The following is a 220281-nucleotide window of genomic DNA, read 5'->3' on the forward strand; positions in this document are numbered from 1 at the left end:
CCAGCAGGAGGGCTAAATTACCTAGTCTGCCATAACCAGCATAAGAGTCTGCAATGTGGTTATTTACAGTAGGGTCAATAAGCATAGATCTTCCTTTCTCCCAGGATATAAAAAGGTTATCCAAAATTGTAACTGGGTATCAGACATGAAACATTTAAAGACAAAATTCATTTGTTCATGTATAACACGGCCACCAAGGACTATAGGAACAAAGATTGTCATTCACTTTTAGAAACAAAGATAACGCTTTCTCAGGAAATTGATCTGGCACCTGCTATAATAATATGGTTGGCATTCTTTTTTTTTAAAATATCCACCTACCCATCTATTTATTCGACTGCATTGGGTCCTAGTTGTGACGTGCGGGATCCTTAGCTGCAGTGTGTGGGATCCCCAGCTGCGGCACGCGGGACCTTCTAGTTGCAGCATGCAGGAACTTTAGTTGCGGCAGGTGAACTCCTAGTTGTCGCACGTGAGATTCAGCTTCTGACCTGGGATCGAACCCAGGCCCCCTGTGCTGGGTGCACGGAGCCCCAGCCACTGGACCACCAGGGAAGTCTTGGATGACATTCATTTTCAATAATATGTTAAGTTCTCAGAATTTTTTAAAAAAGGCATCTAATAAATCTATACAGTGAATAGCATGTCTTTATTCTATTTACAGTACATTTGTTATAAATATAATACATTTTTGAAAAGCTGATTTTTAATTAACTTGAGTAGATTTATATTTTAAACAGATCATCTCAATTGTTAAAGTTACATAATAAAGAATATGATAATTTAAATGACAAAAATCTCATATTGTGAAATAGTGCACTGTACGCTGAGATGAATGGGGGGGGAGTCAAACTCTTTCCAAAACTATAATCAAAGCATCAGAAAAAAAAGTTCTTCTTTTTACAAAGTTATGTATAAGCCATAGGAACAACCAGATACTGAAGTATGAAGACCCTATAACCAACGTTCAAAACTGATTTTAGAGAACTGTGTGAAGCAAGACAGCAAAGTCTGTATTTAACACTCTATAGAACTTCACAGTAAAGCTGGAATTTATAGACTAATGGCTTAACAGGAATATTGCCAACAAGGCCTTTTCTTCCTCAAAATCATCTCCTAATGTTCATATACCATTGATAAGTTGTAACAGCAGACTTAGACACTGGTTTTAAGTGGGGCTTAATAAGGTGCATGGATATGCTGAAATTCTGTATTATGAGCATGTAAATTATTACCAGGGGTTAAAGAAATACAAAAAAAGAATTTAAGTACTCTCAGTCCAACGTGCTTTGCATCATCAACAAATTGACAAATCAAAAGTATTTTACAATGATCTAACACCAACCTCCCAAACAAGTTAGGTATTTCAAATACTGCTGTAAAAACCATTCAGTAAAATAAAACTGATTCCTGTGGATTTCAGTACAAATTTGTAAGTTATCACACATTATTGATGATGATCAGGGCAGGCATGGAGCTCTGCTGACTTGTTTCAAACACTGTAACTTGGTCCGATAACTTGGCAAATACCCTAGGAGTTCCAAGGTTATAAACACCTGTATGGACAAAGCATGCTTTCAGCTGCAAACTGTGAAGCTCCTGGCTTTTAAGATGAAGTTTATATTGTGTTTGTCCAAGCCATGTAAATGATCCATGGATTTCCAATGCTTCTGGGCTAAGGGAGGAGGCAAGTAGTAAGTTGGAGAATTTTTTTCTTCATAAATTTTTTCCCAAAGTCCCAATAACACATCCCTTTCATCTAGCAATTCTATTTCTAGAAATTATTTTATGACACCAACTGTATTAATAACAATAACGGCAATAGCTAACATTACAATTTCTATAATAGCTAAAATTTATTAACACTTACTATGTTCCAGGCACAATGTTAAGAATGAATTATCTCACTTAACACTCGCAACAGCAGCTAGTAAATAATGGAACCTGATTTCAAATCTGAGCTTTTAACCACTTGGTTATCCATACATAAAAATAAATGTGCATATAAGAATGCTTATAATATTGAAATTGTTTATAATACTGAAAAATGGAAAGCAACCAAGGGTCTACCAATAAGGCATTAGCAAATTAATTTATGATACACATAATCATACACAAAATGTTTGGATTTCACACAGCTAACCCAGATCCTGTTTGGAGTGTTATACAATAATTATCAGTATACGCTTCACACTGCTTTTCTAAAAACCCCAAAATTTCTGAATTCTGAAAAGCATCTAGATCTTGGAGTGCCAGTATGGACCAGCATTTTCGTTGTTGTTGTTGTTAAGCATTATTTTATAAATCAGAAAACAAGACAAAAAAAACTTCTATTCTGAACTTGCTGATTTTCAATTTTAGAGTTCTTTATCACCAACAAACTTTTATAAAAATTGTTGTCTCTGGTCAAAATAATTTGCTGCTTTTGGAAATTGCTTTCCATTTGCCACTATTGAAATTCTAAGACAATCTTTGTTAAGTCTTCTCTAACACTTCTTAATACTAAACAAAAAAATAAAGGCATGCCTGAGTAAACTTTCTCTATGTTAGGTAATTATTTGCATAATTTCAAAATATTAAATTGCTTTCAAATCAATCTTTAACTGCAAAATAAACTTGCCCTGAATAAATCTTTACCTTGTTGTTTTATGCCTAAGATCAACTATTACATCGACGTCGGCCTTTGAACAATTGGAAAGTAAAAGAGTCACTGGTACTAAACAAAGGCTGTGGAAAAAAAATAAATAAAAAAGGTTAGCGGGATATTAAAAAACAACAACAAAAAAAACCCACTTTCTTGAAAATAAAACTTAAGAGTACCTAATAGCATAAGCTCCTCAAAAACAATTAGATTCAAGTAAGGAAAAAAACTGAATTCTAAAATCACTCAAGCCACATTATTTGCATAAACAAGAAGTAAAACATATTAATACAATGCCTGAATACTAAATACCAGAATATATACATCTACAAAACCATTTTATTTATATTTATTAAAGCTAATCTGAAAAAATAACCAAAATGTTTCTAGGTGGTTATTTCCCAAAGTGCAAAACAGAATAATCGCAACTAAGAAAGATCAATGGAGATAAAAAATCATGAAAATGCCAACAACTAATCCTGTTCTCTATGCTTCGTGAAAATTACTTAATTTTGAGAACTGACATTTGCTCTTCTATCAAATTTGCATAAAAGCCATCACATTCGGGAGAATATGATAATTATTTCTGTACAGCAAGTTATGAGGAGAGCCCTTTCAAGTAGACACATTTGCTCAGTTAACCTAATTTCTGATCTCACTTTATAATTAGTAAATCACTAAAGCATAGGAGAAAGGACATGGAGTGATAGAAGAGGACCTAATGAACAGACTGGTGCAGATTTAAAATCAAGAACATAATAAATGAACGTATCTATGCACAAATGGTTACATACTATTATTGAAAATAGTTTACTCTATTAACACAAAGAACAAAGGGATAGTAAAAAAGAAAAAAGTAATTCTATAAGCTCCCACAAAATTAACTTTAAAATTCTGCTCAGATAATATATTTTATGCTTTCAGAAATTTTATATCCTCTTACTAAGAAATACTTTCTGAACCATACTGCAAATAACAGATTTCCCTAAACAAAAACTAAGATAATTTCAAAGACTTATTCTTAGATTGTACCGGTGCTATGCCCTTACCTCCTCCACAAACTTCTAACAAGGAAAAGAGGACAGCAAAGACTACCGAATAGGTTTCCAGTCTAGAGCACCCCATTAAGTTAAATTCCAATCGCATAATTTGTAACCCAAAGCAAAACCTCAGAAACTTTGCTATTCTGTTACCATTTGGGCCTCAAATTCTCCATGCTTTATCTAAATGCTTCTAGTAAAAGAAGAAATCAGAACATCTGGATGTTTCTTAGCCCCAAAATCATTACCTTCATTCCTCTTCTTCCTCCATTCACTGCTTCAGTGAATAGTACCCCCATCTCCCCAGCAAACCTTAGGCATCATACTAAGTGTTAATAAGTGGGAATGGGGGCTACTGCCTCACTAGCCCCCATTCCCAATTTTCTACTATTCTTCACGAATTCCTGTCAATTTATTTGATTCATATCTTTGTTATCTCTGGTCACCTGCTGTTTCTCATATTCTCATTCCTCTGCTGCCCTGTGTTCCACTGCTATGACCAAACCTCTTCCCTGTCCCATCCCTCCCACATTTCTATATCATGAACAACACTCCTCTAGATCCTCAGTCTCCTCTCTTTATATGTCTACATCTTACTTTAACTGAAATTTGGCTGAGTACACAGCTTCCTCTGCAGTCCTCTCAATAACACATGCTGTTCTTCTTCCAATATCTTCCATATCTCTAGCCAGAATGTCTCATTAATATAGTTAATACCACTTCTTGAGTTCTTCCTCCTACCTCTCCTATAAAAACACCTCATTTTTTTGGTCATAAACTACTCCAAGGTTTTTATTCTTTTTTTTCTGTCCCCATACTGACAAACTAATACCAGTGACAGTAACTCAGTACAGCAGAGATTCTTTGGGGGAGGGGGATGGGATGAGTCTTTCGAAATATCTGCTTCACCCTCTTCTCCCCACCCCAAATTCATCTAGTATATCTGTCAAGCAGAGGCCTACCATCTAGACAGGAAACATTGCTCAAGATTTTTCTTCCATATCATCTTATTGGCTTCATTTATTAAAAGCTTCTGGATGAGTTTGCTTTCTTCTTTTCAATCCTGAATTTTGTCATCTTTTTGGAGAACTTTACTGTCAAGGTAGACAACTCACTCAACTCCTTCTCAAACCCTTGATCTGTCACCTCCATGACCACCAATACTATTCAAAACTCAGCCATCTAACTTCCATGACCATACTGTGAATTTGTTTTAGTCACCTAAAATAACTGCCTCTGAAATACTACTGAGATTCTCCACTCTCTGACCACTATCTCCAGCTCTCTCACTCAATTACACTTCTGATCTTTAGTTTCACAAGGATGCCCAATCACTTGACCCTCTACTTCACTGATTCGCAATCCTGGTTACTGTGATAATAATGGTAATTATTGTTTAGCAGTTACTCATTCCCCTCACCTCCCACTGTGCAACGGTGGAGCATCCTTGTTGATTGTGAAGGAGAGGCTATTTGGCAATGGAAGATTAATGACTCTGATGCAAACAGAAGCCTTAAACGTGCTACTGCAATGTGGCTCACTTTTTGTACTCCAGAGATATGCCATGAGAAGAACATAACCCAGCTGGCTGCTGCCCATTTGGACTGACCCCAAATGTATGTGGCACAAACATGAACCCAACCAACCCACAGCCTGAAGCAGAGCTTCAGCCAAACTGTCATTGGCCTGCAGACCCATGAGCGTGGGAATAAATGCCTTGTAAACTACTGAATTCTGTAGTGGGTTCTTACGAAGCATTATTTAGCAATAGAAACTGATACAGATTCACTCTGGTATCATCTGAGGATTTATTTAAAATATATAGACACATAGGTCCTACTCCCAGAGATTGTGATTTAACTGGCCTAAGTATCAGGATTTTCAAAAATTCTTCAGGTGATTCTAATGTGGAGCCAAAGTTGGAAGAAACTGCCATATCTTATCCTTCTCAAATCTGCCTTGTTTTCACATACTTCCGTGCACAGTTTTAATTCTATGATGCTTTATTTTAGCCCACTGCTCTCCTTTTAGTTTGATCAAAACTGTCCTGTTTCACACACTTCCCTGAACTGCCTAGAGTCTATGATGCTTTTTACCCTAATAGAAGCACATGGAGAAGTCCTACATATCCCAGCCTCTAAGGCATAGCCAGGGTTTCAACCACTAAGCAGCACCATGGCATCTAAGATATTCAGGAAGTACGTGAAGCAGGACAGGTTTGATAAACAGGGGCAAAGTAGAACGGTGGGTTAAAATGAAACATTACGGAATCAAAACTGTCTATGGAAGAGTGGGAAGATAGGTTCACTAGGGATAAAACAAGAAATTTTTTCTCAGCTTTGGCTGTACATTAGAATCACCTGGAGAACTTTAGGTAATCCAGATGTCCAGCCCCCAACCTTCAGCCAATCGAATCAGAATCTCTGGGAGTAGGACCAAAGCATCTGTATTTCTTAAATTTCCCCAAGTGACCCCAGTGTGCCTCTGTCAGTCAAAGGCATACAGAATGACTACTGAGCAATTAAGACCTAGACAAAGATTTAAGACCAAAAGTATTTAAAAATAACTTAAATGGCTAAAATATTTAAAAGTGTGACAACAGAAAGTGTTGCTGAAGGTTATGAGCAGAGGGAACTCCCGAACACTACTAGTGCGATATACGAATTAGTAAAACTACTTTGAAAAAATTCCTAGATAAATGTGGGAAAAAAAGAGGGGAGCAAACACACATGCACCAGGAGATATATACAAGAATATTCAAGAGCATAAAGTTGAAATTTGAAAATAATCCAAAAGTTCATCAACAATAGAGTAGATAAACTAATTCTAATATGTTCAAACATATTCATTTGGCAATGAAAATTCCACAGCTTCGTCAATGGCTGATGAATAACATAATATTAAGTGAAAGAAACTGGACGTAACAAGAATATACTCTGTATAATTCCATTCATAAATAAAGTTCAAAAAAACCCACAGGACTTCCCTGGTGGTGCAGTGGTTGAGAATCCACCTGCCAATGCGGGCGACACGGGTTCGAGCCCTGGTCCAGGAAGATCCAACATGCCATGGAGCAACTAAGCCCATGCGCCACAACTACCAAGCCTGCCCTCTAGAGCCCGCGACCCACAACTACTGAAGCCCACAGGCCTAGAGCCCGTGCTCCACAACAAGAGAAGCCACCACAATGAGAAGCCCGCGCACCGCAATGGAGAGTAGCCCTTGCTCGCCGCAACTAGAGAAAGCCCACGCAGAGCAACGAAGACCCAACGCAGCCAATAAATAAATAAATTAATTATATATATATTTAAAAACCATGACAATCAAAATACAGATATGTAACACTTGGTTGGAAAATTATAAAGAGGAGCAAAGAAATGACTTAATACTGGGGATGGACAGGGGAGTGACTGGAAGGGAGTACACAGGGGGCTTCTGAGATTGCTAGCAATATTCTAATTTCTTCCCTAGATGTGATTATTTGGGTATTACTTTTGTGAAAAATAATCACTATGGCCACAAGTTTTCATTTTTGAGCACTTTTCTGTGTGTTATATCTCACGATAAAAGGGTTTAAAAATGGTTAGCACCATTTAAGCTACTTTTTAAATATTTCCGATGCTAAGTCAACATCTTAATTTTGCCCAGCACTCCTTCTGTGTGTCCTTGGCCAGCTCCTCATTCCTCTCAGTAGCTGTTCTCAAATTTCACTTTTAAAAATTCTCTACCCTTTATTCTCTTATTTCCTAGATTACTTTGAGTACTTAACCGTGCTTCTATGAACTTCCGAAAAGTGAAGGCACTCCAATAATGTGTAAACTTGTTAAAATTTCTCCCTACTTTCATCTTTCCCCGTTTCCATAGTAAGGAGGTCCGTTCTTCAGTCCAAAGCTAATCCTGCCACTCTTTGGTGTATCTTTCCATCTATTAAGGATTCTGTTGCCCTTCCTGTATCCCATCATTTCCTTCAAGACCATAAATACATCCATATCTTACCTAGTAAAACAATAATATTGCATGGCTATTCCCTGATCCCCGTTCATAGCCCAGCTTCTTGAAAGGGTGGTCTACACGAGTATCTTTACTTACTTCCTCCCATTTCTCCTCAACCTACTATATCATGCTTCCACCCCCACTATATAATAACATTCTTCTCAAAAGCATGAGCAATTTCTTTACTGTCAGAGCCAATGAATGACTTTTCTGCAGCATTAAAACTGTTAACTGCTCTCCCTCCTTGAACTGTTCTCACTCCGCCACTGTGATGCCACTTTCTCCTCATTGGTCTTTTCTTCCTAATTGTTTGATTGCTACTTCCCAATCAGTCTTCTTCGTGGACTTTTTCCTTAGCTCATCTCTCAAACACCACTGTTCTATAGGTCACCATTCTCTTTTGTTCTATCCCACCCCATCCCTACCTCTATCCAAGGTGACTTCACCAAACTTTATACCTTCAGTTATAATTCACAGACTGGCTCTAACAGACTTCTCTCCATCTTCTTTTATATCTGTAAACCAGCCACTTTTTGAAGTGTCATCTGACTTAGCACTTTTTATTTTAGAACCTTAAGTTTATATGATCAGGCTATTTACCAAAGTTATAAATACATCAATCCCCCAAAAGTTTAATACTTAATAAATCTTAAGTAAATGATGCTATCTAAATTTAAACTGTTTGATGAGTCTATACTATAGTCATGTCTTAGATTTAATTTCTGTACTTAAAACAAAAACAAAATGACGGTATTTTTTCCTTCTTCTTGACTTAATGATAAACCTGCTCATCAAAAGAAAACTTTTTTTGGCGGTATGCAGGCCTCTCACTGTTGTGGCCTCTCCTGTTGCGGAGCACAGGCTCCAGACGCGCAGGCTCAGCGGCCATGGCTCACGGGCCCAGCCGCTCCGCGGCATGTGGGATCTTCCTGGACCAGGGCACGAACCTGTGTCCCCTGTATCGGCAGGCGGACTCTCAACCACTGCGCCACCAGGGAAGCCCCAAAAGAAAACTTTTGACAACTAACTGGCTGAGGAAATACCCATCTTTTAATTACAGCAGCAACATATGGTAATCATAGTAAAGGGTAAATTACTTAAGGGCAATTTCTACAGACTCAATAGTATTCTAAATTGTTTCTTCAATATCTGGGTTAATGCTATTAATAAATGTGTGTATGTCTGTGTGTGCATGCACACACAGGTGTGTATATTGTAGAAAAATGTTAACAGGGCTTCCCTGGTGGCGCAGTGGTTGAGAGTCCGCCTGCCGATGCAGGGGACACGGGTTCGTGCCCCGGTCCGGGAGGATCCCACTTGCCGTGGAGCGGCTGGGCCCGTGAGCCGTGGCCGCTGAGCCTGCGCGTCCGGAGCCTGTGCTCCGCAACGGGAGAGGCCACAACAGTGAGAAGCCCGCGTACCGCAAAAAAAAAAAAAAAAAAAAAAAAAAAATGTTAACAAAAATACATCTCAAACCTTTTTTGATGAAAAGGATGACTAAATGATTCTGGATAGTGAAGACTCGTTCTAATGAGATTAGAAAGCTGCTCTACTGATGGTCTTGAGGAAACTGTAGTGTTTTCTGGTCTGAAAAATTTTAATAGTTCCATTTCTGGTGGCTCCTGAGAAAAGAAAAAATATATGACAATAAAAACACTGCCTTGTTAAAATAAAGTATAGCACACACAAACTAAAGAAGTTAAAACCAGTAGAGATAAAGTAAAGCATGAACAATACTTTTTCTGCTGTAAAAACTAACGAACTAACAGTTGAAATCATATGCAATACATACAACCTAGGATAAAAAAACTAGGATCTGTAATCATTTATTCATTCTCTATTTATTATGTGCTGGGGTTAGACTTGAAATCCAGCAACCTCACATATTAGCTCTGTGATCCTGGATAAGTTATTTAATACTTTAAGACAATTTCCTCATATGTAAAAAAGGGGTTTACAATAATAATAATTTCACAAGTTGCTGTGGTTCTCATCTAATAAAATTGCTGAGTACTTAGGCTATAGATATTCAATTGTATAGCATCTGTTTTAATAGTTGAAAAACTAAAATTGCCTTAAAGAGTCATTTTTGAAAATAGCTTCCTGAGTTTTTACAGATTATAGTGCCTCAACTATATTAACTGAAGGTTAACATACATGTAAAAGTCTCAATATAGCTAGTGTGAGGCACACTGTAAACATTTCAATAAATATTATTATTGTCTAAATGAAAATAGAGAATCATGTCCCACTTCTAGTATTATTATTTCTTTCTTGGTAATTTTTTTCTCCATTTTCCTTCACCGTCCAGAAAATTTTGATTTTTTAATTTCCTGCTAGCCTAGCTGGATTCTGATCTACACCAAGGACTGGCAAACTACAGCCCATGGGCCAAATTCAGCCTGCTTCCTCTTTATGTAAAGAAAGTTTTATGGAAACAGAGCCACATCTATTTGTTTACACACTGGCTATGGTTGCTTTTGGACTCCAAACAACACAGATGAGTAATTCTGACAAAGACTCTGAGCCAGCAAAGTCTAAAATATTTACCATCTGGCTTTTCTCAGAAAAAGTTTGCTGACCCTTGATTTATACAGCTGCAAAAGCAAGAATTAAAACTGCTTTTGACCTATGAGTGAGAGAAAAGTGACTAGAGGTTTACTCTGGAGGAGGGAAGACTTGTGCCTGGAAGCGAGCAGGAGCAAAACTTCTGGGTTCGGGTCATGTTCTCTTTCTTGATCTGGGTCCTCCTTATACTGAAGTGTTCTTCAATTTGTGAAGAGTCAATGACCTAGTCACTATTCTGCATTTACGTTACACTTTAATAAAAAGTCCAAAAAATGTACTATTATTATAATCTAATCATCTAAGAAAAATAAGCTGTTATTTGAGACTTCTAAATTATACTAAATGAATCTCTACATACTACTTACCAGGAGGAATACACACGAACAACGGCCAGAAAAGGATACCAAAAACCTGAAGCTAATTTACTGAGGGAATATTTAGAAGAGCTTCCCTCTCTTCTACCTTAAAAGCAACAACAGGTATTTTTGCAATGAGTGCTGGACAATTTGTACAGTAGTTTTATAATAAGGGTTTGATTCAACCTTATGACAGACAGTCCCATCACAAGAGAGGCAAGGTATAAAGTACTATTACCCGTTTTATATGTAAGCTAAAAGTTTATCAAATTATGCGAGTAACTTGCACTAGGCCATCAATCTGAAAGTCTCTGGGCTCCAAATATATTATTCTTAGTATGATGAACATGCTGCATCTCCCAACTCAGTTAATCATATAAAGAGAATATAAAGTATTTCAAAGGTGAAATACAGAGGAAAAAAAGGATATGCCCTACACAGTATTTTAGTAAAATGGGACTATAACTTGAGTGAATTTTATAGAAATCACTTTGTTTCATTTTCTAAGTGAAAAACCTTGCCTTGAGATGTTCGAAATTATCAAAATATGACAATTTGCAATTAAAACTTGGGACTTTTTTAACTAATCAAATCAATTTGAGAAAAACAATTTTCTTAAAGTAAGAAACAGATTTGGGTTTAAATATTTACACATACTATGAGAACTTTTGGTAAGATTAAACAGTATTTTAGGAAAAGTAAGTAAATAAACAGTATTACCAGCTTCTGCACAACTCCAGAGGCCATCCTTTACACTGTATGATAGGCCCCATAGAGTTCTGCAATGGTATGGGCCTGTTAAACAACAAACAAGATAATATAGAGAATATGGTTCCCTTCCTCTCAAGCTAACTGTGAGTTCTAGATTCAATAAAGAATATATCTTAGGAAACCCCAAGATCACAAATGCATCTCAATACTCTTATGAAGTGCTAGTGAATTTTAAAATCAATTTATGTTCATTTCTAATTTTAATCAGCTTTCTGCCACCAAGCCCCAACTCAAATTCCAATATAAAAGCTTGCACAAACCAGATACCTTCAAAAACACAAAAAACAACCAAACAAAAAACCCCACAAGTTCACAGGAAGGCCCCAAAGCAAACTCTGTCATTACCTGTTTCTGAGGATATGAAAAAGCTTCTTTTCCTATAGTGCGAAGAACAACATGGTGCTGACCTTCCAAAATAAGCTGCTTACTGTCTTCCACTACGTATGCCTAAGAAGTACAAAGCACAAAAATGTTAGCCTGCTTGGCAGTAACCTCAAAAGTAACCAATGCAATATCTGATGGAAAGCAGAGGTATTATGGCTAATATCTATCAATTACCAACACTCATGGCTGTGTCAACCTTTCTACTTTTGTTCATTCATTCAATCAATTAAGTATCTGTCAAAAGCTGCTCTGCCTCAATATAAAACAGTTGGCCTGGATACGTGAGAGACACTTCTTGAAATCTTTTCCAATTTTCTCTAGAGCGCTTAAGAAACTAGTCCAAAAGAACAGTGCCATACCATAACACAAGTTTTCTTCTTTACTGGACTGTCAATATACAGGCAAAAGGCTTTTTCTTTTTTTCTTTTTTAAAAATATATTTATTTATTTTTGGCTGCGTTGGGTCTTCATCGCTATGTGCAGGCTTTCTCTAGTTGTGGCAAGTGGGGCCTACTCTTCGTTGCGGTGCATGGGCTTCTCACTGCAGTGGCTTCTCTTGTTGCGGAGCACAGGCTCTAGGTGCACGGGCTTCAACAGTTGTGGCTCACAGGCTTCAGTAGTTGTGGCTCGTGGGCTCTAGAGCGCAGGCTCAGTAGTTGTGGCGCGTGGGCTTAGTTGCTCCACGGCATGTGGGATCTTCCCAGACCAGGGCTCAAACCCATGTCCCCTACACTGGCAGGCGGATTCTCAACCACTGAGCCTCCAGGGAATTCCCAAGGCTTTTTCTTATCGTCTTGCTTCTGAAATGTACCAGGGTTTATCATATAATGCAGCAGAATCAGTGAGTACAATCATAAATCCTAGAAGTGGAAATGCCATGTCCTTGGAGATCTTAAATTTAAGTATTGATACATATGCTTAAAAGAGAGAAAAAAAAGGTTTTTTTCTTCCTATACAATGAACTGATCTCATCTAAATTAAAACACTCCAGCACGTAACTTTTCTTCTTGAACTTCTTCTGTGTTGGAGAACATAAAATCTGTACATGGCTCTGATATACTGGTACTGTCACACTATGCAAATACAGATGCTTAATTTTTTTTTTGATAAGCCCGATTTCTTTTACTATTAGATTCAACAGATTCAAAATTACTCAGTCAGAATGCTATAAACACTCCTAAATGTTTATTTTCAATTTCTATACTTATCATGAGTGACAATTTGCCATCCATGGATCACACTTGGAGAACTGCTGCACTAAGGCAGAGGCAGGCCCAGGACCTGCTCAGCACCCATCCATGCACAACCCAGAAATGCAGGAGGAGTTAAATACTCGATGGAGTGACCTTTAATCAAGAGAGGATGACAACTGATAGATAACATCCTGAGACAGGTCACACATCTTTTCCAATGGTCTCAGGGACCAAACAGAAGTCAACCATAGCCATGTATAACCCTATAATGCATTCTCTTTCCTGCACAAAGTCTTAGTTTTTCAAAACAAACCTTTATTTTTGGTTAAGATTGGTTATAAGTTATACTATACCCCCTTACCAACTAAATTTTTTTACAAAAATGTTGTCCAAGGTCTTAGTTTTCTCCTGAATCATAATTTTTTAGAGTACTATGTTCCCTATGCATCAACTCCACAACTTAAATGACTTGTCAAGTTTTCTTCCGTTCAAGGGGGTCCTTTGTGCACTATCTAGAGTCTTCACTAAAGAAAATCTACTAGTCACTTCCTCAAATGAATTGAATAATAAACTTATCATAGCTACTAGCCCCTACCAAATTTAATATCCCATCCTGTAATCTATTCAAACTTCCATTTTCTAACTAAGGAGTATCATAATCTTGGGTAGTGTTCTTCTTCTTCAATGATAATCAGCAATACTAGTAATTGGTTTTTATTCAGGGTGATTTTTTGAAAGATAACCCCTGGCCGCCCCGCCCCCACCAAGGTTACTGTGGGCTCAACGATGAGTACAGAATACAGCACACATAACTCAAAATCTTGTCTCACGAATATTACAAATTGTTACATGGCAGGAATCTGTGGAGTGACAGCTACAAATGCTAAAGGTCTACCATACATTTAATGGATGGGTGGTTTACATTAAGGGGCAATGCTACTGAGCCTGAAAACAGGATTCTCTTTTTTTTTTTTTTTTTTTTGCGGTACGTGGGCCTCTCACTGCTGTGGCCTCTCCCGTTGCAGAGCACAGGCTCCGGACGCGCAGGCTCAGCGGCCATGGCTCACGTGCCCAGCTGCTCTGCGGCATGTGGGATCCTCCCGGACCGGGGCACGAACCCGTGTCCCCTGCATCGGCAGGCGGACTCTCAACCACTGTGCCACCAGGGAAGCCCAGGATTCTCTTGATTCTAAGCTCCAAGAACATTTGATTTCAAACTAATAACGTGTAACTTATCTTTTTAACATTAAACACCTTCACCTTCTATAGTCAACAAAAGTATCAATTTGCTTAAGCAGTTTTACTGGAATTCATGTAAAGTCAGCTTGGTTTCAAGAAAGTTTACTTAAAAGTGTACAGTTTAGTAAAAAGAACACTTTAGAACATCTGAATCAATTTAAAATAACATGTTCTAATCATCTACTATGAGCATGTCTCCATGTTAGGCCTTATATCAGACAGTACAAAATCAAACCTCCTCACATAGTTCAGGTGAATATCCCTGGGCAAGATCCTAAATTTCACTGTAGAATCATTTCTACAGTGGAAAAAAAAAAGATACATACTTAAGATACAAAAGGGTGTACTGTGAAAAATAAACCTCTTCTGCATTACAGTTAACTTTAGGGAAGACCAATGCCTAAACAACCTCATTCTGGTCTGCCATGTGTATGTGCAAATCTTAGCTGAATCTGATTTTTTTTAATTAAAATATTTTCAAATAATCTGAAAAATTTCAACACAGACCAACAATTAGATAATTGTAAAGAATTACTGTTAATTTGGGTGAGATAGTAATATGGTGGGGTTATATTAAACAAGAAAGTCCTTATCTGCTAGAAGTACACATAAAAGCAGATGAAATATGTCATTAAAAAATATATACTGCAGCTAAAAAATAAAGGAAGGTAAAAATAAAACAAAGTAAAGGAATAGGTGAAAACGAACAGCAGCAAATTAGTGGCTGTTGGAGCCTAAGTAATGGGTACTTAGAGGTTCATAGTGCTATTTTTCCTTTTTCAGAGTTTGAAAATGCTCACAATAAAGAGTTTAATAACAGCATTTTTGCTTTCATGGAGCTTATCATGTCTACAATATTCTCAGTACCTCTTACAAGTAATAAGTAACACAGAATAAAGTCATCTAATTTGAATGAATTCTTCCCTTTAGGCAAAAAAAAAAGTTATTTTGGAACTGTTGAAAAACTTATAAAACTATTTCAATATTCAAATTGGAAAATTTAAGCAGAGAAAATATAAAGAGCAGCTTACATTTACTCTTCAGCTTAAGAATCAAGTATAAGTGAGGCTTGCTGAAATAATTTAACAACACATACCTTCCACAATACAACAATATTCAAATCCACCTCATTGCACTTCTGAATTAATCTCATAGTGTCCTCTATTGACTGCTTTTCTGTATGCAGAGAAGACTGGGCTTGTGGTTTCTTCAATTCAGAGGATAAACTTCGATAAAAGAAGTCTGCACAGGGGCTTGCTGAACTTACTATCTGTTAAAAGAAAATCGTTTGTCTGTATGTGTTTTCAATTAGATATACCCTGCCAAAATTTAAATTTCTACAACTTACATATACCCAAAAGGCTTATTCAGTAATTTCTTATCAATTTGGTTGAATACAAGGAGGCCACCCTAAGACTTGAATACCTAAAATATTTGGCACAAATTACCCTGAATCTTAAAGTTTGAAGCTCAAATTCATAAATCTACACTTCCATGGCATTGGCTTTAACCTTCTAAGTATCCAGGGAGGGTAAATGGGTATCTCTAAGAAAATGAATAAAAAGTGAATTGTTGAGAATCTGACAAACAACATATATATGTATAACTGAATCATTTTACTGTACACTTGAAACCAATACATCGTAAAATAACTATACTTCAATTTTTTAAAAAGTAAATTGTTAAAAGGAAATTATGATTTTTTTTAACTATTAAAAATAACAAATATTTCCCATTCAAATACTTGGAAGACTAAGTGATATCCAATGAAACAGAACAAATGAAGCCACTGGCATTAACCTGGCTTTTATACTTGAAGGGAGAGAACAAGAGAAAAGATTTTTAAACAGACTCAGAACTACAGAATTTCTCTTAATTAACGACTACTGTGTTTCATAGTAAAATCTCTACACTTAACAATTTCCTGCATTATAAACTATATTATATAGCTGTTAAGCTTCAAGTTAATTATTAAATATTAATAAATACATATATTTTCCCCCTTAGACATGAACTTTTTCTGGTAAACCATTGTCCACATAGTTATCTCATCAACGTGTAGTGCCTGGTGAGTTCTATTTACTCAGATTCATCAAAAGGGAAAATGTCTTTGTTTATGCCATCTGCAGTGCTCCTATACAAAATTATTAACAACAAATATAATAAAAATTACAACCTTAATATAATTTAAGGGTCCTGATGATGTTTCTAGGGAATGTTTTTAAAAAGACACAAACAAAACAAACAACTTAAGTCCAAAAAGCTAAAATTCAACCATTCAGGAAGCAAGGAAGCACAGTGTCCAAAAGTCATACTCATTCTGGAATTATTGGACTTTTGGTGCTCTGGGATATTTCTAAATAGCCGCTTCCTCAAATGGCCAAAAGATAGTACAAAGAGTGGGTCAGATGAAGGCAAATGATAAGCACAATACAAAAGTCTAAGTATGTTTGGAATTATCAAGGAGAAGAACACAAAGAAATAATACTAGTAACAGCACAAAACGACAGGGAATTTGGCCCGTATTTTTCAAAGCAGATCCCCAAATCACCTCTTCAGATTATCTGCAGAGCTGGATGAAAATGTGTATTCCCAAACTCTACCCAAAGTATGAGCCAGAGCTTTAGAGGTGGGACGGCAAAGCTTTCATTTTTATAAAAATTCTCTAGATAAAAAATAGTGTGCAGAGCTTCCCTGGTGGTGCAGTGGTTAAGAATCCACCTGCCAATGCAGGGGATATGGGTTGGAACCCTGGTCCAGGAAGATCCCACTTGCTGCGGAGCAACTAAGCCTACACGCCACAACTACTGAGCCTGCGCTCTAGAGCCCACACACCTAGAGCCCGTGCCCCGCAACAAGAGAAGCCACTGCAATGAGAAGCCCCACGCACCACAACAAAGAGTAGCCCCCACTCGCCACAACTAGAGAAAGCCCGTGCGCAGCAACGAAGACCCAACACAGCCAAAAATAAAATAAATAAATTTAAAAAAAATAGAGGGTGCAGACTGATAACCTCAAGATCACCTACCTCAAAGCTTTAGCAATTCAGAGCCCCAGGTCTCATCCAGTCCCACTGACTGAGAATTTGCATTTTAACAAGATCCCCAGGTGACTTACATGAACATTATTTCAAAGTTTGAAAACCACTCTCAAGGTGGTTCTAACATATAATTATTGGGAGTATCAGTGCCCTAGTCAATAATACATTTAAAATTACAAAACAGCTTATTATTTGGGTCATAGAACCATATGATATTCCCAAATCCAGAGGGTTATCATCTATTTGTTCCACTGTGACCACGTTCCCAAATAAACAGGTTCCTTCATATAATCCTGTTTCTTTAATCCCAAGGACTAAACTTATTTCATGAGTATCTTACACTCTAAAAGAAAGTTAAATTTAAATAACTAATTAAAATGCTATATTCCATATAGCATTTTTGTTTGCTTTGGGGCATGAAGACAAGTTGCAAAACCCAACAAAGCTGACATGTTCATCCACCAAAGAATTTGGGGATTACTAAAGCAATAGTTTTACCAAAATAGTCAAGATACTCCAGACTGTGACTTTTTATTAAAATCAAACGTTATTGTGCTTATTCGCATACCTGTTCATTTCCAAAGATGATATCTGCAAAGGTATATTTTTCTGAGGACTGTGTAGCAACTAAAAAACAGGAGAGAACAAACTAATCATATCATTGGCATGAAATATAAAATAACCATTTAAGAAAGTGTGACAGTAAAATGAATTTACCTTCTTCCTCCTTACATCGTATTGCCTTGAAGCAAAATTTTCCCTTCTCCCTATTCGCAAGTTTGGCATCTAGGAAGAGAAAAGAGAAAATTTCAAGTATCTTTCTCAGTTTATAACATGGTAAAACCTAATTCATTACTCAGACTTCTTCAGTCACAATGGAAAATATTTCATAATTATAAATAGTGTTTAATGAAAAGCATCTTTGCTTTCCTCTCAATAAAGCAAATCTCATTCAGCTCCTTAAAAAGGTAAGATTAAATTTTCTTGAAATGCATGTTCATATGCACATATATATTCAGATATGTATGACATTATAGATAAACAGAAAATTTGAAAAATTAGAACTTGGGAGCCAGGGAGTCCACAATTCCCCCACTCTATCATTTCTGCATTTCCTATCAATATTTTTTTCATATGGATGATTTATACCAATATTACTATATGCACATATTTGCTATGATGCATTTCCCCACTATTGTGACGTATTTTAAAAGCTTATATATTTTAATGACCACAAAATAATCTGAGTTGTAGCTTAATTCACATTAAAGCTCCATTTGATTTTTCTCTATTGAACATAATCTTACAATAAACTGCTCTGAATATATGGATCTTCTTATATTTTGAATTAATTCCTCTGTATAAATTCCAAAAATAAGAATTACTATGAGGCTAGATAAGGGTTTAAACATTTTTTTTTAATCTTTTAAAATACATTGTACAATTCTTTCCAGAAACAGTAAATATTTTGCCAGCTTCGATCTACTCTTACAAGCACTAAGCACTTTCATACTACTAGCAGGATGATAAAATGATGGAAATATTTTGGAAAACAATTTGACAGTATGTATCACAAGTGTGCATATTCTTTTGTTTCAAGTTATATGGGTATGCAAATACACAGAAAAGCCACTCAACACACAAGTTTGATTACACACAGAAAAACCAACTTTCCAATAGTAAAGGAAACAAAGAGAAACTTACAATTCTAGTCTATATGTTTCTGTACTGTTCGAAATTTTGATAGTGACCATGTATTCAGGCACTGATTTTACAACTGAATTTTTTAAAAAAGAAAAAATATATACAAATAGAAAAGATGTGGAATAAAAAGATGGGAAAGAATCGATTAACACAGTAATTTCACTTACAGTCATGTAAAGTAATGAAAGCACAATTTAATGCTTACAAAAGTTAATTATAAGAAAGTCATCAACCACCTAAACAAGCTCCAAAGATGGGTGCAAGCTGTGGCTATCAGCACAGACCCCTGAGAGGGGCATGAGACGCTAAGGCTGCTGCTGTAGCCACCAAGAAGCCTGTGTGCAAGCACAGGTCACTATCCATACCACCCCTGCTAGGAGCCTGTGCAGCTCGCCACTGCCAGGGTCCCATGATCCAGGGACAACTTCCCCAGGAGAACATGGTGCGCCTCAGGCTGTTGCAACGTCAAGTCACGCTGTCCTCTGCCGCTGCAGGCTCGCCCCACATTCCATACCCCTCCCTCCCTCCCCCCAGCCTGAGTGAGCCAGAGCCCCCAATCAGCTGCTACTTTAACCCCATCCTGCCTGGCAAACAGACGCCCTCAGGCGACGTACACACACAGGCGGAGCCAAATCCAAAGCTGAGCCCCAGGAGCTGTGCGAACAAAGAAGAAAAAGGGAAATCTCTCCCAGCAGCCTCAGGAGCAGAGGATTAAATCTCCACAATCAACTTGATGTATCCTGCATCTGTGGAATACCTGAATACACAACGAATCATCCCAAAATTGAAGCGATGGACTTTGGGAGCAACTGTGTTTGCTTTCTGTGTCTAATTTGTTTCTGGTTTTATGTTTATCGTAGTTTAGTTTTTAGAGCTTATTATCATTGGTAGATTTGTTTATTGATTTGGTTGCTCTCTTCCTTTTTTTATTTTACATATATATATATGAGGGTTTTTTTTCCTTTTTCTCTTTTTGTGTGTGTATGTGTGTGCTTCTTTGTGTGATTTTGTCTGTATAGCTTTGCTTTTGCCATTTGTCCTAGGGTTCTGATTGTCCTTTTTTTTTTTTTTTTGGTATACTTTTTAGCACTTCTTATCAATGGGGGATTTGCTTTTTCGTTTGGTTGCTCTCTTCTTTCTTTCTCGCTCTCTTTTTAAATTACTTTCTTGTTTTTTTATTTTTAATAATTTTTTTCTATTTTAATAACTATTTTATTTTATTTATTCATTTTTTTTTCTTTCTTTCTTTTCTTTTCTTTCTCTCCCTTTTCCTCTGAGCCGTGTGGATGAAAGGCTCTTGGTGTTCCAGCCAGGCATCAGGGCTATGCCTCTGACGTGGGAGAGCCAAGTTCAGGACACTGGTCTACCAGAGACCTCCCGTCTCCACGTAATATCAAACGGCGAAAGGTCTCACAGAGACCTCCATCTCAACGCTAAGACCCAGCTCCACTCAACGACCAGCAAGCTATAGTGCTAGACACTGTATGCCAAACAACTAGCAAGACAGGAACACAAATCCACCCACCAGCAGAGAGGCTGCCTAAAATCATAATAAGTTCACCGACACCCCAAAACACACCACCAGACATGATCCTGCCCACCAGAAAGACAACATCCAGCCTCATCCACAAGAACATAGGTACCAGTCCCCTCCACCAGGAAGCCTACACAACCCACTGAACGAACCTTACCCACTGGGAGCAGACACCAAAAACAACAGGAACTACGAACCTGCAGCCTGCAAAACGTATACCCCAAACACAGTAAGTTAAGCAAAATGATAAGACAGAGAAATACACAGCAAATGCAGAAACAAGGTAACAACCCACAGACCAAACAAATGAAGAGGAAATAGGCAGTCTACCTGAAAAAGAATTTAGAGTAATGAGAGTAAAGATGATCCAAAATCTTGGAAATAGAATGGGGAAAACACAAGAAACGTTTAACAAGGACCTAGAAGAACTAAAGAGCAAACAAACCAGGATGAACAACACAATAAATGAAATTAAAAATTCTCTAGAAAGAATCAACAGCAGAATAACTTAGGCAGAAGAACAGATAAGTGACCTAGAAAATAAAATAGTGGCAATAACTACCACAGACCAGAATACACAAAAAAGAATGAAAAGAACTGAGGACAATCTCAGAGACCTCTGGGACAACATTAAATGCACCAACATTCAAATTATAGGGGTCCCAGAAGAAGAGAATAAAAAAGGGACTGAGAAAATATTTGATGAGATTACAGTTGAAAACTTCCCTAATATGGGGAAGAAAATAGTCAATCAAGTCCAGGAAGCACAGAGAGTCCCACACAGGATAAATCCAACGAGAAACATGCCAAGACACACATTAATCAAACTATCAAAAATTAAATACAAAGAAAAAATATTCAAAGCAGCAAGGGAAAAGCAACAATTAACATACAAGGGAATCCCCATAAGATTAACAGCTGATCTTCTAGCAGAAACTCTGCAAGCCAGAAAGGAGTAGCAGGACATATTTAAAGTGATGAAAGGGAAAAACTTACAACCAAGATTAATCTACCCAGCAAGGATCTCATTCAGATTCGATGGAGAAATTAAAACCTTTACAGATAAGTGAAAGCTAAGAGAATTCAGCATCACCAAACCAGCTCTACAACAAATGCTAAAGGAACTTCTCTAGGCAGGAAACAGAGAAGGAAAAGACAAACAAATGCAAAACATTAAGAAAATGGGAATAGGGACATACATATCGATAACTACTCTATATGTAAATGGATTAAATGCTCCAACCAAAAGACACAGACTGGCTGAATGGATAAAAAACAAAACCCATACATATAGTGTCTACAAGAGACCCACTACAGACCCAGTGACACATACAGACTCAAAGTGAGGGGATGGAAAAAGATGTTCCATGCAAATGGAAATCAAAAGAAAGCTGGAGTAGCAATTCTTGTATCAGACAAAATAGACTTTAAAATAAAGACTATTACAAGAGACAAAGAAGGACACTACATAATGATCAAGGGATCAATCCAAGAAGAAGATAGAACAATTGTAAATATTTATGCACCCAATATAGGAGCACCTCAATACATAAGGCAAATGCTAACAGCCATAAAAGGGGAAATTGACAGTAAAAGAATCATAGTAGGGGACTTTAACACCCCACTTTCACCAATGGACAGATCATCCAAAATGAAAATAAATAAGGAGGCAGAAGCTTTAAATGATACATTAAACAAGATGGACTTAATTGACATTTATAGGACATTCCATCCAAAAACAGCAGATTACACATTCTTCTCAAGTGCTCATGGAACATTCTCCAGGATAGATTATATCTTGGGTCACAAATCAAGCCTTGGTAAATTTAAGAAAACTAAAATTGTATCGAGTATCTTTTCCAGCCACAACACTATGAGACCAGATACCAATTACAGGAAAAAAATCTGGAAAAAATACAAACACATAGAGGGTAAACAATACACTACTAAACAACCAAGAGAACACTGAAGAAATCAAAGAGGAAATCAGAAAATACCTAGAAACAAATGACAATGAAAACACGATGACCCAAAACCTATGGCATGCAGCAAAAGCAGTTCTAAGAGGAAAGTTTATAGCAATACAATCCTACCTCAAGAAACACCTCAAATAAATAACTTAACCTTATACCTAAAGCAATTACAGAAAGAAGAACAAAAAAATCCCAAAGTTAGCAGAAGGAAAGATATCATTAAGATCAGATCAGAAATAAATGAAAAAGAAATGAAGGAAACAATAGCAAAGATCAATAAAACTAAAAGCTGGTTCTTTGAGAAGATAAACAAAATTGATAAACCACTAGCCAGACTCATCAAGAAAAACAGGAAGAAGAATTAGAAATGAAAAAGGAGAAGTAACAACTGACACTGCAGAAATACAAAGGATAATGGGAGATTACTACAAGCAACTCTATGACAAAAATATGGACAACCTGGAAGAAATGGACAACTTCTTAGAAAAGCACAACCTTCCGAGACTGAACCAGGAAGAAATAAAAAATATAAAACAGGCCAATCACAAGCACTGAAATTGAAACTGTGATTAAAAATCTTCCAACAAACAAAAGCCCAGGACCAGATGGCTTCACAGGCAAATTCTATCAAACATTTAGAGAAGAGCTAAAACCTATCCTTCTCAAGCTCTTCCAACCTATAGCAGAGGTAGGAACACTCCCAAACTCATTCTACGAGTCCACCATCACTCTGATACCAAAAACAGGCAAAACTGTCACAAAAAAAGAATACTACAGGCCAATATCACTGATGAATACAGATGCAAAAATCCTCAAGAAAATACTAGCAAACAGAATCCAACAGCACATTTAAAACATCATATACCATGATCAAGTGGGGTTTATCCCAGGAATGCAAGGATTCTTCAATATACACAAATCAATCAATGTGATAAACCATATTAACAAACTGAAGGAAGGAAAACATATGATCATTTCAATAGATGCAGAAAAAGCTTCTGACAAAATTTAACATCCATTTATGATAAAAACCCTCCAGAAGTAGGCATAGAGGGAACTGACCTCAACATAATAAAGGCCATATATGACAAACTCACAGCCAACATCGTTCTCAATGGTGAAAAAGTGAAACCATTTCCACTAAGATCAGGAACAAGACAAGGTTGCCCACTCTCACCACTATTATTCAACATAGTTTTGGAAGTTTTAGCCATAGCAATCAGAGAAGAAAAAGAAATAAAAGGAATCTAAATTGGAAAAGAAGTAAAACTGTCACTGTTTGCAGATGACACAATACTATACATACAGGATCCCAAAGATACTACCAGAAAACTACTTGAGCTAATCAATGAATTTGGTAAAGTTGCAGGATACAAAATTAATGCACAGAAATCTCTTGCATTCCTATACACTAATGATGAAAAATCTGAAAGAGAAATTAGGAAACACTCCCATTTACCACTGCAACAAAAAGAATAAAATACCTTGGAATAAATCTACCTAAGGAGACAAAAGACCTGTATGCAGAAAACTGTAAGACACTGATGAAAGAAATTAAAGATGATACAAACAGATGGAGAGATATTCCATGTTTTTGGATTGGAAGAATCAACACTGTGAAAATGACTCTACTACCCAAAGCAATCTACAGATTCAATGCAATCCCTATCAAACTATCAATGGCATTTTAACAAAACTAGAACAAAAAATTTCACAATTTGTGTGGAAACACAAAAGACCCCCAATAGTCAAAGCAATCTTGAGAAAGAAAAAGGGAGCACGAGCAATCAGGCTCCTGGACTTCAGACTATAATACAAAGCTACAGTAATCAAGACAGTATGGTACTGGCACAAAAACAGAAATATAGATCAATGGAACAGGATAGAAAGCCCAGAGATAAACCCAGGCACATATGGTCACGTTATCTTTGATAAAGGAGGCAAGAATATACAATGGAAAAAAGACAGCCTCTTCAATAAGTGGTGCTGGGAACACTGGACAGCTACATGTAAAAGAATGAAATTAGAACACTCCCTAACACCATACACAAAATAAACTCAAAATGGATTAAAGACCTATATGTAAAGCCAGACACTATAAAAGTCTTAGAGGAAAACATAGGCAGAACACTCTATGACATAAATCACAGCAAGATCCTTTTTGTCCAACCTCGTAGAGAAATGGAAATAAAAACAAAAATAAACAAATGGAACCTAATGAAACTTAAAAGCTTTTGCACAGCAAACAAAACCATAAACAAGACCAAAAGACAACCCTCAGAATGGGAGAAAATATTTGCAAATGAAGCCAACTGACAAAGGATTAATCTCCAAAATATACAAGTAGCTCATGCAGCTCAATATCAAAACAACAAACAACCCACCCAATCCAAAAATGGGCAGAAGACCTAAATAGACATTTCTCCAAAGAAGATATACAGATTGCCAACAAACACATGAAAGGATGCTCAACATCACTAATCATTAGAGAAATGCAAATCAAAACTACAATGAGGTATCACCTCACACCAGTCAGCATGGCCATCATAAAAATATCTACAAACAATAAATGCTGGAGAGGGCGTGGAGAAAAGGGAACACTCTTACACTGCCGGTGGGAATGTAAATTGATACAGCCACTGTGGAGAACAGTATGGAAGTTCCTTAAAAAACTAAAAATAGAACTACCATATGACCCAGCAATCCCACTACTGGGCATATACCCTGAGAAAACCATAAAAAGCCATGTACCACAATGTTCATTGCAGCTCTATTTACAATAGCCAGGACATGGAAGCAACCTAAGTGTCCATCGACAGATGAATGGATAAGGACGGTGTGGCAATATATACAATGGAATATTACTCAGCCATAAAAAGAAACGAAATTGAGTTATTTGTAGTGAGGTGGATGGACCTAGAGACTCTCATACAGAGTGAAGTAAATCAGAAAGAGAAAAACAAATAACATATGTTAATACATATATATGGAATCTTAAAAAAACCAAATAAATGGTTGTGAAGAACCTAGGGGCAGAACAGGATTAAAGATGCAGACATAGAGAATGGACTTGAGGACACGGGGATAGGGAAGGGTAAGCTGGGATGAAGTGAGAGAGTGGCATGGACATAGATACACTACCAAATGTAAAACAGATAGCTAGTGGGAAGCAGCCGCATAGCACAGGGAGATCAGCTCGGTGCTTTGTGACCACCTGGAGGGGTGGGATAAGGAGGGTGGGAGGGAGACGCAAGAGGGAGGAGATATGGCGATATATGTATACGTATAGCAGATTCACTTTGTTATACAGCAGAAACTAACACACCGTTGTAAAGCAATTATACTCCAATAAAGATGTTAAAAAAAAGGACTTTGATATAATGTAATATATGATATAATTATAGCAAAGTATATACGGATATTTAAATGAGTTAAAAAAAAGAAAGGCACCAATAATCTTATGACATTCTGGTACTGTTCTGAAAAAAATAAAATCAACGAAGGAAGGTATCAGAATTTATTATGAAGAGGGAAAAAGGCACAAACCTTTGTTTTCAGAGAGATTTACAGATTTCTGTAACTTCCAGTGTTTGCTACTACTTGATACTTGTACTATATGGAATTCCTTAACACCTGCTTCACTCTATCAAAAGGAAATAAAAGAGTCATTCAAGATTTAGGAGCACTAACGTAGAATACTCTAATGAGAATGACACTGCTACCAAAGTCAGTATCAATTAACATAAGATGAAATTTTTATTTTGAAATAAATTAACAATACATTTCAGAAATGTAAATTATTTAAATCCCTCTATAAACATTCTTAAAACACGTAAGTCATCATCTTATTCACAAAATAGATTTAATTATAATATACTCCCAGTGGCAAAGTTTTAAATATTGAAAGGCATTCAGTTATTAGAATCTATTATAATGAGTTATTTAATATATCAAAAATTATTTGCTGCCAATTTTTAATCAAAACCATAGCACTTTTATTTCTTCTGATCTTTCTCTCACATTCCTGTTAAGGCAAAAAGCAACAAAGAACAGAATACCAATATACAGTCAATGTACATAAAATTATTTAAATTGCATATATTTTTTATTCTCCTGAAAAGGAGCTAATTTGAAATTATTCAAATGTTCTTACTCTTACAAATATTGGTTTTTTGGGAAGATCACCGAAGTATCAGCACATTGACCTTAAATGTCCTAAAATGAAGTGACCATACAAATTTATGAAGCTAAAAGACATGACAGAAATAATAAGTAACATTTCAAACAGGTATCTAAACTGAATCAATATGAAGCTAAGATTCTACTTTAATAAGATCACAGTTCCTTCTTGAAGAATATTCATTTTGATATTTAGAGTACATAAACAGGAAAGATAAAATGTTTAAAATGCTTTATATAAAGGAAATGGTACTGCTGGAAATGTATAAGTAAGGGGTTATCAAGTTAATACTGAATGTGAAATCCTAACAGAACTTTGTAAATTTAAGCACATCAAAACACATCCTCGTCATTTTCCTCACATCCTCGTCATTTTCCTACATTGGGCTGGTAGGCTTCCGTTATCATACAGGTGACTTCCCTTCATCCCATGTTTTTAATACTTTTACACCTGGAGATCTTCACCTTTCTCTAAGCTCTTCTACCTAGATTCTTAAGCCTGGACTTTTCCTACCATCTATCTAGCTCTTTGGTTTTCTCCCTCTCCTTCAATTCAACAACATGAGTGTGGACCCAGCTTGTCCCCAAAGCCTGCGTGGCCCCAAAGCATCCAATTCTAGGGAATCTTCACCAATGCCTGAGATTTACGGGCCTGAAGAAAATTATGTCCTTGCAAATGTCATCTGCTGAGACCCACGACATGGAGACTGTCTCTCCTCTTCCTTCCTTCTCCATGGATCTGCTTATTCAGGACAGTCCTGATTCTCCCACAAGCCCCAGAGTAAAACTAATAGCCACGGCTGCAGACAAGAGCACAGAGAAGAAGGAAGAGAAGGTCCTGGTCAAGAAGCAGAAGACCAGAACCGTGTTCTCTCAGTCGCAGCTGTGTGTGCTCAATGACAGATTTCAGAGGCAGAAATACCTCAGCCTCCAGCAAATGCAAGAACTTTCCAACATCCTGAACCTTAGCTACAAACAGGTTAAGACCTGGTTCCAGAACCAGAGAATGAAATGTAAGAGGTGGCAGAAAACAACTGGCTGAGGAATAGCAACATTGTGACTCAGGGCCCAGCAACTACAGAATACCCAGGCTTCTATTCCTACCACCAAGGATGCCTGGTGAACTCTTCCGGAAACCTGCCCACGTGGGGTAACCAGACCTGGGATAACCCAACTTGGAGCAACCAGAGCTGGAATAGTCAGTCCTGGAGCAACCAGAGCTGGAACAGTCAGACCTGGTGCCCCCAAGCTTGGAATAACCAGACTTGGAACAATCAATTCAACAACTATGTTGAGGAATTCCTGCAGCCCCAGATCCAGTTCTAGCAAAATTCTCCTGTCAGTGATTTGGAGGCCACCTTGGAAACTGCCGGGGAAAGCTATAACATAATACAGCAAACTGCTAAGTATTTCAATTCCCAACAGCAAATCATGGATTTATTCCCAAATTACTCCCTGAACACACAGCCTGAAGATTTCTAACGATGGCTGTATTATTCAATCTTAATTTGAGCTATGACTGTTATTACTTACCTAGAAGTTTTCTTTTACAATTACGTATCTCTCTGCCTTGACAAGCTGCTTTTCATTGTACCTTTTGTGTCAATTTGGGGGTGTATGATTGGTGTCTACTCAAAGAGGTTTCACAAGCATTGGCTTCTACGGACATCATGATAAAAGATGACAGGCGGCTATAGATAACTAGGTTATAATACTATTTTTTGGATATCTTTAGGATCTAGAACCTAACCTCAAAAATAGGGAGCAAAAGTACAAAGATGTGTAATGAAGGATTATTCATATTTTCTGGGATGGGGAGGCTTTACTTGTTAAGAACCTCAGTTGTTAAGGTGAAGGGTTAAGCTACAATGTGCTTCACTGATTTCCTCTACCCCTTTTTGCTACTTTACTACAACCCCTAATTTTTTCCACCAGTCTAGTATTTGTAGAAAGATGTTTTAATTTGTCCACATCATAATACTACCAGTTGGCTGGTTCGTTTATGAGTACCAATAAACAAAAAAATTACCCATTTAAAAAAAAAAAACACATCCTCAATGGTGAGACTAGAAAGCACTTTATGAGATCTTTTTTGGGTTGAATTACTGGTATACGGCCATATACCATATGATTATATATCATATTAATACCACTAATACCACTAGATCCTTTTTTTTTTTTTTTTTTTTTTTGCGTTATGCGGGCCTCTCACTGTTGTGGCCTCTCCCGTTGCGGAGCACAGGCTCTGGACGCGCAGGCTCAGCGGCCATGGCTCACGGGCCCAGCCGCTCCGCGGCATGTGGGATCCTCCCGGACCGGGGCACGAACCCATGTCCCCTGCATCGGCAGGGGGACTCTCAACCACAGCGCCACCAGGGAAGCCCAATACCACTAGATCCTTTTATTTGAAGTACTGAGGGATAAAATTACGAAGCAAATTGAGAATTAACATGTTTTTACATTCCATTCTATATGAACATCCCTAAATTCCTAGCTTATGCTGTCTTGTGAAGGAAAAAAAAATCATTACGAAAAACAAAGGATACACTTAAAATATAATTAAAGACAAAATTTAGTTTTAAACCAGCTTACGGTATTGGTATTTTCCACATCCACAAAGACTAGCATATTGCCTCCTCTGCCCTCCTCATCTTCAAGAGAATTACTTCTGCAGACAGTGGCTCGCACATTCAAAGATCGACTGGTACAAATGACTGCCGTGTGTCTTAATATTCTGTGACTAAAGAAGTAAAAATCACAAATTTAATCTAAGACTCTCTCCCAATGTTATGATTCTCTAATTCCAAATAAAGCTTTTTAAAACCTATTCACCCTCAGGACAATTTATACTCTAAAAAAACCAAGACAGATACAATAAGGTAAAATTATCTAGTTAGCCTAACATTAGTTCAATTCTTTATTCTCAGTTTGGAAGAAAACTATTAGTCTCCTTTTTTCCCTGCTCATCAAACTCAGCCACAGTATAGTACATGAAAATAATCATCATATAGTCATGTCTTGATTATACCTCTTCTGATAGTAGTTCCAAAGTTAATGACTGAATGCCTACCAAGTAAATGCCAAACTTTCACCTGGCATCTAAGGCTCTCCACAATAGAGCTTTACAATTCCACCTTTATTCCCCCTTTATACATTTTATACTGTAGCCAAACTAACTATATGCAGTTCGTATTTCCCAAGTTGGAAATTTTCATTCATATATACAGTTACTTCCGGGAATACCCACTACTCTCTTGCCTATCCCCTTTGATCCAAATTCTGAAATCTTTACTTTCTTTGGAAGCTCATTTTACCACTACTACATTCTACAAAGTCTTAATGGATTGCTTTGGCCAGAGAACTCTCTATCATCTTCTTAAGGGGAATTAACATTTACCGAGGACCTAAAATGTACCTGTCCTTACAAATATTATATCTTTTGGTTCTCATAGTAAGCCTTACAAGATATTTTATTAAATTTTAAAATGTAGCACAATTATTCCCGGTTAATTTTGTAAAAATGACAATGGCATTATCATAAAATACTCTATTGTGCTACAGGCTACAGATCCTTGTATAAGCCAGCTAGGTTTGATTTCTTCAGTGATGCCCATAACACCACCTAAATCATGTGCTCTGCAAATACATACATTTTGGGAGGCAGGGGAGGGCACTAGGGAAAAGGAAAAGGAAAACAGAGTAATTTTCTTTAAAAAGGATGACTGTAGGCAAGTTGTCTTCATATACAAATGACACCCTGTTTTAATACATGATACCTGTGAATTTCATTATTATGTGATAACGTTGGCCATAGTACTTAGTTGTATCGAAGAATCATGAAGTTTATAGAAAGAAGCATGAAAAAGATTAATGTAGCTTAATTTTTTCCACTTTTGGCTGCTTAGAACTTACAATTAGATTAGGGACAACCTCAGATACAAACTTCATGCATAATTTGGAAGGGAGTAATTTCTTAGTAAACTATGACATATGTTAACAAATATCAAAATGTTTATTTGAATGGGTGTATATATATCTATATATATTAGACGCAGAGGTTAAACCTAAAAAGTTTTATAATACTCACCGTATTTTAGGCTGCTTTTTAACACTTTCATAGTAAAACAAAAAGTTAATTTCATGGACACCTTCTTCATCTGGCCCACGTAACCACATTGGTAGCTGAACTGAAGCTCCAGGTAGAAGAACAGTGTCAGGAAGGGGAACAGGAATCACCTCTGGCTGACTTCCTATGCCAATGCCAAAGTCTACAGAAGAAGCTGATGATATGAGTGCTGTACACACAGAGGTAGAATCTGTCACAACAGTCTTGTAAGCACTACAGTTCTCAGAAGCTGAGGGACTTAGTGGTGTTAGAACAGCTGTGTTACCACCAAAAGTAAAGAACTCTGGACGTTTAGAAACAACCTTCAATCCAGTAAGAGGACATTTGCTGACATTGACAAATTCTACATATGCTTTTCGGATTTCTCCACAGAGAAGCCCTGTAGGAAAATGTATAAAGAACACCTGCATTGGAGGGAAAAAATATTATTATATTGTCTGTTAAAAATTCTGAACCTCTAATTAATAACACTTTAAGATGCTGTATTTCTTTACTACAGGTTTACAAGTATTTTATTAATTCTCTTTGATATCTCCCTGGGTATGTGGTATTAAGAACTCCATTTTAAAAAAGAGGATGAGACAGAGACCAGTGTTACTCAGTAGCAGATTTCAGAGTTATGAATTAAAGGTACAGTGTCAATAACTACAGGGCCACCGGCAAAACTTTCACAACTGTGTAGATTATGGACAAGAGAAGCTATAAGTAATTTAGCATGGTCACATGAACAATTATCAGCTGAAAAACTCTTAACATTGTCAACTTAAAAAGTAGCTCAACTATCTATTTATACATCATTAAAATGAAAAGAGGCACAATAAGTCTTAAAAGGGAAAAGCATATAGATGCGTGATTCCATACGTATAATTTAAAAAGCCGGTATCTTCGAATATCCTCAGGCTTTCAGTAAGCTGTGTGGAAGGAAAACCTGATCTGACAAATGGAGGTTCTTTATAGCCTTTTCCATTTAGTGTGATATTCATGTGGTTCACTCAAGCCACATTAATGTGCTTGATTACCAGGTGCTGCCACAAACCCAACAGGGGTCACATAACGCTTTAGATAAAAACACACATGTACATGCACAATTTCTAAAAATTAAAAAAAAAAAAATTGACTTCCAACACATGCCTGGCCTCAGGATTTCAGATAAGAGATGGAAATACGGGCTAACAAAATCATCCAGTAAGTCATCTGCATTTAAAAGATCCAGAAGAATAAATGTCAGAAGTACTCTGACAGCATCTAAGAAAGGAAGAATATAAAGGTAACAGTATGAGGATTAAAGTTACAGCTGGCTGTCCCAAAGGAGTTATGAAAGTCCGGTGGAGGCTTCCCTGGTGGTGCAGTGGTTGAGAGTCCGCCTGCTGATGTAGGGGACACGGGTTCGTGCCCCGGTCCGGGAAGATCCCACATGCCGCGGAGCAGCTAGGCCCGTGAGCCATGGCTGCTGAGCCTGCGCGTCCGGAGCCTGTGCTCCGCAACGGGAGAGGCCACATCAGTGAGAGGCCCATGTACCGCAAAAAAACAAACAAACAAACAAAAAACAAAGTCCAGTGGAAGTATCTGTCTTTTAATCTTAGTTTGAATAGGACTTCATTATGGCCATATTCTTAAGGAATCAGATAAAATTTGGGGAAATCAGAAGCTTTAAAAATGGACATGAGAAAATAAGGGATTAAGGCAGAAATCCAAAACACAGATTAAGAAGATGGGAAAAAATAAACCAAGTATAGCATTATACTGAAGACACTGATGATGTACTAATTAGCTAGTATCAAATAAGCTTAGTCAAATAAGCTAAAATTTGTGAGGGAATATCAATTTTGAGTTGTTATATCAAAAACAACTGCATGAGTAACAAGTGAAACAGAGTACTGTAAAGACACACTAAAACACACACCAATACCCAGATACCATCAATAAGGCTACAGCACTGGTAGAATGGGAAGGGTGATGGAATAAGACCAGTGATACACCACTTGTAGGATACTGTGTAATATACCTTCAGAATAAAGGTTTTACTAAATACACTATGTTGACTCTAAGGAGAACCAGTGTATCTAGCCTTTACTTCAAATGCACTGTTGCTGAAAGTCCTTTATTTTATTTATTTTTTGGGCGGGGGCAGCTAGATTGGGTCTTAATTGTGGCACGCAGGATCTTTTCATTGCAGCATGTGGACTCTTGGCTGCGGCGCACAGGCTCAGTAGTTGGGGTGCGCGGGTTTAGCTGCCCCATGGCATGTGGGAATCTTAGTTCCCCAACCAGGGATTGAACCCACGTCCCCTGCACTGCAAACAGATTCTTAACCACTGGACCACCAGGGAAGTCCCTAAAAGTCCTTTTAAACAGGTGGTGTTTTGGACAGCTTCAAATTTTAATGGAAAATAAGACCAAGAACCAGGAGTGTGACTTCTACTAATTTATCCTAAAGATGTATGTGTGATATGCATATACATAATGTATAAAACTGATATGCATAAGGTTATTTATTGTGGTTTTATCTGTAACAGCAAGTGACTGGACACAAGTGACAGACAAGTCTGGTTGAATAAACTACATGTACACAACTTACTGCCTATGCAGTGAGAACCTGAAGGGGCCTGCTCTTCTTTCTGCTATTCTATGTTAAAATTTATCCTAACAAAATGTTAAAAATTAGTAAGTGAAGAAAAAGTTTTGGAATGATACCATTTTTTCTCCAACAGAACTTAAATACAAAATATTTCTAAGTAGATACAGCTCATAGTTCACTGTTTGCTTTCAGTATGCTATACACATTAGAGTTAACACATGACACTTTAACTATATTTTCTCAATGAGTTTCTCTAATTTTCATCCTCAATCTTGTTTTGATAAATATATACTGTTAGAGACTATTTCATCAGATGCTGTAGATTGATTACTTCTTTCACTACTCCCTTAAACACTTCAAACTCTACAAAATATTTCTGACATAAGATATTAGGAATGGGAATATTCTATGATTTTTACTAATATTAATGTATACTACTGTTCATCCAAGTATAATATAAGGTCTCTTAACTGACTTCCATCATACCATGTCTGTTGGATTAACCAAATTCTCTAGTATTTCAATAGAAAATACTAAGTGATGTTTACGGAACTGAACATTAGTAGCTTTTGGTTTTCTACTAAACCCACCCTCTTTTATACCTTAAAGTACAACTTTTATCTGCAGATAAAATCTAGACATATACTGTACTTAGATTACTTGACAATTTCCTTTAGCTTCTCACTCTGAAGAAACCAAAACTGGACACTTAAAATGTCAACTTATGGATGTGGAAGAATGCATGAAAGATGAAATGAAACTCATATTAGGAAACCCAAACCAACACAAAGAACTCATAGAAAAGGTCTCTAACCTAAACACACACCCCCAAAATAGTAAATAAATGGATATTCGTATGTTTTCAATTAAGGTAAAATGTTTAGGGTATGGATTTATTATGGTTTTTTTGGTTATTCACTTTACAAGCTTTTTTGTTTAATCAACCAAACACCAGTTGCTGTATTATGTAGAACAAGAGGTCCTCTGCTCTAAAACACCCTCTTCAGGGAGAACTGCATCTATAACAATAAAATTTTAAAAACAAAACAAAAACGCTACGGTATGCAAGAGGCAAAGTTAAGGACAGAACCAGCAATATCGAAAACAAGATGAATGTAAATTTAAAGACTGTTGAGTTAAACAGAACTTAAAGTCAAACATCAACTGGTTCAACTTCCCTCATTTTATAAGTGAAGAAACTTTCCAAGATCATATAATTAGAGATGGGCTTAGACAGAAGCTGAAAAGCTAAGCTCTATCCTTAACAATGTGTGCCTGAGAAGCACTGCACTTAAAAACCATTGGCACATTTAACAGTCTTAATAATTGAAGAACATTTAACTAATGTGGTATAATAAAAACCATAAGCTAGGAGAATCTATAAAAACTGAGTATTTTGGTATTCTCTACTGATTTATCTCAAAACTTAAACCAGAGAGGTCAGAATCTCCCCTTTTGCAAGTAAGCTCTAGCAAATTCTTACATATACAATCCTAAGCAAAATGTTCATTAGTTAGTAACTTCTAAACTACAATGGTATTGAATAGCCCTAAAATAACATTTGGATCCCAACTCATTTCATCTTCAGTCTCAAAACTCCTAGCTATAGCAATGCAATTGTAATAAAAATGCCAATTTTCATTATTGTATTATTGTGGGAACTTGACAAACTTGGACAAAAGTGGCACAAGTGTAAGAAAAAAATTATGAGCAGGCCTCGGCTTGCCAAATTAAAAAAAGATGATAAAGCAAGAGTATGGAAATGACACAAAAACAGAAGAAGAAATGTCAAGGAGAATAGGTATCATCTGCATAACATACTTTCAGGATATTAGTATATTAGGAAGATGCCATAATAAGTTGCCAATATTCAATTAATGGTAATTGGGACTAGAAACAAAGTTTGATCCCTACCCCCTGACATTCAGAGAGTATATTCCCTTGGATTTCAAAGCAAAGACACTAAACAATAAAACTATAAAAGTTTTGACTAGGGAAGTCTCTGTAAGTAAATATAAAACTTAGAAGCAACCAAGTAAAGGACTATCAGTTAAGAATGATTTAATAGAAGTTAAAAATCTTTAAGTGATGAAAGACACCAAATCAAAGTTAAAGTATGTGCAAATATTTATCAACCAGAAACTGGCACTGCCATCAGTCTTTAATGAGTCTTTTATTTGCCCTACACAACTCTTTAAATGCAACATAATTAAGCAAGTGTAAAATCTGGGCAGAATACATGCAGCTCAACAATACCTTTCCCTTAACACACACACATCACCGTTTCCATGAGCATGTTACCTACCCCACCACTACAGGATTAGTACCCATAAAATCATCCAATGAGAAAAAGGAAGTAACCCAATTAAAGGGTATCATATGGACTTACAGAAGAAACAAACCATACAGACCAAAAAAATGAAGATTGACTAACCTATCAGTTATCAAAGAAATGCCATTTTGATTTGCAGAAGTTAAAAAAAAAAAAAAAACCTGATAGTATCCATTATGGCACAGACATGAAGCAACGGGCACTCTCATTCTGAAGGAAAAGTGTCAATTCCTACAGCCTTGCTGAAGGTAATTTTATAGTATATTGCATGATTGACCCAACAATTCCATTTCTAAAAGTCTAGTCTAATCTAGAACATGAACAAAATATGTATATAATAATAATGCTTACTGCAGAACTGTCAGTAATGATGAAAAACTAGAACCACACCCATCAATACATAAATGATTAAAGTACATTATAATGTATCTGAATAAAGGAACACCTTATCTAGCTGTTAAAAAAGAATTTTACTGATTGTGAACAAAGCCCAAGTTTTGTTGTTAAAGACAAAAAGCAAGTCACAGGATAAAATGTGCAGTATGATTATTAAAAATATATATAAGTGTAAAACGAAAGGTCTGAAAAGAGAAACATCTGTTTGGAATCACTGGCGCTTTCTGAAGGTGAATGACTAAGCTTCTAACTCCCCTACTAGGGAAACATGAGGATGCAGGAGGAAGGCCCTCTTTCCAGTGTTCACACTTATACTTCATGGCTGTGCCACTGGCCTGCCTTTCAGGTAAACACCTGACTCAAGGTGGGCCATAGTTCTTTCCTAGATTTGTAATGAAGTGGCACAAAGACCAGAAGTTGTAAGACTGAAGTCATATCAAAAGTAATGCTTTCTAAAGGCTTTACGAATTCCCTGGAGCTGCTGAGTCCTTATTCTTCCTTGAGACCTACTGTTCTGTGATACTTTAGTTTCCATGAGATATTCCAAAATCCTTCAAACTAAATAATATTGGTGGGGGGGAGGCGGGTTATGCTACCCAGCATCAGTTTCTATCTTTTGCAACTAAAAGATGGCACGAAAGTATGACAGGGTGGGATACAAAGAAAGTGAAGGGAATATTGGTTTTATTCATATAAAAATTATCTATATTGCTTAAATTTTTTACAAGAATTAACTCCTGTTATTTTTATATCCTACCCAGAAAGAGCCATTGATTTAAATAACAACCAAAGTGTTCTTTCAGAAGGTTTTTCTCAACTTCCATTAGTATTTTGAGGATTGTATCTTACAACCTGGCTGTGCCTTAATGCTAATTTGCATGATTATCTTATCTTTGTAAATTACATCTGTTCAGCATCAGCTTTTTTTTGGCTGCACCACACAGCACACGGGATCCCAGCTCCCAGACCAGGGACCGAACCCACACCCCCCACAACCCCACAGTGGAAGCGCAGAGTCTCAACCACTGGACCGCCAGGGAAGTCCCCAAGAATTTAAAAGTGCATTTCAATCTATCAATAATACCAAAGTCTAAAATTAACCTACCCAAAATATCATCCTCACCTTACAGATAAATTATTAAGTGTATGCAATTTTAAAAAGTGAAATACCTCCAACAGTGGCATTTCCTCAGTGATTATGGGATCTAGACGTCGATCAGGACCATATTTAATAGATGTTTTCTCTTCTTTTGTGTTGTTAAGTCGAGGACCTTGAATTTCTAAATCCTGTCTCCCTCGGACTGACATACTCAAGGAATGCTTTCCTGAAATAAAAAACAATCAATGCCCTAAAATAATTTGGTATGTTAACTGACATCAATTTAGCCTGAATATATGAATACTGTATGTTTCAGATTATTTCTAGAAAAATTCTAGACAATTACTAATTATCATGGTTAATCAAAGAATTAAGCACATTTTATTTCCATGCTTAACAACACCTATTGTATGCTGCTTAATTTCTCATTTTATTAGGATTTACTTACTTTACAGAAGGACTACTAAATAGGAAGTTTTTGAAACCTACATTTAACCATAATGGCTATTAACCAAAAAGAGCTATCTGACAGAACAGCTACTCATATTCAGTATATATATACTAATTTGAATTATTTCTGGATTATAAATAACTACATCTTCTTAATAGAATGCACAAAGAAAATTAAAGATAGTATAGGTAGCTTTCTCAAAATTAAACTCACTTAATAATCATGTGAGATTTTCCTCAAAAGCTTCCACACATTGCATGTAGGTGTGAAAAAAGCCAGGGTGTACAACTTTATTTCCTGCAGGAATACTTAGAGTCTTTAATGTGCTGAAGATCAATGTGATACTCCCAGACCAGACACACAATGTAGCATTTCCCATACCTCATCTGACCCAGCTCCCTATTAGCATTTTACATAGTAAATAGAACTACACTAAAACTTCATAAAAATTCTGCTATAAGATGCAATTTAATAGTTAATTCAGGTTCTCCTCCCACTGTCATAAAATATTTATTAATGCATATATTCGGTACCTTAAATGAAGCAATTAGCTATAATTTATTGACAACCGTAACTTTGTGGTACTCGATTAAAATCCTAGGTAGGTACAGTGGGAAAGGAAAGAAGCTTCAAAAAGTTTTTAACACTCAGTTTACTTACTTAAAATATTCAAAAATTAGCAAGATTATTTATAAAAGAATCTTGTCTGGTGCTTTTCAACAAGAATTACACATATAGTACTAAAATGCATAAACGCCATACTCAACTTTAGTGTCAATTACACAAATAGTACTAAAATGCATAAACACCATACTCAACTTTAGTATCAATTTTTTCCTTATAATTTTTGAATTCTTACGGATTCATTCCACTTCTGTATACTTTTTAAAAAAATGTTTTATTGAATTATCCTAGATATGCAGGCAAGTAGAAATATCCAACTGAAGGTTAAAAGCACCAACAAATTTTCCAAGTGTTCCCAAAGGATTTCCCAATATAATCAGCTTTTGTAAATGCTAAATTCAAGTCTGCCAATGACAATAATTTGTTAAAAAAAATAATAAGGGGCTTCCCTGGTGGCGCAGTGGTTGGGAGTCCGCCTGCCGATGCGGGGGACGCGGGTTCGTGCCCTGGTCCGGGAGGATCTCACGTGCCACGGAGCGGCTGGGCCCGTGGGCCATGGCCGCTGGGCCTGTGCGTCCGGAGCCTGTGCTCCGCAGCGGGAGAGGCCACAGCAGTGAGAGGCCCGCGTACCGCAAAAAAAAAAAAAAAAGACTTAGCTACTAAAATTAAGAGAGAGAAGTGATAGATTTTATAGTAAACTCTCTCTCTAGCATCTTGTCAACTTAAACTCAAATAACAATTACAAGGTAATATAAGAAGGGTTCCCTGAAAATTAAAGGGCAAAAAAAAAGGCAAACCATGTTAAACATATATATCTAGTAGTTTTACTCTTCAAAACTTTGTAAAACTTATCATCTGGGACACCAAGAATATCAGCTTAACTCTAAATCCTACTCTTTTTACAAAACAGATGACAGAATTTAAGGTGTTTCACATCCAATGATATGAAAACACTGGTCTTTAGTTTTCATATTCAAAAAATAGAATATATTAAGACAATGTTTTTTTGTACTGGCAGCAGATATCTCAACCAATGGTTAGAATATATTTAGTTAGAATTTACTAAATTTGGATCAATAACAAAAAAGAAAAATACATAGGGTAGAACCAAAGGATTATCAAAAATACGTCAGAAGGGAATAAAGTTGTTTTATTTTTGAAGCAATGGCAGAGTTAAAAATAATCCAAATTATCCATTCTTTCATTTGATTAAATGCCTTATTAAATGTACATTAAACTTATTTTTAAAATACCTCATTTTTCATTTTATTCTATGGAGATTTAATTATTAGTTTCTATAGCTTTACCTGTGTGACATCCAGGAAGAGCACCAATGCCATCTACTGTCATGGAGCCCTGAATAGTGCCAAGATTATAAACAACTCCCAGAATATGCAGCTCCCCTATGTGATGGGGAAAGAGCTTTAGCCTTGCCTGTGGAGATATTTAAGTCACTCTTATTATCTGTTTTCATAGTCTCTTAAATAGTGCAATACCTAAATTCTGTAATGTTGCAGAATTTATATTTAATATCAATATAATATCAATAATTTAATATCAATATAAACTCATGACCTAAACTTAACTATCAATTGATTTCTCTTACTAGAACGCATTTTCTTCAAAAGAAATTTTCTAAATTCAAAAGTTATAGGCCTGGATCCTCATCAATACTTTTAATAAAAGCCAAAATATTCTGGTCAACCAAATATCATATGAAATTACAATACTCATCCCAAAAAGAAAGCAAAAACTTTTTTCACCAGGCTTCTTAGGAAATTAACAAACTAAAGACCACTGCAAACCTACTTTCCCAATCTCCCCCCGTGCAATTCCACTTTCCTAATATTCCAAATTTTAGTTTTTAAGAAAACTGGAATATAAAACAAACTGAATAAATGGATTTTTAAAATTTGTTTTCATCTTACTTTTAAAGACTTGACAGAAAAATAATGAAACAATTACCACTTTAGATTCTTCACTATTAATTAAGAATTCTGAAACAACTTCAGTTCCAATCATTTCAGGTTCACCTTTTACCTGAAAAGTAAATTATGTAAAATATACATTCTAAGGAATAAAGTAGCAGATTATTAACATTTCTATGTATCAATATTTAAGAACAATAACAATAGTTATAGTTAGCATTTATTAGCTTTTCACCATGTGCTAAGCAATATGCAAAGTCCTTTGATTTCACACCGGCAGTAAAGTCATGCAGTAGTAGGCACTTGATTTATTTTATTTTCATTTCATTCAGTCCAATTCAACTGCAGAAGATAAGTGATCTACTCAAAGTCACAGCCACCAAGAAGATAAAACCTCAAGAGATACAAGTTCAGTTGCTCATCGTAAAAAAAATGGCCAAAATGGCCATTTAATTTAATCTTGCAATAAGAGCAAATTTTTTCTTCTTTTACTCCGACCAGCCTCTTTTTCCAAATTGGCCAATTACACATGGAAAAAGTAATAACAGCTTAAGTAGGATACATAAGATTCGTGGACAATAAGGGCAGTGCGGAAGAGCAAAAAAGTCCTGTCTCTTCCAAAAGCAGGGCTAAAGTTGGCTCACACTGGGGTAAACTTAATCCTCATAAACCCTGTTTAACTTTTACCATGAAATTAGTTAATTGACACAAGAAATAAAAATTTCATTTCCCTAAATTCCAGTTCAGCATCTTAGTCCATCACCAGTAGCAGCTCATGAAGAAACCCAAAGAGTTTGAAATTTACAGAAAAAAGTGCAACTTCATTATACACAATGACAATTTTCACTTAACTTTAATAAACCTCCTTTAAAACCTAACATCTTGAATGGACTAACATACATCAAAAACTAATAGATCTTTTAAAAAAACTTTTCCAAGAGTGAACAATTTATACTCTTCTAATTTGTATTCCAGGCATCCAAAAAACATTAGAAAAATTACTGAGGTTGCTAAAATTCAAGTCAGAATAGAGCCCGGGAAACCTCAATCTTTCAAAACTATTCACAATAAGTGTAAATAATCACAAAATGTCTTCAATGAATTTAAGCAGCAAGACTTAAGACTTAATAAAGCAATCTTTAAAAAAATGAAAACACTTCAAGAGAAATAGTTTAAAGTTAGTATAACAGACATCTTCTTTTAAGTTCTCCCTTCATAAATCAGCACCAAAATATTGGGATATTTCTCAATTTAAAAATAATTTTTACCACATTATTAAAGCATATAGCAAGGTAGTATAAAGAAGTATAAGTAACATAATAGATATTGGTGAATAAACAAATAAATAACTAAGTAAAAAAATGTACTTGCCCAAGTTATTTCTGTTACAATCAGCTGGGTAACAAAATTTCCTGCCTCAAAAATAACTATCTTAAATATATAAAGAAATTATACAGACATACATAAGAAAAAAGATAAATGTAAATGAAAGTTATGACAATTCACAAGAGAAGAAATACAAAAACAAGAACTTCAACTTCACTAGAAATCAATGAAATGGAAAATAAAATAGTAAGACAGCATTTTTCTTAACCTATAAAATCGAGATTTTTTTAAATAAATAAGAATACTTAATCTTGCAAAGATGAGATACCCAACCCCATATACTGCTGGTGCAAAGCTTGTTCGTATGACCTTTTGGGAAACCAAGAGTATTAAAATATTTATTCCCTAAAATATTCTAACTTCATGCCTAGGAATTTTTCCTACAGAAGTAATCAGGATAAGAAACTATGTACTCAAATTTTCACCAATGAATTATTATAATAGTAAACAAATGAAAACTTCCAAAACTACTACCAATGGAGAGAGTAGAATAGCTTACAGACCATTCGTGTTATGGAATATTATACAAAAATGAAATATTAATATATTTAATACCAAAATATGCATATAAATACACAATTAAAAAAGCAACATACATAATGAGACTCCCACATATGAGGAAAAAACATACAAATGCAAATGATTAGAAAGGCATACAAAAGTGTTAAAGTAGTTATTTCTAAATACTGATAAGACAATGATATCTAAGAAGCAAAACAAATGAACAAACATAACAAAACAAAAAGTCATAGATACAGAGAACAAACTGGTAATTGCCAGGGGGTGGGGTGGGAGGAAATAGGTGAGGGAGATTAAGAGGTACAAACTTCCAGTTGCAAAGTAAATGAGTCACAAGAAATGTACAGTGTGGGGAATACAGTCAATAACTCTGTAACATCTTTGTATGGTGACAGATGACAACTAGACTTATTATGGTGATCATTTTAAAATGTACAGAAATAGCAAATCACTATGTTGTGTATCAGGAACTAACATAGCATTGTAGGTCAATTATACCTCAAAAACAAAAAAACAAATGAACAAACTCATAGAAAAAGAGATCTGATTTGTGGTTATCAGAGGCAGGGAGTGGGGAGAGGGGGAACTGGATGAAAGAAGTCAAAAGATACAAAATTCCAGTTGTAAGATAAGATACTAGAAACGTAATGCACAGCATAATAAATATAACTAACACTGTTGTATGTTATATAAGAAAGTTAAGAGAAAATCCTAAGCATTCTCATCACAAGGAAAAATATTTTTTTCTATTTCTTTAATTTTGTATCTATATAAGATGATGGATGCTAGTAAACTTACTATGATAACCATTTCTTGAGGTATGTTAAGTCAAATCATTATGCTGTACACCTTAAACTTACACAATGCTGTATGTCAGTTATATCTCAATAAAACTGGAAGAAATAAATGCTGAGAAGACAAAACAGTTTTACTTCTATCCTTATCTTCTTCTGTACTCTCAATTTTCAATAAGCATATCTCATACTTTTTGTAACTAGAGAAAATAAGCATAAAAGAAGAGTAACTTCAGGGCTTCCCTGGTGGCGCAGTGGTTGAGAGTCCGCCTGCCGATGCAGGGGACACAGGTTCGTGCCCCGGTCTGGGAAGATCCCACATGCCGCGGAGCGGCTAGACCCATGAGCCATGGCCGCTGAGCCTGCGCATCCGGAGCCTGTGCTCCGCAACAGGAGAGGCCGCAACAGTGAGAGGCCCGCGTACCGCAAAAACAAAAAACAAAACAAACAAACAAAAAAGAGTAACTTCAGCTCACTGAACAGAAGAAGTTGAAATGCTATTACAGCATCTGTTAAGACTGTTACTGAAACATGCTTATTACAAATACCTTTTAACAACTTACTAGTTCTTTAACTTCATTTTCCTTTCCACTGACATCTTTAGGTTGAAACTTCCAGAGCAATGACAAATCAGTCAACAAAAGTGGAACTTTCAAAGGGTTTCTAAAAGCCACTTCCACTGTTATTGGCTCTATAAAAGAAAGGCCTAAATTAATAACTTGAATAAACCCCATACATCACCCTATGCTTCAATTCTCTGAACACACCTTGCTTTCACAGCTCTGCATTTCTGCCTATCACCTTGTAAATGTCCATTTATTCAGGATTCAGTTTAAATTACCTTCTCAAGAAGATTTCCCCAATTTCTCTGTACCAAAGAATGTCATTCTGTCTTCTATATTCCAAAAGCACATTGCATATTCCTGTATTAAAGCCCCCACTGCATGGTTTTATAAATGCAGCTCACTACATTATGAGTACTCAATTTACTTTTGCATCCCCAACTTCTAGTCATATTTGGCATGCAGAACATTATCTTGAGGGCTTCCCTGGTGGTGCAGTGGTTAAGAATCCACCTGCCAATGCAGGTGACACAGGTTCGAGCCCTGGTCCGGGAAGATCCTACATGCCACGGAGCAACTAAGCCCGTGCGCCACAACTACTAAGCCTGTGCTCTAGAGCCCGCGACCCACAACTACTGAGCCCACGTACCACAGCTACTGAAGCCCGTGTGCCTAGAGCCCGTGCTCCGCAACAAGAGAAGCCACCACAATGAGAAGCTCACGCACGGCAATGAAGAGTAGCTCCTGCTCGCCACAATTAGAGAAAGCCCACGTGTGGCAACAAAGACCCGACACAGCCCAAATAAATAAATTAATTAATTAAATTAAAAGAAAAAAACCAAAAAAACCCACATTATCCTGAATACACTGTAAACAAAATAAAAGCTGATTCACGTTGTTGTACAGCAGAAACTAACACAACATTGTAAAGCATTTATACTCCAATAAAGATGTCAGGGGGAAAAAAAAAACATGAATAGAAATTCAAGGGACTTCCCTGGTTGTCCAGTGGGTAAGACTCCACGCTCCCAATGCAGGGGGTCCAGGTTGGATCCCTGGTTGGGGAACTAGATCCCGCATGCATGCCACAACTAAGAAGTCCGCATGCTACAACTAAGAAGATCCCGCATGCTGCAACTAAAGATCCTGTGTGCCACAACTAAGACCCAGCACAGCCAAAATAAATAAATAAAAATAAATAATTAAATAAATAAATATTTTTTAAAAAGAAATTCAAGTATATCACCTTCTACAACTGTGAGCGGAAATCTTGAGTTATCTGAGTAACTGTTCAAACAGTACTCTGTGGGGTGGAAGTTGGATGGAAGTACTCCTCTGTTGACCACAGCCACAACGTGTTCCTCAAGTTCTCGCCACTGCTGAGAGGATTCAGAGTCATATTCTTGATCAAGACTTACATGAGTAGCTGCTTGCTTTTCACCTTAAAAAAAAAGAAAAGTGTCACTATTAAATACGCATATTTATTAACACCTGCCCTCAAATGAAATATATTTAAAATAAAGGTCTAAAGTATCCAAATAAACACATATACCATTCTTGCCTATTTCCAATTATCTGAGAGAAAAATAACCTCTTACTAATTCTAGCCTGACTGGAACTTAACTTATAATATTGATGCTTTTTTCCTTCTGACTCTGAAAGAATACATCTTCCTAGTTGTCTACAATTTTATATGAAATATTTCAAACATACGAACAAAGCATGGAGAATAATATAACAAATACTTGTATATCAAAATTTAACAAATGTTAACTTTGTTATATGATCCCAAATTTTATTTAAAAATAAAATAAATGTTAGAGATAGAGTTGATGTCCTCTATGTCACCCTCCCCAATCCTGTCACTCTCCTTCATCTCCTCCACTGGTACCACTTCTTCCCAGAGCTACTCTGAAGCATAACATTCACACTCATATTTTTTTTTTTTTTTACCTTACCAAATGAGTGTATACATAAACAATTCATAGAGTTGGTTTATATTTTTGAAATTTATATACATGGAATTACATTTCAGCCATCATTCTGCAACTTTTTTCACTCAGCTTTATGCTGGGGGTATTATCCATGAAACCATTATATGAATGTACCAAAATTTATCAATTCATTCCCTGCTGTTTTACTTTTCTTGCTACTAAAAACAATGCTGCTATAAGCATCCTGATAAATATTTTTAAATAAATTACTAAATTAGCTCTTAAAAAGAAACATATTAAGCTCCAATTAAGAAGGCTTAAAATTACAAAGTTTACTTTAACATGCATGAAGACCCTTGATATATTTATACTTTTGGCCCAGGACTGCCATTCTACAGCTCAACGCTAAGGAAATAATCCTATGTTTTAAAAAAGTCTTACAATAAGAACAGCATAATATTGGCAACTGTTCACTGCATCTGTATACATTTGAAATTTTCCATAATAAAATGTTAAGACAAGTTTTATCCACAAAAATGTCTATTACAACTTAGATTTTATATAAGCAAAAAGATGGAAACTATAAAACAAGCAAATGTTACAATACTTTATATGCACTGAATGGAATATTTTACAGCCATTAAAAATGTTTATCAAGATTATGTAATAACATGAGAATTCTTTATATTATATAAGAAAAGTCATTATAAGTACGGCTATTTTGTTGTTATTGTTTTTAGTTTTTAAAGCTGGAAGGAAAACCCCAAAGTAGTAGCTCAGGTAGCAGGGTAACAGATGATATGGTATTGCTGTTTATTTTCAAATATTCTTTAACAACTACACATTATTTTTTAAATGGAAAAAGATGAAAAAACTTAAACAAAAAAAGTCAAGAGGTAACAAAGCCAAATTAAACTTTACTAACCATCTGCTGGTCGTCTGTCATGGCCAAAGAAAACCCGTGTTGCTGAACTGTTAATATATGGTAAAGGAAGCTGCGGTAAAGGACCATCTGGTGATAGCTGACTTACATTCTAGGAAAAATACCAAAGAAAAGAACAATTTTTGAGAAAACTTCGTTATCTTCAAAATGTGCTTCCTCATTTTTTAATACACAAGATATTAAAAACATGTTAAACAAGAATATTAATTACTAGTTTTACTTAATATTTTAGAGTCATAAAATTTTATAACTGGGAAGAACTTTAGATATCATTGATTGTGGTCCAGGAGAATCTCCCTAAGGTTACTCCGCTAGTTAGTTCTCTCTGGATGTTATACCTCCAAATATTATTATTATTATTTTTATTTTTAATCACACCACCACCCCTCCCCCACCCCACCGCTTCCCCCCTTGGTGTCCATACATTTGTTCTCTACATCTGTGTCTCTATTTCTGCCCTGCAAACTGGTTCATCTGTACCATTTTTCTAGGTTCCACATATATGCATTAATATACAGTATTTGTTTTTCTCTTTCTGACTTAACTTCACTCTGTATGACACTCTCTAGATCCATCCACGTCTCTATAAATGACCCAATTTCATTCCTTTTTATGGCTGAGTAATATTCCATTGTATATATGTAACACATCTTTATTTTTGTATGTTTTTTACCTGGACTCATTATAGCATCCTCTCTGCCAAAATTCTTACCCATATGATTTCAAATTAATAAAGTATAAAAGGGTAATTATATTTTGCAGGACAGATAAAATATTTACTATTCATGGACCCTGAGGAAAAAATTACAGCTTTCCATTTCTCCACAAAACAATGCTTTAAAGTTACTATCCTCCTGTCTCAGTGAAATATTTTTTCTTCCTATTAATTCTACTGCATTACATCAAATTAATCTACCTCCCACAGATCCGTATCTCCCTATCTTTCATAGGAAAAAGAGAGGAATGTACTTTCCAAATGGGGAGATAACCCAATATACTGTAAAAACAGTTATAATTCAAAAATACATATTGAAGAAACAGTCCAGAAAGCTCATGGCATCTTTTTTTTAAAGATTCCAAGTACAGATACAAATGTTTACTGGAATATTAAAATTCTCTTTTATGAGAACTGTGGAAAGGCAGCACAACTCAGATCTATGACCAAAAAGCCTAGCCTGCCATATTAAGACAGATAATTGCATATATTCTAATAAAAACACTTATAAGACTCCTACTAGCTAGTACTGAATGTGCTTTTTGCTGAAAATAATGACAAATATAATTTTAATATACACTCTTGAAAATAAGTGTTCACCTTGTAAACATAAAGATATTCTCTGAGGAAGGCCCCTTGTTGAGCAGCAGATTGTTTACTTTCATTGATTAAAATATGCCTAAAAGCAGACACAGCATTGTCCAGTTGCCTAAGAGTATAGGACTGACGTCCAATGGTGAAGTTAATGTGATCCTCTGCAAGAGACCAGCCTTTTCCTTTGTAAACTTGCATGGCTTGACAATAGCAGCGTAAAGCATGTTTCTTCTGTAAGAAAATATACAAAACAAAGTATTACAATCCAAATTTCTCTTGGACTGGAAAAAATAACACACACACACACACACACACATGAAATCAAGTAACTGGTAATTAGTTCTTCCTCTAATAGACACTGGGATGATGAGGAAAATGAAACTAACATTTATGAAAACCCCTTTGTAATTACTGCTAAAAACCAAGTGGTCCTGAAGCAAACAAGTAACTGCTCTGTCCAAGGGCAAGAAGTCTAAGAAGTCAGGGCTAATAATGACTTCATGAAAAACCATCTGGGAGTTTCCAGAGCAGTAGCACATGGAGTCATGGATCAGTTAGAGACTTGCCGTCGTTAGCTTCTAGCTGAGAACTATCTTGTAAAGTCTAAATTTTGTTATGGTCAGCTCTCTATACCACCGCACTGGGCTGAACAGTAATGTGCATTCTAATACTGCATATATGAGTATATGGTATAAGTATGTACTTATATTTATTGGTCTTGTTTGTTTGGTAGTGATAGAGTTTGGCATCCTTTTCTTCTGCCCACCGCTGCATCCTGCCACACCCATGAGCAGATATTTGGCTTTAATTATATATCACTGCCACCCTCTGAACTCAGACAAGCTCCATTCTAAAACTGGGATTTGGTACCAAGAAAAAGGCTTCTCTCCACCTAACCTTTTGCTTCAGACTAAATTCTTGTAACCACTCCCCTCTCCAGGGCAGATTTACAAATTCTGTACCATGTTTAACCAGAATTGTTCATTGTTTTAGGAAATGTTTTCTTGAAAAGAGATAAGGAAAGCAAATCAAAATCATCTGCCACTTGATAGCATGCAATAAGAACAGTCTCTCTTTTGTGATATCCTTACAAAGATACCCGATTTGAATCTCAGGATGAGGAAACATCAGATAAGCCTAAACTGAGGGACATTCTACAAAATAACCGGCCTATAATCGTTAAAAGTGTCAATATCATAAATGTCAAAGTATCCTTCTGAACAGGATCCTTCACTATAAAGGACATTTAGGGGGCAACTATCAAAACCTGAATGGCATCTAAGGATTAGATAGTAGTACTGTATTAGTACTAAGTTCTTGATTTTCATTGTTGTTTTATGGTAATACAGGAGAAAAAAATTTGTTTCTAAGAAACAGGAAATATGTCCTAAAGTACTGGGGGGTACTGGGGCACCAGGCACACAACTCTCAAATGGCTCAAGTAAACAAAAGTTTCTGAACTGTGCTTGTAACTTTTTTATAAGTTTGAGATTATTTCAAAATAATTTTTAAGTGATGTTTCTTTAAAAAACAAAAAAACCCTATCTCTGTACTGCATTTAGTAAAGGAACACAGTTACTGAATCTTACAAACTGAGAGATAAAGAGAAACAAAGGTGTCTAGAAGTGTCACGTTCAAGTGCATTTTTTAGGATCTCTTGAAAAAGCATCTAAAGAGATTTAAAAGGTAACACGGATTTAAAGTCTGCCTTTTGAAGTAAAAAATAGAAAGATTGTCCAGGGTATTCTGGGCACAAACACCTTCTCCAGCACTTTCTTAATTTTTTTTTTTTAACTGTAAAAGTCTCTTATAATGTCAGTTCTCTAACTTTAAATACCTTATACGTGTTCATATTCTTAATGAAAAAATTGAATTATAAAAAATTTCTGGGGACAAGTAATTCAACATGAACTCACAGAGAGGACTGAGAAATGACATTACTATATATATATAATATCCTCTATGCTCCTCACTCATCCTTCCCAATACACACACCTGTTTTTAATGGAAATGTTATAAAAAGTTGGTGCTTCTCAGAAACAACCTGGCCTCAGTCAGAATTACGTGCCCTATGCGTGCCCTATCTTCCAAGGAAGATACTGTTCTTGACAAACTTCAAAGGGACATATATTTGCTTTTCCAATAGGTCTTCATTACCAGTTATATTTTCAAGTTTCTACTACTTGAGAAAGCAATTCCCTGGGTTCAAGGTATACAGAGTGGTCACAAAACAGCAACCTACCTTGGAATCATTAACTCCATGAGATAACTACAGTTAAAGATGATTATTAGGCCAGATAGCAAATGTATGTCAACCTACCACAATGTAGTCATTTTTAACTTGCTATGCATTTCCTAGAAACAATATGCCCTGTACTTTTAGAAGGTAAATACAAGATCCAATGACATCATAACCACAAATGAAACCATTCACAAAAGTGGACAAAGATGTGGAAAAAGGATAACTTACTTTTAATAAGAGACACAATCATTCCTAATGGGGCATATAATTATTCTTCTAAGGAAAGGAAACCACATGCTTAACACATTTTGTAGATTTTTGAATAACACTTTTTAAGCAAAGATAAACAATGGAATAGCACGTTTCAGATGCATTTTATACTTACTATGGAAAAAAGCTGTGAAAAATCAGAGCTTTTTTACCCCCACTTCAGAGCCTGAGAAATTCTAATACATGAAGTACATCAAATTATTATAAAGACTTTTAATTTTATAAATTTTTTACAGTTTTGTATTTAATATAAAGCAAGGTCACATATTTTCTAACTTGCCAGTTTCCAAATAGAGGGAGGAACCCAAATTTTGAAAAGTTGGTTTTTAAAAATCACGGCATTCTTACATGAAATTGAGAATAATTTTAGAACATCTTTATTTCTTTGTATCTTTGAAATAACATGTAATTTACAACACTGGCATGTTCTGGTTATCGCAGACTTTGAAAAATGTATGTTCATAAAAATTCTTATTAACTAAATTCAAAAAAATCCTCACACTCCCTGACTAGATTAAAAAATTCCTTAAGAGACAAGACATGTTAGTTTTACAGGTGTAAGCTCAGCTCCTAGCAAAGTCCCTGGAATACAGAGATGATTACTCAACCCACACTTCTATCTATATTTACAGTAAACCACCATATCTCAACTGCTGTTACCACTCTAGAAAGTGGTAACTGCCTCTAAAAAGGTCCCTCCAGCTAACGCTTAAAAGGACAACTGGGGCCAGAGAATCTCTCTAAATTAATAAAGATCTTTTCCAACCCAACTGCTCCCAGGGACAAGAGACAGAAGATTTCTACCCATTAAATATTTAGTAAATACCATTAAGAGACATTCTGAGAGAAAATAGAAGACCAGAGTTGAAATAGGGAGGGTTTAATCACCTTTAAGAAGAATTAAAATTACTTAAGTGCAGTATATCTGGCCTTCACATATATGATTTAGTTTAACCTCACAAAAATTGGGGCAAAATTACAAATTTTATAAATTAAAAAAAAAACGGAGGCTCAAAGACATAACTTTAAAAAGTCAAGTTGTGAGTAGATCAAGATTTAAACTCAGATTTGTCTAAATCCAAATCTCATGTCCTTATCAATATAACACATTACCTCAGAACAAAATTTAATTCCATCTTTAGAACTTTAAATCAAAAAATTGACAAATAACATACCTCTATAAACAAATTATAACAAATAAAAATTAAAATAAATAAATAATTTTCTTTTTAAAGCAAATGCACTCACCTGCCCTGCTTTACTAAACCGGTGGCCTGCCAGTATCATATGAAACGCGTATTTTCTAACCATGGGACTCTTCATGTTTATAAAGCAATGTGCCGCCTGTTCCAAAAGAAGTGCACTTCGAAGATCAGAATCCTATTGAATGTTAAAGAAAAAGAAGGTTAACGTCACAAAATTAAAAGTAAAGAAGTAATTAGTGAAAAAACATTTACTTTCTTAAAATAATATATAGCATACGCAATATTTAACTTAGGAGTATCTGAGGGCAGTGATCAAGAGACAATCCAGTCTTGATGATTCTTTCTTCCAATAAGCCAAATTTAAAAAAAGTCCAAAAAAGTCTCTATCATGAAATATTTTCTTTTGCTTTTCATAGAGCCAAATGTCTGGTTATGATATGCCCCATGTAATAAATCTGTGAAGAAATGCAATCTCTTTTCAAATGGCAAAAAAGAATATAAACTGGGAATTTAATACACGTATACTGATTTAAAGATAAACCAGAAAATGGAGTACAGAAAAAAATAGATTCACACTAATCTAATTTCTTCTGGAAACTGATCTGTGACATACAATAGCATACTTCCATCCATCCAAGAAAAAAGGAAAGACAGAATGTGTGTAGATCATGACATTATCTAATTTACTACTCTGTCCTCTATCAGGTTTTACTGTATTTAAAAGGAATTCTCTTCTTGCTCTAGTTCAAGAGGGTCAAAATGACTGATTTGCATTAAAAAGTCCAGAAGGCTTCCCCTTCAAAGATTATCACCTACTGTTAGCATATTAGTTAGTAAATGGTATAACTCAAATTAGTTTCCGCTTCAACTGACTTACAACAGAGTCTACAAAGACCACATACTACATTTATAGCCTCATCCGTAAGGACAACCTTTCAAATAACAGAGCCATCGTCACTTTACAAATAACTGAGAAAGTACTGAAGGTTGCTGATCAAGCATCAACAACATTTTCACCAAACTTTCTCTAGTTTTTCAGCTGTTCTCAAGCTGAACTTACCATGCCCTTCCATGTGTTCTGCTGCCATTATTTTCCCCAGGGAAAGTTGAAAACAGAAAACATTGACTTTAAATGCAATAATTTCAACAAATTATAGTTACATCAAAAAGTGTTCATAGACCATTGATTACTGTAACTATCTCTGTAGCAATCATAAAATTATATTAGAGTGGAAAAAGACCTGAGGAGACACTCCAGAAAGCATTCAGTAAATGGTAGATATTATTAATCTATTTCAACCCCCTCATAACAAAAACTAAATGATCAGATGATTTTCTTAGTTAACTAAATCCAAAAGCTAGTGAGTGGGAAAATTAGGAATATACAATTAACAAGCAGTTCTTAACCAAGGGTTTAACCAAGGGCATCGGAATTACCTGGGGAAGCTAGGGAGCTTACTTCTTTATTTTTTTAGGAAAATGCTTTCTTCTTAAAAAATTATTAAATACAGCCTCTTTTTTTCCTTAAAGAATAAATGTTTGAAGAAAAAAAGTGAGTATCTTTCTTTCCCACCTCATTCCTCATCCAATTTGCCAGAGGTAACTACTATTACCAACATGGTGCTCGTTTGTGTCGTTTCTCTCCCTCCCTCCCTGTACTTATATGTTAAATACAACAGTTTAATACTCATACTTCCTTATACATTAATCGTATTATACAGAGTATTATCTTGCATTTTAACTTAATATCATGGACTTCTTTCCAAAACATCTACATCTCTCATTTCTTTTAAAGCCACATTGTATTCCATTATATAAATGTACCATAATTTATTAATACAGTCTCCAACTGATTGATTTAATACTGCCACATACTTTAATTACTACAAAAAAATGCTTCAATAAACATCTTTACAAAAAATTTTTGAGTAACTATACAAATATTTTTATTAAACAAGTTTTTGGATGTAGAAGTGCTGAGTTAATGAAAGCTATGCATATACTTCAAATTCCAATTAATATAGCCAAACTGGTAAAAAAAAAAAAAAAAGCCATACCAGTAAAAGTTCCCATAAGAGAATAAGAGTTCATTTTCCACTCAGCCAAAAATCATTTTTTTTAATTTTATCACTTTCATAAAAGAAAAATAACACTTTGTTTCTCAACATACATTTCTTTAATAGTAAGGCTATTCATCTTCCATATGTTTATGTGTCTTTGTATTTTTTCTGTGAATTGCCTGTTTATGCCCATTTGTGAATGGGTTTTTGTGATTATCTGGTTTGTAAGAGCCCTTTGTACACTTAATTAATATTAGGCCTCTGTCATATATTTGCAAATAGTATTTCCCAGTTTTGACATGAAAGAGTCTATTCTTTAGTAGTCAAACATACTATATCTTCGCTTCTATGGCTTCAAAATACTGTATCAAACTAAGAAAGAATGTTATCATTCCTAGATTTTAAAAAATGTTCTCCCATATATTCTTCCAAGTTGTTCATTTTTTCATATTATAACTTAATCAAGCTATAATTATCATGTAATGAATAAGATAGGAATCAGCTAGTTTGATGTCACAACACCATTCAGTGAATAACCTAACATTTCCCACTAATATGACAAAACGACAGCTACTTATATGTAGTATTTAAATTCTCATTCTATTCCATTACTCTGTCTATTCTTATCATTGTAAACAGTTTTAACTTCTAAAGCCTTATAATACATTTTAATATCTAGAACAGGTAGATTTCCTCTAATTACTTCTTCTATTTTTGAATTTTATTTAGGTTTCTCAATAGAGTCAGTTTAAGTCCTATAAATTTCTTAAGTTTATTCTTAGCATGCACATGCACCCACACACACACACACATACGTGCACACACACAGCATAAAAACATTTTTTTAATTGCCTACAAAGCTTCATTAACCTGCAAAACCCAGATGGGCTGCAATCCTGGACATTCTGAATAAAATAAGGAATATACCCTAGATATCTTTGATGGTGTGTAAATGATTCTAATGTACAATTCAATTGAGAACCAGCACAGTAAACCCTCAGCATTCTGAACTTTAATTTGACTGACCAATTCAAGAGAGACCCGGAAGTCCACAGCATATATTAATTTAACTGAAGCAAAATTTGCCTCCTGCATCCAGTGAAACTGTTTGCTGAGAAAGAACTGATTTGCAGAGCTAAACACCCTGCACTCATATCTCACTGCAGCCTTTGTTCTTCGTTTAGGTCCTGTCTTACAGTGACACCTAAAGTAGAAAAAAAACACTGCTTTGAAACCAAAAAATGGCCCTGAAAAGAATGGTAACTGCCATCTGTGTTGATGGAAGAAAAATGGAAGAATTTCACGAAGTGATAATTTTATCCAGAAAGCAGAGGCTTTCTTTGAATGAGCTGAAGAATAAAATTTTATTTTAGTGTTAGTTCACATCCACGCTATGACAAGTCTATCATATATGCTCTATAAGGAACTAAGGAAAAAACCCCATGATACCACTGCAACAAGAACTCCAGCCTGTGAACTTTGCCCACAGCCAAGATATAATTTTAACAAAAGCTGAAAAGGCAACACTAACTTAAAATATGAAGATAAATATAAGGGAAAAAATCATTTGAGGTAGAGGTTTCCATAAACACTTCCATTAAAAAAAGGCACCCGCTGCACAAACTTAACTGAATCAAATCTCAAGGATGGCATGGCACTAAGATTTTTTTTCTTTGCATAATTGTGAAATTAACAGGAAAGGTGCTAGCAGCTGAACAATTTACCACAGGAACAGTTCCTCCCAAGCTTGAGAAACTTATAAAAAACTGGTGCTATTACTATATCCTTGATAAGGTGATTTATTGTATTTAAATGGAGTAACAGACAAAAAGGGTTATATGACCAGAATAAATGTTCAACACAGAAACACAGACACAAGGAAGGGGAAAGCACCATGTTTTAAGCACCAAATTTAAACACTACCTATGTGCTACTAAATGTGACATGTTTCATCATTAAACTGGGTTTGCTCTGCCATGCTGAAAATCCCAGGGCATAACACAACAATAAGACCCACTTGCCCATAAACTTACAGTGCAAAAAATAAAGTCAAAGCACAACTCTTTTCATCACAGCTATAATGGGATTAACAAAAATCTAGGAAAAACAATTCATGAATGTCAAGACTATGTAACTCAGTTCCCTACCCTCAGGATGAGTACATTTTTCATTTTAAACAGCCTTTCTAGTTAACAAAATTACAATAAATACAAATTATTAGTTAAAATTTAATAACCTTAGACATATTATGCCTAACAGTCTTTACTTTCAAGTTATCTCAAAGAAATATCTGACAGGTATAGTAGAAAAGGCCTGTGAAAATCACAATTTCTGGGGAAATATATCACATTCACCCCCATCTGTCACCCCAAAGCAGTAAATGACAATGATAAATTTCCTAGAATTTCATGACAAAATAAATCATCCAGGTTTGAAAAAGAAAGGTAAAAACAAAGAGTTGGAAAGAAAAAGAATAATGAAAGAAAATAATAACGCTACAATGCAGATAGAAGAATTTGCTCTAAAGAAATTTTACTCCAAGCTCCTAAACCATAAATTCCTTTTACATTCACTGATAACCCCTAGGTTGAAAAACTCAGCAACATATTCAAACCCAAGTTAAGATTATTTATTATAATACAGAATATCAACACACTCAAGAACCTATATTCAGCTCTAACAAATAGTTTCTGACAACTGTTCATACAGGTCAGTGTCCATGCAGTATCAATTATTAAATATTTTTAAAATCATCCCTTAGCCTACTTAGTTATAACTGACAGAAACCTTTTTAGAATAATTAATGGTTCAGTTCAACAAACATCTGTAAATGATATACCATGTGTCAAGCCCAGTGTTAGGCACTAGGGATAAAAATGTAGAAAGCAACCCAGTTCCCTATCCTCAAGAAGTTAACAGCTTAAATATAATTTCCAATATAATATGACAAGTCAGGTCTCACAGCATATATGAAAGGACAGGACAGAGACACTTAGAACAACCTGGGTACTACATACAAATATCTGAAGGATATGACTGATAATCAGGACTACTAAATTAAGGTGAGGAAAAGGGCCAAAGTCCAAGAGAAGGACATTAAGGACATGAACCAGGACAGTAATAGGAGGGATTTTAAAAAGAGAAAGAGAGATAAGTAAAATATGTGAAGATATAAAAACATGTTTAAGAAGTTTAAAAACAAAAAATCCCCTGGGACTTCCCTGGTGGTCCAGTGGTTAAGAATCTGCCTTCCAATGCAGGGGACATGGGTTCGATCCCTGGTCAGGGAACTAAGATCTCACATGCCGTGGGGCAACTAAGCCCACGTGCCACAACTACTGAACCTGCGCACTCTAGAGCCCATACACCACAACTAGAGAGAAGCTTGCACACTGCAACAAAAGATCCACATGCCACAACGAAGATCCTGCATGCCACAACTAAGACCCGATGCAGCCTAATTAATTAATTGATAGATTAAAAATCCCCTAATTGTGTCACTGACAGTATAGAAGAATATAGGTACATCTCAAGTAGTTTTTGCCTTGAGCAAATAAGGAGCTGGCTGGTTATAATTTAAGATCAAGATCTATAAGGTAAGAAAGTAGAAGTTTAGTTATTGCTATGTTGACTCAAAGGTGCATTGGGAACACTCAAGTAGGTTAAGTCTAAAAGGCAGTTGGCCTTTCAAATCTAAAGCTCAAGGAGACATCAGGGCTGGAGACAGATTTGAGAGTGAAAATCATAACTGTAAATAGATTACCTAAAACATGTATGAAGTAAAAAAGTACAACGGTCCAAGGATTAAAACCCTAGGGAACATTAATATAAACACAAAGGTGTTTGATTTTGTTTTTTCTGTTCTTGAGCATTCATCTAAAAAACATGTCTTTAACCATACTGACAAAGAATTACTGCCATTCTTTACAAGCCTATAGTCAATACAACTTAATGTCTGTTGGAAACATTCAACAGCAACTATTTACGTGAATTTCTTTTTCTCCCTTTTGAAATATTCATAATATAGATTTTAAAAATGCGTAAGATGATTTTTTAACAAGTTCATAGGAATGAAAACAAAATTAAAAATTCCTGAGTAATTACTTTTTAAAGTATCAATTTTATATTAGGAAAGATGTATATGCATGTTGCCTTAAATATTGTTATCCATAAGTCAAAACTTAATTCATAGAAGACATACAGTGCATGTCTGTGGTTAATAATCATGCAGGCTTAAAATGTGTAAATAAAATAAATTCAGTTTACAAAATACTGCATTTAAAATTAATTCAACAAATTACTAAAGTAGCCAGGTTATAAATTCCCAAAGAGAGATACCCCTCTAATTTTGTTTTGCATACTCTCTCAAGAAAAAAGAAACACTTAAAAAAATATATGAAACAATACTAATTAGAACAAATACTACACAGTTTTAGTACCTCACTGGTCAACCGTATTAGGAGAGCTGCAGCCTCTGAATATTTGCTTTGGCTTTTTAAGATTTCAGCACTAAGCAATACACATCTTTCAGCCAATACCATATTCCTAGAGGAAAAAAGGCAAGAAAAATATAATTAGCACTACAATAATATTTTAGTACATCATAGTAACCATGTGTTCAACAAAAGTTTCCAATTCTAGTTTTTAAGTAAAAAGAAATACATGTCTTTGTTCTCTACTTACCAAAAAAGGTTAAAAAAAAAAACTTCAAAGAATTCTCGTAACTCATCAAACCTTTTTAGCATTGTATAATTTTGTAGTAAGACTACAATACAAAGTCACATTTCCTGTATGAAAAAAGCTAGAACCCAACTCGTATCTCTGAATCAGCAGTTAGTTAACAAAACTTGCTTTCAGACATAAAGGAATATAAACATTTCACCCAGATTTCTTTTTCCTTCCTTACTGCAAACTCTGGTAATGTGTGTTTCATTTTACTGACTACTTTTAGGAATAATTAGGCATTTTCTCTCTGGTTAGTACTATTGAAATGTTTCACTTGGAGATAGCATGGAGCCAGTGTTGCCTGACTGTTACTGAGAAAAATCTTCTTTGTAAAAACACAAAATCAGTTGATTTTTCTTGTGGACAACTATCATCAAAAATCTAGAGTTAGATTATTTATTCTTGAAAATAATAAAAATAAATGAAAATATTTTTTACTGTGTAATTACAAGATGGAATCCTTTTGTTGAGAAATACAGTTGACCACTGAACAGTGCAGTCAAAAATATGCAGTTGGCCCTCAGTATCCACAGTTCCACATCCATGGATTCAACCAACTGTGGATTATGTAGTACTGTAGTATATATTTCTTGAAAAAAATTCATGTGTAAGTGGACCCGCAGGACTTCCCTGGCGGTCCAGTGGTTACGACTCCACGTTTCCACTGCAGGGGGAACAGGTTCAATCCCTGGTTTGGGAACTAAGATCCCGCATGCTGCACATCATGGCCAAAAAAAGAAATGGACCGACACAGTCCAAACCTATCCTGTTCAAGGGTCAACTGTAGCAGCAAAGTTTTTCTCATTTTACTTTCTAATTCTTATACAAAAATATACCACTTGACCTTAAAATTACAACCAAAGACTACTAACTTGAAGGTCATTCTGAACAGTGATATTTTAAAAATACATTTCACTACTTTCAAAATTACTGTAGTGACCTGCCATAAACTTTCTACAAATCATGATTTTTTTTAGAGGGTTGGTATTTATGAATATCTGAGAATGTTTTAATGAACACAAAAGACTAACTCCTCCTTACCAGTACCTACTCACATACTACAATATGCTCAAATATGCTCCGTTCTTAAATCTTCTTCAGTAAACTTTACAAATCTTAACACAATTGTTTTATTTTTATCCTCAGCTATTTCCCCTTGTGATCAGCTATGAAGTCACAAGGCTACCAAGTTCAGGACTTTATATTAATTTGTTTATTAAAGCAAGATTTTAAAAAGTCATTTGTGTCAGGCAGTGGAATTACTAAAGATTCAAGTGTTTCTATGACACAATCCCTACCTAAACGCAGAAACTGACATAAAACAGATAATGAACAGGGTACCATTGATTTTTATTATGATTTGGGGAGATAAAGGAGGGAAGGGAAAGCTTCAAAAAAGAAATGTATAAATAGGATTGCATCAGTTAAAAAGTAGAGCCTGGCATTATAAGGGCATTGCAAAAGTAATATTGTATATCCTGTACTTAAGAAAATTTATTTACATTTTAATATTTCTGAGACCAGGGAGTTTCTTAAAATTGATATGTATAACTAATGTAGTATTTTCTAATTTATCCCAAAATATCTATTAAATTGTTGATAAACCTTACCAATTATGGTAACTTAGAAAAAAGATTTTAAGTTAAACGGATGTCAGTTAAGTATGTATTTAGAAAAAGCATATAGTCTGCTATGAACAGGAAGACAAAACTGGATTGCCACGGCTTATTTGGCTATCTGGGTCAATTGGTATTTTCACTTTTCTTTTGCACCACTCCACGTGCATCTCTCCAAAAGCTCTGTGCTTCATGAAGACAAGGAAAATCTTTTCAGAGAAAGGACTTTACTGCTCTGGCTTCCTTAATGCCTCATTCTCATAGTTCTTCTACCTTTTGAATCTCACTTTTTCGGAATCCTTCAAAGGTTCCTCGTTCACAGAAGGCTGTTTCTCCTGTCAGAAACTCCAAATATATTCTCAAACAGATTATACAAAGTATTCTATACAAAGGGCAGGATTTGATACTGGCTCCACCATTTATTAACTGCATACCCTTGGGCAAGTTAAACTCTTTAAGTTTCAATCTCCTTGTCTATCAAATGGTATCCACCATTTCACAGGCTTGTTGTAAAGATTAAATGAGCATGTAAATTACCTTGGCATAGTGGTAAATGCTGAGCACTAAATAAATGTTAATCATTATTACTAGTGTTGTGTTGTAAACACATTGCTATGACTACTACTTCTACTTCAACATTATAGGACACAAAACTGCCTTTGTGTCTCTGACTGTAACCCATCCATTCTATATAGAAAAGTCATATTAATCTTTCTGAAAAATAACTTTTATTATCAAGGCTCTACTCAAATATTCAGTAACTCCCCCATTTACTACTATACAAATCTTAACTACAGCTTAAAAATAATAATAAATGAGAGTTAATGCTCCCCCACGCTGATTTCTCTCAAAACACCTTTCCATATATACAAACCCTCTAACCTAGCCAGTGCTCTATTCCTTTTCAGCAGTAATGCTGTATCCAAAACATTGTTCCTGCCAATCACAATTACTAAAATGTCTTTGTGGCTATCAACTACCAACCAACCTTTCTTTCAAGGTCTATTCCTCAAACATACCGTGACACCTTCTCTGGACCAGTTCATAGTCTCCTTTACAGGTGGTGAGTTCTAACTCCCATAGAGTTTCAACAGAACTCACTATGTGTACAAAACATTTCTCATTTTCTTCCCTGGACCATTATTTAACTCTCTGTGTTTGCCTATTTAACAAGGAAAGTTCAAACTAACTAACTCCTGGCTTAACAGTGGCTAAAGTTAGAGATGTCCCCAAAATATAAATCACCCTCAACAGAACAAATAACCTCAACATTACATATAACAAATTCCTAACCACATATCCAAACAAAATTGGAAAGGAAAGGAAAATGTAGTAAAACCCTAGTTTTAAAAGATCATCTCACCTTATCTATGTCTATATTAACTTGATTTGGAAGCTTATTTAAGTTTAAAGCATAAAAAACAAAGAACCATTTATATCTAATAACCATATAAATGTCAAATTTACCTCTAAATGGATAGAACATAAATATTCTAGTCACCTACTTGCAGATATCCCTGTATGTCTGGATTGCTGTATCCATATAATGTGCAGGGTATGGCCTGGGTGCTCCTGGCTGAAGGAACGCTGACACTGCTGCCATTTCCTAGAGGAAAAGACATTATTTATAGTATTTCAAAAGGAAAATATTATTGTAGTTTAGCATTCAGGAAGTCTAAAAACTGGAATGAAGTTTGCTGAGTTTTTTTATGTATCCACATATATAAATCTGATAGCCTAATGCAGACTTGGAAAATATATGTATATGCTTTTAGTTTCAAAATTCTCTAGTCAAATTCCAAAGTCTGTCATTCAGTATTTAAATGAGTTTTTTCAAGAAGACCTAGTAAACAACTTCAGTCATGGTATATATATAACTTACACTTTCAGTCATGGTATATATAACTACCAAGTGAGCCTAGCTTAAGATTTCTGCTACCACCTCCTCCTCGTTATTCCCTATTCCTTAATGACTAAAGAACAGACCAATGACAGAACCATATAGAAAGAAACAAAATAAAGTGCGTCTCCTTCCAATGTACTGGCTTCAAAATTTGAAAACAGAGCTCATAACAGCTTGCACTATGCATCTTTTCAGCTACTTATACACTCTATAGTTTATATCCTATATCATACAGAAGGCACAGACACCATTTCTGAGACCTATACTACTGTCAATTTTCTAGGACTTCTTATTTCATTTTAAAAACCCATTCCATTGTTAATACTTCAAATAATATACAATAGTGCTGAAGAATTTTGAAATGAAGATGAGAATGAAGGTTTTGGCTTCTTAGTAAAATATTCTATTATGACCATACTTGTGGTCTCATATAGACAAAGTTTTAATAATTTAATTAGAAATAAATGAAACTTTCATACACTGGGGAAAAACTTGTTAATGGCAATCCACTCTTAGGACGAATAAACATTTTTCTGCAACAGTTTTTAAAATAGAAAAAAAATACAGAAATAATTTAATTATCTAAAAAAAAAGAATTATCTAAAAACTGAGATGATTAAAGCCTTTAACCTGACAGACTATATAAGTTCCAAGACAGTATGAACCATATCTGTTTCAGAATACCTCTGTATCCTTAGTACCCAGCAGTGTGCTGCTTTACTGAAGAAACTGAATGAAAATATGTGATTTTCACATGAAAAAATTTTCTACAGCTCTGAAACATCATGTTTTCTTAACTAGTTTATATCTTAACTAATATACATAATGATATACATAGAGGTCTATATTATACCAAAAAATCTAGTATATTTTATATATGGTATATTATATAAAAATACATTATATTTGCTATATATGAACTATATATACTGCATATATATACATCAATAAGTATACTAAGAAAAAATCCTGTAAGAAAAATAGGCCCCAATTCTAAGTTATTTTCTAATTTCATTCTACAAGAAATTACAAATCAACATACACACAAACCGACAATTTCTAAGGATACAGTGAGAACATTCAGAATGATCACCCCAAGTTACTGCACGATCTTCAATAATCAACCATTAAACCATTTCTTATAGTCTACAATAATGGATTAATACATTTCACAAAGACATTCATCAAGAACTGGAGTGATCTACTTACCCTTCAGCTAGTTATGACAAATTTAACTACAGAAAAACCATATTTCTCCAAGAATTCCTATTATTGGTTTCACCATGATACATCTTTTAACTTTATAGTTAAATAACTAAGTATCTTCTTAATTATCATCGAAAAAGCCAGGCAATATAGTCTGTTATTAATTAGCTACTATGTGACTGGTAAATAGGAAAGAGATATTAGCTCAAATGAAATTTTTATTCATTCAAAAATAGTTTTTCTTAGGCAACAGGATCAAATATAGCAAATATAGAATTATAACCTACAGCAGGAAAGGAAAAAGCTCTGAGCTTAGCTGTTGCTCAAGCAGCTTTTTTTAATCTGTATTTTAAGAAAATATAAAACGAATGACTACACTTCGTATCTGTGTGTGGTTGGGGGGGCTGGAGGGGGCCTCTCTAGAGACTTATGCTCCCAGCCTTGCACAGTTCTTGGTTTAAGGCAGGCTGTGCTTCCTTCCACGCTCAACTTCATTGCAATTACACTGGTTACAAGTTCCTCTTCCCCACCCCAGTGTTCACATATTGTTTTTGCATACTTTTTTTATTCCTTGAGATAAGCTCCTGCCATGCTAACCTGCCTCACACAAACATTTTATGCTCTGGTTACAAACATACATAGGTTTTGTGAGACTCTCCCAGCCCTATTTTTCTCTAAGGCCTATTATTTTTAGGGCAGCTATTCTAGACTACAAAGATTTTTAGGTATGCATATATTATGCTACAGCAGCTATGCCTTTATTTTCCAGTGTTAAACTACCTTCTCTCATATAGCTGCTACTAATATGCCTCCATCTAAATGATTTAAATGCAGTATTTATCAGATGCAGATAGAAATGAAAAAGTTTAAGTACCATAAAATCATAGAAAGTTTTTGTCACTTTCCTAAGATTTTACCAAACTTGCAATTTGCAGATGCATTGTGTACAATTTTGAAATTATAAACTTATAAATAACATTTAAGTGTTTGTGATTTTATATTAGCTCATACTAGATGACTATAAGACCAGAGACTGTCTAACCAAGGACAATTCACATAATTTTTCAAACACTCTTATTCATAAAGGTAACATATTTTCAGTTCCTGAAGATTTCTTAGACGTTAGCTGACTTTTTAAAATTAAAAATACTAAGAAATAAGGCTTCTCTGGTGGCGCAGTGGTTGAGAATCTGCCTGCCAATGCAGGGAACACGGGTTCGAGCCCTGGTCTGGGAGGATCCCACATGCCGCGGAGCAACTAGGCCCGTGAGCCACAACTACTGAGCCTGCGCGTCTGAAGCCTGTGCGTCTGGAGCCTGTGCTGCGCAACGAGAGAGGCCGCGACAGTGTGAGGCCCGCACACCGCGATTAAGAGTGGCCCCCGCTTGCCACAACTAGAGATAGCCCTGGCACAGAAACAAAGACCCAACACAGCAAAAGTACATAAATAAATTAAAAAACTCCTACCCCCAACAACAACAACAAAATACTAATAAATAAAAAATAGTAATGTAATTTTGCTATTTTAGTTTTACAGTTTAAAATCACCTATTTTATTTTTATAGACATAGTATTAAAATAAATGCAAAAGAGATGGCAGTTATTAAACAAGTATCTACATGCTAATTATCAATGAAGTAGAGTTCTTATGTATTTTTATTCTTTCCACTTTTGTTTATAGCTTGCTTGTCTTTAAAAAGATTACGTAGGGGGGCTTCCCTGGTGGCGCAGTGGTTGAGAGTCCGCCTGCCGATGCAGGGGACACGGCTTCGTGCCCTGGTCCGGGAAGATCCCACATGCCACGGAGCGGCTGGGCCCGTGAGCCATGGCCGCTGAGCCTCCGCGTCCAGAGCCTGTGCTCCGCAACGGGAGACGCCACATCAGTGAGAGGCCCGCGTACCGAAAAAAAAAAAAAATTACGTAGGCACGCAGCGTGTGGGGGAGGGAGCTCACGAGGGGCGCGGGCCCTCTCCCTCCTCCAGGGCTGCCGCTCCCACTTCTGCACTGCTTGTGTGCCCGTACAGGGCAGACCTCGTTTGTGAAAAGACAGCTGAGGAGACTCCAGCGCTCGCCATGGCCAACGAAAGCGGAAGGAAGGAGTCAAGACTAAGAACGATCATATAAATTTGAGGGTGGTGGGGCAGGATGGTTCTGAGGTGCAGTTTAAGAGGCATACACCCGCTTAGTAAACTAATGAAAGCCTATTATGAACAACAGGGGTTGTCAATGAGGCAGATCAGATTCTGATTTGACGGGCAGCCAATCAATGAAACAGACACACCTGCACAGTTGGAAATGGAGGCTGAAGATACAATTGATGTGTTTCAGCAGCAGACAGGAGGTATCTACTAAAAAGGGAACCTGCTACTTTACTTCAGAATTCTGTTCCTCCAGACCAAGACTTTCTCAATTAGAAAACTGCAACTTGGTTCCACCACATCCTGACTACCACAATACAGTTTCTCTACTCTTTCATTTTCCCCTTCCCTATTCCTTTACTGTACATAAAGTAACTGGTGTATGTGCAAAAGCATATTGCATTTTTTTTAACTAAATGGCCAATGGTATGTTTTGATCGACATCAAATGGAGATGGGATAGCATACTCAGCAAGTTATTTTGCTCTCACTGTTCAACAACAACAAAACCCCATAAAAATCCTTGCATACCTTGTTGCAAGGAGAATTTTAATATTTTTCATTTATCATTGTAAAACCAAGGACAATTTTATACCTTTTTTGTACATAGCTATTATATGTAGGGCAATCTGTCTTTAAATAGGGATAAATTACTCTAAAAGAAATGAATCCTATAGTTTTTCCTTCAACTTAAGCATCTTGTTTAAATAAACTTCTTGTTTAATTAAATAACTATGTAGAAAGTAGCTAGTTTACTCTTTTCTAAGCACAGAAAGATTATAAATATATTTATGACTTTTCAATTACATTAAAAGGTTATAAGGCAACACAAACACAGAATATTCTTTCTGAAACACCCAGGTTTTATACTGATTACAAAAACTAACATAGCCAATGCTTACTGACAGCTTATTATATATATTAGATAGTGTGCTAGGCACCTTACAAACCTTATACCTTATCTAACCCTATGCCATTAGGATTCCCATTTTACAGATGAGAAAACTAAGGCTTAGAGATGTTCAATAACTTGCCTAAGATGAATTTTATTTGCACTGATATCTCTTTCCTATTTACCAGTCACATAGTAGCTAATTAATAACAGACTATATTGCCTGGCTTTTTCGATGATAATTAAGAAGATACTTATTTTAACTATAAAATTAAAAGATATATCACGGTGAAACGAGTAATAGGAATTCTTGGAGAAATATGGATTTTCTGTAGTTAAATTTGTCATAACTAGCTGAAGGGTAAGTAGATCACTACAGTTCTTGATGAAATTCTTTGTGAAATGTATTAATCTATTACTGTAGACTCTAAGAAATGATTTAATGGTTGATTACTGAAGATTGTGCAGTAACCTGGGGTGATCATTCTGAATGTTCTCACTGTATCCTTAGAAATTCTCGGTTTGTGTGTATACTGATTTGTAATTTCTTGTAGAATGAAATTAGAAAATAATTTAGAATTGGGGCCTATTTTTCTTACAGGAATTTTTCTTAGTACACTTTTATTGATGTATACATATGCAGTATATATAGTTCATATATAGCAAAATATAATGTATTTTTATATAATATTATACCATATATATAATATATATTAGATTTTTTGGTATAATATAGACCCCTATGTATATCATTATGTATATTAGTTAAAATGTAAACTAGTTAAGAAAACATGATGTTTCAGAGCTGCAGAAAATTTTTTCACGTGAAAATCACATACTTTCATTCAGTTTCTTCAATAAATTTTTTTTTTTTTTTTTTGTGGTACGCGGGCCTCTCACTGTTGGGGCCCCTCCCGTTGCGGAGCACAGGCTCCGGAGGCGCAGGCTCAGCGGCCATGGCTCACGGGCCCAGCCGCTCCGGGGCATGTGGGATCCTCCCGGACCGGGGCACAAACCTGTGTCCCCTGCATCAGCAGGCGGACTCTCAACCACTGCGCCACCAGGGAAGCCCTCTTCAATAAATTTTTGAGCAGACACTGCTGGGTGCTGAGGATACAGAGGTATTCTGAAACAGATATGGTTCATACTGTCATGGAACTTATATAGTCTGTCAGGTTAAAGGCTTTAATCATATCTCAGTTTTTAGATAATTTATTTTTTTTTAGATAATTATTTCTGTATTTTATTTTCTATTTTAAAAACTGTTGCAGAAAAATGTTTATTCATCCTAAAAGTGGATTTAACAAGTTTTTCCCCAATGTATGAAAGTCTGTCTCACACCAAAGTACATGTTCTTAACCAATATATAGGCTTAGATCAGAAAAAAACATTTCAAATAATTTTAAATTATTGTAAGAGATCAAAAAGCATCTTCTAAAAAAAAGTTATTATACTGTGAATACAGTGAAAACTGTAATTCAAATTAAATAGAAAGTACTAATCAAATCTAAGAAACCAACCCTCACATATGACCATGTTTCAATGCACTAGTTTAAGAAAAATTCATCAAGTTATCATAAATGAATTCAAAACCTATAAAGCATTGTACGCTATTTGAGTACAACTTATCCCTAGGTAGTTTGCTTGCCATTTCATAAATAAAAATTTCTAAGTCATTTATGGTAGCAGAAGCAAGAAATTATAATACTACAGAATACCAACCAAGGCACCAGCTGCATAAAGCATTGCTTGATCATTAAGAAAATCTTTCTTTGCAGTATGATAGCAACTGTAAGCCAAATCATAATGCTGCACCAAAAAACATAAGTCAGCCATTTTCCTGATTTGAAGCTCTGGAGCTTCTGGTGGATACCTGTAAATACAAATTAAGTTAAGAAAGGAATTTATAATTTATGACCTTTAAACCATTAAATATTATAAAATGTCTAAAAAAATGCCCAACTGTCCAAAACAAGAGAAAAACTGATCCTGTATGATAAGAATTCTACCTCCAAGGAGAGAGTGTCATTTCTCAAAGATATTTGGAAACAGATAGTTACATCCTTATTTACATAATTTATATCCCTATACTGAGAACTTCTCAACAGGAGGCAAGCATTTTCTCTATTGTCAAATTATGAAGTAAATAAATGATCAATTCCATGTGACTCACCTTTATGTACAGCAGAAAAAAAAAGAAAATCTAAAATGGATTCTATTTTCCCCTAAAACAGGATTTTATATTAAACAAAATTTCTAAATATATGCCATGTCTTAGAATTATTAGACCTCAATACTTTAATATAGTTATTAATGAATACTTAATCTAACTCCATCTTTTTACAAATAGGAAAATAGACCTAAAATAAAGTGACCCTCCTTATTATTTTTAGATATCCAATTACTTATAGTTTTTTAATTTAATATAATTTACTTATGGTCACTATTCTTATCTACCCCAGCTTTGACCAATATGAAACTAAGAAACTAAAGAGACAGTCATTTTTTGCAGAACATCATATAGTCAAACACTAATCAGAGTTAAATACAGAAAAACTAAAAACAATAATATTTTACTCACAGCAATCCAGATGTATTTTTTAGCTCATTAATGCTCTTTTCTGGAACTTTACTGCCACTAAACCATTTTTTAGTTGCAGAAAATAAAGATCGACTCAAACCTTTTCTTGATATTAGCTAAGAGAAAAGATTAAACATATTGACAAATATAAGAATTTAATATTTTTCTTTTACATACAAAAGAAAAAACTCTAAATAACTAAAGTTTTAAGAGTGAGCAAATGTGCATTTTAACATTGATTTAAAGAAAACTGTCCAAAATGCTGACGAAATCCCTAGTGAAAATAAATAAGCCTCTTCTAGGATTTAACAGAATTTCATCACTGATAGTAATGTTAATAAACCCTAATATTGGTCTATTTTTCAAACAAAAACTTCAATTCTTTAAATAACTTATACTACTATATTCTCAACTTTACTATTTACTGAAATTTTTTAAAATACTAGTGCAAATAATTAAATCTTACCTGATCATTTAATTGCCGAATTGTTTTCTCTATATGTGGCAAGAGGCCCCGAAATGTGAACTCTTGTATAAACTGTCGAATTCTATCATGATCAGTAAGGGTTAAACATGCACCATGAATAATTCCAGCATTTGCTTTCTTTGTTTCATGTAATGATGAAGCAGATTTTACATGATCTGGGCCATCAATGCTGTTAGAAGAGTCACCAGATGGGTCCAATTGAAGCGGGTGAGTTCTAAAGTTGTTTGGTAAGCCATCTACTGAAAAACAGATCTTTCTTTTACTCTCAGAAAACAACAGAAAATTGTGATATTACTACTATATTACTAAAGAAAAGAAAGAATGTTGGAACTGTTTATCTTTCTGTATTTCTTAACAAATCTAAAACAATAACATTAAAGTGTTCCCCCTAAAATTTTAGGACCTGGGTTAATACCTGTTACATGTAATAGAAATTTTTTAATTCATGTAAAGAAATGAAGAAAAATAATGTTAAAATATAAAGAATTATTTTTAAATAGCATAACTAACCAATAAGAAAATTTATAACAAAAAATTTTTAAAGCTATCACTGTCTAAACTGTAATTTAAAATACAAAAATAAAGCTCTCAAAATCATGTGAATTGGGGGAATTAATGCTACACATAATATCTTCCCTTGCTTTCTACCCAAAAAATTTTTTATGAAGCCTGATATATTACTCTTAAAAAACAAATTTTTAAATGTCAAAAAACATCAAACTCAAATAACTCAATAAAATCTTCAGAGGAAAAGCTAACCTGTCCATTATCTTTTTTCATCATGAAAATTCCCCCATCTTTTACGTATAAAGATTTAACAACAGTGCATATTTTCAATCAAAAGAGAAACTTAGAGAAAGTATATCAAGACCTTTGACTTCGTTATCTAATCCATCCAATGAAAGCAAGTTACTATCAGAATTCTTATTTGAAGTTATAGTACAAGGGCCATCTTCATATGATTCCTATCAAAATAAAATTTAAACAGCATTAATGGTTATATTTAATCATGTTTAAGATACCATCAAATTCATCAACAACTATGGTAAATCTCATTTTTTTTTGCTACAGCAACTCTTTTCTTCCAATCCTCCAAATTCTTAACTTCTTCCATGTATCATATTCTATCACTTCAATCCACACCTACTATATTCTTAAATTCTGTTTCACATGCAACCTACTATCCTAATTCTTCTGAATTCGAGTTACTTCTATCTCAGTTTTTCTGTTTATATGTGATATGCACATGCTTATATGAAACCTCTATATATATCTATGTAAGGAATAATGGCAAGACAGATGGACTACTAGAGTCAAGCGGGGTAAAAAAAGAAGGATGGTATGGAATCTGCTGGATCACAGATGCAGCGTTAATAGGTTGGAGTGCATTCTGAATACACAGAAGTGTTTTGGAGAAATATCCAATGCAAAAAAAAAAGAAAGAAAGAAAAATATCCAACGCAACGTTTACTTGTAAAAAGGGCACTGATTTCAGCCAACAAAAAAAACTTTAAAAATACCCAGACTACTCCGTAAGACCACTAATACTATGAGGTATTATTCTGAGTGCCAAATTTTGGGAAAAATATGTAAACTAGAACTTAATAAGAGGAACGTGATCAGGACAAGAAACAGTCTAAAAACAACATTTAAGAAAGAGTTGAAAAAACAGTATATTTAGCCTAGAAAAATATTTTAAAAGACATGAAAGCTATCTTGTATAATTTGAAAGTTGTCTTAATGGAAAACTGATATGGTCCCTATAGGATTGAGTACAAGCAAAGGGAGAAAAATTCTGGTTGATCCTCAAGCTGCTCAGACATGGAACAGGTCACCTGAGAAGACAATGAGTACTTTTACTAGATGAGGTCATTTATAGGTTTAAAGGAAATTAAAGCATTAGAACAGGGGTTGGATTTGACAACCTTTAAACTATCCTTCAATCCTGGGCTTCTAGGATTCTAAGCTGTAGAATTTCTATAGCTCTGTCTTCTATTAAAAGTTCTCCAACTGGACAATCTTACTTATTATGTTCCCTTTCCCAACCTAAGATGGCTGGATTCTAAATTGAATATTTCAATACTATTCCTATTCTGAGTGTGGCCCTGAAACATCATTTAAAGTTCCTTCACATCCAACTGGTTCTTTTCTCTCAGACACCTTTCCCCAGCATTATCTTAAAGAAGGTCAACAATTATCTCAATATTAAAGTGAATAAAACTGGATTAAAAATTCTATATATAAGAGAAAAGGCAAATAAACAGATTATTAAACAATATTTATATTAGAACATCAAAAACTACATGAACTTTCTAATTCATATTTCTTAAAATAATATCACATCAAGTACATAATGTAGTTTAACTGTACAAAATATAAATATATTTTCCATTTACTTAAGAAATCCTCTTTCTAAACAAAAAAAAGTCAACTCTTGATTATCTGAACTTAAGCATAGGAACTTGGCATTTGACCACTACCAAGTGCCATAAAGTTCTACCTTAAAAGTTGGACAGAATGTGAAACCTTACACCCACACGCATTAGCCAACAGACAACAATTAACATTAGTCTAGAACTCTATATTAGAAGAGTTGATTAGGAAGAAACAAAACTTCCTGGAAATTCAAAAGAGAAGAAAATCAGAGGAAAGTTAGGGAAAAAAGCCCACCCACCTAAAAAGTATGAGCTCCAAAAGGTGGCCATAAGAACAGCATGTTGAAAATGAAGGAAGGCAACCCCAGAGCATGTGGATAATAAAGAATTGACTGTAAGCATTCATAATGAATTAAATGTACAAACCAAAAATTCTATTCTCTACATGTTTGTTTAGTCAATCTAATTCAATTCTTAATGTATAATTCACTTTTCATCATTTTTTTTTCTCTTTTTTTTTTTTTTTGGCTGGGCCCCGCGTCATGCAGGATGGGATCTTAGTTCCCAGAGCAGGAATCAAACCCACGCCCCCTGCAGTGGAAGCGTGGAGTTTTAACCACTGGACTGCCAAAGAAGTCCCCACTTTTCATCTTTTAAGAAAACAATCAATTAACACTGATATTATATACCTGAAAGGTATACACATAAGGGATTACTGCAGTTAGTTAAAAACAGCTTCTGAACTACTGACTTAAGAGCTCACATACTGATGGATCAAAACTAGCCAGATTCCACAAAATAACTATTAGTAATTCTACAAATTCTACAGTGATACCATTAGCCATAAAACTGAAATACAGCTTTTGTAGTTTGCTTCATTGTTGTTTTTTACATATACCTGGTTTTGAATACTATTTTTCTGGAGATACTGACTCCAAGGATCTGGTATCTGTTCATCTGACGCTCGATTAGGTGTTCGAGAATTAATTTTAAGTAAATAGCAACCCTGAGTTCCATATTTCTGTTTCATTTCTTCATAAATTGATTCAGCTCTAAAATAAAAAATGGAAAAGTTTGTAGCCAATGGGGAGCAGACCTTAGGCAATAACAGATATTAAAATAATACAAAAACCATGAAAAAATAGTCCCCCCAAAAGAACAAAAAGTTAGAGGTAGAATAATTTAAAAAAACTAAAAGTTCATGATCCTAACTGAAATTTAGCTAGCTTGGTTATCACCTTAAAGCACAATTACCAAAGTATGCGTCATGGAATAAAATTTTGCAGGATACTCTTGTTAGTCAAACAGAAAGTTTTGGTGGTCAAGCTAGTTTGGGGAACTACAGTAAGGAAGCCAACCAGTTTCTTTTGCAGCAGACCACCTCAGAGCCTTCCATTTGCTAATATGTACTGTGAATTTCCAAAGAGTGGCTTCAAACTTATAGATCAGAAACTCTTTCAACTATGTGAACTAGTCTGCAGGAAATACAACTTTGCGAAATTCTGTCTTAGAGAACAGACATTTATCAAAAAATGTAAGTGCTAACATAAAAAAGTATAGCACCCCCCAAAAAATCACCTTTCACTGCTAGAGTTTACCCTTCCCTTAGCTGTCTCCAAAGGGACACAGTTCAGAGGAAGAAAAACGAGAAAACGCAAGAAAAGCAGCCAAAATATTTACTATATAAAAATCCTTGCAAAATTTATAATAGCTGGATCCATGAGCTAATCTCAGATACAACAAAAAGCACTTGATTTCCTTACTTTTAGTTAACTAGACTTGCTAGTTAGTGGCAGACAAGATACTTCAAATGGTAAGTCAGCCTAAGAATCAAACAGTACATTCTGATGGAAAATGAAATTTTGGTACATAGAGCTAACCTAATTTAAATAGCTTTTTTTTTTTTTTAACCAAAAAGCACATGGATAATCCTATATCACATTCAAATGCAGAAGCTAATACTATACAAATAACAAGCCTAACAAATAATTAAATCATATTACACACTATAAAATGAAAGCTGGATAAATAAAATAGTTATAAATTTGTATAAACACAGATATAAGTATACGTGTATGTATATACACTCAAGTACAAAAAACTAAACATCTACTTGCTTTACCAATGACACTGCTAAGCATAAGAACCACTGATCTAATACTGCAATTATCACTTAAATATCCTAGTTATAACCATCCAATGTGGAAGATATATACCATATTCAAATGATAGAAACTAATTTCAATAGCCAGTTCAAATTATTTCTATTTATATAGTACACTATATCCAATAGGCTACAGATTGTTTATGATGTCAAAAAAATTCTAAAGATTAGTAACCCTCAGAACAATTCTGTGGTCTTAGAGAGGAAAATTTATTTTAAAACGATGGATTGTGCTCATAACAAGGGCAAGAAATAATTATTTAATTGCATATCCTAAACAGCATTGAGATATCAGAGTAACAGTTTGAAACAACAGATTAATTTGATCCACATCTTGAACCAAAATTCAAAATAAACTGCAAAGCCACAAAAGTAAAATTGTTTTAATATTATCTTATTTTTCAAGAACTCATCTTTAAAGATATCTATTCTCTTATCCCAAAGATAAAAGGACTATGGCAAATCACTAATAATGAACATTAAAGGGAACATAAGAAAGAAGTGCTTGGATGTTTCTCAGACTGTGAAAAACATCAAGGCTAAATATATAGTGATGAGAAAGTGAAGAGTGGAAAAAGCAGTGCCTATAAGCCAGGAAGTGAAAAGTCAGAGGAAAACTGGGAAAGAGAAAAGAGAAAAAATGAGAAATAATATTATACAAAGTAAGAAATAACAGTGAAGACCTATAGGTATAAAATGGCAAGCACTTGTGGACAAAGATTACAATAATAGAGATATACATTGAAAGAAAATTTTGGGTAAGCATATGAAATCTAACATAAAATGATGTAGCTGTTGAATATAACTCCAAATAAGAGATATAGTTAAATGTTTTATTAATGAATTTTTACTTTCTTGGATGAAAAATATATCAAAAACTTAAGCCATGTCCAAATCAACATTAACTCATTTAACAGGAAATTATTTAAAATTTAAAAAATAAAAAAAGCTTACCTCTGTTCATCTCCTGCACTTACATCATGTAAAAGTACATAATATTTAAGTGTATTTGGTATAAACCACTTGGGGTAGGAATAATCATTGTTGTGCTGAATTCGATGCTGTTCTTGTGACAACTTTGAAAACTGTTCCATAGGTTCAGCTTCACTAGACGATGTCACCAACATACCTTGTAAATCATATTAAGGTAATTATCACTTATCACTTAATAATAAATATTATCCTATTAATATAAACTTTAGGGAGATATTTTTTGAGCTAAAAAAATCTGATTTTACAGGTTTTCCTGCAAGCATAAAACACTGATAATTTCTTCAACATTTCTAAGTAATTCAAGGTTCTAAATAGTAAAGCTATTTTGTTGGTAGTTTTTTAGATCATTTATATATGTAATAAGGAAATCCATGAAAAAATGGACAATATGAAAATTGTGCAACTATCAACATAATGAAAAATTCTGCTGAATCTTGCTTCTCTCCATTCCATCTCACTGTGATCTCATATTCTATCCCATCTCAACTTTTCACTGTAACTGCATTAAGGAAATGAAAGTCATAACTGTCAAAGTAGGTTAACAGCTATAAAACAGATTACTAAAAAAAAATGGATAACTTTTTAAATATGAGCTTTTGCATAAGCGATTAATTTTGAGGCAATCAGCAAAAGCAGTTAACACCGACAGTTTACATTTTTTCTTTCTAAAATAGCTTAAAAACATATTAAGCATGAAATTTTCAAGTTGGGTGATAAAGAAAAATAACCAAGCCCTTAGTATTCTTATTTTTTAATCAAAAATTAGTTACACCAGTCTTGTATCTAGGATGCCATTTAACAAAGAAAGCAATAAAACTTGTAGCATCATCAATAAAAAATAATTTCTCCATCTCTATATCCTCTCAACAATTTTGCCTTCATATAACTCTTTCTGAGATTAATAACTTCCAAAACATTTGATTTTAAGAGAACATAAAAGTCAAAGGATACATGCTAAATAGTGGTTCAGAAATTCATGATCTGATGCTGGCATCGACTGAAGAAAGGTCTCTCTGTAAGACTCAAACCATGGAGTAGTAGCTAAAATTAACAATAAATAAACCAGTTAAAAGTCCTCAGTAGAATCAGTTTACAACAGACAAAATTTCAAGTCCATTTTCCTAAAAGATATGAAACATCATTTCTAGCAATACACAAGCATTTTTCACTTTTGCTTTAAGATGCATATGTGATGTATGTGTATAAGCCATACACACAAATATATTCATACATGGCAGTATATATATTTGCAAAAATAAAACTGACCTATTCCTAAACCTACCCAATGATCCCACAGCTTACTTATTAATGCTTTCAATATTACCTACATGAATAATCAGATTTTAGAACTAAAGTTTTGTATCCCTGCCACTAGTCATGTTGTCATAAGTAGCTCCTTTTCATAAATGGTATTATTTCCGAACAGTGGTTCTCAACCAAGAGTGATCGTGACCCCCAGGAAACATTTGGCAATGTCAGGAGATACTCTGAGCTGTCACAACTAGGGATAGGGAGGGGGTGCTACTGGCATCTAGGGAAATAGGTCAGGAATGATGGAATGATGCAGTACAGCCTACAATGAGGAGAACAAGACAGCACCCCCCGACCCCAGCAAAGAATTATTTGTTCAGAATGTCAACAGCGGTGAGGCTGCCAAACCCTACTTTATAATTTGATTACTTGAGTATGATAGCAACTAAACCTCTTCAAATGGAATTTCAAAGCATACTTACCTTATAATCAAATACAAAGACGTGTGTTTTCACTTTTTGTATACATGTATATGATGTTGATTCTTAAAATTTCAAATCTCTCTTGCTCCATGCTATGCATTTTACATTAAAACTATTCTAATGTTAAAAATTTGAATTTAGTTAAACTTAGTCATTTCATTAGGTTTAAGCAGATTATCTAAATCACAGTTTTACTAAAAGGATACTCCATTCCTATTTACTTATGCTGACTATAAAACCTTGTGTACTTTTTTGTCTTATTCTTAGAATCACTGAAAACACAGCAAGTATATTTTCTGTTTACATTATAATACTACATTAAACGACTGGGAAGGTTGAAGAAAAAAAGCTATTCATTTTGACCGAATAACATATCCAACCTGGTGCCATATATACAAAAAAACTTTAATTGCAAAAATGCCTATGAGAATAACCCACATATTGTTTAGGAGGGCTATTACAAAAATCTCATGTTCATTGCTATAAAAGAGGAAAAAGATTCCCAGAGACAGTACAATATATATGAAAAGTGGCAAAAATCAGAGAATGAATGACAAGGATTAGTCTTTTAAAACAGGAAAGCAATTTTCTTACCAACCAGTAAATATATCTTCCCGCCAAATGAATCAAAATTAGTCTCTAACTTGAAAATTAGTATTAACTTTCATTTAATCCAATGCCAAGAAAATATAAAGATTAGTGAAAATTTTGGTTAAAGAAGAAGGAATCTCCACAGATGGGGGAAATGACTTTATCAGCTTTGATTATTTTTCTGTTTGTTGCTTCAATGATGCAACATTAACAAATTATTAACAAATTAACAAATAACAGTAAGTTGTAGACATATGTAGACAAACAAAATGTAGACATATGAAAAGGGGTTTGTTTCACGGTGGGCTGGGGAGTTCTGAATAAACAAATTAGGTCTTCCAAAACAGCTATCCTTTGCAACACTATCTGGAATAAAAGACTAGAAAACCTACATGTCCATCGGGGGGGACATTAAATGGAGGCACTATGCAGCTTTAAGAGAAAGGGGAAAATCTCTATATATTACTATGAAGTGCTCCCAGAATACATTAAATGAAAAAAGACAACAGCAGAGAAGTATACATTTTTGTGAAAGGGAAGAAGATACAGAAAGCCACACATGTATTAGCTTATATCGTCAAAGAGAAATAACAGAAGGATAAATGCCACCAACAAATGCCATCATGTGTCAGAGAAAGAAGAAAGAACAGATAAGAAAGGGGAAGGGCCTGAACAGAAGGTAGACCTCTGCAAATGTACCTTGTTTCACAGTTTTGACTTTGGAACAATATAAATGTCTACATAACTAAAATTAAAAAGAAAATAGCAAGTACACACATGCAGGAGTTCTTAAACGGAAATAATACTTTCTAAATACTGGCGCAAGAAAACACTCGGTACTCAACAAAGAATATAAGGAGCACAGGAAAATCTTCTAAATGTATATGGCAGAAGTGGGTTTTATCCTTCAGGTAGGTCACATTCAGGTTGATGAGGTAAGTTTTTCCCTCAGCCACATGTTTCCTTGAAGGGCTAGAAGTCTCCCTTTATTTTTCTTACATGTCAATAAGTCTAGGGCATCCTTCTTTTTTGCTTTTTCTAGTGACATTTTTGAAGAAAGTGGAAAAAAATAGTTTATTAATTTTTTAAATATTAACAAAAGACTAACATTTAGTGACAATTCTCTTCCCTTAAAAATTCTCTTGTACTTATTTTGGGATGAAATCGGTATTTTGCTCATACTCCTTTCCATCTCTACATGTTCTTTGGTTGGAATTGAAACAGCAACCATGTTATCCTACCAGTTCAAGTTTCTCTATGCAGAATGTACTTTTCCCTTGGTAAGAAGGGTAAGGAAGGCAGCTAAGAGCTGAAAAACAACATAATGCTCTATATCCTCCACTCACACTCATAAAATGCAGCCCTCTCTCTCTCCCCATTTCTTCTTTGTTCCCTTCTTAGTGCCAGTAGCTTCAGACACAGTTACTAGTGTTCCAATACATACCTAACAAGGGCTGCCGGCAGTGAGCTAGACCTAGAGCAACTCTGGTCCTCTTTCTACTGAAACCAAATACTATCACTAGAAATCCCAAACCTGCCAGTGAAAAAGACTGACTACCCTAAACATAAATGTCACCTGTAAATCACATATTTTCCCTTTCTAATCATTCACAAAAGTTGAAAGTACCAGAAAACCACCATTCAGACTAAACAAAATAGCACTAAGAAATATTACAAATTCCACACAATGTTGTCACTTAAGATTATAACTTTAGATAAACAGTAGTACCAAAACTTAGTATATTTCAGAATGAAACTATTCAAGTAAGGAAAAGAAATCAGATAATTAGATGCTGTATAATTATTTAATTCTTTAAAATACAGTTTCAAGGTCAAAAATACTTGACAACACAGTGATTATCAGAATATATGGTTTAATTCAGAGTATCTTAGACTACAAAAGCACCAACAAACTAAAACCAGAACTCATATAAAATTTATGAGCATTTTGCAAATCAAATAATCTTAAATAATATGAAGAGCTAAGAAATACTAACCTTGTATTTTAACAACAACCTTGAGAACTATCCTTGAAGAGAATATTTCTAATCAAGTGTTTTCAGAAAAATCAGCAAAAATCAAAGTATTCTAAAGAGATGAGAGTCATGATTACTTATGCCCAATTATTAAATTTCTCACACACCACAGGAGAAGACTTTTTAAAACAGGTTGTCCTTTATTGAAACTATATTCCTTTTAACCCTCAGTATATCAGGAAAAATAGTCACTGCATTTACTATCTGGATCTAACTGACCCTTGATATTTTATTGTATCTTTAATTCAGTTTACAAATTATTTACAGAATTAAGAGTAAAACCATAACAAACTTTTTAATAAATTTTAGTAAAGCGAACTCAAATTGTATTCCATATATTCCCCATTTTAAAGATACATGCCTCAGTTAGGCAACGTTTTTTGAATGCAACTAACTGTTCATCAACTATCATGCACAAAGCTAGAACACATCCATCATGTAAATACCAATTCCAGATTCAAACACATCTCTAACAACTTCTAGTTTATCATTACTTCTGTTTCTTCTTGCACTTGCATAGTCAAGGTGCAATATTTTGGAAAAATGTGATGGCTCATATTCGCTGAAAAGAAAAAGGTCATTCTATTTGCTCCATCACTGCAAAACGTTTTCATTCTTTAGACTTCTAAACAGCAAACAGAACGATCAAGCTAATAAATTTTTTACTTCTACATCATCTAATTCTTTCAGATTACCTTCATACACATACCTGCTTTCAGCATTTGTCCACTTACAAACTGTATCAAGTAAATTTTGTTACACAAACTTATGATCATAAAAGATGAAAGAATACGGTCACATGTCCTTTAACAAAATGGGATGGTCTAGGTTATCATCTCAAAATATTGTGTGAAGTCTTTTCTGCTAAATTAGTGATTAGCTGGATGAAAATACTGTATTTTCTTTTTGTTCTTAGAAATACATTGTTCACTCATCAGTTCTTGAGCTTGAGGAAAATTGTCCTGGATATTGTCATCTGAAGACTCATAGACTGGGATTTCTGTATATGATCAATTTCACCATTGTCATCAGAGTCCAATAAAGTAGGTAGCCACTAGCCACATGTGGCTAGTGGGCACCTGAAATGTAGCTTGTCTGACTGAGGTGTGCTGTAGGTGTAAAATACACATAAGATTTCTAAGACAATATAAGAAAAAGAATAAAATTTTCCATTTATTACATTTGAAATGATAATTTTTTTGTGTATATATATATATATATAAACTGGAATTAAATTAAATATATTATTAAAATTAGTTTCACCAGTTTCTTTTTACATTTTTTTTTTTCGGCCACAATGCGCAGCTTGTGGGATCTAGTTTGCCTACCAGGGATTGAACCTGGGTGCTCGGCAGTGAAAGCACAGAGTCCTAACCACTGGACCACCAGGGAATGCCCCCTTTTTACATTCATTATTGTAGCTACAGAACACTGAAAATAATGTAAATGGCTTACATATTTCTATTAGACAGTGTTAGTCTAAAATGCTATACGTCCGGCTTCCCAGATGGCGCAGTGGTTAAGAATCCACCTGACAATGCAGGGGACACGGGTTCGAGCCCTGGTCTGGGAAGATCCCACATGCCGCGGAGCAACTAAGCCCGTGCGCCACAACTACTAAGCCTGCACTCTAGAGCCTGCGAACCACAACTACTGAGCCAGCGCACCACAACTACTGAAGCCCACGCACCTAGAGCCCGTGCTCCACAACAAGAGAAGCCACCGCAATAAGAAGCCCACACACTGCAACAAAGAGTAACCCCCGCTCGCCGCAACTAGAGAAAGCCCAAACGCAGCAACAAAGACTCAACACAGCCAAATATAAATAAATAAATAAGCAAATTTATATCTAAAAAAAAAAGAGTAAACACAATAGGGACTTCCCTAGTGGTCCAGTGGATAAGAATCCGCCTTCCAATGCGGGGGATGCAGGTTCCATCCCTGGTTGCGGAACTAAGATACCACATGTCGTGGGGCAACTAAGCCCACGCAGCGCAACTACTGAGCCTGCACACCACAACAAAAGATCCTGCATGCTGCAACGAAGATGCCACGTGCTGCAACTAAGACCCAACGCAGCCAAATAATAAAATTTAAAAAAAAATTTTTAATTGCCTTAAAAAAAAAAGTAAACACAATAGACAGTAGGTGATAGGATAGATAAAATTATCTCCGTTTTAGAAAAATGAGACAGAAATGCTAATAATAGCAGTAGCTGAATGGAAAAAAAGATAATAGGCAAGGAGTGGAGTGTAAACAACCTGGAACAGACCACCACAGGAAATAACTGTATATAATGAAGATTCTTTCAATTCCATCGTTGTGTCTTTCCAATCACTGTACTAAGGAACACTAGCTTTAACTGACCAATCTGATGAAGAAAACGTGGCACTGTTAAGCCAAGCTTATGAGGTAAATATCTAACATGTATTTCATAAATAGAATGCATGAAAAGTATGATGACTCACATTAATGGTAAAAACTAGAAGCGTATTTCTAGACAAACAGAGAATTAATCTTATTTACAATGGATAAAACCACTCTCATATCTCCAAAGAGAAGTATTCTGTTATAACAGAATCTTATTAAAATGAATTCAGTCCTTCATATCACATTCCCAGTCTTCAAGACCAACATAAAAATAAAGCTAAAGGGAGGTGCGTTAAGTAGCAGGGAAAAAACTTGAACAAACTGTTTTCTTCTGTAGTTTGTCCTAACCACTTGGAATTCTTTTTTAAAACCTGCCTAAGGAGTTCAGCTATAGTAATGCCTCCACCCACTTTTAAAAGCAAATGGCACTGAATCTTTCCTTATGTGGAGATGTTGGCAGGGACCTGAGAATGTAAGTAATATAATTAGATAAAATTTCTCACAACTAAATCATGACCACATTGTTCCTATAAACTATCTATACCAAACAACTTTAATAAACTATAAAAAAATAAATACGCCAATCCCTAATATACAGCCAACCAGACATCGGATTTGAGAATCTTTCTCTAAAGATAATTAAATGACCCCAAATAATTCATAGTGAGAAGGGACTTCCTTGGTGGTCCAGTGGTTAAGACTTCGAGCTTCCAATGCAGGGGGAGTGGGTTCAATCCCTGGTCACGGAACTGAGATCCCGCACTCTGCGCAGTGCGGCCAAAAAAAAAAAAGAACTGTGAGTAATAAAAACTGAGCAACTCTCAAGCCTATTCACAGGCTTACCACCCAATAAAGAAGTCCACAAGATGACAAACTTTTTTATGCCCAATCAGGGTTATAATACCTCAATTTGAAATAGAAAATAATGCCAAAGGCTCACCAGACATTTAAGGAAAGTTTCCAACGTGAAATAGAGAACAAAACAAACTGAAAAATAATACAAATGAAAGAAAAAGCATAGAAGAAAACTTAAAGACTTAAAAGAAGCCAACAACAATTTACTAATATCCTTTTCAGACATTCATTCCTCAAAAATTTTACCTTTCACACAACTTTTCTCAGGAAACCGCTGGAGATCCTTCACCAAATCAACAAAATACACCAAAAAAGATATGAATGAGAGGCTACAGAAAAGGGAAAGAAATCTCCAGAAAGGCAGCAGTGGAGCAGGCCTTGGAAAGCAACCAGACCACGACTGAGTAGAACAGTGTTTTGAAACTTTTATTTCATTATCTCCCCCCATGAGCCTTTTTAGACATTTTTCTAATTGATCATTCTCCCCAAAGAATACTTAAAAATATTGTTAGATACTTAGATATACTGTGTATCCATTTACAGACTGTGGTCCTTTGGAGAGCCACAAACCATTATAATATCTAATATTTTTGTTCCCCAAGTACCAAATTTTCACCCCATTGAGGGATGGTATCATTCCCCATAGAAAATGCCTGGAGTAGAAAGAGAGAAGACTTCAGGAAGGAGATCTTAATAAATGGATTATCTCATAAATTAATCTGTCAAGGGGAAAATCTTACTGAGTGAGAGGCTATTAGAAGTCTGAGGGACTAGTAAAAAATAGAAAGAACTCTGGGCAAGTTGTTTTTAAAAAGGCAATTACTAACTACTGGAAAAAAAAAAAAAAACAAGAGCTGTATAAGAATGAACTGAAAGCCCAACATTCGGCTCAGCAGTGAAGAAGTGAATACTCAGTCACAGTACTGTAAACAGTGAGTATTAATCAAAAATTATAAAAACTGCATTAGGGAGATGGAGGAAGGGGAGTAATTAAGCTAAATCTTCATCAATTATAATGAGAAATCAATAAATAAAAATTTTAATTAAGCCATAAATAGCCATATAAAAATATTACTTAGAAACACGAAATGAATACCAGAGAAAAGAGTTGGTGGGGCAGGGGTGCAGAGAGCAGATCAACTGTTGCTTGTTCCTCTCAAGTCTTTTTAGCATTATGTCTCTGTGTATATATCATTCTGATAAATTAAATTTTTTTTATGTTAAAGGTATATAAACTTTGGAGGTTAGGAAAATATTTTCAGTATAGAAAAAGATAATTTTTTAAAAATATGATAGTTAATCCTTCTCTGTGTGCCCCTCAGCACTTTGGCATATTGGATATGCCATATCTCTATTACAACATATTGTCATCTTAAGATACTATAAATTCGAATGTATTATAATTATTGACCAGATATATGACTAATATATGAAGTTATATATAGCATCTCATTCATCTCTGATCTCAATGCAAAGCATACAGTAGGAAATCAATAAATATTTGTTGCATGTATAATAAAAATGTTAAAGTCCCTATAAAATAGAATCACAGGATTAAAGGTCTAGAAGAGGCCTTAAGACGTAATCTAGCCAATTCCTCTTGTTTTCAAAGAATAAAACTGATTCTGAATAAGTGACTTATTCAAGTTATCCAATTAACTACTGGATAACTCTGGCCCTTGATTCATTGCCCTTCACATCTCAACATGAATTTTCCATTGATGACAGAAATAGTTCAAATTCCACTGCTTTCTCCCAGAAATCTGCAAATTTTGCCTCATGTTGAAAACATGTTATGCCAGGAACTGCTTAAAATATGTATCCTGAAAATGGATTCTTTTGATTTACAAAGATAACCATAATCTTCTAAACTTAGTCTTATTAAGTTAACTTGCCTTGCTGGAATTAAAATGACAGAGAAAGAAGAAAAATTATAAACATTTAAACAAAATAAATTTACAAATACTTCTAACCATACAAGTGCAACCAACTAACTTCAGGATTTAAAACACGCCACTTAATTTCTCTTTGTATGTTTGGAAAAATCTTTAAATATGCAATTAGGAGGTGTTAAAGTAATAGATTATGAGTTATACTGATCTAAGATTATTTTATTAGGCTGCTAAAATATCCTAATTAGATGATGTACTTCTCTTTTTTTTTTTGGCCGCACTATGCAGCATGCAGGATCTTGGATCGAACCTGTGCTCCCCTGCAGTGGAAGCGCACTGCCCTAACCACTGAACTGCCAGGGAACTCCCAGATGATGTACTTTTAATCTTTCCCCTCTAAAAATCTATCCCATGTCTCCCCATTAAGTCTTTTTCATACTGAAAAAGAGTCACACCAACCACTGCTAACTCACTTTACAGAGTATTACATAATTTTACCTACCAAGCCTATTATGAAAACATTTATCTTTCAAATCAGATTAAGATCAAATATTTATTTATATATTATAAACATTTCCTCCACTTAGCACTAAGCAAGATAAAAAATATAATAAACTTAATGCTTTTTATGTAATCACAGTATTACTTAATGTCACAAGAGAATAGTTTTTTATCTACTGTTAGTTCTTTCATTCAAGAAATATTTATTATGCTTATGATCTAGGCATTACTTTAGATACTAGGAATAAAATAAAGAGCCAAAGTTCCTGCCCTCAAGGAGCTTGTATTAACTTTACAATTAGAACTACAAAAAAAATTTTTCATTATGAAAAAGTAAAGTGAAATCACATAATTCATAGTTATTTGAATGGCTGCCTGATTACTTGACTGTAACCTCCTTAAAAGCAAGGACTTTTTTTTTCAACATTGTATTTCCAGGCTCTAGCACTCAGCAAGCACTTAAGTGTTGAATGATTTCCAAGTTATAGAATTACCTTTTCTAATAAAAAGAAAACGTCATTTTAAAAATAATAATAAACCTTATTACATACCACTGATGTTGAGGTCGTAATCTCCTGCCGTAATCACATTTGCTACTAATCCTTCTGCTGGCTGACTGCCAGAAACAACATCATTCAAAAGCTTCCGAATGGCTCCAGGCTGAGGTGGTTGGGTGATAATGTTGCTTACTGCTATCTTCAAGTTTTTGATTACGTGAAGCTGATTATTGGGATCTCTCATATGAACTTAAAAAGAAAAAAGAGAAAAACTTGAAATTACTTCTGTACAAAGCATAACAGGCCAACTATTACAACAATAATAAACTGGGTTAATGGTTTATAGAGGATGCTCAATTTGGAAACCAGAAATTCCAAGTGGGACAGTCTTCGAGAATACAACCAACTTACAACATTCCATTATACACCAAAAGGGCAAGCTAAACAGTCTAACCTTCCTCTCCCACAATGCTACTGCTCACAACTACTCTACTCTAGGTCCTTTCCTTCCTCTTATGTTAGAGTTGCCAGGGACCAACTACCATCCATACCAAATGTCTAATTCTCACCTCACCCTAAGGCTGGTCCACGGCAGTGTGAGGTCTATGGTATCAACACTGAAAATAGGAAAAGGGAAGAAAGGGAATTAAATGCTGTCTGCAGGTTTCCTCTGCTTCTCCGATAGCGATGCCTCCATTCTCAGCCCCTATTCTAGTATCATAAAAATCAATGCCGCTCTGGTGCCGGATGTTGACAGTGAGGGGAGGCTGTGCGTGTGCTGGAACAGGAGGTATATGAGAACACTCTGTATTTTCTGTTCAGTCTTGCTGTGAACCTAAAACTGCTCTAACAAATAAAGTCTATGAAAAAGAAAGAAAGGAAAAAAAAAAAAACAATGCCCAGATCCCTTCTCCTAACCCAATACCTCCTGCCTCCTCTCTGCCTTGGCTCAGTCTATGGGATTTATAACCAGTGGTTCAGGGCTTCAAGGCCAAGGAACAGGTTCTCAGGCAACTGTAGCAAGACAGTGTCCACGGTGCACAGAAGGAAATGTGAGCGTATTTTTTCTCATAAATATAATAAGACAAGATGATTAGTTGCCATGGTACTATAAGAAGCAGTCCACTGTATTGATTAAGGGCCCAACTTTTGGAGTCAGACTTTATTTGAAATTCCAACCCACCACTTATTAACTGGGTTACCCTAAACAACTTTTAATCTTTCCCATGCTCAATTTCTTCATCTATAACATATAAAGAAAGTAATGTACTTCACAAGGTTATTTGAAGGATTTAGGTGAGATATTCTTAGAAGACACAGTAAGTGTAAAGCACTCAGCACAAGCCTGACACATGACTGTATAGTTAAGATGGAGGCAGCACGTACAACATACTCTATTTGAAGTACATCATGGATCATATACAAATACGAGGCACTTTTTGGAAAACTGACTTTGGGTACCTACCCATTAAAAATTGACGTTATTTTCACCAATGGAAAACACTTTATACCAAACTTTTAAGCTCAAGCCCGCCTACATTTTAAATAAAGTTACATCTGTTAAAAACTGTCTTCCTAAATTTCCTGTGTGTTCTGTTGACTTCTAAATCTTTAATTAAAAGACATTAAACAAAAATCTTTTTAAAATACTACATGTGGCATGAATATGTGTACTTGTATTGCAAAACTAAATATATGTACAGAAAGTATACACGCAAATTCCATTATAATGATTACCTATGATGAAAGAAGGAAAGAAATGGGACTGAGGAAGGGTAAAAAGGTGAATTCAGCTCTATCTATAATGTTTCTTTTTAAAGGAAAGGAAAAGATACAAAGCACATATGACAAGATTCATTGGCTCTAGGTAATGAGGACCTGGATGGTTCTTGTATTCTCTGCATCCGTCTGTAATTGTTTTCTAAATTATTTAAATAAACATATGCAGGCCTCTCTCCCTAATGAAACTTCTCAGCTGGTCTAACTATGAAACAGAGAGACCAAAAAACACAAAGATACTATGGTACATTTCTGATATTTTTAGAGTGTACTGTACAAGTAGTTTCCTTGAAGGGTTGATCCATAATTATCAAATAACATAAGTAGCCATGTATGTATTAAACATCTTTCAAAATTTTAAATTGACTCTAGTATCCGGAAGTGTTAACACAAAAAGGTTATTCTAGTTGTGCCCTATATTCAGAACGGGTTAACCAGTTATTACGTTATTAGTTATTGGGTAATCTTACTAATAATCCAGAAATTAGTTATTATGTGTGGCAGCCAGACTCTGAAATGGCACCCAATGATCCCGGTTATTTCCTGGTATATACTCTGGTGGAGTCCCCTCCCACATCCCAGGACTGGTATGTGTGACCAATGGAACACAGCAAGAACAATGGTATACTACTTCTGAGATAAGGTTGTAAGAGTTCAGGGCTCCCCTGGTGGCACAGTGGTTAAGAATCCGCCTGCCAGTGCAGGGGACACGGGTTCGAGCCCTGGTCCGGGAGGATCCCATATGCTGCGGAGCAACTAAGCCCATGCGCCACAACTACAGAGCCTGCACTCTAGAGCCTGTAAGCCACAACTACTGAGCCCATGTACCACAACTACTGAGCCCGCATGCCACAACTACTGAAGCCCACGTGCCTAGAGCCCGTGCTCCACAACAAGAGAAGCCACCGCAATGAGAAGCCCATGCACCGCAACGAAGAGTAGCCCCCACTCGACGCAACTAAAGAAAGTCCACGTGCAGCAACGAAGACCCAACGCAGCCATAAATAAATAAATAAATTTATATATATATATATATTTTTTTTTTTTTTTTTTTTTTTTTGCGGTACGCGGGCCTCTCACTGCTGTGGCCTCTCCCGTTGCGGAGCACAGGCTCCGGACGCACGGGCTCAGCGGCCATGGCTCACGGGCCCAGCCGCTCCGCGGCATGTGGGATCTTCCCGGACCGGGGCACGAACCCGTGTCCCCTGCATCGGCAGGCGGACTCTCAACCACTGCGCCACCAGGGAAGCCCCAAAATTTATATTTTTAAAAAAAGGGTTCAGCCTCCATCTTGGGTTCTGATCACTCCCTCTGGGATAAGCTAATGTCATGGGGACACTCAGGGAACCTATGGAGAAGCCCACATGGCAGAGAATTGAGGTCTCAGGCCAGCATCCAGTGAGGAAGTGAGACTTGCCAACAACCATATGAGTGAGCTTGGAAGCGGATCCTCCAGCCCTAGATGACCACAGTCCCTGCTAACAGCTCCACTGTAACCTCAAGAGAGAACTGTCCAGCTAAGCCACTCCCAGATTCCTGAGAAACTGAGAGATAATAAATGCTTTTGTTTTAAGGTGCTAAGTTTGGGGGTAATTTGTTACACAACAATAGATAAGTAATATACTGGAATAGCACAAAACCATCTTAGTAAAGAGAAAGGCAAAAGCTAAGAATGACTGAGAAATGCTCTTAAATCACACACAAAAAATCCAAAGGTTCAGAATTAAATAATTATATTAAGGCTTCATTAAGATTATAATGTCACAAAAGGTGATGTTATGTATCATATAACATCTCAATTTCAGGGTGAAATTCAGCTCTATCATTACCTTACTTTTACAGACTACCATATAAATATAGTTTCTTGAATACTGTACTATGAAGCAACATTCCCCACTGTGCTGCCCATGGATTACCGGTTGCTCAAGATAGCTGTCTGAAAAATCAACTCCATGTTCAAATAAATTTGGGAAGTACTGGATTAAGTTTTTAAAAGGTCTCTTTACAGCAGGTGTTCCCAGAACTCTCCATATGCTGAATGACACTAATTCTCCCAAACACATGCTATATTAAGCAAACTTATTTGACCACAAAATTTTTCCAGGAAACATACAACTGGTGTACTACAGAACATATTTTGAAAAATAAAATAATGATATCTTTTGTTTTTATGTAGCACACACAAAACTTTACTGTACTAAAAAAAATTTTTTTTTAAACTCAATTGCTTATAAACCACACCAACTCCCCCAAAACTCCATACACTTGCTTAAGAAATCTGTGAGTGCCACATATTTACCATTAGATATGAAATCAAAAATTCCTTTCCTAGAATTCAAGATCCTTCCTTATCTAGGTATTTTCCCTTACTATCCTGTACTCAATAGGGACTTCTCCCACTGTTCCCCCCAACCATTGAATCATAATTTATACCTTTGCCCATACCATTCTAACCTCATCCCTGTCTTCAACAGGGAATGCCCACCCTCTTCTTTTCCACCAACCGTCGACCTATTAAAGTCCAACTCACTATACTCCTCCCTTAAATCTTTTGCAGTCTACACAAGGAAAGCAGAGTACTGATTTCAGCCTCTATTCACTGCACTGTCCAATACAGGAGGCACCAGCCACATGTGTCTACTGAGTACTTGAAACATATCTAGTCCAAACTGAGATGTAATATAAGTGTAAAATGCACACCAAGTTTCAAAGACTTAGCAATAAAAAAAATGCAAAATATCTCATTAAGATTTTTGTATATTTACTACATGTTGAAATGGCAACATTTTGGAAATATTGGGTTAAATAAGATATTACTTAAACTGCTTTCACCCATTTCTTTTCACCTTTTTAAATGTGACTACTAAATAAAAGTTATACATGTGATTCACATTATTTTACTACTGGACAGCACTGCTCCCTTGTGTGAATAGGTGATTCTAAATATTACCAGCAGATAAGACGACTTGATTAAGAACACCTTGTCTTGAATCAAATTGCCTGTTTTTAAATCTTTCCCACCTGTAAGACTGGACAAGTTAACATCTCTGGGCCTCAACGTCCTCAAATTTAAAATGGTATTAACGGTATCTACCTCATAGGACTCAAGGAGGACTCAAAGACAAATGCTACGTAAGTAGGTATAGGTGTTTGCATTATTATTCTTTATTAACAAAGCAGAAAAGAGCACACAGCTCAAAATCAAACGCACTGTTTTGTCTTTTAAGAATTTAAGAATGTAGCGCGCTTTATTGTTTTTATTGACTTAGGACAATACTGGAGGAGGTGAGATGGATGGCTAAAGTACATGCTGAAGAAAATCCAAGAGTTCCCAATCTTTGCTTTATTGGATAGCGCTCTCTCTCTCTCCTTTAAATACACAAGTGAGGGCTTCCCTGGTGGCGCAGTGGTTAAGAATCTGCCTGCCAATGCAAGGGGCACGGGTTCAAGCCCTGGCTCGGGAAGATCCCACATGCCGCGGAGCAACTAAGTCCGTGCGCCACAACCACTCAGCCTGCGCTCTAGAGCCCATGAGCCACAACTACTTAACCCACGAGCCACAACTACTGAAGCCCGCACGCCTACAGCCTGTGCTCTACAAGAGAAGCCACCGCAATGAGAAGCCGGCCCACCGCAATGAGAAGCCGGCGCACCGCAACAAAGAGTAGGCCCTGCTCGCCGCAACTAGAGAAGGCCCGTGCACAGCAACGAAGACCCGACACAGCCAAAAATAAATAAATAAATTTATTTTAAAAAAATAATAAATACAAAAGCAAACTTATAATGGAGATATTCTCCCAAAGAATACACGTGTGGCATGTAAATAAATAAATTTATGGCGCAGCATTTTTTTGTGTGAAGTCATAACCAAAAAACCATGGTCGTTGGCTTGACACAGCTTTATTATAGAACCTTTTTATTTTAAAGTTCTTAACACAGAACTTTCCCTATACTTTAGTATGTTCTGTTTGCAAAGTACAGGTAAAGATATTGGCTAAACCACACTTGACTATTATTACACTTACTTTTCCCTAATAAAGAATCTAAAGCTGGAGAAAACAGGCAGCTCTTCTATAAAAGATATTTCTCCCGTTGATTAAACTTTTAACTGAAAAAAAAATTCAGGACTTTTCCATCCCTATAAATCATAACTCCAACTATCTCGATTAAATTAACTACAACTTGTCCTTATTTCCTCGTCCATTAGGCAAAAAAAGGCTGCTGCAAGTTTCATTAATTTTATAATTCTTTTTATTTTCTTGAGAGATTAAGTAAAATACTGGATCCCTAAGGAAATGTTTGAATTCTCAAAAGAAAAAAGTAAAATAACTGAACAGAACGCTTGAAGGGGATGCACCTCACTGCTAAAGAATATAATACTCAAGACAACTTTGAAAGCCCGGTTTAACTCCCAGGGGAAAATGATTCGTCGTCTTCCCCCTAAGACCTAGTCGTCTAACAGGGAGCATCTTCTTACCTTGCCCTACCTTGCAACTTTCTAATTCCCTCCCTGTGGCGGCTGAGAACAGTCTCAATGCCCTTCTCTGGGACTCACATTTTTAATTACCTAACAGTGTGGCTGGTCGGGGAAGTGCCTAGAAAAACTGGAGGTTAGGACCATGATGTCTTGACCACCTCACGGCCCCTCCTCCTAAGGCCACCGGAGACACCGCGGGGGCCCAGCCCAACGCCACTCTACCGGCTCCGGGATGTAAACACCGCCCTTCTCTTCCCTGCCCGCCCCCAACTTCCCTCTCCCGGCCCCAGCTTTGCGGGAGCTCAGTGAAAAGGGGAGACCACATACCCTCAGAAGTGAGGCGAGAGAAGGGCTTAAGCAACTCCGCGAAGCTAAGGTGATTGAGACGAGTGAGCCGCTCGGCTTCGTCGCTACACAGCGCGGCGACACAGGGGACGAAGGAGTCCGGGATGAGCTCCTGCACTGATTGTACACACTGGGCCATCACCGCGGCAGAGGCAGCAGCGGCGCCCGCCCTCCGGCCCACTCTCAGAGGCTGATCCTGCGGCTGCAGCAACTACTGCCTCCGCCCGCCGGCCTGGCCCGGCCCGGCTCGGCCGGGCGGGGCCCGACACTGAAGCCTTGAGACCAACAGAACAGACGCCGCCGCCTCGGCTCCCGGGGCACCCGCCACCGACCCCTCTCCGTCACCGCCGCTCCTCAGCGCTCGCCCCGGCGTCCTTGCATTCCACCCTGATAGGTGGAGACGCCAACAATCGCCAGTTAATCCTCCCGACGGCAAAGCGTTTGTCGCCGCCCGACAGGAACCGCCATGTTGGGGCCGAACCCTGACCCACCGGCGTACTTATCCCAGCAGCCCCCGCGCTCGCCCCTCACGTGACAGTGTTAAAGAAGATGGGGGCGGGGGAAGAAAGCCAGGAAGAGGGAAGTAAAAAGCGACCAAGGCCGGTCTGGAGGCTGGCGCCGGAAGTGCGACGGGTGGGCCCCCGCACTACTGGGCAGGGCTGGGGCGGGGCTACGAGCGCGGTGGGCGGAGCCAGGCGCGGAGGCACGCGGGGGTTGGCCTGGTTCTCGCGCACGTCCTTGGCAAAGCCCAGCGAAGTGTGACGTAAGGGTCGGTAGGCCGAAGCTCGTGGTCTGTGCTGTCACAGTGGTGCAGGCACCCGTTCGTCTTCCACGCCCACTCGACCCTCCTGGGAAACGGTAGGTAAACCATGTGGCTGTTCGAGCTGCCTTCTGCCCGCCCGACCTGCCCTTCCCACGCTCCTGGTGGAGCGACTGGGGGCACCCGCTCAGCGGAGAGAGCGTGCTGCCCGCCGGGTGTTTGGATGTTTCGCTGGAGCCGGCCTAAACAGGCCACGTATCATTTAAACACAACCATGCTTTCAGAAAGCTTTTAGAAAGGACTGCCATGCATGTGAACTCAACCAGTGAGCAGAAATGTGTGCCGTTGTGGGCGCTGCAGTTAGCCCGAGTGTAGGAGAAACTACTACGTTTTTGTTGGTCTCACGGAAAGGATGTGCCCAACCTCCGACCCGTTCATCCGCTGCCGCCTTCTTTTTACAGTCTGCTAGAGTATTTACTTTATCGTGATGGAGGTGTGGGAATCCAGTAATTACGTGCCGAATAAATAGAGGCCTGAACTTCTATTCCTAACTTTCATTTTTATAGATTTTTCCTCTAAATATGTAAAAGTGAATGAAAGGAATTTTACTATAATATTATTCAGCTCCTTCTGAATTAAATGACAAAAATATAAGACAAGGAAAAAAAAATGCAACACCCATAAAGCCAACATCATGGCTTTATGGTCCTTGATTTAAAGGAGGCTTCCCCAAACAAGAGTATCTCAAATTGTCAGATTGGCACCCTGAAGTTTCTACCCTGGTAAGAATTTATTACAGGTGAGTATGCCTTTCTCGTATAAATTGAAAAATGGGAGGTAGGAAAGGACAATAGGACATAATGACATGACAGCTTAGCCACAGATCAATCTAGAAAAGATAACACGTGGGAGTTGAGGATGTGGAAATTCATTTCCTTAAAACTGGCTGTGCCTGAGGACCTCTTGGAAAGCCTTCTTTTAACCCCAGGGGTATACATGTTACCTTTTGAATACCTCTAATATATCCCTTACCCTTTATAATGTAAGAATCTCACACAACAGAGCGTGACTCAAGTTATAAGATATACTTTTTGGTAACAGGGCTCCTTAATGCAAGCATACTACTTTAGTACTCAACTCAAAGTTAAAAAGGCAATTTATTTTTTACATTGAAGGTAAAACTAGCTGTATTAGGCTCTGTGAGAAGGACTTTCAAGGGTAATTTAGCTTAAATGGATTTTTGGAGATATAATTCACATACCATAAAATTCACTCCTTTAAAGTGTACAGTTCAGTGGGTTTTACTGTACTCAGAAAGTTGCACAATCATTACTGCTAATTCCAGAACATTTTCATCACCCCAAAGAGAAGCCTGGTGCCCCCTAGCAGTCAGTCTGCACCGCAACACCCCCTCTAGCCCCTGGCAATCACTAATCTACTTTCTGTCTCTATGGATTTACTTATTCTGGACATTTCATGTAAATGGAATCATACAATATATGGCCTTCTGTGTCTGATTTCTTTCACTTAGCATAACTTGCAAGTTTCATCCATATCGTAGCATGAATCAGTACGTCTTTCCTTTTTATGACTATGCCTAAATGGATTTTTGTCTTATGCATTGCCTTTACAATCTAACACCACATGCATGCACTGTTTCCAGTGAGTGACAGCACTGTAAAACACTATTTCTCTTCTAGTTTATCCTAAACTATCTAACATGTTCAACTTCTAAGGTATTGTCTTCCCCTAAAGATTAAAGCTGAGTCACTGCCACATTTGCTTTTCAGCCTACATGAATGGGGAAAAGAGAATGTAAATGTACATGACTGATGGTTTCAGATCAAATTGTAGAAATGGCATTCAGCAATTTCACTCACATCCCACTGGCCCCAGTGTGTCCAAAGGAGACTGGAAAATGTAGGCTTGAGGGTTCTGTTGCTAGATGAAGAGGAGAATGAATATGGGGTGACAGTCAACGGTCTCCACCCCACTTCATTAGGAATGAGGTACCTTGCAGGATGTATCGATATTTGCCTGAGGTCTAAGATATCACACGTCTTTCATTTCTCTGACTCCTCTGGACAATGACCCTTTTTGCATCACTTGTCCTCTGAACCATTTACTCTGTCCAGGAAACATGAAGTGTTATGGTTGGCCAGGCCTTGGCCATGTGCCCACCCTCAAGGCCAAGCAGACAGGGTCTATCACTTAAAGAGAAGAAGCTTGCTGGACAAAATAGTAATAACACAAGCAACTAAGGACCTCTTTTCCAAGTATTGAAGATAAGGCCCAGCTTCCTACTCTCCCCAGAATCAAAGAATCCCGTAAGTCGTATGCGATGCCAATTTTGAAATAGTGTGTTATCAAACATTCATGGATTGTTTTATTTTGCATGTGTGATACTGCTAGTCTCTTCTGATGTCTGGTGTGGTCAAGAATACAGACACTGAAGTCAAAGAAGTCTGAATTCAAAACCACTCCACCCCTTGTGAATAAAAATAATATCACCATTATTGTTCACCATATATCAAGCATGGCACTTCACATATATGTCTACTACATATATATTCTGCTTCTCACACAAACCCTGAGAAGCACATGTGTTGCCAGTTTTCAGATGTAGCACCTGAAGCACAGAGCAATTAATTAACTTGGCCAAAGATAGCACTGGAGCAGAACCAGCTCGGTTCTTAATCCTAGAGACTTGATCACTGGGATAAATTGTTTTTCCATATGTTTCCTCGCTTTGAAAGCATCTACAGAAATTTTAGCTTGCAATAGCTTGTAATACAGTTTTAGCAAGAAATCTGTGACTTTTAACAAGTTACTTGTCTTGTGAACCTCACATTCTTTATCTGTAAGCTTATGAAGTTGGGACTAGAAGATTTCTTGTATTCATTCCAGTATGAAGATACGAGAATCTATTATTCTTTCCACTATTATTAAATTTCACTGTGTTAACAGTAGATCGTGCTATTGAGTATTAGCTTCAAAAGCCAATAAAAAACCGGTTCTGATTCCTGAGTACATGGATCTCACATAGGAGCTAACGACCTGTACATCAGAGCATTGGAGGTCAGGGGATGCTGAGAAAATTTGTACATTAAAAGTTTCTTAAGCTTCTGTGGAATCTAAAAATGTAAATGTATATACAAAACAGAAAAAGACTCACAGACATAGGAAACAAACTTATGGCTATCAGAGAGAGGGCGGGACAAATTAGGGTATGGGACTAACAGGTACAAACTACTATGCGTAAAACAGATAAGCAACAAGGATTTACTGTATAGCATAGGGAGTTATACCCAATATCTTGTAACAACCTATAATGGAATATAATCTGCAAAAATCCTGAATGGGTATGCTGTACACCTGAAACTAATACACTATTATAAATCAACTATACTTCACTTTTTAAAAAAGTTTTGTAAGCTCAAAGATTTTTATGCTATGCTACTTTAAAACACTAAACAAAGAAAGATTTAAATATATAATACACATATTGGCCCACACTTTTTATTCTGTTTACTGTACTGGATTTTTTTGTTGTTGTTTGCGTTGGGTCTTCATTGCTGCGGCAGACGGGCTTTCTCTAGTTGCAGTGAGCGGGACCTACTCTTCCTTGTGCGTGGGCTTCTCATTGCAGTGGCTTCTCTTGTTGCAGAGCACGGGCTCTAGGCGCTCAGGCTTCAGTAGTTGTGGCACGTGGGCTCAGTAGTTGTGGCGCATTGGCTTAGTTGCTCCACAGCATGTGGGATCTTCCCAGACCAGGGCTCGAACCCGTGTCCCCTGCAGTGGCAGGAGGATTCTTAACCACTAGGCCACCAGGGAAGCCCCTGTACTGGATGTTTTAAGTATAGTTATTATCATTAAAGTTCTGACTAAAACAGATGGCATCCATTTCCTGGTTATTTTAAGGATGAATCATAGCCACAATTTTGCTCATAATTCTATTTTATACTTATTATAGGTATTTAAGCCCCATATAAATCCTCCTCTAATTTAATCTGCAGCAAGTAAAAATCTTTTATACATATTTTCTCCTTTATGCTTCTAAGATAGGGAATAATATTAGTGCTTGGTTTATAATCATATGTAAATACTTCCAAAAACAACTGGATTTGGATAAGAAAAATGTAGATGGGGGAACGGTGGGTGAGAATGTTGAAGATCTAAACTCTAAACAATTCTATAAACATTAATCCTCAAGATTTAGGCTAAAAATAAGTGCACATTTGCATGCCATATTTCGATTGGCTGCATAAACCCATGACTTTCCGTCTAGGAAAAATTATAATATCGTTTTAAATGTGAGGAACAGTCCTAGAGAGATAAAGTAATTTCCCCAAGGTTATATGCCTAGTTAGGTGCAGAGCTAGAAAACGCTTCCATTTCCTGACTTTTAGTTTCAAGCACTTTTCATTATACTTCCTCGGTTTACATATTAACTGAAATGTTTTTACTTATTTGTCCCTCCTATTTCAGAAATTATTTAATGCAATGGATATTGTTTTAATACATACTTCTTTATAAATGCTTTTAATGTCAACACATTAATAATGATTTTTATCTCTATAAAAATAAAAGGAATAGTTACAGCTGCTAAGCAGTCCCCAAAAGTCATGTACTTTTTTAGCTAACTTGCTATGCAACTTAAAAAAATATTTGCAGTTTGAAAGAAATGAAAGACCTGAACACATGAAAAGACATCTCATGTTCATGGATCAGAAGACTTAATAAGATGTCAACACTCCCCAAATTGTTCTACAGATTGATATCAAATTACCAACTGGCTTCTTTGTAGAAATTGGCAAGCTGATAGTAAAGTATATGTCAAAATTCAAGGGATCCAGAATAGCCAAAACAATCTTTAAAAAAAAAAAAAACACAAAAACACAAAAAACAAAGTTGGAGGACTCAAACCAGCTAATTACAAACTTATTACAAAGCTACAGTAACCAAGAGAGTGTGATACAGGCAGAATAAAGCCTCGCATTTAAGGGCAATTGAATTTTTTAAAGGGTACCAAGACAATTAGAGGAAAATAAAATAGTCTTTTCAACAAAAGGTGCTAGGTCAACTGGTTATCTACATGCAAACGAATGAAGTTGGACCCCTACCTCACACCATATACACAAAAATTAACTCACATTTAAAGACCTAAATGTAAGATCTAAAACTATAAAACTGTTAGAGAAAAACATAGGCATGCATCTTGATAACCTGGAATTAGGCAATGGTTTCTTAGATACAACAGCAAAAGCAAAAGCAACAACAACAATGACAACAAAAAGAGAGAAACTGAACACCACTAAATTTTAAAACCTGTGCTTCAAAGGACACTTAAGAAAGTGAAAAGACAGCCCACAGAATGGGAGATATTTTTTGCAAATCACATATCTAATATCATTTGATGAAAAACTGATAAATTTAAATACTGCCAAAAACTGGTTTTGGATACCAAAAGTGCAGAAGTACAAGGGAAAAAAATCTAGTATATGTAAAGAACTATTATAACTCAATAATCAGAAAGATAAATTATCCAATCAAAAATGTGCAACATCTAGTTAACATCCATCACCATAGATAGTTACAAAAATTGTTTTTTCTTGTGATGAGAACTTTTCAAACCTACTCTCTTAGCAACTTTTTGGTGACCATTTCACAATATATACAAATACTGAATCATTACCTTATACACCTGGAAGTAGTATACCATTATGTCAATTATAGCTTAATAAAAATGAAAGGAAACTCCTAAACAGATAAAGGTTATGTAGCAAAGATTCATAATATTATACCTAATGGTTAAATGTAAGAAAGAATTATTTCCTTTAAAATCAGAATGAGGGACTTCCCTGGTGGCACAGTGGTTAAGAATCTGCTTTCCAATGCAGGGGGCACAGGTTTGAGGAAAATCCCACATGCCTCAGAGCAACTAGGCCCAGGTACCACAACTACTGAGCCTGCGCTCTAGAGCCTGCGAGCCACAACTACTGAAGCCCAAGTGCCTAGAGCCTGTGCTCTGCAAGAAAGAGAAGCCACCGCAATGAGAAGCCCACGCGCCACAGGGAAGAGTAGCCTCCACCCGCCCGCAACTAGAGAAAGCCCACATGCAGCAACGAAGACCCAACGCAGCCAAAAATAAATAAGTAAATAAATTTATTAAAAAAAAATTATATAGTGGGATAAATATATAGCACACCTTCATCATATTTATGTAGCTGTCCATCTCTCCTCCCAAAAGTAGGAGGCAGGACTCATATTTTCAGCTTCTCTTATAGCTAAGACATAATCATTTGACTTTAGTTTTGTCAGCTAGACATATATGTGCAAGAATCCTGTCTGAAAGTGAATTATATGAGGAAACATATTTTGGGAGAGCTTTCATTTATGCTCTCATTGGTAGTGAGAGACACCATAAAGCTGTCAGTTCCACTAAAATTAATCCAGAGGTTCAGTGCAATTCAAATCAAAATACCCACAGAGATTTTATGGAATTTGACAAAGTAATCCTCAAATTCATACTTAAGAGCAAAGATCTAAGAATAGTTAAGATAATTTGGGGGACTTTGCTGGTGGTCCGGTGGTTAAGATTCCACACTCCCAATGCATGGGGCCTGGGTTCGATCCCTGGTTAGTGAACTGGGTCCCACATGCCTCAATTAAAGATCCCACATGCCTCAACTAAAGATCCCACATGCCGCAATTAATACCCAGTGCAGCCAAATAAATAAATAAATAATTTTTTTAAAAAAAGATAATTTTGAAGTTAAATAAAAAGATAGAGGAATTTGCCCGACCAGCAAGCAAGATATATTAAAGTTATAATACGGTTATCAAGAGACAGGAGTAGACAAATAGGCCAATGGAATAGAATGGAGAGCTGTGGGACAGACCAACTTGAAACATAAACAAAGTGATGTAGAACAGATTATTTGATAAACAGTGCTTCAATAATTGGTTATCTCTATGGAACAAAAACCTGATTAGTTTTCTATGTCATGGCATACAAAAAAAATCAGGTCAGGTAGAATAAAGATGCAGACAGTAATAACACTTACTTGTTGCTTATCTTGTGCCCAGTACAGTTTTAAGCATTTTATATATCCCGATTCATTTAGTCCTCATAACAACCCTGTGAGTAGGTACTATTAATATCATTCCCATTTTATAGATGAGGAAACTGAGGCAAAAGAGATTAACTAAATTGTCCCAGGCCACAGTACCACAAAGTAAAACAGCTGTGATTTGTACTCAGGTAATCTGCCTCTTGAGTACCCATTTTAAACCACTACACTAACACTGCCTCCCTTTCATGAAGGAAACAGGGACAGATTTCTTAAACAAGATTCAAAAAGTGCAAACCGTAGCAGAAAAGATTGATAATCGAACTACATTAAATTTAAGATCTTTTTATCAGAAGATCACAAAGTAGTGAAAATTCAAGCTACAAATGTGCAAAGATATATATCTACCATAAAGAACTCCTATAATTAATAAGAAAAAAGGCAATCTGTATACAATTGATACTGTATAAGTACCAGAACACAACACAATATGATACAAGTGACAAAGTCCCAAAAGAGGAAACCTGAATGACCAATATATAAGTATTCTCAAAGTTTTAAAAAATGAGCAAAGGATATAGACAGTTCTCCAAAAAAAAGATGTACAAATAGGCAATACACACATGAAAAGGACTTCACCATAATTAACCATTATGGAAATGAAAACCAAAACCATAATAAAATACCACTTCACACCCACAGGATAGCTATAATCCAAAAGACAATAGCAAGTGTGACAAAAATGTGGAGAAATTTGAACCTTCGTATACTGCTGGTGGGAAAGTAAAGTGTTGCAGCTGGTTTGGAAGACAAGCTGTTTTCCAAACTGTTAAACATAGAGTTACCATATGATCCAGCAATTTGCCTCCTAAGAGAAATAAAAACATATGTCAACACAAAAACTTGTACCTGAATGTTCATAACAGTGTATTAGTAACAGCCAAAAAGTAGAAACAATCCAAATTAACTGATAAATGAATAAGTAAAATGTGGTATAGCCATGCAATAGAATATTATTTAGCAATAATAAGAAATGAAGTACTGAGACTTCCCTCGTTGTCCAGCAGCTAAAACTCTGCACTCCCAATGCAGGGAGCCGGGGTTCAATCCCAGGTCGGGAACTAGATCCCACATGCCACAACTAAGAGTTCACATGCTGCAACTAAAGATTCCACATGCCGCAGCTAAAGGATCCCACATGCTGCAACAAAGATCCCATACGTGGCAACGAAGATCCCGTGTGCTGCAACTAAGACCCGGCATAGCCAAATAAATAAATAAATATTTTTAAAAAGAAATGAAATACTGGTACATGCTACAACATGGATGAACCTTGTAAACAGGCTAAGTGAAACAAGCCAGTCACAAAGGACCACATATGAATCCATTTATACAAAACATTTAGAATATGTACATCTATAGAGAGAGAAAATAGATTAGTGCTTGCCTAGGCCTGGTGGTAAAGATGGAGATGGGAAGAGTAGGAGAGTTTGGAGGTTATGGCTAAGGGGTGCCAGGTTTCTTTTTGAAGTAGTGGAAATATTCTAGTAATGATTGTGATGATGATGCACAACTCAGTGTATGTGCTAAAAGCAATTGAACTGTATCATTTAAATGGGTGAATTGTATGATATGAGAGTTATATCTCAATAAAGCTGTTGCCAAAAAAGGTACAAGTGCAATGTTTTGCAATTTTTAAAAAATCAGAGATGAGGAAAACTATTACAATTTTTGTTGTAAGTTTTGGTAACAGCAAAACCATAAATGAAATGAAATTCTAGTCATGGTTCTTCCACTGCCCACTTTTAAGACCTTGGAACTAGTCACTTAACCTTTCTGATCTCAAGAATCATCACCTGTAGACTAAAGATTGTATGATTGCTAATAACTCATGATTCTAAGCAATGGTCCTTAATGTTTAGAATAACAGATCTCTTTGAGAAGTTGATAAACATCAGAAGCATTCTGATGAAAATCAGAAACAAGGCACTATTAATTACTATTAGTATTTAATGTTCTGAAAATTTGGGTTAATGAAATAAAAATAAGTATAAATATTGGAAAAGAAAAGCAAATTATTACATACTCAGAAAGCTCAGATAAATTTGCTGAAAAAAATCGTGAGAATTAATAAAAGTATTCAATAAAGAATTCTAAATTCATAGTCAATAGCAATGAATAAGAATAATTCAATTAGAAAAAAAATTTTTTAAAAAGATACCACATTCAAATCCATACTCCTAAATTTGAATGTTATCTCAACCAATGAAAATTTCAACACCATATATGACAAAAACAAAACAAAACAAACAAAACTTAAATGTTCCTGTAAAAATGCTACAGTAGGGCTTCCCTGGTGGCGTAGTGGTTGAGAGTCCACCTGCCGATGCAGGGGACACGGGTTCATGCCCCAATCCGGGAACATGCCGTGGAGCAGCTGGGCCCATGAGCCATGGCCGCTGAGCCTGCGCATCCGGAGCCTGTGCTCCGCAACGGGAGAGACCATAACAGTGAGAGGCCTGCGTACTGCAAAAAAAAAAAAAAAAATGCTACAGTAACAGATAAGATCACAGTTACAGTTAATGGTCAGTTAAATTACAAATAAGCACTACTTTAGATGCATTCCACAAAATTTGATATGTTTGTTTTTCATTTTCGTTTGGTTCAAAATACTTTCCAAATTCCCTTTGCTATTTCTTTTTGTACCCATGGATTATTTAAGAGTATGTTATTTATTTCTCAAATATTTGGGATTTTTCAAATGTTTCTATTATTGATTTATAACTTAATTCCATTGTTATCAGAAGGTACTTGGTATGATTGAATTATTTAAAATTTATTGAGAGTTCGTTTAAGGTTCAGAATATGGTCTATCTTGATAAATTTTCTTTGCACATTTGAAAAAAAAGATGGATTCTATAATTGTTAGAAGGATGTTCTCTAAATGTTAATTATGTAATATTGTGTTCTTCAAGTCTTCTATATCTTTGTCTTGTATTTTTATGTTTATCTGTACTAGTTTCTTAGGGCTGCTCTAACAAATTGCCACAGACTGAGAAGCCTAAAACAAGAGAAATTTCTTTTCTCGTAGTTTTGAATTCTAGAAGCCCAAAATCAAAATGTCAGCAGGGCCAAGCTCCCTTAGAAGGCTCTAAGGAAGAATCTTCTTCCCTCTTAGAGCCTGTGATGGATACTGACAATTCTTGGCATCCTGTGGCTGGTGGCAGCTCCAGTCTCTGCTTGCTGTCACTTGGCCTGCTTCCCTATGTCTCTGTATCTTCAAACCTCTTTCTCCTTATAAGGGCCAATCCTTGGACTTAGGGCCCACTGTAATCCAGTATGACCTCATCTTAACTTGATTACATCTGCAAAGACCGTATTTTCAAGTAAGGTCACATTCATAGGCATAGGCATTAGGAATTCAACATATCTTTTTGAGGGATGCAGTTCAACCTACAATACTATTCTTTTTTTTTTTTTTTTTTTGTCTGTGTCTCGTGGCTTGCGGGATCTCAGTTCTCTGACCAGGGATTGAACCCAGGCCACAGCAGTGAAAGCCCGGAATCCTAACCACTAAGCCACCAGGGAACTCCCCTACAATACTATTCTTGTATCTAGTCTTATATCCTTATATTTATCCTCATAGAAGGATATATCCTTCTATATCTTTAGACTAAAATTTTGACTGAGTTTTGGTGTACTACTATTAATTATTGAGAGAGAAGTATAGAAATTTCTGGTTATAATTGTGGATTTGTCTTATTTCTCATTTCAGTTCTTATCAGTTTTTGCTTCATGTAATTTGAGGTTCTTTATTAGGTACATTAACATTTAGTAGTGCTAACTTCTCTTGATGAATTAACTCCTTTACTTAACAATATCTATTACTACTCCTATTCAGCATCATACTGGAGGCCCTAGCTAGCATAATAAGGCAAAAAAAAAAAAAAAAAGAAAAGAAATATCTGGTTTATGGATCAGAAAGAAAAATAAATAAATCTTCATTATTTGGCAGGATAATATATTCTACATAGAAAATTTATTTTAGTATCATAGAAAAATTATTTATAACAGAAAAAGAATTCTGCAAGTTTGCTAGATAAAAGATCAATATACAAAAAAATCAATTGTGCTATTACATATCAGCACAATTAGAAATTTGAAAATAGATGTTTTAAGAGGTACATTTTTCAATAACAAATATTTGAGACTACTGACAAAATATACATAGTAATACATATAATTATTTTTAAAACTTGGAGGTATTTTGTGAAGAAAACTACAAAACTTTATTGAAAAACTCAGGAATTTAAAAGAATGCTTAAATAGACAGAGAGATATACTTTGTTCATGAGCTCAGTACAATAAAGATGGTAGATCTTCCCCAATTAACATGTGACTTCAATTCTAAGGTTAATATTAAAATCACAATAGAAGAAATGGGTAAATTTTACTACTTCAAAACTTAAAAACTATTTTTTTTTTTTTTTTTTGGCCATGCTGCGTGGCATGTGGGATCTTAGTTCCCTAGCCAGGGATAGAACCCGTGTACCCCTGCAGTGGAAGCGTGGCATCTTAACCACTGGACCACCAGGGAGGTCCCTAAAAGTATTATTTGATCAAAAAAAGTAATAAAATTTGGGAAAACAAAAACACAGGAGGAAAAATTTATCATACATGTAACAAGAAGCAAATATGTTTTTCATATAAAGGGTTTCTAATAAAGCCTTTTTATGAGAAACATGTTTTCTTTTTGTTATATTTATGATAAATCTTTCCTTCTATGTTTTTGTTCTTATACATCTCTCAAATCAGTCCCATTTCTTCTTTCCATCCTCAGTTATTGTCTCACTTTAGCGCTTCATTATACCTCACCTCAATTTTTCAATGGCCAATTAATTGCTCTTTCAATTTCCAGTCTTGCCCAGTTCCAATTTTATTCACCAAAGTGAACTCTACAAAAATGCGTATGTAAATATGTTACTCACTTCCATAAAAATATTCAGTGACTCCCCATAGCCCAAATCCCTGGCACATATTAGGATATACCTTGACATGGTCCTTGTCCTCCCCCCAGTCTTTTGCTTCTCAAATGCAAAATTTTAACAATATTTGAAACACTTGATGGGACTTTCCTGGTGGTCCAGTGGTTAAGACTCTGTACTTCCACTGCAGGGGTCATGGGTTCAATCCCTGGTCGGGGAACTAAGATCCCGCATGCTGTGGGGCCAAAAGAAAACAAACAAAAGAAAACCTTAAATTTTCTTAAATCTATCAACTCTCTTTAACTATAATAGAATTTTAATAGAAGTTCCTTAAGCCTTTAATTACAGAAAAACTGAGACTCACTCAAAATAACTCACATACAATGCAAAGTAAAGTAAATTGTTACAATATAGACTTTTCATTAAATCCATGGACAAGAACTGAAATATAACAGGGCTTGATGCAAATAGAAATAGAAATGCTAGAGCCAAAGCTCCTTCCTCAGTCAGGGTTCTTAATGTCCTTTTCATCTCAGCCTCTTTTCTGTTATGGAGTCTATGCTTTCTCTAAGCCCCTCTCTTTCCTCTTCTTCTTTCTCTTCTTCCTTTTCTTCTTTCCCTCCTCTTTCTCATCCTCTTCCTCCCCCTTGTCCTCCTCCTCTACCCTCTTCCTCTTCCTCTCCTTTTCATTTCTTTTTATTCCTCCTCCTCCTCCTGCTCCTCCTCCTTTTCCTCTTCCTCCTTCCTCTATTTCTTACACACACACACACACACACACACACACAGAAACACACCTTTTTCTCTTTACTCATTTTACACGATACTTAATATAGTTGTCCAAATCCCAATTCTATATGATGTAATAAAGTATTTCCTCTGCTTCCCTGTTCAATTTATTAAAACAGATAAAATGGTTAGTTGTTTTTAGGTGTCCATCCTTGCTTTAATTAGCCATGGTCAGTGACAAGCAGTCATGAATTATAAAAAGTGTTATGAGAAGGGCAGGCAATGAAAACTTCCCTTTAATCCTACTACCACTTCTTCATCATTCTCTTTTAATGTGATTAATTCTTATTCTTTCAACATTAAGTTCAAATTTCACCTTCTCATGAGACAGAATTCTCTGACCTTCAGATCTAACCATAAGCTGTCCCTCTATGTGTCTCATAGCATATCTTAATATAGACTGTATCTCGTAAAATAATCATTTGTTTTCTCATCTGTTCTCTTATTTAAATTTTGAGCTTTTAGCAAGCAAGTACACATTAGGCACTCATTTCATCCCCCACATAAGATAAATGAGTGAAAGTTATAAAGAGAGAAATCTTAGAAGTTTTACTTGGTGGCTTTGTAAATTGACATCCCACTTTTGAAAAGCAATTTGAAGAGTATCAAGAGCTATGAAAATGTTAATAGTCCTGCACAAATTTGATTTCACTATGGAGAATTCATTTCATTTCATTCAATAAATATTTATTGACTACTTTTTATAGATTACACACTGCTGTAAACTAAGATTTAGAACAAGGCCAACAAAGACCTGCCATAATCATATCATGACCATTGGAAGTTTGAACCATGAACACTGCCCTCCATGGTTCTGAACAGTACTTGCCATTCAGGACACAAGTCTAGTTCACTAATATCTCCTGTGTAATCTTACACCAGAGTTGTGAAGCAGAGTGGGGGAAGAGAGAATAATAAGAGAAAAATGTAGAAGACAGAGGAAGAGAGATCATTATAAAGGCATAGCCACTTAGAGAGTCTTGATCAACCACTAGGATAAATAAGCGAATTTAGTAAGGTCACTGGATATAAAATAAGTATATTTAGATGGGGAGTTAGCTCAAGATAGCAGAGTAGAGGACGTGCGCTCACCCCTTCTTGTGAGAGCACAGGAATCACAACTGCTGAGCAGCCATCAACGGAAAAAAGCTGGAACCTACCAAAAAGGATACCCTACACAAAAAGACAAAAGAGAGGCCACAGTGAGACAGTAGGAGGGGTGCAATTACGATAGAATCAAACCCCGTACCTGCCAGGTGGGTGACCCACAAACTGGAAAACAATTATACCACAGAAGTTCTCCAGCTGGATTGAAGGTTCTGAGCGCCACGTCATGCTTCCCAGCCTGGGGGTCTGGCAACAGGAGGAGTACCCAGAGAGTCTGGCTTTGAAGGCCAGTGGGATTTGATTGCAGAACTTCCACAGGACTGGGGGAAGCAGAGACTCCACTCTTGGAGGCACATGCAAAGCCTTGGGAATAAAAGGACCCAGGGAAAAAAATCAGTGACACCATAAGAGACTGGGCCAGACCTACCTGCTAGAATTGGAGAGTCTCCTGCAGAGGTGGGGGCAGCTGTGGCTCACAGGGACAAAGACACTGGCAGCAGCAGTTTGGAGAGGTACTCTTTGGCATGAGCCCTCCCAGAGGCCACCATTAACCCCACCAAAGAGCCTGTAGGCTCCAGGACTGGGTTGCCTCAGGTGAGCAAACAACAGGGAGGGAACAGAGCCTCACTATCAGCAGACAAGTGGATTAAAGTTTTGTTGAGCATGGCCCTGACCACCAGAGGGACAAGAACGAGCTCTACCCACCACCAGTCTCTCCCATCAGGAAGCTTGCACAAGCCTCTTAGACAGCGTCACCCACCAGAGGACAGACAGCAGAAGCAAGAACTACTGTCCTGCAGCCTGTGGAATGAAAACCACAATCACAGAAAGTTAGACAAAATAAAACAGCAGAGGATTATGTCCCAGATGAAGGAACAAGATAAAACCCCAGAAAAACAACTGAGTGAAGTGGAGATAGTCCAGAAAAAGAATTCAGAATAATAATAATGAAGATAATCCAGGATATTGGAGAAAGAATGGAGGCAAGGATTGGAAAGATGCAAGAAATGTTCAACAAAAACCTAGAAGAACTAAAGAACAAACAAACAGAGATGAACAAAACAATATCTAAAATGAAAAATACAGTAGAAGGAATAAATAGCAGAATAACTGAGGCAGAAGAATGGATAAGTGACCTGGAAGACAGAACGGTGGAAATCACTGCCATGGAACAGAATAAAGAAAAAAGAATGAAAAGAAATGAAGACAGTCTAAGAGACCTCTGGGACAACATTAAATAAAACAACATTCACTCTGTAGGGGCCCCAGAAGGAGAAGAGAGAGAGAAAGGACCTGAGAAAATATTTGAAGAGATGATAACAGTTGAAACTTCCCTAACATGGGAGAGGAAACAGTCACCCAAGACCAGGAATCACAGAGAGTCCCAGGCAGGGTAAACCCAAGGAGGAGTATGCCAAGACACATACTAATCAAACTGAAAAAAATTGAAGACAAAGAAAAAATATTAAAAGCAACAAGGGAAAAATGACAAATAACATACAAGGGAACCCCCATAAGGTTATCAGCTGATTTCTTAGCAGAAACTCTGCTGGCCAGAAGGGAGTGGCATGATATATTTAAAGTGATAGAAGGGAAGAGCCTACAACCAAGAATACTGTACCCAACAAGGCTGTCATTCAGATTTGACAGAGAAATGAAAAGCTTTACAGACAAGTGAAAGCTAAGAGAATTCAGCACCACCAGATCAGCTTTGCAACAAATGCTAAAGGAACTCCTCTAGACAAGGAAGAGACAAGCAACTTAAAACAACTTTGTACATATATAGACTGCTATATCAAAACCTCATGGGAACAAGAAACCCAAAAACTACAGTAGATACACACAAAAAAAAGAAAAAGCAACCCAAACACAACACTAAAGATCATCATCAAACCACAGAGAAGAGAACAAAGAGGAAGAGAAGAAAAAAGACCTACAAAAACAAACCCAAAACAAGAAAAGGGTAATAGGAACATAAATATTGATAATTACCTTAAACGTAAGCAGATTAAAAGCTCCAGGGAAAAGACATAGACTGGCTGAATGGATACAAAAACAAGACCCATATATATGCTGTCTAGAAGAAACCCACATTAGACCTAGGGACACATACAGACTGAAAGTGAGAGGATGGAAGAAAGTATTCCATGCAAATGGAAAACAGAGGAAAGCTGGAGTAGCGGTACTCATATCAGACAAAATAGACTTTAAAATAAAGACTGTTATAAGAGACAAAGACACTACATAATGATCAAGGGATCAAGCCAAGAAGAATATATGTCAATTGTAAATATATATACATCCAACACAGGAGCACCTCAACATATAAGGCAAATACTAACAGCCATAAAGGGAGAAATCAACAGTAACACAATAATAGTGGGGGACTTTAACACCCTGCATTCATCAATGGACAGATCATCTAGACAGAAAATCAATAAGGAAACACAGGCCTTAAATGACACATTAGTCCAGATGGACTTAATTGATATTTACAGAGCATTCCATCCAAAAGCAGCAGAATACACATTCTTCTCAAGTGCACATGGAACATTCTCCAGGATTGACCACATGCTGGGCCACAAAGCAAGCCTCAGTAAATTTAAGGAAACTGAAATCATATCAAGCATCTTTTCTGACCACAATGCTATGAGACTAGAAATAAACTACAGGAAAAAAAACCTGTAAAACACACAAACACGTGGAGGCTAAACAGTATGCTATGAAACAACAAATGGATCACTGAGGAAATCAAAGAGGAAATCAAAAAATACCTAGAGACAAATGAAAATGAAAACACAACAATCCAAAACCTATGGGATGCAGCAAAAGCAGTTCTAAGAGGGACGTTTATAGCAATACAATCTTGCCTCAGGAAACAATAAAAGTTTCAAATAAACAATGTAACCTTACACCTAAAGCAACTAGAGAAGGAAGAACAAATAAAACCTAAAGTTAACAGAAGGAAAGAAATCATAAAGACGAGAGCAGAAACAAATGAAATAGAGACTAAGAAAACAATAGCAAAGATCAATGGAACTAAAAGCTCGTTCTTTCAAAAGATAAACAAAATTGATAAACCTTTAGCCAGACTCATCAAGAAAGAAAGGGAGAGGACTCAAATCAATAAAATTAGAAGTGAAAAAGGAGAAGTTACAACTGAAACCACAGAAATACAAAGGCTCATAAGAGACTGCTACAAACAACTGTATGCCAATAAAATGGACAACCTGGAAGAAGTGGACAAATTCTTAGAAAGGTACAATTTCCCAAGAGTGAACCAGGAAGAAATAGAAAATATGAACAGACCAATCACAAGCACTGAAATTGAAACTGTGATTTAAAAACTTCCAACCAAAAAGTCAAGGACCTGATAGCTTCACAGGCGAATTCTATCAAACATTTAGAGAAGAGCTAACACCCGTCCTCCTGAAACTGTTCCAAAAAATAGCAGAGGAAGGAAAACACCCACACTCACTCTATGAGGCCACCATCACCCTGATACCAAAACCAGACAAAGATACCACAAAAATATAAAATTACAGGCCAATATCACTAATGAACATAGATGCAAAAATCCTCAACAACATACTAGCAATCCAAATCCAACAACACACTAAAAGAATCATATACCTTGATCAAGTGGGATTTATCCCAGGATTGCAAGGATTTTTCAATATCCACAAATCAGACAGTGTGATACACCACACCAACAAATTGAAGAATAAGAACCATCTGGTCATCTCAATAGATGCAGAAAAAGCTTTTGACAAAATTCAACACCCATTTATGATAAAAACTGTCCAGAAAGTGGGCATAGAGGGAACATATCTCAACATAATAAAGGCCATATACAACAAACTTACAGCTAACATCGTACTCAATGGTGAAAAGCTGAAAGCATTTCCTCTAAGATCAGGAACAAGACAAGGATGTCCACTCTCACCACTTTTATTCAACATAGTTTTGGAAATCATAGCTATGGCAATCAGAAGAAAAAGAAGTAAAAGGAATACAAATTGGAAGAGAAGAAGTAAAACTCACTGTTTGCAAATAACATGATACACATAGAAAATCCTAAAGACACTACCATAAAACTACTAGAGTTCATCAATGAATTTGGTAAAGTTGCAGGTTACATAATTAATACACAGAAATCTGTTGCATTTCTCTACACTAACAATGAAAGATCAGAAAGAGAAATTCAAGAAACAACACCATTTACCATCATATCAAAAAGAATAAAATACTTTGGAACAAACCTACCTAAGGAGACAAAAACCTGTATTCCAAAAACTATAAGATGCTGATGAAAGTAATTGAAGGTGACACAAACAGATGGAAAGATATACCATGTTTTTGTATTGGAAGAATCAATATTGTCAAAATGACTATACTACCCAAGGCAGTCTACAGAGTCAATGCAATCCCTACCGAATTACCAATGGCATTTTTCACAGAACTAGAACAAAAAAATCTTAAAATTTGCATGGAGACAGAAAAGACCCCAAATAGCCAAAGCAATCTTGAGAAAGAAAAATGAAGCTGGAGGAATCAGGCTCCCTGACTTTAGACTATGCTACAGTCATCAAAACAATGTGGTACTGGCACAAAAACAGACATATAAATCAATAACAGGATAGAACAGGATAGATCAATAGAACAGGATAGAAAACCCAGAAATAAACCCATGCACCTACGGTCAATTAATCTATGACAAAGGAGGCAAGACTATATAATGGTGGAAAGACAGTGTCTCCAACAAGTGGTGCTGGGAAAACTGGACAGCTACGTGTAAAAAAATGAAATTAGAACATTCTGTAACACCTTACACAAAAATAAGCTCAAAATGGATTAAAGACCCAAATGTGAGATGGGACACTATAAAACTCTTAGAGGAAAACATAGGCAGAACACTTTCTGACATAAATCACAGCAATATTTTGTTTTAATTTGTCTCCCAGAGTAATAGAAAGAAAAACAAAAATAAACAAATGGGACCTAATGAAACTTAAAAGCTTTTGTACAGCAAAGGAAACCATAAACAAAATGAAAAGACAACCCCCAGACTGGGAGAAAATATTTGCAAATGATGTGACCGACAAGGGATTAGTCTCCAAAATTTACCAACAGCTCATGAGGCTTAGTATCATCAAAACAAACAACCCAATCAAAACATGGGCAGAAGACCTAAATAGAAATTTCTCCAAAGAAGACATACAGATGGCCAAGAGACACATGAAAAGATGCTCAGCATCACTAATTATTAGAGAAATGCAAATCAAAACTACAATGAGGTATCACCTAACACCAGTCAAAATGGCTATCATCAAAAAAATCCACAAACAATAAATGCTGGAGAGGGTGTGGAGAGAAGGGAACCCTCCTACACTGTTGGTGGGAATGTAAACTGATACAGCCACTATGTAGAACAGTATGGAGGTTCCTTAAGAAACTAAAAATAGAGCTACCATATGACCCTGAAATCCCACTCCTGGGCATATATCTGGAGAAAAACATGGTCCTAAAGGGTACATGCACCCCAATATTCATTGCAGCACTGTTCACAATAGCCAAGACATGGAAGCAACCAAAATATCCATTGACAGAGGAATGAATAAAGAAGATGTGGCATATATATATATATATATATAATATATACAATGGAATATTACTCAGCCATTAAAAAGAATGAAATAATACCATTTGCAGCAACATGGATGGACCTAAAGATTGTCATACTGAGTGAAGTAAGTCAGAGAGAGAAGGAGAAATATTGTATGATATTGCTTATAAGCAGAATCTAAAAAGAAATGATACAAATGAACTTACAAAACAGAAACAGACTCACAGACTTAGAGAACAAACTTATGGTTACCGGGGGGAAGGAGGGAGGGAAGGGGTAGTTAGGGAGTTTGGGATTCACATGTACACACTGCTGTATTTAAAATGGACAACCAACAAGGACCTACTGTTAAGCGCAGGGAATTCTGCTCAATATTATGTAACAACCTAAATGGGAAAAGAATTTGAAAAAGAATAGATACATGTATATGTATAACTGAACCACTTTGCAGTATACCTGAAACTATCACAACATTGTTAATTAACTCTACCCCAATATAAAATAAAAGGTTAAAAAAAATCCAAAAATAAAATAAAATCAGTATATTAAAAATCACTTGTGTTTCCATATACTAGAAAAATAGATAATAAAATGTTAAAACAATATAACTTTTAATAGCATTAAAAGACATCTAATACCCAAGGAAAAAATTAATGAAAGATATGCAAGACCTATATTCAGAAAGCAAAAATACGTCATTGAGAATAATTAGAGAAGACCCAAGTAAATCAAGGTGTATGCCTTCTTCATGGATTTGAGGATTCAGTGTTTTAAAGATGATGATTCTTCCCATATTGAAGAAACTTTTTGTGGAAATTGAGAATTTAGTGAAACTGATTCTAAAATTTATGTCAAAATGTAAAGGAATAAGAATAAATTCAATATTGAAGAAAAAGGACAAATTTACACTATCAGATTCCAAAACATTTCTAAATAAGGTATAAAAAGTATATTATTGTTTCAAGTGCAGACAAATGGATCAGTGGAACAGAATACAAATTTCAAAAACAGACACCAAAATTCTATGCCAGGTGTCATAGACTTCAGTGTGAAATTAAAAAAAAAAACTTTAAAAATATAACATAGGAGAATATGCCCAAGACTTTAGGATATGCAGATATTTTCTAAACATAACACAAGACACATAATGAAAGAGACTGCTGAATTGGACTTGATTAAAATTTAAATTTCTATTTAACAAATGGAAAAGCAAGTCACAGAATAGGAGATGATATTTGCAATATACATATATGACCAAAAAATTGTATCCAGAATATATTTGTAACTTCTACAAATCAATAAGAAAAAGACAGACTATGCAATTTTTAAATAGGCAAATGATGTGTATTCCTACTTCACAAAAGGGGACGTCCAAATGCCCAATAAGCATATGAAAGCATGCTCCACATTGTTTGTCCCCCACCATAATAGCTAAATTTATGTCATTGCTGATACTCAGTGTTGGCAAAAATGTGGAGCAACTGGAACTGTCATATTCTGCTGGTGGGAGTTTAAGTTGATTCAGTCCCATTGGCTTCAGCTGCTCTTCACACTTAGAATCCTGGGAACTAAATAAATCCATTACTGGCTTGCTTACCTACACCAGGACCCTCTCAGAAACACAAATAAGTCAGTTATATAATGAAGGTAAACATACTTTTATGGACCCAGCAATTCCACTCAAATACATATTTAACACATATGCATAAATATGCCCCAAAAGATTTGTACAAGAAAGTTCATAGCAGTTTATTGACAATAGCTCTAAACTGGAAAAACTCAAAATATCTATTGACAATAGAATGGATAAATTAGGGTGTATTTGTATAATAGAAACTATGCAAAAAGAATAAACAAATGCTACATGTGCAAACATAATACTATACGATTCCATGTAACAAAATAAAACAAGCTAAGCTATAATGACGTGTCAGAATAATGGTTAACTTTGGTGGAGGAATATTGACTGGAAAGGAGCATGAGATAGGCTTCTGTGGTGTTGGTAATGCTCTAGATCTTGGGAGTGGTTGCATAGATGTATTCATTTATAAAAGTTCAGTGATCTGTAAATTTAAATTTATACTCTTTCCTTGATATTTTATACTTTAATATGTTAAATTTGCCTCCCAAAAGGACCTCAAGGTGACATAGACTTTTTCCCTATGTTTTTCTCTAGAAGTTTTATAGTTTTACCTTTAATACTTAGACTTATGATCCATTTGAAGTTAATTTTGTAAGTGGTTTGAGACAGAGTGACATTGATTTTTTTCATACAGATATCAAGTTGTTATAGCATCATTTGTTAAAAGGACTTTCATTCCCATTGAATTGCCTTGCCACCTTTGTAGAAAATCAATTTACCATATACCTGAAGGTCTATTTCTGGATTCTTTACTCTGTTTCATTGATCTCTGTCTATCCTTGTGCCAGTACTATACCATCGTGATTACTATAGCTTTATAGTAAGTCTTGAAATCAGGTCAAGTCCTCCAAGTTTGTTTTTCTTGTTTTAAAATTACTTTGTCTTATATCACCTACCAATAAATATTTCTTGAGTGAACAACTTTTTAAAAATTGGTTGGCTGGGCTTCCCTGGTGGCACAGTGATTAAGAATCCGCCTGCCATTGCAGGGGACACGGGTTCAAGCCCTGCTCAAGGCAGATCCCACATGCCGTGGAGCAACTAAGCCCGTGTGCTACAACTACTGAGTCTGTGCTCTAGAGCCCACGAGCCACAACTACTGAACCCGTGTGCTACAACTACTGAAGCCCTCGTGCCTAGCACCCATGCTTCACAACAAGGGAAGCCACCACAATGAGAAACCCACACACTTCAAGAAAGAGTAGCCCCTGCTCACCACAACTAGAGAAAGCCCACATGCAGCAACGAACACCCAATGCAGCCAAAATAAATAAATAAATAAATTTATTTTAAAAATATTGCTTAGCTAATCTAGGTCACATTTTAAAATAAACTTTAGAATCAGCTCATCAACTTCTACAAAAATAACCCCACTAGAATGATGATTGGGATTGTGTTGCATCTATAGATCAATTAGAGGAGAATTGAGATATTAATAATATTGAATGTTCTAATTGATGAACACAGTGTATTTCACCATTTATTTAGGCCTTTCATTTCTCTCAGAAATGTTCTGCACTTTTCAGAAAAGAGGTCTGTATATATTTTGTTAAATTTATTCCTAGGTATTTCACATTTTGTAGTAATATTGTAAATGGAATCTTTTTTTTTTTTGATTTCCAACTGTTTGCTACCAGCACATAAAAATATAATTGACTTTTGTATATTGACCTTGTACCTCTTGATCTTGCTAAATTCATTATTTCTAGGAGTTGTTTTCTAGCATTTTATAATCATTTCTAGCATTTTTATACATCATCTGCAATAGAGATGCATTACTCCTTTCTGATTTTTATGCTTTGCATTTATTTTTCTTTTTTTATTGCAATGACCAAGACCTCCATTTCAAGGTTGAATAGGGTATCCTTACACAACAAGGACCTACTGTATAGGACAGGGAACTATATTCAATATCTTGTAGTAACTTATTGTGGAAAAGAACCTGAAAAAATATATATATATATATGTATAACTGAATCACTTTGCTGTACACCTGAAAATAACACAACATTGTAAATCAACTATACTTCAGAAAGTTTTTGAAAGGTATATTTTACTTGGTCCTGAACTTTAGAAGGAAAACATTTAACATTTCACCATCGATTATGTTCATGATTCAGATGTTAACTGAATCATGAATTTGTATTTAGATTTGTCTAACACTTTTTCTGCATCTATTAAAATGACATGTTATTTTTATTTTCTATTCCATTACTATGGTGAATACTGATTGATTTTCAAATGTTATATCAACTTTGCATTCCAGGGTAAAACCCTACTTTATCATGATATATTATCCTTTTTAGATATTGTTGGATTTGATTTACTAATATTTTATTAAGAATTTTTGAGTCTATGCTCATGAAGTATACTAGTCGATACTTTTATTTATTTTTTATAATACATTTTTCTGGTTTGTGGTTATGTTGGTCACATAAAACAAACTGGTAATTTCCTTTTCTCCTCTATTTCTGAAAGAATTTATGCAAGATTGGCATTATTTCTTCCTAAAATATTTGATTATTTACCATTGAAACTGGGGTTTTCTTCATCAAAATATTTCTGGTTTAAAAATCAATTTCTTTAATAGATACAGGGCTATTCAGGTATCGTCTCATCTTTGCCAATTTTAGTGTTTCTAGGAACTTTTTTCCATTTCATATAATTTATCAAATTTACTGGCAAAACGTTTTAATAATATCTTTTATTATTATTTTACTGTTCGTAGGATCTGTGGTGGTAACTCCTGTATCATTTTTGTTATTGGTAATATGTTATTTCTTTCCATTGATTAGTTATTCTAAGGTTTGACTAATTGTCCTAATCTTTTCAGCATGATTAGTAAATAATGTAAAAATCAGCTTTTACATTTATTAATTTTCTCTAGTGTTTGGCGTTTTCTATTACATTGATTTCTGCTCTTAGCTTTATTTCCTGGCTTCTACACTTTTGGGGTTTACTTTGCTCTTTTTTAAAGCTTATTAAGGTGGAATCTCAGATAATTGATCTTAAAACTTTATTCTATTTAATATAAGAATTTAAAGCTATAAATTTTTTATCTGAACACTACCATAGTTGCATCCGTCCTAAAATGGATATCTTGTATTTTCATTGTCATTCAGTTTGAAATGTTTTCCAATTTCTTACTTAACCCATAGTAAGACCTATGGATTACTTAGAAGTTTTTTCTTTAACTTCTGAATATTTGAGGTTTTTCAAGCGTTATGAACTGAACGTTTGTGTCCCCCCAAAATTCATATGATGAAGACCTAACATGCCAGTGTAGTTGTATTTGAAGATGGAGCCTCTAAGGTAGTAATTAAGGTTAAATAAGATCATAAGGGTTTTATGGGAATTAGTGTCCTTATAAGAGAAAACATCAGAGTTCCCTCTCTCTCTCTCTCTTTCTCTCCCTCTCCCTCTCTCTTCCCCTACTCATAAACCCACCAAGGAAAGACCATGTGAAAACATAGCAAGAAAGTGGCTGTCTACAAGCCAGGAAGAAGTCACTCACCAGAAACCAAATTTGGGTGCCTTGATCTTAGACTTCCAGCCTCCAGAACTGTGAGACAATTAACTTATGTTCTTCAGGCTACCTATGCTGTGGTATTTTTATTTCAAAATTATAATAATGCTAGTTTTTATAATTGTTCATATACTTTCCTTTATCAAATATCTTTATTTCTTCATACAGCTTTAAGTTACTGTTTAGTTTCCTTTCATTTCAACTTGAAAGATTTCTTGCATGACAGGTGCAGTGGTAATTAACTCCCTTAGCTTTTGGTTTTCTAAGACTATATCAATTTTTCCCTCATTTTTGAAGGACAGTTTTGCCAGATATAGGATTTTAGATTGATAGTTATTTCCCCCTTCAGCACTTTGAATATATAGGCTGTGGTATTTTGTTGTAGCAACCTGAGCAGCCTAATACACCAAGATACCTGTTTCGTGGTTCCTAATTTAATCCTGTTGTACTCAAATAACATATTCTACATGATTATGATTTTTCATTAGATTTTTTAAAAAATTAGTCAACAGGCTTCCCTGGTGGCTCAGTGGTTGAGAGTCCGCCTGCCGATGCAAGAGACACGGGTTCGTGCCCCGGTCCGGGAAGTTCCCACATGCCGCGGAGCAGCTGGGCCCGTGAGCCATGGCTGCTGAGCCTGCGCATCCAGAACCTGTGCTCTGCAATGGGAGAGGCCACAACAGTGAGAGGCCCGCATACCACAAAAAAAAAAAAAAAATTAGTCAACATCTTTGAGTCAATATTCATTATTCAACATGAATTTGAAAAGAAATTTGAAAATTTTAAAAGTACAATTGAAGAGCACAAATCTATTAGGGTGTTGTGTTCTGTCAATATCAGTTAAAATAGTTGATGGTTTAGTTCACATCAACTATGGTGACAAATGCTTTTAAGAAGTTTCTAATATTTTAGGTAGTGACAAAAATAATTGATTTTGCTCTAGTTATTTCATGTGTGTGTATAAGAACTCAGTTTCACATTGACTGCTGATTCTTAGGTTGACATTTTAGACTGAATCCAAGTCGCGCATTGGAAAATTGAGTCCTCTCGCATCTCATGTCTGAGCACTTTTTCTCTTCCTCGACAAGCATTTAGAAATCAATGTGGATTGGAACCAAGATGGCGGAAGAAGGACGTGCTCTCACTCCCTCTTGTAAGAACACCAGAATCACAACTAGCTGCTGGACAGTCATCGACAGGAAGACAGTGGAACTCACCAAAAAAGATACCCCACATCCAAAGACAAAGGAGAAGCCACAATGAGACGGTAGGAGGGGCTCAATCACAGCAAAATCTAATCCCATAACTGCTGGGTGGGTGACTCACAGACTGGATAACACTTATACCACAGAAGTCCACCCACTGGAGTGAAGGCTCTGAGTCCAACATCACACTTCCCAACCTGGGGGTCTGGCAACGGGAGGAGGAATTCCTAGAGAATCAGACTTTGAAGCCTAGTGGGATTTGATTGCAGGACTTCGACAGAACTGGGGAAAACAGAGTCTCCACTCTTGGAGGGCACACACAAAGTAGTGTGCGTGTTGGGACCCAGGGGAAGGAGCAGTGACCCCATAGGAGACTGAACCAGACCTACCTGCTAGTGTTGGAGGGTCTCCTGCAGAGGCGGGGCATGGCTGTGGCTCACCGTGGGGACGGGAACACTGGCAGTGGAAGTTCTGGGAGGTACTCCTTGGCGTGAGCCCTCCCAGAGTCTGCCATGAGCCCCACCAAAGAGCCCAGGTAGGCTCCAGTGTTGGGTTGCCTCAAGCCAAACAACCAACAGGGAGGGAACCCAGCCCCACACATCAGCAGTCAAGCAGAATAAAGTTTTACTGAGCTCTGCCCACCAGAGCAACACCCAGCTCTACCCACCACCAGTCGCTCCAATCAGGAAACCTGCACAAGCCTCTTAGATAGCGTCATCCACCAGAGGGCAGACAGCAGAAGCAAGAAGAACTATAATCCTGCAGCCTGTGGAACAAAAACCACATTCACAGAAAGATAGACAAGATGAAAAGGCAGCGGGCTATGTACCAGATGAAGGAACAAGATAAAACCCCAGAAAAACAACTAAATGAAGTGGAGATAGGCAACCTTCCAGAAAAAGAATTCAGAATAATGAGAGTGAAGATGATCCAGGACCTCGGAAAAACAATGGAGGCAAAGATCAAGAAGATTCAAGAAATGTTTAACAAAGACCTAGAAGAATTAAAGAACAAACAAACAGAGATGAGCAGTACAATAACTGAAATGAAAAATACACTAGAAGGAATCAAGAACAGAATAACTGAGGCAGAAGAACAGATAAGTGACCTGGAAGACAGAATGGTGGAATTCACTGCTGCAGAACAGAATAAAGAAAAAAGAATGAAAAGAAATGAAGACAGCCTAAGAAACCTCTGGGACAACATTAAACATAACAACATTAGCATTACAGGGGTCCCAGAAGGAGAAGAGATAGAGAAAGGACCCGAGAAAATATTTGAAGAGATTATAATCAAAAACTTCCCTATCATGGGAAAGGAAATAGCCATCCAAGTCTAGGAAGCACAGAGGGTCCCATACAGGATAAACCCAAGGAAAAACACGCCAAGACACATAGTAATCAAATTGGCAAAAATTAAAGACAAAGAAAAATTATTGAAAGCGGCAAGGGAAAAACGACAAATAACATACAAGGGAACTCCCATAAGGTTAACAGCTGATTTCTCAGCAGAAACTCTACAAGCCAGAAGGGAGTGGCATGATATATTTAAAGTGATAAAAGGGAAGCACCTACAACCAAGATTACTCTACCCAGCAAGGATCTCATTCAGATTCAATGGGGAAATCAAAAGCTTAACAGACAAGCAAAAGCTAAGAGAATTCAGCACAACCAAACCAGCTCTACAACAAATGCTAAAGGAACTTCTCTTAGTGGGAGACACAAGAGAAGAAAAGGACCTACAAAAATAAACCCAAAGCAATTAAGAAAATTGTCATAGGAACATACCTATCGATAATTACCTTAAACGTGAATGGATTAAATGCTCCAACCAAAAGACACAGGCTTGCTGAATGGATACAAAAACAAGACCCATATATATGCTGTCTTCAAGAGACCCGCTTCAGACCTAGGGACACATACAGACTGAGAGTGAGGAGATGGAAAAAGATAGTCCATGCAAAGGGAAATCAAAAGAAAGCTGGAGTAGCAATACTCATACCAGATAAAATAGACTTTAAGAAACAGAAGGAAGGACAAGAGAGAAGGAAGGACACTACATAATGATCAAGGGATCAATCCACGAAGAAGATATAACAATTATAAATATATATGCCCCCAACAAAGGAGAACCTCAATACATAAGGCAACTGCTAACAGATATAAAAGAGGAAGTCAACAGTAAGACAATAATAGTGGGGGACTTTAACACCTCACTTACACCAATGGACAGATCATCCAAAATGAAAATAAATAAGGAAACAGAAGCTTTAAATGACACAATAGACCAGGTAGATTTAATTGATATTTATAGGACATTCCATCCAAAAACAGCAGATTACACTTTCTTATCAAGTGCGCACATAACATTCTGCAGGATAGATCACATCTTGGGTCACAAATCAAGCCTCAGTAAATTTAAGAAAAGTGAAATCATATCAAGCATCTTTTCTGACCACAACGCTATGAGATTAGAAATGAATTACAGGGGGAAAAACGTATAAAACACAAACACGTGGATCCTAAACACGGCATTACTAACCAAGAGATCACTGAAGAAATCAAAAAATACCTAGAGACAAATGACAATGAAAACACAACAATCCAAAACCTATGGGATGCAGCAAAAGCAGTTCTAAGAGGGAAGTTTATAGCTCTACAAGCCTACCTCAAGAAATAAGAAAAATCTCAAATAAATAATCTAACCTTACACCTAAAGGAACTAGAGAAAGAAGAACAAACAAAACCCAAAGTTAGCAGAAGGAAAGAAATCATAAAGATCAGAGCAGAAATAAATGAAATAGAAACAAAGAAAACAATAGCAAAGATCAATGAAACTAAAAGCTGGTTCTTTGAGAAGATAAGCAAAATTGATAAACCATTAGCCAGACTCATCAAGAAAAAGAGGGAGAGGACTCAAATCAATAAAATTAGAAATGAAAAAGGAGAACTTACAACAGACACCACAGAAATACGAAGCATCCTAAGAGACTACTACAAGCAACTCTATGCCAATAAAATGGACAACCTGGAAGAAATGGACAAATTCTTAGAAAGGTATAACCTTCCAAGACTGATCCTGGAAGAAATAGAAAATATGAACAGACCAATCACAAGCACTGAAATTGAAACTGTGATTAAAAATCTTCAACAAACAAAAGTTCAGGACCAGATAGCTTCACTGGTGAATTCTATCAAACATTTAGAGAAAAGCTAACACCCAGCCTTCTCAAACTGTTCCAAAAAAATGCAGAGGAAGGAACACTGCCAAACTCATTGTATGAGGCCACTATCACCCTGATACCAAAACCAGACAAATATACTACAAAAAAAGAAAATTACAGACCAATATCACTGATCAATATAGATGCAAAAATCCTCAACAAAATACTAGCAAACAGAATCTAGCAACACATTAAAAGGATCATACACCATGATCAAGTGGGATTTATCCCAGGGATGCAAGGATTCTTCAATATATGGAAATCAATCAGTGTGATACACCATATTAACAAATTGGAGAATAAAAACCACATGGTCATCTCAAAAGATGCAGAAAAAGCTTTTGACAAAATTCAACACCCATTTATGATAAAAACTCTCCAGAAAGTGGGCATAGAGGGAAACTACCTCAACATAATAAAGGCCATATACGACAAACCCACAGCAAACATCATTCTCAATGGTGAAAAATAGAAACCATTTCCTCTAAGATCAGGAACAAGACAAGGATGTCCATTCTCACCACTATTATTCACCATAGTTTTGGAAGTCCTAGTTTCAGCAATCAGAGAAGAAAAAGAAGTAAAAGGAATACAAATTGGAAGAGAAGAAGTAAAACTGTCACTGTTTGCAGATGATATGATACTATACATAGAGAATCCTAAAGATGCCACTAGAAAACTACTAGAGCTAATCAATGAATTTGGTAAAGTTTCAGGATACAAAATTAATGCACAGAAATCTCTTGCATTCCTATACACTAATGATGAAAAATCTGAAATAGAAGTTAAGGAAACACTCCCATTTACCATTGCAACAAAAAGGATAAAATACCTAGGAATAAGCCTACCTAGAGAGACAAAAGACCTGTATGCAGAAAACTATAAGACACTGATGAAAGAAATTAAAGATGATACCAACAGACGGAGACATATACCATGTTCTTGGATTGGAAGAATCAATACTGTGAAAATGACTCTACTACCCAAAGCAATCTACAGATTCAATGCAATCCCTATCAAATTACCAATGGCATTTTTTACAGAACTAGAACAAAAAATCTTAAAATTTGTATGGAGACACAAAAGCCCCCGAATAGCCAAAGAAGTCTTGAGGGAAAAAAATGGAGCTGGAGGAATCAGGCTCCCTGACTTCAGACTATACTACAAAGCTACAGTAATCAAGACAGTATGGTACTGGCACAAAAACAGAAACATAGATCAATGGAACAACATAGAAAGCCCAGAGATAAACTCACGCACCTATGGTCAACTAACCTATGACAAAGGAGGCAAGGATATACAGTGGAGAAAAGACAGCCTCTTCAGTAAGTGGTGCTTCGAAAACTGGACAGCTACATGTAAAAGAATGAAATTAGAATACTCCCTAACACCATACACAAAAGTAAACTCAAAATGGATTGGAGACCTAAATTTAAGACAGGACACTCTAAAACTCTTAGAGGAAAACATAGGAAGAACACTCTTTGACATAAATCACAGCAATATCCTTTTTGATGCACCTCCTAGAGTAATGGAAATAAAAACAAAAATAAACAAATGGGACCTAATTAAACTTAAAAGTTTTTGCACAGCAAAGGAAACCATAAACAAGACGAAAAGACAACCCTCAGAATGGTAGAAAATACTTGCAAATGAATCAACGGACAAAGGATTAATCTCCAAAATATATAAACAGCTCATGCAGCTCACTATTAAAAGAACAAACAACCCAATCCAAAAATGGACAGAAGACCTAAATAGACATTTCTCCAAAGAAGACATACAGATGGCCAAGCAGCACATGAAAAGCTGCTCAACATCACTAATTATTAGAGAAATGTAAATCAAAACTACAATGAGATATCACCTCACACCAGTTAGAATGGGCTTCATCAGAAAATCTAGAAACAACGAATGTTGGAGAGGGTGTGGAGAAAGGGGAACCCTCTTGCACTGTTGGTGGGAATGGAAACTGATACAGCCACTATGGAGAACAGTATGGAGGTTCCTTAAAAATTAAAAATGTAATTACCATATGATCCAGCAATCCCACTACTGGGCATATACCCAGAGAAAACCACAATTCAAAAAGACACATGCACCCCAATGTTCATTGCAGCACTCTTTACAATAGCCGGGTCATGGAAGCAACCTAAATGCCCATCAACAGATGAGTGGATAATGAAGATGTGGTACATATATACAATGGAATATTAGTCATAAAAAGGAACGAAATTGGGTCATTTGTTGAGACGTGGATGGATCTAGAGACTGTCATACAGAGTGAAGTACGTCAGAAAGAGAAAAACAAATATTTTATATTAACACATGTATGTGGAACCTAGAAGAATGGTACAGATGAACCAGTTTGCAGAGAAGAAATTGAGACACAGATGTAGAGAACAAACGTATGGACACCAAGGGGGGAAAGCCGCGAGGGTGTGTGTGTGATGAATTGGGAGATTGGGATTGACATGTATACACTGATGTGTATAAAATTGATAACTATTAAGAACCTGCTGTATATAAAAAAAAATACAAAAAAAAAGAAATCAATGTGCTAGCCTTGCTTTCTGCTGACAGGCAGTAGTGACACTGCAAGTATAGATTTTGGCTGATAGCAGCTTAAAATCAACATCTTAATAATGACAATACTTTAAAACATAAAGTTTAAATAGAAGTTATGCTACAACAGTGAAATGACAGAAGCTAGTATTCCTTTTTTGGGGCAAAACACTTCCACAGCATTTTCTATTATCTATTTTAAGGGTCAACACTGACTGTCCCTGGGTAGAAAATTGAGACAATTGTTTGGATAAGTTAGTTCTTCCTTCATCCACTTTTCCTGCTGATCCCCCAGTTTCCAAAATAAAACAAACAAAATAAAACAAAGAACAACCAATTTAGTCATAGTTATTCAGAAAGTTCAGACCAAAGGGCGTCATTTGGTTTGAATTATATGGTTTGCTTTCCCCAGATAATCATTCTACCTTGCCTATGTATAGATACTCTCTTAAGGTTGCTGTCATGGAAAAGCAATTGAGTACATTTTGCAGAAGCTAAGATGACTCAACTCACTTACTTAAAGTCACATTGGACTTTAACTCATCTTGCATTTAAAGCCACGTTTATAAAAATACCAGTGGGTACAAAAGTGCTAATAACATCTGTGATCCAAAGTTGGGTCTGGGTATTTATTTACTTTTGCTTGCAGATTATGGTTTACATACTTATGCAACGCTCTAGAGGTTATCGGAAGACAGAATCCCTGATATAGGCTTCGTATTTCACATCTTGGGCAAGTCCCTTAATCTAATACATATACATAAATTCTCTCATTTTTACACATACTTAAATTCTCTCACTTTTTTAAATGAAATTATTTCACTTTACATATCTAAACATTATTATATTTACACTTGTCCACTGATTTGAAATTCTGAAACTGTAAGAAGTGTAATTTCTAAAAAGATCTAAGGTATAAAATTCTTTCACTATGCTTCAAAACATATGGAAAAGTTAAGGAAACTTTTGCTTGAATTCTTAAACTCCAAGTAGAAATCCTTGAATGATGATAGCTACCACTTACAGAGCATTTACCAAGGCTAGGTCCTGTTCAGACTGTTCTACATGTATTAATTCGTTGAAAATTCACAATTCTAAGAAGTAGGTCTTATTATTATGCCCAGTGCACAACTGAGGGAAACAAGGCACAGAGAAATTAATTGACTCACCCAAGAAATCTCATGTAGTAAGTGGTAGCGTTAAAATTTAAACTCTGACAGTCAGACTGTGACTCCATACTCTTATCTATTATATGCTATACCCCTTCTGTTGCCATGACTCTTTATAATGACATAACTTGTGTTTTGACTTTCTCCTCAATAAATACTTGATACATGAATCTGAATAGAATCCTTAATATTGTATTTGAGAAAAAATAGAGTTGTGTTTTCTGAGAATAACCACAAGATATGAAGAATATTGATTTGAAAAATAATACTTAATATTTCTGCCTTTTTTTTTTTTTTTTGGTGATACACGGGCCTCTCACTGTTGTGGCCTCTCCCGTTGCGGAGCGCAGGCTCCGGACGCGCAGGCTCAGCGGCCATGGCTCACGGGCCCAGCTGCTCCGCGGCATGTGGGATCTTCCCGGGCCGGGGCACGAAACCGTGTCCCCTGCATCGGCAGGCGGACTCTCAACCACTGCACCACCAGGGAAGCCCAACATTTCTGCTTTAGTTTGAGGAATCACTGGCACCAGTCTTAAAACCATATGACCATAAGGTTTATCAGAATAAACCAGAACAAACTTATAAAATGCATCCGGGACCTCCTGCACATGTTTTTAAGCAATCAAGTCCATGTCCTGGCCAAATTTCCTTCTGGACAATATTTTGCACCACAAAACTAGCTCTAACTTCCAAACTACACAGTGGGCCAGAATATGAAGTTGGAGACATGGTCTTTGTATTAGTTACTGAAAAAATAAAATGCTGAGGTCATCCCTGATACCCACTAAATTCACTGGCCCTACAAAGACATTGACACGCTCAATTTGGCAGCCATTACACAGGTTTGGGAGGCCAAAAATTGCAAGAATATTTTAAAGTCTCTACAGTGTTATATTTGGTCCCATAAAATGTGAAAGAACTTTGAAAAACATAATATTCAAATATAAAATAGTATTTTTACCATCATCAGAATCTGTAGGCTTCTCTATTCTCCAACACCAATGGATTAAAATCTGAGAGTATACAATTCTGCTTTCATCCATCTAAATGCTCTTCCGGAAAGGAAAGGCAACTCAATCTTTCCACAGTCTCCTTGCAGGCATCTGTGCATAATCTCAGCTGCTCTGCTGAAGGCTGTAACCACTGCTTGCAGTGGCACTGCTAGTCCTTCTCCCCTTCTGCGGAGCTCCACCCTCCCATCATGTCCCTCTCCACACCTCCTCCTCACCCCACTTGTATTCATTGACTTTGTCTTGTCACTCACGCCCCCAGCCCTCACTCAGAGCAGTGCATCCATGACTGACGATTTATAGAGGCACTCGGCCCACACGCAGGATGTGATGCCCGCGGGATGTGATCTTCATCCTACTTCTGAAAGTCAGCACTTCCTGGGATGATTCTCTGAAAATTGATAACAGGTTTTCTTCTAGAAAATTGCAGGGCAAGTTGAGCTCAATCTATTTCAAGAAAATGCCCTTGAAGTTTCAATTTTTAAAAAGCTGAAAGGTTACATTTCTGGCACTGCAAGTTACACATACCTTCAAGACTATGTCCTTGAGGTCATAATATGAGATATTTTATACTACTTATGCTTGGAAATATACATCAGGAATATGAATGAGATCAGGCACAACTCTGCAATTAGTTTAGAGCTATGAGAAACATGGTTCCACAGAAAACCTAGGTTCTGTATCAAATTGTACCAGGTAACCTTTTCAAATGTAATATAGAATTGTACTATGTGGCCTAATTCCTTCATCAGATTCTGGGTTTCACACTGACCAAAGGGAAAGAAGGAACATAAAATCTAATATTCAAAAAAGAATTAAAAGCTACAATATTCCAGCCAGGTGATAGTCTAGCCTCTGTTTGGTTACCTCTAATGATCAAATACCAAAGCAAAAATCTAATCTACATCTTAGGTTAAGCTAAAATATGCCTCCTCTGATGGCTACCCTTTGTGTTTTGCTTTCCAGAGCAATGTATAAGAATGCTACCTCCTTTTACATATTTGAAGACAGCTAGCTAGCTATTGTGTGCCCTTATCATCTGCTCTTCTCTGGTCCAAAAATACACACCCTTTTTAGCAGTTCCATTTACCAATGATTTTAAGTTCCCTCACATCTCTGAGAATATTTTCATTTGTCTGTGTTTCTCTAAAAATGCAGTGCTTAGAGTTGAACACAGTGTCCCACATATGATCTGACCAGTACAAAGTACAATGCAACTATTATCTTCCATCATCTAGAGTATACTTTTTTTAAGGTCATATAACAATTAGGAATTTAAAAAAAGAAAGTTTTACAGTGACTACCATGTATGTAGCGGCATTCCAAAAGTATGTCTGAATGTTCTTAACGAAAAGCCAGCATGTTTTGCTTGTTTGGTTTTTTCTTTGTTTTGGTTTGGTTTGGTTTTTTTGGCCACGCCACACAGCTTGCGGGCTCTTAGTTCCCCATTAGTTCCCTGACCAGGGATCGAACCTGGGCCCTCCCTTGGCAGTGAAAGCGTGGAATCCTAACCACTGGACCACCAGGGTATTCCCTTCTTTGCTAGTTGTTTTGTGTGTGTTTTTAAGAAAACTTGCAGAATAGACTTGAAGGTTTATGAGACATTTAATTTTGTATCCACCTTCTCAGTATATTTGATATTTAGGTGTAACATAGATATTCTACCCTTTTAAAGGAATAGTTGTATTAGCATCAGTAACCACTTTCATTTAACTCAATTTTAACTTTTTTTTTTTGGCCACGCCCCGCAGCATTTGGGATCTTAGTTCCCCCCACCGGGGATCGAACCTGTGCCCCCTGCAGTGGAAGCTCAGAGTCTTAACCACTGGACCACCAGGGAAGTCCCTAACTCAATTTAAAATCAGTCTGTCAGCCTCTCAGAAGTGAGTCTTGCCTGAACAGAATTCCACTGACTAGGACTTAGATCATGAATATAGTACTTGGCCAGCTGTTGCTGTAAGGTGGCAGCACTTACTGATATCATTGTTCTTCTCCAAGGGAACAAAGCAGGGTGTTCTTTGAGGAAGCCTCCCAAACAGGAAGCTGGCATGATCTATTTTCTAATGTAAATATGAGTCACGTATTTATTTGTTTTAGCAGAGTAGACGTTTCTGTGAAATGATGAAAATGTTTTCTGCAGTAATGATAGTGACCAGACAGAGTTAGGAATCACCATTTTGTCCAAGCAGGTGTTTGCTGGGAACAGGATATAAAAATTACTCACCATCATGTTAACCATCCTATCTCCAGCCATTGATACAATGTTTAGCGAAAGGCAGACTCCAAAACACTTGGAAATTAAGTCAAAAAAAGAGGAAGGGAGGAAAATGCTGGAGGGAAGAAGTTTCAGGATTACTGTAAAGGTCAAAACCACCAGATTAAACCCCAAATATTGGTGCAGGATGAGATCTCTGAGATCAGTGTCCAACCTCCTTATATTATATATGGCAACTGGAGACACAGAAGAGTTAAGTAACTTGCCCAAGTTTACAGTATCTCAGTCCAGTTAGTTACTGAGTCACTTGTAAGTCTTAATTCAGACCTTATGTAATAGCAGTAGAGCTGCAGAAGGAATTATCAAGGGAAGGCCCTGGGATCTCCCACTCTGGCTCCAGATTAGTTCCCTAAGCATGCCTGGATTGCAGGAAGCTTAGGAAGAGTTCTTAACCACAGACCTGGAAGAAACCCTAGGATTTAAATGAGTAGTCAAAAGCAAGACATGGTAGAGCAGTTTGATTCTGAGTACCAGAATGAGACTGAGCAAATCGACATATGCTGTTACTTCCTTACTGCCAGTGGCCTACACTTCTCTCCACGCACACACCACAGTCCCCTCTTTGTGATAACTTGGGTTAGACTGAAGTAGATCAAACTCGGACAGGAGTTAGCGCTCTCAGAGATGACAACTTGCCAGTAGAAATCAGAGACCATGACAGCACAGATGAAAGCTTGCTTCTCCCAACACCAGGGCCGAAAGATGTTAATAGATATTATCCCTGAAATACAAAAAAAAAAAAAGTTCTGCAGCCAATCTTTAGAAAATGTTTAGTTAAACATTTCTTCACTGAAAGACTTACAGGGCTTGTGATATGCTAATATGAGTTTTGAATCTCCAAAAGGCAAATTGGAGATTTGGCAAACTTATTTGACCATTGTTAAATTAATTAAACATGGAGGCCCTTAGACAGGTGGCTCTATGCCCTGTCTGCCTACTAAGCAAACTGAAATCTAAACCTGTAAATACCTCAAAGTTAGGAAATTGAAACTTAAGGACAACCATTTACAAACAGCCACCTAGGCTTTAAGCTATAGACAATCAAATAATTTCCTTTCTTTGCTTCTGCACTTTCGCTATATAAGTCTTCCCCTGGCTCCTGTTGGCTGTGCACTCTTAACCATTTCCGGTTTGGGGCTGCCCTGTCCCAATCAATTTTTGCTCAAATAAACTCTTCAAATTTTTAATATGCTTCAGTTTATCTTTTAACACCACAAACCTCTTACATTTTCTTCCGATTTAAAGGATTTATTTTTCCAAGGAGTATGCTTGAGGACAAAGGTTTTCAAATTTATTTTTACTGTGACTTCAGCTAGGGATATATTTCATATCAGAAACCACTACACACATACTTGTAAATGTAAACCTGAAACGTTTCATAAAACAATACCTACCTTTTTTATATGGGCTGCACATCTTTTCTATTCTACTTTTCTTTCTAATGTATGCTGGATTTTTAAACTCACTAAAGTGATTTCACAATCTATCCACGGGTCACAACCTGAAGTTGAAAAAAAACATTGTTTTAGCAAATACCGGGGTATGATTTAGCAATTTCTCCTCCTCTGTACCCTGTAGTCTTCCTTTTACCTGTGAGCTGTGCAATATTATTGATTGAACCTATGATCTACCTAGGATGAATCCAAATAATAGGGGTTAAGTAATCCTCAGTTATTTCACTGCAGTTATATTGGAGCATACCTTGAAGGAAGCATAGTGGAAAAAGCCTGGAAGCAGAGTGATCACGGTCGTCAAAGAGATCTCAGTATTTTTGCAAGATCTCAGTATCTTTGCAAGTGTCTTTGCAAGAGATCTCAGTATCTTTGCAAGATCTCAGTATCTTTGCAAGTGTCTTTGCAAGAGATCTCAGTATCTTTGCAAGATCTCAGTATCTTTGCAAGTGTCTTTGCAAGACACTTTTTGACCCGTGTAGTGAAAGAAGGGGAACCACAACTACATTATATTTTAACATAGTGGATATGCTGTTGACAAGAATGAGGTACTGATTTGCAACAATCAATAAGATGTTTTGTTCAATGAATTAAGCAAGGTGTACAATGTTGTATACAATACGCTTTTATTTGTGTAAAAAAGGGGGGTTATATATTTATATGGTTGGTATGTATAGAGTATCTCTGGAGGATAAACTGACCACAGTGGTGTGTCATTTGCTGGGGTTACTGTAGGAAGGACTTTTTTTTTCACTGCATTTCCTTTTATATTGTTTTAATATGTATTACTTTTGCAAAAATATAATATATTATTAGGTGGATAAATAAGCATATTTCATGAGAGCTGGGAAAATCTGAAAAATGAAAGGACTTCCAGTATTTGCTTTTGTAAGTCACTGCTAGCAATGATATCTCTGAGAAATAAAAGGAAAGCTCTAGGTCCAAGTCTTGAAGACGTATGTATGTACTATAGTGACTGTTAGACATTCTGCTTCATTCACTGTACTCTTGACCTTATTAATAAGAACAATCTCTGTTTAGGGTGTGTGTTCTTTATTCCAGCTTTTCCCCAATATACAGAGATTTTTAAATACAGGAAAAGGGGTCCAAATATGTTTTCTCAGGATGGTGCAGGTTCTTCTGCTTTACTTGCAGAGGGGTAGAAGCACCAGAGGCAGAGGAAAAAAAAGAAGAAACTGAACAAGAGGAATATCCTGGGAGGGGCAGGTCTCCAAGAGGAGAAAGCTAAAGGGAGCTACCAGTACTTTGGGTAATTCAAGAGGGATAGCAGCAGTGGTTTTCAAACTTTAACATCCACAAAAATCACTAGGGATGCTCATTAAAAATTTAGTCTCCTGGAACTTCCCTGGTGGTCCAGTGGTTAAGAATCCGCCTTCCAATGCAAGGGACGTGGGTTAGATCCCTGGTCGGGGAACTAAGATCCCACATGCCTTGGGGCAGCTAAGCCCGCACCGCAACTACTGAGCCCACGCACCGCAACGAAAGATCCTGCATGCCACAACAAAGACCCAACGCAGCCAAAAAAAAAAATTTATCCTCCTGAGTCCCGCTCCCAGAGATTCTGGTACAGGGGTGGTCTTAGGAGTCTGGGAATGGATAAATTCCCTTTTCTGAAGCTTCTGTGATAAGACTTACATAAAGTGAAATGTGAAAATCCTGTGAGAAAGAAACACAGGCACGTAAAACAAGACAAAACAAAAATCAGAGATCATTTATGCTATGTATATCACCGACACAAGGACTGCTTATATAAGAAAACTATCTGTTTTTAACCTCTAAAGCAGATTTTCTTAAGATAGGCATATGTACATGTAAAGAACAATGCCTGACACTGGATATGAGTTTAAGGTACAAGCTATTATGATCTTTTTTAAGGATATGTAAAAGATCATATGTACAGTTATGTAGATGAACCAACTCTATAGGTGATGCAGGGATGGGTTGAGAGATCTCATATTATGAGAAATATTTCTCTATAACTTAGAGTTCTGGGTCTGAGAATGTTAGTTTTCCAGACAATGAGTCACGTAAATGCTTGAGGGTCTATACAGTATCCAAACAGTGTTTGAAAGTAATGATGGAGTCTGTCCAATTGGTTTAAAATTTGTATATAAATTGTCATCAATGGCACATTGCAAGCAACAACATTATTAAAAGTACAACGTCACAAACACGTAAATATACCTTTGAGTCTTTTCCTTACTTCATCTCACCAGATTGTTTTCAATTTTATTTTGTTTTCCTTTGCAAAGTTGGTGAATACCCAAGCACTGGTCCCAGTGTGGGTTTAAACTTCGTTCTAAATGCTTGAATAATGTCCCAGATTCTGTCTCCTTTTTTAAAGCAACAGCCTTTCAGCCTAACGTGAGTCACTCCTCCAGATGTGAGTTTTCCTGTTAGCAGAAGCCGTTAACCTGATCTGCAATCCGAGTGTTAACTCCTCCTTGGAAGTTTCCAAACCTGGGTAATCACGTAGATAACATCATGTCTTATCAAGTTCCCTCCACTCCCAAGAGAACGGGGTTCATTCAATAAATATTCCATACTTGGTATCTTAGAGGCCAGCAAAAAAGAAGACCTTTAAAACATTCAGTGCCATTCAACTGGCCCAGCATCTTTCAAGGGTCCCTCCTTTTCTTGAATCTGGGCCATAGATGCCTTGTGAAAACATATAGACATCTTTATCTTTACAGCACCACTTTCTAGAGGTTGTCTAGCTTTGGCTTTGTTTAAGGCTTGTAAAGAACTCACCATCTGTCAAGGCAGCCCATTCTATTTTTAAGAAACTTGGTAATTAGAAGGCCTTTGCTTCTGTTCCTTCTAAATATGCCCAGTGGTGTTTACCCAAATTCATGTGCCCTTTGAAAGAAAGTGGAATGACTTCATCTCTCATGCAAGTGGCGGCTTTTCGGCTTTATCAAAACATCTGTGATAGTCTCTCCTGCTCTCTTTTTCTTTTGTCTGGCTCCTGAAAGAGGTGGGAGGGAATTATGCATTTGGATTTACTATAAATGCGAATCTAGTTGTATTTAAGCTTACTTTATACATAGAGACTCAACAACCAAAAAAATCTCTAGAAGACATAGGGATTAGAATGCACTTGAAACCTAGCAGGAGATTCTCCCTGAAAGACGCATGTATAGTTTATTCTTTTTCAGTAGGTATGCTTGGGTGGTGGATCATCTTTAGTGTGATTCTTTTGCTTTTCTAACAATGTGTGTGTATATAAGTTATATAACTTTGAAATGAAATAAAAACATGTAGGGGCTAAAATTTTGACTGCGCGGGAGCTGATAACACGTTCTGTGAATAGGGAATATGGAATTCTTTCCCGAGTTTCTTGAAGGCCAGGACTCTCTTGCTCTTCTTGATATCACCAGTGCCTAGTGTAATAGCATGCACAAAGTTGACCTCAATAAATACTTGTTGAATTGCATTTACCTGAATTTCCAGAAGTGGAGAGATCACCAAAGAGAGATACAGACCAGTAAAAGGGGACTGAAATTACTTCAAGGAAGATTTTTTTAACTGGACTTTTATAATCTTGTCCTTTTACTCCCAAAAACACCCTCAAGGAGATAAAATTATACTGATAACTCTTTGGTAAATTGTGTGTAGAGACGCCCTCCCCACCTTAAAAGCTTTGTCTTTTGAAGCATCAGTATGCTTTTTTATTTTTTATTATTTATTAATTTATTTATTTTGGCTGCACCAGGTCTTCGTTGCGGCACGCGGGATCTTCGCTGCGGCATGTGGGATCTTTTAGTTGCGGCAGGTGGACTTCTTAGTTGCGACATGCGAACTCCTAGTTGCAGCATGCATGTGGGATCTAGTTCCCTGACCAGGGATCGAACACCCTGCATTGGGAGCACAGAGTCTTACCCACTGCACCACCAGGGAAGTCCCCTCTCTTTTTTTATTTTTATTTTTATTGGAGTATAGTTACTTTACAATACTGTGTTCATTTCTGCTGTACAGCAAAGTGAATCAGATATACCTATACATGTATCCACTCTTTTTTAGATTTCCTTCCCGTTTAGGTCACCACAGAGCATTGAGTAGAGTTCCCTGTGCTATACAGTAAGTTCTCATTAATTATCTATTTTATACATAGTAGTGTATATCTGTCAATCCCAATCTCCCAGTTCATCCCACCCCCTCCCCTTGGTAACCATAAGTTTGTTCTCTACATCTGTGACTCTGTTTCTGCTTTGCAAATAAGTTCATCTGTACCATTTTTCTAGATTCCACATATAAGCAATATTATATGATATTTGTTTTTCTCTTTCTGACTTACTTCACTCTGTGTGACAGACTCTAGGTCCATCCACCTCACTATAAATAATTCAATTTCATTTCTTCTCATGGCTGAGTAATATTCCATTGTACATATGTGCCACATCTTCTTTATCCATTCCTCTGTCGATGGACATTTAGGTTGCTTCCATGTCCTGGCTATTGTAAATAGAGCTGCAATGAACATCGGGGTGCATGCATTATTTCGAATTCTGGTTTCCTCCAGATATATGCCTAGGAGTAGAATTCCTGGGTCATATGGTAGCTCTATTTTTAGTTTTTTAAGGAACCTCCATTCTGTTCTCCATAGTGGCTGTACCAGTTTACATTCCCACCAACAGTGTAGGAGGGTTCCCTTTTCTCCACACCCTCTCCAGCATTTATTGTTTGTAGATATTTTGATGAAGGCCATTCTATCCACCGTGAGGTGATACCTCATTGTAGTTTTGATTTACATTTCTCTAATAATTAGTGATGTTGAGCATCTTTTCATGTGTTTGTTGGCCATCTGTATGTTGAAATATCAGTATTCTAATAACCCCAAAGCAATGTGTCATATTTGGCATTCTTTCCCCTCAAGTCAATGTGCATTTTTAACATGGCTTTCCAAGGAAAATGCTTCTGATTAAAGGAGAAATTAAAGTGATAGACAGAGGTGTCTTAGGAAGTATTTTAGTGTCAAGTGGTGCCTAAAACTACGAGTCAGAGAAACCCAAGTCTGTGACTTGGCAGAGAGAAGGAGAGACCGCCAGGAGAAAAGCTGGGGTGGAGGGAATCTGCTTGGGAGTCACAGCCAAGGTGACACTGTGGTCTGCTGGAACTCCCCAAAGCATTCTGACCCAATGACCTACTTTAGGAGGGCTGGGAGTGCTGTAGATTCCAGCACAAGTGGAATTGGCAGCGGCCTGTCAGTGCAAAGCTCCCTGTCCCTTATTTGAGGACAGTTTGTACTTTAACCAGATAACTGGATTAACAGCAACACTTGCCCAATCACAGGAAGCACAGCTCTTTTCTCACAGTGAAACAGGCATTAATCTTGGGACTTGGCCAAACTCACTCCCCTAGGAAGAGGGTGGGAGGGTCTGACTCAGCTAACAACAGTATTCCAGCCAGGAGGGCAAAGGACAGTGTCCTCAGGTTAAGGCAATCTGTGTCTGGGAGATCTGTTGCTGGGTTTCAGGGACAGGCTCTTGGTCCTCAAGGAGAGGACAGGGAAATGCAAGGTAGAGATCCGGTACCAGGAGAAGTATGGATAACTGGCCTGGACAGTGCTGAGTGATGCCTGTTGTCTTGACATAAGTATAAATAGCATCCCCTTGCATCCTCGGCAAGGTCCTGCTTAGGACTCATGATCATGTCATTCTTGGTATGGGATGCTTGGAATACCAGGAAAGCAACTTTTGAACCAGGAATCAAGGCAGAAGCCGTCTTTATAAATGAGGGCAACAGGGGCTTGAAATAGGAACTGTGACCCAGGACCACTTGCGGGAGGAGGACGGTAAGCAAGCTGCCCCTGCAGTTACTGGGAATCTCAGAGTGAGCACAGCCACATCCACATCAGAATGTCAAGAAAGGTCTGTGCCTTAGTCACAATGACTCCTGCAGTCCTTCCAGATGCAGGAGGATATAGTCTTCCTCTGTCCCGTTTCTGTTGTCAGCTTCCTGTTGAGCATGACTGCTATTTACTGAGCATACTAAAGTGGTGTGAAGTATGCCTGAAGAAGAGAAGGTTCTGTACTGGGTATTCTTTCCACGTACTTGGGAAAGACACTGTGCTGTATAATGCAGAGACTGCAAGTTGCTTATAATCTAATTGGAAAGTTAAATAGTTGTGAGTTTTAAATAGTAATCCAAGACAGCACCAGAAGAGTTATCACAACATAGGCCTGGTTAATCGTGAAACCAGTTGTGTTAGCTGTGATTTTTATGACACTTCAGAGAAAGAGTAACCAGGTTAGGTTGGGAAGAGGAAAGAAAATTCATGAAGTTCTGGTCCTGAAGGATTTCACATTTATTAAGTACGTGTTACTTGTCAGGCATTTGCACATGCAGATTCTGATCTCTCAGAATAAACCTATGAAATAATTATTAGTATCCATGGTCCTCTAAGGAGGAGACAGGGGTTCAGAAGGTTTTAGCAACTTGTTTTAAGTCACTCAACCAGGAAATAGCAAAAGGGCTTAAACCGAAATGGTTCTGTAAAGGAAAAAACATACTCCCTTTTTGCGTCTCCCCTCCTCTCAATACTCTATGACAATACTACCTCATTTCTGACACCAGATGGGCGGGTTTTCTGCACACCAATGGATTCTGAGACACCCGCTGGGTGTCCTACAGTTTAACCCAATTCTGACACTATGTACCTGGAGATAGCACCAGATCCCACAAGTTAAGCGCTGTCAAATGACGAAACAATTTAGTAACGAGGAGGATGTCCTTTATTCAAGGGAAAACAATTCATGGATGAGAGTACACTGCCTCACAAGCAGTGGAACACTCTTCCCGAGGGGTTTATGGGCAAGAGCGAGCTTTATAGAATGTTAGAAGAGGCAACATGGAAACAGGGCATGATTGGCTAGGAACTTGGGGATTTCCTTTTAAGGCTAGCAGGTCAATCAGGGAATAAGGAAAAAGTATTTGGCTTAAACTGATTGGCTGAGATTGCATATCTGACTTTATTTAGAACAATGAAATCATTACGGATTCTTGGCAGTTGGAGATTGGCTGGCTGGATATACTGCAATCCTGATCAAGCGGAACATTTACAGGGACACGAAAGTTATCTAACTTCTGCTGATGTGGTACCTTGGGCAGGAGCGGCTCCATCTTGGTCCTAGAAATTTATTTCAACAGGGCTCAGTCCCACAAGACTGCCCCACTGCTGCACGCACCAATGGGGAGTCCAGGTTGTCATCTGTGTTGCTAACTGACCGGCTGTAAATTGGAGGTTCCCACAACCCTCTCCTCAGGTTTGATTAATTTGCCAGAGTGGCTCATAGAACTCAGGAAAACCCTTTACCCATTAAACTACCAGTTTATCATAAAAGGATATAACTCAGGAACAGCCAGATGGAAGAGATGCATGAGGCAAGGTATGTGGGAAGGGGCTCCATGTTTCCATGCCCATTTTGGGTGTGTCACTCTCCCAGCAACTCCACATGTTGACTAACCCGGAAGCTCTCTGAACCCCATCATCTTGGGGTTTTGTGGAGACTTCATTACGTAGGCACGGTTGATTAAATCATTTCCAGTTGGTGATTGACCCAGCCTCCAGCCCCTCTCCCCTTCCTAAAGGTTGGGGGAATGAGACTGTAAGTTCCAACCCTCTAATCATGGTCGGTTCCCCTGGCAACCAGCCCTCATCCTGAGAGGCTTTCCGAAAGTAATAAATTCAGGTGTGGTTGAAAGGGACTAGTTATGAATAATAAGACACTCCTTTCACCTTTATGGCTCTGGAGCTATTTCAGGAACCAAAGATAAAAGACCAGATTCTATAACAGAAGATGCTGCTAGTGTTCTTATCACTTAGGAAATTCCGAGAGTTTTTGGAGCTCTGTGAAACAGAAACAGGGATAAAGTCCAAATATATATTTCTTATTATAAATCACAGTGTTTTACTTCAAAGTTTCTATTTTTTCCACCAGGAGAGTCACGAAATCCAATCAGAGGCCTCCAGTCAGTTTGAACAGCATGAACAAGTGCAGGGAAATCTAATAATGGAAGGTCTGTTTAGAGTTCTGCAAGCAGCTGGATTTGACAGGAGTGGAGATTTCAGGAAGTGGAAGGGTGCCATTCTACCAAAGAAGTAAGGAGTAAAGTAAGGCTTTTTAAAGACCTTTTAAAAGTAAGGATTTTGTAAAAAGGCCTTAAGTCAAAGTCCAAAGAGCAGTGGGGAACTATTTAATTTTGGGCCTGACCCTCCATGCCTGGAAGCCAAGATGGGGCACGGCACTCGGGGCCCTGGATTCTCCACGCAGGCTGCAAGGGCCAGGGCAAGGTATCTACTCTCAAAAGAGAAAACACTCTAAAACTAGAAGGGACAGATAAGCTGCAAGCTAGAAAAGCAAACAAGTGACACATCATGTAGTGTAAAGCACAAGGGCTTTGGCATCTGCTGAGTTTAAATCTCGGCTCTCCAGATGCAAAACACCACATAATACATGATTCCACTTATATGAAATTTTCAGAAATTGTAAGCTTGTAGAGACCAAAAGCAAATCAGTGGTTGCCTAGGACTGGAGGTGGGAGTGAGGATTGACTGCATGTGAGCTCAAGGGAACTTTTCGCAGTGATGGAAATGTAACGGTTGCACAACTGTATAAATTTGCTAAAAAACCCATTGTACTGTATACTTTATTTTTTTTATAGATTGTCTTTTTTCTTTAATTAATTAATAAATGTATTTATTTATTTAGGCTGCGTCCGGTCTTAGTTGCGGCACGTGGGGCACGTGACTTAGTTGAGGCATGCAGGATCTTTTCGTTGCGGCTCGGGCTCTTCGTTGTGGCGCTTGGGCTTCTCTCTAGTTGTGGCACATGGGCTCCAGGGCATGTGGGCTCTGTAGTTTGCGGCACATGTGGCGCAGGGTCCAGAGCCCGTGGGCTCTGTAGTTTGCGGCACGAGGCCTCTCTCTTTGAGACCCTCAAGCTTAGTAGTTGCGGCGAGGGCTTAGTTGCCCCATGGCATGTGGTATCTTAGTCCCCCAACCAGGGATCGAACCCTCATCCCCTGCATTGGAAGGTGGATTCTTTACCACTGGACCACCAGGGAAGTCCCTGAACTGTATACTTTAAAATGGTGAATTCTATGGTATGTAAATTATACCTACAAATAGCTGTTTGAATCTTGGCTCTCCCACTCATTATGTGCATGACCTTGGCTGCTCACTTAACATCTTTCAGATAGTCTTCTGATTTGTGAAATGTACCTACTTAACCATAGGCTCTGTGGTTGACTCCCCCACATTCTTTTCACCTCAGCTGATCCATCTAAGCTAATCACGAGAATCTCATTCTCAATGCAAATGATTGCACCAGGATGGCTAAGGAGATATGAAGAAGGACACTGTGGACTGAATTGCGTTCCCACAAAATTCATATGTTGAAGCCCTCAATGCTATGGTGTTTGTATTTGTATTTGGAGGTGGGGCCTTTGGAAGGTAATTAGGGTTAGATGAGGTCCATGAGGGTTGGACTTCAAGATGGAATTAGTACTTTTATTAGAAGAAACACCAGACAGCTAGCACTCTTGCACACTCTCTCTCTCTGTCATTTTCTCTCTCTTTCAGTGCCATGTGAGGGCACAGAGAGAAGCTAGCAGTCTATAAGCCAGAAAGAAAGTACTCACCAGAACCTGACTGTGGTGGCCCTCTGATCTTAGACTTCCAGCCTCCAGACTGTAAGAAAATAAATTTCTTTTCTTTAAGCTACTCAGTCTATGATATTTAGTTATGGGAGCCCACTCTGACTAATACAAAGGAATTAATGGAGGCTTCTGGGAAAGGTTTTCCTTGCTCTGCTAGTGGAAGAACAGGAAATCTCTTTCTCATTCCATACATCAAAAAGGACACAAGTAGCCCCAAATGCTACCAGCACCCATTCCACACCACCAGGGAAATCAGCTTCAGAACACAGCTGACATATAGAATTGAACAGAATTGTAAGAAAATAGAGCCAGAATCCTGGAGAAACCTTGCCTGAAGCCAACACTATGTTTGCTCTTCCTGTTCTGTAAGCCAGTACAAGTTCTTACTGTTTAAGCAGTCTTGAGTCCAGTTTCTGTTCCCTGCAGACTGCAGCAACCTAGGGTTGTTGGAGGATAAAATCAAATAATGAAAGTAATGACCTTACTCCAGTCTGTGGTACATATAAACGATAGCTATTATTATTTCAGGCAGGCAACTGATTTGTAAGTCACTCAATACAGTGGTCATGACTGGGTGATCTATCTGGATATAGAGAGATTTCCTGTCAGTGAGTAAGGGTTATGATGAGCAGAACCAGTCTCTGAGAAAGAAAGACTCAAATAAGATGTACAGAATTGACCTGGGATTTGCCCCTGGCAAACCAGCTTTATATTCTGGTTGACAGTGAAGAAACCAGCAGAAGAAATAAAACAGAACTGATCTAAATGTTGAGAACTGCAGTCTCCTTCCTAATTTCCATTTTTCAGCTAGGAATTTTCCTATGGTCCTAGCTTATCAGCCAGCCAGCTCTGCTTTAGAGACTTCCTTAAGTCCTTTCCTTGCCCTCATTTGAGCTCCCATTATTAATTTCTCTGGAATGTGCTCTTACATAAGCTCTACTTCTGCTGTTTAAATGCTTATACTACTTAAACAGGTAAAAAATCGTAAAATTAAACGAGCTCATTTAGTTCTCATTTTGCTGGACTCTTCTTTGGATTCAAATAACTTAATTACATATTTAAAGAAAAACAATAAAAATGTCTGCAAAATTATTCCAAAACCACATGTTTACTTGATGGTGAGCAGTTTCTAAACAAAACCAACATAGCCAGGAAGATAGTTGCTCTAGGCCAGTGAACAGCTCTTCCTTGAATTGTTGTAGCTGATAATTAAGCTGGTATACATGGTATAATTGTTAGAGTTTTCTATTTTTATCAGTTGCTCTTCTAAATCCTGCAAACTCTTCAGTTCTTGAACTACTTATGAAATCATTTCCTTGCTTTTAAGAAGCATGTAAAACATCAAATTAGCTATTATGATCCTAAAGCAAAGATTAAGGAAATGTGCGAGTTTTGACTGCCAGGATGTTCACTGCAGCATTATTTATAATAGTAAAAAACAAAATAACCAAATGTCCAATAATTGGGGATTGGTTAAATCAATTATGGTACAGTGCATAAAATGCCATTAAAATATACGGTAAATTATATAAATTCTGATGTGTACAAATAAATAACAATATGAGTCGACAAAAATACTTCATATAATTATATTTATTAATATGGAAAGGTACTCCTATCAGTGGTAGTAACCAACAGAGACAGTGGTGCCTATCAAAATTGTAGGGGGAGCAGGCAAAGAGCCCTGTGTTAGGCAGAGAAGCAGGGCAGCCCTGCAAGGGTCTGCAGCAGCACCCAGCAAAGGGTGACGGAATCTGAGGAAGGAGTTACCATAGAGCAGTGACAACGCCCAATGGGAAAGGACTCTTTTGCAAGCATATGTGAGATACCTCTTGATAAGCCCCAGAAATACTTGTGGTCAAACTGAAAAAAAGTAGATGTCCTGCTTCAGTGATTGTGGGGCTGAGAATCACTGACATTTAAATGATGATTGTTAATATACTTCCATGTGTTCTACAAACGGATAAAGCCGTGGTAAACTGGCTCATTTTTTTTCCCATAAAGAATAGTTTTCACTACATATACATAAATGACATATTTATACACCTTAAGCAAATAGTTTTCAACTACTTTCAAATAATTTAGAAGACTTGGTTTGCTTATAAAGTTACGTTCCTGTTAACATTAACAATTCAATTTTTCAGGAACTCCCTATATTCTTATATTTTATGCTAAGCATGTAGATAGATGATAGAAGTAAAAGTTTCATTCCCAGAAGAGCTCATTTTAAAATTATCAGTAAATGTGGAGTGACTGTGAGTGGCTAGTTACAAGGAATTTCACTTGGCATTTAACAAACTTTCATCAAGTTCCCACCATGTTTAAGACCTTATGCTAGATATTAGGTCCTTAAGGTTGAATGAGATCCCTATCTGGGGAGGCAGACAAAACAACTGATTACTGCATTTTTAGATAACCCTTGACAATAATTTCAAAGCCAGAACATCTAATGTAAAATGAACAATGAGTCACCATCATAATAGCAATACAAGTAAGGTCAAATAAATTAAGTTGCTCATTGTTCTTCTCTGTTGCTGACATAATCCCCTGTTGAGTTTTGTTTTTTGTTTTGCTTTGTTTTTGACAGCCATGTTATTTTAATGAAAGACAGAAGGATGCATACCACCGAATCAGGGAATAAATAACCAAAGCAGAGCAAACTGCACGACCTGCCAAAAGGAGTTTGGTCATGGTGGAGACGAGGACACAAAAAGTACACCTGGAGACTGGATCACAAACATCTGGGATGAGACAGGCAAGTACTTCTAAATCCATCCAACGTTTTTTTGTTTCCCCAAAGACACCAATACTCAGTCAAAAATAGTGGCTGCTGAATTATCTTGAGTAGACCATGCAAAAAAGCTCATAATATTGTTTGCTTCTTTTGATTTCTCTATGAAATTGAGTAAAGTAGTAAGATTATATATTCTGATTAAGAAGATGTGACTGAAATGACCTGCGGTCAAGGTGTGGACACCTTCACACACTCCACGAAGCCAGCCGTTCTCTCCTCACCATCCCCCAAACCTTCTAAGGATGTAGCGCAAAACTGTGAGCACGAAACATGTATATCCCAAGGGACTCACATCTGGACAAGCGTCCCATTAGAGCCAAATAATCCTAGTTAATTTAGTATTTCTCTTCCTGCTGACAAACTCTGTAACGGGAATAACATAAACTTGAACTTCAGTAAACGATTTTAAATGTTATTCCTTCCAAGGTAGTCTCCCAACCAGGTGTTACTGCCTGAAAAGTTGTCGCCAAGGAATGGTACAGAAGGTGTCCCACACGGTGTTGACGATGAGCGGGAGTTGGTCTAGCTTATCACTGTCCCTTAGTTCGCTCGCCAGCTGAAACTGTGCACCTCTGATGGACTTGAACCCAGGTGCCGGGACTCAAACCCAGCCAAAGCCCAGTTTGGGACTTGAACCCGTGGTCTTTTAACTGAGATCACAAACCTGGCCTTGGCCTCAGGACTTAATGAAGCTCAGGTTCTTGATGTCTCACAGCAGAAAAAATTCAGTGAGAGACAAAGTGATAGTTAAGAAGTGGATTTATTCAGAGAAACACACTCCACAGAGTGTGGGCCATCTCAGAAGGTGAGAGGCCCTCTGTTAAGTTTTTACCTCAATTATTTTCTAGAATAGATCATCTTTCTTAGGCAATTCATTAGGCTGAAAGTGTAGTTTGGGATTCTTGAGTGTGATTGGAGAAGATTAGCTTGCAAAATTATCAATTTTCATTAGTGATCTATATATCCTGCCTACTCAACCAGTCGATCCAGTTGAATTACTGACTGACAGGGCAATATATAGATCACTTCCCATCATCAATTACTTCACTTCCCATTGTGTAGCCTCCAAATGGTTGAGAAACTGATGACAGCTATAGGGGTATTCCCCAACCTGATAAAATCACCCCCTTCCCCAATTATTACTGTAGGATCCCAGGCCTAAGTTATTGAAACCATTCTTATTTTGAGAATGATTATGACTTAATTCAGGCCAATAAGGGAAGTTTCTTAAGGCCTTTCTGGAAATGCCCTCACTTTGAACATCTGATGACCATTCAATCCCTACATAATCCCCATGAGCTGGAAAGCCTACCATCAGGAAATAGGTTGCGTAGGACTTCCCTGGTGGTACAGTGGTTAAAAATCTGCCTGCCAATGCAGGGGACACGGATTTGAGTCCTGGTCCAGGAGATCCCACAAACTGCATAGCAGCTAAGCCCGTGCACCACAACTCCTGAAGCCCACGCACCTAGAGCCCATGTCCTGCAACAAGAGAAGCCACTGCAATGAGAAGCCCGCTCACTGCAACGAAGAGTAGCCCCCGCTCACTGCAACTAGAGAAAGCCTGTTTGCAGCAACGAAGACCCAACACAGCCAAAATTAATTAATTAATTAATTAAAAATAAAAGGAAATAGGTTGCGTAATAGATGTAACCCTTAGGCGAGGATTCTGTGCTGATGCTCACCCCAGATATGGCCAAAGAGGACATTGGATAAAAGACATCATCCCAGAGGACAGAACTAGGGCTCAGTAAGGGCAAGAGAAAGGGTGATCCTCTCAGGGACACAACTCTGACTACCAGTGTGGTTAACCAAAGACCTCATGGCTCTGCATGGCATAGAGGACTCACTATTCCTGTCTTACAGGATATATGTGTTTGGAGCTGTATGTTGTTGCCCAGCCTCCCATTTTCCAGCTCTTTAATCAGTTATCTTGTTCTTTGATTACTGGGATATTGGAGGTTATTTGTTATTCAGATATAGGCCCCCTGAGGAGCTATGGCTAGAATTGGTAAAGATGATGACATAACACCCAGATTGCTGAGGTGCTAAGACCACAGTTGGATGTCTTTGGGTTGACTCCTGAGTGAATGCATCTCATGGAAGTGGGTGCAGGAAGGTGTAGGTACTGGATGTCACAGTGCACCACCCAGACCCCCCCTCCATGACCAAGCCACTCTTCCCCCACCAGCTTCCGTGAGTGATGTCTGCTAATGCCTCACCACCAAGTCCCACCCTAGAAATTGTCCTATCTCTGAATTAGACCTATCCTCAGGGGAAGCCTGCATCCAATGTTACTCACAGCGGGGCAGGGGTGTGGAATGAGGAGTGGAACAAAGGCCTCAATGAAGGACAGCTCCCTGCCCACCTCGCCCCACAGGCTCTGTTACAACAGCATCCCAAGTCAAGTTCTCCCTCTGCCCAATCCTAACCTCACTCACAGTGGTTGATCTCAAGAGTACTATCCAATAACTTTCCTACACCAAAATTCCTATCTCAGAGTCTATTTCCTGGAAATTCAAACTAAGATAATAAATGATAATGATAATAACTTTGGGGAATACTTAACGAGGACTTATCATGTACCAGCCACTCTTCAAAGTGTTTCACATGTATCAACTCACTAAATTCTCACAAGCCCGTGTCATAGGTGCTATTACTAACCTTGTTTTATCGATGAAGCAAAATGAAGCACAGAGAGGTTAAGCAAGCTCTCCAGGGTCACATGGCCAGCTGTTAAGTGCCAAAGCTGGGATCTAAGCCTAGGCATTCTTTTTTCTTTTTTAATACATATGTATTTTTAAAATTTATTTATTTATGTATTTATTTTTGGCTGCGTTAGGTCTTCGTTGCTTTCTCTATTAATGAAGCCTGGGTTGCACGGGCTTTCTCTAGTTGCGGCAAGCAGGGGCTACTCTTCGTTGCGGTGTGTGGGCTTCTCATTGCGGTGGCTTCTCTTGTCGCAGAGCATGGGCTCTAGGTGTGCAGACTTCAGTAGTTATGGCACGTGGGCTCAGTACTTGTGGCACACGGGCTTAGTTGCTCTGCGGCATGTGAGATCTTCACAAACCAGGGATCGAAACCACGTCCCCTGTGTTAGCAGTAGGACCACTGCGCCACTAGGGAGGTCCCAGCCTAGGCACTCTGTTTTGAGATTTCTGTGCTCTTAACTGTGCTGCCTCTTAAACAATTGGGATAGTACTTACTATGTGCTGACCACTTCCACATCCAGTACCACTGCTGAGACATTCAGGGCCAAGAAAAATATCACATTGCCACAAGAAGCAGCCACAGTCCAGATAAAGTTTGGTGGTGAGCTTACCCACTCTCAGAGATCCCTGGACCATCCCTGGCCTCCCAGGCTGTCTCAGAAGGAGCAGTCATCAGCCATACTGAGGGCACCAGAGAGCAAAGGCTCCTCAGTGCAGATTAATGACTCTAGTGCCTTCTTTAAGCAAAGAATATGACAGGGCCAGTGGCCGCTGAGGACAAGAAGAAGACTCAGAGGGAAGCCAAGATTCTGAAAAATCTCAGGCAGTCTGTATCCACAGCCAGTGCTGTTCATACTATACCCATTGTTTCTCAGCAAGGAGGAAGAAGGGGCACCTGTAAGGATGCTAGCGAGCCCAAAGGGGGGCTAGAGTGGACTCCAATATCTGTTCTACCCCCGCCCTACAGTAGCAACCATATTCTTTTTTTTAATTTTTATTTTATATTGGAGTATAGTTGATTAACAATGATGTGTTAGTTACAGGTGTACAGCAAAGTGATTCAGTTATACCCATACAAGTATCCATTCTTTTTCAAATTCTTCTCCCATTTAGGTTATTACAGAATATTGGGCCTAGTTCTCACTGCTATACTGTAGGTCCTTGTTGGTTATCTATTTTAAATATAGTAGTGGGTACATGTCAATCCCAAACTCCCAGTCTATCCCTCCCCACCCCACCCTTTCCCCCTGGTAACCATAAATTCATTCTCTGAGTCTGTGTTTCTGTTTTGAAAATAAGTTCATTTGTATCATTTTTTAGATTCCACATATAAGCCATATCACATGATATTTGTCTTTCTCTGTCTGACTTACTTCACTTAGTGTGATAATCTCCAGGTCCATCCACATTGCTGCAACTGGCATTATTTCATTCTTTTTCATGGCTGGGTAATATTCCACTGTATATATGTACCACATCTTCTGTATCCATTCATCTGTTGATGGACATTTAGGTTGCTTCCATGTCCTGGCTATTGTAAACGGCGCTGCAATGAACATGGGGGTGCATGTATCTTTTCGAACCATGGTTTTCTCCGGATATATGCCCAGGAGTGGGATTGCAGGATCATATGCAACCATGTTCTTCAGGAAGATAACCTTGTTAAATCTCCATCCTGCTTTCCAGACGTTAGTTCAGGAACTTGGGCCTCACCTTAGCACATGACATTGCCCTGGCCACAAGGATTGTAGCAAGAATTAATGTGAAATGTGTTAGGGACATTAGGAAAGTTTCCTTGAACTCATAGTTGGTTATCTCACCACTTGCCTGAGAAGGATGTGGGCATGGAGGTGACAAGATAAACAGAAATGGTGCTGATGTCCTCAGGTTAAGTCAGCCCAGAAGCTTGCGTTTCCTCCGCACTTGTAGCTGCAGAAGCCAGTAAGTCTTCCTTGCTGGTTAAGTCGGTGTGAGTTGGACTGTCTTTGCCTGCAGGTGATATGATAGAAGGGGCATCTCCAGACTTCACTCACACCACCGCTCCTCCAGACCTTTCGATGTTCTTATGAGACAGACAATTGGGAAACTGCTTAATGCATTTATTTTTTTTTTAATAGAGTATTAGTTCAGAACTCTTTTGGTTGCAAGTGACAAGAGTGGATTTTAGCTATCTTACACAAAAGAAAGAACTTTCTGGAAAATCAGGACACATCACAGAATCCAAGGACTGAGCCCCCACTGGGCATCAGGAATAAACTAAAGCCTGAAGCACTGTAGAGAATCCAAGGTCTTCCTCATTCTCCATGTCTCTCCAGTGCTTCTGCGTTTTTCTTACTGCGAAAGGCTTTCTCTATTCTGCATTCCACGATGAAGAACATAATGACACAAAGCTTCAGAATTTTACAAGTTACAGCCAGTGCAGAGAGGAACTGATTCATTTTCTCTCCCTTCCACCCTCCCTCCCTCCCTCCCTTCTCTATATTTTGAAATCTCTCTGCCCGAATTTCGAAATGCCTATGGAACAGAATTCTCAGCCAAGCTTCGGTCAGGTAGCCATCCCTGAACTAATAAACAGTGGCGGGGGACTTCCCTGGTGGCGCAGTGGTTAAGAATCCACCTGCCAATGCTGGGGACACGGGTTCGAGCCCTGGTCCGGGAAGATCCCACATGCTGCGGAGCAACGAAGTCCGTGCGCCACAGCTACTGAGCCTGCTCTCTAGAGCCCGTGAGCCACAACTACTGAGCCCACGCGCCACAACTACTGAAGCCCTTGCACCTAGAGCCGGTGCTCTGCAACAAGAGAAGGCACCGCAATGAGAAGCCCGCGCATCACAACAAAGGGTAGCCCCCGCTTGCCACAATTAGAGAAAGCCCACACACAGCAACGAAGACTCAACGCAGCCAAATAAATAAAAAAATACAAATAAAGTAAAAAACAAAACAAAAACAGTGGAGGGTGGCTGGGGGCGGGGTGTTGGGTGCAAGGTCATTTCTAGGAAAGTGGTTACTCTTGCTAAACCGAAAGGATATAGTAGGTGGAGACAACAATAAACGGAAAAGAAGTTGCCATTGATATTCCTATGAATAATGAAAGGGAATGCAAGAAAATGAAAGCAGTTTTACCAGGGCTATGGGATTATTTATGAAGTTATTCTCTTAAATTCTGTACTTTAGAACAGAAAACATAGAACAGCAATTAAACTGAAACTTCATTGTCATACAGACCCGTGTCTACCTTCCAGCTCCACAACTTAACAAGCTGCATGGTCTTATGCCAGTTATTTAAGTTCACATTGAGGTAGTAATACCGGTTTTAAGAGTGAAGGATGAAATGAGCTAAACTATGTAATGTACTTCGCACTTTAACGGCACATGGTAAGTGCCTCATAAGTAGTAGCTAACGTTATTTATGAATTTTCTTTTTTTGGGGGGGGGGGTACGCGGGCCTCTCATTGTTGTGGCCTCTCCCGTTGCGGAGCACATGCTCCAGACGCGCAGGCTCAGCGGCCATGGCTCACGGGCCCAGCCGCTCCGCGGCATGTGGGATCTTCCCGGACCGGGGCACGAACCCGTGTCCCCTGCATCGGCAGGCGGACTCTCAACCACTGTGCCACCAGGGATGAATTTTCTTTAACTGATTAAAATACCACTTCAACACAAATCAAAAGTGGAAAAGGGAGGAAATTTCTGCTGTTTTGTCTGAAAACCAAGTCATAACTCATTGGTACTGGGAAAAACAGTCTTTGCTAGGGCCTGTGGGTGAGACCGCGCCGGTGGCTTCCTCTACCTTGGAGGTCAGCGGTTCACGAGATATGAAGTCTGCAGCCCCGCCCTGCTGTATCGGAATTTTTCCACAGGGGATTTGACAATAACAGAACCATTAGCAAAATCTCCTTGAGAGCCATCTGGCATTGATTTTTCCACTGTTGCCTGAAGGAGTACTCTCCAGAGCCTGAAAGTGAAGGAAACACTGATCCTTCTCTTACCTCTGCAACTGCGGACCTAGAATCCCCTGATTTTTCTGTATTCTCTTTGACACAGAGACAAGCTAGGAGGCCACCGCTATGCCATAGAAAAGGCCATTATTTCTGAGTTAGGCCAGGGGCACAGTGGTTCAGTTTACAATTCGTGGTTAGTTTTTATTCTTGTAAGTTTTATGTTTAGGATAGGATTAACTCATAATTAATGTTAATTTTATATTATTCTAACATAAAAATTTTCCATTTAAATTTTGCTTGTCCTTTGCATTACTGCTACTCTACCATCACTATTGATAACTTCAGTTTTTGACCAACCTTTTGGCTACTCATTCTTATCTGGCAATGGAGTTCCAGATGATTCTCTGAAGCAAATCTAGTAAAGCAGTATTTCCATTAAATCTTTTGAGTGTGTTAGTTTATGTATTGCAGTTACCAGTTGTAAATACAAAGGTTAAATATAAGGCGAATATAGAGCTGCTTATTTCTCTTTTTTTGAGTGGAATCATGTTTGATTAGACTCATGTAAATTTTAAATTTTATTTAAAAAATTGAGAAACTATTGGTGTGTTTCTTTTTTTAATTAATTTTTATTGGAGTATAGTTGATTTACAATGTTGTGTTAGTTTCTGCTGTACAGCAAAGTGAATCAGTGACACATATACATATATCCACTCTTTTTTAGATTCTATTCCCATATAGGTCATTACAGAGTATTGAGTAGAGTTCCCTGTGCTGTACAGTAGGTCCTTATTATCTTTTTTTTTTTCCAGTACACGGGCCTCTCACTGTTGTGGCCTCTCCCTTTGCGGAGCACAGGCTGCGCAGGCTCAGCGGCCATGGCTCACGGGCCCAGCCGCTCCACGGCTTGTGGGATCTTCCCGGACCGGGGCACGAACCCGTGTCCCCTGCATCGGCAGGCGGACTCTCAACCACTGCACCACCAAGGAAGCCCATTATTATCTATTTTATATATAGTAGTGTGTATGTGTCAATCCCAGTCCCCCAATTTATCTCTCCTTCCCCATTACCCTCCATAAGCTTGTTTTCTACATCTGTGACTCTATTTCTGTTTTGTAAATAGGTTCACTTGTACCGTTTTTTAAGAGTCCACATATAAGCGATATCATATGATTGATATGTTTCTGATCACTAAAACAAAAAAAGAAAATGCTCACTAGACCCTCATTGGCATTTTAATAGTGACTGGTTTTACATATTGGAAGGGAAGCCAGTTTTATACTGGGACCAATAAAAGAAGAAAATAGGCCAATACAATTCATTAGAGGTATATACATACACTACAAAACAATTGTGGCACATTCTTAACATGCTGGATCGAATTGCCTGGTGCTCTGAAGAAGGACTTATGGATTTAAGTTAATTCTCTTTGCATGATCTTTTATATAAATCTTGGATATTGTGCTTTTAATAAATTTCCATTTACAGTGATGATACGTTATTTTGGTGTACTCCAACTGCAGTTGGAGAACTGCTACACTTTTAATAATCCCAGTTGAAGTCTTAAAATTAATAAACTTACTCCAGTGTCCATTGGTCCACAACACCTCTTCTTTCAACATATGCTGTTAACTGTAAAGGGACACAAAGTGACCCCACCCAGCCAGCACCTCAGCACCTAACCTGTCCGGGCACCATCTGGAAAAAGGCTCTGTGTATCTAGTACGGCACCTGGAGAGTTGCTTCACAGCATGTCCTTATCCTGGCCCAGTGGTATGCACCTAATTCCCAGGTGGACCGTGTCTTTCCACCCTGTCCCACTATTCCTATTGCTTGTGCAAAAGATCAGAAGACCAAATACAAACAGAGGAGGGAAAAGAGGAACACAAGCACTGCATAAAACGTATTTATTCTAGCACTTTCTTATAGACAGTAGTTGTTTACTTCAACATCTGAGGACACCACTGGTCTTTCACATGGTGCAACTGATATGGATTTGGATATAATGTCAAAAAAATGACACCCACAACCTTTACTGCTATGCTATTTTTTAAGAGGAGAAGTTGTTCTTCAGTTTGAGGCACAGAAAAAGAGCTCTTACCATTAATTTTCCCAGAAATTTCTTCATAAAATTCATACAGTAGCTGTTGTTGCCACTCCAGATCATTGGAGTTTAACCTCTACTGTAATTTCTGTGTCTCTTTTTCAACTGACGTACCTTTCAAATTGTGAGGGCATAGGCTAGAAATAAATGGTGTGTTAGGCCTATTTGTATGCTTGAGTTGTCCATTTGTAAAGTGGGAATAACAAAGTTTACACCTGCTTTATGCTAGGGACATCTTTAATACTGTAAGATATTTTCAGTTACCTATGTTATGCCTTAAAAAAAAATCAAGTCTGTTTTCACCATATCCTATATTATTTTCTGGATTTGGGAACTCAGAGTGTCAACCTAAGGAAACAAACAGCATAAATAAAACAGACTCGGTCCTACCTGTATATCTGACGCTATAATGGGAAAAACCTGACACCTGTAGCCTTGTGTAGTAACCACAAACATAGACTTAGGAGGCTGAGCTATGTGGTGCCAAACTCTGGCTCTGCCACATGGCAATTGTTCGACTTTGGACAAGTTACTCTCTTAGCCTAAATTTTGAAAAGGGAATCAGAAAGAAATGTGTCATTGAAACATTCAACTATACACACACATATGTGTATAAACGCACATGTGTGTATATGAATGTATACATGGCTTAATTGTTATAATACTGACATATACATACATACATATATGTACTTGGCATTAAACATTGTGCATGATTTGTAGTAATCAGTCAAATAGTATCTGTTGTTGTCTTCACTGTCTTCTAGCTTAAAGAAGACTTCCATAATGGGAGCCTATTTGTATACACTCGTGTACCAATAAAGCATATTTTTGCCTTCCCCAGGTGAAAAGACACCTTTCTGCGTTTATCACAGAAAGCAATCACATTTGTTTGGAATTAAAGCCTGAAGCATTGACATTATTCTGTGATAAAAGATGGATAGTTGTGTTCGTAATAGAAGAATATTCAATGGCAAATTGTTGCTGTTGTGCAAAATCACAAAGAGATCTTATATTTGTAAGCAATTAATCATGGACGACTTTGTTAATATTGCTTCTAATGTTGTCTTAAACCACTATTTAAATCATTTATTGTTACTTATCTTTTCATCATTGTGACCTTGCCTCCCCAATAGACTATGTCGCTTATAAATGTGCCAATGCTTTCCGAGTACTTAATGCCTTAATTTTTCTATCAAATGTGTCCATTTGAAATGTTGAAGGATGCAGTGTAACTGCTTTCACTTCACTGGAAATCAGTTTACTAATCTGCAAAATGAGAGAACTGGGTCAGAAACCCTCTATGGTCCTTTCCCATTCTAGGCATGCCACGATTTCATGTTCATTGAAGTCCACCCCAAACGTGGATTTGGTTCAAACATTACTCAGTTGTGCTGTCCACTGAAAGTTACAGAAATATTTCACCAAGTTATTCCTGGAGTCAGACAGCATGTTTTGAGAATATGCTGTAATGTGACTGTCCATGGTTGCAGAAAATGGCAATGGTCAGAAAGGCACAGGGACAGCTACCCCTAACACGCTACCTGGGAAACCTAGCAACAAACAGCAGTGAGATTGCTTAGCAGGAACACTGAGGACAATATTCAAGTATGAAAAACCAATTATGCTGAAACCAGAGACGAAGATTTAGGACCTTACCTGGGGGGGAACTCATAGGTCTTTCATTCAGCAAAACTTCATTTGTGATGGTGTTCTTCTCCCTTTAAGAGAATCGTGCCTCATTGTACCATCAAATGACACTTCAGATTGTGGAGGTGTGCTAACACCATTCAGATTCACATGTCGGATGCCCGTATTTCTGATGAACACTATGAATCTTTATTACTCTCGATAGGTTTATAGGTAGGAATTTTTAAATTGTCTTTGTAAATACAGAGATATGTATGTTTCGGTGCCATGGTATTTACCAGTGTAATCTCATCCAGTATTGAGGAGGCAGGGTCAAGGTGGTGGACAGATTACATTAGCAATGCATGTAAGTAACTCTGTCCTGGAAACTGACATCTCTGCTGTGGTCAAAGTAACCCAAAGGATCTGCTGCTTGCCCATGATGTGGAACCACATTTCTCAAGGAATGGTCCATTGACCCGCTGCATCAGAACCAGCTGGGGGACTGTTAAAAATGCAGCTTCCATAGCTCACTCCTGGCTCCCTGAATTGAAATACCTTGGAGTGAGGCCATTTTAATAAACTCCTCAGGTGATTCTGATGCTACATAATGTTCGAGAACCCTTGACATGAACAGAGTGACTTGTCAAAATCGCAGTATGGCCATTTCACTCTTCTACCTAACCTCCTAACTGGCTCCGCTAAGCCACAGAAGCAAGTTGAAATTTTTTCACCTGTCAAATACAGCTTTCGTGATATAACCTCTGCCTAGGTCTCTGGTTTTTTTCTCTCCTTACCGCCTGCTGTGTGCTTAAAATTGCAGCAACAGAACTGCTTGTAGACTTGAACAGAGCATGCTGCTGCTTGCCTCCTTATCTGTGCTCACCAGGTCCTCTCTCTGGAATGCTCTGCCCTTCTGTCTTTTATTCCAGATTCCCTCTATTTGGAATGCTCTTTCTTTCTCCTCCCCTTCATTACATTCCACCTGGGCTAAGTCAGCACCAATAATGATCTTTCTCTGTATAGATTGGTCTTATCATCTTGAGTAACAAAAGTAATGCTATTTTTCTGTCCATCTTACCTACTTGGCCATGAAAGGCCTTGAGAACGCAGAATAAATATGTAAGTGAGTTTGGTGGCAAGCAACAGAACTCAACTCAATAAATTAATCAAGAAAAAAGAGGAAGCACTGGTAAGATACTGCATAGCTAGGAGATAAATAGGAAGTGTGTCAACTGTACTTAGGAAGGACAGACATCAGGGAAGCTGCAGATCCCAGCAACAGGAACTCCTACTCAGGACAGGGGAGGGCAATGAGGGCTACAAAGCAGACACATGATTGGTGGCCCCACTGAGGTCACGTGAGATGAAAAGTCAATTCCTCCAAAGGAAGAGGATGTGGTGCTGTTACTGAAAAAGGTTAGGAGATACTGGGCAGACAAAAACAACAGCTTCCACTCCATTGAGTCTTTTTTTTTTAATACATAAATCTATTTATTTATGGCTGTGTTGGATCTTTGTTGCTGCGTGTGGGCTTTCTCTAGTTGAGGCGAGCGGGGGCTACTCTTCGTTGCGGTGCGCAGGCTTCTCATTGCGGTGGCTTCTCTTGTTGCAGAGCACAGGCTCTAGGCGCGTGGGCTTCAGTAGTTGTGGCACACGGGCTCAGTAGTTGTGGCTCGTGGGCTCTAGAGCACAGGCTTAGTAGTTGTGACGCACGGGCTTAGTTGCTCCACGGTATGTGGGATCTTCCTGGACCAGGGATTGAACCCATGTCCCCTGCATTGGCAGGCAGATTCTTAACCACTGCACCACCTGGGAAGTCCTTCCATTGAGTCTTGCTCCTGCTTGTGTCCCCAGAGTCTAGTGAGGAGTGTGACACCCGGTAGGCTCTCCTTGGATGTTTGCTGAATAAACAAAGCCAGAGATAACTAACATTTATTTAATACTACCTGCCAGGCAATGAGCAAGGGTTTCAACATTATTGCATTTGACCTCTCACAACAGTTCTACAAGTAAACATTATCTGTGTTTTGAAAATGAGGAAACGAAATCAAAGAAGTAACTTGCCAAGATCACTCAGCAAGAGAAAGAGCTAGGACCTTGAACATGTACTGCACTGCCTTCCCCCAGTGAGAAATATATAATGCTTTTTCTTCATAAGAAGTATAACATTTCTTTTTTCAACAATATCCCTGTTTAGTTAACAGTGTCTTAGAGATACCTCCCATGTTATCCCAGGGAAGGCCAGTATTGCATAGTGGTTAAATTCGTAGGTACTGAGAGAGATTTCCTGGATTGGACTCCCAGCTCTGCTTTTTACCATGAATGTGATCTGAGGCAAGTTTTTAACCTATCTGCACCTCTGTTTCTCTGGAAAATCAGGAGGACAAAATTAGTTACCTATGTCATAGGGTTACCTCAAGGATCAAATTAGTTACTATATATAAAGCATTTAGCTTAATACCTGATATATAGTTAAGTGCTATAAAATTTTGCTTGTTCTTTTTATTACTGCATTGCCTTCCACAGAATGTGTGTACCATAATATATTTAATCATTCCCCATGGAAATTTTGTTAGCTGCATATTTTTGATATTATAGACAATGCTTCAAAGAACATTTCTGTTTGTATCTCCTTGTTATATGTTTGTCTACACATTAGCTCAACGATTAGAATTATTGAGTTAAAGGGTGTATGTATGTTAAAATTAATTTTTATCTATTACAGTGCATATACAGCACAAATATCAAAATATGCAAAAGATCATGCAATAAAATTACTTCTTCCCATTCTTGCTCCCCAGCAACCAATTAGTTCCCCTCCCTTAAGGCAATCACACTTATTCATTCCTTGTGTATAGTTTTAAGGATATTAATATGCATATGCCAGTACACATATGTGTGTGTGTATGTATGTGTGGATGCATGCATATGGGCTTTAAAAAATATAAATGATAGTATTCAATACATACAGTTGTGCTCCTAAAGCCTTTTTCACAACAATATACGTTGGAGAGCTTCCTTTGAGGAGAGTTACAGAGTTGCTCTTCTTTTTTAAAGACTGCATAGTATTCCATTGTAAAGATGTACCATAGTGTATTTAATCACTCTTGTATTGGTAGACATTCAAAGTATTTCTAATATTTTGCTATTACAAACAGTACTATAATAAACATCCCTGTCTTTTCACCCACATGCATTTTTAAAATGAAACACTACAAACGGGCCTAAAAATGGCAAGCTGCACGTTTTTGGGGGGTGGGGAGATGGCTGTGTTGGGTCTTTGTTGCTGTGTGCGGGCTTTCTCCAGTTGCGGCGAGCAGGGGACTACTCTTCCTTGCAGTGCGCGAGCTTCTCATTGCGGTGGCTTCTCTTGTTGCGGAGCACGGGCCCCAGGCATGTGCAGGCTTCAGTAGTTGTGGCTCGAGGGCTCTGGAGCGCAGGCTAGTTGCTCCGTGGCATGTGGGATCTTCCAGGACTAGGGTTCGAGCCCCTGTCCCCTGCACTGGCAGGTGGATTCTTAACCACTGCACCACCAGGGAAGTCCAAGCTGCACATTTTTAAATGGTGCTTTATCTGTTTGTTAAGTCAATTTACCATACTTTACAAAAATGTTTTCCTATTATGGACATTTAGATTTCCTCTAAGTTTCCGGTATGAACAATAAACTTCAAAGAATATAGAGACGTCTTTCTCATATCTTCAGCACTACTTAAAATTGTAAATTCATTTCTTTTCATTACTCCTGGAAGGAACTAAGTAAGGAAAGTATGTATTTTTTCTGGCAATTTTATTCTTTTAATTTAGTGAGAGATTCATCAGCCTTCTTGATACCAGAGATGTTGATTATAGGGCTTTCAAATTTCTTTTGTACTAACCTATACTTTTGATGCCTTTCAGGGCCTAGAGTCTGGATTGTAAATTCATTCTCTGGCTGATTCCTCCATCATCATCATCATCATCACTGTCAATTTTATAAGTCTATTAAGAGCCTTATAAATAATATCAGATGTTTAATTTTCATCTATCCTCCCAGGTCCCAGTTTCCTGCCTTAATTTATCTAATTTTTGTCTTATTCTTTTCTAAGATTCTTAGTACTTCTCATCTCTACACAAGTGCCTTAGTGAAAAACACACGGATTTTAAAAAAAAAGATCTGGTTTTAAAGTATGGGTCTGCCACATATTTGCTATGTGACCTTTGCTAAGTTACATTCTCTGAGCCTATAAAATGGGAACATATAATATCTATCTTGTGAAATTAGTATTGAATCACATATATAAAGATAAATACATGTATCAGCTCCTACACGCAAGGCTCCTCCTACACTTCACATTCATTATGTCTACTCTTAGAGTAGCCGCCACAGGAGAAATAGGAAGGCCAATACCGCAGACTATGAGAAAATCAAGGAGATGATAGTATGAGATGGATGTGGTGTAGAAAGTCACCAAACTAAGACCTGAGATTTGAATGAGAGGAGCTGAGAGTTGTGGGTGTTGGTAGGAAGTGTTCAGACAGAGCAAAACAGCACGTATAAAGGCGCTGAGGTCAGAAAGAGCTTGGTACAGTCAAGAAATTATAAGAAGTAGAGACATTTAGGACCATACAGAATAAGGGAGAGAATGAGAGCAGATGGGGCCCACAATGGTATTTTGGGAGGCCCTATTGTTGGCCTATCCAATTTCCTTATCTTCTTCTTTCCCAGTAAAGAACCCCTAATTGTATTGGTCAGACAACTGAAGAGCCAAGCCCGGTGGAGTATATTACGAGTTTAAGCCAGTTAGAGTACCCTCATTATCCTCTGCTGGTGACTGGTTTAAGAACCATAATGGGGCCCAGTTTAGACAAATAGGATATAAGGGGAAGTCTGCAGAAGAAGGCCCCTAGGAAGTGTTTTCCTCCCACTTTAAAAGGAGAAGGAGCTAATAGAAGGAAACTCTATCTTTCCTTTCTGTTTTTGGAGATGGTTGTGTGTAGATGTGATTATTGGAGCACTTCCTGCCATCCTTCTGCCATGAGGAAGACACTACTGATACACTGGGGATGGCAAAGGGCTGAGACCTTAAGGACATCTTTAACTGCTGAGCCAACTCTGGAACTGCTTCGCTCTGGACTAATTTACATATTAGATAATAAATACCCTTATTGATTAAGGCGCATTCAGTTGAATTTCTGTTCCCTGCTGCTGAAGGTATTCTACTGATTATAGTTGTGGAAGGAGTAAGATCATGGAGAGCTTCGTAGATCATGCTAAGTATTTGAAATGTAATCCTAAGGGTTATGGAGAACCATTTAAGTCTTTTGAGCATGGAGTGACACAAGATAGGATATCTTTTCAAAAGGTCACTTTAGTTGCGATGTGGATAATAGATTGGACAGTGGCAATTGTGGATGCAGGTGGAGCAGATAGGAACTATTGCAACAGGTCACACAAGAGAACACAGTGGTTTAAAGTAAGTGGTGGCTGGCCATGGGAATAGAGAAAAATGAAACAATTCAAGAACTGTTGAGAGATATATTGGAGGCAGAACTGTGATTGGGATTGATTCAATGTGAGTGAAGACGAGGAAGAAATCAAAGATGGCTCCCAGGTGTCTGGACTGAGCTACTAGGTAGATTATGATGCCATTTACTAAGAGAGGAATAAACAACTGGAGGTAGAACAGGTGGGAAGTCACAATAATGAGTTCATTGTTGGCGGTGTTGAGTTGAAGGTGCCAGAAGCAACCAGGTGATTATATCAAGCAAGCAGGTGGGCATTTGAGTGCCTAGATAAAGAGATAAAGATAAAGAGTTTGGAATCTAGATGGTAACAGAATCTATGTGATTTTTGAGATTCTTAGGTAGGGAATGAGTGATCAGAAGGGAAAAGATCCCAAGACAGAATCCTACGATCCCTAGCACTTAGCTTTTCCATGGAGCAGGGGAGTCCAGTGAAGGAGACTGAGAAAGAAGGGCCAGAAAGAAAGAAGGAAGGCCAAAGCATGTTTCTACAAGGAGGGAGCAGTCAGCACTGACAAATGCAGTTGAGAGGTGAAGCAAGAAAAGGACTGAAAGGAGTCTATTCGATTTATCCACATAAAAGCCACCCACCACTGACACTGATGACGAAGCAGTTTTTGGACAGATAAAGTGGTCAGCTCAGAACCCAGGTTAGATGGCATAATGATGGAGTAATTAAGAAATGAAGACCTAAAAAGTAGAGCATCAGGTCAAGAAATTTGGCCTTAAAGAAGACATAGTGTAGGAGCTGAGGGAAATGTGGGACCAAGGGAAGGTTTTTGTTTATCTTTTACAGGTAGCAATAGCTATCTTTCCTTCACTCCTATACCCAATTTATTAGCAAGCCCATTTAGGTTTTTGTCTAAAATATATCACAAACCTGTCCATCTCTCACCTACTACCCAGATGACTCCCTGGTTTGGGTCATTATTATCCTCACTTGGATTCATTCAGTAGCCTCCTAACTGGTTTCTCTGCTTCCATTCTTATTTTGTTCCTGTCTTTTCCAAACCACACAGCAGTGGAATTAAATCAAACATGGCACCTGAAAAAAAAAAAACAAAAAACATGGCACCTGGAATAAAACCCAAGCTCTTGGTCTTGCCCTGTAAGACTGGGTATGATCAGGACCGTCTCCTACCTCATCTCATGCCATTTACACCCCTGGTCCCTCATGCTCCAGCCCCACACCCTGGTTTTTGTTGTTGTTCTTGCCTTGCTCACTGTTCCCAGAGCTTAGCAAGCTTCTTCCTAAATCTCTGAGTGGCTGACTCCTTTTCATTATTCATGACTCTACTCAAATGTCACCGCATCCAAGAAATCTTCCCTGACCTTCTTACCCTCCCCGCCCCCATCCTCACTCCCTGTTTTATCTTCTTTTTGGCTCTTATCAGCTGAAATGAACTTGTTCATTTATTTATTTATTGTTGATTACTTATGTCTTCTCATTAAAAGTAAAGTCTGGGGAAAACTGGGTGAAGTTTATAGGCTTATTATGTATCATTGTTTGTGTGTATTGCATATGCATATTATATATTACCATGGATTTTTTTAAATAAAAAGAGCGTGGAGCTTCCCTGCTGGCGCAGTGGTTGAGAGTCCGCCTGCCGATGCAGGGGACACGGGTTCGTGCCCCAGTCCGGGAGGATCCCACATGCCGCGGAGCGGCTGGGCCCGTGAGCCATGGCCGCTGAGCCTGCGCGTCCAGAGCCTGTGCTCCGCAACGGGAGAGGCCACGACAGTGAGAGGCCCGCGTACAGCAAAATAAATAAATAAATAAAAATAAAAGAGCATGAATTTATATCTCCCAGAAAAAAATGTTTTTAAAGTAAGTTCTGTGAGAACTGGGATTTTGTTTGCTTGTTGGGAACTGTGTCCCCATCACCAGAAAGGAGTCTGGCATGCAGTGGGCATTAAAGCCTTATTAAATGCGTGAATTAATAAATGCTATATTTGGTCATAAATATTCAAAAGAGGATGGAGAGGGGAATACAAACAACAGCAGGAGATTCTAAGGCGACGAAACTGGACGGGGTGGGGGTCGTCGGGAGGGTCCTAGGATTTTAGCACTAGAATCCCTGTCCTAGCGGTAGGATTCGAATCCAGGTCCCAGAACTCTTTCCACTACTGCATGCTACCTCTCCATTTATGCAGTGTTGATTACATGACGGAAGTGGTGATTAGCACTTTCTTAGGAGACGCTCGTAGATCATCTTTGTGGCCTATTATGATTACAACAGTGCAGGACCCATAGGACAACCACCTTACAAATGGGTGTTCTCTGACTGCCTTCAAACGGGACCACGCCCGCACTTTCATTCACTTGCTACAGTGGTTCGCAAGGAGGAGGCGGGCGATTGCTTGGAAGACTCACTGCCCGCCCAGGTCCTCAGCTCTGCAGTTGAGGTGTCAGGTTTCAATCCTCCCAGGACCACTGGACGTCGCGGCGTGCCCGGTGCGGCGGCCGCCTCCGCCCCCAAGCCTAGACTTAGGCAGCGAGCGAAGGCTCACTTCAGACGCGCGGCCGCGCACTCGGCCTGCCGCAGACCGAGGCTGGGCCCCGCGGCGGAGGCTGCTTCGGGGCTGCGCTGGCTGCGCGCTCTGGGCGGCGGCGATCGCGGCTGGGCCGGGACTTACTTCCTCTACCGCAGGACAACAAAACAAGCCGGCTGCAGGCACCGGGCTCTTGGCAACGGTCTGGGCCGTAGGCGCAGCGATGGGCTCCGTGCTGAGCAGCGATAGCGGAAAATCCGCGCCCGCCTCGGCCACCCCGCGGGCCCTGGAGCGCAGGGGGGACCCCGAGCTGCCCGTTACGTCCTTCGACTGCTCCGTCTGCCTCGAGGTGTTGCACCACCCCGTCCGGACCCGCTGTGGCCACGTGTAAGTGCCAGGGGAGCTGGGTTTGCGCGCCCACCCCCTGGGGAGGGCGATGTTAGCGGAGCCGTTGGGGATCGGGGGGTTCAGAAGCCGGCGCTTGAAGGAAACTGCTGCAGGGAGAGACCTGGACCCGTCGAGTGCGGACCACGGGGAAAGTGCCCTGCCGGAAGGTGACACAGGATTTCAGGAGGAGAAAACAGCAACAAGCGGGCCCTGCAGCCGCCGTAGAGCCGCCTCCTCCCGCAGCCCAAGTGCGGAGTCCCTGGGACGGGAATTCCGGGCGCGAGAGCCGCGGGGAGCAAGGGCTTGCCGGCTGAGGAGAGTGCGCTTGGCTGGAGAAGCAGCAGCCGCCTGGGCCCAAGGCAGGGGCTCCCGCCGAGCGCAGTTCCCGCTCCACTCGGTTAATCGGGCGGTGCTTCCTTCTCCGCCCGGAACCGGGGTCGGTTTTGTTTTGCTGGCTCTGTGCACGTGTTCTAGAACGCCCGCGAGGCTGGGCTCTTGAGCAAACAAGGATCTGTGCAAACTGTCCTTCCATCCCCACCTCCCTTTCCCAACACAGACGCCCAAACCCCTCAAAGATTAATCAAACGTCCAAGTGACTTGCTGTAGTCGTTAGAGTTGAACAAGCCGCCAGGGCTGGGTCTGCGGCTTGAACGTTACCCCCAAGCCCGTAAATGCAGCAGTTAAAAACACAGCCAACCGAGTGAAGGAGGTTGCAGACTACCTGCCTTACGCACAGCCTCCCCATCGCGGTAGGAAGTAGAGATAAAAATAACTGTCTTAGAAACCACGTACACACCAACTAAAACTCGCTGTTAGCGCACATCCGTGGTAGTTTCTAGGAAGAGTTTAAAAACAAAATCCCTTTATAAAATTGGCACGTCCTTAACGTGTGCCTGAGTAGTAGTAGGGATTGGATCTGTGAGTTTGTGTTCTATTTGCTTAAAAGCTTTCTTCCCGTGGATGCGTGGGTGTGTGACTGTGTGGGTGAGATTGGTGGGGGGCGGGCGGGGGAGGGGATTGCATAGAGCATGAGTGGAAACCCACTTAATGTCTTCTCTGGACCGCCGACTAACTAGTTTGATGAAGCCCCGAGGCAGTAAGTGCTTTCTGGCTTACCAGGAAAAAAGTATCATAAATCATGAATGCAAGTGCGCAAACCGTCTTTAAAAGGACTTAGGTGGTCCTTGACACCTATAGCCTAGTATCTGAGAAGCAGTTTTCAATACTGAAAAGCCCCCCAGAGAGCCAGGGAGAAAAATCTGCAGCCCACACAATGTTTAAAGAAAAAGTGTCCCTGGGCATTCTTTTGTGGCCATATTTTCAGGGCCTGTTGTTTCAGGTCTGTACTTTAAACTCAAGGCTAATTTAGCTCCTGTCTGATTACTGAGGTTGTTTCCCAGCTGTCCAGATGTAGCTCATTGACGTAATTCCTCAAGGCCAAGATGGAAGCTAAGATGTTATTGCGTTATATGAAATACATTGATTAGTTCAGAGCAGTAATAACCTCAGGATACCTAGCCTACATTTAAATTTAGTCTGTATTAGTATTAAAACTTATAGGTTGCACCAAAGACACACAGTGGGCCTCAAGTCTTGGAAGATTTTCTTTTGTAGAACTGAACTGGGCAGCTTTGCTATTGGAGATTGTTATCTGATTGTTTTCCCTGGTTTGGATTTTGAATGCTATAACTTTGTGCAGTGTTTTGCTTCTGCTAAAGAGAAATATAAATTTGCAAAATGTTGAATCCTTTGTTTAATCTTTTTCTTTGTTAGAGTGAATAGGAAATCAGCAACTGGAAAAATAGTCGTGAAGTAGCACAATAAGGGCTGGACAAATTGCCTTCCCTCACTTTACTGTTCTTTGTTTTGACAAATCTATGTCCATTGTTCTGGCCGGGGGCAGAATTTCCATATTCCTACTTTTGGCAAATTTACTTGGGCCTCTTCCACTTTGTAAATGTTAACTGGAGTCCCTTCTGCTTTGGGGGATGGTGAGCCTTCCTAACACCGTTTGTACTTCCTAAATGAATTACTCTCTTCCATTGAACTTAAATTGGAAAATGAGGAAATGCAAATGAAACCTCTATATTATCCCATACTTGAGCTTATTTCCAAACTTGCTGAACGAGGTTGTTTATGCCAATTTCTGTTTATAAACTAGTTTCAAGTCAAGCAAGTATAATATGGCAACATACCTTGAATGAATATGTATATATGTATTGTGATGCAGTAAAACTGTGAGAGCTTCATAGCCACTAACCAGCTGTGTAATCACCACTTCGGTTAATCTTTTTGAATCTCAGCTTCTTCATTTGTAAAATAAGGTGAGTAATGGAATTTTTATGAGTATTTAAAGTGTAAAAGTAGCCCATAATATAGGCTCAAAACATTTCTTTTTTTGTTGTTGTTTAACTTTTATTGGAGTATAGTTGATTTACAATGTTGTGTTAGTTTCAGGTGTCAAAACATAGTTTCTATTTCCATCGAAGTCATTCTGTAAAGCAAGCAAAAACCCATGGACAGGTTTTATTTCTTTTAAAAAATAATTAATTAATTTACTTTTGGCTGTGCTGGGTCTTCGTTGCTGTGCGCGGGCTTTCCCTAGTTGCGGCGAGCGGGGGCTACTCTTTGTTGTGGTGCACGGGCTTCTCATTCTGTTTTCATTGCGGAGCACAGGCTCTAGGTGCTCGGAGTTAGGGAGTTGTGGCTCTCGGGCGCTAGAGCGTAGGCTCAGTAGTTGTGGTGCATGGGCTTAGCTGCTCCGCGGCATGAGGGATCTTCCTGGACCAGGGCTCGAACCCGTGTCCCGTGAGCTGGCAGATGGATTCTTAACCACTGCGCCACCAGGGAAGCCCCCAGGTTTTATTTCTTATCTCTATGCTTCTTTTGGAATAAAACTGGGCCACAAAAGATAAGTCTATGGCATTTCCAAGATGTCCCAGATAGCCTTACTTTTAGCTTAGTTCTTTTTTCATTTGGTGGACTTTAATTTAAGAAGTTCCATTTTAACGTCTGTTATTTCAAACTGACGTTATTCATATCTCAGTATCAGTTGTAAAAGTAGATTTGGGGGAAAAGACTTCCTACCTCTGCCTTTTTTCTATTAACAGTGAGCTGGGAAAAGAGGGAGTAGATGAGTTGAAACTGCATAAGGGAAACTAAAACGGAATCTGATTTACATTTAAAAGAAATATTCAAGAAATTTGGTATGGTATATATCGAGGGAGACAAAAGTCGAAGACAGAGATACAGGGGAACAGAGTTTAGCTCAGGAGGAAGTTAATGAACTCACAATTAAGCCTGTTGAATGTGCACTAGTCTGATAGGGAGACATCTAAATGGAAATGTCCCAGAGGCACTGGGAAAGTGGGTTTAGGGACACAGCTCAAGGCTGGAGCTAAGGGAGTTACCAGAAAGGGTCAGGAGGTTGAGAATGGGCCTAAGAGAGCTAAATACAAACCAGAGCAGACCATACAGTACAAAGAGCCACATCGCCATAGACCTGAGTTGGGTTGAGTTGCTCCAAGTCACAGAATTTGCCATTTTTTTAAATGAAACTGTTGAAGATAATTCTGAAGTGCTTTCTGGTAAATGGATTAAAACGTTCCATTTGTGGTAAAGTATGAGCATCAAATTCATGGTTCTCTAAGTAGAGTCTGAGGGTTTCCTGATGTGTTTTAAACTGACCCAGAAATAGACATCAGTGCTTTCATTCTTTTTTTTTAATTTTAGTATATTTTATTTTATATTAAAAATTTTATTGAGGTAAAATTGACATATAACATTATATTAGTTTCAGGTGTATGGCGTAATGATTCAATTTTTGTAAATATTGCAAAACCACCAAAAGTCTAGTTAACATCTGTCAGAATACATGGTTATAAAATTTTTCTTTCTTGTGATGATAACTTTTAAGATCTACTCTCTTTTTTTCCTAATTAATTAATTTATTTATTTTTGGCTGCGTTGGGTCTTCGTTGCTGCACGCGGGCTTTCTGTAGTTGCGGTGAGCGGGGGCTACTCCTCGTTGCAGTGCGCAGGCTTCTCATTGCAGTGGCTTCTCTTGTTGCAGAGCACGGGCTCTAGGCACGCGGGCTTCAGTAGTTGTGGCACACGGGCTCAGTAGTTGTGGTGCATGGGCTTAGTTGCTGCGTGGCATGTGGGATCTTCCCAGACCAGGGATGGAACCGGTGTCCCCTGCATTGACAGGCGGATTCTTAACCACTGTGCCACCAGGGAAGTCCCAAGATCTACTCTCTTAGCATCTTTCAAATAAGCAAAACAGTATTATTAACTGTAGTCACCATGCTGTATATTACATCCCATGACTTACTTATTTTATAACTCAAAGATTGTACCTTTTGACTCCCTTTACCCTTTTCACTTACAAAGCCCACAGTGCTTTCATTCTTACAGGAGGTATGCAATCCCAAGGACTTCTTTTTAACCTAAGATTAAAGCTACTTATCCTATTATTTATTATAGATATTTATACATATTTTCTATCAGTGAGGATTCTCCAGAGAAACAACCAATAGGTTATATATAAATATATGGAGAGAGAGAGAAAGAGAGATTGATTTTAAGGAATTGATTTACATTATTGAGGATAATCACTCGACTTGAAGTCAACTGATTATAGATGTTAACCACATCTACAAAATACCTTCACAGCAACATTTGCTTAAGTGTTGAATTAAACTGAGTACTGTAGGCTGGCTAAGTTGATACATAAGACTAACTGTCACATCTTTTCAACAGGCTTTTAAGGGTTATTAAAATCTGGTGATAAAACCAAAAATTAGATCATTATCAGGCTTCACTAGAAGACACTTCAGAATTCTCTTAAGAAGCCTGACTATCAGGCAGCCATGCACACACCTACATGTTGCTCAAGCAAACAGTAGGAATCCACAGTTTTCTTAAAATTAAAATCATTGTTCATTTACCTTTATCATTTTAGTTTGCTGTGGGTTGTTTGGTTAGACCTACTATTGCACGGAGTGCATTCGTTTTTTGATCCAGCCAACGTGGCCTGCTCTGTGCTGAGCACACAGACACAAAGGCTTATCCTTTTGGAGTTTGCATTCTTATGAGGAAGATGGACAATAAACAAGATACAGGTGTTAAGTATGTAGTTTGTTATATAGTGTTAAGGATTAAACAAAATAAGACAAAGAAGTGAGATAGGAAGTATATGGGAGTTGCAATATTCAGATATTTAGAGAAGTGCATCTTAAATTATCTGTTGTAAAGAACCTCTGAAGTGTTTTGTTTTAATTTCCAGCCCCCCACAGACCAATAATTTTATAAAATAAAAAATGTATTGTGGAAAAATGAAATTTAAAAATACCAAAGATAGGGAGTTCCCTGGCAGTCCAGTGGTTAGGGCTCGGTGCTTTCAGTGCCGTGGCCTGGGTTCCGTCCCTGGTTGGGGTACTAAGATCCCACAAGCCATGAAGTATGGCAAATAAATAAATAAATAAATATGTATATATAAAATACAAGCCATCATTTGAAAAATTGTTATTAGATTCAACAGCATAATATTACTCTGTCAGATTCCTATACAGTTTTCTAAATATTACTTCTCTCAATTTCTATTCTTAGTTAAGCATGGACTCTTAATAAACAGGGCCTGATTTTGTACAGTGTTGGTCCAGAGGAAAGCAGGAGGTGAGGAAGCTAGTTTGACTGGTGTGGGGACATTTATAAGAAGTTTGCCTTTTCCTCTGAGTGAGGATTTTGAGCAGATTCATGGCTTGAGCTGATTTAAAAGCATCTGTCGGGCTGCTGAGAATAGTCTGTAGCGGGAGGAGCAAGCTGAGGAGATTGAGTTCAGAGGCCACCGTGGTGATCCAGGTGGGAAAGGACAGGACTAGCATGGGGACCGTGGAGGTGGTGAGAATAGTAGGACTATAGACATATCTTTGAAGGTGCCGGTAACACGATGGATTTGTTGCGGAGTGTGGAAGAAAGTGAAGAATCAAGGATGGCTGCAAAGTGCTTGGCCTTAGCGAAGGCTGGAGCCGCTCTGAGATGGGAGAGACTAAGAGGACGGGATGAAGATCATGTTTAAGTCAAGAGTTCAGTTACTGACAAGCCAAGTTTCAGACAACCGAGTGGAGCTGTTGAGTGGACAATTGGATATGTGAGCTTGGAGTTCAGAGGAGCTGGGCTGTAGGTAATAAACTTGGGAATCATAAATATATACTCGATATAAATCCATGGGACTGGATGAGCTCATCAAGAAGTTAAGTATAGTTAGAAAAGAATAGAGGTCCAAGGACTGAGCAGCGGTGCCCACCGATATTTAGAAGCTGGGACATGGGGACTTCCCCAGTGGCGCAGTGGTTGACTCCACACTCCCAATGCAGGGGGCCCGGGTTCGATCCCTGGTCAGGGAACTAGATCCCACATGCATGCCGCAACTAAGAGTTCGCAGGCTGCAACTAAGAGTTTGCAGGCCGCAACTAAGGAACTCGCCTGCCGCAACTAAGACCCGCAACCAAATTAATTAATTAATTATTTTAAAAAGAAGAAGAAGAAGAAGCTGGGACATGGAAGCCAGAATAGCAGCAGCCAAAGGAGAGGAAGGAAACCCCCAGGTGTCCTGGAGGCTGAGTGAGTGCAAGAAGTATTTTCCGGGGAAGAGCGACCCGCTGAATCCAGTGCTGCTTTAAAGGTCAAGTACGTGATAGAGATGGAGAGTAGAGAAAGCCCTTTCATGAAGTTTAGAGGCAAAGGGAAGAGAGAAATTGGGCAATAGCTGGAAAAAGAAGTGGGATCAAGAGAATTTTCTTTTAAAAGAAGAATGGAATCTTTTGTATGCTGATGGAAATAAACCAATAGTGAGGGAAATTTTGATGCACAGGAGAGAAGAGAAAATTGCGGGGCTAGGATTTACAGTGGGGGGCTTGGCCTTAGGCAGGAGAATGAACAGTTCATCCATTTAAGAGAATGTAGAATATTTAAATGGGCACAGATGCAAGTAGTTGAATTGAAGTAGTGGGAGCTCGTGGCAGGTTCCCATCTGATTGCAACTTATGTTGACATAATATTTGACCTGTGATTTGATTTTTTTTGAAGTATAGTTTCTGTACAATATTATATGTTACAGGTGTATAATATAGTAATTCATAATTATTAAAGGTTATACTCCATTTAGTTATAAAATATTGGCTATATTCCCCATTTTGTACAATATATCCTTGTAACTTATTTTATACCTAATAGTTTGTACCTCTTAATCCCCTACCTCTAAAGTGCCCCTCCCCCTTCCCTCTCCCCACTGACAACCACTAGTTTGTTCTCTATGAGTCTGTTTCTTTTTTGTTATATTCTCTAGTTTGTTGTATTTTTTTAGATTCCACGTGTGATATCATACAGTATCTGTCTTTTTCTGTCTGACTTATTTCACTTAGCATAATGCTCTCCAAGTCCATCCATGTTGCTACAAATGGCAAAATTCTGTTCCTTTTCTATGGCTCAGTAGTAGTCCATTCCTTTTCTTCATCCATTCATCTGTTGATGGACACTTAGGTTGCTTCCGTATCTTAGCTATTGTAAATAATGCTGTTATGAATGTTGGGGTGTGTGTATCTTTTCAAATTAGTGTTTTCATTTTTTTCAGATATATACCCAGGAGTGGAATTGCTGAGTCATAGGGTAGTTCTATTTTTAGTTTTTTGAGAAACTTTCATACCGTTTTCTTACAGTGACTGCACCAATCTACATTCTCACCAACAGTGTACGAGGGTTCCCTTTTCTCCACATCCTCTCCAACATTTGTCATTTGTGTTCTTTTTGATGATAGCCATTCTGACAGGTGTGAGGTGATATCTCATTGTGGTTTTGATTTGCATTTCCCTCATGATTAGCAATCTTGAGCATCCTTTCATGTGCCTGTTGACCTGTGATTTGATTTTAAGATGAAATCATCCAGGCCCCTGATGCTAAAACAAATGTATATAGAATGCTTCCTCCTTCTAATGTACTTGGATAAGCATCACTTAAAATAGGATGATTGGAGTCTTTTGTACCATCAAGACCCAAAACTCTTGAGAGCCGTTGCTCTAATAAAGGAATGCTACTTTCCACCTTGCCACTCCTTTAAGGTCTGGCGCTTAGTAGGTGTTAAGTATTTTGAATTAATGAATGACTCTAAGACAAAATTTGGGGGACTCCCCTGGTGGTCCAGTGGTTAAGAATCCACCTTCCAATGCACGGGACGCGGGTTTGATCCCTGGTCGGGGAACTAAGATCCCACATGCGTACCGCAACTACAGAAGCCGTGTGCTCTGGAGCCCGGGTGCCACTACTGGAGGGAAGCCCAAGTGCTGCAACCAAGAGCCTGTGCATTGCAATGAAAGATTCGTGCCTCAACTAAGACCCGATGCGGCCAAAAATAAATTAATTAATTAATTTTAAAATAATAATAATAAGACAAAATTTGGGGCTTCCCTGGTGGTGCCCCAGTGGTTAAGAATCTGCCTGCCAATGCAGGGGACACGAACGGGTTCAAGCCCTGGTCTGGGAAGATCCCACATGCCGTGCAGCAACTAAGCCCGTGCACTACAACTACTGAGCCTGCGCTCTAGAGCCCACAAGCCACAACTACTGAGCCTGCATGCCACAACTACTGAAGCCCGTGTGCCTAGAACCCGTGCTCCACAACAAGAGAAGCCACTGCAATGAGAAACCCGCACACCAAAACAAAGAGCAGCCCCTGCTCGCCACAACTAGAGAAAGCCCACGTGCAGCAACGAAGACCCAACGCAGCCAAAAATAAATAAAAAATAAATTTATTTTAAAAAAAAGACAAAATTTGGATACTTTGGTGAGCACAACTTTGGACAACCATTTCATAGTGCCAGCCAGCTGGTGCTATGGAGTTTGAGTCATAGATAGGAGTCCCATGATAGTTTTTGAACTCCCTTTTATAGGGTTACTCATCTGTGCCCGTATTACCGAGAATTTTAGAAAGATGTAATAAGCTGGCCTGAAATTTGCCTCATCTGGTGGTTGGACTGCTCTGTGTTACTTAGCAACATTAGTGTTGTCGTAGGCACATTAAATATTAGTGATCTATTAAATTACGTATTCTCCAACAAACAGAACCTAAATAATGTTGCAGACTGAGTTTTACACCAGGATTCTCTTTAGCACCTGACTACTGGTCCTAGGACCAGCAGCATTGCAGAATCTCAGCCCCCAACTCAAATCTGCTGAATCGCAATCTGCATTTTTACAAGATGCCCATGTGATTTATATGCATTTTAAGATTTGAGAAGTACAGCCTCAGATAACCCTATGTAATTGACAGTAAGATACTGCAAGTTGAGGACAGTGTTTGACGGTTATAGAGAGGCACCCCTCTAAGACTGTAGATTAAAGGAAATAAAATTTTCCTTAGGGGGCTAAATATAAAAATCAACATGTAAAGGAGTGTAGAGATATGCAGAGTCAATTTTTGGAGGCTGAATGATTCCCAGGATGGACTTTGAGCATGACCTAATTGAATACATAAACACCTCCAAGGAAATCTTGAGGGACAGTGGCTAAAGGCCTGTGCTCTAAGAATAGCTGCGCTTGGGACTGTCCAGGCTGATCGATCCATCATTGGATCACTGAAGAGGGAGACTGGTTATGTGTGTATGTGTGTGTGTGTATTGTCCTATACTGGAGTATTTTAGCCCGAGACTCTCATCCTCCCTTTGAATAACAATTGCAACTCCCCTTATTCTATTTATATGTTCCAACTACCCAAAGGAGCCCAAGATTTTCATTCACCTTCATATTGGCCTGCCCACAGTGAGGCAGCCCAGTGTTGAGAACATAACGAAAATGTTAGACCGACCACACGTTGCCAAGGGCTTCTTCCAGAACCACATTTAGGGACCACCTCTGGCTACTTATTTTGCCTGTCTAGCCCTAGGCCCCATGGAGTCCCTAATACAGCCCTTTCCTCTTTAATTCTCCTATACTTAGGGTGCAGTTTTCCCTCTTAAGATTGTGTGCATAACTTTACCCAGTGTCCTCAGCAACCCTTTCCCCATTTTCCTCCAATACCTTGCCGCCCTTTCCTTATATGAGTTTTATTGCTAACCACTTAATTAGAGAAACAGAAAGGCGTTAATAAAATAAACAATGGGGGTGGGATAATTAAGTTCCCAGCTGGTTTTAAAGTTCTTAGAGTCATTATCTGGTTCCTGATTGATGTCATCAGAAGCTGCAAACTCAGCAGGGGGGAGGCAAGGGGTGTGAGTGAGCGAGGAGGATGGGTATCTACCAGAAGGGGCACCGACCCATGTGGCCACGTGGGAAATGAGTCCAGAGTTGCAGGAGACTTAGCTTTTCAAGAGAAGCCAGAAATTTGAATTTGTGTGTGAAATCTGATTTTAAAGCTATGACCACTTGTGCTTCCACTGCAGGGGGCACGGGTTCTATCCCTGGTCAGGGAACTAAGATCCCGCATGCCACAAGGCATGGCCAAAAAAAAAAAAAAAAAAAAAAAAAGGCAACAACAACTCATTCAGAATTTTTGAAAACATTAAATCGGTCTTTTAAAAAAATGCAGTTGACTTCTATCTTTTCCCTACATTCTCCTAATTCTGATCATGTCTGTTGGATTCGTCATTCTCAGCCACCTTATGGAGGGGGAGAGGGGGACAGACAAATAGGAATTTCTTAGCTCTGGGGTTTATGTTCATTTTTACCCCTTGGGTTCTTCCAGAAGGATACAACACTTATTTATTAATGGGAACATTGGGCCCTGCCCAGAAAATTCCCCTTTGGCCCATTCCTCATAACTGATTTAGTTATTTCAATCTACTAACCATTTACTGAGTAGCTACTCTGTACCTGGGGCTGTGTGGGAGGGACCCCTACAGGATTCTGAACGGTTCTGTGCTGTGTGTATTTCTGTGATGCTCATGCAGTGTTGTTACTGACCTGTCGTCACTGGGGCATTTTTTGTTTAGCTGGGTTGCGTTTTTCTGCTTTATTGAGGTGATACAGTACATAATTGTATACAATCATATAACCACCACCACAAACAAGATCTATAACAGTTAGTTCCATTACCCTAAGAAGTTCCCTCGAATCCTTTACAGTCAATCCACTCCCCAAACTCCTGGGCCCCAGGCAACCCCATCAGCTTTCTGTCACTGAGCTTTGGAGTCATACAGTAAATAGTCTTGTATTTGACTTCTTTCACGTGGCATAATGGGGCATATATTTGTTGTCATTTGGTATATTGTAAGCCCTTTTGCCTCTGCTTCCTAAATCAATCGTAAATCTGACTGTCCACTTACACCGTCTGCTGCTCCTTTGCTGGGCTAAGCCACCATCCTCTCTTGAACCAACGCTTACAATGGAATTAACACTGGTCTCTGAGCCGTGACTCTCGTACCTCTGTAATCCACTCTTCACAGAGGAGCCAGTGATCTATATAATGTAAATCAAGTCGTATCACTCTCCCACTTAAGAGCCTCCAGTGCCTTCCCATCACGCTTAGCTCTGGCTTTGTGGTTGCTCTCCTACCTACCTTACTGTCCCACATATTGCCAGTTACCCTCCCCTGGGCGCCCTGCATTTCAACCACGCTGGCTTTCTGTACCTCAGCAAAATGGTCCCTGTTTTCAGCTGAGAAAACCATTCCCAGATCTTCCCAAGACTGATGCCTTCAATTGTCATCTGAGGAACCACCCATCTTACTGCTCCCTCTGCCCCACCCACTCAGTTTTTGTTGTCAACTGTTTTATTCTTCTCAGAGCATTTATCGTTTGCCAGTCTTTTTGTTTACCTTCTCATTTCCTCTCTCCTCCTTCTAGAACTCTTGAGAGCAGGGACCTCGGGCACTGCCATGGTTTCATCTCTGGCATGTCAAACATTGGCAATCATAAGCTATTAGTGAAAATTTCTTTAGTGAATGCATGCTTGTATGGTTGGGTGTGGGGAGACTTGTGCATGTTTTATAAATCTTCATTATAACCATGCAATAACTGTTCTTGCTAAAAGCCACACGAATTCATTTTTTTACAGTTTTGTTGTCTCTCCCTTCAGCCTTATATTATCTTTCAAATTGTTCTGTGCTCTTTAAATTTATTTAAATAATCATAAATGCAAAGTAATCTTTTCCTCACACTGAATTTGGATGCTCTTAAAAATATCATTTTAAAAAATGTTTTTCTCTTCAGATCACATTCTATTAAATATTTCAGGTCTCTCATCCTCCAAGCATTTCCCTTCCCGGTTTTCCAACTAAATTTTTCTGAAAAGTAAAGAAAATTTAAGTCATAGTAAGGTGGTTAATTTTCCCTAACATTTTATTATGAAAAATGTCAAACATACAGCTAAGTTGAAAGAACTGTACAGTGAACAACCATATATCCATACGTATTTCTACAATTGTTAATTTTACCGTATTTGCTTTTACCTCTCACTTTATCACATACCTATCCATCCATCAGTCCATCTTATTTTTTTTGATGCATTTTAGAGTAGGTTACAAACATCAGCACACTCTACCCCTTCTCATATCAGCATGCATAATATTAACCAGAGTTCACAATTTGTTTATGGGATTTGCTAAAGGTAAATTACACATAGAGTGAAATGCATACATCCTAGGTATAACATTTGCAGAACTTTGACCAATGTTTAGCCCAAACCCCTAACAAGATATAGAATAGTCTCATTACCCCCCATATGGTTCCCTTATGCCCCTTCCCAGCCATCCCCGTCCGTGTACCCCCATAGGCAATCACTGTTGTGTTATTTTTTTTCCCTATCATAGATCAGTTTTACCTATTCAAAAATTTCAAATAAGTGGAATTACACAAGATGTACTTTCTTGTGTCTGGCTTCTTTTTTTAAATTTTATTTTATTGAAGTATAGTTGATTTACAATGTTGTGTTAGTTTCTGGTGTATGGCAAAGTGATTGTTACATATATTTATATATATTCTTTTTCATATTCTTTTCCATTATGGTTTATTACAGGATATTGAATACAGTTCCCTGTGCTATACAGTAGGACCTCGTTGCTTATCCATTCTATATATAATAGTTCGCATCTGCTAATCCCAAACTCCCAATCCATCCATCCCCCACATCCCATCCCCCTTGGCAACCACAAGTCTGTTCTCTATGTCTGTGAGTCTGTTTCTGTTTCGTAGATAAGTTCATGTGTCTGGCTTCTTAGTATGTCTCTGAGAGTCATCCATGTTATGGTGTGTGTCAGTAATTTGTTCTTTTTTATTGCTGTGTAGTGTTCCATTGTAGGAATGTGCCATGTGTTGTTTATTCATTTTCTTGTTGATAAATATCTGGGTTATTTCCAGGTTGGGTCTACTGTGAAAACATTCCTTCTGAATACAGATGGACATATTTTTTAACTTCTCGAGTAAAACGTGGGCTTGGTACTGCAGGGTCAAGGGGTGCCTGTAATTTTGTTTTATCAGACACTACCAGACCAGTTATCCCAAGTGGTTGTAGGTAATTAACTTTTTAAAAGAATTGTTTATTGTGTAGGTAATAAGGTTATATGGTTCACACTTAAAATTCGACAGTGAAAATACCCTTCTTCTACCATATACCCCTTGCTCTCCCATTCCCATTTCTCCAACAGGTAGGTAAATGTTCTTATTCTCTTTACCCTAGATGTTTTTACACATCTGCAAACCTGTAAGAAGCTCACACTCTATACACACTTCTACACTTTGCTTTCTAAGAGGTTTTAGTTTAGAGTTATCTTGTCTCTGTGCCCTGTTGTATAATATATATTAACTAAAGCTGAGTAGCCCTGTGAGGATTCTGATTAGACAATTCAGAAAATGATCACTTGTATACTTTCCATGCCAAGGTGCTAGGGTAAGGATGGTAGATGCTTCAGCTCTCATGACTTGAATTTGATAACTGTACCTTTAAGGAGAGAATGTTCCCCTCAGATCTTTTGAACTAAGCAGTTCTGCAGTCTTGCTTCTGCACCCCAGAAAGTGAGACTTGAGGTGCAGCAGCATCCAGTACCTTTCCATGGTAACACTTCTAAAGCTGTGGTTTTTATATACTCATAATCAGTAAGTTCAATCTGTTCCAAAACACCTTGATCTTGATGTGTTTTCTCCAGTTCGTAATCACTTCTATTAAAAGTACGGTTAAAAAAAAAAAAAAAAAAAAAAGTACGGTTAATTGACTAATCTACCGGATTTGAAACTAATATTCTCACATAATGCAATGACATCTATATAATGCTCATTTGAGAGTTTCATGCCACAGATAACACCACTGTACAGACTTAGTCGGGGGGGGGGGGGGTTATAGGGAGGGACTTGATTTTTAAAACGCCTCAATAAACTGATATAGCCACTATGGGGAACAGTATGGAGGTTCCTTAAAAAACTAAAAATAGAACTACCATATGACCCAGCAATCCCACTACTGGGCATATACCCAGAGAAAACCATAATTCAAAAAGATACATGTACCCCAGTGTTCATTGCAGCACTGTTTACAATAGCCAGGACATGGAAGCAACTGAAATGTCCATCAACAGAGGAATGGATGAAGAAGATGTGGTACATATATACAATGGATTATTACTCAGCCATAAAAACAAACAAAATTGTGCCATTTGCAGAGACTTGGATGGACCTAGAGACTGTCATACAGAGTGAAGTAAGTCAGAAACAGAAAAACAAATATCGTATATTAAGCCATATATGTGGAATCTAGAAAAACGGTATAGATGAACTTGTTTGCAAAGCAGAAATAGAGACACAGACGTAGAGAACAAACGTATGGATACCAAGGGGGTAAGGGTGGGGTGGGATGGATTGGGAGATTGGGACTGACATATATTCACTACTACATATAAAATAGATACATAATGAGAACAGACTGTATAGCACAGAGAACTCTACTCAATGCTCTGTGGTGACCTAAATGGGAAGGAGTCCAAGGAAGAGGGGATATGTGTATACGTGTGACTGATACACTTTGCTGCACAGCAGAAACTAACACAACAGTGTAATGCAACTATACGCCAATAAAAAAATTTTTTTAATGCCTCAAGTATGCTACTTTTCATGAATACTAGGAACTTCCATTGTTGTGGTTATCAATCATAGTTACAAAAACATGTATGAAGTATTTATAAAATAACAGCAGAGGGGCTTCCCTGGTAGCGCAGTGGTTGACAGTCCGCCTGCCGATGCAGGGGACATGGGTTCGTGCCCAGATCCAGGAAGATCCCACATGCCGCGGAGCAGCTGGGCCCGTGAGCCATGGCCGCTGAGCCTGCGTGCCCGGAGCCTGTGCTCCGCAACGGGAGAGGCCACAACAATGAGAGGCACGCATACCGCAATCAATCAATTAATCAATAAACTAACTAACAGAAATGTACCCTAGGTAAAGCCCACTGGCTTATACAGCTACATCAGTGATCTCAAACCTTTACTGCCTCTGCTTGTCACTGGGAGGAATTAAAGTGTCTTTAAGAAGACTACAGGGACTTCCCTGGTGATGCAGTGGTTAAGAATCCGCCTGCCAATGCAGGGGACACAGGTTCGAGCCCTGGTCCGGGAAGATCCCACATGCCGCAGAGCAACTAAGCCTGTGCGCCACAGCTACTGAGCCTGTGCTCTAGAGCCCGCGAGCCACAACTACTGAGCCCGCAAGTCACAACTACTGAAGCCCGTGCTCCACAGCAAGAGAAGCCACCGCAATGAGAAGCCCGAGCACCGCAACAAAGAGTAGCCCCCCGCTCGCCGCAACTAGAGAAAGCCTGCGCACAGCAACAAAGACCCAACACAGCCCCAAAATAAATAAATAAATGTATTTAAAAAAAAAAAAAGACTACAAATTTTGAGCCTCTCCCAAAACAGTTTGATGATAAAAATACTACTATCTTCTGGCTCTGTGACTTGGGCAAGTTTTTATACCTCTCTGAACTTCAGTTTGCTATCAGTCAGGATGAGGAGAAAGAGCAGCATTTAGGATTGCTGTGAGAGCGAAATGAGGTAAAATGAGCTGATGTGTATCAGTGCCTACCACGGGGCTTGGCACCAGTATATTTTGTTTGTGTGTCTTGCGTGTTCCCTGCATTGGCAGGCAGATTCTTAACCACTGTGCCACCAGGGAAGTCCCTTTGCACCAATATTCATCTTCTGTTTGTATTAGCATAAAACTCAAACAAACTGAGAAAGGGGGGAAGACTTAGCTGACAAGAAACACAGTGTTATCTGCTTGCTCCTAAATTATGTAAACAAAGAATTCCTGTCAGAACCACAGGTGTTGTATTAGAAATGTTCATTATGAGTTGAGCATTTGGACCATTTGTAATAAATACCCTTCAAAGCTTACACTTTGAGAACCAATTCTTAGGAACTAAAAGAAATGCAAGGACAAATGTGCCTTAGAACTTACAATTAATCACCTGAGGCAGATAGAAGTAAAATACAGCAGGGGAAGAACCTAGGGGTAAGACAGGAATAAAGACACAGACCTACTAGAGAACGGACTTGAGGATATGGGGAGGAGGAAGGGTGAGCTGTGACAAAGCAAGAGAGAGGCATGGACACATATACACTACCAAACGTAAGGTAGATAGCTAGTGGGAAGCAGCCGCATGGCACAGGGAGATCAGCTGGGTGCTCTGTGACCGCCTGGAGGGGTGGGATAGGGAGGGTGGGAGGGAGGGAGACGCAAAAGGGAAGAGATATGGGAACATATGTATATGTATAACTGATTCACTTTGTTATAAAGCAGAAACTAACACACCATTGTAAAGCAATTATACTCCAATAAAGATGTAAAAAAAAATACAGCAGGGGATTTAGGTCTTTTGATTCTGAAAGTATTGCTCTTTCCAACTGGGGTAGCTGCGGTTGTGGAAAGATAGGTCACTGAATTCTGAGTCAGGAAACCTCAGCTTAAGGTCAACAAAGTCCAGGCACTTTCTGTAGCTGTGACCTTGCTGATGTAACTTAACCTCCACGTACCTCAGTTTCCTCATCTATAAAGGAAATAATGATCTTTCTTAGGGGTTTATTAAGGTTAAATGAATTAAGGTATGTGGAAGTGTTTTAAAATTTTGTAAATTAAAAAAAGCAGTGTATCAAATTTGAAATTATATCAAAATATAAAGTTACCAAGCGACATTAATAACAAAAACACCCAGGAAGAAAAGGGTAGGAACCTAGGCAGGTCTAGGGTTCTAAATAAAGAGCAGGATAGTCCTATCAAGTTGTTGCTGAATCAGTCTTTATGTCACTCTGTTTAGTATTCATCTCCCAGAGAGAGGGTTTACTTAGTGTGGCCGACATTAGGCGCTCTGCCTTCAGCAGGGGATTATGGGCACCCGGATTGAGGTCCCACCAAATTGTATCTCATATAAGAGGTGTAGTTCTGCAGAGCAAAATCAGGATGCTGTGGCCAGAAAAAGGGGAAATGGGTGCTGGGCAGGCATCAACATCAAGCAGATGCCTCAAGAACAGTGCAGACGTAAGCATCCTCTGTGTGCGTATAAGAATTTTATAACAGAGACAGAAGAGAATACTTTTAAGAATCAGTAATGGCTGGGCTTCCCTGGTGACGCAGTGGCTAAGAATCCACCTGCCAATGCAGGGGACACGGGTTCGAGCCCTGGTCCGGGAAGATCCCTCATGCCGTGGAGCAACTAAGCCCATGTGCCACAACTACTGAGCCTGTGCTCTAGAGCCCGCAAGCCACAACTACTGAGCCCGTGTGCCACAACTACTGAGCCCGCGTGCCACAACTACTGAAGCCCGCGTGCTTAGAGCCCATGCTCTGCAACAAGAGAAGCCACCCAATGAGAAGCCCGTGCACCCCAACGAAGAGTAGCCCCTGCTCACCGCAACTAGAGAAAAGTCCGTGCGCAGCAACGAAGACCCAATGTAGCTAAAAATGAAAATAAATAAATTTTAAAAATAAAAAGAATCAGTAATGGCTAATATACTAGGAATTTTGTTCGTGAAACGTCATTCAGCTGTATGTATACCTATGATATATGAACTTTTCAGTATGTATAGTTTACTTAAACAGCTTAACTTTTGCCATGTATAAATATTCGCAAATATATATTACATGCTGAGTTAAGAGCTGTCAGCTCACGCTGATGTGTATAACCTATTGAAATGCTCACTTTTACTTCTGTGCACATGTAGCCTTCAGCAGCTCCCATAAATAGGTCAAGATTTTCTGTGAATTCTGTTGACTGTGTTAAGATTTTATCATGATCATCTTTAAGTAAACAGAGAATATATTTCTTGACATGGAGGACATTCCTAAAGTGGTAGTTTTGATTAGATAATTTCCTGCATCTGAGGATGAGTTTTAAATTATTTTACGAAGACTTTAACGTGTTTCGTATTTTTACCTCCTCAACTTGCTGCTATTTTCTTATCTAACACACAGAATCTCACAGAGCAAAGACCTATTCCCCCCAGCCCCACAGATTTTAAGGTAAAATAGGATTAAAGAAAAGAAAGAACACATTAGATATCCTTTGAGTTATAGGGGGGTTTTTTGAAGTATAGTTGATATGCAATGTTTTGTTAGTTTCAGGTATCCAGGAAAGTGATTCATTTATACACACACATAAATATAGATATAGATATATTCTTTTTCAGATTCTTTTCCATTATAGGTTATTAAGATATTGAATATAGTTCCCTGTGTTATACAGTTGGCCCTTGTTGTTTATGTATTTTACATATAGTAGTATGTATCTGCTAATCCCAAACTCCTAATTTGTCCCTCCCTCCCCCTTTCCCTTTTGGTAATCATAAGTTTATTTTCTATGTCTGTGAGTCTGTTTCTGTTTTGTAAATAATTTATTTGTATCATTTTTTTAGATTCTACATATAAGTGATACCATGTGATATTTGTCTTTCTCTGACTTACTTCGCTTAGTATGATCATCTCTAGGTCCATCCATGTTGCTGAAATGGCATTATTTCATTCTTTTTTATGGCTAGCAATATTTGAGTTATAGTTTTCATTCTGTTTGTAGGAAGGCTGTTTCACCACTTTGTCACCTTCTGTTTAAATGCGTGCAGCACACGTGGTGAGAACGTGTGGCCCCAGGGAGGTCTTGCAGGGAAGGTAAGAGACTCCTCAGCAGCTGTAGGACGCAGATGGAGCTTTCGTTTGGCAGAACAGCTCTTAGTGTACGAGGTGTCATTAAAATACGGTTTCCATAAATGAACACCTAGTGGTGGCTCCTTTATCCTGTTAAGGAAAGTGATGTGTTCTTGGTTTGTGTCCTGTAGATTCTGCCGTTCTTGCATTGCTACCAGTCTCAAGAACAATAAGTGGACCTGTCCTTACTGCCGGGCATATCTTCCTTCTGAAGGAGTTCCAGCAACTGATGTAGCCAAGAAAATGAAATCCGAGTTCCAGAAGTGCACTGAGTGTGACACCCTGGTATGTGACCCTGCCTTTGCTCATAGTTACCGGCGTAGAACTCTGAGAAAGCTGTTTTGCAGCCAGTCATTTCACCTACGCCTTTGACCTCATCCTACCCCGGCTTTCCAAAGTTTATTGTCTCAGCCTCTCCTCTTCCTTTCCTCTGGTTCCCTATGTATGGGCTGCTGGACAGCAGTCACCTGATGCCCACCATCACCTAATTTTTCAAACCAAGGCTTTCATTGACCACCTCCATTTCCTCTCTTCCCATTACTCCCATGACCCCCTATTATGTGGCCTCCATTCCTGCTATCTGCTGTTGCAGCCCACCCAATGAATAGCTTTATTTTCAATTCCAGTGGCACAATTCCACCTCTACTGTTCTGGGCTTTGCAGTATTTATCTCTGTTGACCACTTCCTCCTTGTTGCAGTTTTCCTCCGTTGTTATTATGCTAGCCTGGTTAGATCATGTGAGGTCTTAGAAGCTGTGACAAAGATTCTAGATTTTATCTTAAACGCAATAGTGAGTCACAGAAAAAGTATAAGCTTTTGATCAGGTTTATATTTTTAAGATGTCACTCTAGCATGTGAGTGGAAAATGGTTTGGAGGAAGCAAAAGCAGGATTGGTGAAGCCAATTCAGTGGATTTTAGGATAGGTGTTAAGGAAGCTGGGTTAGGGTAATAGCATTAGGTATGGAATAAGAAGTTGTTTCAAGGTGTATTCTGGAGAGGGATTGAAGGAAATTCATAATTAACTGGATGTGGAGGTGAGTGACAGTGAGGTATCAAAATACTCCCCAAGTTTCTGAGACGAGTAGGTGAAGGTGCTAATATGGCGAGCAAATTTAGAGAAGAATCCACAAAGTTAAGTCTTAGATACATTAAATTTGAACTGCTAACAGAAGGATATTTAGGTATTACCAGTCTAGAGATCAAAAGAGAGATCGTGTACTGAAGATCTAAATTTCTCTAGAGAACCTTTCTTGATTGTTCATCTAAAATATAGCCTGTTACACTTTCTCTTAGCAGTCTGTGCTTTCTCTTCATAGCACTTATCACCATTTGTAATTATGCTTTTGTGAATTTTGAAATTTAATGTCCATTATCCATTATCTCCACAAGATTCCCTGAGGGTAAGGACCATGACTATTTTATTGACAGCTGTAAACCCAGCACTTTGACTGGCACATAATAAATGCTCAATGCATTTTTGAATATTTTTGTAAGACTCAAAAATCTATTCATGGCTGCCTGATTCTGGAATCCATGCATGGTCTTTGGAGTCAGACATCCTGGGATTAAACACTAATTCTCTCCCTTACTCTTTGTGATTTGGGGCAAGTTATTAATCTAAGTTTTTGTTTGACTCTTTTAAATTGAGGGAAAAGGTAATGCTCGTGTCACAGAGTGGTTGTAAAGGTAAACAACAAAATGTAAGTGGCTTTTAGCACTGAGGAACATAGTGAATGCTCAAAATCAATAGCTTTTCACATTCTTAGTATCATTCCTGATTATTTTTACTTTGATATTTTGCCATCATTTAAAATTCAACATGCACAAAATCAAACTCAGCATATTATTTTGTCTTCCAGTTCTTTATCCCATCTTTGGTACCTGTCAGAAATAAGAGTATTCTCTCAGTTATCCTGGGTGGAGATCCCCTTCGTTTTTCACCCCCCTGCATTTCTGATTATTCACAAGTATTTTGATCTTTCCTTTGAGGTATTTCTTGTATCTGTCTCTTCCTCTTGTCAGGAATACTGCCGCTCCTTCTGTAGCCATTTTCAACTCTTCTTACTGTTCAGAGTCCTCCTTACCTCCCTTCCAAGAGCCTGGCTTTAGTATTCCAGTCCCCAGTATCAAACGGTTTCCTCTCTGCTTATCTTCACATCTTTTGTTTGTTTGTTTTTCCTCCATTAGAGGATAAGTACCTTTAGCGCAAGCTCAGTGGCTTCTGCTCCTTCTGCCACCTCTGACAGTGGCTTTCACAGTTTTGTGTCTGGGGTAGACGCTCTATGCATTTATCAATTCATCTGTCAGGACATAGTCCCCAGATTGCTAATTTATATGAGGAATGTGTCTCTTTGTTGATCAAGGAATATAAAGAAGAAGAAAGAAACTTTTAAGAAAAGTCATAAGGAGATGAGAGAGCACTGATGTGCAAAGTTGGATGTTAAAAGTTGTAAAACAGTCTGTTGTTTTTTTGGTTTTTTTTTTAAATTATTTTATTTATTTATTTTTGGCTGCGTTGGGTCTTCGTTGCTGCGCGCGGGCTTTCTCTAGTTGCGGCGAACGGGGGCTACTCTTCGTTGCGGTGCGTGGGCTTCTCGTTGCGGTGGCTTCTCTTGTTGTGGGACAAGGGCTCTAGGCACGCAGGCTTCAGTAGTTGTGGCACGTGGGCTCTAGGGTGCAAGCTCAGCAGTTGTGGCGCATGGGCTTAGATGCTCCGTGGCACACGGGATCTTCCCAGACCCGTGTCCCCTGCATTGACAGGCGCATTCTTAACCACTGCACCACCAGGGAAGTCCCAAACAGTCTGTTTTAAGACAGATGCCTAGATCGGTCCTAGCTTTTACGTCTTTTTAGATGGATAGTTATAAAGCAAGGATTTGTTCTTACTTTTCCATTTGCTTTTTTTTTTTTTTTTAATTTATTTATTTGTGGCTGCGTTGGGTCTTCATTGCTGTGTGCGGGCTTTCTCTAGTTGCGGCAAGCAGAGGCTACTCTTTGTTGTGGCTCGCAGGCTCAGTAGTTGTGGCGCATGGGCTTGGTTGCTCCACGGCATGTGGGATCTTCCCGGACCAGGGATTGAAACCGTGTCCCCTGAATTGGCAGGTGGATTCTTAACCACTGTGCCACCAGGGAAGCCCCCCATTTGCTTTTATTTTTGTCTTTTGTGACAGTTATAACTGTTTTCTTGACATGGTAGATTTCATGTCTGAGGTTTAACTTCCGTAGCTTGGGCAAAATGAAGCAGGGTGGGTTGGCCACCTTACAGCTGTACAGAGCTTCCTTTAGCACAAGATCTTATCAGAGTTTCTAATGACACATTTAGTAGAGTATGTGTTATTTAGCAACAGATCCCTCATGGTTAGGAAATCTGAATGTATATCTGGAAGGACAAGGGCTCTTTATTCTGCCTTGATAAAAATGGACTGCAGTAGCTGTCCTTTATGTTTGCTCTTAATGGGGCCATTAAGTATACTGTATATTGTGAATTCATGTAATACTACTGGATGTATTATAAAGCCATGGTATTTATATCTTTCCCTGAAGCACAGGGTTTCTTTTTACTTAACTCTGGACATCTCTAAAATCCATCTATTTATTCTTTTTACCTCTCTTTGTTTTTCTTTCTTTTTACTTTTTTTCCTTTCCTTCCTTTTGCTCCTTTTCCCCTCCCCTTTTTCTTCCTTACTTCCCTCTTTCCATCACCGATTTAGGTAATAGTATCCAAAAAAAGTAAATTTGATTTAATATACATCTTTGCCCTTTAAAAAACTTATACTTTGTAGAAGAACCAAATTCAAGAACTCAGCTTTTGGGTCTTCTAGTTGTAAAAAAATTTTAAAATAGTGTTTTCCTTGGGACTTCCCTGCCAGTCCAGTGGTTAAGACTCCGCGCTCCCAATGCAGGGAGTGGGAGTTCAATCCCTGGTCGGGGAACAAAGATCCCACATGCCACGTGACGCGGCCAAAAAAAAAAAACTATTTAAGATAGTGTTATTCTTGATAATGCCTTAAATTGGTTGTACTATTATCATAACTGCATCCTTTTAATCAACTGACCCCACACTATGACCTTATTTGAAATAAGGAAAGCAATACAGCTGGGTCACAAAAGACTTCATTGACTGAAATGAGCCCCTTTTCAACAGTGAGCTTATTTTAATCTGCTTCTATATAGGTTTGCCTCAGTGAAATGAGGGCACACATAAGAACATGTCAGAAGTACATAGATAAGTATGGACCACTACAAGAACTTGGAGAGACAGCAACAAGGTTTGTTTCAGTACAATTTAGTTTAATGCTAAATTTGATATGCTTATAAAGAACTTAATGAGCCAGAAAGCTTAACATTTTTGTCCTGAAAATATGTATGTAGTTATGTTTTGGCTTCTAACCATAATACCTATTATTGGTAATCATTTGTTAATGGGAATAATTACAAAAGAATTTTGTTCTCTCTGCTTTAAAAACTTTGTATGGGGAGAGCCAACTGAACACTGGAGAGATTGTGGAAACTTCCTCAGACAAGTTTATATGGAGGAAGATACAAAAATAGAAAACAGAACTGTTCAATTTCTGCTAGGCTTTATTTTGTGACTAATAGAGTCCTGAAGTAGATGATGGTTTAGAGGTTGTTGTCTTTACTTTTCCATCACCTCCTCTCAGTTCCCCCAGCTCATTCTCTCTCATTTTGCTGGTTTCTCTTTAGAAGGGACTAAGTGACATCTCAGTATGTATTCTAACAAGAAAGAACAGGCGTGGGGCAGGCATTCTGAATCCTATACCTGTTTTCTGGGTAATCTTATATGGGGCTGGAGGAAGGATGGAGGTGGCTAGTAGGTGTAATGGAGGATATTGATCATTAATTATTTTTTCTTAAAAAAAAGAAAGAAAGAAAACTGGGTTATTACTCTCCTGATGGGCAGAGGAATTAAAAAGTTTGGCATCTGCCTCTGCTAAAGAAATAAAGAAATGGTTTGTGTTCTCCTGCATAGGGATGATGGTTTTGAAACCATTAAATCTTATGAACGCAACAATCCAAAGAGGTATTCAGTATAATTTCTTCTTTTCTCCTGAAGATAAATGTTAGTTCTGCTTATTTTAAAAAAACACATGTATAGCCCAGGGATAGATACCCAATATTTTGTAATAACCTATAAGGGAAAAGAATCTGAAAAAGAATATATATGTATGAGATATATATAACTGAATCACTGTGCTGTGCACCTGAAACTAACACAACATTGTAAATCAACTGTACTTAAATAAAAATGTTTAAAAAAAGAAAATATGCTACTCAAAATGTAACTTAAATTTCCTAACCCAAAAGTCTAAATGATCACCCCATTCCTCTCGTTTTACTAGAGATTACTTTGCAAATGTACCTTTTATTATAGGATTATACCATTCTGTTAAATTGTAAGTGAGTATTTTAGCTCTAGGCAGAGTATGAATTCTGTATGGTTTGATTGTAAGGTTGATAGGCTTTATGAAAATTTTAAAATATACAAAACCTAATTTAAATACTAATTTCTCCTGCTAGTTAGAATGAAATAATAAAGAATTGAAATAACAGAAAATGAGAAGGGTTGTTGATTAATCAGTATTACAGGATAGATTAATATTTGCATTTAAGATAGAAATCTTTGCTTTATGGAAGAACTTACTACATAATTCAAATTTTAAAAATTCTTATGCAGGGAGCTTGTCCAGAATACAACTCTTGGGGAACAGGAAGTTATATCTACAATGGAAAGTGAGCAAAAAATTCCAAGCCTCCCTATTGTCCCTAAGAATTTAAGGCAGCACTGTGCAATGGAAACATAATGCAGAGCACATATGTAGTTTTAAATTCTCTAATAGCCATACTCAAAAAAGTAAAAAGAAACAAGTGAAATTAATTTGTAATATATTTTATTTAACTGAATATAGCCAAAGTCTTATCCTTTGAACATGTAATCAATATATAAATTATTGAGATATTTAACTTTTTTATGTATATATAAAGCCCTCAAAATTGAGTGTGTGTTTTATACTTCCAGCATATCTCAGTTTGGACTAACCCAGTAGACACATACCGAATGTCTAGTCCGTTGGACAGCACAGATGTGAGGGACAGATACCCCTAGGTGTGCATAAGGATGTAACAAGGTAGTTGCAGGCCATTTTCCATTCTTCACTGGATGCTAATACTGTGAGTTGACACCTTTAGTTATATATGCCAGTGTTGTTAGATATGCTAGTAGGAGAACAAAATAACACTCCATTCAGATGTTACCTGATTTAGGAAAGGGAGGAAGTAAAAGGGACAGAAGAAGTAACCTAGGCACAGCTGGGTGGTTTGTTCCTCTGTTTCTCAGTTAATGGGGTGCTCAGATTGTACTTCTCTTCCAAAGAAAATAAAGTGCTTCAAGTGCACTATAACTGATTCTCTATCCTGCCCCTGTGAGGTTACAAATTTACATTTCTCATGAGAAAAACTTTAGGCACCAAGATTATTATCAGGATTGGAAAAAGAACATCAACTCAGAAAGAATGAGGACTAGAAACTAACTTACATTCTATTTTTTAACCTCTAGTTAAGTGACTACTGTCTAATTATCAACAATTTCAGTAATGTTTGTATTCTATGTAATTTCCAGGTGTGTATGTCCATTTTGTCAGAAGGAATTGGATGAAGACAGCTTGCTGGATCATTGCATTACTCATCACAGATCAGAAAGGAGACCTGTGGTGAGGATTTGTGTTACTATACATTGCTGCAGTGTCTAAATTTGATACACATTAGAAAACGTGGAGTCCTAACCACTGAACCGCCAGGGAGTTCCCCTTTTAATTTTCATTTTTGTATAGTTGAGAGGTAAGGCAGGGTGATGATGGATACGTCATCGTTTACTTAGCCATTTTGCTATTTTAGAACATTTGGATTGGTGACAATTTTTAGGATTTACATTCACATTCTTGTACGTTTAAACTTTTCCTTCTAAAGTACTTTTTTCCTAAGAGGAAATTCCTTAAATTGATATTTCTGGGACCAAGAGTGCAAGTTTTTATTAACTCTTGCAATGTGTTCTAAATAGTTTGAGTCAATTTATACTTGTGTCAGCAATTTATGAGTAAACCACTTTCACCTTAACCTGGCCAAGATTGTGTACATTTATTTATTTATTTAAAAAAACTTTTTTTGATTTAGGAGAGTGTCTTGAATTACCCAATAAGAGAGTTTTTTACACAGTAATATCCTGTAGCATATTTCTAACTCAGAAAAAAAGGACAAAATATGATCAACAAAATCAGAGTAGAGGCTGTTCTTATATGGAAAGAAATTATAAAATGATGGTATGAACACAAATGTATGGACTTTTGAGTGTTGTACTTATAAGGGATAAATTATGCGTACACTTATTTTTAACTTATCCAGGCTTAACAGATGTAAAATGATACCTTGAAGTTTTTTGAATTTTATTTTAGTTTTATGTTGTATATGTGTACATGTGTATATATATGTATGTGTGTTTTTCATATATATGAGTTTGGGGTTTTTTTAATTTGTTTTAAGGTTTGTTTGTTTTTTTTCCATAAAATCCTTTCGGAAAGTGGATGAAGTTGAAATGTAAGTATATTAGATAGGTGATTGATGGAGAGATAGCTAGATAGCCCTTACGACAATCCTATGAGATAGATATGATTCTTATCCCCATTTTACAAGTGATAAACTGAGGCTCAGAGAGGTTAAGTCTTACGAGCTAAGTCTCATAGCTGGTAAATAAGCAGAGCTACAGTTTGAACCCAGTAGTCTAGCCTCCAGGGCATAGACACTATGCTCCACTAGCAAGTTCAAGACAAAAGTCCTCCCACAGCACAGTCAAAGGAATTTGTTATTTATCCTAATGGCCCAGAGGTTTGGTTCTTGGAATGGCTAGCTAAGAGCTTGATATGTGTTGGGGCAGCAGAGGAGGTTGTCATGGGCTTTTCCTGCTCAAGTTGCTCTGTGGGAGGAACTGGGCTAAGGAGGTGTTTTATGATAGGTCCCTGGGGAACCGTCCTAGAGGAAGCTTGAAGAAAGCATTAGGATGGCATAATAGTGACTACCATTTACTGAGTTCTGGGTGCCTCTTTGCCTTCTAGCAACCCTATGAAGGAGATATTATCGACAAAGTCTGAGCCCTGACCAGTAGTGCCCGGGGTGCTGCTCTGGCTGGAGGAACACTAGGCACTCTGGACCATGGGCCGCATTACAGCATCCCTCCAGGGAGGGCCCCATATTTGTCCATCCATTGGTACTGTGTACCTGCTCCACAGAAGTCCAGTCCACATGCCGCTCAGTTTGGCCATCAGATTGAAGGTGGCCCATAGAAACTGGGTCTTCTATGATTTAGAGGTCATAGAGGTCACTGAAGAAAGCCGACATAAGGACAGAGATAAACCAGGAATCGTGGAATTTAGTAGTTAAAATGCCTAGGCTTCGCTGGGGCAAAGTGAGAGTAGCATGGACATATATACACTACCGAATGTAAAATAGTTGGCTGGTGGGAAGCAGCAGCATAGCACAAGGAGATCGGCTCGGTGCTTTGCCATGACCTAGAGGGGTGGGATGGGGGGGTGGAGGGAGGCTCAAGAGGGAGGGGATATGGGGACACGTGTATGCATATGGCTGATTCACTTTGTTGTGCAACAGAAACTAACACGGTATTGTGAAGCGATTATACTTCAATAAAGTTCTATTAAAATAATAATAATAATTTGTATATCTGGAGTTATATACAACATATTATTAAAATTAATCCCACCTGTTTCCTTTTAGTTTTTGTAATGTGGCTACTCAAACAATAAAATTATGTGTGTGGCTTCTGTTACATTTCTGTTGAACAGCAATGCCCTGGGGCAGGGGGAGGAAAGCCTAGGCTTTGGAGGAGATAAGCTTTGGTGCAAATCGCAGAAAATCCCATTAACCTCTTTGCCTCTGTTTCATCATTTGTAAAATGGAGATGATGATATGATGATGCCTTTTTCACAGGGTAGTAGCAAATGAGTCGGGTGGTGATGCCGGGTTACTACCATTTTTGCAGCTATATCAAATCAAGGCTAGAGCAGATTTCTCAGAGGAAGCCATGTACTCTCACAGTTGGGGAACCCAACCTGGGAGAGGTGGAGGAGGTGAAGTAAATTTTACCACAAGACCAGGATGCTATCAAGGCCTTCAGGCAGGAACCGATTGCTCAGAAAAGCCATGGTTCTGTAATACACCAGGGCTGTGTAAAAGTGGTCTCTGGAACAGAAAACCTTCAGGTTTCCTGTGTTAGTGTTTCGTGCTTAAGTGTAGAAGCTTAAGACACATGCACTCTGAAGCATCTAGTGCCACTAGAAGTCCGGAAAAACCCTGTGGTTAGAAAAAGGCTGGATGCAGATACTGTGGCAGGGCTGGGGTCACGTGCTTAGGGATCCTCTGGGGGCACGTAGGTGAAAACACCTGGTGGAATCCTTGGACGAGGAGGGCTGAATCCAAGGCTGCTTCTGGATTGGTGTGGAAGTTAACAAGGAATTATTGCTCTAAAGGACTGAATTGCTGGGTTTGCCTTCAGATAAGATCAGTGACATCATCTGACTTACCAGATGTAAGAAGTTTCAGGGCGGTTAGAGATTTGGGCAAATGATTCTGCCTTCCAGATAGAATTAGATAATTCAGAGATCAAACCACAAGCAACTAATCTTTTCTTTCTGAGTTGCTGAAGCAAACAGGGGTAAGTAAGTTATGAACCTCAAGGAATTTTGACTGTTCTCATGTGCAACCTTCAGAACAGCTCCTTTTTGTCACACAGTAATTATATTCTGCCATGTTTTTTTCTTTTTGAAAAATTATGTCTATGGAATATTGGACTCAAAAAACGCAAATGACACACACAGCATGCTTCAGATCGAATTATGAGACCACTCTTGAGAGAAATTTAATATTTTATCTTATAAAGGAAAGACGTTTCAGCAAGAACCACACTTTCTGGCTCTTCTCGCTTTCCAGTGTTTTCTTTCACTGGTTGGTTCTTTTTTTCGTGTGCTTCCTGCCCCACCCCCAACCCCCCCCCCACCGCCCCACCCCCGCTCTGCCCGGCATGTGAGATCTTAGCTCCCCAGCCAGGGATTGAACCTGCGCCCCCTGCAGTGGAAGCGTGGAGTCTTAACCACTGGACCACTAAGGAAGTCCCCACTGGTTGGTTCTTATTTATCCTTTAGAACTCAACTTAAATTGCACTTCTCTGACACCCAAATTAATTTCAGCTCTTGCTTTTCTCCCCTCTTTTTTCTCACTTATCACAATTCGTTAATTGTGTATTTGTGTCTGTCTCTCCCTCCAAATTATTAGGTTCATGAAGCCATAGAACTTAATTTCTTTGTTCAGCACTGCATGCCCAGCTCTTGGCAGAGAACCTAGCACATAGTAGGATGTAGTGATATGAAAAATAGGATATTCTAAAAATCATATTTCCATTCACACAGGTTCAAAGGTAGCCTTACTTTCTGCCTTGATCCTGAGGTTCATTCCTTATGGGAAGGGACAGGACTTCAGTTGGTTTGGAATTAAAAGCTGTAGTGACAAGAGCCTGAGCCCTCATTCCCACAGCAGTTTATTTCCGTGGGTATTCAGAATATCTGTGGCTGGACTGGGCAGTGGGAGCGTATATGCATAAACGTGTTAGAAGGAGAAAATCTTCATTAGATATGCTTCCAAACTCGTATTAAATTAGATGTGTCATCTGGTACCTTAAGTTTGGTTGCATATTTGTCTATAATTATTTTCAGTGCATGTCTCTTTTGGCATTGGATTCCGTTATCTTTAATTTCTTCCCCAAATGGTATTTACCATTATATAGAAAGTGTCCTGTAATTGGCTGAGTTGCTGTGGGAGTTAATCGAAACCACGGATAGAGCTGGGTGTCCATTGTAATAGATGCTCCAAAGGATTGAGGTTAGTGGTAGCTTCTAATGTGGTGGCTGTTATTTGCCCATTGCGTTCACTGTCATATAAAGTCCATGCCGAGGTGAGGCCAACATCCTTTTTTTTTTTCAATTGAAGTACAGATGATGTACAATATTATATAAGTTACCGGTGTAGGTATACAATATAGTGAGTCACAATTTTTAAAGGTTATACTCCATTTATAATTATTATAAAATATTGGCCATAATCCCAATATGTGGGATATATGTTGTAAAATATATCCTTGTAGCTTATTTTATATATAATAGTTTGTACCCCTTAATCCCCTACCTCTTAATCCTCTACCTCTATGTTACCCCTCCCCTTCCCCTACTGGTCACCACTAGTTTGTTCTCTATATCTGTGAGTCTGCTTCTTTTTTGTTATATTCACTAGTTTGTTGTTATTTTTTTAGATTCCACATATAAGTGGTATCATACAGAAGTTGCCTTTCTCTGACTGACCTATTTCCCTTAGCATAATACCCTCCAAGTCCATCCATGTTGCTGCAAATGACAAGATTTCCTTTTTTATGACTGAATAGTATTCCACTGTGTGTGTGTGTGTGTGTGTGTGTACACATATCTTCTTTATCCATTCATCTGTTGATGGACACTTAGGTTGTTTCTATTATTAAAATGTTTCTTGGTCTCAGCTCTGTTCTCACTATGTAGGGGTCTCAGGGTAGATGGAGTGCTATTTTGGGATAGCCATGTTGTCAATTAACAAAGATAGCTAGAACGTAAGGAAATCATTAATTATTATAAAGCAATAATAATTTAGATGATGTAATTTTATTTAAAATAAGACATTAAGATTAATTGAGTAGAGCAGAATTTTTAAATGGCCTTATTTATAGAAGTTGAGCATATTGAAACTGGGACTCCCCCCTCCCCAATAAAATAATAAGACAGAAAAGAATTATGTAAAGATCTCATTTAAATTTAGAGAAAAACATCATCCAAGCTGATAAATTAGCCACTGTTATAATATGAAAAGGACATTGGATTGTCTAGTAGAGGCCTAGATTCGAGCTCTGATACTTGAAGTGGTGTAGATTTAAGCTAATTTTTTTCCTCTCTGAAATTGGGTTCATCAACAAAATAAAGATGATAATTCACTGGGTTTCTGTGAGAATCAAGTGAGAATACCACCTCATTTATTGCCTAACATATACTTGGAACTCAGTAATGATTCTGCATCTCATTTTTCAAAATGAATACACGAAGAAATACAATTTTTTAAAAAAAACCTATGTTAAGACATAATAAAGTGGTATATATTAAAAGAAAGAGTCATTTATATTAGCCATTTGAGAATTACAAATTAAAACCATGATGAGATACCACTACATGCCTATGAAAACAACTAAAATAGAAAAATGTTGACAGTAACTAATGCTGATGAGAATAAGGAAAAACTAGATAATTCACTCATTGCTTGTGGGAATGTAAAATGGTCCAGCCATTTACAAACAAAATAGTTTGGCAGTTTTTTACAAAGTTAACTGTAACACTAACCCAGCACTCACACTCCTAGAAATTAATCCTAGAAAAATGAAAATATGTTTACACAAAACATCTATGCACACATGTTCATTGCAGCTCTATTTGTAGCAGCCCAAAACAACAAATGTCCTTCAAAGGTAAATGGATAACTGTGGTACATCCATACCATGGAATACTACTCAGCAGTAAAAAGGAAGGAACTATATTGATGCACTCAACAATTTGGATGAATCCCAAGGCCATTATGCTTAGTGAAAAAAAGCCAGTCTCAAAAGTTCTGGAGAAGAGATCGGTGGTTGCCAGGGTTTGGGAGAGAAGAGGAAGTTAAGGAGCAGAACAAGGGAGTTCTTTGTAGTGAGAGAACAGTTTTGTATCTTGATTGTGTCGGTAGTTACATGCATTTCTATATGTGTGATAAAATTTCATAGAACTATACATACATACCCAAAAAAATGAGTTCATGCAAAAAATGGTGAAATCTAAGTCAGATGTTGTCTAGTTAATTGCCGATTTCCTGGTTTTGGTAATGTACCACAGTTATGTAAGAAATTACCATTAAGGGAAGCTGGGTTATTGTGACATGGTACCTCTCTGCGTTATTTTTGCAATTTCTTGTGAGCTTATAAATATTTCAAAATGCAAAAGTTTTATTAGAGAGCCATTAATGGCTATTAAATTAGGAAAATATGTATAAATACTAACACCTGATGCTGGTATTATTATTTGATGCTGGTGTATTATAATCTGTATTGCTGGTGGCAGTATAAAACTATAGAGTAATATATATTATGAACTGTGAAGTTCGTAACTTTGACCCTCTAATCTCCATTTATGGTCATGTATCCTAAGAAAATAATGCCCCCAAAAGTAAACAATATAGATACTATAATTTGTAATAATAGAATATCCACATACCAAGAAAATGTCAGTATTCCAAGAGGTAGGTAACTAATTAAATTATGGCACACCTACTGACTGTAATATTGTTTAAATGATAAAGTGATAGGGACTTCTCTGGTGGTACAGTGGTTAAGAATCTGACTGCCAATGCAGGGGACATGTGTTCGAGCCCTGGTCTGGGAAGATCCCACATGCTGCATAGCAACTAAGCCCGTGTGCCACAACTGCTGAGCCTACGCTCTAGAGCCTGTGAGCCACAACTACTGAGCCCTCGTGCCACAACTACTGAAGCCCACGTGCCTAGAGCCCGTGCTCTGCAACAAGAGAAGCCACCACAACGAGAAGCCCGCGCATTGCAACAGAGTAACCCCCGCTCGCCACAACTAGAGAAAGCCCTGTGCACAGCAACAAAGACCCAATGCAGCCAAAAATACATAAATTAATTTTTTTTAAATGATAAACATATACTTTTATATACAAGAAATGCATGTGAAGAAATAAGTGCAATTTTATTTCTTTATGTTGCTTTAATATTTATACAATTCTAAAACAATACCAAGGTATGGCCAATAGATTCATAAAATTAAAATTCATTTTGTTGAATGGTTATTTAATTTTTTAATTCTGACAATAATGATTATTTAAAATTCTTTCTTGAACTCTTGATCTTGTTTATTTCCAGTTCTGTCCACTTTGCCGTTTAGTACCTAATGAGAATCCAGGCAGCTTCAATGGCAGCTTAATAAGACATTTGCAAGTCAGTCACACTTTGTTTTATGATGATTTCATAGTAAGTATATTTTCTTACTTTTACATTATGTTTTTATGCTGTGTTTAGCTTACCTTTCTTAATCCAAGTGAGTAAGATTGTAGAGGAAAAAATGTATGTGTAGCTAAAATGTTAAGTATTAGCATTAAGTAGGAAATCATAAAAACATGCTGTTTTATAAACTGTTAATAGTGAAGTAGTTACCTGCCTTAGACAAAATCATTTTCTTTGTAATGTAAATAATTAGCCATCGTGTAAAGACCTAGATTTCACTTTCACATTATTTTAATTTCTACTCTAGTGCCTCCCAATATGTTAATAGTTATAATTTTTATGAAGTTAAAAACTTATATAGCTGAGAGGAAATCATATCGGTAAGGAAATGGCTCAGAGAATTTGCGTTCATTTTATAATATACTGAATGGCTAGTAACAGACATGACATTATCAGTGTAGCGAGACACACGGGCTCTATTTTTAATTTAAATTCTATAAAACACAACTCTCGGGCTTCCCTGGTGGCGCAGTGCTTGAGAGTCCGCCTGCCGATGCAGGGGACATGGGTTCGTGCCCCAGTCCGGGAAGATCCCACATGCCGCGGAGCGGCTGGGCCCGTGAGCCATGGCCGCTGAGCCTGCGCGTCCGGAGCCTGTGCTCCGCAACGGGAGAGGCCACAACAGTGAGAGGCCTGCGTACCGCAAAAAAAAACAAAAAACAAAAAACACAACTCTCATGTTTATTGGACTTTTTTAAACGTTAGAAAAATTTATTATGAAAAAATTTTAAACATATACAGAAGTAGGATAATATAATGAACCCCTGTATACCCATCAGCTACCCATCAATAACTACCAACTCATGGCCAATCTCATTATATTAAGGATTTTTTTAAGATGAAAGAAAAATGTGGTATAGTATGAATAGTTCTAATACTTACGACCGTAGTTTCTGTTATCAGAAATGGTAATAACAAGCAAAAGGTTGACATAGCCTTTTTTCTACGCATTGTCATGTGAGAGTAATGCTTTGTCCCCTGAGTCCCTTTCAGCAAAGGGGTATTGCCTATCATGAGCGGAAAAATCACTCATAGCCATGTTCTGAAATAGTACATTTTATTGTTACGTTATCTAAATACATGAAATGTTAAGGGTTAAATTTGAATTTGCATATAATTTTCACATGATTTTGACTATTTTTATGCAGTTTCAAGATGGAATTTAATAATTGTTGAAGATTGTCATTGGAAATTTTTCTCCATGCATTCTGATCTGCCCACTATGATTATCCAGATTATCCAGGGAACCTGGGTTCTGACCTGGGTTTCAGTAACAGCCCTGTCACAGCTGTGTGACCTTAGGCAAGGCATTTAACATTGGAGCCTCTGTTTGTTCATTTGTTAAGTGAGGAGAGCAAAGTACATACTGCTTCCAGAAGCTGTTGTGGGAATTAAATGAGATAATGCATGTAGAGTGATTTGCAGTTAGGGCACAGATGTTAGGCAAACTGGAGATGGGGAGAGAGTAAATGGGAATATCAGGACCACTTGAAGAATCAAACAAACCACACTACAGAGGCTTCATATTCTTTCCTCCGTCTCTCAAATAATGTCTTTTCTGGCCACCAAGGCACACAAGCCCTCAACAGAGCCATGTGTTCTCATTTTTCATAACACGTAGGGGTTCCTCTTTATCTTAGCTCCATAAGACGTTCTAAAAGCCAGGTTGATTCCATGCCTGTCTTGGCTGTTCATGTTCAGTCCATTCTTCTCAAGATCATTCAAAGTATGACCCAGGGCTGGTCAGGAAGAAGCCACTTTGATGAGAATACTTTACACCCACTCAAAACCATATTCTTGGATGTGGAAGTGAGGTTGAAACAGTGTTCTTTGTTTTGATTTTTTGTTTCCTAAACTACCAAGTACTATGCTAAGCATTTAATGCAAATTATCTCATTTTATTCCTTGCAGCAACTTCTGTGAAGTGAGTACTATATCATTATCCTTACTTAGCTATGAAATATCTGATGCTCAAAGGTTAATAAATTGCCTCAGGACAACCTGGCATTGAGTCCAAATCTTGTGCTCTGATGTGCTTTATAGCTTTCCTTTGGATTTCATTTATTTGCTTTTATGTCTTAGAGTGGACTTCCAATAAAGATTTTATTTTATTTTTTTAGTTTATTGGCGAAGAGGAGATGGATTGCAGAGGATGGGGCTCTTAATACTTTTTGCTCTATTTATAGAATGTGCTGACCTAAAGTTTTGAATTCCGTTTTGACCATAGGGAAGCAAGGAGAAAGAGCGTTTTGTTTTCAACCTTTTTTTTTTTCAAAACTAGATATTCAGTAGTACTGCTGGGATTGATGAGTCCTATGGGAATGTCTTAACTTTACGTGTCTTAACTATTACATGTCTTATCTATGGGAATGTCTTAACTATTACATGTTTATGTGGAGCATAGCACTCTGACAGGATTCGTACTGTTGACTAAAAACTACTAGTTAGATCAGATAAAAACTTTAAATTCCGGATCAAAACTATTTTACTATGACTGTAGCTAGTTAATTGATAGGCAGTAAAAATGAAATAGAAAATGCACAGGCCCCAAAGCAAAAGTCCTGGGTTCTATGAGTTTTTGTGGAAACTTGGACTAAATTCAGGGCTTCACTTTGCAAAATGAGGCATTGTCTTAACTCTCATCCTCCAATTTCTGAAAACTGTCATCTCTGACTGTATGTTTCTAATTATTTTTCTTTATTGTAGGATTTTAATATAATTGAGGAAGCTCTTATTCAAAGGGTTTTAGACCGGTCACTTCTGGAATATGTGAATCACTCGAACACCACATAATTGTATTAAAAGAAAAGGGAAGGAGATCGTACAATTGCACCATTTTTTTCAAGATGCTGCTTGAAGAATTGGAGGGAAACTGTCAATGTTTGATGGGCAAAAAAGTGTACAACACAGTTATATGTTTGTCCATGTTTATTGTTATACTGCATTTTAAAACTGCTTTCATTTTGGTGGTTTAGGTCTGTTTTGCATTCTTGAGTTTCTCAGACACTTAACAGCAAAAAAAGTCTCCATCAGCCATTAATACATGGAAGAGAACATAAGGCTGAGTATGTGGGTGAAGGATCTATATTTGCAAATCGGATGACATTGTGTGTAATGCTACATATTGATAACTTCCCTCATGGTTGGTCAAATTAACTAATCTTTGTTCTATGGTGAGTGAAACAAAGTGTGGTCATTCAAGGAAATGTGAAATCTCTTCTAGAGTTCATGTTCTAACCGCTAATAGAATAAAAGGAATAACCTTGTATGGAGTAGGAAAGGAAAATTTTGGCAGTTGACAACATCCATTTAACCAAATTGTATAACATAATACTGTAATAAAATAAATTTCATGTTAGGAATGTATACTTAATGCTTTGATTTTTTATAACTATGCACACATAAGAATTTAATTTTATATTTTTCAAATATTTGTAGCTTATTATTTAGAAATATTTCTATAATACAGGCAACTTCTTAAGAACCGTCAGCTGATATTTACAGTAGAAGTGTTCACATCCATAATTTTTAGTGGAAAATCCTAAGGGCTTTGATTTTTTTTAATTTTATCTTTTAGGAAAATTATAAAATAAACAAATACTGAAAACCAAACAGAAAATATATAGCTTATTACATTCTCATAAGGAAACATTCTTTTAGAACTCTGCCAGTCACCTTCGATGTCTTCTCTGTGTCCTGTCACAGTTAACAAACCTCTTCCTCAACCCCACAAAAGTAAACACTACATTGATTTTAATAGTACTCACTTCCTTGCGTTTCTTTCTTAGTTTATCCCCCAAGTGTGTGTCTCTACACACTAGCTTTTAATCTTTCTGGGTTTCTCCTTCTTTCTTTTCCTTAAAATTTACCTACAGAAGAACCTGGTTTTATAAATTTCCCACTGTCTATATTTTGTTAATTGCATACTCATGGCACAATTCAGCATGTTCTTCTATCCTCTGGATATTGACACATGGATCCAGAGATCTGAGCAGACTCAGGTTCAACCTTTTCGCCAGACCATAGATCATGGTGTATTCTTTCAACAGAGGGCGCAGAATGTCTGGTTCCCTCTTGGGATGTCCGCTGAAATTGATACTCAGTGTCTAGATCCATTGATTTGTTGTGGGTTGGAGAATATTCTATCATTTCTTTTTCATTTATTAGTTGGAACAGTTTTATAAAGAGGTGTTTCCCCATATCTACTATTTGGTTAACCAGTGGTCAAGTTCATATAGGAAAGGGAAAATAAACTTGAATTTTCCCCTTTATTTACCAAATTTCAAGACAATAAACTTGTTTTCTATCATCCTCTGTAGATCACTTTTTTTAAGTGTTGTGAACTCATGGATTCAAACATATTTGATAGGCTTTAATCCATTTCACATATTGCCTTATTAAAGCCCAAATTGTCCTATCTTTGGTCATTGGGGGCCTTATCAAGTTGACTCTGAGTCCTTTTGCTACAACTCTAGCAGTCTTTACTGGCTTCCTTGTAGTCTCGTATGACAGACTATTCCAGGCTCAACTTGGATGTTTCCTGCCCCAGACCTGGTATCAGCCATTTCTCTTAATGAGCCTGGTTACTTTCAGTGAGAAATAGTGCTTCAGAACTGTAATTGTGACTGTTAAGTTCACTGTGGCTATATTGGTCTTTGTTTCTAGGAGAGAGCTAGGAAATATCCTTTTTTTTAAGATAAAACACTTATTCATGAGTTTATTTTGATACTTGCAAATCAAATTAAGTACTACAGGGTTTTTGCCTAGTCTTTTCTATTACATTTGTGTCTCTTGTTTTTCTCTACTGAGAATCCTGGTCTTCAAGGACACAGGAATATCCCACAATTATTCGTTTCCTTCATCTACTTTATGCATGCAACAGTCTCAGAATAATAATACTAATAAACCATCACCAATATGATAGCTGGTACAATTAAAAATGTTTTTCATTTGTTCTCCCTAATCTCTTATTTTTTTTTTTTCCTAATCTCCTATTTTTTAAAGTTGTACTATATCAACATTTTCAAGGAATTCCCTGGCGGTCCAGTGGTTAGGGCTCTGTGTTCTCACTGCCCAGGGCCCGGGTCTGACCCCTGAACGGGGAGAACTAAGATCCTGCAAGCCGCATGGCGTGGCCAGAACAAAAAAAAAAAATGTTCTTTTTGTTTTGTTTTGTTTTTTTGCGGTACACAGGCCTCTCACCGTTGTGGCCTCTCCCGTTGCAGAGCACAGGCTCCAGATGTGCAGGCTCAGCGGCCATGGCTCATGGGCCCAGCTGCTCCGCGGCACGTGGGAACTTCCCGGACCGGGACACGAACCCATGTCCCCTGCATCGGCAGGCGGACTCTCAACCACTGCGCCACCAGGGAAGACCAAAAAAAACGTTTTTTGAGAACCTATTGGTGTAACATACAATACTCTCTTCTATCCCCCATTTAGCTTAGTTCTTCAAGTACCTGTATGTTTAGTGCTTGCTACAACTCCTTATTTGATGGCTCTGTTTTTCATATTTGGCTCTCTAATGACAAATCCAGGACATAGAGTAATATTTCCATTTTGAAGGCAAGGAAATAAGCTACGAAGATGCGTGATTTCAGCTCCTGAGGATAAAGTGTTACTTGGTTGTGGTTAGCTTCTTAACTGTAATCGTCTATAAACATCTTTGTTCCTTACGCGTAAATGTAGTCATAGCCATGTTCCCCAAAATTTTCTATAGTAAATTATCCATTACTTCTTAAAAGCCTTGCTTACCATTCTGCCATCCACCGCAAGGTAATTAGAAAAACGTAAAGCCGGGTGAAACCTAGAGGGCCATATTTCTTCCCTTTTAGATACTAGTTTCAAGCTTGCTTTTCACAGCTGCTAACAAGTAACAACAGATTTTTAGTTTCACCACCTCTCTTCCTACAGTTTGGATGGCTCAACCAGTAAAGCAAAACCTATTGGACAACAAGGGCAAAAGGAGAGGAACTTTTAAGAGGTAATCATTAGATTGAAAATATAGTCCCGGAAGAATAAAAGAATATATTTCTGAGTATTAGTACTCACTATCCAGAAAATAAATTTTTGTTAATTCCAAGCAATACAAAAGGCATCTTTAAATCTGTAAAACTTGAAAAAAACTTCAAAACTGTATTTTGCGTAAAGCTTTAAGTCACCTGCCACTGTTAAACCTCAGTGCAGCAATTCTACATCCTGTCCCTGGATATCCCTTATGATAATTTTGCCCCCTACGGGACAAACCAGGTGCTGGCCACCTGAATTATTTTGCCTTTTGAATTATTTTGAGTTCTAAAATAGTGAAGTGCAACTATTATTCATTGTTTCACTGTGCCTTTAACCTTTTATTAAAAGGAATTTATAATTCATTGTTTTAAAAAACGAAAACCAATATTTGAAGCTGTTGACTAAGCAAAAAATTTCACTCCTTTTTTTTAATAGCACCTCAAGGTGCCAATTTTTTAAGGCCTTATGAGGGAAAAACTGATTGACATATTATTCTTTAAAAACTAAATTCTTCTAATCCTACAAAAACCTATGGAGATTTTCCTTTTACTTTTTTTTTTGCGCGGTACGCGGGCCTCTCACTGTTGTGGCCTCTCCTGTTGCAGAGCACAGGCTCTGGATGCGCAGGCTCACCGGCCATGGCTCATGGGCCCAGCCGCTCCGCGGCATGTGGGATCTTCCCGGACCGGGGCACGAACCCGTGTCCCCTGCATCGGCAGGCGGACTCTTGACCACTGCGCCACCAGGGAAGCCCTCCTTTTACATAATTTTTTCACCCAAGTTTCTAAAACGTATATTTAGAAATTGGATTGGGAATCTACGGTGAAGATAGTTCCAGGTCAGATCTAAAAGATCCTGGCTCTAATGATGTTACTTTATTACTTTTACTGGGTGCTAAGTGTCCTTTGTTTTCAAGCGAGCTTACAACAGTTACTGAACACATTTAACATATAATTAGTACCTTCAAGTAACATTGAAATTATTTTAAAAAGTCACTAAGAGATTCATCCTTTTATTATTCAACTGCAAAAAATAAATCTGTATAATGATCAGAAATTAAAATGTACAATTCCTTTTCTTCTGTAAATATGTGTTATTGTGAGAAATAAAGAATGGCAGGACCATTGCTTTCATTAAAATATCTACTGTGTCTGTTCTTAAACATGGTTCTTGATAATTTTTTACATCTAATACCCTTTTATGCTTTTAAACCTCATATGTTGTTTAAATTGTCATCATTCAGCAATATCTATCATGAAAATATACTTTCATTTAGGCCAGTAGTTCTCAAAAGGGAGCAATTTTGCCTCCTAGGGGACACTTGACAATGTCAAGACATTTGGGGTTGTCATAACTGTGATGTGCTATTGCCCAGGATGTGGATCAAAGCCAGGGATGCTACTCAACATTCTACAGTGCACAGGACAGCCCCTCACAGCAAAGGATTACCCTTCCTGTCAATAGTGATGAGGTTTAGAAACCCTGGTTTGAGTCAAGGTAAAGCTGAGCATCATGGAGTTATTATTGGCTCTGCTTCCAAGGGACTCCATTGAAATTTAAAAGGCAAGATGAAGATGAATTTTGTATCTCTTATCCCTGCTAAATACATACTAAGTTTGGGGTGGCTATAGCTGTCATATGTACCCCAGTTCAGAATATACTAAAACATAGGAAAGTTTTTTTGGATTTTTTCACAAGAAGAGGAACAGGCCAGATCACAGGTCTTAATAGCATGACCTCTGATGACTGTTTGCTAAGTGACATCCTAAAAGATACCGGGAACCCAGAGTGGTTTGGGAAGACTTACTTTCATCACTTAGGTTAGAGTTATTGAAGTAAATACGGTAAAATGGGACTTCCCCGGTGGCACAGTGGATAAGACTCCGTACTCCCAATGCAGGGGACCCAGGTTTGATCCCTGGTCAGGGAACTAGATCTCACACGCATGCCACAACTAAGGAGCCCTAGTGCTGCAACTAAGGAGACGGCGAGCCACAACTAAGACCTCGCGCAAACAAAAAATAAATAAGGTAAATATATAACAGAGGGACACCTATGTCTGAGATCCTTGAGGCTAAGAAATATTTAAGCTTTTATCTTATGTCTAGAAAAATCATCTGGTATTTAATTTTAATTTTTTTTTTTTTTGCGGTACGCAGGCCTCTCACTGTTGTGGCCTCTCCCGTTGCGGAGCACAGGCTCCGGGCGCGCAGGCTCAGTGGCCATGGCTCACGGGCCTAGCTGCTCCGTGGCATGTGGGATCTTCCCGGACCGGGGCACGAACCCGTGTCCCCTGCATCGGCAGGCGGACTCTCAACCACTGCGCCAACAGGGAAGCCCTCATCTAGTATTTTAATCCTGCAGGCTTCAGAGAAGACCATACACGGGTCTTGATTAGGGCTAATCATTGCCCCAAAGCAGCCATTTAAAAGGCCCATGGAACTTACCTGGTGGTCCAGTGGTGAAGAATCTGCCTTCCAATGCAGGGGACATCCGTTCCATCCCTCTTCAGGAAACCAAGATCCCCCATGCCGTGGGGCATCTAAGCCCGTGCTTAGCCCAAAACTACTGAGCTCGTGAGCCTCAGTGAGAGAGCCCACGTGCTGCAACTATAGAGCCCACGCGCTCTGGAGCCCAGCGCTGCAACTAGAGAGAGAAAACCCGCATGCCACAACTAGAGAGAGAAAACCCGCATGCCACAACTAGAGAGAAGCCCGCGCGAGGCAATGAAGAGCCCGCGCACCACAATGAAAGATCCTGCATGCCTCTATGAAGATCCCATGTGCTGCTGCCACTAACACACAGCACAGCCAAAAAATAAATAAATTAATTAAATGTTTAAATAAATAAATAAAAATAAAAGGCACAGTGGGGACTTCCCTGGTTGTCCAGTGGTTAAGACTCCACACTTCCATTGCAGGGGGCACGGGTTCGATCCCTAGTCGAGGAACTAAGATCCTGCATGCCATGTGGTACGGCCGAAAAAAAAAAAAAAAAGGGCCCAGTGAAGGTGAAACAGATTTGTCAAGATAGATTAGGTCATGCTTCGATTACAAACAACCCCCAAATCTCAGCAGTCACCCAAGGTCTACTGTGGATCTTGGCTCTTCTCCAGGCAGCTGTTCTCCAATCTCAGAATTCTGCCTTACTTTGATCTCATAGCATTTGTATATGACCATGTGCCTCTCCAGCCACCCCTCACCACAACGGACTGGAGAATAGGTTACAGAGGTCATTTCCACTCACATTTCATTGGCCAAGGAAAGTAATGGCCACACGTAATTTCAAGGCATTGGAGAAGTGCAATTTCAGGTAGAAGAGAACTGGATTTTGGGATATAATATTAATGCCAACCATGGAGGTACAAGCCGAGAAGAGCTGACAGAGAAGCAGAGGTCCATAGGGGAAAAGTCTTAAAAATATCTTTGAAAAGGAGGGGTGAAAGTCAAAATGAGACTGGGTTTTTAAAAACAGGAAATAATATTCTTTTTTGCCATGGTAATTTTTTCATTAATTTTATTCACAATTGGGGATCAGTTTACCAAATGAAAAACCTGTCCATTTCTCAAACATAAGACAATAATTTCTTTTTTGAATCATTTTTCTTATTTATTAAAAGAAACACCAAGTGCATTCTCAGTCTTTACCACTGTATTTTCTCAGTATACTTGTGTACCTTCATCAGAACCACTTGGGTTACTTGGTATAACTGCATTTTTCTCAGCCCTCGCCAGATGTACAGAATTAGAATGTCTGAAATTCTGATGGATTCATCAGCAAGTCATCAAAATACATTCAGATCTATCAATTTCTCACTATCTCCACAATTACAATTTTAATCTAAACCATCATCATCTGTTTCCTGGATCCCTGTAGTAAACGTCCGGTTGGCCTCCCTCCACTTATGGCATTATGGACCATTATCCATAGAGCAGTCAGAGAGATCTTCAAAAGCATAAATCTGATCCCACCCCCTTCCCACTGCTTAAAATGCACCAAGGGCTTCCCATTGTTACTTGAATAAAATCTAAACGCCTTTCCATTCCCTTCCAAAGTTCCTCATGACCTGGACCCTGCCTATCTTTCCAATTTCATCTCTACTCTCTCCTTTAATCCCTACGTTTCAGCCACACTCGTCTTTAGGTTAAGCACACCAAAATTAGTGGTTCCTGCACCTCGGCACCTTCTATTCCTTCTGTTTGAAAAGCCCTTTCCCAGAGTTTGACATGGCTGCCTTCTAATCTTTAACTCCCAGATCAAATGTCATATTCTCATAAAGGATTTTTCTCATAATTCTAGCCAAAGTCATTTCCCCCTTTTGTCTATTACCCTATTATAGTTTCTTCTTAACTGCTATTAGAATTTGAAATTAGCTTACATGTTTATTTTCATTTTTATTGAGTGTCTCCCCTCTCTAGAATATAAATTCTTTGAGTGCAGGTATACACCACTAATCTACCCAACATCTTAATGTGCATCTTAAGACAAAACCAAAAACAGTGGCACATGGTAAGTACTTAGTAAATATTTCTGCTAATCTATCATTATAGTTATGATGATATAAAAACATGTAAAAACATAATGTTTTTATCACATGGAGTTCACAAGAGTGATAAAAAATATTAAAACCCTAGTAATCTAGCTCATAGTCTTCATGAAACCAAGAAGTGTAAATTAATTCGTTAGTAAAAATACCTCAATATTTTTTTATAGTCAGCTTAGCAGACTATAAAAAAATACCATAGGCTGATAAAAAAGATTGAAATAATGCCATTTGCAGCAACATGGATGGACCTAGAGATTATCATGCTAAGTGAAGTCAGACAGAGAAAGACAAGTACCATATGATATCACTTTTATGTGGAATCTAAAATATGACACAAATGAACTTATTTACAAAACAGAAACAGATTCACAGACATAGAAAACAAACTTAAAGTTGCCAAAGGGGAAAGCGGGTGGAGGGATAAATTTGGAGTTTGGGATTAGCAGATACAAACTATTATATATAAAATAGAAAAACAACAAGGTCCTACTGTATAGCACAGGGAAATACATTCAATATCCTATAAGCCATAATGGAAAAGAATATATATATATATACATATATATATATGTATATATATATATGTATATATATATATATATATACACACACATATATATATAGCTGAATCAGTTTGCTGTACACCAGAAACTAACAACATTGTAAATCAACTATACTTCAATTTTTTAAAAAAAACCGTATGGGAATTCCCTGGTGGTCCAGTGGCTAGGACTCCAAGCTTTCACTGCTGAGGGTGTGGTTCAATCCCTGCTCAGGGAACTAAGATCCCACAAGCTGCAGGATGTGGCCAAAAAAGAAAAGAAACAAAAAAAATACCATAGGCTGGGTGGCTTAAACAATAGACATTTATTTCTCACAGTTCTGGAGGCTGGGAAGTCCAAAATCTAGGTGTCAGCAGATTTTGTTATTGGTGAGGGCCCTCCTTCTGGCTTGTTGATGGCCACCTTCTTGCTGAATCCTCATGGCAGAGACAGTGAGCTCTGGTCTCTTCCTCTTCTTATAACAGTACTAATCTGCTCAGGACCCCATCTAAACCTAATTACCCTCAAAGATCCACCTCCAAATACCATCACATAAGGGGTTAGGGCTTCAGCATGAATTTTTGGGGACACAAACATTCAGCCCATAACAATAAGTATGCAATAATATAAATATAAATAAGAATAGAGAGAAATAGCTAGTAAAACACACATATAAAACATGCAAATACAGTAATTAAAGATATTAATTTGAACTCTATAGTGATGTATTATTTTTCTATCTTAACACAATGTCTGACATAGTGTAAGCTCTCAGTAAATATTTTTTGAATCAGTCTATTAGCAAATTTCTCAACTGATGGTCCCCCATGTGAAGAAGATGTGGAGGAACTGGCACACTGGGATGGTGTTAGTGGTAGAATTTACACATTACAAAGCAACTTGGTAGTGGCATCTTACCTCTCATAATAAATTTCATAATTTCTCTGAGAAGACGTCTTTGAGCTATCCAAGCAGAGTCAATCACACCATCCTTTATATCACTAGACCACACTATCTCTGGACCACACCTCCATTGCTATAGATACCATATTATATTTCTTTGTTTATATGACTGATACTCATGAGATTGGGCATTCCTTAAGGGCGAGGGTTACATTCACAGGACCTTACTAGAAACTCAATACATGTGTCTTAGTTTGCTAGGGCTGTCATAACATAACACCATACACTGGGTGGCTTAGACAGAAATTTATTTTCTCACAGTTCTGGAGGCTGGAAAGTCTGCCATCAAGGACCTTCAGGGTTCAGTTTCTGGTGAGGGGTCTCTTCCTGGCTTACAGACAGTCACATTCTCACTGTGTCCTCACATGGCAGAGAGAGTGAGCAAGAGATCAAGTATTCTAGTGTCTCTTCTTATAAAGGCACCAATCCCGTCATGAGAGCACCACCTTCATGACCTCATCTAACCCTCATTACCTCCGAAATGTCCTGTCTACAAATACCATTACATTGGGGATTAGGGTTTCAACATATGCATTTGAGGGGGACAGAAAATCAGGCCATAACAATATGTTTGTTGAACGGAAAAATGAGTGGTTGACAAGTGGATCAGAATACTCATGTTAGCTCCTCAGTATATCCTTTCCTCACTAATAAAGTCTATATGGGGAGCAAAATTATAGTAAAAAGAGCAACTTTATGTCTGAATTTGCTCATCACTATTTCCCCAGAACTTAGCACAGTGCATCTATGGGCACTCAATAAATATCTGATGAATAAATTAGTGAATAAATTGTAGTTTGAGAAGCATAGGCAAGATGTTCTTAACGAATAAAGCCTTCAAGCCAGGTGCAGCTCTTCTTTTTAGAGATAGAGTTGTCAAGTGAGCCAAACTACTAGGCAGCTTCTCTCCTAGACAGAGTTTTAAAGCAGTGAGCAGTCCAGTAACATAGCTCCTACAGGACAAGCAGTATTATTTCACGTTCATTCGGTGATATTAGAGGTATTGCACTAATTCTGAAGGACAACGGTACATTGTATTTTACAGTTGCTGAGTTTAACTTGCTCCAGATTATACAGTGTAGTAATTTGCTGCAGAGTTACTGTAGACAACTAAATAAAACCCAGGTAATCAGATAAAATGAAGGAAATGTTTAGTTCTTATATCTACTATATTTTGATATGCCTCTAAATGTATTTCACCTTGTCCCCTTGACACATCCTTAATACATGCAAGAAGGTCAGAGTCGTATATATAAAATCATACTATGCTTTGACAGTATTTCAAGAGCGTGTTCTCCAGAAATTTCAGTCTCAAGGCTTTTTGATTTTAAAACTACCTTAGGGGGATTCCCTAGCGGTTCAGTGGTTAAGACTCTGCACTTCCATTGCAGGGGGCACGGGTTCAATCCCTGGTTGGGGAATTAAGAAACTGCAAGCCAAGTGGCACGGCCAAAAATTTGTAACGAAATTTTTTTCCTAAAGTAGTCAAACTCTTAGAAACAGAAAATAGAATGGTTGTTGCCAGGGGACAGAGGGAGGGTGAAAAGAGGAATTATTCAATGGATATAGAGTTTCAGTTTTGCAAGATGAAAAAGTTCTAGAGACCTGTTGCATAGCATAACAAGGTACATATAGTTAACACTACTGAATCGTACAGTTAAAAATGGTTAAAATGGAAAATTTTTTAAATTTATTTATTTTTAAAATTATTTTATTTATTTATTTTTGGCTGCATAGGGTCTTCGTTGCTGCACGCGGGCTTTCTCTAGTTGCGGCGAGTGGGGGCTACTCTTCGTTGCATTGCACAGTCTTCTCATTGTGGTGGCTTCTCTTGTTGCGGAGCATGGGCTCTAGGCACGTGGGTTTCAGTAGTTGTAGCACACGGGCTCAGTAGCTGTGGTGCACGGGCTTAGTTGCTCCATGGCATGTGGGATCTTCCTGGAGCAGGTCTCAAACCCATGTCTCCTGCATTGGTAGGCGGATTCTTAACCACTGCGCCACCAGGGAAGCCCAAAATGGAAAATTTTATGCTTTTTTTTTTAACCACAGTCAACAAACAAACAAACAAAATTGGTATGTGGGTAAACCAAATACCAATTTATATGCCAAATATATAGTTCCATGCCTCCCAGTTTGGGAAATTACAATTGTTGGTGAAATTTAGGAAAGAAGTATCATGTCACTGGTGAAGCCCTTGAGGTTTCAAAAATAAAGTATTTAAATATAGAGACTGAACAATGCTTCTCCCTGTTGCTTTTGTTTCCCCACCCCCAGGCCTCTCTCCAGACTTCTGATGAAACTTAGAGCACACAGCTTTGTTTGCCTGTTTTTTCCCCCATTTGCAGTTGTACATTCTCTTAGATATTTACTGATTTGAGTTGCCAGTCTGAGTTAGCATCACTTCTTTATAGGAATTTTGATGGAACTCTTAGGACGAGAAGGCAGTTCTTGTTTTTGTTATGGGTACTGTTGAAACCGAGCAGGATCCTGTGGGACCCTCCCAGGTACAATAGCGTTTCTGTGTCTCCCCATTTCTTGTTTGTAGGAAAAAGACTTCAGCCTCTTAGACCTGCTCTGAGTTCCAAAGGGCAGATTCAAACTGTTACTAATCAGGGAAATGAGGGAATGCAGAAACAAAGGAAAAGCAGTCAGAAAGACTAGTGCAGCGATGGGGCAGAGTTCTGGTTCCTCCTAGGGGGGGAGATGCATAGCAGTCTGGTATATATCTCTAAGCTCTTCTACAGAAACCAAGGCCCCCATTCAGTGTGGAGGATGGTGACTTCAGGCTGGGCACAAGCATGTGGACACCAGAATGATTGGAGCCAGAAGGCTGATCATTGAGATTCCTGGAACGCCACCCTGTTACCTTACCACCAACCAATCAGAAGAAAGTCATACACCCTGCAGCCCTCCCCCCAAATTTTGCCAATAAAAACTCTTCCCCAAAAACCATAAGGGAGTTTGGGCTTTTTGAGCTCGAGCTGTCCGTCTCCTTGCTTGGCTCCGCAACAAACCTTTCTCTGCTCCAAACTCTGATGTTTCTGCTTCTTTGGTCTCACCGTGCACCAGGCACAGGAATTTGGGTTTGACCACACTGTTGTTGTTGTTTTTCACACTAAATACCCTGAGCTTAAATAATTTCGCCTTTGGGGACCACCAGGAGGGAAGAGTTTGCCTGAAGCAAACTAGAGGACAGACATCCAGCAAGTTCCAACAGCATGGTGCCACAGTGACTTCTCTGCCACCCTGTGAGCCACAGCTGGGCCCTTCTTCAGCAAGGTCTGGACAAAGGTCTGGAGGTGGAGGTAGAGTCCTTCTTTGGGTACTCTATCTCAACCCTGTATTATTATTTTTTTTCTTTTAAATACGGAATGCATCATGAATTCGAGTGTCATCCTTGCACAGGGGCCATGCTAATCTTCTCTGTATTGTTCTGATTTTAGTACTTGTGCTGCTGAAGCGAGCACTCAACTCTATATTCTTTAGAATTCGCTTTTTTTTACTTTAATTTTTGTTGGAGTATAGTTGATTTAGCATGTGGTGTTAGTTTCAGGGGTCCAGTAAAGTGAATCAGTTATACATATACATATGTCTACTCTTTTTTAGCTTCTTTTCCCATATAGACCATTACAGAGTACTGAGTAGAGTTCCCTGTGCTATACAGTAGGTCCTCATTAGTTTTCTATTTTACCTATAGTAGTGTGTATATGTCAATCCCGATCTCCCAGTTTATCCCCTCCCCCTTTACTTCTCATGTTAATCCCCTAGTAGAGTTAAAAATTCTTCATATTAAACTTTCTCTGTTCAAATGATTGTTGGTTCAAATCTCTTTCCTGATTGGACCCAGACTGAAAATCAGATACTGTTACATTTTCCTGAGTACCTTCAATAAAGTACAACAAGAAATTTGCATGCTCTCATTGAGACTTTCCTGAATGCAGGTAGAGAAAAAAAAGAATTGGAAAGTGAGAATGCTGAGGTCCAACTCAAGAAAGTACTCATCTGCTGGACCAAAGTGAAGAGCTCAAGTTCCCTGATTCACTTCCCTTTCTGTGCGTAAGATTACAGCGTTGACTGAGAAAGGGTGAGATCCTGGCCACTGGGGAGGAATGAATGGAGGATTTGGGGTACCCTGCCTTGCTGAGCTGTACCACAGTGCCACGCACTGGCTCCCCTCCTGACAAACAGGATGGCAATGACATGGCAAAGTATATTGGACTGGAATTCAGTCTGGGGGGTAGAGTGATATTCTAGAAGACAGAGAGCAAGAGTTCTCTGCCAGCCCAGCCAGTTTCTCCATCTACACTGTCCTAAGACAAACTTTGTCAAACAGAGTGCCCTGGATGTGTGTTATCCCCAGAGTTGCTGCTAACAAATAGAAAACCTGAGGGTCGCCCAGTCTTGTCTTCAATTTAGCAGCCCCATGACCTGACACACTTTTTGGTGTTTACTGTGAGGAAGTTCCCCTAAAATTGATAAACAGATGACTACAGTTTTATCAGAAATGTAGCACCAGCAGAAACCCAACCTGTGACAGGCCTGTGATTCATTAAAATCAACAGGGCAGCATTTACCAAAATTCATCAAACTAGACGATCAAAGTAGGTGCATTTTCTCATACATAAATAATACTTCAATAAAGCTGATTTTTAAAAATAAATAAAAAGTAAAAATAAAATCAATAAGGCAGAATGTCCTAATTCCTTAGAGTCTCAAGAAGAGTCTCATTTTGGTACCCCAATACCTTTAACAAAAAAATGAATTGCAAATGAGATAGACGCCTTCCTTCTTCTTAGACAGGCTAGTCTATGCTAATGTCCTTTTAGGTGTTCCCCTGGCAACAGTAATTATCCCAGCAGGTAATATCGGAGACCCAGATTCATTGACAACGGGATTCTCACCACTCTCAAGTCAACCATGAGACTCAGTTGTTCTCTGCTTTGCTTCATTAACTCTGTCCAACAGCAGACGGTACACATTCTATGGTTCCTTCTCCTTTCTCCACGTTCTAAATGGAAATTCTTATTGTAGTTGTATTTGTTTTGCATTGTGGCACATGAGAGGTGGCTGATAGGGATTACATTTATGATTTAGCCTAAGACTGCAGGATGGGACTTCCCTGGTGGTCCAGTGGGTAAGACTCCAAACTCCCAATGCAGGGGACCCAGGTTTGATCCCTGGTTGGGGAACTAGATCCCACGTGCATGCCTCAACTAAAACTTGGCACAACCTAAATAAATAAATAAATAAATAAATATTTTAAAAAATTCATTACCATATGCAGAGAGTGAGAAAGCAAATGTGGCAAAATATTAATTTAAAAAAAAAAACACTGCAGGATGATGAGATATTAAAATTGGACCGGGGAATTCCGTGGCCATCCAGTGGTTGGGACTCTGAGCTTTCACTGCCAAGCGCACGAGTTCAATCCCTGGTGGAGGAACTAAAATCCCACAAGCCGTGGGGCACGGCCAAAACAAACAAACAAAAGCAAACAAACAAAACTGGACTAGATTAAGACTCAACTAAAGGAAGAAGTAAGAGATATTGCACTGGAAAAAATAGTAGTCTTGTGACATTGCCTCTAGAAGCACAGCTGGAAGGGGCTTTAGATTGTCTCCTTTTGAGGAAGTACAAATGCATATGTATTGAAGGGGAAATGGCTGGAATAATTAACTTTAAGAACAGAAAGAAGAGTGGTTATGTTCTGAACTGTTCTTCTAGTTCCCTAAAAATTAGGCTTTGTTCGCTTTTAAAAACTGGTGTGAAGCTTTTGCCTCCACTGTTATACTAGAACTAATCTTGTAATAGTTGCCTTTGTCCTGGCTGTGAGCCCAGAACCGAACAATGCACAGAAGATGTCAATAAATGTGTGAAGTAAATGAAAACAAAAAAGGAAAAAGAAAAATGGAGGAGGAGGAAGGGAGAAGGTGGGTAGGAGGACAAAGGACGGGGAGAGGGATCTTTTTCTTCTATAGCTTTCTCTCAAACATCTCAAAGAAAATTTGGAATGTGAGTTGATTTGTTGAAATCTCTTGCCATTTCTGGTCTAATCTATAGCTCTGCCTCTGAGGACAGCATAGTTTATCCAGTGAAACAACTTTAGCTACATTCAGAATATGTTTTTCACTGCTGGCTTGCTCTCTACAGATTGGCTTTCTACGCCTGGGGAAGGAAGGAGGTGGCTGCCCCACAGCTCCTGTTAACATACCTTCCAAGTTAATGTAAGCAGATAAATAAGGGGGTCTCCGGAGAAAGAGAACCAGGAACTGCTTTCTTGACATAAGAGAAGCCATTTTGGTCTCAGACATTTTGTGATCTGAGCCTGGCCACAATGCTTGCCCTTGAACAGGTCTCAGTATTAATGATCATAAGGGAACAAAGGAATTCAGGAAGAGAGAAAAGCACAGTGATAAAACAGAGTCCTAGTTCCTCCTCAAGAGATATACATAATAATATATCTTTCAGTGCTGAAGGAACTAAGCACCCCCCCTCCCCCACCCCCTCACCCCCACCCCGCCCCACCCTGACCAGGTGCAGGATAGAAGAAATGTGATGTTGACCCTCTTGACTTCAATCAACTAAATCTTGGACTCTGTCAACCTTTGCCCCAGTTCTATGCTGAATTCTCCTCTGCTCAAGCCCCTTCACGAATATGCATGTACCCTTAGCTTAAAACTTCCCCAATTTTGCTGTTCAGGTAGACAGTGCTTTAGGAGAGATCCCTGGTGTTCTCCTTACTTGTTGCAAGTAATAAGTCCTTCCTTCTCCCAACCTTTGGCTTGGTTGTGTCTATTGGCTAGATACCCACCAAGAGGCGAACCCAGTTTTCAGGCAACATTAATGTACTTAATGGAGACTGACTAGAATATAGGGATCTCAATTCCATATTCTTGAAACTGTGACAGTCTCAAGTTGGAACTATACACACCTCTATGTTAATCGATTTGTAACACGGAGGTTTTACTTCACAGGATACATAGGCCCAATGGGGTTACTAATAGGAATATTATTTAAAACGACAGCTGTATAATAGTACATAAAAATGCTGCTGATATGGAATTAAATGTAAGGTAAATAGCATGAAAATGCATATTTATAATGACATTTATGAAGGAGTTGAAATTTAACTGTCCCAAACCGGGGTAGACTAAAAAGGTGAATTCCTTTATTTCCTATGTTTAACTAGATCTCACTTTTGAGTTTCCATTTGTGCTAATTTGCAGAGCTATGAGGAGAGAATTTAAACTTGCAATGGAAGTAACTCAGTTCCTTCTCTTCTGGGAAGTAGAACCACTTTTGCAGTGTTTTTTTCTCCTTTACCTTCCCCTTGTCCTTCTAAAGTGTTGATTCAGTTAGGAAAATAGGTCAGGGTCCAGTCAGGAAAGAAAGCTCTCAATAAGTAGTTCAAAAGAAAATGTTTAATACAGAAAATTAATGACAAAGATGTCAGAATTGCTGAAAGACCAAGTGTGATAGCAAGGCAAACACAGAAGCCACTGAGAAAAGGCAGGGACTGTCCAGCAGGAACCAGGATCATAGAAGGAAGGGTGGTCTCCCAGAAGCTGGAACTGAAACAGGAGGGAAGGAGGCAGGGGACAACCTTTGAAAGAATGATATAGCCATAGGACATGACCAAAACTGCTTAGAACTAACTAGATCCAAGATGGCAGAAGATTTGACTTCCATTGGACTTTGAGCCTCGTTATATGCTCATTGTAATACATTAGCGTAAGCTAAGTGACACACACACACACCAGCACCAAGACAGTTCTGAGGCCAACCATCAAAGATCAAAAAGTGGGTGGTGGCCCAATTCCTGGAAGGGAAACCCCTTCCCCAAAATAGTTGGAATAATCCTCCCCCTCATTAGCCTATGAAATTATCCAGCCCATAAAAACTAACCATGCCATATTTCTGTGCCTCTCGCCTTCTGAGATGGCCTACACTCTGTCTGTGGAGCGTGTTTCTCTCTAAATACATCCACTTCTTACCTATCACTTTGTCTCTCACTGGATTCTTTCTGTGATGAGACATCAAGAACCTGAGCTTCGGACTTCCCTAGCCGTCCAGTGGTTAAGACTCCTCACTCCCGATGCCGGGGGTCCAGATTCATCCCTGGTCGGGGAACTAGATCCCGTATGCATGCCGTAACCAAGAAGCCTGCATGCCACGACTAAGAAGTCCCCATGCTGCAACTAAGACCCAGAGCAGCCTAAATAAAAAAATAAATTTAAACAAAAAAGAACCTGAGCTTCATTAAGTCCTGAGACCACGTGTGTGATGTCGATTAAAAGATGGTGGGTTCAAGTCCCAATCTGAGGTCCACAGTTTCAGAAACATGGAAGAAATGAGGCCACTGCCAGAAGCAAAGAGAGGGTAAAATTCTGTCACCCAATTGCAATGCGTGTGTGTAGGGGGGTGTTTCCCATATGCTAAACAATTCTCAGATGTCAGCTGAGAGTCCTACAATTCAACTCAATTCTGATACCTACCTGAATATAGTGCCAGATCCCACAGGTTAAGGGCTCAGTCCTACAAGACTGCCCATCCCCCTGCCCACTTCAGACACCAAATCAAAAGTCCAGGTTGTCACCTGTGCTTCTGACCCATTAGCTATAAATCAGAGGTTCCCACTACTCCTTACTTGGGTTTGATTAATTTGCTAGAGTGGCTTACAGAACTCAGGAAAGCAGTTTACTCACTAGATTACTGGTTTATTATAGAAGGATATGTACAACTCAGGAACAACCAGATGAAGCGATGTGTAGGACTAAGGATGGGGGAAAGGATGCGGAGCTTCCATGCTCTCTAACCAGGCCACTTTCCTCAGTTTCCATGTGTTCACCAAGTCAGAAGCTCTCTAAACCCTGTCCTTTGGGGTTGTTACGTAGGTTTCATTACAGAGGCATCATTGAGTAAATCATTAACCATTGGTGAGGGAACTCAAACTCCAGCCCCTCTCTCCCTGGAGGTCTGGGTGTGGTACTAAAAGTTCCAACCCTTTAAGCACTTGGTTGGTTCCTCTGGAGACCAACCTCCAACTTCTGGGGCTTTCCCAAAGTCACCTTAGTAACATAAAAAAAGATACCTTTACTGTTCTTATCAATTAGGAAATTCAAAAGGTTTTTAGGAGAGCTCTGTGCCCAAAACAGGAACAAAGACCAAATATATATTTCTTATTATAAATCACAGTATCACAGAGGGAGAAATACCTTGACTTCTTCCTTCCTTCTCCCTTCCAGTTTCTCTTCAATGCCTCCCACTGGCTGAATATAGCAAGAAGTCAGTTGGTAAGGGAAAATGGGATACAGTTTGCAAGGGTTAACTCCAGCAATACAGAGCAGAATAGAGGACTGAGGGGGGCAGGGCAGGGGGAACAGATCTGGTAGTCATTAAGCAAATACCTAGCTCAGATACTCTGAGCTACAAATAACAAAAGAGCCAACTGAGAATGGCTTAAACTATTAGAAAGGTTTAACAGGAGGTAGGGTAGGGAATTCCCTGGCAGTCCAGTGGTTAAGACTTCATTGTAGGGCGGTTTCAGGGCTGATGAGATTAATGCTCAATTACATCAAGGACCTCCGTTCTTCAATCTTTCAACTCCGACATCTTCAGTCCTTTGGCTTATCCTCTGGCTTGTTCTTTTCATGGTTTCATGATGGTTGCAGAGTTTCAGGCAGCGTAGATAGACAGAAAAACATCCAGAAGTAGCATGGAATTGTTTATTCCTATTTGTTTTTTGATCAGCAAAGGAAAGCACTTGCTGAAGCCCCTCAGAAGAATTCCTGTCACACCTCCTTGATCATAATTGAGTCACAGGCCCAGGCCTAAATGTGTAAGAAGAAATAACCCATCCAGATTGGCTCATCTCAATCATGGGTTTCCCCCTTGAGCTGAGAATAAGGGTTACCTCCTAAAAGATAGAGCTGGGAGAAAAATAGAAGCTACCTAAACAAAAATCATGATTTGTTAGAGCGGGGGATGGAAGTAGGATTTATGAATGCTTGTTGGGAATTCCCTGGTGGTCCAGTGGTTGGGACTCTGTGCTTTCACTGCTGAGGGTGTGGGTTCAATCCCTGGTTGGGGAACTAAGATCCTGCAAGCTGTGCAGTGCGGGCAAAAAAAAATGCTGTTGATAGGAACATGGTGCCTATTATGGTTTCCCTTTCACATTTTTATTCACTTGAACTCCTTCTTACTTAGCCTTAGGCATCCATCTGCCTGTGTATGTGTGTGTGCGCACGCACGTGCTGGGGTGAAGAGGGGAAAAGAAGAAATTAGTATTAATTTAACAGGAATGTAAAGAACTTTGCTTTTTTTTTTTGGAAAAAAGAACATTTCCAAAACAAGCTTAAACAATTAAATTATATGCCTTCAGTGAATAGGTTATTTATGTACATGATCAGGAGTAATATTGAAAATATTTGGACTTCCCTGGTGGCACAGTGGTTAAGAATCTGCCTGCCAGTGCAGGGGACACAGGTTTGAGCCCTGGTCCAGGAAGATCTCACATGCCGCAGAGCAACTAAGCCTGTGCGCCACAACTACTGAGCCCACTAGCCACAACTATTGAGCCTGCACTCTAGAGCCTGCGAGCCACAACTACTGAAGTCCGTGTACCACAACTACTAAATCCTGCGCGTCTAGAGCCTGTGCTCCACAAGAGAAGCCACTGCAGTGAGAAGGCCCCGTTCGCCGCAACTAGAGAAAGCCCGCGCACAGCAACAAAGACAGCCAAAATCAAAGTAAAGACAACCAAAAATAAATAAATAAATAAAATTTAAAAAAAAATTAAAGAAAAAGAAAATATTTAACAACTGGAACCAGATGGGCACTGGCCATTCAGAACAGACTATTGACCAATCAGGGGCCAGGCTGAAAAGGACTAGAAGAGCTGCACCTGCACGGCTGCCAAGCAGCTGAAGGTCAGCACCGCACATGGTACTAATTTAAAAAGACACAGAAGGGTAGACAGTGAAAGATAAGCCTCTCTTCTATTCCATCTCCCAGCTTCCCCGTTCACTTCTTCAAAGGCAGTCACTTTTACCAGTAAAACTTTGAAGGTTTTATACCAAGACAAATCCAGGCTTTGTAAAGAAAGTAATTAATTTTCTAAATTCACTTATCTCCCCCTTTAGTATGTTAATTACCTGGCTTAGTAGACTTGACTGAAGAGTTTTACATATGGGAACAGCACCCAATCAACCCAATCAGCCATAAACAGCAAAGGGAAAGGTCCATTCTTTCCAGTCCAAGGGATTGTGAAATAAAATCCATATTTTATGGCAAGACAAAAATGTAAACATAAACAATTCTTCTCTGACCTTTGGCTTCCTCTCTCCCACCACTGTGCCTCATGTATCTGCATTATGCATCGACCAAACCTCCCCCATCAGCAGGAATACCTGTTGAACCATAAAGAGTGATGTTCTCCTTAGCATCAACAAGACAACTCCTTAAAAGATAACGTTACTCCTTGAGCTTGTAAGGGGTCACGTGACCCACCACGATGACATGACACTTAGATCTGGATTATGTAAACTGTCAGTAATGTCATTTGATGTACTGTCCTCTGTCTCAAAAAACTTATAAAACTGTGCCTTGACTTCTAATAGGCAGAACAGTTCTCAGAGCTTTTTGAGATACTCTTCCCAGGTCATAATGCTCAAATTTGGCTCGAATAAAATTTTCCATTTCTTTCTTAGATCGACTGATTAATTTTCATCAACAGGATTATGGTTGGAACAAAAAGTTGAAGAAAGGTGTGTTAGGTTGAGAGGAGAGATGAGCGCTGGGACAAGGCCTTGAACCGGGCAAGACAGGCCAGAGTAGCCCTCACCATCAGGTACCAGCAGCACAATGCCCAGGACTCATTGCATTTTAGAGAGCAGCCAAAATTATCTTCTCTGCAGAAAAGTCCAGCAAGAATTCAAAGGTGACCTGCAGGTCCAAGATTCCCCAGTCGTGTCTCAAACTCATGTCAGCTACCCTTTGTCCTTCCTCTTATTCCAGATGCCATTTTGAGTGGAGCCAACTGAGGGAAATGGACTATTAACAGATTGAGTGTTTTAACCTAAACTTAAAGGAAATGTTTAAATTATTTCAACAGACTGAGTTTATAAAGCTGGTCTAACATTTAGGGTTTTCCCCCTATGCCCCCAAACTGAGGAGGTTTTATTTACACAGCTGGACGTAATTGGAGTAAATCTGTGATGCTGCCATAAAAATATCAAGTAGTTTTTTGTATGAAATGCTGCCAAGACAGAAGATTGTGTCTTTTGGCATTTATGGTTTATTTTTCTAAGCTTAACTCTCAGTGGGTTACTACATTTTCCTTATACCCACATTTTTGATGTATTTCCACATATGGTCAACTATATGCTTACATGTATGTCAACTGCTTATTTGAGTCTCAGAGTATATGAGAAGTAATACAAACATGTTTGGATTAGGGCATGAGTAAGGCTGCCATTAGAGAAAGAATGAAGCAAGTAAAATTATAAGTCACAAAATTAATGTTCTGGTTAAGGATTCTTAATGAGTAAAGGGAAACATTCTAGTAAGCAGAAAATACCACTTCCTAAAGTGGTCAAAATAAGTAAAATATGATTGGGAATATATTATTGAACATGTGAAATTTGGAATCAAAGAATCATTTTATAAGAGAATTTGAAAAGCACCTGGACTACTGCGATTAAGTACCCGCCCTCACATCAAGCACTCTTCCTCCTCCCAAGAAATCTGAAGCTAAAATTAGCCTTCTTGCTCTACCTTGTCATGGAGGAAAGGAAGAAAAAAAAATACAAAATGTACTTTGGTGGTGGAGGGAATTCGCTGTTCATTGGACAAATAATTCAGTGAGTATTACTCTAGGAACTGTCATTTAAAGATGAACATTAAGACCCATTTCCTCCATGAGGTTTTCTCTAAGTCCATACAAATCCAATCGTTTTTCTTCCTAGCCTCATTATAGTCACTGTTAATGAAAAATTTAATACTTTGGCAAATACCATTTTTTGTCTTTTCATTTTGATCGATATCCAAGAGTATAAATGAATTGAGAGCAAAGTTCATGACACCTGCATAACATCTAACACAGTGCCAAGGACACCGTAGACAATAAATGACAGAATTGAATTAACTAGGCCTTTCAATGGCTTCTATTTATGATTCATTTTGTTCATAGCGGAAAGCTTTAACAAAGCATGGTAATGAAACCTTTTTCTTTTCTGAAGCAAATTGAGGATGCTTTATAATGTTCTAGATTTCTTTAGCTCCATTCATGTGGTTGTGACCTCACCTTATAGATCTATCAATTGTGTGGATATATCTCGGAATTAAGGGCCCATTAAAAAAAAAAAAAGAAAAAGAAACATTTGGGACTTCCCTGGCAGTCCAGTGATTAAGACTCCGCACTTCCACTGCAGGGGGCACAGGTTCAATCCCTGGTCCGGAACTAAGATTCCCACATGCACCATGGCCAAAACCAAACCAAAACAAACAAACAAAAAAGCATTTAAATTATTGAATAACGGTGAAATGCCTAGGTTCACGCTTCCACCTCATTCTTCTTCAAAGCTGTCAACAAAACAAAGGTGTTGGTGAAAAACCGCATCTGCGACTGTAACTTGTCACTCACACTGTGTTAAGGTCTAAAGCTGAAACCCTCTCAAGGGGGCTTT

At 38.0% G+C, this 220281-nt stretch overlaps 2 protein-coding genes and 2 pseudogenes across 11 annotated transcripts; 3 read left to right on the top strand and 1 right to left on the bottom strand.

Moving 5' to 3' along the window:
* Positions 1 to 638: 638 nt before the first annotated feature.
* On the bottom strand, positions 639 to 91997 carry TRAPPC8 (trafficking protein particle complex subunit 8). Of its 4 annotated transcripts, XM_082667727.1 has the most exons (29): positions 91512 to 91997; positions 84983 to 85177; positions 75405 to 75494; positions 74415 to 74589; positions 72195 to 72348; positions 69793 to 69886; positions 68901 to 69157; positions 68435 to 68550; positions 67576 to 67726; positions 61221 to 61321; positions 57814 to 57919; positions 51358 to 51489; positions 47604 to 47828; positions 46271 to 46379; positions 44658 to 44852; positions 43412 to 43539; positions 40187 to 40261; positions 39529 to 39655; positions 37218 to 37372; positions 30703 to 31145; positions 29208 to 29355; positions 25983 to 26079; positions 17943 to 18011; positions 17794 to 17852; positions 15282 to 15455; positions 11715 to 11816; positions 9151 to 9296; positions 2638 to 2727; positions 639 to 1675 (listed from the first exon to the last, which is right to left on the bottom strand). In XM_082667727.1, the coding sequence occupies exons 1-29, from the start codon at positions 91666 to 91668 to the stop codon at positions 1441 to 1443; spliced, it is 4305 nt and encodes a 1434-aa protein (XP_082523853.1). In that variant the 5' UTR covers positions 91669 to 91997; the 3' UTR covers positions 639 to 1440. The 4 variants fall into 4 exon arrangements, with proteins under 4 accessions (XP_082523853.1, XP_082523854.1, XP_082523855.1 ...); XM_082667728.1 differs by lacking the exons at positions 84983 to 85177; positions 91512 to 91997 and adding an exon at positions 78775 to 78861; XM_082667729.1 differs by lacking the exons at positions 29208 to 29355; positions 30703 to 31145.
* LOC309830972 (homeobox protein NANOG-like) lies at positions 27177 to 28097 on the top strand (annotated as a pseudogene). Its single transcript has one exon. The product of its transcript is annotated as a homeobox protein NANOG-like (transcript).
* LOC309830973 (small ubiquitin-related modifier 3-like) lies at positions 64418 to 65219 on the top strand (annotated as a pseudogene). Its single transcript has 2 exons — positions 64418 to 64435; positions 64912 to 65219. The product of its transcript is annotated as a small ubiquitin-related modifier 3-like (transcript).
* Positions 91998 to 92247: 250 nt separating the features above from the next.
* On the top strand, positions 92248 to 201662 carry RNF125 (ring finger protein 125). 5 transcript variants are annotated; one of them, XM_082667630.1, is made up of 8 exons: positions 92248 to 92387; positions 116960 to 117072; positions 142201 to 142368; positions 180470 to 180623; positions 184514 to 184608; positions 186978 to 187068; positions 194399 to 194506; positions 197246 to 201662. In XM_082667630.1, exons 4-8 carry the CDS (start codon positions 180582 to 180584, stop codon positions 197330 to 197332), a joined length of 423 nt encoding a protein of 140 aa, XP_082523756.1. In that variant the 5' UTR covers positions 92248 to 92387; positions 116960 to 117072; positions 142201 to 142368; positions 180470 to 180581; the 3' UTR covers positions 197333 to 201662. The 5 variants fall into 5 exon arrangements, with proteins under 5 accessions (XP_082523756.1, XP_082523755.1, XP_082523757.1 ...); XM_082667629.1 differs by lacking the exon at positions 116960 to 117072 and having other exon boundaries at positions 92276 to 92387; XM_082667631.1 differs by lacking the exons at positions 92248 to 92387; positions 116960 to 117072 and adding an exon at positions 130213 to 130480.
* Positions 201663 to 220281: the final 18619 nt, after the last annotated feature.

This window comes from Grampus griseus (assembly GCF_964374135.1).
Source record: "Grampus griseus genome assembly, chromosome: 12".
Taxonomy (NCBI): Eukaryota; Metazoa; Chordata; class Mammalia; order Artiodactyla; family Delphinidae; genus Grampus; species Grampus griseus.

Excerpts from the sequence above, each read along its gene's own strand:
- RNF125 (XM_082667628.1), top strand. The coding sequence starts at position 161,011 with ATGGGCTCCGTGCTGAGCAGCGATAGCGGAAAATCCGCGCCCGCCTCG. Across the intron at positions 161,175-180,469 it reads CGGACCCGCTGTGGCCACGT|ATTCTGCCGTTCTTGCATTG; the intron begins GTAAGTGCCAGG and ends TGTGTCCTGTAG. Across the intron at positions 194,507-197,245 it reads TGTTTTATGATGATTTCATA|GATTTTAATATAATTGAGGA; the intron begins GTAAGTATATTT and ends TCTTTATTGTAG.
- TRAPPC8 (XM_082667727.1), bottom strand. The coding sequence starts at position 91,668 with ATGGCCCAGTGTGTACAATCAGTGCAGGAGCTCATCCCGGACTCCTTC. Across the intron at positions 72,349-74,414 it reads AGTGCAGGAGATGAACAGAG|AGCTGAATCAATTTATGAAG; the intron begins GTAAGCTTTTTT and ends TTTTTATTTTAG. Across the intron at positions 29,356-30,702 it reads AAAAAGCAGCCTAAAATACG|TCACAGAATATTAAGACACA; the intron begins GTGAGTATTATA and ends TTACTTCTTTAG.